General features: G+C 42.3%; 6 protein-coding genes across 20 annotated transcripts; 2 read left to right on the top strand and 4 right to left on the bottom strand.

Annotated features, from left to right (window-relative positions):
* Nucleotides 1-48882: 48882 nt before the first annotated feature.
* On the bottom strand, nucleotides 48883-94525 carry LOC114696940 (zona pellucida sperm-binding protein 3 receptor-like). Its single transcript, XM_037211454.1, has 11 exons — nucleotides 94438-94525; nucleotides 85623-85726; nucleotides 84560-84739; nucleotides 81764-81863; nucleotides 70670-70755; nucleotides 70305-70499; nucleotides 64467-64664; nucleotides 57782-57982; nucleotides 57236-57310; nucleotides 49958-50166; nucleotides 48883-49316 (listed from the first exon to the last, which is right to left on the bottom strand). Exons 2-11 carry the CDS (start codon nucleotides 85714-85716, stop codon nucleotides 49107-49109), a joined length of 1548 nt encoding a protein of 515 aa, XP_037067349.1. The 5' UTR covers nucleotides 85717-85726; nucleotides 94438-94525; the 3' UTR covers nucleotides 48883-49106.
* A 5270-nt stretch (nucleotides 94526-99795) lies between these two features.
* C4bpa (complement component 4 binding protein alpha) lies at nucleotides 99796-148913 on the bottom strand. Of its 4 annotated transcripts, XM_037211450.1 has the most exons (13): nucleotides 148719-148913; nucleotides 147668-147823; nucleotides 145456-145638; nucleotides 142417-142599; nucleotides 140615-140714; nucleotides 139195-139280; nucleotides 138851-139042; nucleotides 134928-135107; nucleotides 128589-128783; nucleotides 118465-118653; nucleotides 113451-113615; nucleotides 104060-104237; nucleotides 99796-102594 (listed from the first exon to the last, which is right to left on the bottom strand). In XM_037211450.1, the coding sequence occupies exons 3-13, from the start codon at nucleotides 145619-145621 to the stop codon at nucleotides 102432-102434; spliced, it is 1797 nt and encodes a 598-aa protein (XP_037067345.1). In that variant the 5' UTR covers nucleotides 145622-145638; nucleotides 147668-147823; nucleotides 148719-148913; the 3' UTR covers nucleotides 99796-102431. The 4 variants fall into 4 exon arrangements, with proteins under 4 accessions (XP_037067345.1, XP_037067344.1, XP_037067347.1 ...); XM_037211449.1 differs by lacking the exon at nucleotides 147668-147823; XM_037211452.1 differs by lacking the exons at nucleotides 113451-113615; nucleotides 147668-147823.
* A 6735-nt stretch (nucleotides 148914-155648) lies between these two features.
* On the bottom strand, nucleotides 155649-166720 carry C4bpb (complement component 4 binding protein beta). The gene is made up of 6 exons (XM_028874988.2): nucleotides 164562-166720; nucleotides 163866-164036; nucleotides 162042-162218; nucleotides 161287-161380; nucleotides 156406-156532; nucleotides 155649-155852 (listed from the first exon to the last, which is right to left on the bottom strand). The coding sequence occupies exons 1-6, from the start codon at nucleotides 164611-164613 to the stop codon at nucleotides 155697-155699; spliced, it is 777 nt and encodes a 258-aa protein (XP_028730821.1). The 5' UTR covers nucleotides 164614-166720; the 3' UTR covers nucleotides 155649-155696.
* A 61-nt stretch (nucleotides 166721-166781) lies between these two features.
* On the bottom strand, nucleotides 166782-194060 carry Pfkfb2 (6-phosphofructo-2-kinase/fructose-2,6-biphosphatase 2). Of its 11 annotated transcripts, none has more exons than XM_028874979.2 (17): nucleotides 192827-194060; nucleotides 192022-192156; nucleotides 185527-185652; nucleotides 184956-185052; nucleotides 184504-184570; nucleotides 184297-184371; nucleotides 183918-183974; nucleotides 182890-183014; nucleotides 179656-179863; nucleotides 179118-179264; nucleotides 178164-178268; nucleotides 177352-177481; nucleotides 176691-176753; nucleotides 176123-176187; nucleotides 175346-175525; nucleotides 174662-174730; nucleotides 166782-168691 (listed from the first exon to the last, which is right to left on the bottom strand). In XM_028874979.2, exons 2-17 carry the CDS (start codon nucleotides 192134-192136, stop codon nucleotides 168626-168628), a joined length of 1695 nt encoding a protein of 564 aa, XP_028730812.1. In that variant the 5' UTR covers nucleotides 192137-192156; nucleotides 192827-194060; the 3' UTR covers nucleotides 166782-168625. The 11 variants fall into 11 exon arrangements, with proteins under 11 accessions (XP_028730812.1, XP_028730816.1, XP_028730817.1 ...); XM_028874982.2 differs by having other exon boundaries at nucleotides 168604-168691; nucleotides 174662-174734; nucleotides 192827-194058; XM_037211443.1 differs by lacking the exon at nucleotides 166782-168691 and adding an exon at nucleotides 192316-192519 and having other exon boundaries at nucleotides 169889-174730.
* Nucleotides 194061-194090: 30 nt separating this feature from the next.
* Yod1 (YOD1 deubiquitinase) lies at nucleotides 194091-201646 on the top strand. The gene is given in 3 exon segments (XM_028874986.2): nucleotides 194091-195080; nucleotides 195083-195353; nucleotides 196188-201646. Coding segments are annotated over 3 exon segments (1047 nt in total). The 5' UTR covers nucleotides 194091-195008; the 3' UTR covers nucleotides 196892-201646.
* A 7611-nt stretch (nucleotides 201647-209257) lies between these two features.
* Nucleotides 209258-222163, top strand: C15H1orf116 (chromosome 15 C1orf116 homolog). Of its 2 annotated transcripts, none has more exons than XM_037211442.1 (4): nucleotides 209258-209376; nucleotides 215075-215268; nucleotides 218545-218722; nucleotides 219882-222163. In XM_037211442.1, the coding sequence occupies exons 2-4, from the start codon at nucleotides 215164-215166 to the stop codon at nucleotides 221387-221389; spliced, it is 1791 nt and encodes a 596-aa protein (XP_037067337.1). In that variant the 5' UTR covers nucleotides 209258-209376; nucleotides 215075-215163; the 3' UTR covers nucleotides 221390-222163. The 2 variants fall into 2 exon arrangements, with proteins under 2 accessions (XP_037067337.1, XP_028730818.1); XM_028874985.2 differs by lacking the exon at nucleotides 209258-209376 and adding an exon at nucleotides 209383-209503.
* Nucleotides 222164-288358: the final 66195 nt, after the last annotated feature.

Here is a 288358-nt window from a genome sequence, read left to right as displayed (position 1 = left end):
TATGTGTGTGTCCATGTAACACGTGTAATCAAATAAGCTATCATCTTTGGGTGGGGCATGGGAGGAACTTAAGAGAGGGTATCTAGGAAGAGCTATAATTCTATTTCAATTAGAAACACTTTTCTTTAATTTTTGAGATTACAATTACATCATTTCTCCTTTCCCTTTCTCCCCTCAAATTCTCCCATGTACCCCTCCTTGCTCTGTTTCAGATCCATGGCCTTGCAGCTGAAGTTTTCCTGTGTCCTCAAGCCCACAGGCTTCACCTGGCCTGAGAGAGACAACTAAGAAGCTGTTTTTAGCTCTGTTTTAGAATCTTTTTTTAAAAAGATTTTTAGGTGGAAACTCTTGCCCCATGTTGGGCACCATTTGTAGCTAAAGTTTTCCTGTGTCCCACCCAGTTCACAGATGCTCAGACCCAAGTAAACACACAGAGGCTTATATTAATTAAAACTGCTCAGCCATTAGCTCAGGTTTACTACTGACTAGCTCTTACACTTAAACTCAGCCCATTTCTGTTAATCTATATATTGCCACATATTCCATGGCTTTACCTGTGTGCCATTACATGCTGCTCTCTGGACGGCGGGCTGGTGTCTCCTGACTCAGCCTTCCTCTTTTCAGAATTCTCCTTGTTTATTTATCCCACCTATACTTCATGCCTGGCTACTACTGGCCAATCACATTTTATTTATCAACCAATCAGTGCAACATAGATTCATAGCATACAAAACATCCCACAGCATGGCCTCTTTTTCATTAGTTGTTATTACATGTATATTTGTATGTGTACATACATACATATTCCTAAATATAATCTTCTCAGTCTGTACAATGTTACTTGTATGTATGTTTTCACAGTTGACCATTTGGTATTGAATAACCAATTGTGCTCTTCCCTGGAAAAGACTATTTCCCCTGCACTCAGCATTTCCTAGTTGTCTGTAGTTCTTGGCGTAGGATCGAAGCCACATAGGCTTTTCCCACCCCCACTTTGGTGTGTCACTTGGTGTCACCCTTTTTCAGCTATTGTTTAGGCAGTCATGTTGGTGAGAATTTATGGATGTCGCTTCTGACATTACTCAGAGACATATTTTTTTTAAAGGGAAAAAAATCACCTTAAATGAGCTAGATGAAAGACTCTACTTCCCACTGTGGCTTCTGAATCCTGAGAAAAAACACACAACATGGTCCTCACTCTGTTGACCTAGAGAAAAGGCAGGATGTGGTCTTCTGATGTGCTGACTGTGTAGAGTACATGAACTCCTGGGAAAGTCAAACAAGACAAAGGATTGTTATTCACTGAAGAAACAGTTTTCTTAAAAAGAGAAAAAAAAATGTCCTTAGGCTGGGCATGGTGGCCCACGCCTCTAATCCCCAGCACAAGTGGATCTCTGTGAATTCAACATCAGTCTGATCTACATAGTAAGCCAAGGCTATTTAGTGAAACTCTGCCTCAAAAAATAGTAACAATAACAAACAAACAAACAAAAACACTCTTTGCTGGGTAGCTTACACCTAAATTTTCAGCACTGAGAAGCTAAGACAGGAGGATTGCTGAAAGTTTGAGGGTAGTGTGGACTACACAATGAATTACAGGCTGTTAAAACACGAGCCTTCAGGCCTAATCCCACAGCCCGAACCAGGCCACACCTCCCTGCAGCTCTCTCTGGGACAGACAGTGAAGAAGCAATCTGTGCTGTGGTTTGACATCTCTCCTTTTATGGTACCTAGCTCTCCAAGCTCCCTGCCATGTATATTATACTTACCTAAATCATGTGGTGTGAAACTTCCTACCACCCCTAAAAGTCTGTATCACCTATGGTAGTTTGAATGTAATGGCCCCTCATAAGCTCACAGAGAGTGAGTGGCACTATTAGGAGACGGGGCCTTCTTGAAGTAGGTGTGCCCTTGTTGGAGGAAGTGTGTCACTGTGTGGGTGGGCTTTGAGGTCTCCTATGCTCCAGCTATGCCTAATTCGGTTCACTTCCTGTTGCCTGCAGATCAAGATGTAGGACTCTCGACTCCTTCTCCAGCACCATGCCTATCTGAATGCCACCATGTTCTGCCGTGATGATAATGGACTAAACCTCTGAACTGTAAGTCACCCCAATTAAATGTTTTCCTGTATAAGAGTTCATGGTGTCTCTTCACAGCAATAGAAACCCTAATGAAGACACCACCCCTAAAAGTTTATAATAAAAAAAAAAAAGCAGACCTTCCCTTTGTTCTGGGGGCTGATTTGTGACTCCTTGGGAAGATTCCTGGGGAATTTGGTCCAGAGATGAAGGATGCTCTCAAAAGAGGCTCTTCTAGCCCTTCCCCATACTGTTCCTCCCCTCCCTCCCATCCCCCCCCAATTTTTTCTCCCCAGTCACATCCTTAGGGAAGCGCCTTTCTAGTCTTTAAAGGGAAGCCTCTCCTTCCCTTTAAGGCCTCATCATACTTATATTGAATTTTCCTGTCTAATGTTCTCTCTCCCCTTTGAGGCTCCATCACGGCCTTGAGGCCCTCTCATTTCAATAAACTCCATTAAAGGGAGTTGTGTCAGCTTTCCATTGTAGACAGATAGCTGCTGTTATCTACTTGTTATATTTAACATGGGCCAACCTGGGCCAACAGTGTCTCAAAAACAAAAGTAAACAAATTTAAAACACATCTTGCTGAGCGTTTGCAAATCTCATCAATAGCAGGGGTGTTCATTTGGGACTGGCTTTACCTGCACGAGTCAATCTGTGAGCGTGCCTCTCCTGCCCCCAACCCGAAACCCTCTTTACTTCCAGGATCTGTTCTCACTGTCTATTCTCTGTCCCTTGTGCCCAGGGTTCTGTTGGGGACTCCAGTTTCACCCATCTTTGCTGTCTGCCCCTACTACACAAATGAAACCGTAACAACTCTGGTAGCAACAAAGATTCCGAAGAGAGAAACTTGGTCTTTCCTTTTGCCTACCAAACCACTGAGACAAGGGACCACAAGAATCAACATCTCCCCAGAAACCCCATGCTGAGGGAGTAGAAAGGCTGGAGTGTGGTGACAGACAGAGGAGGAACTTGTCTCCCAAGAGGAGGTTTCACCAGTGTGGACCACTTGTCAGACCTTCTTGCAGAAAAGACTGAAGCCGGGAGGAGGAGGATGGACAGGAGACTCCTGGACCAGAACTGCTTTTGCATAGCATGTTCCCTTTGTTTAAACCTAAGTCTCATGGCTTAGGTTTAGTCCTGAGGTTGGACTTGGGAGTAACTGGATCTCTCCCATTTGTTCCTCTTCCCAGGGTGGCTACATTTTCTCTATTTTGCTATCACTGTTTAATTGGCATATCCAGAATCAGTGGCTCTGTCATCTTGTTAGGACTGTCAGGGCCCAGGCTTGGGCTCTAAAAACTCCAGTAATAAGTCCAATGAACCAAAACTGATTTCCCTTCAAAACAATACCAGGGGATGGCTGCCTTGGTTTGCTGGTGTGTCTAAACCCACACCAGCCTTGTCAAAAAGCAGCCTTCATTTCTTCTAACAGCCTTTATGCCTACACATAGACAAAAGCCCAGCTATTTTGATGCTTCATGTCTAGGTGGCTTCCCTTTTACAGTCCTCTCTTGTAGGGGTCATGAGATCATTGTACTCACAGAGAATCACTAAGAAAACAAGGAATGTTAAACACACAGGGTTGCCTCCACAATGGAGGAGATAAAATCAAATTCCTGCATTCCTTCTAGAAAGTTGAGGGAGGAGGATGTTAACGACCTGGTGACCTTTTTGCTTAGGGACAGACCTCGCCCTAATTCCCCAGAATGATTATCCCAGACTGTTCCCTCTCTAGACTATTATCTTTAGTCCCCAGTTAATAGAACTCAACCTTTAGAGAGATGTCACATGTATTTTATGGTCTGCTGACTGATAGGCTGTCTCAGTCAGAGACCACAGTAGAGTCTAGCCCTTTTAGCCACCTTCATGGTTACATATACTTCGTAAAGGAATGTCTAAGTAGTCACACATTAAGCTTTATTGTGCACCTGGATTTGGAATGATTGTTGCCTAGAAACCCTTTCCAAATTCTCCTGTGTTTAACTATGCCTACAATAAACCACCTGGCATGAAGACTCTCTAGAAGTCTTGAATCAAGTTGACAAAGTCAATCTGAACCAAGTTTTCTTTCTCACCTCTTCACAATCCACTTCCCTGTGGGGCAGCTGCAGAGACCCCGCCTCTCTACCCACTCCTACCTATTTTACATAGAAGAGAAACTTGGAGAATTTCTTTTAACCAAACTCCTTTGTCCTTCCTACCTTAGGTCCTACATTTTCGTTTTTCTTTGGACTATAAATCGTGATCCTGTGACGTTTATGGGTGATCTTTTCTTTCCTGAAACCATCTTTCATTTCATGGAATAACACTTTAAAATGCTCCTGTGTGTCAAGACTAATTTAGTCGACTATACTGAACTCTCCAATGATGTCTTTTACTCCAGTTTAGCTGGAAGTTGTCTGATCTGCATTGTCAGCCAGCAAGCCCACATGCCCATAATCTCTCCAAACCCCGAAACGCCGCCATTCCCATATCCATCTGGTGAAATCCCTTTACCACACCTGTACCATCTCCCCACAAACACTGAACCTACTGTGACAGTGGCAGGATCACTGATACTGGAATCAAGATTTCTTTTTTTTTTAAATTTTCTATTATTTAAAACAATTTTTAAATGTAAATATATTTTGTTCATATTCTTCCCTCACCCAAGACTTTCCAGATTGTCTCCCCCTTTCTACCCACCAAACTTTAAGTTCTTTATCAAAAAAGCAAACAAAATCCCAATATTATAACAAAACCAAGAAAAAAATAACCCCTTCCAAACACACACACACACACACACACACACACACACACACACACACACACACAACACACACCCCTACCAAACTGCAAACAGATAAAAGTACACAAAAAACGATAGAATCCAATTAAACATTGGTCAACTACTACTGAACATGAGGCCTGTCCTGGAGTGGCTGACATCCCAATGTCATTCTATTGGAGAAAACTACAAGTTTTCAAACTCAATTCTTTTTCCATCGTTACACAATTCAGAATTTAAGCCTAGCTCCAGGCTTTCCAGTAGATTCTTGTAATCTGCACATCCATTCATCCTTTGAATAGTAATGTTTTAAGCACTCACAAGGTACCAGTTTTCAAACTAAGTGCTGGCACGAGACTTGAGGGAAAAAGCATGATTTCTGCCTCTGTGAAATTTACAGTCTAATGAAGAAAATGATAAATAGGTACTGCACAAATAAATATAAAATTATAAAATGCATTGTTACAAATGAAGAAGGCCTATGAAAGGCGCTAAGAGAGAGTCATGGAGGACCCACGGTAGCCTGGGAGGGTCAGGAAAGTACCCCGTAGATATGTGGCCATTAAGCTAATGTGTGAGAGAATGGGTAGGGACTGATAAAAATGAAAATGACTACCGAACAAGCGAAGAAAAGGGTGTGGGTAGGACCTATAAGAAGAAAGTGCTAGAAGTACTCCAGGACGTGAAAACTCGGGGTGGCAGGATAAGGACTCTGGATAAAGGTCAAGCAAGGTTAGATAGGACTGCAAACCTACGGATCCTGACAGCACATGTTGCGGTGTTCGGAATTCATTCTAGTTTCAATAAAACCTCATTAGGAATTTTAAGCAACAGATTAATGTGATAAAATTTTAGGGAACTCTCTTGCTCTGTGTGGTGGGATAGAAAGACAGAGAAAACTAAGTAGGCAAGAGAAAGACAAAAGGGCTTTTCACCTCTGTATTGGGTTTCCACTTCCTGGTGGTTGAGAGTCAAGGGCCTCAATACAGCTGTCAAAAGCAGTGAAGCGTGTCTACACAGAGATGACGTCTATTTTCGGAGGTATTTCAGACATGGTTAGAAACAACAAATGCGCTTGTGTTGGGCCAGAAGGTATGTGACCTTTGAGCTCAACCTTATCAGGGTACCCTCTCATGACTACGTCTGAACCACACACCTCATAAAAGTACCTTAAAGTTTCATTTACAAAACAAAGTTCCTTAAGATAAGAAAATCAAGCAAGTCAACCCCTGGTGTATTTTTACTTAAATTTTAAACTTTGTTTAATATTTGAACCTGGTTGCAAAATATATTTGAGCATTATGACTTCAAAAGCAACAAAATCACGTGTATAGCTAATAGCTATTGCTAAGACATTGCTCTTTCCACTCTCCACCTCCAGTAAATCTAAAGCATGACAAGCCCTGCCTTATCAATATTTAATAACCCCAGGCCCGTTTCAGACTGACTTATCCTGAAATCCTATTCTGTGTTAAAGCCAAGATCTCATCTTTACCTGGTAATGGGCTGGGGACAGGGTGGGGGGGGGGAGATGGGGGGGGATGGGACAAGGCAGAGGTTCTTCCATCTTGTATTCTTGCTGAGGCTGTCCCTAGGTTTAACTAAAATCTGATCTCCTTGATGGAAAATCCCATGGAAAACTACCCAACTCTACCTAGATGCCAAAGGTCAGGCTGTCCCAGCTAACTTATCTTAGACTTTGTCAAAACTGCCTGTTTGTGCGGAACCTCCTTCAGCTAGCCTCTTATCTTAGCTTCTGTTAAAACTACTTACTTCAAACTGCTCACTCTGCAAAGTTCCCTCTCCCCCTTGCAGCTGCTGAGCAAGATGCCAGGACGAGGTCTCTGCCCTTAAAAACCCAGTGTTCTGGACATTCAGGGCCACACCTAGGTCCCCAACTGCAGCTGGAATAAGAGCTTCCAATTATCGATACACTGTGTCTGAGTGCCCATCTCTGGTGAGCTCCCCGTTATAACCTGTTGAGAGGCTCAACTACTCAGGCAACATCTGGTAGGATCTGGTTGTGTCTCCTCCACTACTGCCAATGTGAAGGTAGCAGGGGGCTATACTAAGTATTATTGATCATAATTGATATCATGATTGATGGGAGCTTAGGCTTAGAAATGGCAGAAAAGATACAAGTAGAAACACTCCAAATAAATATACTTTGGAAGTGAAACTAATGTTTGCAAATGCATTAAATTCACACACACACACACACACACACACACACACACACACGAAACTTCTCTTGTGTTATACCATTGAAATGCAAAGGATTGTTTCTTTAATTATACCTATAATCATAGGTGAAAATACTTATAATTTTTACCAAATTCTTAAATAATATTAAGGACCTACCTTAATAATATTCTTCTCAGGGACCCAGAAGAGAAGCTACAAATGGTGAGAATTATTTGGAGGAAAAGAATCTAAGTACACCAAGCTCTTAGTCCATCTACTTTATTCCTCTGGGATAAGATTCTATCTACACAGCTACAGTTCTGTACTCAAGCCTAGCTCCTTTCTTGTCTGATTTCTTGCTACCTTTATCTGCTGTCCCCTCTAAGTTCTATCTTAATTCTCTCATCTTAGTTCTGCCCCATCTTGGCCTTTCTCATCTTGTTCTTACCCATCTCATTCTTCCTCATCTAGCTCTTTCTCATCTTCCATCTCATTCTCCATCTAGTTCTCCAGTCAAAATCCTCCAAATCCTCTCTAATCTCTAAGGTTTACAGTTATACACCCATGTAACAGCGGTGCTCTAGCCAAAGCAAGGTCACCAGGCTTGAATTTCTACAGGGTGGTAAAGGCAGACAAGAGTTTTCCTCAGGCAGTGACCATCAGGCTTTCTTTTACAACCCAAAAGGGGAGTGGTAAAGGAGGAGGTCAACTGAGAGCTAAAGTAGGTTAATATATCAGAAAAAAAAAAAAAGGGAATTTATGTGCTCAATCTACCTTCCTAGAAGTGGTTAGGTTAAATGTTAGGAGTCTATACTATTAGTATAAATACCACTAAGGCTGTATAAGAAAGGAGGGCCTCGGCTTAAATTGCACAAGAAATAAAGCTATCTGCCTGACCTAAGAGACAGGCATTGTTTCCATAAGGATGTTACCTTAGTTCAGGAGATCGTTTGGCCTTGGATGCTTGATAGGCATTTTAGATAAATACACTGTTAGGACTTCTTGGAAGCACATATAGCATACAAGAAAATCATTATAGGTATCAGCTAATATATACAAAAGCTAAAATATCACCAAGACTCCTTAAGCCATGGCTTGACCTTTGGAAAAGTCCTTGACTTTTCCAAGTAGTAGCTTTTGTAATAGTAGTTGAATTCCATTTCCTGCAGCTTGCAGCTTCGAAGTAATCTACTTATTATCTACTTACTATCCATCTCTATTAGACTCTGATTGTTGCTTAAGCACCTTTGGTATGAGGAGTTATAGTGGAAACTAATTTATGCATTTTGTAGAAACTCTGGTAGAGAAAAACAACATTTATTTCCTTAGGATAAATACCAATAGGGATTGATGGAAACAGAACTAACTTCATGAGTGCTAATGGAAAAACAAAACCTACAAAGAGATGAGATATAGGTAAAACTCCCCAGATGAACATAGACACAAAAATTTTCATTGAAATACTTGCAAAATAAATTCAGGAACACACACAAATGATCATACACTGTGAGCAAGCTGGCTTCATTCCAGAGATGCAGAAGTAGTTCAATATACATAAATTAGTGCATGTAATAGCCAGATGAATAGAGTCAATGACAGAAACCACATGATCATCTCATTAGATAGACAAAAAAAGCCTTTAGTACAATCCAACATCCCTTCATAATAAAAGCCATGTAGAATCTAGAAAAATGGCACATATCTCAACATAATAAAAGTGATACATAACAAGCCCACAGTAAGCATCATGCAAAATGGGGGAAGGGGGCAAAAAAACCCTCAAAGCATTTCCACAAGTCAGGAACAAGACAGAGATGTCCACTCTTTCCATTCCTGTTCAATATAGTGCTTGAAGTCTTAGCTGGAACAATACAAGAGAAGGACTTGGAGGGTAGACAAATAGGAAAGGAAGAAGCCCAAGTAATCTTATTGCAGATGAGATGATACTAAACATAAATGACCCTGAAGAGCCTACTAGGATAGACTTTCAGATGATAAACACATTCAGTTCAGCAATGTGGCGGGACACAAGATTAATATACAAGACGCAGTAGCCTTCCTGCATACCAACTTTAAATGTGCTGAGGAAGAAATAAAGGAAACAGTCATTCACAATAATCAAAAAAAAAAAATCTTGGAATAAGTTAACCAAGGAAATGAAAGGCATGTACAATGAAAATTTTAAGATACTCAGAAATTGAAGAAGATCCATTTAGAAGATAGATAGACCTCCCATGTTCATGGATTGGTAAGATTAATACTGAGAAAATGGCTATTCTATTAAAAACAATCTGTCATTTAACACAATCGCCATTGAAATTCCAGTGCAATTTTCGCAGAAACTTAAAGAGGAATCTCAAAGTTCAGAAGACACTAAAATCAGATACAAATACAACAATAAAATAAATGTATCAGTCAGTCTCTCTGATGAACATAGATGTGAAAATTCTCAATTGTAAACTGAGTTCAAAAACACATCAAAGAGACCATTCTTTCTGATCAAGTTGGTTTTATTACAGGGCTGTAGATAAGGTGCAATACATGTAATTCAATAAATATAGTTCAGTTCATAGATAGACTCAAGGTTAGAAACCATATGATCATCTTAACAGATGTACAAAAGACTTTTGACAAAATCCAGTATCTCTTCTTAATAAAATCCTTGAAGAGACTAGGGATTAAATGAATGTATTTCAACATAACAAAGGCAGTATCTGTGTAGGAGGCATGGAGGTCCTTGTGCTCACAGAGAAACACTAGGGGAACCTAGAATGTTAAATGCACAGGATCATCCTTTCAAAGAATGGGATGCATAACCTGTTAACCAGCCAGAAGGCTGGGAGCAGATGTAGTTACTAGGCTGGTGACCTTTGCACTGTGTGGCTGAGACCCCTAGACCCTCATCTAAAGGTTTGTTTTTCTCAGTTAACCTACAGAACCCATCTTTATGAAAAGAGTCATATGTACTTTATAAAGTTTCGATGTAGTCACATCAGATCTTTATTTAGCTTATTTTGTGTTTTATTGTGCACACAGGATTGAGTTAATTATCACCAGGAGAGCTTTCGCCAAATTGCGCTATACTTAAATATACCTAAAATAAACTACTCGGGGTCAGACTCCCTAAGTTTGAACAAACTCCAGGTACTTAGTCATGTTGAGCTGAACTACCTTCTTGTCCCCCATACCTCCCCACACACATACATACACATTGTACTCCCATACCCTCCACCTACATACACACATACACATTGCACTCACATAATCCCACATACATACATACAATACATACATACAAATAAATAAATGATGAGATTTTTCTCATTTGTATTCATTTTGTATTTGACAGTTTCCTATAATGTATTCTGATTATTCTTCTGCCTCTCATATTCCCCTCCTCCATTTCTGTCAAACTCCCATCCCTTCCACTCCCTTTCTCAGATTCACAGCTACTGGGTTTGTTCTGTGACCCATTTGCCTTAATCATTTTTGTGACAATTGGATTACAAACTCTCTTATGGAGCGTGGTAGAGTCATCAGAGAGTATTCAAATGAAGGCAATGATTGCCCTGCTTGCTGAATTTATTAATATCAAATAGTTTAGCAGTGAGGGGCAGGGCCCCCAAGGTCCTGTTCTATCCGTACCTGACTGCTGATGGGTCCATCCTTGTGCAGACCTAGTACAGACATCCACAGTGATTGTGAGTCCATGATTGCAATGACTGTGTTCTGCTCCAGAAATGACATTCCACAGCTCTTCTCACTATCTTCTAGACCTTACATTCTGTCCACCCTATTTTTTTTTTTTTTGCAGTGTTCCCTGAGCCTTAGAGTAAATGATATAAATATCTTGTTTAGGGCTGAGTACTTATCCATCTGTTAGTCTGAGTACCTTGTGTATCCTTGAATCTCTGCATTCTCTGAAAAGAGGGGTTTCTCTGATTATATCTGAGGGTAGTGTTTAGTTAAGATTACAAACATAAATACTTAGAAGGCTGTAGATGAATTTCTAAATAAATTTTTTAAATAAAAAACATGGAGCCAAATATAGGGGTAAATAGAGAGATCAGGGAAATAGGGAGAGCCACCAGCCAACCTTACCTCACCAACTCTACAGCTTCCAAATGCCACGACTTCCTGTTTACCCACACCTATATGCCTTGCTGTTCTGCCATCTGATTTGCTCTCTCCAGGTTCAGCTACATCACTTCCTCTTCCTACCCAGCTCTGTTACTTCCTGTCTGTCTGTACAGACCTCCATGGTTAACTAGTTTTGTAATTTAAGGTGTGTGCCACCCTACCTGGCTTTGTTTCCAGTGTGGACTTTATCACACAGAGATCCCGCCTGCCAAGTAATAGGATAAAAGGCGTGTGCTAACATTGTATGACTTCTGTGTTGTGGCTCGCTTTTTCCTCTGATCTCCAGGCAAGCTTTATTTATTAAAGCACAAATAAAATATCACCACAGAAGGTGGCATGGTGCTATGCCAATTTAGCTATATAACAGTATTCAGTGGCTCCCCTACAACCTATGATCTTCCCCACTATGGTTTGGGTTTTTGTTTTTTGTCTGTGTTTTTCTGTTCATTTTTCACAACGTTTACTGGACCAGGAATGTACTCTCTCCTATGAAGCAGGTCCTAGATCCAATCAGAATGCAATTGATTAATGTCTTGAAGAAATGTCACTATCGCACAAGCAAGTGTATCTTGCTTGGTAGGTTAGTTTCATAGATTGAGGGATTCACAGCTGGCTAAGACCATTGATGCCTTTTCTCAAGCATCCTTCTGCATAGACCTCCCTTGACCTTGAAAGCTAGCTGTCAGAGACGACATTTCAACCTCAGTTCCAGCTTGAGTCCCCTAAATCGTGCACCCAATGTGTGTGGTGTCCTCAGCGATAGAGTCTTACCATCTAGTTCTGACAAGCAACCAAATAAAATACAGAAGATACCTCTGTAGCATTCATGATCAACAACTAATTAAACAGCTATCCCATCCCCACTACTGGGGTTTTTAGTTAATAACCTGTGTCTTCTGCGAGCAGGTTTCCCCATCTGTTCCAGGTATCTCCCTTCCAACTTTTAAAATATAAATTATGGTTTTAATTTTGGTTACAAGATATCAGGTTTCCATAATGTCCCCTTCGTTTTGAACAGCCCACCCCATCTTCTTTATTCTCATCCCCTGCCTCCTTAAACCTTTAACTCACAATATTCTCCATCTCTACTTACATATTACCCATGTTTCACTGTACCCCATCCCTCACACTGACTTATTTCTAGTTTCTTGGCTTCTGTAGGTACTCTAAGTTGAACACGAAGTCAGGGATTCAAAGCTAGGATCCACTCTTGATGGAGAACACGGTATATTGATTTTGAGTGCCTGCATTATCTCACTGAATACAAGTTTTTATAATTCAATCCATCTGTGCAAACAAAACTTCCTGGAAAGAAGCTGTGTCTGCTTAGACTGATTTATTAGAATCCCAGTACTGTAGAAAGATTGGAGTGTTACAGGCTCAAATGCTAATTACCCAATTTTCAGCTAGTTTTCATCCCTTGGAAAAGCCATTAGTTGCCCACCTCCGTATCAGAACTACCATTCCATGATTATAGATAAAAGCCTTTGGAATATTTTAACTCAGATCACTGGCTTCTACCATCCCCTATCTAAGAATGTCATCAGATGACATCTGAACCCTACAGGAAAGCTTCCCTCACCTTACTGTAACCACCTCTCTGATAGGCCCACTGATGCATTTTAAACTTGCCTTGATGTATGACTTTCTTTGTTCTGTAAAACTATAAAACTTCATGAATCTGCTTCCACATTGGAACATGGAATTTGGGGTAACTTAAGTCTGTGTTCCTGAGCCATGGTCACTTAAAAATGGCTCCAGAATAAACTCTCTTTTATTTTCTTTAAGGTGAGAGCTATGTTTTTTGTACTGACATCTCTAATTTAATTCTTTTACTGTTGAATAAAATTCTATTCTGTGTATGTACCACATTTTTATTATCCATTTATCTGTTGATGGACATCTGCACTGATTCCACTTGCTATTTGCTGTGAAGAGAACAGAGTGTGGATGGGCAATATCCATGTAGTATCTCATCTGTCTAGTGGAATAAAGAGTCCTTTGGGTATGTGCTCTAAAGTGGAATAGCTGACTCATAGTAATCTACTCCTAAATTTTTGAGGAGATGCCATACTGATATTCACAGTGGCTGAACCAGTTTTCACTCTTACCAACAATGACTAGGACGCTTGGTCCTCACATCTTTGCCAGAATTTGTTGTCATCTGATTACTTGATAGTAACCATTCCTACCAGGGTGAGATAGCATCTCAAAGTAGTTTTAATTTGTCTTTACCTGATGACTAATGAGATTGAACCCTTTCTAACTTTTTCATTGGCCATTTTATTTCTTCTTTGGGGAATTCTTTGTTAAGATCTGTAGACCATTTTTTTCCTGGATTGTTTTTGTTTTCTTGACATTTTGACTTTTTTGAGATCTTTGCGTATTCTAGATGTTCATCCTCAATCAGATGTATATCTGGCAAAGAGTTTCTCTGATTAGGTAGATTATTTCTCTCAAGCGACTGTTTGCTTTTCTGGACAGGAGATTTCTTAGTTTTATGAGGTCCCACTTGCCAATTGTTGGCTTTAGTTCCTGAGCAACCAGCGTTCTCTATATAAAGCCCTTGCCCTACCTGTATGTTGTAGCACACTCCCTGACTTCTCATCTAGCACTTTCAACTTTTAGGCTTTACAGTGAGGTTTTGGATATAGTTGGAATCAATTTTTGTGCACGATGAGAGACAGGTTCTAGTTTTATGCAATGTATAGGTATTGAGAATTGTTATGCTTTTTTTTTTTTTTTTTTTTTTTTGCAAATTGTTCACCTAATCATAATGAAAGGTCTTTCTTCAACTCTTCTGATTAGTTTTGGCTTGAAGTGTATTTTTGTCAGATAGTAGAATAGTAATGCCTGCTTGCTGTTTTTTTTTTTTTTTTAATACAAGGCTTTATGTGATGAATCTGAAGCTGACCTCATGCTAAATAGAATAAAGTTCTTACTATTGTCACCAAGATCAAGAACAAGACAAGGACACCTACTCTCTCTGTTTCTATTCAATATAGTGGGTGAAGTCTTAGCTAGAACTGCAAGACAAAATGGGGAGATAAAGAGGATACAGATAGGAAAGAAAGAAATCCAATAATCCTTACTTGATGACAACAGAATGCACAGAAAAGACCTTCAAACTCCACAGAAAAGTTATAGACCCAATCATGACTTTCAGCAATGTGGCGGCATGCAATAGTAATGCAGAGAAGCAGGTAGCTCTCCTGTATATCAAATCCAAGAACAAATAGCCTTCCCACAGAGTAATTCCAAACATGCTGGGGAAGAAATCAGAGAAACAGCTCCACTTACAATAGCCTCACAAAAATACCTTGGAGTAAATCTTTCAGGAAGGAACTCTTGACAATGAGAGCTTTAAGATACTGAAGAGAGGAATTGAAGAAGATACTAGAAATTGCAAAGACCTCCCATATTCACAGGTTAGTGGGGATGATATTATGAAAATGGCCACCATACCAAAAGCAATCCGTGGATTTATTGCAAGATCAATCAAAACCCCAGTGCTATTCTTCACAGAAATAGAATCCTAAAATTTTTTTGGCAATACAAAAGACCCAGATACCTAAAGCAATCCTGAATAAAGGCAATGCCACCATAACTGATTCAAGTTACACAACAGAGTTATGGTAATAAAAACAGGATGGTATTGGCTAAAAGGAAACATAAATGAATGCATAGAATATATAATCTAGATATAAGTCCACACAACACAGCCACCTTATTTTTGTCCAAAATACCACAAATACTCACGGGAGGAAAGGTAGCATTATGAACAAATAGTCCTAGGGACACTGGGTATCTCCCTGTAAAGCAATGAAAGTGTGTCCTTTTCTCTCAGACTGTACAAGAACCAACTCCAAATGGATCAAGAACCCTCAACATAAGACCTGAGACTCTGAACCTGCTTGGGGAAAAATATGGAGTATCTTTCAATATATAGGCTTAGGCATAGATAAGGAATTTCTGGACAGGATACCAATTACTCAGGAAATAAAGAGAACAAAAATAGGACCTCATGAAATTAAAAAAAAAAAAAAACCTTCTGGACTGAATGGGAGAAAATCTTGGCTAACTTTACATCTGACAGAAGATTAACATCTAGAAGATACAAAGAACTAAAAAAATTAATCATGAAAACAACCCAATTCTAAAATGAGCTGCAGGACTGAACAGAGTTCTTAGAAGAAAAAATGCAAATGTTTAATCAGGAAAAATTCAAACTACTTTGAGATTACATCTGCCCTAGAGAGAATGACTATTATTAAATATAGCAGATGCCAGCAAGGATCCGGCAATGCGAAGCCCTTATTCACTGTTGGCAGGGGTATAAACCAGTCAGTGTTTGTTTCACTGACTCAGAAAGCTAAAAATGGGTCTACTCTCTGACCCAGGTATTCCATTCCTGGGCATATACCCCCATACTATGTCTTACTCTAGAGATACTTACACATCCATGCTCACTGATGCCCTATTCACAGTAGCTAGGAAATGGAATCACCACAGTATCATTAACTGATGAATGAATAATAAAAAGTCCATACATCCACATGATGGAATTTTATTCAGCTCTAGAGTAAAACAAAGTTATGAAATATACAGGTCAATGGTCAATGGGAGGAAATGCAGAAGTTATTCTGAATGAGGTGACTTGGGCCCAGTTAGACAAATGTCAGACATCCTGTTTAATATGCTGACCCTAGTTTTGAATTCTAAGGCCACTTTTTTTGTTGTTTTTTTTTGTTTTTGAACCGAAGTATCAATCAAGGCCAGGAAGACAGAAAGGGGCCATTAGATGAGGTGAGGAAGCCACCGTAAGGGAGGGTAGTAGAGGGTATGAGGTCCTTGTGCACACAGAGAAGCACTAGAGAAACCAAGAAGGTTAAATACATAGGCTTATCTCTTCAAAGGACGGAGATATTTACCTGTCTTCCACCTGGAATGCTGGGAATGGATGTAGTTTACAACCCAGTGTTCTCATTGTCTGTAGGGCCAGGCTTCCCCAGATTCCCCAGACAACTGTTTGCTTACCCCAGGCTCTCCCTCCCTCGATCCTGAGCACTGCTTCTCAAGTCAACACAACCCATTCTCATGAGACTTGTCACTTCTCTGTTGCCTGTAGGGCCAGGCCAGTCTTGACTCCCGAGGCTGTTATGTTTACCTCAGCCATTCTCTCTACACTCAGATCTTGAGCAGTTTCTGAGTCAACAGAACCCATCTTGTTGGAAGAGGCCATCTGTACTTAGTAAAGAGTTTCAATGTAAACGTCTCTCAGACTTTGTTGTACACACGGGACTGAGCTGATTATCACCAGGGAACTTTTTGTCCAAGTTGTGCAGTGCTTAAATATGGCTAAAATAGACTGCCTGGTGTCAGAAGTTTGAACCCACACCAGCTAACTAAGTAACATTGAACCACATTTCCTTCTTGCCCCATGCAGATCATTCCCTTGCCTGGCCGGGTGATTACAGAGACTCTGACAAGGTCATAGCAGAAGACATATGATAGGAAGGTGGATGAGGAGGAGCTGGGTATTGTGAGAGGTGGATGGAAGAAAGAAGATGGGGGGGGGGATTAACCAATACCAGGGATGTATAAAAAGGCCCTACTATTTTTTGAGTCTATTTAAATTAGACTTTCACAAAATGGAGTGGAAGTACCCAACATAGGTGGACTTTGCTCCCCCAAGGAGCCAAGGGTTATTAGATGAAAATCCCAGTACCAAGTGTGAGGTACCTTCCTACAAACTGTTGGCCAGTGAGGCCCCGGAGGCTCCCGATATTACAGGCTACTGCCAGTAGCCTTGGTTGCCCAGGATAACTGGATCGTAAGACCTACTGCCCCAAACAGTGAGCTTGTAGGATGTGTGAGTTGTAGGATGTAGAGAAATCAAGCTGAATCTGAGATGGAAATTCCCTGTTTGCTGGCTAGCTTTCGTGGTGTTAGAAGGTACTGTGGAAGCTGCTGGGGGAGAAAAGTCCTCAACATTCTTACCTGGCTCCTGATATGCCCACCAGTCAAAAATGGCATGAGAATCACCAGAGTAACAAAGACTATTCATTCATTCATTCATTCATTCATTCATTCATTCACTCACTCACTCATTAGATTTGAAGCCTGCTCCACAGCAGGAAACCCATGCCTGTACCTTGAACCTGGTGAGCAGGCTGTGGTCATAGGCCCCAAGGAAGAACCTCCTGCCATTGTTCTGCTCAAGGGTGTAGGATCAAACTGCCGTCTAAATACTTCTCGTTGACACTCACAGGTTAGTCTGCTCTCAGTCTCCATGTATAGTTGTTATTTGTTGTTGTTGTTTGTTTGTTTTAGCTCTTCACTCTTTGGGGGGCCCGCCACCCAGCTCCCAAATAAATCACACTGAGGCTTATTCTTTTTTATGAATGCTCAGCCTTAGCTCGGCTTGTTTCTAGCCAGCTTTCCTTGAATTATCCTGACTATTGCCTCTGGGCTTATATCTTTCTCTATTTCTGTACCTTTCTTTACTTCTTACTCTGTGGCTTGCTGCGTAGCTGAGTGGTTGGCCCCTGATGTCATCCTCCCCTTTTTCTCAATCCTCAATCCTCTCTCCCTGGATTTCTCCTTCTATTTATTCTGTCTGCCAGCCCCGCCTATCCCTTCTCCTGCTTTGCTATTGGCTGTTCATTAGACCAATCAGGTGTTTTAAACAGGCACAGTATCACAGCTTCACAGAGTTAAACAAATGCAATATAAAAGAATGCAACACCTCTTTGCAACATTAAACAAATGTTCCACATCATAAACAAATTTAACACATCTTAAAATAATATTCCACAACATCCACGACCAAAGGTTTTCCTGAGTTGAGGTTAATGCAGAGACCCAACTGGTCATAGTGAAGCAAGCAAAGCATGGTGGCATGCTTGGCCTTCAGAAGGACATCTATATCATGACCTTCAAGCCTCAAGAGAACATCATGGAAGAGGGGCAGAAAGAATGTCCTGGCCAGAGGCTGGGAAGGAGTGCTGAGGAATGGTGTCTTCTGAACACACAGCCCTGTACTCACCAACCCACTGAACTATGGACGTCTACGCAAGGCCCATCCAAGAATGGGACTGTCTCCATTTCATCACACATGGGGCAAGACTGATCAGGCCTCACCCCGGGGTGAGGGCAGTTAATGAGCGCTCAGGGAAAGGAAGTCACTTTCTTTAGTGTGTAACCACTGATAAGCTGCCCACATTCCAGTAAACAACCCTCCCCCCACCCCCTTTCCACCCCCCACCCCCACCACCCCGCCCCATGCTTGTGCAAATAAACATAATTGAATGCATGCGGTTTTTAAAGAGATATCAAAGTAGGAGGGAGCTTGCTCCAAGGAAGAAGGGTTTCAGTGGTGGGGAGAAGGGTGTGGTGAGGGATGGAAACTGAGCATGTACCTATGAAATTGTCAAAAGACAATACATGAAAAAGTGCACTAAAATTCTCTTTTTCGTGGTCATTGAGGATGTTTACTTTCCTTCCTAGGTTTGCTGCCCACCGTAAGTGCCTCACTTGCCCCACCCTTGGCATGTGGCTCAGCATGCCACACAACACAACTCTTTGGGGCTCACTTGCGCTCCATTCTGCAGGAGGACAAAGTGAGAGGTGATGAGCTTCCTCATTCACCGACTAGCTGACAGTGCTTCACCTCACTCTTTAGCATAACGGAGAACACTCTGCAGGTCTTCCGGAAAGCTCTATCAGGTTTTGTAAAGAGGTGTGTTTAAGGGGTCGCGTTTAACTGGTGTGGTCAGCTGTGGTCACGTGAAACAGACCGGCTCTCTGCCTGAGAACAGAAGGGATGGAAGGGAATTGTGGCGCAGACTGCAAAGCTAATTGTGGCCAGCAGAGGACGCCAGAACACAAAGGATGGAGGCCAATGAAGCGTCGCTCCCTCCAGTCATAGGACAAGTCTGATACAGGCTTGGCACCAGCGTAAACCGTGGAAATTTCTTGAGTTCCACTAAGCTACCCCCGTCATACGGCACGACAGACGCCACAAAGTGTCTGTCTCTCCGACACTTCAGACTATTCCCTTTTTTTCTTTTTAAAGCCCCCCATGTTTCGTCTTTTTAAGTAGTAATTTGACTTTAATGTACGTAAGTAACTGTGCGCCCATTTAATTTTGTTTACGCATCTTTTCATCGTTGGGCAACCATTTTGTGCCCTGTTCCCATTTTTATTCTTTCTGCTATACTTTTCGTAGAGTTTTGAACCTACCTTTCTGTTTTGGGGGATGTTTGGCTTGTGTTTTTTATTCTCCTTCTTATACTTATCAAATTTTGCATTAAAACAATCTCATTATTGAAATACTGCTTTTGTCTTTCTTTTCTTTAAAAATATTTTTAACTTTTCTGCTTTCTCTTTCTTTCTAAAACATTATTCTTTTTCCTTGTGTTTCATCTAATCTTTCTTTTTTTTCCTTTGCTTTTCCCTTCCCCCTTCCCTCATTTTATTGAGTTCCTATTTCCACACTTATCCTAAGTAAGATCTTTAGATTTATTTTCAATCATGTGTATGTGGCTGGGTATGTGTGTAATGGGTACAGGTGCATGTGGAGGCCACACATTGTAAAACTGCCTTCTAGAATTTACTTAACACCTTTCGATTTGTTCTGCTCGCAGCCTTGATCAGAGATGCTCTTTTCTGCACTGGGAAGCAGTTCGTGCAGAGACTCATAACTGGCCGTGAGAATGAGTGACTGCTGAGTATCCATACCGCTGAGGCACCTACACCTACCCCGCCATGGTTCTGGTAATATCATGGGAGGGTGGCAGGAAGGATGTAAGAGCCAGTGGATGGAAAGAAGGCTGTGAATGCCTCCTTCTGGATATGACATGGTTTACTCATGACCTGCACAAGATCAAGCCAAAAAGATCAGGTGCTGTGCCAACAGACAGTATTAATGTGAATCAGTGGGTTACAAAAATAGAAACATTTCCAAAGGAAGAGAAGACATGAAGGTAGGAAAGGGATGTGTTGGGGGTGTCTAGGAGGATGGGAGGGCGAGTTGGAGGTAGATATGATCAAGGTACATTGTATGTATGAATGAAATTGTCAAAGAACAAATAGTAGATGCTTAAGAATAAATAAAAATAAAAAAGTAGGCTCCTCACAAGAAGATCCCCCCCAAAAACAGAAGGGATCCATCGAAAATTAAACAACAACAACAAAAAAAAATATGAAAACACAAGGCAACGTGACTCTCCCCCAAAACCGTCTCTTCAACAACTTCAGTTGAAAGCTATCGAAATACATAAAATGCCAAGTTCTTCAAAGGTTCACCGGTATAAATTCTCAGAGTCCCCCGCGATGGACAGCAAGCCTGTGAGTTCAACCCAGGACCTCACCGGAAAGCCAGCAGCCGAGAAGGGAAGTTGGAAAAGAGACCAGCAGCGTGACTTACAAAGTCAGCGAGGAAATGCAGTCAGAGGAGAAATGCAGGGAAGAAGCCAGGGCTGCAGGAAAACAGGAAGCTGGGCTTGGACACTGGGCAAGGGGATGGATCGGATTTCAAACCGTGGAAGGCATCAGCGAGAACAAGCTGAAGAAAGAATACCAGGAAACCTGGAAGAGAGGCAGCTCTGAAAATTCTAAGAGAAAACTGCTGACTCACCTGTGCCTCAGAATAACTTCCGGCCCCTGACGAGAAAACTCGAGATAATAATGGAAAGCCTTGTAAGTAACAGCCAACCACAATTGCTATGTTCAGAGAAGTTATCTTGGAAAATCAATGAGATCACTGGGATATTTATAACTTAGCAGAACTGGTAGCTCATCACCACGAGTCAAGGACTTGGAAGATACTTGAAGGAACACTATACACAGAGGAGGGACAAGTCTCGTAGGAATGAATACATTCATTTAAAGGAATAGAATAGAATAGAATAGAATAGAATAGAATAGAATAGAATAGAATAGAATAGAATAGAATAGAATAGAATAGAATGAGGACTGATAAGAATTCATAATGCCCACCATAATGAACAGCAAATGGCTAATGCTGATAAAGAGAAAAAAGGAGCCAGGCTGTGGTGGTCCATGCCATTAATCCCAGCACTCAGGAGGCAGAGGCAGGTGGATCTCTGAGTTCGAGGCCAGCCTGGTCTACAGAGTGAGTTCCAGGACAGCCAGGGCTACACAGAGAGACCCTGTCTTTGTGGGAGGAGGGTGGAGAATGACGTACATAGAGCAGCACACCTCTCCCAATCACAACCTTAAGTATAAATGTCCTCAACTCAGCAACTACGTGGGCCTAGACTGGATATAAGATCTGGCCATCTATTGTCTCCAAGGTCCACCAGTCATTGGCAAGAACACATACAGACTGAGAGTCTAAGGATGGAAGTCCAACCACCTAGTGAATAAACAATGAAAATAAGTTGTCATAGCTAGTCCGGGACCTCATAAAGCAGACTTGAAAATAAATCCAGAAGAGGTAATGAAGGTCACTGAATGTGAATCAAGAAAAATATAAACTCTTAAATCTATGCGAACCTGGGCTAGGGGGATGGCTCACCTGTTAAGGGACTTGCCACTTAAATAAGAGGACCAGAGATCCTCAGCACCCATAGAAATCCTGGATGGGCCTGGAAGGCTGACTGCAATTCCAGTCTGGGAAGGAGGAGATGGGGGACCCCTAGAGTAAGCTGGCTGGCGAGATAGCCAGTTTTGATGTGATCTAGATTTGATTGAGAGATCCAGCCTCAAAGATTAAGATGGAAGAGCAACTGAGGTACAATCCTATCATCACTCTCAGATACACACACACACACACACACACACACTCACACACATGCATGTACTCAAGTTTGCCCACACACATAGGATGGTGCACGCACATACACACGAACATAAAAAGAGCACGAGACACAACTAACATGTCTGCTTTGGTGATCTGAATAAGAATGGCCCCCATAGGCTCATATATTTGTGTCCTTAGTCACCAAGGGGTGGAGCTCTTTGCTAGGATTAGAAGGGCCTGCTCTCCAGGGTGCTTCAGCTGGTGAGGGACAGGGCCAGCTCTCCCTCCTGCTGTAGGTGGAGGGGTGGAGGGGAAAGGGCATCTTCCCCTCACCCATGCCATGACTCATATATGGCAGATGAAGGGGGTCAAGGCCAGCTCTCCAGCTCTCATGCCCTCAGGGCCAGCTCGCCTGAGCCCCCACATGGGGTCAACTCTACTACTCTGCTGCCTAGGCAAGGTGCAGGGCATTTAGGAGAGCAGACCCTGTACCTTGCCCGAGCAGCACAGTAGTAGAGCTGACCTGTTGATAGGGGCACTGGTGAGCCGGCCAAGAATGCGAGCATGGGGCATGGGGCCCCTCCCCTCATCTGCCATGCACTGGTGTGCATGAGGGAGAGATGCCCCCCTCACCCCTTGCCCTTTACCCCTCATCCCTTACCACCTGCAGCAGGTGGGAGAGCTGGTCTCAGGGTATACGAATAGGAGAGCTGGTCCTGCCCTCACCAGCTGCAACACTTGGGAGAGCAGGACCTGCACCTCGCCAGGCAACACAGTAGAGCTAGCCCTGGTAGTGTGGATGTGGGTGAGCCACCCCAAGGGCCTGAGAGCAGGATAATTGGCCCTGCCCCTTGCTGCCTACGGCATTGGTTGAGTTAGCTGGGGGTGGGAGTGCTGGAGAGCTCACCCTGGTGGTGAGGATGAGGGAGGGCTGACGGGTTGACCAACCCAGCTGCCACCCAGGCCCAGACCCAGGGCTGTGAGTTGGCCCACCCCAACATCTACCCCATCTGTGAACTGTTGGAGCCTATGAAGGGGCCCATCCTACAGATCCAAAGCTGCAGGATCTCCATGACACAGGGCAACAACAGGATATCCAAGAGGAGTCCCAATGGGGGTCCTGCATCGATAATGTAGCAGAAACCAGAGGCCTCAGACCAACGCATTGCAATGAACACTTGCAAGTAAAGATGTATGAACTAAAGGGTCTGTATACTCTGTGACTCACTGTGTCACACCACAGCTTCCACAGTGAGATTTTTTTTTTCTGTCAAGCTTTATTTTATTTTATTTTATTTTATTTTGGGGGAGGTTGCAAGGGCAGAGGGCAGATGCAAAGGGATGGGGAGATGAATGGGATCAGGATGCATGATGTGAGATCCACAAAGAATCAATACAAAAAAAAAAGAAGAAGAAGAAGGATTAGAAGGCATGGCCTTGTTGGAGGAAGTGTGCCACTGGAGGTGGGCTCTGAGATCTCACAAAGCTGATGCCAAGTCTAGTCTCTCTCTCTGCCTATGGATCAGTTATTAGCTCTCAGCTACTGCTCTCGCACCTGCCTCCATATCATCATGTAATACAAATTGCTAAACGGTCTTATTTTAAAAAAAAAAAAACAGAGCCAGATATTAGGGTGAAAGCTGGAAGATCAGAGAAACAACAAATCCAGCCAACCTCACCTTACCAACTCCTCAGCCTCCAGAGCAAGACGTCCTGTTTATTCATGCCTTATATACCTTTCTGTGCCCTGCCATCTTCCTTCCCCTCTAGTGCTGGGATTAAAGGTGTGTGTCACCTTGCCTGGCTCTGTTTCCAGTGTGGCCTTGAACTCACAGAGATCCAGATGGATCTCTGCCTCCCAGAGGGACAGGAATAAAGGCATGTGCCACGATGCCTGACTTCTATGTCTAATTTGGTGGCCTGGCTCTGTTCTCTGATCCCTAGATAAATTTTATTGGGGTGCACAAATAAAATATCACCACATCATTATGTTCCCCACCATGATGATCATGGACCAACCCCCTGAAACTGTAGGCAAGTCCCCAGTTCATGCTTCCTTTTGTAAGAGTTGCCTTGGTCGTGGTCTCTCTTCACAGCAGTAGAACAGTGAGTAAGACATCTACCAAATATTGTGGCTCCCAATTTCATAAAACAAACACAAAAGTAAGAGATTTAAATACCTCACTCTCATCTTTAGACAAGTCATTCAAACTCAAAATTATCTAGCAAAAAATTCTAAAATTTTACATGCCACCAAGCAAATTAATTGAATAGATGTATACAGAATATTCCACCAAATACATAAGTAAATATACATCCTACTGGGCAACCCATTGATCCATCCTGATAAAATAATAATTGGTAACTTTGGTACCCAGCTCTTAACACTACATGGATTATCCAAACTCTAAATGGGTTATCTAAGTACAACAAAGAAATCCCAGATACAAACTATCCCCAAAATCAAACTTTAAAAGATGTACAGAGAACACTCTATCCAATACAAAAGGAATTCACATTATTTTCATCCTTAAAACAGACCACATTCTAGGCCTCAAAGCAAGTCTAAATAAAAAAGAATGGATATAATAGATTTGCTATGTAGCCTCAAACTCGTGACCTTCCAAACCTCAGACTCCTGAATTCAGGAATTACACATATATGCCACAACACTTTGTTTAAATAAGAATACAGAAACAGGGGTGGAGAGATGGCTCAGAAGGTAAGAGCACTGGCTGTTCTTCCAGAGGACCCAGATTTGATTTCTAGTACCCACAGCCATCTGTACCTGCAGTTCCAAGGGACCAGATGCCCTTTTCTGTGTCAGAGGACACTTGTAGTATGAATCTTAAAAGTTCTTATTAATAAAATCAAACCTGAGGCCAGGTATTGGGGTGAACGCTGGAAGACCAGAGAAGCAGAACAAGCCACAGCCACCTCACCTTGCCAGTTCCTCCGCTGACTGGAAGCCTCTGTGTCCTCATCCAGAATGGGTCTCAGCTGAACTGTTGCTCAAAAGCCTAAAAGCTTAACCAGTCAAATGCTTCTAGTTTCTGGTCTTCACGCCTTATATCTTTCTGTTTTTGCCAACACTCCCTGGGATTAAAGGCTCACTTCTTGGGATTAAAGGCACGTGTCACCATGCCTGGCTGTTTCCAATGTGGCCTTGAACTCACAGAGATCCAGAGGGATTTCTATCTCTGGAATGCTAGGATTAAAGACGTGTGCTGCCACTGCCTATCCTCTATGTTTAATATTGTGGCTGTTCTGTCTCTGACCCCAGATAAGTTTATTAGAGTGCACAATATTTCGGGGAACACAATACCACCACATTTCCCCTTTTTGTCTAAAATTAAAAAAGCTTATAACTAACACAAGAAAAACTATATCCAATAACTATATACAGTATATACAGTCAAGAATTACATTAATAATGTCTAGTCCATTAACATTTGACAGGTTCAGATGAAAAACTTCATTAATATATAACAATGTCCAGTCCAGTAACATTTGATAAACTCAGACAAAAAATTTTCATTACTTATCCATGTAAAACAAGTAGTTCCATTTTACAAGTAGATTCAAAAATTGACCTTTTTATCTTATATTCATATTCTCTCTCTTTTCTCTTCATAATAGATTCAATAATCTACCTTTTGTCATTTTAATATCTTCCCCTTTTTCTTTTTAGAGTAGATTCAATTATCTACCCATTTATCTTATTATTTCTTTATCTTTTTTCTCAGAGTAGAGTCAATGATCTACCTCATATCTCTTGTCTCTTTTTTCTTTTTCCTTTTTTCAAACAAAAACTCTGAAGCTAATCTCCTTGTTCAGCTTTGTTCCTGACCATTAACAATTAACAACTCATAACCAACCATCATAAACAATAACAATATCCATAACTCATTGAGCAACCAAAACCTCCCACCCCACCTCTTGGAAATGTGGGCGTCATTTTCTTAAAATTACTTTCTGCTTTCTGGGGGTAAAGACATCTTTAGGGGATCCTGAAAGAAAATTTTTTGGGTTAATTGTCAAGTCCTGATAGATTTAGCTGTATCATTTGTCCAGTCTCTGCATAATGAGAAAGTGTAGAACTTGTCACAAGTCCTTGTTCAAGTAGTCTGTTCAGACTGGATCATCTCAGCTAGTCACCTCAAAATTGTCCTGAACAGTTTGTAGTCCAAAGTCAATCTTTCCGTAGTGTTAATGGCTTTACTGTAGTCCATGTGGAATCATCATTGTGGGATCCTGTCACCGTTTTGAAGATTTCAAAGTCACTGTTAGGTATGCTCATGGTTTTCTGAAGACTTTTTTTTTTTTTTTTTTTTTTTTTTTTTTTTTTTTTTTTTTTTTTTTTTTTGTGCCTCCTCTGTGGTTTGGAGCAATCACAGTCTGATAAATGTCTGTCTCTCAGAACCATGAACATTCTTCCCTAGAAGGAAAATCTTCACAGCAATTTCTCCCCACCATATGTCTTGCCAAATGTTTCCAAACTGAACTTTGCCAATGCTTTCTTGTAGCACGATGGTCCTGGCAATTCTTCTTTGAACAAGCAGCGATAAACCCTTTGTCCCAGGTAGCAGCATCACCAAAGTCACCAACATGATAAGAAGGAGCCAGCAACCAGCAACTCGGAGCAGCCGCTGCCTCCATGGTCCCACTGCCACCCTTTGTGCCTGGGCCTCGGCCGAAGCTTCTTCTTAACAAGACTCCTAGGCCAGCCTCAAACTCGGGATCTTCCTGCCTCTGCCTCCTTCAGAAAATCCAACTGGCGAGCACCACCACAGTCGGCTAAGGGTAGCTCAGGTTTGAGCTGGGGCCTAAAAGGCCCCAGGCAAGCGGCCTTTTTGTGAATTTGTACCACAAATGTTGGGCACCAGATGTAGCAGGAATCTTAAAAGTTCTTATTAATAAAATCAAACCTGAAGCCAGTTATTGGGGGTGAATGCTAGAAGATCACAGAAGCAGAACAAGCCACAGCCACCTCACCTTGCCAGTTCCTCAGCTGATCCTGTTTCCTCAGACTGGAAGCCTCGAGCCCTCATCCAGAGACACTAGTCACACACACGGTGCACAGACATACACTGAGGCAAAAGACCCTTTCCTGGCTGGTTTTGTGGGTCAACTTGACACAAGCTAGAGTCATCAGAGAGGAAGGAGCCTCAGTTGAGAAAATGCCTCCATAAGATACAGCTGTAAGGCAATTTTCTCAATTAGTGATCAATGAGGGAGGACCCAGCCCATGGTGGGTGGGTGGTGCCATCTCTAGGCTGGTGGTCCTGGGTTCTATAAGAAAGCAGGCTGAGCAAGCCATGAGGGGCAAGCCAGTAATCAGCACACATCCATGGCTTCTGTATCAGCTCCTGCCTCCAGGTTCCTGCCTGCTTGAGTTCCTGTTCTGACTTCTTCCATTGATGGACTATGATGTGGAAGTGTAAGCCAAATAAACCCTTTCCTCCCCAACTTGCTTTTTGATCATGGTGTTTCATTGCAGCAATAGAAACCCTAACTAAGACACACCCTTACACATTAAATTAAATCAGATTAAAAACTTTTTAAAAATGACATAGAAATTCAAGTAAATAAATAAGCATAATAAATACTGGAGAATCTTCTGAAGAAACTAGACAGCAACCAAGAGCTACCAATAAAAAGAGATATTTAGTATATAATGGGATGTATACACTTAGGGTGTATAGTGGACTGCTGAAACCTTCCACACACACTAAACACCATGGCCTACTAGAAAGAAATTAATCTCTCTCAGACAATGCAGAGACAGCAGTATATGCAGGTCAATCTGTGACTCAGAATATAATGCCAACCAGGGGCCATATCCCTTCCTGTCTGACATTTCAACATTCCCTAGGGCACTGCCCTCATCAGCAGTGTGGAAGCTCATTCACCAGCCTCGTCATCATTTTATTAGCTCTCGGGAGGCACAAAAAGGAAGTAGCAAGTGGCTATTTCTTTCTCAGAAAGGGGCATTGAAATCGCACACACTGAAAGATATTTGAAGGGTCAGTCTAGCTAAGGGGCCAAGGATGTTTCTTCCTGGCATGAAGGAATAAGGGAAAACCCAGTTCCTAAGAGCAAGCAGGAGGAACTCAATCCTAGAAAACAGGGAGTAGTCTCTGTTACAGTCCCAAGAAAAACCAAATAGCTTACTGGCGAATGGCCCCATGTACAGTGGACTTAAACAGCTCCTGGGAATCTAATCCCTCAAAGTTGCTCATGCCAAAGCTACAACCCTCATCTTTAAGGAAACAGAGAAAGTTTATTCTAGAGTCATTTTGAGTGACCATAGCACAGGAAAACACACTTAAGTTACCCCAGCTCCATGTTCCAACGTGGAAGCTGTTTCATAAAGTTTTAGTTTTACAGAATGACATTTGAATTTCTTAAAGACCATTGTTTCAATAGTCTGGTAGCCAAGAGGAAGGGCATATGTGTCTTTGTTTAGAATATCTTAGAATATTATAGCCAAACAGTTATAATTATTAACACCGTTTCAGATCTCATTCTTGAGAAATTTGGTGTGGAATTTTCTGAAAGTAATCTTGTGACTGAAATAAATATTATAACCAGAATACAATTAGAGCCAGGTGAGCATCCGGTAATGTCTCTATAATGCCTTAGCTTTCATTACTTTTGAAATGAGTAGCATAAGTGACTCCAATCTGTTGTTGTTAAGATGAGGTATCACTATAAAGCCGAGGTTAGCCTCAAACTCATAATTCCCCTGCTTTGAACGCCCAAGTAATGGCATTATAAGCAAGCCTTACCATCCCGAGTGTGACTGCTTTTTGATTTTGATAATTTCCCTCTTTGTCTCTGAATAACATTCTCCAAAGACATCACTGATCAACCATCTGGTTGTTCTGTCTTGCCTATCCCTCATCACCACCACACAATCTGTCCAGATTCTGCAGTGCAACGATGTGTAAGTCATAGATGTGAAGGAGTTGGTGTTGATGAAACCCTTTGGGATGAATTTTAAGTAGCTAAGAGAAATAAAGGAGTCTCAACAGGCAATAACTATAAAGCTTGGCAAAAACACAGCCAACAAGAGCAAATATTTAAATAAAATTAGTTTAAAAATAGTATTTGTTTACAGATATGCTTGTTTGATGAACAATGTCTAGTGCATTTTTTTTAATTATTAGGAGGCCCTGCTGGGAGTTCACAGTGTTAGGTAGGTCTAATTACCTTTGCCTAATGAGACTGGCTGTGGTACAATTAGGAACACAGAGAACAGTTAGTGCTTATAGCAGTTCTTGTTTGGAAGACACCAGCTTGGTAAAGCTTTCTCCTAAGTTTTGCATCTGACAGGGTTTATGCAATATGAAGGAAACACAAATGCATTTAGTGAATTGAGGAGCCGGCACTAATTAGCACCATTAGACACAGAAATGCTTCACATATTAATTTAGCTTTGACTTTTGAAGGGAAATATAGAATCTTGATCCCAGTAGGGTAATAGATTAATAGTACTGACAAAAACTAACATTGTCAACCTCCAACAAATTTAAAAATAGTGCAAGTGACCATGGGCAGACTACTTTGTAATGTACAAATGCATCTGTTGTATACAGTAATATTTATTTAATTGAGGCAAATACATGTGGGCCAGTGTCTCAAACAGCAGGACTTCCCAAATAGTAGGGCTATCTTTTCTTTCAATCTGAATAGTACTAATTAAAAATAGTAGAACTGTCAAAAGAATTTCAGTGGCCATAGTACATTTTATATAACTAAGATTACTTACTGGTCACTTTGCATGTATTAAACTTATGTGAATTTACCTTTGCAAACTTATACATAAACTTCAGATGTAGCTATACATAGATAGACAGGAAATTAAATATATTAAACTTCCCTTAAAATAATTGCTCATAAAGTGGTCATCTAAAAGACTCTAGCATAGACAGACACTTAAATAAAGTTTCATTTTACTTAGGCAAGATAGTTTCTAAGAAGCCCAAAGCCTGAGAAGTTCAGCATAAGATATAAATGATTGTCTCAGTAAGACATAACAACTTGGTAATTCCACAAGGCACATACATATGAAATTCAATACTAAAATACCCAGTTTGGGGATAGTGAGATGGCTCAACTGGTAAAGGTATCTGCTTCCAAGTCTGATGACCCGAGTTTGATCCCTGGGACTTACATAGTGGAAGGAGAAAATAGACTCCTGCAAACTGGCCTCTGACCTCCACATGCATGGCCATAGCATGCACATGTCCACACACATATAGACACATGAAAAAGTATAAATGCAATAATGTTACAGGGAGTCCACCAGAGAAGATCACTCAAACACAGTTTAGAGCCAAGTGAAAGTTTTTATTCCAGCTGGCTGGGACTACACTTAGGTATTCGGGGACCTAAGTGTAGCCCCAAGTGTCCAGAGCACAAGGTGTTTGAAGGCAAAAAACACACATCCTGGCATCTTGCTTGACAGCTGTGTGGAGGTGCAGGTCAATGGGGAGGGGGGTGTCTTCGTGGAAACAAGCAGTATAACAGAAGCTAAGATAAGCAGTTAGCTGGAGGAGGAAGTACTGCACAAGCAGGAAGTTGAACAAAGCTAAGATAAGCTAGCTGGGACATCTTGACCTTGGGTTCCCAGAATGGAGTTGGATAATTCTCCATCAAGGAGAGCAGATTCTAGTCAAGCCCAGGAATGGCCTCAGCAAGAATATAAGAATGGAAGAACCTCTGCACTCTCCTGCCCAGTCACATTAAAATACCCAATTTTATAACTTTATAACAAAATGTGTTGTCTACTAATAATGAATTGTTGATTGACAATGTTATTATCCAAATTACAAACTGCCCCATATCAAAACTGTCAAACATGTATGTCTAGGTATGTATATTTGATATATAACATCTATATAATACACAGATATTGTATAGTACATAATACATAGATATTATATAAAATGATTGTATATGCTATATATAAGTATATATAGTATATATAATATACAGATACATTGAAACAAAACCTTCTAAACCATGCACACGTATATAATTCCTACAGTAAATATTTAAAATTTACAGACTTTTCTAAACTGCTTTTTGCTAATGAAAAGCAATTTAGAAAAATCTGGATGTTTAACAAAAGCATCTCTCACAATTTAATCTCCCTTTAAATACAAGATATTCTTCATCTTTCTTGTTTGGTAAGGTATAACAGCACAGTTCTTTCCCCATTATATACAGTTATCAATGTAAAAACACAGCTCCCATCTCAAAGGTAAAAAGAGAAGGGTTACTCTAGAGCCAAATATGAGTGACTACATCCCAGGAATACAGAGGTTTCCCCAAATACCATGTCCCAAAAGAGTGCCAATTTCAGGGAGTATTTATAGTAATAGAGAAAGGAAAAATCATAATTCAATGCAGTTTTCAAATTCATTGGTGGCACATCAGATCGGTGGGTTATGGCAAAGCAGGGAGACTAATGCTGTAGGCCTCAGATGCAACCCAAGGGCATTCTTGGCTTTGGAATAGTGGACAGTAGGGGTCTGTTAATGCTTCCCCAAGTGTTCCTGTGACAGTCACAAGGACCTTAGGTCACTAGCAGAGAACAGTGACTATTCAAGAGTCCGGGATGACCCAAGATAATTTGTAATTAGGCCAAAGACTTGCAACATTTCAATTTTTCCATGTGAATTGAAACTCTAGTTAGCCTGTACAAAATTCTCAAGCAGGTGAGTCTTCTGTCCAGGAATTTTCATTCATACAGACTAAGGTAACCCGGATCCTGAACAACACTTTTCACAGAGATTGCATTACCTGTGAAATTGTTCACCTTATGAGAAAGAAATTTAACATAATGACCTTTAATAAGCATATACATCCATCATTTCATATTTATCAAAACTTAAAAAACTCTTAGTTCATCACTTGTATACACATTGAGAATATTCCTGAAAAACAAACTCATAATAATATTCCAACAAAAAATATTATAATGCTCACTGTTCAGAGATATTTTGATCAACAAAAGTATTTTTGTGTCCTTGTTTTCTGTTGCCTTTAGCTTTTAAAAATATGAATTTAATTTCTTGATAGGATCTATTTTAGAAAAAAACTCATCAAAATCTATGAAGTCAATACAAATGTTTTAACTTAAAAAAATCCTTTCATCTTATGAATCAAATGTATGTTGTTTTAAGTAAATAAACTGCACTTCCAGTAAAATATTTCAGGTATGCATTATCTCTCTGCAATACTTGGTTTAGGGACTCATATGTCATTTATAAATATTGTAAAAAAAAAATTTCTTGGGATTAGTTTCCAAAATTGACACTTGAAAGGGCCAAACCCAAACCATTCTACCAGAAAAAAAATGCTAAAAATTAACATTTCTGTTATTTGCCATTGTAGTTAGGCCTAACTTCTGTAAAGCCTTATGTTACCTGTGTTTCTTTTTCTTTAGAAAAAGTGAACAGAGGCAACAGCTCCTACATAATGATGAAGTCCATAAACCATCTTCAAAACACACACACACACACACACACACACACACACACACACACACTCAATGTTTGTGTGCTAACAATAGTAATTTTATCATAGAGTAAATTTTTTAAAATTCAAAAATGAGTGTTGAGAGGTTAGTTAATAAGTTATTTTCTGGGCACTAAGTGGAGACTAAGTTTTACTTCATGCTGCTTAAATACAACAAGACATAAACACAATAACATTAATTCAAGGTGAACTGCTAGATGAACTTAGATAAGCTCACAAAAGCCTCATCAGCTAGAATTCTACCTCTAGGGCCACCAAGATAATACAATGTTTTCCATGGTTACACAAATCCACAGCAGAGATCTCAACTGTTAAATGCTCAACAGAACCTTACTGGTTCAGGGAAGGCACAAAGACAGACAGACTTCTACCGTCCCTGTAAGACAGGCACCAAAAGAGCACAATAGAAATCGAAATGTCCTCAAAAGAGTTTCCAAATTGACAACTGTGTGGGTTAAACATATTAGAGAAAAGCTCAGAGGCGCCAGAATGTGGTGGGAAGGAAACCAAGCACTTCCTTGCCCAAGACTGAGTTCTCCATTTCTCGCCCTGTGTCTGTAGTTTACAGTTCTAGGCCTGTCTGTCTGCTGTGTGAGTCTGAATCTTGCCTGCCTAATGCTGTTTTGTGAATCTGTCACTGGTAAAGGGCTTTGGTCTTTTATTGATAGCACAGAAAGTAGTATGTGGGTAAGGGAGTGGGGGGCAGGGTAACCTGAGGGAAAAGAATCTAAGTACACCGGGTTCTTTCGTCTATTTACTTTATTTTTCTGAGTTAAATTCTATCGGGGACTATGGGGGTCCAGCCCCTCGATAGTCCTCTCCCAGGGTCCGGGAAGAATCTACAACCAGCTGATAATTAATCTTTAATGGGAAGAAATGAATCTATGTACACGAAACATTTGGCTTCCTCTGGAGGAATTCCCTGATTCCTCCAGGTAGTGACTTTGCCATAACCAGCTGAGTTCTTATGATATTCCTGTGGCCCGCAGCAGTTCCCCTTTTTTCATTTAGTTAAAAAAAATTTTTTTTCTAGGACAGTGAATATGTAGATAAACTTAAGTTTGGAGATTTCTGAAAAATGATAAGTAATGATTAATTAACATTGATATTTAATCAATATTGTACCTATAATATATATTTATAATCAATACTCTATATAGATGGCAGGCTGAGGATTAGTGTAAGCATCTAATAGGTATAGCTGTATATAGTTAGAATATCTCTGTCTCCAAAAGGGAGCAGACGATTAATCATAAAAATCTATCCTTAGCTAGTATGGCATAATATGGTCAAAAGTGTCTGAATACTGAATATTGTGACTTATCAAAAAGAAATGGTTAGTTTGGAACATAAACTCTATCTATTAATCTTTGGTTGGTGGTACTAATTTGGCTAACCTGTATTTTAAGGAGGCATAGTTAACAAGTTACCTGAGTCATGGGCACCTGTGGGACCAAGGCTGCAGCTGAAGCTTACCTAGTTTAAAATTGTAATCGATGCAACGTTAAACCACTAGCTATGAGAAAACAGTAATAACCTGTGTCAGGGTATACATAGCAAGACTTACATACAGAACAATTGTCATAAGTACATGAGGAGGATATCTGATAGTACATACATTTCAGGATCATGGGCAGAACTTACACAATTAATAATTGAGCATTTTTTAAGGGCAGTCCAGCCCCTGGGCTGGAGAGTTCAGTTCAGAAAACAGGGTACGTGACAAAGGGAGCTGTAGAAATCTCTCATGGTTACTTCCTGCAGATATGGGGGCGAAGCTGGGGGTCTTGAGGCCTGGAATGCAGTGGAAACCCAGGAAGCGCAGGCTGTCTCAGGCTCTGTCAGACAGGCAGTGTAGCAGAATTTTCCGTCTCGTGGGCTGGAGGGCGTGACGCAGGGTTGGGGTTTGGGCGCCAGGTATCGGGGACTATGGGGGCCAGCCCCTCGATAGTCCCCTCCCAGGTCTGATTTTTTTTTTTTTTTTTTTTTTTTTTTTTTTTTTTTTTTTTTCCAGATCTGAAGAAACACAACCAGCTGATAATCTTTAATGGAAGAAATGAATCTATGTACACGAAACTCCTTAGTCCATATACTTTATTATTCTGTGACAGTTACAAGCTTATATTCTGCTCTCATATTTAGGTCATCTTTAGCCTAATTTCTCTCTACACTTGTCTGCGTTCCCCTCTATGTTCTATCTTAATTCCTTCATCTAGTTCTGTCCCTTCTAGGTTCTCATCTATCTAGTTCTTTCTCCTATCAGCTCCTTTCACGTCTCCTTCTCTCTCATCTGGCTATTCCTCATCTTGTTCTTCCCCATCTGGCTCTTCCTCATCTTCCATCTCGTTCCTCTTGTCCTCTCTTCTAGTCCTTCAATCTAGTTCTTCCCCATCTCAGTTTGTTCCTCTCAAGTTCTTACCCATCTAGTTCTTCCATTCTCTTCTCTCTTCTCCTCCCGTGCCCTGGAAGTCTCGGTATATTAAGGGAGGGTCCGAGCTAAATTGTGTAAAGCTATTACTTAACATCCACCTCTCCTAGGCGGTGTCTACTTGTGGAATTTACCATAAGTCAGGAGACTTGCATGTGGGCTGTTATCATTGTTAGTCCACCTGGGACTAACAATGGGCGCCCACCTGGGTGGTCTTTCCTGTAGTCCTTGAAAGTGGCCAAGGGAGATAATCTGATTCCAGAAAAAGCCTTTTCCAAGGCTGTTCTCCAAATACCTGGGATGTGTATGTCCAGAGAGTGATCAGTCTACACTGTTAGCCCTTCTTAGGGAAAAGTCAATTGGGAAAACTATGAAGGCACACATGATTTTCATAACAGAAGACAGCTGATATATAACAAGCCAAGTAACACCAAAAACTCCTTGGGATTTGGCTTCCTCTGGAGGAATTCCCTGATTCCTCCAGGTAGTGACTTTGCCATAACCAGCTGAGTTCTTATGATATTCCTGTGGCCCGCAGCAAAATTCTATCTACACAGCTTTCATACTATTCTTAAATTCAGCTCCTCTCTGCCCCTTCTCTTCCTGAGTTCTCGCTATAGACTGCTTCAGTTCTGTTCTTACATTCAGCTCCTCTCTGTCCCTTCTCTTCCTGTCCTCTCATAGCCCTAACTAAACTCTTCTGCTATCAATCTCATCTTCAGTTCCTCCATCCATGCTTGTTCCTTCCTTTCCTGCTCTCCTGACCTGACCCAATCCACCTCCCATCTGCAAAGACTCTGCCTTGTTCTTTCTTCTGAGGCCCTGCCACTCTGATCAGAGCTAGGAATTCTGCCTCAACCCTCCACCTGGTATGCAAAAAACTCTTTTGTTCTGAGTCAGTTGCTCTGGAATAGCATTTGGCCTGTGAGGAGAAGACCTTCATTTGCACAAGAAACAAAGCTATGCATCTATCTACACATCCACTTGTCTCCCAGGCCTAGGAGACAGTGTTGTCTCTGTAGGGGCATTGCCTAGTTCAGATCAGTTGTAGGTCTGAGAAGCTTATTCTGTTTGCCATTATGGCCTAGGAGTATATGAGTGCACAAGAAATTGATAGCAGGAAACAGCTGATATATTAAAAGCTGAATAACATCAAATATTCCTTGATATTTGACTTTTCCTCCAGAAGGATTCCTTGATCCTTCTAGGTATAGCTTTACCATATACAGCTGAATCTCTATTTCATAGTCTTGCCACCTTAAAATTTAGCACACCTTAAAATAAATTATGTGAATGTAGTACCTCCTTCTAACTGTGTATACATATTTTATACTATTTACGTATCTCCACAATTTATATTTATGTCTCTACAATTTATATCAGTCTATATTTTATATTCTTTTTTTTAAATAAAAGGCTTTGTTTTTTACTTTTGTAGAAGGGTGGGTATGGTGTGTGTGTGTGTGTGTGTGTGTGTGTGTGTGTGTGTGTGTGTGTGTGTGTGTGTGTGTGTGTGTGTGTGTGTGTGTGTGTGTGTATGTAGTGTCAAATGACAACTTGAAGGAATAGGTTCTCTCCTTCCACCATATAGATCCCAGGAATCAAACTCAGAATGTCAGAGTAGGCAGCAAGAGCCTTTATCTGTTGAACCCTGTCACTGGTCCAATATTGTCCTTTCTATCATAACTTATGTAGTTACAATTATATTTGACCATTTTGACTTTTAACCTTTATACTGGAGGTCTATACTTGTACTAGAAATCTGGAATATTACAAGCTACTATACTAGTAGGGAAGTTTTCTGAATATGACTATGAATTTATCTCTGGTGGTATTCTATATTTTCATGTTTATAAGGAAGTATGTAGCACACTTTTACTTCAGATTGAAGCATAGCCTATGGGTTCACAGGAGGCTGGGCAAGTTGTGATGATGTTCTTCAGTTTTTGCTTATTTTTGAAAGACTCCATTTCCCCTTTATTTCTGAAAGCCATCACACCTGGGTATAACATTGAGGCTGCCAACTCTTAATTTTTTTTTTTTACTCTGAACATAGAAATCCATTTTCTCCCATCCTGGGCTTCTCTTGAGATCCTCACTGGTAGCACATTGGGAGTCTGTAGATAATTCCCTGCTTGTCTCTTCCTTCTCTTCTGATTTTTCTTTGTCTTTTGTTTTTCGACATCTTTCTTGTGTACCCTACAACATTAAGGGGCAGTGCATCTGCCTGAAGAACTATGATGCTCCTAGACGTAAATATTTGTATCTCTCTCAAGACTTCAGACATCTTCTACAATTATTCCATAACAAATGCTTGCTGTGAATTTTCTCATCATCTATTCTTCCTCCAAAACTCTCAAACTGTGAATCTTTGTTTAATAAAGCTTGTCCAACAAGCTTTATTTACTCTTTTCACTATTTCTAGTTTTTATCTCTGCTTAAATTTTTTTTAAAAGAGAAAACTATTTTTGAATTCAGATGTTCTTTTTTTCTGCTGCTGAGGGTCTTGATCACATTTTTAAAAATTTCATTCACTGAAACTTTCAGCTCCAGAATTTCTGTTCTGATGATCTTTTGATCATTGTTATATTTGATTGTTGAATTTTTCATTGAAACCATGATTTCTTTTATGATTTCATTGAGTTACTATCTGGGTTTTCTTCTCTTACTGTGCTTTCTTTCTTTTACAGCTTATAGATCAGAGAGCAGTTCTGTGAGTCAGATACAGTATTTCACGAGATGTTGAACATTTGGAATTTGTGAATTTCCACTTCCATGGTGTCAGCTAATACAGGACATCCTTTTTTAAACATGAAGTGGTGCATGACCTCACGTATTTGTGGACAGCACATGCACACATGAACTGCAGTTAGCATGGGGAGCCCACAGGAAATGGAGGGGCATGAGTCAAATGACACAGACTAGAAGACACTAGAGTCACCAGTTCTGTAGAAAGAATGAGCCACACAAACCAGGGTTAAGGAAATTGTGGCTTCTTAATTAAATAAACATGATTTTCAGCTATTCTGATTATGCACACACAGATAACTATGAATGGTGGAAGATGCATTGATCTGCCTCACCACACTATCCACTGAAACATTTGTAGCATGAATCTTAAAAGGTCTTATTAATAAAAACAAACCCGGAGCAAGATAATGGGGCAGAACACTGAAAGATCAGAGGGCAGAACATGCCACAGCCAATCTCACCTTGCCATCTTCTCAGCCAATCCTGTTTCCTCAGACTGAAAGCTTCTGAGTCCTCATCAATTTGATCTCAGCTAAACTGCTGCTAAAAGCTTAAAAGCCTAAAAAAGACTCTAGTTCCTGGTCCTCACGCCTTATATACCTTTCTGCTTCCTGCCATCCCTTCCTGGGATTAAAGACATATGTCACCATGCCTGACTGTTTCCAATGTGGCTTTGAACTCACAGAGATCCAGACAGATCTCTGCCTCCAGAATGCTAGGATTAAAGGCGTGTGCTACCACTGCCTAAACCTATGTTTAAAATAGTGGCTATTCTGTTCTCTACACTCAGATAAGTTTATTAGGGTGCACAATATATTGGGGACACAATATCACCACACATTTGTTTATGTGCCAAAACCTTAAACAAACACAGTAAATTTCATTTTTAAAATAATACAAAAGAATTTAAAAAATACAGGAGAAAATTAAAGAACAACTATGCTGTGAAATTCTCAAAGGCCAGAAAATCAAACACTTCACACCTCTTGAAACAGAGTTGTTTCCATGAGTGACAGAAACTGCCATGTCCCAGTGATGCTCCCTTATACTGTGGGATCATCTCATGAACATGTTGACTTGTCTTCACACTAGGACCAAGCCCTAGTGTCCCACGTGGTAGGTACTCCAACACCATGTTTCTTCTTGACTGTCTCACTAATTATCCTAAAGACAGCATTGAATACAGATATGGAAGCCAACTATGGAAGTCTGAATGCAAAGTATGCTTACAATACTAATTATCTACTTGCCCAACCTCATTACACTCATGAGTGTGATTTTGTGTGCAAAAACATGGCACAATCTAAGCTACAGATTAGGTTTCCAATCTATTCTTTAAAATAGATTCTGCTGTAAGTGTGTAATAAAGTAGCTTCGTGAAGGTATAGAAGTAAAGACTAAAAATTATTTTTTATAAATTATTATTTAGTGATTTAAGACTTGCCAGAATGAGATGTGGTATAAACTAGAGAGAGGAAAGGGTGTGGTCATTCTTGTTCATAGGAAACGGTGAGCAAATCTTAGTTATCCACAGGAAGCACATGTTAACTCATGTGATAGCCTTTGTGGGGATCTTAAGTGACCATAGGGAGGAATAGATAGTTTTTGTAGATGAATGTTTATTATCATGTATATTGGTGCAAAGGATACCACAGAGATGTTAGGCCAGAGTGATCCATATTGAACAGAGCAACGAGCAAGCCAGGCATATCTCCTTTCCTTCTTTGGGAAAATTATAGTGATTGCTAAAGGACAGGTTGTCTTGCCTCGTCTCTGTAACTCTACTAGTGAAGTCTCCAGGGAATGCTTGTATACCTTTTGTGGTGGCTTGAAAAAAAAAAATGGCCTCCAAAGAAAGTGGCACTATTAGGAGGTGTGGCCTTGTTGGAGGAAGTGTGTCACTATGGGGGTGGGCTTTGAGGTCTCTTATGCTCAAGCTTCCCTCAGCATGACTGTCAATTGACTTCCTGTTGCCTATAAGATGTAGGACTCTCAGCTCCAGCACCACATCTGCCTGCACACTGCCATGCTCCCCGTCATGATGATAATGGACTGAACCCCTGAAACTGTAAGCAAGCCACCTTCAACTAGATGTTTTCTTTGTAGGAGTTGTTGTGGTCACAGTGTCTCTAAACAGCAGTAAAAAACCCAAACTAAGACACCTTCAAAGCCATTTTCACCTCCCCTGGGCTCATGAGTTTCCTGCATGTGAGCGCATGGTGATACAGAATAGATTCTCTCCAGCCACATCCCTGCATGGCAGCACTGCAGCTCAGGACCTAGAATAGCCTCACACCAGTGGCTGAGCAGAGAACATATAAAGACCTGTTGGTGGCAGCCAGAGTTTCCCCCAGATGACCATAAATCATAGTTCTGTCCTGGGACACCTATGTGGGGATGGAACTCTCTCTCTCAATCTCAATTCCAAACAGTATAGAATGACAAATATTTATATCTGTGGGGTGTGTGAAAGACTTCTACTTTGCAGCCTGATTAGAGACAAGCGCCAAACTGGGTCTGGATCTAATTTTATAGGCTTCTAGGCTTGCATCACACGCCTATTTTCTACTAACAAATTTAATGTGTATTTGCTGCTGTTATTTCTGTTACCACAGTAGAGTAAGCGGGGGGGGGGGAGAGACAGACAGACAGACAGACAGACAGACAGACAGAACAGAGATCTTAAACCCAGGCTGCCCTGGAACTCACTATGCAATCCTGAATAGAGTTGAATTCACAGTGCTCTAGCCTGAGACTCCCAGATTATGGGCCTGTACACCACACTGGAGACATGCTATTTCTGGTGACCATTCAGAACAGCAGTGCACTGTATGGTTTATTTGAAGTTTGGAGTCAATATTCTCATGTATACAGGATCCTGTTCTCTCAGGGCATCCGATTTTCCTGTTCTCATTGAGAGTAGGTAACTTGCCACCCTCAACTCACCTTAGTGCTTTGAGACCATGACTCACAAATGAATCCTAATTCGATGACTTAGAAAACTGTGTATATCAGTTATTCTCTGAGCAGGAGATAGTTTGGGGACACCACACCGCAAAGCCAGAATCACACAGGATGATGACATTTTTAGAATCAACATACTTATCCACAGATAGCTGTAGCATGCTTTCTTGTCGGACTATCTTTGAATTCCCAGCCCCCCAAATAGTGACAAGGAGACTTATTAATTATGAAATCTTGGCCTTAGCTTGGGCTTATTCTCAACTAGCTCTTATAACTTAATTAACCCATATTTTTCGAATCTATGTTCTGCCAAATGGCTTGATTACCTCTTCTTAGTACGGCACATCTGACTTGCTCGCGAATTGTGTGCCTAGATTCCTCCTCCCAGTTTCTCTTCCCGGAAGTCCCACCTATCCTCTCCTGCGTAGCTATTGGTCGTTCAGCTATTTATTGCACCAATCACAGTAACACATCTTCACACAGTATACAAATATCCCACAACAGACAGCTTTCTGTTTCGCGTCTCTGGCTTCACACACAGAGATATAATGAAAACAGTGACAGCAGGTAAGATGAACTCTCACTCTCCATGGCCCCAGTCACTCCTTGGCAGCTAATAAGTCATGGCAGCTGGCTTGTCCATCTGGTAAAACCTTTCTGTTGTATGAGCAGGGATATGTGTCAAACCCTATGAAGCCTGAGCTCTTAAAGTTATAGACTTCAAACAAACGTTAATTTATGTGCTACTCTAAGACTTGAAATATAAAATTAAACACATTCATTGGGAAAACACTTTTTTTAAATTAACCTAACAAATATTTACAAAGTTCACCCCCATGAGGCTATTTGGGGAACAATAAGCAACATTCTTGAAATATCACCCCATTTTTAAATTAAAACAATAACTCACATCTGCATTTATAACTAGCTGTATCCTAGTGGGACATGTTGATTCTTACAAACTATTAGACAATTGCTTGTGGACAGTAGACAATTATTCTGCAAATTATAAAGCAATGCATTATGAAATGTCTTCTATTTATACAGTGATTTATAATTTTACACTACTGCAGTATTTATTCTTATAATAATGTGGCAATTTACCATGTTAATAGAAAAAAATGTTCTACTTAATGACTACTACACTAGAGAAAAATAAGGCCTATAGAAGAATTAGCTTTTAATCATTTGGAAGTATTCACCTAAATATCACACATTAATATAAAATTGTTTCTGCTAGATAAGTACCTTAATGATTATAATATTTAGCTTCCAGTGATTCTATAATTACATAGTTAAATGTATTCCTTAAAAACATATTTCATTGTACTTAACATGGAGCTGAATTATAGTCACTGGCTAACTACTTCTTAAGAATTCTTTCTTCATCCCTTAATTTAAACTATTTACCCTTTGCCATACCTTCCTACTCAACCATAAAGGACAGGAGGACACGAGAGTAGAGGAACTACAGCTCTGAGGAACTACAGTGCTGGGAAAACTACCTGTGATTTCCAGGGCGTGCTGCAGAGTGTCAGAGAGAAAGCCCTTGGCACAGCATTCTCAGATACCCTGGATCACGTTAAAGGTGAAACTCTAAATTATCAACGGCTTGATGCTGACCCCGGGTGGCTAAAACTTAGTATGGCCAGCATGTTAACTCACTGAAGGAGAAGGGCAGAGTTGAACAGGTCAGGTACAGAACAGAGCTGGACAGGGTCATCCCATGACAAATCTGGCAGAAGACATGAGGTTGTATAAGAGCTGGGGTGTGGAGACAGGAGCAGATTCTCTCCTTCCACCATGTGGATCCTGGGGTTCAAACTCAGGTCCTCTCCCCAGGCTTGGCTGAAGATACCTTTCCCCACTGAGCCATCTCACAGACCCAACTCCAAGACTTTTTCACTGTTCCCTCCTCCCCACAACAGGGACACTTACTGGCCCCTTCCCACCCCCTGCATCTCTGGCGTGATCTCCACCAACATCCAGACTTCGCAGATCTTCAGGGACAGTGTGTATTCTTGATGCATCTGTGACATCAAAGTAACCGACACTGGGGATACCTCAGGAGAAAACTAAAGGGATAGGCTGTGATTCTGTTTAAAACCCCAGTAAAGTACACATGAGCATTAAACGGTAATGAACAGCACACCAGTACCATAGACAGGAACATGCCAACTTACAGTAATATTTGGTGGTAGCTAGATCATAATGAAGACCTTTTTATTCCAGTATTAAACCTCTCATAAATGCACTAAGAGAAAAGCTTTAGAGGGCTTATTTGTTAGCCCCCAAACTTAATTCAGTGGTCACTATCTGAGTTAAAGCTGGTCTGCCAATACCTGCCAAGTATCTTATGCCCAGACAATATATTTGTGCCTGCTTGAAGGGGAGCAGGGCATTATGAACCTGTATTTCTTATGATTTGCCATTTGGACCAGCAGTGAGTATTTGTTACCTAACATTCCAGAGACAATGGTGAACACTGGGGGAAAATGCAAAATAATAGCTTTTACCATCAAGCTGAGCCATCACAAGTACAATACAATCCTAACAACCATGTGTATAGCTCCCAGAAACAAAGAGGAACATTGCCCCGAAGTCAGTGAGTTGGCCCTCCTCCCTAAAATATCAGTGATTAAATGTCAGCCTTCCTCAAGAAAAAGGTGAATAAAGCTGCCACGTGATTACTTCCTCTTTCAAGGAAGAACCAGGATAATTTTAACAAGTTGCCGATTCTGCTTATTAATCAGGTTTCCATAAATTACTACATTTGGTTTCCTGGGAAGCTACATCATGAGTGTTAATAGCATGTTTTGCAGACAGGAGAAAGACAGAATGCCCAGCTTAACTTTCTTATGACTTGCCAGGTCTGATCCTAAACTCATCTGCTTCAAGCTTTTCACACTACACAGAACTAATTTACAAACATTTCCTGGGTGGATCCCTGAGACAGTCACTTGGGTCAGTGTCCCTAGAAACCTCACACTTCTACTGTGGTAGGAATGCTCACAGACTATGGCTTTATCAGGAGACCAAATCCCCATAAAACCTACTAATCATGAGTCCTAGTCAGTCACTCAGGCCTTTATCTACATGTGTGTTGAAAAGAGTTTGAAAGTAAAATAAGCTCTATGATGTTTTTCAGTTCAGAAAGTCTAAATTTTATGCTAAGGGGAAAATTGTAAATAATAATAGGCTCATTTCCTTAAAGTACATGAAAGGGATTGAGATTTCCATGGATGGAATCCCTCTCCTGTGCACCCCGCCCCAAATGATCATATTGGTATCTATTGAATGAGAAAGGTAAATCGGTGAAGGTTCTGTGAGATTGTTTATCCGGTAAAGGTGTCTGTTGTCAAGCCTAAGAACCTGAGCTTGGTCTGCAGGACCCACAGAGTATAGGGAGAGAACCAACTCCCACAAGTTGTCTTCCTACCTGCACCTGTGTGCCATGGCACACACTCACTCACCCACTCACTACCCCCAACACACACACATTAAATAAATAAAAAGTATATACACGTGTGTGCATTAAATGTTTAAAGACATTTTTTAAAATGCTTTCTTAAAATATCTATATGTAAGTGGAAAAATAGCTTACTGGTCTGCTTAGTTTACCAAGAAGTCCTTGAAATTGAGTGCAAAAAATAAATATCATGAAAAGCAACCCAGAATATATTAGTTATGGACAAAAGGAATGAAAATGGAATGGAAGGAAACATAGTTTGCATTGGTGATTAATTACCTGTAGACTGAGCTATATATACCTTACGAAACCTCAGATGGAAACATTCTTTATCTACAAGAAAATGAGAACCGACATTTTTATCTACCAGTACCCGTTATAAGACCATGTCCCAGGGAGGCAAGTCAATCACTTGACTTCCCATCATGGAGGATACAGTGATAGGCCTTTTCAGCAATAGATTCCCATCTGCATTAGGATCATATGCTGTGGCCAGGCTTCTTCCATATATATCATCTGTGGAGTTACTGAGAAACAGATTCTCTATAGCTATAACAGTCTTATTAAATAAGAAACACAGAGCCAAATGCAGAGTTAAAAGCCCAAGAGGTCAGAGCAGTAGTTAAGAACTGAATCTAAAAACCCTTTCTTACCCTTCGCTGCTGCTGCCATCCTTCCCCTCAGAAAGAGGCCTACTTCCTGTGTGTCTGTCTTTTTATTGACTTTCTGTTCTGCCTTCTCATTGGTTGTAAACCCAACCACATGACCTCCTCATCACTGCCTGTCTATACAGACCTCTAGGTCTCTATGGTTGGTATTGAGATTAAAGACGTGTGTCTCCATGCTGGCTGTATCCTTGAACACACAGAGATCTGCCTGTCATGTGATCAGGATTAAAGGTGTGTGCCACCACCATCTGGCCTCTGCTATGGCTTGCTATTAGCTCTGACCCCCAAGCAACTTTATTTATTAACATACAAATAAAATCACATTTCAGTACAAATAAAATATCAGCATAATTCTCTGTCATAATAGGATACACTATTGTTGTGTGACAACATTTTCCTGGGGAGACACAACACACATGTCTACTTGCCCAAAATAGGGAATCCACAACAGACCAAAGTATGGATACCACTAAAGTCCAACTTGGTGAACCAATGAGTTTTATTGGAGTTCCTTTCAGGAATATGGGTGAGGGGTTACTTACAGGAACAGAAATGACTCAAAGGTAGATGCATGACCAAAGCCCACTCTAGCACTGATGATAGGTCATAAAGCTGGGAACCTGTAGTCACCGAACACTCTACAGGCAGCTCAACAGGTTGGAAAGTCCTTTCCAAGTCCTTTCTGTAGGAATAAACCTCTCCCAGGTAGCTCAGCTGGTTTCTGCTTTTTCTGGGTAGCTGGTATAATCTCAGAATCTTCTTTGCAACATGGCTTGTCTGAAAGTGACCCTCAGTGGTCTTTATTATTTACTGTGGGAGGAAAGGGGGCCTAGTGAATCTGGTCAGTTTCAGGGACTTCCTGAAGCCACTTTGTGTTGTTTACCTCCTGTCTTAAGAAGCTTCTCTGAGAGATGGAATGTTTCAATCTCCAAGGAAACTGCTACACAACACCATGGAAACTCAGTTGACATCAAGAAAAAGGAGCACCAATAGACTGATAGTGTGGAGCTTCACTGGTCCTAACTAGCATTCCATCATAGCATCATAAAGCTGTAGTAGATAACACAGTGTGGTATTGCTGTGGTCAGCCAAACATGCCAAGCATCACCAACCAAAAACCAAATAACAAATCTTAATACATGTGGTCGATTTGTTTGTATCAAAATGACTTCAGAATCACAGGCATAAATGTGAAAGTGAAATTACACATTTCTGTCTTAGTTACTATGGCTGTGATAAAACATCATGACCAAGGCAACTTTTAAAAGAAAGCATTTCATCGAGGCCTTACTTAGAGTTTCAGAGGATTAGCCCATGACCATCATGGTGGAGAATGTGGTGGGAGGCAAGCAGACGTGGTACTGGAGAAGTAGCTGAGAGATCACATCCTCTTCTGCAGACAGCAGGCAGAGATGGACTTAGACTGGGCCTGGTGTGGGCTTTTAAAACCTCAAAGTCCACCCCTAGTGACACACCTCCTCCAACAAGGCCACACCTCCTAATCCTTCCTAAACATTCCAACTGGAAACTAAGCATTCAAATATGTGACCCTATGGGGCCATTCTCATTCAAACCACCACTATATCCTAAAATAAACATATGAAAATTATATTTATAACCTTGGGGTAAGTATATATTTCTCTAACAAGATACAAAAAAAAAACCCTGGTCAAAAGTGAAATACAGGTGTTTTGTGATACTTGTGGGATTCCTCACAGATACCAAAAAATCAACTCAAATAACTTATGATTATTACATGATCATAAAATGTTTGTGTATGAGCTATGCACATATTCTTGTATTTCTTAAATTTTCTACATTTCTTAGAATATCTAACACAATGTAAATGTTATATAAAAAATTGTTATATTGTTTGGGGAAGAATGATCAAAAAAAAAAAAAAAGAAATCTGCATGTGTACATTACAGGTACAAGTTTTTGGGTGGGAGAAATAGTTCTCAACTCCAGCTGGTTGAGTCCACACGTCAGAAAACTACAGATGTGTAGTGTTCACCACATTGCGTTATACTTACATTCTGAGTTTATGTTTATATATATATATAACCTTTTGGGGGAAAAAAAGGCACATCATAGTGTGGAAACAGGTGCCTTAATGCCCATCCCAGAACAGACTGGAATTCATAAACATCTGGACACTAAATCACAATTAAATGAACAAGCCAATGGGAAAAATGGATGAAACATCCTAATTAAGACTTCATGAAAAAAGAAAATCTGAAAGTACAGTGATGAAGGGACTCCGCCAGCTCAAGTGAGATGAGCCTGGCTCAGGCAGGCCTTGCCCTTCTCTCCACCCTCTTTGTCTTGCTAAAAACTGTTAGCTTGCATTCCTAAAGCTAGCCATCAAGGACTATTCCCCATTTGGCCACTTCCTCCTCCTGAGGCTGACTACCAAAGTCCAGCAGTCAAAAGCCCCCTTTGGTTCACCTAATTAACATGCTCAATTAAAATTAAACACCTCATCCTAACACAGGGGTTCCCCTTTACCTTTATAAACCGCTATTTGCCTATGTGCCACATCTGTCTCCCCCTCTATCCAGAGGCGGCCCTTTGTCCCGCTGGGATAAATACCCGTACCCCTTCCCCTCCCCTCAGGCCCATCTCCTTTACCACCCCATCCTAGCCCCCTCTAAAACAGACCTCCCCTCTTTCTTCTTAAAAATTACACCTGCAAGGTCATTTGCTGCTGTTTTTCTGCCCAGTCAGGAAGGAGTCATTTTAAGTTTTCTTCCCTGCTTAATAAAGGATCTCTCTGTGAAAACAGGTGTTCGGGTGTGGTTTGTGCCCAATCCTGGGACTAGGAGAGAGATCCTGCTGTGCTGCGGACTGAGGGGAGTTCCCTTCAGTGAACATGTTATTCAAGCTCATTAATCTTCAGAAAAGAACCAGTTAGAAGCTCACCTTGGTGCCTAGCAGAATTTCCCAAGAAGAAAGAGCAAAGGGTGGAAGCACCCTTTGGTGGAATCATTCTGGAAGGCTGCTGAGAAAAAGGATGCATATGCATGGTGAACCATCAATTTCACCCTTAGCTCCTCATGGAATAAAAAAAATATATCCATATATTTAGTAGAAGACACATGCAAAAATATTCTAAGCAGTACACTCATAATATCTCAAATGGAAAATAACCCAAATGTCTACCTGAAACAAGTAAAGTGTGCCATAGTCATAGAGTGATATAAAACTAAACAGCATTGAAAGTAAACCAACTTCAACTAAACGCAAAATTCACATACGTACACAAATGTTTATGAACAAAGGTGAGATCGAGCTAATTTATTGTGTCTGTCTTAGTTAGGGTTTGTTTCTATTGCTGTGATAAAACACCATGACCAAATGCAATTTGGGAAGGAGACCGTTTTATTTCATCTAATTACTTTAAGTCCATGGAAGTCAGGGCAGGAGCTCAAGGCAGGAACCTGGAGACAGGAACTGATACAGAGGAGGAATATTGCTGACTTGCTTTCTCTCCTGGTTTTCTCAGTTTCCTTTCTTATATACCACAGAATTACCTGTCCAGGGGTGACACCATCCACAATGCGCTGAGCCTTCCCACCTCAATCATTTGTCAAGAAAATGCCCACAGGCTGGCCTGCAGGTCAGTCTTACGGAAGCATTTTCTCAATTGTGGTTCCCTCTTCTAAGAAAATTCTCACTGGTGTCAATTTAACAAAACCAAAAACAAACAAACAAACCAGGACATATATGATATAAATCTGATTTCATTTCTATAATGTGGAGGGAGGAACACACAAAACCAATTTGCTTTCAAGGGAAACAAGTCCTTGTTAGTGTGGAAAGTGACCAGAAGGGGGCACCAAAGAATCTCTGCAGCACGGTAAGGTTCTCTTCTTCCAGAATAATGTTCCTTAAATTCAGATCTAGTTCTTCAGGTTCAGAACTGGCAGGTGCTGGGCCCATGAGACACAGGGTCGTGGCATTCAGTCACAATTCAGCAGGAATGGGGTTAGGATAGTCTGAGCTGCTTTCTTTGCAATGTAGAAAATGAAGAAATAAAATTACCTACAGACATGTTAGTGAATCTGTGTCCCGGGTATGTCATAATTATGCAACATACTAAACAGAATGATAACACAAATATTTTGTATTTAATAGTTTATATTTAACCATTACAGGGAGTCAAGCCAAGCCAAGTAGACAATTGAACTACAATGGCTAGCCAGTAATCATCATTGACATAGCTTCAAAAAATAAAAAAATAAAAACCACCTAAGTTCTTCTGGCTCAGAAACTTTTTAACAGGAGTGGTGGTGCTTAAGAATCAGAACGGCTGCTGCGTGGAGATTCTGTCCATTAACCAAAAGGCCTGAATGGCCCCTTAATTTTAACATATTTCGAAGGTTTCCTGTGGGTTCGTGTCCACTTCTCTTTCTCCCTTTCTAATATTTCGATCTCCAGGTACAGTTTGTACACCTCCAGGGCATTTTTCACATCTTCTGGGTTTGAGAAGCACTGCAAGCGTTTTTTGCCTTCAGTCACTGGTCTGCAGTGTTCAAGGACCGTCTACAAGAAATGTAAAGAAAGAAGTTGGGGGAGGGTGCAGCCTGAGGGGGATTCTTGGCAAAAGTGAGGTTAATATAATTGACGGACATAAGGAAATCAGGAGACTTTGCATCCTTAGTAGGTGTTCACATGCAGGCCACACTATGAGGGAGAGGTGTGTGTGTGTGTGTGTGTTTTCAGACAGAATTTTGCAGCCTAAGACAGACTTGAAGTTAGGACCCTTCTATGCCCACCTCCTTGTTGCTAGGATTACAGGTATATGCCACTACATCTGGCTCTTGAAGAGCAGAAAAGTGTAGTTGAAGAAAAGACACAGCTCCGAGGATCCAGAGAAGCCCCATAAGGATAGGTGAGGGGGAGTCCTGAAATGCTCCAGAAGCAAAGCAAAAGTATACAGACCACAAACATGGGAAGCTAAGGTCGGGGCACTAGGTCTAGGAAATCCTCAATTCTAAAGTTCTAGATCCAGCCATAACTCCTTCAATCTCACCACGATGCTTCAAGGTTATAAGTGTATATCTGGTAAACCAGGTATCAGGTAGATGCCAAGTGACACCAGCATAGTCTGGGACAGAGCCTTGGGAAGAGATTGCTATATTTAAGGGTGACATCGCAGAAGGTCCCCAAATTGTGCCACTCACCATTTTACAGTTGGGTATCTCAGGGTACCATGTTCTGTTTTCCGAACAAATGATGTTTGGGGGACCAACTATGGTATATCCAGTATCACAACGAACAGTGATGTTTTCCAGTTCAGCATACTGAGCTTTATCCACAGACAGGTTTCCATGTGAGATCACTGGTTTGGGGCACACAGCTTTAACGGGAACATACCTTGTGCTGTCTTCTTCTAAATGGTGTCAAATTTAGACAATGAAAATGAGAAACTTTGTATATACTTGCATTCAAGTTCTGCAAAACTTACTGATTTCAATAATAATTATAATAGTCCTGATACCTATTGAGAAAAGTACTATGTATATCTATTTGCTAAATTTTTGTTGCCTTATAAATTTTGTTATAATACCTCTATGAATTAGTTTCTATTGTTATTAACATTTTACCAACCATGAAACTGAGAAAAATTAATTCTCTAAGTCTCATGTAGCTTTTAAGTGTTAGAACCAATGTTTGCATTTCTGTCCCACAGCGTTGATTGAATGCATGATGCTAAGGATGTGCTTTTCATTGTCCTCACCTTTTAATATTGCAGGGTTCAACAGAACAGTGGCTTTTGGTCGCTAACAAAATGATGCAGGAACCAAGGACACTGAAGAGGTAGTCAGGTTCTTACCTCATCCTCAGTTTATATCAGCGTATCGACCAGGGGCATCATCAGCTCATAGACACAGAAAGGCCATGGAAAGATGGTGGCCATCATAAGATTTCAATGGAAATTTGTAACACTTTATGAACTATGTGTTAACCCTTGAGATTCCTCTTTCTTGAATACTTGGAAAGAAATGAAGGTTGTCGGTTGGAAAGTTTACTAGAGGCACAAGTAGATTCTTAGATCAAAGTTATCAAGTCTAGCCTCTAAGTATTCTAGAAAGACAGAACAACTGAATAGTAGTGGCTGCTTCTGGCAATGGTGCTTATCTGTGCTTTAAGGCTCAGGAAGGAAACTAGTGTTCATTTTAATGTTTATTTTTTGCCAGTTTTTTTTAAGTTTACCATTCATATCTTAAATGTTATCAAATAAATAGGTAAAAGGTAAAATTTAGGTAGGCTTTGATCAACAGAAAATATTGCTGTTATTCTTTTGAACTCTGTCTTCCATGCATTGCTAGTGGACCTGGTGTTACATTGAGGAGGCAAATGTACCCAATGAAAAGACATACAAGACACACAGAAAGTCCAACCAAAACATACCCTCCAACACATTCAGACATGCATGCTTCAAAGTAAGGAGGTGTCTGTCTATTGTCTCTTCCTATAACAGCACACTGTACTCTGGGTAATCTACAGAGAAGTGAGTTTACTTAGAGTCTGTCTATGCAAATCTAAAGAAATAGGGTTGGGATTTGGTTCCTTCATGCCTCAGTGGTGAGAATGAAAGAATAAAGTATCCAGAAAGACCAGAGCAAACAGCTCACATGTACTACAGCTCACACTGGCATGGCTGCTCCATCCCCAGGACGAGCACGTGAGTGATTCAGAAGGGCTCAGTCACCTTTTACTTCAGAGTGTTGTTCCATCAGGCCATGTTTCAAGCACAGAGACTTTAGTACAGGAGATGTATTCGATCGAATAATACCCTCCTGCCCCTGGGCATTAAGTTCATGTCTCTCCCACTGAAGAATGAATTCCATTCCATGCTAACAACTACAAAGTCTTACTTGTTCCAACCTAAAAAATACAAAGTTCGAAGTCTCATCTGAGACTCAAGGTATCACACAGCCTGAGGAAAATCCCTCCATCTGTGAGCTTGTGAGATCAATTTCTCTACTTCAAACGCGGGGTGTAGGACCAACAGAGTGAAGACATTCTCAAATGAAAGGGAGAAACAGGTATGAAAAATGAGACATGGGGCCAAAGGAAAACTTCAATGGGGGAAATGCATTGGACCTTTTTTTTCCTTTCCCCAACGACCGTACAAAGGAGAAGGTTTCCTTCCGGCATTTTCACATAGTTTTCATTGATCTTCCCCTGTCCACTCTCCTCCATCTCGCTCCTCCCCTCCCATTTGAAGCCTTCAGTGCCAAGCCTTTCACCATCCACTGTCGTCACATCACCGTGTGTCCTGTGATCCTCCCTACCTCCTCCCTTGAAGCCCGTTCTCTCCTGCTGGGCACCTTACCACTGTCCTGGCCTCTCCGCAGGCTCACTCGCACATAAATATACAAAGTACACGCTAAAGCCCCATGCAAGAGAGCACACACAGAATGTGTTTCCCTTAGCCTGTTTCCTCCCAGCACTTTTTCTAGTTCTCGACAGTAAATCTGTAAATTTCATCTTTCTTTATGGCCAAATAAAATGTGTTTGTGTGTATGTACCGCATGTTCACTACCCATTCATCTGTTGAGGGCCATCTAGGCTGATTCTGTTTCCACGGGAATCAACAAATGTGGATGTGCAAGTATCTCTGTGGTAAGAGATGGACTCCTTTGAGTGTATGCTCAGAAGTGGCTTAGCTGGGTCATATGTTAGTTATATTTTTAATTTTTAAGAACCTCCATACTGCCATGATGATCGCAGTAGTTTATACACACACCAATAGTAAACAAGGTTTCTTCTTTCTCTATGGCCGGCCTCACTAGCGTTAGTTTCATGTTTTCTCGATGACAGCCATTCTGATGAGTGAGCTCAAATCTCAAAGTACTTTTAATTTGTATTTCCCTGATGGTTAAGGATGTTGGACACTTTTAAAAATACATATTGATCCTTTGTATTTCTTCTTTGGAGAGCCATCTGTTCAGTTCATTGGCCTACTTATTGAACAGAAGTTTGTTTTATTGGTGTTTAATTTTTTCATTTTTTTAAAATACTCTCTAAATTAACCCTTTATCTGAAGTGTGGCTGGAAAAGCTTTTCTGCTGTTTTGTTGGCTGTTTGTTTACTATTGCTGATGGTTTCCTTTGCTGAGCAGAAGCCTTTCATTTTCATGGAACCTCATTTGTCAACAACTGTGGCTATGTCCTGGAGAACTCCAACATCTATATTCTGAAATATTTTCAGCATCATTTTCTATAATTGCTTAAACATTTCTGGTGTTAAGGTATTTGTTCCACGTTGGATTAACTTTTGTACAGGGTGAGAAATATGGGTCTAATTTTGTTCTTCCATAGGTACTTGCCCAGTTTTGCCTGCTAGTACCATTTCTTGAATGGGATTTTTTTCTTGATAAACTTTAACTCTTCTGTTAAAAATGAGGTGTGCATATCTATATGAGTGGACTTCTAGGCCCATTATGTTCCCTTGGTCTATGTGTCTGTTTTTGTACTGGTACCATATACGCTGCATTTATCTCAAAGGCTCTGTAGTCCAGTTTGAGATCAGATAATACACCTCTTGGCTGTGTTCGGTCTGTTTAGGATTAGTTTGACTATCTGTAGGATTTCCATATGTGTTTCCATATGAATTTTAGAATTTTTTTAAAATCCTGTGAAAAATGTCATTGAAATTTTAATGAAGATTGCACTGAATGTATAAATTTTTTTTTGGAGAGCCTAGCTATTTTCACAGTGTTAATTCTATCAGCCCAAGAGCAAAGTTTTTTTCCCCCCAACATCTAATGTCTTCTTCAATTTCCTTTTTCAGTGTTTTAAGTTTTTCATCTTCTTGGTTAGGTTTATTCCTGTATATTTTCAATTTTATTTTTAACTAACTAATTTTACTTCATATGTGTGCATGGATGTATGTGAACCACATGCTTTGCCTGGTACCTGCAGGTCAAAAGAGGACATCTTATATCCCCCTCAAACTAGAGTTATGGAGGTGCTGTGAACTGGACCCAGATACTAGAAGAAAGCAACAGGGCTCTTAACCGTTGGCCCGTCTCTTCAGCTCCATGTTCCTAGATATTATTTCTATTGTGAATGGGATATTTTATATAATTTGTCAGAAAGCTCATTACTAGTAGACAGAAAAGCTACTGATTTCAATTTCTGTTGGTGGATAAGTGCATAAAATATATTTGATAATGAAAGTATAAGTCACAGGTGAGGTTCCACAGTTTCAAAACAGCTATTCTATGTGTACAGAAAATTCATTGAAATGCACAGTTTCTGGGTCTGGTCAATATGGGTGTGTATTTTGGGGGGAGTTCTTATTATAAATTAATGAAGCTTTAATTTTAAAGAGTATTATGTTCTCTTGTCAACATTTGTTGATGGTTGGGGGAAAGTTCAGTGCCCGCTTTTACCTTGGTTTTGTCCATCAGGACACTGCACAAAAACCTCTGTCATCTGGCCAGTTCCTCCATGCCATGGCAGGGATGGGGTGCCGAAAGTCTCTGAGTATCAGTTGCTCACATCACTGCTGCACCTCCACTGCCCGTACAGCTTGAGGTCTGTTGTATCAGGATGATACATCATCTTCTTCTGAGTGCTGTGCCCTAGGATGGATCCCCTGCTCCATGGGACAATACTGGGATAGGGATGATGATGAGCACTGCAGAACTCTCAACTCTGGGCTGTGTCTACGGGTTGCTGTGGCACTGCTCTCCGCTTGGTGGATTCCAACAGGCTGTGTTTAGCCTTTGCCAAGCGCCTTTTTCCGTGGTCCTACAATCCAAGCACCTGCTCTTCCATGCGATAACAAGGATGGGGGAATTTGAACATTGGCCATCTTCCAGTTTCAGATTCTCCCATATCCTTTACAGTGTGTGTCTGCTCTCTTCCTTCTGTGGCTGCGATATTTGTCCTCTGGTTTGGGTTTTCAGTAGCACAGACTGTCTGCAGCCCTGCAGCTCTCCTTGCACCAGATGCTTTGAGTCTTTCAGGACACTTCCCTAATAGAATCCTTCTCCACACACACCACTTGGCATGGCATATGCTAGCTAGCTTCTCTGTAAACAAAGCCAATGTAAGCTTATTCCTATTTTCTCTTGTTTCTACATTGGTGGTTTTTAGCTTGACTTTCTTTTATTTAAGTTGTGTGTGTGTGTGTGTGTGTGTGTGTGTGTGTGTGTGTGTGTGTGTAAGTTGTGCAACTAGAAAGGGAGTCACGAGAGGGGAGGAAGAGTTCTTATGGTAGGGGTAAAGAGCAAAAACCATAACATTTGTGACATGAAAGCACAACAAGGATACTCTCAGGGAAAAAACAGAACCAGCCCAAGAAAAGTAGGCAGGAGGCAGAGAACAGTAGGAGAGGGTAGCAAATCAAGACAAAGCATAATGACACAATGTATAAAAGTTCCATAATAAAACTCATTATTTGCATGCTAACCTCAAATATTAAAGAAAACATACACATGCATACACATAAGCATATCACACACACACACACACACACACACACACACACACACACACACACGTAACGGAATAGAGATGCTACCTTCCAGGATGCTGGCCAGTATCTCTGTGTAGCTATGTGACTACTAGGTGGAAAACACAAAGCCAGTGTGGTTCATGCCACTCAAAATTAATCCACCAAACCATTTGCATGATATTGGCATAATTGACTTTTCTACTTGTATCTTTAGATCGGTAGACCAGGTATCACGCTTTCCAAGGCCAGAGGCAAAACAATCCAACCAGTGGACACTGAAGCTGTCCACTGATAGTGAAGCTATAACTCTCAGCAAATTCCTCTGGGCTTTTTCACCTGCTGGGACAGCTTGCATGAGGAGAAATGCTACCATACTGTGCGGTAATAAGCTGCGGCCATGATGAAGAGCCAGGATGTCTGGTACATATTGGTTCAGGAAATAGTATATCTGGAGCCCAAGATAACCACTGGAGTATCTCTTGAGTCGCACCCATAGGGTTTATACTGAGTAGGCAATAATGAGACATGAAGAAATTCTGTTCACCAGGAGTAACAGCTAGAGATATCACATCTGTCAAAAAGTCCAAGCCTACTTGAGTGTTGACTGAAGGAAATAGAATGGGCAGTAGTGAAAGAAAATTAGTTATATCAATTACAACCCCCAGAGCAGAGATAACTTACTTTTAACTCTCCTATACAGTGATCTTTAAGACTATGGATGGACACCATTTTTCCCATGATTTTCACCTCCCACCCCTAATTCCTATGTTCTACAAAATTAGCTTCTAGATCCCAATTATCTTCTTTTTTTAATTTTATTTTATAATTTAATTTAATTTTACATGTCAGCCACGGATTCCCTTGTTCTCCCCACTCCTGCCCCCCCCACCTTCCCTCCAGCCCATCCCCCATTCCCATCTCCTCCATAGCAAAGACTCCCCTGAGGATTGAGTTCAACTTGGTAGATTCAGTCCAGGCACGTCCAGTCCCCTCCTCCCAGGCTGAGCCAAGTGTCCCTGTATAAGCCCCAGGTTCCAAACAGCCAGCTCATACACTGAGGACAGGTCCCGGTCCCACTGCCTGGATGCCTCCCAAACAGTTGAAGCTAATCAACTGTCTCACTTATCCAGAGGGCCTGATCCAGTTGGGGTTCCTCAGCTATTGGTTCATAGTTCATGTGTTTCCATTCATTTGGCTATTTGTCCCTGTACTTTTTCCAACCTTGGTCTCAACAATTCTCGCTCATACAAACCCCCCTCTTTCTCGCCAATTGGACTCCTGGAGCTCCATCTGGGGATGGATCTAGAAAAAAATCATCCTGAGTGAGGTAACCCAGACTCAAAAAGACAAACATGGTATGTGCTCACTCATAGGAGGACACTACATGGGAACAAGGATGACTAGACTGCTACTCACAACTCCGGGGAGGCTACCTAGAAAACAGGACCCCAAGAAAGACACAGGGATCGCCCAATGACAGAGAAATGGATGAGATCTACATGAACAACCTGGATGTGAGTGGGGGTAATGAAGGGCAAGAGTCGAGGGAAATTGAGCTTAGGGGAGCAGGAGATCCCAGCTGGATCAAGAACAGAGAGGGAGAGCAAGAAATAAGAGACCATGATAAATGAAGACCACATGAGAATAGGAAGACGCAAAGTGCTAGAGAGGGCCACAGAAATCCACAAAGATACCTCCACAATAGACTACTGCCAATGGTTGTGAGACAGTCCGAACTGACCTACTCTGGTGATAGGATGGCCAAACACCCTAATTGTCATGCTAGTAACCCCATCCAATGACTGAGGGAACTGGATGCAGACATCCATGGCCAGGCCCAAGTTATCTTCTTAAACTTTGCTTTTATATTAACCCAAACTATGGCGTGCACTACTAGACTGTCATGTTGAATTAAAGACTCATTCAGAGTTAAGATAATCATTAAGATTCACATTGTTCTTCAATGATTATTTTCAGCATCTTACCATTTTCAGATATATATTTAATGCTCGAGTTTTCTGCAAAGCTTGGTAAGGTAATAGCAGGACTGTTTTGCAGGCCTGAATCAGAACAAGGGAATGAAAAGTTGATGTCAGTCACTAGGACCCAACCTTCCCCTTTATAACAAACTCTCTCATTGTTTAATAATTATAGAAGCCACTCTTTCCCCCTTGATGTAGAAATGCAGAGACTCACGGAGTAGTCTTTTACATTACTAAAATATTGGCCATAATGTTAACAGATAATATATGCAGGAACATTAACAAACTGCAACACTGAAGGATCTTATTCAATGTGCTATGTTCTTTGACAAAAGCTTTGGTAAACCCTCTGTTAGTATATCTTGATCCATACCTTTATCTACAGCTTTGGTGGTGCTAGGGCAAATATCTGTGATCTTCTGCATAATACTGATTGGAAGAACAATCCCAAACTCAGTGATTTTTAAGAAGATTATTCTTCATAAAACTGCATAGAATCACTAGGGATATCTGGGAAATGATGATGACAAGTTCCCTCAATATTCTTACCTGCCTGACATGATGGTATTGCAGGGTCCCACTTTCCATTTTCCTGACATGCACTCCTTCCATCAGTAGACGTAGGGGAAGCACCTTCACCACAAACATAGAAAACATAGTCTCCATAGGCATAGGTGCACATACCAGTGAAATCTCTCCTTTCACTTACAATTTTGATTTTCTCCATATTTGGTATTGGGCAACATATCCCTTGAGATACAAAGAAATGGGCATACTTCATCATATGGGAAAGACATCTTTGAAGCTTTTGCTCTACTTTATGAAAGACATTAATAATCAAACTCATGGTAACAGCATAGAATGTTGCTTTCAGAGGAGAGGAAGAATTGCTCAATAGGTATAAAGTTTCAGTTGAATAAATTCTAGAAACAGTCAATGCAAAGCAATACAGCAATACAGTTAACAATCACAACACTAGGGGCTGATCAATAGAGTATACTTAACTCTTAACTTTTAGTGTTTATAATCATGACTCAGAAGAAAAAGAAAGAAAGGGCTATATCAAGATGGAAGAATAAGTATTTGATCATTATATTTCCCCCATTAGAATGTATTGTTGGTTACTTTTCTGTTTCTGTGATGAGATACCATGATGAACTCAACTTAAAGAAAGAGTTTAATGGACTTATGACTCCATGGGGTTAGAGACCTTGATGGTAGAGTGAGGGCATTGTGACAGGTGATTGGAGCAGCAGGTGAGAACTCATACTTTGATTCATAAGCAGAAGGCAGAGAGCACACTGGGAATGGTGTGAGTCTCTTGAAACCTCAAAGCCTTCCCCCAGTGATGCACCTCTTCCAACAAAGCCACACCTCCTAATTGTTCCCAAACAGTTCCATCAACAAGGGATCAAGTATTTAAGCATATATGTCTTTGGGGACTATTCTTATTCAAATCACTACATGTATACCTGGAACCACTAGCCATGCATGAAAAGTACCTTCCCAAAAGTTAGGAGACTCTGGCATGAGGGCATTATAATAAGTTTGAGCCTAGTTAAAAAAAAAAGATGCATTGAAGAAGGAAAGGAGGAAAGAATTACAGGTATCATAGCCACTCACTCCCAACTCACCCCTGTTCCCAACTCTAAGTACTGCAATAGGGAGAGAGACATCTTTTACTTGGAAGAAAGAGAGGGAACTAGACATATACCCTACACCCAGTACCAGGTTTGCCTCAGTGACCACTGCTGGATAGAGCTCCATGTCTGTGGACAGAATCCCCATAGACAAAAGAAAATCTGAGACTTCTAAAGGACGAACTCATGCATAGGAGCTATTGATAGAGTTAGGGATCAACAGAATTTTCTCTTTTGTCTGCCATAGTATGAGCCTAAGGACATTCTCTCAGGGGTCTGTTCAGGTATAAACTTCCAGTGTGGCCTAGATTAGTATCAGATTTAGTGACCAAGGGATCATTTTTAATTTCCTTTCTCAGCCTTGACCTACCTTAACCCTCAATCAAGAAAGACTCCATCTGCTGAAGGTAGGATAAAGGAAGTAAGATCAAAATTTGACTTTGTAACTCCTGCTATAATAAAACTCAATATGGGCAAAACGCAATAACCCTTGATCCAAAGCTAGTGCCCGTTGCTACACCCACTACTGCTGAGGTAACAGGTGGAGACACAAACAAAGCTTGGTTAGAATACACAGTACAGCTCATTTCTATCAGGCTGCTACACTCTCTGACCAAAAATGAGGAAGAGCAGGCAGTCATAGAAGATGGGTCTTGGTCTTTGGTCCTGATCTTGTGTTGTGCTCTGCTGGTCATGGCAAGCAATGGATTCCAGGATGATCCAGTAATCCATTAGCCAGGTGATCATAGGATTGCATAAACTGTGGCACCTAACTACAAGCCAGTGATTATGAATGAGGATTCTAGGTTTGCCCCAGCAAAAATAAAAGTCTTCAGGACCCAATATGAATGGAATACCCTCTTTAGCATCCTCACCACCTATCCTGAGCGTCACACTAACTGCAGATTTGTGACAAGTTTGGGCTTGGAGTACCTCTGGCTGCTAAAACACTGATAACGACTCAGTTCACAACTTACGGCAAACCTTGACCCGGGATGGTAACTAGTGCTGAAATACCAGTGGTAACCACTGACTCAAAGAACATCGTAAATGTCTTGAACTTGCTCTGTCGTTCAAGAAGGCTTTAAATTTGTGATCTCCCTGCCTTAGCAGGGAAAATAGATACAGAAGAAATGTGCACATACAGAGATACAGTTCTGAATACATGTGCCTTGCAAGGATTGAGTCATGAAAAGAGAAGACTGATAAATAATGATACTGAGCCAGGAATAAAAACTCTCCTATCAAAGGTAGGAATAGATCCAGGGGATTTCATTAATACCAGTTTTTGGATTATATAAGAGAGTTGAAACCAAAGGAGTTCTTTTAAACTCTTTATAAGAAGCTCGTTCCAGAGTCAGACAAAGGCACAACAAGAAGAATGTTATAGGCCAATAGCCCTGAAAAAAAGACACAAAAATCCTCAAAATGCTATCAAGCCAAATCCAACAGCACATTAAAAAGACGTTTTACCATTGAGAGTTAACCCAACAATGGAAAGATGGTTTAACACAGGCAAATCAATAAATGTAATACACTACATTAGTAGAATAAAATAAATAAATCTGAGTATATAGATGAAAAATGTTTTTATAGAACTCAAAACACTTTCATGTAAAAATCTCTGAGCAGCCAGGCGGTGGTGGCGCACGCCTTTAATCCCAGCACTCACATGGAAGAGGCAGGCGGATCTTTGTGAGTTCGAGGCCAGCCTGGTCTACAGAGCGAGATCTAGGAAAGGCGCAAAGCTACACAGAGAAACCCTGTCTTGAAAAACCAAAAAAAAAAAAAAAAATCTCTGAGCAAAGTAGGTATAAAAACCATTTGCCATATGCAATACACCTGTAGTCAACATTATCCTATTTGAGTAAAGCTGAAGTATTTCTCTATAGGATCTGGAATAAGACAAAATGCCCACGTTCACTACTTTGAGTCAAGATAGTACTGGAAGATCTACCCACAGCAAGCAAGCAAATGAAAGAAAATTTTTAAATGTAAAGTCGTAAGAGGAAGTCATCATCACTGTTCACCGATGACATTATCATATTTACAGGACAAGCCCAATGACTCTATTCAGAAAGTATTAGGAATATTAGGCAAATTGTAATGGTTAATACTGTCAACTTGATGGGCTCTGTAATCCCCTAGGAGATAAATCTCTGGGCATACCTGTGAGAGATTATCTAGATTAAGTTAATAGATAAGGCTAGCCTCTGGGTGTGTCTGTGAGAAATTATCTAGATTAGGTTAACTGAGATGGAAAGACACGCAGTGAATATGGGCAACACCATTCTATGCCCTGGGTTCTGGGCTGCATAAAAGGGAAATAGGTTGAGTTCTAGCATTCAAGAGTGTCTGGTTCCTGACTGTGCATGCAATGTGGTGGACTTCCTCCAAGTCCAAACAAACTTTTCTAACCTTGTATGGTGCTAAGAAGTGGGGTCTTTGCTGTTATAATGTGAACATGTGATACTTTGGGTTTTGGAACTGGTTTAGGGAGGAACGTGGGAGAGTTTGGACCATCAGATCCAGAGCCCTGTAAACAGAACTTAAAGAACCACTGTGGTGGGGCTTGTAAAACCAGAGCATCAAATGCAGACTCTGGAAGCAGCCAGGTTATGAAGTTTCAGAGAGGAACAATTAACAGCTCTATTGGAAACTGGTCAAGAGGCCATTTTTGCTATTCTGGCCAAGAATTCGGCTTTATTCTGCCTGTGTCTTGAGAACTTGAGTGATGTTGAACTCATAAGTAAGCAACTAATATCTTTGGCAGAGGAAATGTCAAGACATCCTAATATTCAATCTACGACATGATTAATTCTCAGTGCTCTTGTTCAGAGAGAGAGAGAGAGGAAGAGAGAGAGAGGAATGAAGTAAAAATATTAAAAAGAATATGAAATGCATCAAGGAAAGCTGTACATACAAATTTAAAATTTCGGGCAGGGGAAGCGCCTACCTACAAAAGTCTAAGAGAAAACCCACTCTTTTCACTGGAACAATAGCAAAGGCTCCTTGGAAGCAAGACCCCACCCATCCCAGGAGCCAATTTATGAAAGCACAGATTTATGTAAGAGGAGTTGGCCGATACAACAGTGCAGGTGCAGGGTCCCCTGATCTAAAATGACTGCTTAGGAAAGTGGCTCCTCTGTAGCCTCAGCCCTCAACAGCTGTGGTCCACAGCTGACTGACTGACAGTCCATCCTTGACTGACTGTAGAACTCAGCAGCAGCATCCACATGGCACTTGTTTCAAAAACATGAAAGATGCAAGATTTGTTCAGAAGTTTCAGGGAGTCACTAAGACCAGTCAGCACCTAATAGGGTTGGAGTCTCCAGGAGGAATTCCTAAGAGACCCTTGTGTGAAACTGTGAAGATTATGCCCCTTGGAGCCCAGATGATTCCATCGTGTGCCCCAGATGCCAGACAGAAAGCTGCAAGATTTAGCATTTTCAATACTGGGTTTCAGTCTCACTTTAATATTTTCTTTCAGTCGGGCGATGGTGGCACACACCTTTAATCCCAGCACTTGGGAGGCAGAGCCAGGCAGACTCTCTGTGAGTTCGAGGCCAGCCTGATATACAGAGCAAGTCCAGGACAGGCAGCAAAACTGCACAGAGAAACCCTCTCTCGGAAAAAAAAAAAAAATTCTCTCTACATCTCTGTTCCATTTAAAGTGGAAATTATTATTCTATGCCATTGAATATTAGAACCATGTAGCTTATATTTTATTGTACAGAGGCTCACAGTTAATAGACTGCCTGAACTCTGTACTTGGACTTTTAAACAGTGTTGAAGTTGAAACTGTTAAAGATTATGGGATTTTTTTCTTTTATTTTTGAGATTATAATTGCATCATTTCTCCCTTCTCTTCCCTTTTTCTCCCTCCAAACCCTCCCATATACCCTTCCTTGCTCTCTTTCAAACATGGGGCCTGTTTTCTCATTAATTGTTGTTACATTGCACATGTGCACAGAAGTTTCCTTGTGAGATCTGAGTTTGCCTGACAGAGCAGAGCTGCATAAGGGGATGATTTGACCATGGGCAAGGTTGCCAGGTGGTTGGAAGGATCTGCATTTGTCTGTGCCTGGGGGGAGGTCTTTTGCTCCACCCCTTGGCATTCCTTTAAAAGCCCTTTGGCGGAGACAGTCAGGGCCCGATACATAAGGATCCAGGCCCTCCTGAGCCTGTTCTGTGTTTCTGTCTGTCTCTCTCTAGCTATATTTCTATCTAATATTTCCTGCTGCTCCTGCTCGAGTACCCTGGGGAAAAGTGGGAGTGGGATGGCCCCCCACAAATAATCATCAGAATAAACAATCGTAAAATTCATGACAGAAATAAACCAAGATGGAATAAAATAAACCAAGAAAACCCTTGTCTGTCGAGACTTGGATATCCACAGAACATATCCCCAAACATTAAGATGAACACATAGCAGGAGACGGACAAAGAACGTTTTATCATCAGCAGACCATCGCAAAAGGAGACCAGAGTATCTATTGGAGAAAGGAACATGGCAGCTAGCCTATGTCGAAAGAACCAGAAGAGATTCAACGGCAGGTATCAGTGAGAGCAGTTATGTGGCCTTTTAAACTTACATAGAATTGACATGTACAAAAAAGTAATAGCATTTAGGTGGAAGCAAATCAGGGTTCTAAGTCTTCCTAAGCCTTGAAAGAGGTGAAGGCATTAACTTGTGGTACAGCAAAAAAATAAAAATGTATACTATAATTTTTATTGTATATTAAAGCAAATAAAAGATAGGTGTGTGTGTGTGTGTGTGTGTGTGTGTGTGTGTAAAAAGAGACGAAGGAGGAGACACACAGACAGAAAAGTAAAGAAATGATAAATTCAAAAGAAGTCAAGGAGATAATACAAAAAGGCAGAAAACATAATATACTATGTTATGTCATATGATTATATGTTAAATTTCAAGTGCATTACTAGCTACATTAATTACACATTAACCTGATTTTAAAAACATATTTAAAATATTGAACAACAGAAAGCTTAAAACTAAGTCACACAACACAAACTTAAATAAGCTGTGAGCTATATTGACACGAAAATATAACTTAAAGACAAAATAACTACAGCAATAAAGGGTCATTTCATAATAATAAAATGAGAAAAACATCAGTAACATATGCCATTTCAAACATGTACATATCTGTTAATGTCATCTCAAGATACCAAAAAGGAAAAAAAATGTTTTAAAAGATAAAACATAAACCTGTCATCAGTCCTTCAGTGGAGATTGATATATAGACTTAAATCCTAACATCACAATCACAGAATTAGAACTAAATGACAAATACACACACACACACACACACACACACACACAGAGAGAGAGAGATTTAAATTCTAACATCACAATCATAGAATTAGAGCTAATTGACAAATATAGAACACTTTAACAATAATCACAAAATAATGCATATTTTCAAATGTGTGCTGAATTTTTACAAAAACTAATCATATCCTATATTATGTAACAGGCCCCAGTAAATTTAAAAGATTGTACTCAATACATTCAACAAATAATTTAAAAGACGTGTGCAATCGATAGCTTTTTCAAGTTCGAGGTCGCTTACGTTCACAGCCCTTGGTAGGTGTCCACATCAGATTCTCTTGACAAGTCACAGTCTGGGGGTCATTGGGAGGCGATTGGTAGCCAGGTTTGCACTGGAATTTCAACTTGGTCCCAATTTCAAACATTTGAAAATTTCTTAAAGCAAGCTTGTTGCCCTCCCAGGAAGCAAAGGGAATATCTGGTACGCCAGTACAACCACCTGACCACGAAAAACAAAACCACGAAGACATATGTTATTGGAACCGGCATGGGAAACATGAAACGGTATTTAACATGACGGTTGCAGCTTTATGCAGCAAAAGTAACTTACCGCGACGATCTGTACCTGTTGGTTTTTCAGAACCAACTTCCTGGGTTTCCCTTTAAACGTAGTGGTTTTATTCACAAAAGTTGTTTTCAGTTGTTTAAAAGTAATCGGCGATTAAAGGGTTAACAGGCTACGTTTTCTGCCTTTCTCAGTAACAGGATAATTTATGATCCAAAAACTGTTTAATAGCTGTCTTACAGCTATGGCTGCAAATGTAATTTAGGCATAACTCTCTCTCACTAGGTTAGTAGATTATATTTTTAATATCTCATGATGTCAAAAAGCAAAACAAAACCATGAAGTAAGAAAACAGGTGAGCAATATGTAAAAATAAAGAAGTTGTTAGAGAAAGGACATGGTAAGACATTACGCTAAGCCAGATGGCTAAGACAGAGTTAGAAAGCCCAAGCAAGCTGTGGAAGGGCCATGCTGCAAAAACTGAGGCGGAGATGAAGTCCGTTAGATAATTGAAGCCTGTTTGGACTCGATGCTAGTTTAGAGGATCCGATTCAGTTCAATCAAGATGACCACCTGGGAAACTGTCAAAATTGAGATCTGTTGGAAACTGCCTGGGCTTTTTGTCTGAGCTATATCTACATGCCACACAAAGGTTATTGATTTTTTAAAAGAGTTGAGCTGTGCCCTCACAATATCTAAATTAATTTTTATGTGTCTTTTCACGGGGTAAAAACATCTGCTGTTTAGCCTTTGCCTTGTGGACAGCAGAAAGTTTTATTTACAGAATTAATCCTTCCTGGGACATTCATATATACAACTGCTTACCAAACTTCCTATATTACTTGGTACAAACAATTAGATTAGGTCCCTTCTATACTTAATTCCCAATACCTGTTTCCTTCTTTGGTTACTTCTTTAGGACATACTGAGTTCTGGACTATTCAAATTTTAAAACTTCACATATAAGATATTATTTGAAAGGAAAAGGACAAAAGCAAAATCACACCAGGTCATAGTGGTGAATAGATTCGTATGAGCCAGGAATTTCTTCCTCAGTGGTTCTGGGAATTGCTTCTCTTTCTGAAGACCTTCCTGGTTCCTCAGCCTCTCTCATGAGGCCTGGAGTCAGCTCCTAGCCATGTGAGTAGTGAGATACTAGTGCTATGCACAGAAAACTGGGATGTTACCAATTAGAGATCACATCTGTGCCGAAGCGCTGACAAGTTACACCTGTGCAGTCAGAATGTCTGGGACAGACATCTGTAAGAGTTACAACGTTACAGATCTAAAGCCAAAATTATCCTGGGATAGATATTTTATCCTTTTTGAAAAATTAATCAATCTATTACTTTCCTCTGTGTGCGACAGTATTCCTGTGACAGGCTTTAAAACTACTCAATGAAATTAACGTTAGACACATCTGTAACAAGCGCAATTATATTAAAGCCTACCTTTGCCCTCTGATGCCTTCTCAACTGCCTTCCCTAACCTACCTTAACATATCAAAACTATACCCTTCACAGTGTCTGCTCTGTGGTCTGCTATGGAGCTCATCTTATCAAATTCATTTAAGAAATGTATTTCAAAGTTCTTCATAGACCTCTAGACCTGGTCTCCTTAGGTTTGTATCCTTCTCTGTAGTCTGCCTGCTGGCTCGTTCACCCAGACTACTGGTTGACACATTACATGGGCTATGTCTTCCTGATGATCTAGAGGTCAGCCTCTGCCCCGGAACCCACCCCTGACTACCAGCTTGATTGGATGAGGCTGCACCATAGTTCTCTGTTTCTAGTCAGCTTGAGGAAGCCAGAGACTCAAATTTGATGTCCGTTATTCTTCATGTCTCATCCTCTGATTTCTTTACCTATAAATTCTTCTTTTTAAAATTTAAACCAAAAGACTTGAAATGCTATGTTGTGGCCTGCTCCTGTAAGAGGCTGGTCACTCTAAAAAGCCTGATCCCACAACCTGAGAAATCATCCCTCCCCTTCACCCATGGCAGCTCTCTCTCCTTCGGATGAAGAGTTCAGAGACCTTGCTGTGCTACAATTTTACAATTCCTAATTTTTGGTCCCAAGCACTGCCTGGCTCCATATGCTCCTTGTCAGACAAAGGGTCCCAGACTAAATCACATGGTGTAAGACTTCCCACAAGACCCCTAGAACTTATAAGAAGTGCAATTGTGCCTCACTGTACCATCCCTGTCATCAAAGCTACCTACATACCTACCTATCTATCATCTCTCTATCATCTATCTTCTATCTCTGTGTCTATCTCTCTGTATCTCTGTATCTCCTCTCTCTCTCTGTCTCCACTATCCTTAAAGAAGCCCCACTCTAGTTTTAGCAGGCAACCTTTTCTGTCCTTTAAGATCATGTCACACTGTTTTAAATTGATTACAGTGTCCTTTTCTAATACTCTCTCCCCTAAAGTCCCTTTCTCTTTATAAAACTGATTCCTGCAGGGCAATCATGTGTCAACTCCACAGCTCAACAGATCCCTAGTTCCATACCAACTAAAGGGCTGGGAATGTAATCCTACAGCATCTGAGGCAGGCAACAGAGATTTCCAACTTTACTGGAACTGGATTACCAGATGTAACCACCAACATGATTTATGCCCTTCCATTTCTATAAAAACTTCATGGAACTGTTGCCTCATTGGAACGTGGGTTTGAGGAAACCTAAATCTGTTCTCAGGCCGTGGTCACTTTGTAGACAGCCCTAGAATAAACCATCTTCTGTGTTCCTTTGAGACGAGAGCTGTTTCTTTCATGAACACTGTCCAGCAAGTGGGTTCTGAGGATCAGACTCTGGTCATCATGCTTGGTGGTAAGCACATCTACTCACTGAGCACCACACTGGCACGTCCTACAGGAAGACTTTCATAGTAATTATATAATCCACATTACCAACAGAATCATGGCATGAAAACTACGTGATACACATGAAATAGTTTAAATAACAGTAAAAGATTACTGATAAGAATATCTTCCTTCCAGCAAGAAAGTTGAAGAAAAAAGTATAATAGAAATTTAACTTGTGCAATTATTGCATTAAAGTGGATTTAGGGAGTCAGAGAGATGGTTCAGTGGGTGAAGGCACTTGTTGCTGTTAAGCCTGAAAATCTGAGTTCCATTCCCTAGACTCACATGACAGCAGAAAACAAGCTCCAGGAAGTTGTTCTCTGACCATCACATGTGCAGTGGTGTGTGTGTGTGTGTGTGTGTGTGTGTGTGTGTGTGTGTGTGCACGCATCTACATGTTCACACACAAAAAAAATACATGAAGTTTAAAGTGGGCTTGTGCCTATAAATATATCCCATCTGTATTCTGGATAACCTTAGATGAAAATACTGAAGCTCCTTCATAGTCCATGCTCACTAGATTCACAAGTAAGGTCAGAGGGTACCACTGACTATTAGCTTCGCATTGGATTAAGATGCTGCCTCTGAGGACATAACCCTTCTTGCATCTGATCTCAACAGAGTCTTTGTAAGTATAGAACTGTCAAAATCCAGGGACCAAGTCCCCCATTGGAAGCTGTGGCTGTTTATAGACGATTTCTAGAGAAGCCCAGGAAAAGATATCTAAGTTGTGGGAAAAAAAAAAAAAAAAAAAAAAAAAAAAAAAAAAAAAAAAAAAAAAAAAAAAAAAAAAAAACAGTCAAAAGGTGGCGAGGGGAATGTTACATTTCCAGGAAAAGTAATTGACCTAGTTCTCACCTTAAAAGAAATTAAAAATCATTTCTCTCTGGAACCCACTATGAGTGAATATGCCCTGGGAACATAGATTCAGGCCTCCCCAAATACCAATGTCCACTGTGGAAGTGGTTACAGATTTCATTACTGACAGACCAAGAAAGTCATAGATCAATGTACTTGCCAAATATATTGGTGGGCCCACAGGTAGGTGGGTTACAGTGGGAAAACTCTGCTATGGATTTTCAATAATATCTGGTGAAATTCTTGGATTTTAAAGTTATAAAAGCTAGCTGTTTGCTAAGAATACTAAGATTCTGATAGTCGCAAGGATGTTAGGTCAGACGCAGGGTGGGCAATGGATGCCTTTCAAAGGACTAAAGATAGCTCAAGATAATAGGGCTTTGTTCTATAACATTTTAACTCAGTTCTAAATGTAGGTTTATGTCAGGTATGTACAAGGAAAACATTTAAAAATTATATATTCTCTAGGCACCTCAAAAAAGTTAAAAGCCTGTCCTTCTAGTTATTGTAATAGAGTTGACTTTGACAATTACAAACAAACAAACAAAACAAAACAAAACCCCAAGCCTAGCAATATCTAGATCTTGAATCCTAAACCCCAAGTCTCCAAATCCTTCCACTATTGTGGTCTAGTTTCCAGAACGTTTTTGGTTGTGGATCAACAACCTATAGTGATGACATGGTGGTCTTGGAGAGACAGAGCATCAGAGACCTGCCCCTCACAGCAGAGAACAAACACTGCCCATGATCCAGCCCCCACCCAGCCAGATCCTGTCATTCCCACCACCTGTTCCTCCTGACTCCTCTCCATACCACTACAGGGATGCTGCTTTTAGGTGATGGTGATAGATGTCTGTCAGCAGTATTCTGTCCCACTTCAAACTGTGTCTTTAGTTGCTTCCCTTCACCTTCTGAGTGTGTTATACAGAGATGTTTTGCTACTGACATAGCATGATACCACTTTTGACTTTGCATCCCATGGTAGCCATGACAGCTGGAGCAGGACATACAGTGGGAGTAGTGATGGAGCTATTGATGTACTCAAGTAGAAGGTCACAAGACTCTCACTAGAGACTCCAGCTGTTGTTCCTGGGTCCCCTATGCAGCTGCATGTGATCTTAGGGATATAATAGAATATATAGGAAGTGAAAGATTAATTGAAAACAGTACTGCATGATTCAGCTTCCGGGAGGTTGCCATCCAGAATGGGGTGGAGCTTTGTAGCAATACAGCTGTTATAAAGTCACTGGCACTCCATAAATAGCTTCTTCCCAGTGCTCTGAAACCACTCTGTAAGCATGCCTAGTAAGCTCATATTGGTTCCCCCAAGCTGGACGCTGGTGAAGTCATATTTTGTTTCGTCCATTGGTGCCCATCAGACACCAACGTCTGGGGTGAACAGACATTTGTTTGTACAACTCTGTCATACACTAGGCGTTTCCTCATCTGACTCTTGCCAATACTGCCAACACTTCCAGCCTCAGCTTCTGTCTGTTCTGCAGTCTTCTGTTGTGTTTGATTGTGCAAGTCTTGCCATAGAGGCATGAGGATCATCTAAAGAAGGCTGGCTACCATGTAAACATGGGCTTGTGAAGTTTCCTGGGGTAACAATGCAGTAATAGAGATCTTGCAGAATATTTTTCTATAAAATGCACAGGATTATAATGTAGATTATTATCATATACTCTAGACCAGTCTAATGAATGTAGCGTGATGGCTGAACAAATGAATTGCTTCATTATTGCAATCATTCATTTGTATTTAACTGCTGTCACTACCTCCAGTACACACACCTTATTCTTATAAATAAATGCAAACAATGGAAAGCAGAATTCATCACTGGAACTTACTTCCACAGGCAGGAGGGCTTGGGCTCCAAACACCTACTGTTCTGTTCACCACAGTGCAGATGATGGAGGCATTGCCAAGGAGCGTAAAGCCAGTGTCACAGCTGTAGATGACTGAGGAGCCATATGTATAAAGATCTTCCTCTCTACCACTGTGCTTCCCATTGCTGATTTCTGGAGGGGACTCACACGTGACAACTTAGATGAATAAGGGGAGAGAAAGGAGCAATCAGGAAGGGTATCATTGTAAATCTAAAGTTCTGACAGTTGTAAATGGAGGGTCCGGGAGGCAATAGAGACACAAGTAGTTAGTATATAATGTGGTGTAAGTGTCATATTATCATGTCAGAAAAAAAATCTTTACTTACTTACACATTCTGGGAGAGAATCACTCCAGTCTACTCCTTTACCTTGGACCTCACACCGGCTAGTTGTTGAGCCAATCAGAAGATACCTGAAAGACGGATCTAAGGTTTATCTGGAATCTTATTTTGGTTTACTCTAACAGCAACTGGACTCAAGGTGTTGAACAAATACAATTTTATTCATCATTTTAAAATAAAACAATTGATGTTCTATTGACCAGTAATTACTATTAGAACCATCTTGGAGTTCAATTTCATCATATGGAACAGGAGCACATTTTCTCATATTAAAATTTCTTTCATCCATTTATGACAATTTATTAATTTTTCTAAGTGTTGTATAATCAACCAAAGAAAAAAACACATATAAGTTTGGAAGCTATAATTGTTTTTAAACTAAATACAACTTACTAGAACCTTAAAAATGACGTAACTCTTTTCTCAAAACAAATATTTGAAAATTTCCCCACACATTAGAATGCACTTTGTCCTCAGAGCATAGTTTAATATGCATGTGCACATGGTCTTGATTCCTTCATGGTTTCATTACGCTGTAATGAAAGGCAGGAGCAAAATCACCAAAAAAGTCATACCACGCACCAGAAGTTCAAAACTTGCCCTATCCATCTTGTGACTTCTGTTCTTTCTTCCTTTTCTTTCTTTCTTTCCTTCCTTTCTTCCTTCTTTCCTTCCTTCTTTCCTTCCTTCCTCCCTCCCTCCCTCCCTCCTTCCTTTCTTTTCTTTCTTATTTATTTATTGTTGTGCTGAAAATGGAACTCGGCCTAACACATGCAAACATAGTGATCTGCCAGGGAGCCTCATGACAACCCCATCATTATCATCCTTTCCTGAAGAAAGCATAAAGATAATTATAGCTAATTAAAAAAATCTTTCCCACCGTGACGGCAAGACCCTAAAATTCAGCCAACCCACCCACAGGCTTTCGCAAACACTCTCCACTAGGTTAACCCTGAAGCCCTTCTCCCAATGTGATGGGCTACCAAAGTTTCCACATTCCATGGATTTCAAAACCTCAAGTATCACATTCATGCTATGGATAACAAAGTATTACTTCCCTGAATGGTAGATAACAAAGGCCCATGAAGAAAAAAACTTCTGGTTAGGAAAATGGAATCTCTAACATGGGTAGAGTCCAACCAGGGGACAGGTCAACCACCTGGTCAATGGACCACCTCTAGGAAGGTTGGCTCATCTTAAGGCATACTAAAGAGGTGGGCAGGATAATTAGTCCTTTAGTGAGATGCTGCTTTTCCTCTCCACAATTCCCATCCCTTGCACAGCCTCTTGCAGAACACAACCGTGCTGGTTTGTAAGTTTGCCCACTTGTCTGAATTCCTCAGAAAAGGATAGCTTTCCTTTCAATTTGTTGTGCTGTGGGTATGCCTTCATTAACATTTTGGGGCTTCCCTGATATTTTGGACTTTCTATTTCTCTCAAGTTTCTCTACACAACAGGTGGCTGTTGGTCTGTGATGTGTCTGACCTCCAGACAGACTTAGACAGCATCTCCTCCATCTTCCTCCCCTGGGTGTTGCTGAGATTTAAAGCTTGGCTGCCCTGGTCTGCTTTTCCCTTAAACTCTAATAAAACCGTCCTTGAGCTTCCAGTTGAGTGCATTCTTAAATTCTTTTATTAATGAAATTAAGGTTCCCAAAAGGGAACCCCAATTTCCCCTGTATCATCTGGAAACCACAAAGGGACTCCACACAATTCTAGTGATCCTGTGAGGGGTCAAAACTGAAACAAAACAAGAAAGGTCCCCCCTGCCAGGACGGTTTCCATCCTGATCATTATTGTTGCTGCTGCTGTTTAAAATCCTGATTCTGTCATTACAAGGAGGAAATCCTAGGAGATTACTCCTTCCTTTCCAGACTTCCATCCTGCTTCTCTGCCCAGAGGACACTGGTGTCTGACTTCAGAAAGCCCTGAAGCTGCTGGGGCTGACCCTCTGGGAGGAAAGACTGGTGCTCTAGGAGGTGGTGTATATGTGAAGCTCTGTGGATGCTCAGAATAGTTGATGTGTTCTTTAGGAGCACCCTGCTTCTCACCAGGTGTCCTGTACACTGGGATCCCTGCGGGGCATAACAAAGCAAACCCCCAGAGGAGGTAGCAGTGGGGAGCTCTCTTGAAAGAAGTGCTCCAGTCTGAGAACAGTTTGGGCTGTGCCCAGAGGCCTTTGTCCTCTTCACTCTGCCACCTCGATGAAAACATAGTGTTCCTTGTGTTCTTGTGTGATCCTAGCCCTCAGAGGCAATTGCAGGCCATCAAGTGCCTGCTCAGGCTGATGCCCGTCTGACAGGTTCCTGAGCTTTGCCTGAGGAGCTTTCATCATCTTTCATGCAGGACCACGTGTTCCTGGTGTCCTAGATGCTCATACAGTTGTTCTTGGGGACAGTAGCCACTAGGCTGCTGTCCAAGCTGAAGACCAGGCTGCTGGTGGTGTCTGTGTGGCCTGCACCTACATACAATCTTTATACTTTGCTCATCATACATTTGTTTAAGAACAAGCTACAAATCAAATGGTGTACAATAGATGCATGGTTCAGCTGTGTTTGTTAAGTACTGTCCTTGTCATATGTCATCAACTACTTTGACACGATTTAAATTTTCTGGTTTTAAAGCTTGGCATTCCCTTATAAACCATTTACTTTATAGTTGTTATCACATCACGTTCGCTCTCGACAATTCCTTCTCCTTCTAAGACATTGAAAAATGTCCATTTACCCTGAATATCCATAAAATTTTATGAATAAAGTATTATCCGTCAGAATGGAGAAATGTTTTGAAAGAAAAGTATACTATGACCAAATGGGTTTGTTTTGAGAATGAAAGGAAGATTTTAAAGGTAGGAAAGAGAATTCTGTATTACAGTATTATAAACTGAACATACGTGCCTGCCCCTCATAGTCACATGGGGCAGCCATTTATTTGTGAATCTGTATAAAGAAGTCATCATGATTCGTGAGGATGGAATGGAGCCTGAAACCAGGAAGATTAAAAGTCTTTATAAGAAAAAAAAAAGGAGCCGGGCGGTGGTGGCCGCGCACGCCTTTAATCCCAGCACTCGGGAGGCAGAGCAGGCGGATCTCTGTGAGTTCGAGGCAGCTGGCTACCAAGTGAGCTCCAAGAAAGGCGCAAAGCTACACAGAGAAACCCTGTCTCGAAAAACCAAAAAAAAAAAGAAAAAAAAAAAGCCAAGCTAATAAACATGTGAAGAAATGTCCAACATCAGTAGCAATCATGGAAATGCAAATTAAAACTTCATTGAGATTTCATCTCATCCCACTCAGAAGGGGTATCATCAAGAAGAGAAATAAAACCATTGTGGATGAAGATGCAAAGAATAAAAGACCTTAATACATCAGTGGGAATACAAGCTGCTCCAGCCACCATGACAAATCAGTGTGGATGTTCCTCAAACTATCACACAACCCAGCTATACCACTACTGAGTATTTATCCAAAAGTCTCTAAGTCAACATATCACAGTGATGCATTCACATCAATGTTTAGTGCTTCACTATTCCTAACAACTAAGTTACAGAACCAGCATAAGTATCTAAAAAATGCAGAATGGATAAATAAAAAGTGTTACATGTACTTAATAGAAGTTTTTCAGCAATAAAGACTAAAATTATTTCATTTTCAGGGAAATGAAATGTAACCAGAGATTATCAGATTGAATGATTAGGTCAGGCTTAGAAATATAAATATTACATAGTTTCTCTATGTCAATTGCCTATATTGTTTGGGGGTTTATGGCATCTCACTAACCAATATTCAAAAAGTTAAAACTATTCTGGGCCTTCATATTTGTTAGCCTGTACTGTCTAGCAGGGCATTGCTACCTTGTCAGGGCAACTCCGCTTAAACTCTGTCAACATGTGTGTATATTTCAGGAAGCTTCTATAATAGTAGGTTTCAAAGGTCTTCAGTCACGGGTATCCTCTCCCAAACTCCCTCCTCTATCCTGTCCTCTGACTGCATTGAAGACTTTCCTTGTCCCCCTTCATTCTATCCCCTTTATGTAAAGGAATCTTTTAAAACTATTCTGAAACTCACCGTAAAGAACAGTTAGTTGGCTGCACTTTAAATCTCATATCGTAAAACTGAGATTAGGAGTTTGTGCAGAGATTTAATTGCTGAGGAATTTATGCAGGAAGTTAAATGCTGTCCTAGATAACTAGCCAGACTAAGGGAGAGGCTTGTGCTATGATAAAGTTTCTTTGTACCTATAACTTTGGTTCAACAAAGTTGAACCAGCTGTCAGCTGGCGACTTTGTCCTTGTAAACTGGACTGCAGCTGGCTATCTGCCCTTAAGAACAGGGCTATTTCCTGGGGAGGTTTATCTTACAACCCATATAGCAAGGACACCTGGTCTAATCTGAACTTACTTTGAGGCTTTAAATCAGCTAATGGTATACAATTGTCTTAGAGCTGGGGAGATACTGTAATTTTCCTATGTCAGCCTGAGCTCTGATCTAAAACAGGTCTCTAAGTCTCTCACAATTTTAATAGACTTAGCTATAAAAACATATTTTTATTCATGAAAATTACACAGTTTAAGAAGAAATCATCTTCCTGATAATCCATAGAAATAAATGTTCCAAATAGGTGGGATATACATTCATGAGGAAAGCACATTACCAAATACAGGCTGTAGGAAAAATCCCACAGCTGTTTAGGGAAGAATTGTACTTAGCACTTGAGAAATTACAGACAGAAGCAAACGGTATTCATAGTCTGTGACCCCGTGGTCCTTGCCTGCCAGGGCTCACCATCAGAGAATTACTCAACTGGAGGGTTGACCTGATGAATATTAGTTGCCATCTGCTGTAGATTGCCATGACTCGTGGCAGAAGAAGGCAACCAAATTAAAAGCTGTATGAGCTGGATGGTGGTGGTGCTCGCCTTTAATCCCAGCACTCGGGGGGCAGAGCCAGGCGGATCTCTATGAGTTCGAGGCCAGCCTGGGCTACAGAGTGAGTTCTAGGACAGGTTCCAAAACTACACAGAGAAACCCTGTCTTGAAAACAAACAAACAAAAAACAAAACAAAACCAAAAACAAATCAAAGTTGTATGGAAAAAAGAAAAAGTAAATTACTTCTAAAGGCATACTGACAAGTACCACGCAGTAAAACTTAAAAGATGGGATACTAAAACCAGCAAAAGATACATAAAAGAATCTAGAGACCAATTCCCTTGTTGGACATAGATGAAAATTTTCTCAATAAAACATTCATAAATGAAATTAAAGAACACATTAAATATTCAACATCATGGTCACATTGGTTTCATTTCAGAAATTAAAGGCTGGTTCATAAATGTTATTAGATACAGACGGGAATCTAAGAACAGAAACCATATGATTATCTCATACATGCAAAAAATGTTCTTGACATTCCTTCATAATAAAATCCTCAAAAAAAAAAAAACCTAAGAATACAAAGAACATATTTCAGTGAACAAAGTCTGTATATAAGAAATCCATAGCCAACAGCATACTAATACTAAATGGGAGAAAACTGAAAGCATGTCTTTTAAAATCAAAAGCAAGACAAAAGAATACACTCTCCATTATTTTCAATATGGTGCTTAAAGTCCTAGCTACAGCAACAACTCAAGACAAGTTAAAAGGGATATAAACAAGACAAATGAAGAAGTATCCCTTTTTGCAGATAGCATGATCTTATACTTAAAAGACACCACCAACTCTAACCAGAGAACTCTTAAACCTAACCAGGACTTTGAGTAAGCAGCAGAATACAAGATTAAATTGCAAAAATCAGATTTCCTATAGACAAATTATAAATTTGCCATGAAAGAAGTCCCATTCAGGAGAGCTTTTTTTTTAATCCTAGGAATAAGCTTACCCAAGGAAGTAAAAGACCAGTGGGATGGAATTTTGAAATGATGAAGAAAGAAACTGAGGATGAACCAACAACGTAAAATCTGCTCATGGTAGCAGATTTAATACTGTAGAAATGATCATTTACAAGTATGTGGTGGTTTAAATGAGAATAACACCCATAGGCTCATATGTTTGAATAATTGATGCCCAGCCAGGGGAAATGTTTGGGAAGGATTAGTGGGTGTGGCTTCGTTGTAGGAGTTGGTCACTGGGGCAATGCCATTCTCAGCCAGCTCCTTCTGCCTTGTGTTTGGAAATCAAGATGTGAGCTTTCAGCTACTCCTCCAACACCATGCCTGCCTGCCTGCTGCCAAACTTCCTGACATGATGGACATAGACTCATCCTTTAGAATTGTAAGCCCTCAATAAATTCTTTCTTCTTAAGTTGTTTTGGTCATGGTGTCTTATAACAGCAATAAAAAAAAGTAACTCAGACAAAGTAGAATGTGATTCCCATCAAAAGCACTACTCATCACAGAAGTAGACAAACACTAAAATACATACAAAACAAAAAACCAAGTAGTCAAAGCCATCCTGAACAGAAAGAGTAATGCTAAAGATGTCACAATAACTGGTCTTAGAGCCATAGTAACAAACCAAAAATGAAGTAGTGCACACATAAACCTACACAACTTCAGCTGCTCAATGCTTGACAGAGTTGAAAAAGAAAAAGAAAAAAAGCATGGAGAAAAGACAGGCTCTTCAAACAAGGGTACTGGGGAAATTATGTCCCCATTTACAGAAGAATGAAACTACACCCCTACTTACTCTGTATGAAATTCAAGAAATAGAAGACCTGGAACCCTTAAACTGCTAGGGCAAATAGGTAGAACACACTTCAAGATATGAGAATAGAAGAAGACTTTATGCAAAATTATTCTAATGACTCATAGAACAATCCCACAAACTGACCACTCTTTAACTTTACATGAAGTTAAAGAGTGTCTGTACAGGGCAGTACAGTATAATCAGCTGACTGAAAAGATAGGATGGGAGAAAATCTTGGGCAATTGTACATTCAATTATGGTAACGATAAAATGCCATGTCACCAATAAAGGCTAAGGGATTCATATCTATAAATGGGCAAATAAATTAGTCTTCAAACGATGAAGTCCAAATAACCAATAGCTCTTAGAAAGCATGTTCAGCATCCTTAGCCATCAGAGAAATACCAATTAAAACTACACTAAGATTCCACCACATCCCAGTCAGAATGCCTACTATGAAGAAATCCAACAATGAATGCTAGTGAGGAAGTGTGTGTGTGTGTGTGTGTGTGTGTGTGTGTGTAGTGTGTAAACAATTGAGTTTTATTCAGTCCTAATGGTCAGAATTCTCTCATTTGCAGGAAATTAGGTTAAAATGAAGAGCATCATGTTAAGCATATAAGCTAGCCTCAGAAACACAGATATGCCATGTTTTCTCTTATGTTCTGAATTAAGATTTGTATAAGTGACAGTAGAAGGGCGGGTATGAGAAAGAGTAGGATGAAACGAGCATGAAAACAAGAATTATGAAAATACAAAATAAAAATAAAAAACAAGGAACTTATTATGTGAATATATAAACACACTAAAACCATTGAATAGAAAGCCTCTAAGTAGACCCAGATATACCCAAAAGTAAAAATATTATCTTAGAAGGTTTTATCTTATATTATTAGAATAAATGTTGACTTTTAGAAAACATTTTACCACATTTTATTCATTTGGGCGGGGCAGGGGGTAATGCATGTGTATCTGGAGTCAAGAGGACACCTTGCAGGAATAATTTCTGTCCTTCTATCATGTTGGTCTTACAGACATATTAGAAGAAGGTATAGATACAACGACACATGAAAATATCATAATGAAATCCATTACTTCTGAGGAGGGTAACTCCATAACACCAACTTCTCCAAAAATTATCATCAGAAAGTTAGATATAAAATTTAAACCTACAGAATGTTTAGGAAAAGCTAGAAACACTTATGGAAAGCCATAAGTGCACGTTCGGACCCAGAAGATGGCGGGCCAGAGCTGCTTTGCAGACCTGGGTGGGAGTGGCAGCCCCTAAGTTACATGGTACTTTTTTATCCATGTGGTGCCAGAAGTACTCCTGGTTTCCTGTTCAAGGTTCTCAGTATGGCTCAGAAGACAGGCAGCTTGTACCTCAGGATATAGTGGGGAAGGTACGTCTGAGGGGAGAATTCATAACTGACACCAAAATAATGTTTCATGAAAGAAACATGGCTGGACTGGATCTCACCAAGATTAAAATCCTTTTCCTTGTAAAAGATCTTGTGAAGAGGATGAAAACATTTGCAGTCTGGAAGGAAACTTCACAGTTTACATATTCAATGAATGACTAGAATCTAGAATATGCCAAGAATTCTAAGAGTGAAAGGAAAACACCAAATAATCCATTGGAAAATGGGAGAAAGGGTGAACAGATACTTTGGTGAAATATGCACATGGGAAGGAATAGAGGAAAACAACATCAAGACCATTACCTCCTAACAGAAATGCATGCTTAAAGCCCAATGACATCACTGATTTGGTAACGATAAAATGCCATGTCACCAATAAAGGCTAATGTTGATAATAAAGGTGACTTTAAGGTCAAACATTACATTGTTAATCTAGTAATTGCATTCAAGAAATAAACGACCAAATTCAACCCTCCCCTCCCCGCAAAAAAAAAAAAAAAAACCCTTTGGATATGAGTGGTTACAAAGTGTTCTTCATTGAAGATGAGGGGAAAACACCTCAAGTGTCCCTCAACAGTCAAGTATTGAAGCACATTCTAGACTGTGTAGACTGTGGAATCTGCCTCAGCAGTGAGACAGGGGAGACTGTGGATGCACAAAACAGCTTTGGTGGGTGTCCAGAGGATTATCCTTCATACTAAAAGCAATCTCAAAAGGTCACACACATGTGATTCTATGTATACAATGGTCTTGAAATGGTACTGTTGGAGACACAGACATCAGAAGATGACAGAAGTCAGGAAGAGAAGGGAGGGAGAGGGCTGGAGACAAAGGGTTAACAGGTACGATGGAGCCATCCATCTCCTGACTGTGGCAATGGTTACATGAACGCACAGATTTGTCGAAGCTTATGTAGAGTAAGCGTATGTTCTCCCAGATGAGTGTATGTAAAGCAAGTGAACTCGGTGTGGTGACCAATAGATTATATTAATTTTCTTTCTCTTTTCTTTCCTTGTTTTTTTCTTGTTGTTTTTGTTTGTTTGTTTGTTTGTTTTCCGAGACAAAGTTTCTCTGTGAAATAGTCCTGGCTGTCCTGGAACTCACTTTGGAGACCAGGCTGACCTCAAACTCACAGAGATCCGCCTGCCTCTGCCTCCTGAGTGCTGGGATTAAAGACCAGCACCACCATCGCCCAGTGAATGCTCATTTTCTTGTTGAGATATGGAACTATATCATACAAAATATATGATATAGTTTAGGAGGCAGTGAAACAGTATATGAAAATTTCTTACTATCATTTCTTATAAAAACAAATAGTTTAAAAACTGCAGTGAGTGTTTTTGGTTTTAACACCTTAATAAACAAACATTCTAAACTTTGATGAAATGTTCACTCTGAGAGGTGGAGTGGAAGTTTGTCTTAGAAATAGACATTCATTTTCATTATAAAAATTTTAACGGTCTATGAAGAGTCACCTGACAAACTTTATCAAAATGTCAGTGTGTCTTTTGGGCAGATACAGTGGTTTTCAACCTTCCTAATGCTGTGGCCCTTTAATCCAGTTCCTCATGTTGTGGTGACCTTCAGATATAAAATTATTTCCTTTGACCCTTCATAACTGTAATTTTTCCACCATTGCTATGAATCATATTGTAAATGTCTGTGCTTTCCAACAGCCTCAGTTGACCCCTGTGAAAGGGTTGTTTAACCTCCAAAGGTCAAGACCCATGGACTGAGAACCACTGGTGTAGAACAACCATCCTATTCCTGGAGCTGTAACCTTTAGAAAAATCTATATACATATGTCAGAGATATATCTAGAGAATAGTGAATTCAAGAATAATATGAAATAACATGAGATTAGAAATGCACAGACATCTGTTTTCGGGGACCATTGAATAAATTATGCTAAGCTCTGATACACATTGAAAAACTTGATCAACTGTACTATAGTTATGGAACACCCCTCAAAGGCTCAGGTGTGATAGGTGTGGTCCCATGCTGGTAGATCTACTAGAGAGATTTAGAATTAGAAGATTTAGATTTAGAAGAAAATTTAGAATCTAGTGCGAGTATGTAGGGCTGGAGTGCCAGACCCTTGAAGGATATGTTAAAACCTGCCCCTTCTCACTCTTTTTTGCTTCCAAGACACCAGGGTGAACAGCTTTCCTCCACACACCTTGATGATAGTGCCTAGAGACTGTAAACTGAAGCCTCTAAAGTCATGGCCAAAATAGATCTTTCCTCCTTTCAAATTGCTAATCACAAATATTCTATCACAACAATGGAAAACTAATGCAGTACTCATAAACACACAATACAGATGTGGAATGAGCAAACAGTAGGAACAGGAGGATCAAGGATCTTGGATACATATTTATCGTCATAATATGCTCTATGACTTAACAAATATTTCATTCTCTTGGCTCTGGAGGCTGAAGGCTTCAAGGCTGGGGTGCCTCTACGGTTGAGTTCTAGAGGCTTCCCAGGTTGCAGAAAGATGCAGAGGAAACAAGTTCTCAACATCTTCTTTTAAGAGGGGAGTGGTGTACACCTAAAAAGGCTCATCTCCAGGTACCTTGCAAATAAAGATATGGATTTGGGTAACAAAAAGCCGCGTTCAGCACAAAGCAATACAGTTGAGAGGGAAAAAAAAAAATCAAAGTTCAAACCAGCGTGAGAAGTCAAGTAATCGTGCATAAAAGGGGGGTAAGACATTGGTGGAAGTTTTTGTCCTCAGTTGTGTTTGTATAATAAATACTCATGTAATAAATACCGAAAAGACAGTCATAAACGAGCCAACATCATTTCTTGTCAGAAGACAGAGAAGAATGGGTAAATGGGACTGAGCAGAAGCAAGAACTTTCTAGTTATATACACTTACGGAGTTTTATTGTGAAAACATGAATGTGTTAACTCCTTATAAAGTTAATTCAAAGAGAAGTATTGCTTCCAACTTGCCTTATTCTCACTTACCCCTTCGCACAGCTGAACTCTATGGTTGAACCTAAGAAAAGGTCAGTCGTAATATCTATTTTCCCATTGACCAACTCGCCAGGGTTTCTGCATCGTTTCTCTGCAGGAAAATTAAGCTGATGATTAGTGGTGAAATACTCGCAAGATATAAAATTAAGGGAAGGGGAGTGCTTAGTTTTGGACATCAGTGTTGGATTTTGTCACAGAACTGGAAATAGGATGACTAGATGGCTCAGCTATACCACTCGTAGGCAAACACCCAATGCATCTTCTATCTTACTGCAGAGATACTTGCACAAACACATTCACTGTCACTCTATTCACAGTAGCAAGGAATTGGAATCAACCCTGATGTTCACCAACTACTGACAGGATGATGAAAGTGTAGTACATATACACCAAGAATATTACTCGGCCGTAGAGCAAAAAGGAAGTCATGAAATTTGCATTTAAATGTATAGAACTGGGAAAAAAAATACACTGAGTCAAGTTGCCCAGGCCTCCCCAAAATAAACAATGCATGTCTTCTCTCAAATGTGTGTGCTAGCTTCAAATGTTCGATCATATGTGTTTAGTCTAAGTACACGTGGAAGCAGGGAAACTAGAAACAGGCCACTGGGGGATGCATTTAGGGAGGATGATAGTAGAACTTAGGTGATGAAAGAAATGGGTAGCAATAGGAACAGAAAGGCTCAAGTAGCTAGTGAGTGACGGGAGTAGGGAAGTAAGGGAGGAAGGTTAACCAAAGTGAAGTGTGCGTGGAGACGTTATACGGGAAACTATGATCTTGCAACTCAAGTAAAAATATAATAAAAGGAAGCAGTCTAACACGTGTGATAGGAAAGAACAAGTATGCTGGGAGCTGAAGGTTTCGGTGGGGATGGTAACAAGTGGGTGGGGGAAGGGAAGGATAAGGAGTGGGTTAACCACAACTGAGGGTGTATGGAGAAGCTTTCCAAAACCCCACTAGTCTGTAGGCGAGCATAATTTTAAAAGGAGCTTAAACAGAATTAGCCCAAGTGGGTGAACAATGCTACTCCCAGAACACATGGGTTATTAAATGAACATCTCAAGGCCTTATTGCTGAAGACACCACACACATTGGCTACAGGATATAAAAGAAATCAATCTCAAAAAAAAAAAAAAAAAGCGGGAAACGTCCCCCCTTCTGACTAGCTTGGCTAGCTTTCATGGTGCCAGAACGTGCTACACAGGCTACTGGAAGAGAAAAGACACGGGTGGTCTTACCCGGCACTGGACCCTGCATGCTGCAGGACTGGCCTTACAGTAGGCAAGTTTTACCCACTGGTATGATACTAACATGACTGTTATTGGGTAACCTAAATAAAGTGGATCTGAGGCCTGCTCCCCAGAAAAGAATTCATTCCTGGTACTGTAAACTTGGTCAAAGGTCCATAGGTTGGGGGTTGGGGGGGGAGGGGCGCGGAAACGGGTCATAGGCCCTAGGGTAGAACTTTCTATTGTTCTTTGGCTAAATAAACCTGGGCTACTCTCCACCTTGAAGGTAGACGCTTCTTATTGAAGAGGGTAGTGGTTTATACAGAGACTGGTAACTGTTTAAAGTGCTGAGGATATGTGAATGCGGGTGCTCAGTGATAGGTGGGTCATTTCTTTCAACCCACAGCCTCACCCCTTAAGGCTTAGAGGACATTAGGAAAGAGAGGGTATAAAGAATGAAAGAGCTGGTGGACAGGGAAGAGGGCTGTGAAAGTCTGTCTTCCGGACACGACAGCTGCTGCACACGTGGACTCACAGCTGCAGCACACGTGGACTCACAGCGGCTGTGGCTACCTGCACAAGATTAAGCCAGTTTAAAAAAAAAAAATCCAGGATGGAGTTGGGGAGGGACTCAGATGCGCACACGTGCAGGTAATTGAACTCCCTGGGTTATAGAAAAGAAAAGACGACGTGAAGCTGAGAGAAAGAGAGCGCATGAGCTCTGAGAGGGAAGAGGGAGCTCTGGGGAGGGGCTGGAGTGGATGTGACCAAGATGCAGTGTATCCATGTACAAAATTTAAAGAATAAAATAAACACAAAAGGCCACTTCATTAGTTTCAATTCCTGCTTCCAAATATCCCTGACGATATATTCCAATGCTGGTTTCTTTTCCTGACTCATTGAATTGTTATTTTGGGGGAAAATAAAAATAAATACATTGCCAATTTTTATAAAACACTTTAAAAAGAGAAAAAATGCTATATCCAGTTTCATTTCATTAAGTAAACCAATAATGTAATATAGAATATAACACATGGGTGGGTTTTATTTCTAAAGACATATTTTACATGTTTAGCCTTGTTCACAGACAGAAGAAAATAGAAAATAGGTTTTGAAATCCTAAGTGTTTTAAAAATAGGATATGGTACACTCCCAATTTCCTTCTTCCAAATAGCATAGTTAATGTTAATCTTTAAAAATATTTATTTCAGTCATTTCAGTCAGTGTGTGTGTGTGTGTGTGTGTGTGTGTGCATGTGTGTGTGTGTGTGCATGTGTGTGCACAGTGCACACAACAATGAATGTGGAGGCTAAGAGAAGGCATCGGAGTCCCAGGAACTAGAGTTACAGATATTAACTGGACACCAGGCTTGTTACATGGGGGCTGGGATCCAACCCTGATCCTGTCAACAGCTCTGCCCTTCTCCAGCCCCAGGTAATATTAATTTGTAGCACAATGTTGTTCAAAGGATTTCTTTAGGCTCGAGGGGTTTGTTCCATTTCTGTGAGCACTTCCTGAGAAGAAAAAGTACAGGTGAGGATATAGGTTGATACTCACTGGCACAAAAGATAGTATAGATCCACGAACCATTTTCATCACAAACAAGATGGCTTGTGTTGATTTTCTTGAAGCCGTGATGGCAGGCATATTTCAGAACAGTTCCAGATGAGAAGGTTGTCTCGTACAACTGGTTGATTGGAGAAGCAAATGGCAAACTGGGTGGAGGTCCACAATCGCCTGGACACCGGATTACAAAGAACACCACAGGCTGTATCTTCAGAGACAGGACCTCCGTGTCGAGTGGTGATATTTACAAAGCAAGGACCAGGCTTCTTTCTCATCCTGACTCTCACTACCCCAAATCTCATTGAACACAATAGATGATCACTGACACGTGCTCTCTGATGATAGTAACGATGGTGATAATGCAGATAGACATTCACCTACTCTTTCCTACTCAGCAACATAGGTCAGCTTCATTATTTTCTCATTGATTACATCTGCCTACTCAAAATATAGTCATCTGTGTCATGTCAAATAATATTTCTTCCTGCCTTTGTAAAAATATATTTTATTATGGAAGATCAGCTGTCTCAGAGAACAGGGACAGGAAGGAAGCATTTCATTTATGTTCTCTTGGAGCTTTTGAAATGTGTATGAATTGCCTGCTTTAAAAATGCTCTTCTACATCATCACCATGTGGAGACTACATTAAACCCTTCAGAGAAAAACTCAATTCTACTTCCCTAGTAAGAATCATTAAATAAAATACTAAATACCTTTCACATGGCCCAGTGGAATTATTTGTATCTATTCTATATAAATAATCACTTAAACAATAGGAAATTTTCATGGTCAGACTGACAGATAATACGTATTTATTCTTGGTCATAGTTGCTTTGAATTTAGATTATTTGTAGATCTAAACTCATATCAAAATTTCAATACTTATGAAACCTTATCTTTAGTCAGGAGTATAGCAAATTTTCCTAAATCTACCCTACAATGTAAAAAATGGATACCCACTAGCCATTGCTTAAGGCGGGCACATGATGGACTTGACTCATGGTGTGGTGACTTATGGCTTATCTCTGCCAGCCCCCCAGCCCCCATTACTTACCAAGAACAGGAGCCATCAGAACAGTGGCCAAGGTCATTTGGAACAGAGTTGAATGAGAGGTTTTCCACAGCTCAAGGAAGGACCAGGCTGTCATTACCCCTTTTCTGTGGAGGGCGGAGCTCTTGGTGAGTACATGAGAAGACCTTGGAGACTACATGATCTGATGCCTTTCCAATATGTTTCTACTGTAAGACTCAATAGGCATTGGTCTTATGCTTGTCATCAAGCACTAAAAATAACACAGGAACTATCTTCAAAGGGGTTATAACTGAGTGTATAAAAAAACATATTGAATACAAATATTTACAACACATGGCAGCTTCTATTGGCATAATATACCCCAGGAACTTACTTAGAAGACCGGTTAATTCTATACGGAGAGATAAGTGTGGGTCTTCCGGAAGTGGCTTCCTATGTGGTAAGTATTGCTCTCAAATCCAAAGTAGTAGGTACAGAATACTTTATATTAAAATGAAAATCAATTGTGGTCAAAGCAGTAACAAGTGAGAAATAACAGTCATCTCTAGGAAACTATAGTCATCACTTTGATTAGTTAGAAGGTAAGAATTTTAACAGGAAAGTGCTGGTTAAAGACAGAGACAGATTAGCAGTCGATTGGACTGGGTTTTCAGTGCTAGGATTAGGAGTTTGTCCTCAGTGAATGGACAAACCTCTCTGCTGTTAGAGTGACACAATGACCATGCTTTCCTAAGATCACAATTGCATGTGTTTACAAGGTAGTGTCAAAGAGAGAGAAGGTAGAGGGAGGTTTATGTAAAGCACATATGCCCTGAGCATCAACACACCCAGTTTAAAGAAAGAAGAACTGCCTAATATACACGCACAGATAGGCCCCACACAATGTTAGTGGGCGATTTAATACTATTCTCACTACCAGATATCTATACAATGAACTGTGAAGAAACATTAGAGTTCAATGTCATTGTAGATAACAGGGATTTAATAGGCATCTACAAAATATTCCACTACCAGCCACAGGATGTACATTATCCTCAGCAGCCCACAAAATATTCTCTAACATAGAACATGCTTTACACCAGAAAACAAGGCTTAACACATGCAAGAAAACTGAAATAACTTTTTATATACCATCTTACCACAGTGCAAAAAACAAAAACAATAACAACAACAAAAAACTAAAGCCCAGCAGCACGAGAAATACAGAAAATCAATGAACTCATGGAAATCAACCAATATAATATCAAATGGTTAATGGGTCATTGAAGAAATCAGGGTGGAAATGACAATTTCCTAGAATCAAATGAAAACGAGAAGACATTGTACCACAATCTGCGGGATATAAACAAAATAGTGACATGAAGGAAATGTCTACCTAAAATTGCCTACATCAAAACCAGAGATTATCAATAAACAACTTGATGATATGCCCACACATATTAGAATAACAGGACACCCCAAACCTCAAATCAGTAAATGAAAAATAATGAAGAGAAGGGCAGAAGTTAAGAAAACAGAAATAAAATGAACAATACAAAGAAAAGAATCGGTGACACAGATGGCCAGCTAGGTAGAGAAAGGGAGGAAGGAAAGTGACGGAGGGACAGAGATGCAAGGAGTAAGAGAGGAAGAACCCAAATGAATAAAGAGGAAACATTAGCAATGAAATCCGGAGGTTAACTGGACACACTTTGAACACTTTAAAATACTAAAGAAGACACTATAATATGGAAATATCTCACCTCTCACTGGTCAGCAGAATTAATATTGTGAAAATGGCTGATTAGCAATGAATTGGAAAATCTACAAAATACAGGTCCATTTCTAGACACATTGAACCTACTAAGCCAAGAGACTCTAAATCACATGAGCAGACCTTTAACAATCAAGAGTAAAACTGTAATTCAAAAGTCTCCCATTCATAAAGGAGCACGGGTCCGAATGATTTCTACCTTTATCCTTAAAGAAGCACTAGCAGCAGCGCTCCCCAAATTACACCATAAAATAGAAACAGAAAGAAACCACCGAATGCTACACCAGTGTTACACCGACACCACGACCAGATATGGAGATGTGAGGGCAGAGGGTAGCATGAGAGATCACTCCCTGAAGAATGTGAATGACTAAATTGTCAATAAAAAAAAAAAAAAACTTAGAAACTCAATTCAGCAACATCTAACAATGACAACTTACAGTGGTCAACTTGTCTTTATTCTGAGGATACAAGGATGGTTCAACATACACAAATCAATCAAGTAAGGCAGAAGACAGGTTGACTTAAGAACAGACATCATACAACTGTCTCAAAGATGCAGGAATAAAAGCCTTTGAAAAGTTCAACACATTGTCAGGATAAAAGCCCAGAGGAACTGAGAACAGAAAGGATGCATCTCAACATAACAAATGCTATATCCAGAAAACATACAGCCACATTTCACCTAGGAGGGAAAAACTGAGACCATTTCCTGGAACCCTGGACAAGAACAGAGCATCCACTTTCTCCACTCATATTCATTAGAGCACTTGAAGAAATAAGCAAAAATAATATATTGCCAAAGAAATAGATAAAAAAAGAAATTCAAGCTGGTTGGTGGAGGCGCACGCCTTTAATCCCAGCACTCAGGAGGCAGAGCCAGGCAGATCTCTGTGAGTTCAAGGCCAGCCTGGGCTACCAAGTGAGCTCCAGGAAAGGCGCAAAGCTACACAGAGAAACCCTGTCTTGAAAAACAAAAAACAAACAAACAAAAAAATCTTTTTAAAAAAAGAAATTCAAATAGTAAAAGGAGCCATCTTATCCCCATTTGTAGATGATATAAGCCTATAAATAAGAGGCTTTAATACTCCACCCAAAAACTCTTAGACCCAAAAAGCACTCCATAAATGTAATGGGATATGGAATCAACATATAGCATCAGCACTTGCCTGGATGCCAAGAACAAACGTGCCAAGAAAATCAGGATAACCATCCATTCACAGCAGCTTCAATAGTACTTAGGAATAAACCTAACCAAGGAGGTGAAAAGCTCTACAATGAAAACTTTAAAACCCTAGAAAAAAATTGAACAAAATATTAGAAGACTGAAAGACTTTCCATGCTCATGTATCAGCAGAATAGGAATCTTCATAAAAATTCCAAAGACATTCTTCATAGAACAACAATAATGAGAAAAAAATCTTAAAATTCATATGGAAGCACAAGAGGCCCCAGATAGTGAATAAGCAATTGAGCAAAAAGAGCAACGCAAGATGCATCATCATATCTGATTTCAAATTATACTAGACGGCCACAGTGACGGAAACAGCATGGTGCTGGCCCGAAAGCAGACATGCAAACTAAGGGAGCAGAACGGAAGCCCCAGACTCAATACTCCATACATACAGAGTTTCAACAAAGGAACCACAAATAGACCCTGAAGAAAAGGCAACCTCTTCAACAAACAGACACCCACATGTCGGAAGAACGAAACTGGGTCCCTCTGCCTAATGCTACACAAAAGTCATTTCGAAAGGGATTGAAGATTTTATTTTTAAGATTGGAAGCTGACGCTGCTATAGGAAAGGAAAGGCAAAATGCCCCAAGGTATGGACAGAGGCAAGGACTGCCTCAAAAGGACTCTAATGTCACAGGAACGAACTGCAAGAACTGACCAATGAGATTGCATGAAACTGAAAACAAACAAAAGCCATTTCTCCACAGTAATGGCCACAGCCAGCAGAACTGGGCCAGCGGCAGAACAGAAGAGCCTGGCAACCATACATCTAGTAGATTAGTACCCAGAGTCTATAGAGAACTAAACCAGTCAAATGCCAACCCTCCAACAAGAAATGGGCTGATAACTGTTGAAGCACAAATAATAGATAGATATGTGAAAACTTGTCCACCAGCCTTAGTCTCCGAGGAAATACAATTTCAAACTACACGAAGATGCCATCCCGTCCCCGTGGAAAGGCTATCATTAAGAAAACAAATAGTGGGGCTAGAAAGATGGCTCAGCAGTTAAGACACTGGCTGTTCTTCCAGAGGTCCTGAGTTCAATTCCCAGCAACCTCATGGTGGCTCACAACCATCTGTAAACCTATAATGAGATCTGATGTCCTCTTCTGGCATGCAGGATACATGCACACATAATAAATAAATAAATCTTGAAAAACAGAAAGAAAGAAAGAGAGAGAGAGAGAGAGAGAAAGAACGGAGGGAGGGAGGGAGGGAGGGAGGGAAGGGGAAGGAAGGAAGGAAGGAAGGAAGAAAAAGAAAGAAAGAAAGAAAGAAAGAAAGAAGAAAGAAAGAAAGAAAGAAAGAAAGAAAGAAAGAAAGAAAGAAAGAAAGAAAGAAAGAAAGAAAGAAAATAAATAAAAAGCAACCACAGATGGTGACGATATGGAAACCCTTGGACACCTGCTGATGGTAATAAAAATCAACCCGGCCACTATGGACAGAGTATAGAGCTTTCTAAAGAAAGCTAGAACTAGAGTTGCCATATGCCCTGGCTGTGATGCTCCTGGGAAAATGCCTGCAAGAGTATATGTTGGCACACCACAAACCTGCTTGTACATGTTTGTTGTGGCACTATTCGCAATGACCAAGTGATGGGAAGGATAAGAAAATGTATTATATGTATACAGCGGAGTCTTATTAAAAGCCCACACGGTGGAATGAGAGAATTGACTGTCACAAGCCTTCCTCTGACCTCCATATATGTACACCGCAACACACAATCCCTGCCCCCTCCAATCAATAACTAAATATGCATTCTTTAAAAAACAGGATTTCATCATTCTCACGCTAGGGAAACTAAAGTAAGAGAATCTCAGTCTGGCTGCCTGGTTATCTGCCAGAGCTTCCGCCTGTTTTAAAGGCAGGCTCACCTGGAAGAAACTGACCTCTCTGAGGAGGCTCCGAACGATGGAGGGTGGGAGAGCAGGGTGAAACTAGTGCTCTCAGCACCAGTCACTAAATCCCCGCTCACAGCAGCTGATTTCAGTCCTGGCGGCAGAAGGCTGCCAGGCACATTTGCTTAGTGGTGAAGAAGCCATGTCACATCCCTCATTTACCACAGCCTCACACTGAGGCCACAACTAGAGAGCTGGGATCACAGAGCCCACTGTGCCCTTGGAGAATTTTTCCTTTTATAAAGTTAGAACGTCGGTTGTATATGTCTGTTAGAATTATTGACAGACTTTAATACTGATGTCCTCTGAAAAGGAATTGGCACAATGCTCACAAAATGGAAATCCATTACGTTAGAAAATATTTTGGAAGATAGTCCCAGAATTGAGATTAGAATATGACTCTGCCGACACCAGAACTCTTAGAAATCAAAACATCAGTATAATGATTTAAAATATAATAATGGGTGGTTGCATCACCAGAACACTTTAATTATGTGTGCTCCAGTGCAAAGAAACACCCCGTAGCAGTGGTACCAGGGGCCCTTGGTCTGGTGTCCAGTGAACTCTGTAAGAGCCAGTTTATATACCGAGCAGATAGACAGGGCTGTCCTGCAGCCCTTTGCCTCATCTCCCACCCACTGTCTCCTTAGCATTCATGCATTCCCAGAGCCCTGTCCACATATATAAATTGCTCACAGACCACTGGCATTAATTGGTAATAATCTTATTCGGTCATATTCCTTCCCACATATGACTACTGCGGAGAGCTTGTCCAATTAAAGTGTACAGCTCTGGGAGGTTGTGTATTTCACTGAACTTCAGGGCATTTTTTATCACGTCTTCCAAAGTCACACTCTCATTAGTAAGCATTTCTTTTCTCTCTTCCCAAAACCTAGCAACCACTAGCCAAATTCTGTGTTTCCAGATCTTCCTGTTTTAGATATTTCATATAATGGATGTGCCATAATGTGTGGCCCACTGCAACTGGATTTTTCTCCACTTCGTATATATTTTTTAATTAACCTCTACCAAAATGTGCATCGGTGCTTCCTGACTTTTCATGGCTCAGTAATACCATTGCATTCGGTCACCATCTCATATTCTGTTCAACTTCAATCGACGGACATGTGGGTTGTCGATGTAGTAAACTAAAGATGTTCCTTGATGTCTCATTGTCCCACTGAAAACTGTTGTCACAAATAAAAAGTGCATTTACTGGAGCTAACTTGCTGTCTTGGTTTAGCTTTCCCTGTTGCTGTGATATGTGATAACATACCCTAACAATAGCAATGTACGTGAGAAAGGGTTTAGTTCAGCTCACAGTTTGAGAGCACAGTCTCTCAGGTGGGAAGTGCTAGCTGCAAGAGTTGGGGAAAGCGCCAAGTTGTATCCATAATTAGGAGGAAGGGAGCAATGAATCTTTGTGGACTGCTAGCTCGCTCTGTTTTATTTAGCACAGGACCCTAGCCCAAAGAATGGTGCCACCCTTCCTTAGGATGGGTCTTCTCACCTGAATTAACATACTTCACCTCTTATAGGCATGACTAGAGGCTAGTCTAATCAAAATAATCTCTCACAGGCATGACTACAGGCTAGTCTAATCAAGATAACCCTCACAGGCATGAGTAGAGGCTAGTCTAATCAAGGTAACCCTCACAGGCATGACTAGAGGCTAGTCTAGTTGAGATAAATCCTCACAGGCATGACTAGAGGCTAGTCTAATCTAGATAATCCCTCACAGGCACCACCAGTGGCTAGTCAAATTGAGATAACCCCTCCTGGATGTGCTTAGAGGCTTGTTTCCTAGGAGATTCCAGATCCTGTCAAGTTGATACAAACCCACCAAGGAGCATGCCTTAGCCTAATCTTCATTAAACATATTCAGAACACTAAGACAAAAACCATCTAATTAATACAAAGCCTACCTTGTAATAAAGTGCTGAAAATCTCATGTACACAAACTGGGCATTTTGTAAACATTACAGGATCAGAATCATAAAACACAACAACCCGGAACCCCACTGGTAGCACAGTTCATTATAGACTATCAGTCATTTCCCCTCCCACTTCCATGTGTGACTGGGAGCTAAAGGTTCCCATCGCTGCTCAGCATCGCCTGAGCACATTGCACTGTGTATATTGCTAGCTCAGGAAAACACCAAACTTCAAAACTCCAAGTCTGGTTTCTGTAGCATTCACCGATAACAACATCTGGAATGATAGGAAAATCTGTCATGTTAGAGATCATTTATGTTATAAACAATGCTGCCATGAACATTTGTGTACAGTTTTCTGTGTGGATATATTTTTTTTCATTTTTTTCTAGGGCATCTTTAGCTAGGCAAGAGACTCCCGGATCAACAGCGATGCTGTCATCGTTCTTAGCAACAGTAAACTGTTCCAAAGTTACTGCACTATTTTACATTCACACCCCTAACTCAGGAAGATTCTGTTCTTGACATTTTCCCTATAAGCTTTTGTTTACTATGTTTTTTTTATTTTGTTTGTTTGTTTGAGATACAATAGCCCTGTCTGTTGTGGGAATGGTGTCTCACTGTGAGTTTGATCTAACTTTCCCTAATGAAAAGTGATACTGATGGTATTTTCATGCACTTGTTTGCATCTTGTTTGGAGAAACATGCATTCAAATGACTTTTTTTTTTTTTTTTTTTTTGGTTTTTTGAGACAGGGTTTCTCTGTGTAGCTTTGCGCTTTCCTGGAACTCACTTGGTAGCCAGGCTGGCTCAAACTCACAGAGATCCGCCTGGCTCTGCCTCCCGAGTGCTGGGATTAAAGGGGTGCACCACCACTGCCCGGCTCAAATGACTCTTTTTAATTCAACACACCGTCTTTTGTTGATAACCCATGAAAGTTATTTGTTTACCTTTTCTTTACTTATGGAGAAAACCTGTTCCTCTGAGGTACTGGTAGCCCAAACTAGCCTTAAATTCCCTGTCTCCTAGCCTCTACTTCCCAAGTGCTGGCATTACAGCCACCATGTCCAGCTTTCTAGTCATCCTTGATAGTATCTCTCTAAACACAAGAGTTATTATTATTATTATTATTATTATTATTATTATTATTTAATAATAATTATTTAACTTTTCTCTTTCTGTTGTTGCTCATGTTTTTAGGGAAATATGTAAGAAAACCATAGCCTAAACAGGAAGTAAAGATTCACTCTTGTGTCTTCTCATGGGAGTTTTATGGTCAGGCTTTTTTTTTTCCCAATACAGGTTTTCTCTGTGTAGCCCTGACTGTCTTAGAACTCATTCTATAGACCAGGTAGCCTCGAACCTCCAGAGACCCACTTGCTTCTGCCTCCCAAGTGCTGGGATTAAAGGCGTGCACCACCACCTCTATGTCTTTCTCCACGAGATATTAGTAAAACAACCATAACAACTTTGTCAAAGTTAAATTATAGAGTCTGCCCGGCTGGTCTAGCTTTTATGTTTAGGTTAAAGGTCTTTTATTTTTTAAAAGCCAGAGCACAATGCTAATTCTGGAAAAGTGAGGAACGGGAGGAGATACACAGAAGACTAAACTCTCTCTTGAGAGATGGCATAGAGGGTAACAGGTGTCCTCTCATCAGTCTACTGCTCTTCCCTCTATAGGTCTGTGGCCAGATGGCGTCTCTGAAGAGAGAAGGCTGGCGGTGTTGCCGGCTCCAGGCCCTCCTGTGCTGGGGGTAGGCTCGCTCCTCCCAGCCCTTTCCCTTCACTGGGTGACCAATACCATTTGCCACTTCTACTCCCAAATCCAGGGAGCAGACAAACAAACCAACACATTGTGTTTCACAATCAGAAAAACGGTGCCATACATTCCTAATCTACTATGCGACTTATTTCCTTGTTAGGCATTACTACTTCCCCAATTCTGTACTCCTCGAGGTGGTGAAACTCTACCCTTTCCCCAAGGTAGTCTGAGTGTTTAGTAAATGACTGACCTGCAGGTATCTGAATAAGACGGAGGAAGACTCCAGCGTTGCCTTGGTTTTTTTCCCTCTCACTGACATTCTTGCCCCTCCCTGGAACAGAATTACTGTAACATTCTTTCCTTTCAAGCAAATGTTCTGCTCAAATTCTGAAGTTCCAGTGATGTGGTTAGTGGTTGGCTGGTCAAGCGGGGATGAGTTCAAGTAGCTATCATGTCAGTCATTATTCTTGTAAATAATCAACTGCAGAAAAAAACACTCCTTACTCTCAGCTAATCTTCAAATGTGATAAAATATGCGAGGGCTTGGTTTTGTCTTGCCTGCCCATGAGAGGTAACTGGGAGGGTGGTTCTCCTGATGTACCCACAAGACAGTCTGTCTGCCCACGGTAGACTGGTAGATTGTGTAGGTCGGGACGTAGTGGTTGTGTCTGTCCTGAACATGTACGAGCTGTTGTACATTATTCCCTAAACAATACCATACAAAAAATTTTTATAGTATTTACATCTTGTATACATTATAAGTAATATCGAATACACAAGAGGATGTATGAGAGTAATCCATAAATACTGTTGGATGAAGAAAAACAAAACAAAACAAGAACACAGCTCTTACTTCAAAGGCAATAAGAGATCATTTATTCTGGAGCCAAATATTAGTGACCATGGCCCAGGAGCATAGAGCCAGGTTTCTCAAATTTCATGATTCTGTGTGGCCATGGCTTCATGAAAGTTTTATAGTAACCAAGAAAGAACTAAGAAAGTTAAAAATCAACACTTTTCAAATATCTTGGTAGAAACTCCAGTGGGTTACTGCAAAGCAGGGCACCCTGCTCTGGGGCTCCGATGCTGTCTGTGGACATTCTCGTCTCCTGGATTGATGCAATTCTGGGACCTGTTAACGTACCCCAAAAGGTTTCGCACAAATCGCAAGGACATTAGGTGAAAGACAAAAGTGGGCAAGGAATAGAAATTAAGGAGGCTAAAGATACTTCCCCCAAAATGTAACCAGGCTCTGGACCTGCAGGACCCCAAACTCTGCAGTTCTCACCAGCCTTCTTAGAATGTTCAGTGTCTTTGGGGGAATTTTAGTCACATGATCCATTAGTATCTAATGAGTTTGAACCAAATCTCAGCCCATGGTGGCACTGAAGAAAAGCTTTATGTAGTGCAGAGTGAAGCCTGACGAACTGGGTATAGATGCTTTTCCTGTCCTGTGGTCTTCAGCTTTTTATTGAAGAAAGATAGTACACTCATTCTGCCAGCTCTTGCTGGCAAACTAGTTCTACAGTATTGGAAAATAATAACGATATTTTACCTCACCACTTGGCATTCACCCATGCATATCTACGAGCACAGACTTTGCCTAGCAATACTCCAGAGTTAAAAACTGGATTATAGTAGTACATAATAACACTTAATAAGTCATTCTCTTTTGTGAAACATACAATTATGTTAAAAAAAATCTATTTAAGGGGGCTGGAGCCTCAGCTCAGCAGTTAAAACCATTGGCTGCTTTCCCAGAAGACCTGGATTCAATTCCTAGCACCCACATGGTGGCTCACAGCAGCCTGCAGCAGCTCCAGTCCCAAGGGATTCGATGCCTTCTTCCGACCTCCTCAGACACCAGGTGCATAGACATATATGCACACAAAACTTTCTTATACATGAAATAATAAAATAAATAAATCCAAAAATTAAATGTTACAAACACTTAAAAACAGGACAATTAAAAATAAAGCAAAAAAATGTTTGGGACATTTTATGTTTTAAGGGTGAAGAAACAATAACAAGAAATTATGCTTAGATACCAAGGACTGTTTCTAGCCATTCTTATTCATAATTTTGTTATTATGCCAGTCACTGGTCTTGTCTGCATGTAATTGATGTGTTCAAGATTAACTTGCTTGTTCTCCTAGAAGCTTTCCTTCATTCTTGCCATTTTCTCAGAAAGAAAATCAAGCAACAAAGAACTTTTTAAATATAACTCTTACATAGCACAGCCAAGAGGCAAACCTAGGTTTGAAAATGTACCTATGAAAATAAAATCTATGAAAACAAAAACATGTTACAGTCAGTAAGTTCACCGAGACATGTGGTAGTGTTCATAGTAGTGTAATAACAAAGGAACTGATGGAGGAGGTGGGGATGGGGGGTGGGGTGGGGGGAAGGCTGGGGGCGGGAGGAGGGAGGAGAGCGGATCTATGGTTGGTTGTAAAATGAATAGAAATTTTTTTTTTTTTTTTTTTTTTTTGGTTTTTCGAGACAGGGTTTCTCTGCGTAGCTTTGCGCCTTTTCCTGGAACTCAATTGGTAGCCCAGGCTGGCCTCGAACTCACAGAGATCCGCCTGGCTCTGCCTCCCGAGTGCTGCGATTAAAGGCGTGCGCCACCACCGCCCGGCTGAAATTTTCTTAATTAAAAAAAAAAAACAACTAAGGAACTGAAACAAGCTCTAAATTCCTCCCTTAAAGAAAGAGATAAATCATAGTATGTCTGCATGAGGAAATAATAAAGCACAGCAAGATGAATGAAGCTCTCTATGACATGAGCAATCTCACAACCTAGAGAAGTCTCATACAATGCAGAATATGCTGTGTGACCCCATCATAAAAACAACCTCCCTGTTCATACTTTTCCTGGTCCTTCCTCTCTCACAGAACTGACTCTGGCCAACCTCCTAGGATTAACTTCCACCTACTGGTTTCCTATTTTTAAGTAAATCCTCAGGAGTACTATACATTTCTATGAAGAATCACATGGTGGTTTTTAAATGATAATGCCTTTGGGTATGACATCAAGGAGATAAAGGAAAAGAAAAGGGCTGGCAGAGCCGGCTCAGCTTGTAAAGGTGCTTGCTGCCAAGCCCGATGCCCTCTGTTCAATCCCTGGGTCCTCTGTGTCAAAAGAAGAGAACAAGTTGCCCTCTGGCCTCCACACATGTGCTGTAGCATGCATGCACCCTCCACGACATACACATTAAAAAAAAATAATGTTGGCCAGGCAGTGGTGGCACACGCCTTTAGTCCCAGCACTTGGGAGGCAGAGGCAGGCAGATCTCTGTGGCCAGTCTGGTCTACAGAATGTGTTCCAGAACAGGCTCTAAAGCTATACAGGGAAATCTTGTTTCAAACCCCCCTCCAAAAAAATTTTTAAAGAGGGCGATAAAATGTTTAATTTCAACATAAACTTTAAGGAATGTGGAAATAAAGATATAAAATAATTACAACTTATAACTAAGATTTTATTCTTAAAATATAAAAAAAACTTCTGTGGAAATCATTCAAAAATATCAAATAAAGCAATGAACAAATAAGCAGATAGAAAGAGAAGAAATGAAAATGCTCATTTCTAGGAACTGTTGCATGCGTTGGGATCCCTAGACAACAGCTCTGAGACGGAGGTTTACCTGTGACTTGCTTATCTGAGGCTGCCATGAGGAAGAGTATCTATATGGGAGGACCAGGGCTGAGCAGAAATAAACTGATCTGGAAATCCAACACTCCAGATACTCTAAACGTTGGTTTCTCAACTTGTGGGTCATGACCCCCTTATAGGTCAAATGGTTTGCCCCTTAGGCAAACAGGGGTTGCCTAAGAACATCAGAAAACACAGATATTTACAATGAGGTTCATAGCAGTAGTAAAATTACAGTTATGAAGTAGCAATGAAAATAATGTGCTTTCTGTACTCTGGGAATATGTGTTGCTACCACTGGTTAATAAAGAAGCTGCTATGGCCTGTGTCAAGGCAGAATAAAGCCAGTTGGGGAATCCAAGCACAGAGACAGGGAGAAGAAGGGGGAGAAAAAGGTGGTGTCAGAGGAGAGACACTGTGAGCCACCACCCAAGATGCAAGATGTAATGAGATACAGGTAAAGCTGCAGGACACATGGCAAAACATAGACTAATAGAAATGGGTTGAATTAAGTTGTAAGAGCTAGGTAATGATAAGCCTGAGCCATGAGCCAAACAGTTTATAATTCATAAAAGCCTCTGTGTGTTTATTTGGGACTGAACTGCTGTGGGACCAGGCAAAACAGAAACTTTCATCAACAGTAATTTATGGATATGAGAAACTGTGTTAGAGGGTTGCAGCATCAGGAAGGTTGAGAACCACTGTTTTAAGCTGTCCCTATAAGGTGTCCCCAGTTGATTAAACTGAACACTTGCATCCCTGCATCAACCAATCAGAGGACAAGAAGACCACCTTAAGTGAGACAAAAACACTTTGTGTTCATTAAAAACACAGATTCCAAGGGTGCACCCTCTGATCAAACGCATATACTCAGTCTTCAAGGCCTGGATAGTTTGTAAACATGCCACTTTCTTGTACCACAGTTAAGGAGTCTGCCACGAGGATGCCATCCACTCAATTTGCTTTGTCTTCCAGGATCTTTTATTTCAAACAGGGTGTATGTGGCTGTGCTTGGATAGCTCTGGTTGCCTCACTCCTTTCAGAAAGCATAGATTTTAAGTCTGTTTCAATAAGTCAATAGTACATGTAGACTGATGATGTTTTTATTGGAAGGCTAGATTTGTGGATGTTTGCTACTGACATTCCCCATATGTTTTTCCCTGCTTCTTACAAAATAGACTATGATGTTTTAACTTTCAAACTGATTTTTTTCTACTTTACTAGGAGCAAATACATTTCCATTAAAAACTATATTTCTTTTTACCTACTGAAAAGAACATGTAACCATTGCAGTTCCCATTTTTACTTGCTTGAAGAAACAAAAAAAAGAAGAGAAAAAAATGTGTTTTCTGAAAATATGAATATAAATCCAGAGGAAATGTAATAAGAGCTAAAACTTGTCCTGTGAGAGTAAGAAAATGGAAATTTTTAGTCGATACAGACAGGAAAGATTTCTTTAAACATGGATATAGTTTATTTTAAAATATTTACCTGCTAAGTCAAGAAATGGGTGTGTTTGTATTCTGGTGTATAATTTACTGAATTACTTACAGAAGTGAAAATATAAATACAAAGTTTACATTTAAACTGCAAGGAAAGAAAAAGTATTTTAGATATGCCATATTTATTTTAGATCATTTTTGAGTCGTTTAAATAAAAGACTACACCTTTAAATGGGAGGCTAATTGCAGGAGTGTGAAAACAACCCTGTAGTGAACATGTGTATCCGTGGAGATTGTGAGGAAAGAAGAAAGCAGGACGCAAAGGCCTCACATGCTCCATCTCTGCCTTAGAGACTATGGCTGGTGGCACAGGACGCTTTGAGCACACTGCTAGCAGGAAGGCAGAAGTGTGCTCGGTGTCTATTCTAAGACAGCAGTAAGACGGGGTGGGAGGTGGTTTTTCAGAGAGGGCAATTATAAATTAATTTTGGGAGTGAAAAAATATGATTTCCGATTTAATCCCACTTTTCCAACCACTTTATTAAGCTACAAATAACCAGTGAGGATTTATACATATAGTACATTTAATATGTCAATCAGCTTCCCAATATTCTAGAAACTTACTAATAATTTAAGTGTAGTATGTATAGTACACAAATTAATTATAATCCTAATCTACTCTGGACTATTGAATACATGTAATAAAATGTAACACAAGTAGTAAGTGGCAATAAAATTTTAAAATATTATTATTCAACTAGCACCTAATAAACTAAAAAATACTCATGTTTTAAAAATAATTATCTAATGAATGAAGATATTTTGCAGTGACATTTGGTGCCAGAGGAGGGAGATGTGGTCTCAAATGCTGATGGCAAAATACGGAAATAGAATTAGCAAAAGCAGGTGTAGGGGAAAAACCCTGCCATATAATTATTAATATTTGGCCCCAAAACCCTGGCCCGTGTGCACTCCTCTCCCCCAAGACACTGAAAGCAGCTGAAGAGAGGTGCAGGTGGAGGCTGCCAAGGTCAAATCTGCTTGGATTTCCTTTGTTTAAAATTGCACAGCCCTAACAGAGACCTGTGATGTACGCGTTTTTAATGTGATATACCTGCAGACCTCCTGATGAGTCGATCGTAATACTTTTTCTAGACTTTATTTACTATTTTGCTATGAAGTATCACCTCTCCGCTGCCCTCACTCACATCACATGAGTGAGCAAATGGTTGAATGTTCCTTCCTTCTCTTGAACATTCTACAGGCAGCATTGGTTTAAACCACTTTCCTAATACTCATTTTCATTCTCTGAGTTCATAGTTGTTGTAAGTAATGAAGATGAGATGAACATTGATGCTCCTAAGGCATCTAAACAGTGGAATCAGGAGAAGGAATGCTATTCTGAGAATGCCAGGAACACCCACAGAGCTAATGATGCACCGCCACACCAAGAACCAAGTGGGAATCAAATGTGTTCAGATGGGTTGTCGAATAGTTAATAAGTGTTAACTAAGTAGTTTTTCAGAGGGGTTCAGCAAATGTCTGATTTGTGAGAATGTAACAGGTGGAATCAGTATATGCCAGTCTGCAGGGAGAGGTGACCCACTCTCAAAACTGGGTGGGAATTGCGTCAGCAGCAATAGAAGGCAGAACAACCCAGGGACCAGACAGGACCGATGGCAGTTGTGTAGAGAGTGGTTAACGACAACGTGCCAGCTAGGTGAAACCTGCTCCTACATCCTTAGTCTACCCTGAAGTCCACTACAAACACCTCCTTGAGAGTGGTCCCTTTCCTTGCAGTATGCTTTGCTGCCTCTGGAAGTCAATGCTGCTGGAGTGAGCAAGTGGATGCACACCCCAGGTCCTCACCAGGAGGAGGCTAGTTCAGAGTCACATTCCTTAGGTCCACAGAGAGCTATCAGCCTGACTGAGCCCTTGGGATTCACAGCAACAACACCCTTTAAAATGGTCCTTCTTGTGCTCTCTTTTCTTGTCCTGTCTTGCCAGCATCCCCTCTTAGTGCTCACCAGAACCACCTTCTAAGTAAATCAGCTGCCACACATGCTTGTATCTGAGGATGAACAAAAACAGTCACCCAAGAAAGAATTTCAAGTCACCTCTTAGTATTGGCTAATGGCTTTGATGATGGCAGATGGGAGCTTTCCACATCACATGTGCCTATCTAGCCGTTCGGGCACATCTGTCTCATCTAAGGCCCAGAGAAAACGTGCTATGTACCTTGGCCTCCTGTGGAATGTTTGGGGAAAGTCAACAAAAAGACTAAAGTTACCCACAGAGTCCCATAGGAAGAGACACGAGGCACCGAGACAAGAATGAGAAAGGCTTAGAGGGAGCAGGAGTTGGTGCCTGGAATATGTGGTGCCCCCAGAGAACTCAGATACAAACAATCATGAATAGGGTTTCTCTTCTGGTGTTAGGGAAGTGGCTCCAGCCATGTTCATTCAATATCAAAGAAAACAGTGATCAAATCAGACAAAAGACTTGAGAATGTGAAGATGGCTGAAGTGGTCTTCACAGTCATCAATGCTTTGAACTTCCTTCTCTGGGGCTGGAGTAAGGTTAGAGAGACTACGTGAGTCCCCTTCAAGGAGGGTGGTGGCTGACATGCAGCCTGAATGAAAGAGGGACTTTTCACAGTTCAGAGGAGACTGGCTAGCCTTCAGTGGGTAGCCTGGACCGGGCTGGTTCGGGGGTGGGGGGTGGGGAATGGGGGATGCTGGCAGTTGCTCTGAACTCTAAGGACCTGGCTGACGTGCACACGTAAGACTGAGATAGAGGCAGTCCACGGACACAATAGCGTGAGTGCACTAAAATGAATTTTGTACCTCATATTTTTAAATAAATGGGTTAGTTTTATATAGTACTAAATGAATACAAGAGCAAAATTGATTTTTAATTGAAAATATGTGCACGTTGTATTCAGAAAAAGCAAATTTACGAGCCACAAGATGATTAATTATTTCATAAACTTAAAACATTATGCTTTAATGAATTAGCCTAACCAGATATTTATTATCATGAGCATTAGTGCCAAAGCGACCAAAGGTGCAAAGTGCAGGCGACCTGTTTTGGCACCGAAGTCAGAAAGACAATGCCGTGCTTCTTCCTCCTTGAGAGAGTTTCCAGTCATCACTCCAGGGTAGTTTGTGTTTCCTTGCGTATCTGTAGCTCTAATATCTCAATCTCCCGAGAGAGCTTGTAAATCTCCAGCGCCATTTTCACATCATTGGGATTTGGTAGACATTGCATCAACTTCTTGCCTTTGAACACATGCTCACAGTCTTTAGAGGCGCCTGAAAGAGATGGAGGTTTGGGGTAGCAGTGAGTGGCTCCAGATGATCATTAAGAAATAGAGCAGCCAACATCCTTAATCATCAGAGAAATGCAAATCAAAACGACTCTGAGATACCACCTTACACCTGTTAGAATGGCTACGATCAAAAACACCAATGACAACCAATGTTGGAGCAGATGTGGAGCAAAGGGAACACTCCTCCACTGTTGGTGGGAATGTAAACTTGTACAACCACTGTGGAAATCAGTATGGCGGTTTCTCAGAAAATTAGGAATCGAACTACCTCAAGACCCAGCCATCCCACTCTTGGGCATATACCCAAGGAATGCTGATTCATACCATAAAGATACATGCTCAGCTATGTTCATAGCAGCACTATTTGTAATAGCCAGAACCTGGAAACAACCTAGATGCCCATCAACGGAAGAATGGATGAAAAAAATGTGGTACATATACACAATGGAGTACTACTCAGCAGACAAAAACAATGAAAGCATGAAATTTGCAGGCAAATGGATGGAACTAGAAAAAATCATCCTGAGTGAGGTAACCCAAACCAGAAAGACAGTCATGGTATGTACTCACTCATAAGTGGATTCTAGATATAAAATAAAGAACAATCAGACCACAACCCATAGAACCATAGAACCATATAGGCTATATAGGCTATATATATAGCATGGAGGTCCCTAGGACAACTGTGGCTTATAATAAATTTCTGTTTTACTCAATTATTGAAAAAAAATAGCCAAATGAATGGAAACACATGAACTATGAACCAAAGGCTGAGGGGCCCCCAGCTGGATCAGGCCCTCTGAATAGGTGAGACAGATGATTGGCTTGATCAGTTTGGGAGGCAACTAGGCAGTGTGACCAAGTCCTGTGCTCATTGCATGAGTTGGCTGTTTGAAACCTGGAGCTTATGCAGGGACACTTGGCTCAGTCTGGGAGGAAGGGACTGGACCTGCCTGGACTGAGTCTACCAGGTTGATCGCAGTCCTCGGGGGAGGATTTGCCCTGGAGGAGGTGGGAATGGGGGGTATGCTGGGGGTAAAGGGAAGGGGTGGGAGGGGGGAGAATAGAGGAACCCGTGGCTGATATGTAGAACTGAATGGTATTGTACAATAAAATATATAATAATAAAAAAGAGAAAATAAAGCATGTGAATAAAAAAAAGAAAGAAAAAAAAGAAATAGAGCAGCATCACGTTACACAGTCTAAAAAAAAAATAGGAGGCAGTACTCCTAGGTCTATGGAACTTCACTCTTGACAGGATTCAGTAGTTCATGTCCTCAAAGAAAAATAGGAAAATGTGCTGTGCCAACTTACCAAATGACTTTGAGGAAAACACAGGTTCTCTGAACGACTTAGAAATGATTCACAACAAGTCATAGGTCAGCACTATTGGCTGGGAAGCCATCTTAGTGTTTGATGGCACAGCACTTCTTGATTTGCGCCACTTACCTCCTCACATTTGGGCAGCTCTGGGTACCAGGTTCCATTCTCTGAACAAGTGATACTTTGGGAACCTAGCATGGCAAAGCCAAAGTTACACTGGACGGTGACACTTTCAGATTCAACATATTGATCTTTATTGGCAGACAGCAATCCATTCCTTATCTCTGGTTTCTGGCACAGAGCTATAATGAAAACATGTTTTAGATAATTGTCTGAGGAGAAAAACATAATAGTCTGTAGCAAAGAGAAACAACTGATCTTTTGTGTAGCTTATTCTGCTTTCCATTCATTTTGTTTTTGCAAAATATTGATGAGCATTTTTCTTGAGCATAACAGTCTATGTATACTATACAACTTTGACTTAAGTCTCATGATTCTCCTGCTAAGTGAGTCTATTATTTTCCCATTTTGTGAAGAAGAAAACTCAGATACAAAGAAGGTAAGAACTTTTTCCATGGCTATAATATGTTTAAATAACATGACAGGATATTTGTAACAGTGTATATGACACCAGATTCTCTCTTGACACATTAACTCTTGCTGTAAATAGTTCTGCAAGACTCTAATCATGAAGTTTTGATCTTCTGTGAGCAGAGGGACAATTATGCCAAATAAATCACAAATTACTATGAATATAGTTATACTAATATTACATGAACGTAACCTAAGACCTCATCCTGACTCCTCCTGCTCCCTATAACTAATTGGCACTGTGTTTTCTCAACACACCACATCTACATCATGGTAGGTGGAGCCTTGGCAAAAGTTCTGAGGGCAAAACCTGTCACTCTGTTTGAAATTAGCCCAACAGAGACTGTGCTGATACCAGAACAAGTTCTGTTGAACTTTTTACAGGCCCACAGGTGTGATTATAACATGTTTTGCTTCTATAATATTTCTTAAAACATATATAAGAAACTGAGAACGTGAGCTGCTCAAGAAGGCTCATACTGTGACTGTGAGGAAGAAGTAGAAGGAAGTAATATCGTGCATGCGTATTTTTCTATGGTTTTGTATAGAATATCATCCATTTATATTAGTTATTTAAAATGAGCAAAATTGCCGGGCGGTGGTGGCGCACGCCTTTAATCCCAGCACTCGGGAGGCAGAGCCAGGCGGATCTCTGTGAGTTCGAGCCAGCTGGCTACCAAGTGAGTTCCAGAAAGCGCAAAGCTGTACAGAAAACCCTGTCTCAAAAAAAAAAAAAAAAAAAAAAAAAAAAAAAAAAAAAAAAAAAAAATAAAATAAAATAAAATAAAATGAGCAAAATTGACTCTACCAGAGACCATGCTGACTGCAAGACGTCCTCCAAACTCCCTCACTATTTCAGCATCCTCCCATCCTATCCCCAGTCCAGCATTCTCCTAGCTGCCTTGCCACAGCCTCCAACTGGGGCAAAGACTCCCCCTCTATCAGATACCGTACAGACTGAAGCAAGAAGTCCAAGTAAGCTGCCAGCTAGCCAAACTCCCCTACTCACCCTCTTGGTGTCTCCCCACTCTATCCCCAATGATAAGCCTTTCTAATCACTGTGTTCCATCCCCCAACTGGGGAAGAGACTCCCTGCTCTACCAGAGACCACAGTTGCTGCCAGAAGTCCAGCCTCCACTCCAGCCCCTGCTCAACCACAGGCCACATTTACCAGAAGACAAGAGAAGAAATAGAAACCAAGAAACAAAACATCCATCCAACAAGGACTAACTCAGAAATTGTCACCTAGACCTACAATCACCCCAACCCCAGATGCCTAGATGTCAGAACACAATCAATAACAGCCAAGCAGTATGTCATGACCAGAGCCCAGCTATCCTATTACAGCAAGCCCTAAATACTCCAACACAGCTCAAGCACAGGGAAAAGGACCTGAAAACAAGCTTTATGAAGATTATTGAGGTCCTTAAAAAGGAAATGAATAAATCCCTTAAAGAAAGCCAGGGAAAAACAAACAAACAGTTCAAGGAAATGAATAAAACTGTTCAAGACCTGAAAATGGAAATGGAAGTAATAAAGAAAATATAAAATGAGGGAATTCTGGAAATGGAAAATCTCTGTAAGTGAACAGGAACCACGGATGCAAGCATCACCAACAGACTCTAAGACATGGAAGAGAGAATCCCAGGCATAGAATATACAGTAGAAGAAATAGATACATCAGTCAAAGAAAATGTTAAATCTAAAAAGTTCCTGACACAAAACATCTGGGAAATCTGGGGCACTATGTAAAGACCAAGTCTAAGAATAATAGGAATACAAGAAGGAGAAGAATCCCAGTTCAAAGGCCCATAAAATATTTTCAACAAAATCATAGAAGAAAAATTTCCTAACTTTAAGAAAGATGCCTATAAAGGTACAAGAAGCTTATGGAACACCAAATAGATTAGACCAGAAAAGGAAATCCCCTCGCCACATAATAAAATACTAGATATTCAGAACAAAGAAAGAATACTAAAAGCTACAAGAGAAAAAGAGCAAGTAATATATAACGGCAGACCTATTAGAAATACATCTGACTTCTCAATGGAGACTCTAAAAGCTAGAAGGACCTGGACAGATGTCCTACAGACTCTAAGAGAAAACAGATGCAAGCCCAGATTATGATACCCAGCAAAACTTTCAATCATCATAGATGGAGAAAACAAGATATTTCATAATAAAGTCAAATTTCAACAATACCTATCCACGAATCCAGCCCTACAGAGGGTACTAGAAGGAAAACTCCAACCTGAGGAGGATAACTACACACTGGAAGCCACGGGAAATAATCTCACACCAGCAAAACAAAAAAGAGAGAGAGAGAGAGAGAGAGAAACACACACACACACACACACACACACACTCACTCACTCACTCACTCACTCACTCACTCGTATACCATCATCAACAACAGCAAAAAAAGAAAAAACACCCCAGGAATTAACAGTCATTGGTCATTGATATCTCTTGATATTAATGGGTTAAATTCCCCAATAAAAAGTCACAGACTAACAGAGTAGATGTGAAAACAGGATCCATCCTTCTCCTATATATACAAGAGACACACCTCAATATCAAAGATAGACATTACCTCAGAGTAAATGGTTGGAAAAAAATTTTCAAGCAAATGGGCCTAAGAAACAAGTTGATGTAGCCCTTCTAATATCTAACAAAATAGACTTCAAACCAAAATTAATCAAGAAGGATAGGGAAGGACTTATCAAAGGAAAAATCCAAGATGGTATTTCAATTCTTAATATCTATGCCCTAAATGCAAGGAACCCAATTTTGTGAAAGAAACATTACTAAAGCTTAAATCACACACTGACCTCCACACATTGATAGTGAGAGATTTCAATACCCCACTCTCACCAACAGATAGATCACCCAGACATAAAATAAACAGAAAAATACTGGAGTTAGCAGATGTTATCAACAAAATGGACCTAACAGATATCTACAGAACATTTTACCAAAACACGAAATAATATACCTTCTTCTCATCACTTCATGAAACTTTCTCCAAAATTGACCACATACTGTGCCACAAAAAAAATCAAAACAGATACAAGAAAATTGAAATAGGGCTGGAGAGATAGTTCAGAGCTTAAGAGCACTGACTGTTCTCCCAGAGGTTCTGAGTTCAATTCCCAACAACCACATGGTGGCTCACAACCATCTGTAATGAGATCTGGTGCCCTCTTCTGTATACATAATGAATAAATAAATCTTTAAAAAAAATTGAAATAACCCCCCTGGATCATATCAGATCACCACATATTAAAGCTGGATTTCAATAACAAGATAAACAACAGAAAGCCTACAAACTCATGGAAACTGAACAACTCTACTCAGTGACTAGTGGTCAAGGCAGAAATAAAAAAAAAATTAAAGAGTTTCTAGAATTCAATGAAAATGAATACACAACACACCCAATCTTATGGGACACAGTGAAAGCTGTTCCAAAAGGAAAGTTCATAGGTCTAAGTACCTGCATAAAGAAATTGGAGAGATCTCATACAACACACTGAAAACTCTATAACAAAAAGAAGCAAATGCACCCAAGAGGAGTAGATGGCAGGGAATAATCAAACTGACGGCTGAAATCAACAAAATAGAAACAAAGAGCAATACAAAGAATCAATGAAACAAAGATTTGCTTCTTTGAGAAAATTAATAAGATAGACAAACCCTTATCCAAACTAACTAAAAGATGGAGAGAGAATATCCAAATTAACAAAACCAGAAACAAAAAGGGGGTCATAACAACAGATACCAAGGAAATCTAAAGAATCATTAGGTCATACTTTAAAAACCTATACTCCACAAAATTGATAAATCTAAAAGAAATGGACAATTTTCTCAATAGATACTACTTACCAAAGTTAAATCAAGATCACAGAAACAATTTAAATACACCTAAGGAAATAAAAGCAGTCATTAAAAGTCTCCCTAAATAAATAAATAAATAAATAAATAAATAAATAAATAAATAAACAAACAAACAAACCAAAAAAACCCAAAAAACAAAAAAAACAGGGACCAGATAGTTTCTGTGCAGAATTCTACCAGACTTTCAAAGAAGAGCTAACACCAATACTCTTCAAATTATTCCACAAAATAGAAACAGAAGGACCATTGCAAAAATTCATTCTATGAAGCAATAGTTATCCTGATACCCAAACCACACAACGATGCAACAAAGAAAATTATGCGTCAATTTCCCTATGAACATAGATGTAAAAATACTCAATAAAATACAGGCAAACTGAATCCAAGAACACACAAAAAAGATCATCCACCATGACCACGTAGGCTTCCTCCCAGAGATGTAGGGATGGTTCAACATATGAAAATCTGTCAATGTAATACACCATATAAACAAATTGAAAGAAAGAAAAGCACATGATCATCTCATTATATGGTGAAAAAGCCTTTGGCAAAATTCAACACCCCTCCATGATAAAAGTCTTGTAAAGAGAGATGACTGGCCACATTAGTGGAAGTCCATGAACTGTGGACTGGTGGCTGTAGTGTCCCCATGGAACTGGACTAGGCCTTCAGAAGATGGTTGTTTGGCGTGAACTGTTTGGGGGCACCAGGCAAAGGGATCAGTATCTGTCCCTGGTGCACGGGCAGGCTTCTGGGAATCCGGTGCCTGTGGTGTGACACCTTGCACAGCCTTGGTGCAATGGGAATGGGCTTGGACCTGCCTAGGCTCAGTGCGCCGGGCTCTGCTGACTCCCCATGGGAGACCTTGATTTGGGGGATGTGAGGATGCAGGGTCACTTGGAGAGAGGGCTGGGGGGTAGGAGGAAGGAGGAGAGGGATCTGTGGGTGGTATGTGGAGTAAGTGGAAAATTTCTTAATAAAGAAAAATTTAAAAAAAGTCTTGTAAAGAGTAGGGATACAAAGGATATCCCTCAACATAACAAAGGTATTTTTCAACAAGCCTATAGCCAACATCAAATTAAAGGGACAGAAACTCAAAGCAATCCCACTAAAATCAGGAACAAGATAAAGTTGTCCACTCTCTCAATATCTATTGAATATAGTATTTGAAGTTCTAGCTAGAGCAATAAGAGAACTAAAGGGAATCAAGGGGACACAAATTGGAAAGAAAGAAGTCAAATGTCGCTATTTGCAGATGATGAGATAGTATCCATAAGTGTGGTGGTATTGTGTTCCCCAAAATATCGTGTACCTTAATAAACTTATCTGGGGTCAGAGAACAGAAAAGCCACTAGTTAGGCAGTGATAGCACACGCCTTTAATCCTAGCATTCAGAGACAGAAATCCTCTGGATCTCTGTGAGTTCAAGGCACATTGAAACAGCGAGCATGGTGACACACGCCTTTAATCCCAGAAAGCCAGCCTTTAATCCCAGAGAGTGGTGGTAGAAAGCAGAAAGATATATAAGGCGTGAGGACCAGAAACTAGCAGCATTTGGCTGGTTAAGCATGCGCTGGTTAAGCTTCCGGCTTTTGAGCAGCAGTTCAGCTGAGATTCATTCTGATGAGACACAGAAGCTTCCAGTCTGAGGAAACAGGACCAGCTGAGAAGTTGGCCAGGTGAGGTTAGCTGTGGCTTGTTCTGTCTCTCTGACCTACCAGCATTGACCCCAATAACTGGCCTCGGTTTGATTTATTAATAAGTACTTTTAAGAATCCTGCTGCACATAAGTGACCCAAAAATTCTACAAGGGAACTCCTACAGCTGATAAACACCTTAGCGGAGTGGTTGGATATAAGATTAACTCAAAAACATCAGTAGCCCTCCTATGTATAAATGACAAATGAACTGAGAGAGAAACCAAGGAAACAATGCCCTTCACAATAGTCACAAACAATATAAAATATCTTGGGAGTAACTCTAACCAAGCAAGTGTAAGACTTGTGTGATAAAACCTCTAAATCTTTGAAGAAAGAAATCAAAGAAGACCTCAGAGGATAGAAAGAGCCCCCATGCTCATGGATCAGTAGGATCAATGCAGTAAAAAATGGCTATCCTACCAAAAGAAATCTACAGATTCAACACAATCCTCACCAAAATTCCAACACAAGTCTTTACAGACTTTGAAGGCAAATACTCAAATTTATAAGGAAAAATAAAGAAAAACAGAATAGCTAAAACAATCCTACACAATAAATGAACTTCTGAAGGTATCACCATCACTGATATCAATCTGTATTACAGAGCTATAATAATAAAAAAACACATGGTATTGGCATAAAAACAGTCATGTTGATCAATTGAATCTAATCAAAGACCCAGACATACATCTACAGACCTATGGATACCTAATTTTTGATAAAGGTCCCAGAAACACACAATGGAAAAAGAAAGCATCTCTGATATGTAGAACTGAATGGTATTGTAAAAAAAAATATATAGAAAAAATTTTAAAAAAAAGAAAGCATCTTTGACAAATGGTGCTGGTCTAACTAGATATCTACATCTAGAAGAATGCAAATAGATCCATATTTATCACCCTGCACAAAAGTCAAGTCCAAGTAGATCAAAGACCCTAACATAAAATCAAATACACTGAACCTAATAGAAGAGAAATGGAGAATAGCCTTGAACATGTACAGGAGACAACTTCCTGATCAGAACACTGATAGCACAGGTTCTAAGAACAACAGTCAATAAATGGGACCTCATTAAACTGAAAAGTTCTATAAGGCAAAGGACACTGTCAATAGGACAAAACAGCAACCTACTGAATGTGAAAATATTTTCACCAACCCCACATCTGACAGAGGGCTATTATATAAAATGCATGAAGAACTCAAGAAATTAGACATCAACAAACCAAATAATCCAATTTAAAAAAAAATGAGGTACAGTGCTAAACAGAGAATTCTTTGTTTTTATTTTTTTTGAAATACAGCTTTGGGGAAGCCCTCAGCCCTGCTGGCTGCTGGTCTTCCAATGTAGTTAAACAGAGAATTCTTAACAGAAGAATCTCAAAACACTTAAAGAAATGTTCAACATCCTTAGCCATCAGGGAAATGCAAACCAAAGCTACTTTGAGATTCCATCTCACACCTGTCAGAATGGCTAAGATCAGTAATACAACTGACAGCTCATGCAGGTGAGGATGTGGAGCAAGGGGAACACTCCTCCATTGCTGGTGGGAGTGCAAACTCATACAACCATTATGGAAATCATATGGCAGTTCCTCAGAAAACTGCTAATCGACCTACTTCAAGATCCAGATATACTGCTATTGGGCATATATTTAAAGGATGCTTCCTCTTATCACAAAGATAATTACTCAACTATGATCATAGTAGCTTTATTCATAATAGCCAGAAACTGAAAACAATCTAGATGTCCTTCAACAGAAGAATAAAGAAAGAAAATGTAGTACATTTACACAATGGAGTATTACTCAGCTGTTAAAAGCAATGACATCATGAAATTTTCAGGCAAATAAATGAAACTTGAAAAAAAAATCAAACTGAGTGAGGTAATCCAGACAGATCCAGAAAGACAAACATAGTATGTACTCACTTATAAGTAGATATTAGCTGTTAAGTCAATGATAATCATGCTACAATCCACAGACAGACCCAGGAAGGCTAAGTAACAGGAAGGCTCTAAGGGAGATGCATGGGTCTCCTTGGGAAGGGAAAATAGAATAGATTTTTGTGGGTGGACTAGGAGAGCATGTGGGGATGGGAACAAGGAGGGATCAGGCAGGGAGAGGGGGTGAAGGGGGAGCACTAGAAGAGATGACTGGAATTGGAGGACATTTGGGGGGCAGGTGATGTGGAAACCTAGTCCAGCAGAAACTCAAGAGTCTACGAGGGTGATCCTAATGAGGACTCCTAGTAATGGAGGAATCAGAACCTGAACCAGTCATTCTCTATAACCAAGCAAGGCTTCCAGAGGTGGGATGGGGACACCAGCCCAGCCATAAAACCTTCAGCCTATACTCTATCTTGCCTGCAAGTTGTACCGGGGCAATGGAGGAACAGAACTTGTGGGAGTAGCCAACTAATGACTGGTCTAACTTGAGGCCCATGTCACAAGAGGGAGCCCATGCCCGACACTGCCTGGATGACCAGGAAGAGAGGCTAGATAGCCCAGGCTAGATAGATAGAAAAAAATCAATAAAATGATTCCCAAACATATTCTTATATGCTCATAAATTGGTGCCTGACCCAATTGAGTCATCAAAGAGGCTCCTATTGGCAGATGATGGGAGCAGATACAGAGATCTACAGCCAAACATTAGGTAGAGAGCCAAAACTGAAGATCTCCATCAGGTTCCTCCCCTTGTAGCTCCAGGAACCCTATGGAAGAGGAGGAGAAAGAAATGTAGGAGCCAGAGGGATCAAGGACACCAGGAGAAATGGCTGACAGATATCAACTTAGCAGGGCTTATAGGGGCTCACAGAGACTGAAGCAGCAATCATGGAGCCGGCATGGGTCTGACCTAAGAATTCTGCATATATGTTATGGTTGTAGCTTGATATTTTTGAGGGGCTCCTAACAATGGGAGGAGGGGTCTCTCTGTCTCTTTTGTCTGCTCATGAGACCCATTTCCTCTCACTGAGTTGCTTCACCCAACATTGATATGAGAGCTTGTGCCTAGTCTTATCCAATCTTGTTATGCCAAGTTTGGTGGACATTCCTGGGAGGCCTGTTCATTTTTGAAGGAAAATGGAAGAAGAATGGATCTGGAGGGTACAGGAGGTAGGAATGGGGGTAGGAGGGATGGAAAAAGGGAAAACTGAGGTTGGAATGTATTAAAAACAAAAAATAGAAAAAGAAAGAAAAGAAAAATCATATAATTACAAGAAAAAAAAATCAAATGTTTTGTCCTTCATCTGTCAGGGAATAACTTTGCTCTCCATTCCTGACAACAATTCTACCCATGTGGCCATGGAGTGGGAAGGGGCGGAAGTTACCTTTACACTGTGGAGCTGCTGAGCTCCATTGTGAAAACAGGCAGGAAATATTTGCCTCTCCAACCAGTCTGTATCCTTTATCACACTGATATGTTGCCACAGTTGTGAAGTAACTAGCAGATGTGGTATAATGTCCATGGGCAATGTCTGGAGGAAATTTACAACCTAGATGATAAAGCACAGGAGAGAAGGTGAGCCTGTAAAATATGTCAAATAGCACTTCCCAGGAGTTGTGCACCCTGGCTGATTCATTCTGTCCTTCTTTCCTCCCTGCCTGGAAGATCCCTGGACCAAAGCCATGCACTTGAATGACCTTCCTAGAAGCCTCAGGTTCCGGAACTTGGAAGTCTCAAACTACCCACTGGTATAATTTGGATGGTGAATAAGTTAAAGGCTTAGCTCCCAGATGACACTATTGGAAGGTGTTGGAAACTTTAGAAGGTGGGGGCCTCATGGGAGGTTCTTAGGTCACTAGAGGCTTTCTGGTTATGGAGACTGTGTGTCTCCAGCCCTTTTGTCTCTTTCTTTCCTCTCTGTCTCATGACTGGGAAAATAGTTTTGCTCCAACTTACACTCTTGCCATGATGCATCACCTTTACACAAGACTAAAGCAATGGATTCAACCTCTGAAACTGTAAGCAAGCCCTCAATTAACTGTTTTCTTTTATAAGAGTTGCCTTGGTCATGGTGTCTCTTCACAGCAATAGATAGCCCAACTAAGACAGTAAGACTCTTATATAACTAAAAATGTTGAAATGACCATTTTCATATTTCTATTAAATTCACCAGCTTCTTCACTCCAAAGTTAGGATTTTGGAGACTTCAGTCTTAACAACAGCTGAACCCTATGTGATATATTTACTATAAAAGAATAATTCAGCTTTGAGTAAATAAAGTCACTGATTTAGCAAAGGCCTGTTTTTCTCCACCCGTATCAGAAAAGAGGTTAGAAACAGCATTGACACACTTGAATAGACGTGGCCCAAGAATTGACTACATTCGGATTATTGAGATAGAATGAAGGGTTTATCTGGCCAGATATCTGTAAGGAGAAAGATGGGAATACTGGGCACAATACTGGAATCCTGGAATCCTGGCAAGGAAGCAGGTGAGTCGACACACAGAGTGGGCAGGAAGGTTGAAGGTTTTTGTTGTGTGTGTTAATGGCAGCGCATCCCCTATTAAGAGGTGTTAAAGGACCGAATAGATATCTACCAGTTAAAGTTGGATATCCCCTGTCATTGTCTTTTTTCACTCATGAAATCCAACAAGTAGAATCAGGGGATAGGAGAAGCATTTCATCATGGTTGAGTGGAAGATATGCAAGGGCCAACAACATGGACTCCCATTCACCAAGGCCAGTCATCATTATGGACTTTCCAACATTCCATCAATGATGTCCTTGATATGACACAGTGGCTGGAAGTAATCAAAAAGCCATAGAAGCAATTGTCTTTATCAGACTCCTTCTACCCTGGAAGACTGTGATTTGTTTTGATAGGTAAATATTGCAGGAATGAGTTTGCCTTTCTTGACTGCTCAACCTCAACCTAAAGTACTTCCTTTAAGGACTTCAGAGTAGGCTGGTTAAACAATTAGAAGATGAGAGGGCTAAGGACAGGCAACCCCAAAATATGATTGCTGCATTGATCATTTAGAGACGAAGGCAACTTGAGAACTAGCTGCAGAGAGGACTATCTAAACTGCCACTTTCCCACCTATAGCAAGCCATAAAATTTCCCTTAAGGAAGATACCGTCCTTGCACCAGCCCAAGAAAATATCAGCAGAAATGGAGACTGTTGCTGCTGCAATGTGCCTATACACTAAGTTCTCTAAAATAACCCCTATGTCCCACTAGCTTTACACCCCACATAGACCTCCCAGCTATGGTAAACAGACTCTTCACTTGAGCCCAAAGGTGCTTGGTAGATGCCTTTTATTCTAAAGCAGAATAAAGCCTGGCATCTCTGCCTCCATTTTCTAAAGGCATCTCCTTTGTTTGAACAGTTGAGGTCATGTTCCTGGTTGATTTGGCATATGAGTCACACGCTGCAGTTCCGAACATCAAGTATCTCCCTCAAAAAGGTGCTGGATTTGAAGTGCTGGCTCCCAATACAACGGTGTTCAAATGGGACTTTAAGGAAGCAATTGTGCCTACATTTGGATTATTGAGATAGAATGAAGGGTTTATCATGAGGGTTCCGACTTCTTCAAGAGATTAACTCCATTTATAGATTCCTAATTTGATGGCTTTTGGGTGAAGCAATGGGAAGGTTAGAAACTGGGGCCTAGTTGTTGGAGGTGGGACACTGTGGACATGTCTTTGAAGTGTGTATCTTGTTCTATTCCCCTCCCTTCCAATGTCTCTCTGCTTTCTGGCCACTGTGAAGTGTTCAGCGCTTCCCCACCATGGCATTCCTTACAGCTTCATCATAGACTCAAAAGAATTGAAACAGCTGTCTTAGTCAGGGTTGCTATTGCTATGATGAAACGCCAGGACCAAAAAGCAAGTTGGGAGGAGAGGGTGTATTTGGCTTACACTTTCACATTGCTGTTCATCACTGAAGGAAGTCAGGACAGGAATTCAAACAGGGCAGGTACTGGAGGCAGGAGCCGATGCAGAATTCCACAGAGGGGTGCTGCTTACTGGTTTGTTTCACATGGCTTGCTCAGCCTGCTTATAGAACCCAGGACCATCAGCCCAGGATGGCATCACCCACAATACATTGCAACCTCCTGCATTGATCACTAATTGAGAAAATGCCTTACAGCTAGTACACCAGTCAAACTAAGTGTAACCTACCTCTATTGCCATTCAAAATCATTCTTCCCCTCTTTGAGCTGTTTCTCTCAGGTACTCATCTAGCAATAGTTAAAGTGTTAACCATTTAAGGGTCTGTCTAAGCCAGGCAGTGGTGGCACACGCCTTTAATCTCAGCATTCGGGAGGCAAAATAGAGGAAAAGGTCAGCAAAATGGATGAGAAAAACAGCAGTATAAAAAAGCCAGCACCATGGAAATAAACTCGGCAAATAAACTGGGATTTTGGAAAACATAGAAATATAAATGAAAACCTCCACAAATCAAAGGATAAATACAACGAAGGCACCACCAACTCCCACTTGACAAGTAGAAGACAGGATGTCAGGGAGAGAGGACAAGGTTGAGGGAATATCACATACAAACATCGATGAGAAAAAAGGAAATGATTGTGACAAAGCATCCAGGAACTCCGGGATATGAGTGAGGGAACACACCTAAGAATCCACAGGCCAGGAGAAAGAGCAGAGACAGATGCTGAAGGTGCTGAGGATCTAGTCAATCAAGCTAAAGCAAAAGAGTCCCAGCTCTAGAGAAAGAAATAAGCATTAAAATAAGAGGCATTTAGAAAGAAATGGAGATTCAAACGTAAGATGTGGCTCACTTACAGTTTCAGAGGTTCAGTCCATTTAATAGCATGATGGAGAGCATGGCATCATGCAGGCAGATGTGGTACTGGAGGAGTAGCTGAGAGTCTTACATCTTGCAGGCAACAGGAGATGGACTGAAACACTGGGCTGTATCCTGAGCATAGGAAACCTCCAAGCCTGCCCCCACAATGACACACTTCCTCCAACAAGGCCATGCATACCCCAACAAAGTCACACCTCCTAATAGTGTCACACCCTGTGAGATTATGGGGCCAATTACATTCAAACTACCACAGCGGATTATTTTTGTTCACAGTTCCAGGTCCCTCACTGTGGAGAAGTAAGCAGCAGTAACTTGAAGCTGCTAGTCACATTACAGCCATAGTCAGAAAGCAGAGTGGGGATTAAAAGACACATGCACACTCAGATCATTCTCACGTTTTCATCAGTCCAGGGCCCAACCTATGAAATGGTACCACCCATACTCAAGGTAGGTCTTCCCATATCAATTAACATGATTAAAATAGTCCCCACCTCCACCCCAGACATATATACCAACACACCTACCTAATCTATCAATCCCCCACTGAGAGTCTCCTCTCAGGTAATTCTTGCTGACAATTAAAACTGACCATAACAGCTAACTTTTGAAACTGACAGAGAACAAAGGCCATTCCAAGTCAAGCACAAACTAAGGCAGTTAATACCACCACACTCCTACCACAGAAGACACAAAAAGGAATATACAGAGGAGGAAGACATTTTCAATGACAAGAGCACAGAAAACAATAAACACCATGAGAGAAATGGCCAAAGGCAGGAGAGCTAGGAAGGAATCATGTCTAGCAGAGTAAACAAACCCCTAAAACAAATAGAGAAGAACACAAAGAACGAACAGTAACTCAACCAACCAGAGAAACAACCAACATCACAGGAACTGGTCATTGTCCCTTAATAATAACCTTCCACGTAAATGTCCTCAAATCATCCACAGAAGGATGGACCCTCGCTGACTACTGATTGCAAAAATGAGATGCAACTTTCTGTGGTCTCCAAGAAACATTCACTGACTGAGAGTCAAAGTTTAAAAGAAGATCTATCCAGCAAGTGGAAACCAAAAATGAGGTAGAATAGCTATTCTTGTATCTGATAAAGTAGATTTCAAAGCCAAACTGTATTAGAGATGAAGAAAATCACTAGTTTAGAGGAGGGAACAAGGAAACAAAAAGAAAACAGGATTTCCTACGTAGTCCATCCTTGTCACTACGCTGCCCAAGCCAGCCTTGAACTTACAATTTCCCTGCATTTGTTCTCTTGAAAAAACTTCCTTTAATAATCTCCACACTATTCATACAAAGGAACTCTGGGGCTGGAGAGGTGGCTCAGTGGTTAAGGTTATTGGCTGCTCTTCCAGAGGACTCAGATTCAATTCCCAGCACTCACATGGCAGTTCATACTGTGTGTAACCCCAGTTCCAGGGGATCTGACACCCTCAGACACATATATAGGTAACACACCAATACACATAAAATATATACATTTTTAAAAATGGAAAAAAAAAAAAGAAACTCTCCCCCACAAAACATAGTTCTGTTCATTCTTACTCTGATCACATGATGGAGTTTTGGGATACCATGTGCCATCTGAACTGCAAGTAGCCGAAAAGGTGCTATCATCATGGCATTTGTATAATACTGTGTCATCATGGAAATAAGTACAGCCATTCTCAGGATACATTCTTTTATGTTCAATGACTCTAACATTCTTTGCATCTGGTACTGGACAACATATCTCTAGAAAACAAAAATGGAGAATAAGGGTCAATGAAATCATCATGAAGGAGTTTCTTACAGTTAATGACTCAATTTCTGCAACTCCGAAGAGAAGTTTGGGGCACAGAAAAGGAAACCCAAAAACTGAGTTTCTACCTCGTGTAGAATTTCTAAAAAAAACTCAAGTCCAATCACTTCCTCCAAGTAAGCCATTCTTTCATTGTTTGGTAATTTCAAACATGCATATAATGTGTTTTAATCAATTCAGCTCCAATTCTCTCCACAACAGTTGCTCCCCTAGCCTCTCTCAAATTCATATTTCTTTTTTTCAACACACTGAGTGCGCTTGATGCTCCAGTACATGCACAGGTGTAGGGCCACCTGCTGAAGCATGAGTAACCTTCTGAGGCTACATCCTGAACAAAACAACAACAACAACAAAAAACTGACTCTCCATTTCCTAGCAGCCATCAATTGCTAACAGCTCTGTTTCCTGTCTCTAAACACAAGCAGAGAGTGGTTGGTTACTCCCATAACATGTATACCTCTATTGCTCCAGTGGGCAGATCTTGCCAGGCCAGTGTTGCAACAGTTCACAGCTGGATAATACTAATGATTGCCTTTCTCTCCTCCCCTGCCCGGTAGTGTGCACATCACCCTACAATACAATGAAAGATAGCCACTAGGGATAAAGCATCTAGGTTGATATAAACTTGATTTCTCCATATTCTATGACTGAAGTATGAGTGATGGCAATAACCTGTAATTGTTAGGGGTCTTTGGCACCCCACTGACCAACACCTTTGGGAGCAGGTTGTTGGCCCAAAAAAAGCCTTGGTACATTTGGTGTTCCAACATGGGGCAAGAATTTCCACATAAGGCCTGAGATAGCCAAAGGAAAAAAAGAAGCCAGTACACTAAGTAGAAACAGCAAGGTAAGTAAAAATGCCTGCTGCAGTGTGGGCATGGGCATCCCAGAGCTGAGACAATCGAATGCAGTTCTCAGTTAAAACACATGGCTCTGGGCCAGTCTGACATGGACCCAAGTAGGAGGCGGGACCAGCCACCAGAGCCACTGGCGCAGGGCCTAGCCACCCCTTGTCAATTTAAAGTTTGGCTCACACATCAGAGAACACCGCAAGTACACAGCTGCAGGCACTTAGGAAAGCAGGTTCAGACGGAGAAAACCTCTGTGCAGGCTACAGTGTGTTTAAAAAATGTGCATAAGCTTAAGAAAAGGGGTATAGACAGTCATAGAAAAATTAAATAGTTTAAAAATAATAAAGTCTTTAAAGAAAGTAAAGTAATACAAAAAGAATAAGCCATGTAAAGGTGAAAAACACACAGAGAGTCATAATCCTGTATGATGTTGTGTTAACTTAGAATTTTTTGAATATTAATAAGCAAATGACAGCTGCTGAGAGACATGCGATTTTAGGAGGGACTGGTGAATTAACCAGCCTACAGAATTAACGCAGCCAGATACTTTAGGAATGCCTTAACTTTAAAATGGAACTCAGAAAATGTATTGCATTGGGGAAGAGGTTATATTTTTGTTTCTACAAGAAACAAAAGGTTGTGGATTCGTTCAAGGTTAGTAGTAATCAGGTTTGATCAGGGGGGACCCCCCTGAAAAATTCTGGCTATAGACATAAAAAATATAACTAGAAAAACTATAAGACAAGTGACCTATATTTTACCTGCTCAACAAAAAACAAAATAAAAATCATCTTTGCCTGGCTTCTGTGCAATGCACAGTTCATATTTGTGCTAATGCAGATATGTATGTTACCTTTTAAAGTTTGTATATTTTCAGACCAAGGGGACCAGACACCAATGAAAACAGGTGGCCCGGGTGATCCAGCCTCTCAGAGTGCCTCTGTTGCAGTTTCCTCAGAGTTCTGCATTCAAAATGGCTTCAAGACTGCTGGCTGAGACAGTACAGTCTCACAGATTATTGTAGCCAGGACTGCAGATAAGCCTTACACTTTCCCATCACACAGAGACTGAACAACAAATATTATGGCTAGTTTTCCCAGGACTTGACCATTATCTCAATTTTCTCTAGTTCCCTAAAGATGCCATTGCCTACAGACAGCAGGAAACAATCTAGAGAACAAAACACCCACATTCCCAGTAGGTGGGGTGGGTGACTTTTGGTCATTTGGGGGGCAATAGACGGTTGTCATTATTTAGAGGGAATATAGGATAAAAGGGACAGCTATTAATCTCAAATATTTTACACTGAGGTTGTGGAATATTAATTTAAGATGTGTTACATTTGCTTATAGTGTAGAATATTCATTTAATGATGCAAAGATGTGTTGCATTATTTTATGTTGCATTTATTTAATTCTATGAAGCTGTGTTACTGTTCCTGTCTAAAACACCTGATTGGTCTAATAAAGAGCTGAACATCCAACAGCAAGGTAGGAAAAATGATAGGTGGGGCTGGCAGGCAGAGAGAATAGATAGGAAGAGAAATATAGGAGGAGCAAGATCAAAGAGTAAGAAAAGAAGGGGCCAGCCACCCAGCTACACAGCCAGATATGGAATAAGAAGGACAGAAAAGATATGGAAATAAAGAAAGGTAAAAGCCAAGAGGCAAAAGGTAGATAGGATAAATTAAGAAAAACTGGCTAGAAACTAGCCAAGCTAGCATTTATAAGAAAAAATAAGCCTCCGCGTGTGATTATTTGGGATTATTTGGCAGGCCCCCAAAGAGTAAAGAGTAAAAACAATCCATACACATTGGTATGGGCTTTGATATATTGATACAAATTTAAAGTTATTTTTGTTATACTGAATTTATGTTTTAACTCTTATTTGGAGTATTGTACCTATGCAGCTCATTTAAAAATGTAATGCATAATTAAGAAATGCAGGTTAGTAGTTAGTCATCTATAATAATCAAACCTGTAGTCATGTTAGGTATGTTTTCAAAGTTAAACAGATATATTTTAGATAGATATATGCTCTTCAAACACTTCAAAAACCTACAGAATATGGCATTTAAAATGTTTTGTTAACATTGGGGTTTTTTGTTTTGTTTTGTTTGTTTGTTTGTTTGTTTGTTTTTTGGTTTTTCGAGACAGGGTTTCTCTGTGTAGCTTTGCGCCTTTTCCTGGAACTCACTTGGTAGCCCAGGCTGGCCTCGAACTCACAGAGATCCGCCTGCCTCTGCCTCCCGAGTGCTGGGATTAAAGGCGTGCACCACCACCGCCTGGCCGACATTGGGTTTTTTATTGACAGTGAGATACGTTTGCTCCTGGCAGCACCAATTTACTTCAGAAAGGATGATGGGCATCAAAGAACCTCCATGTAGAGTTTGCTTTCAATTTGGCAAAGCTAGTCATTTGGGCAAGAAACTGTCTTTGCCTTGACTGCTGACAGTATACTGTCCAAACTGTATATGCAAGGCACAAAGGAAGTGACTGTCGAACTTTGCCAAAACAAAACGGGACAGTCCTTCAAAATTCCTGCTTCATAGAAAAGTCTGCCAGATACACTAGGCCTGTAGGCTAAAGATTGGATGCTTCAACATTGCAGAGGAACCTTGGGTGACTACTGTCCAGGTAGCCAGCTGTCTCTGATGTTTTGGAAGTGGCTTGCTCTGTACTCTCTGTTTGCTCAGGCAATATCATACCCTTCTGGGGTCTTTGATAGAGTTGAAGACTAGATAGTTATAGTTACAGTTTTCTTTAGTTATGATGGAAGATAAATTAGGTACAAAACTTTGGACTCACCAAGACAGGATAAATGATGGAGTATTCTCTCTGCATTTGCTAAATACAAATGGACTGCATATTGTAAATGTAATCCTTACTTGATAATTGTTCTTGTTGTATATAGCTTTACTATGTAAAAATTAAAACCCTTCCTTTTTGTTTAGACAAAAAGAGGGAAATGTTGTGGAATATCATTTTAACCGTGTAAAGATGTCTTACATTTGTTTATGCTGGTACAGGAACCTCAGCTGAGGAATCACCTCCATCAGATTGTCCTATGGGCACGTCTAGGAGCATTGTCTTGATTAATAATTGATGTGGGAGGACCCAGCCCACTGTGGGCAGTGCCACCCCTGGGCAGGTAATCTTGGGTTATATAAGAAGGCAAGTGGAACAAGCCATGAGGAGCAAGCTGGAAAGTAGAAATCCTCTGTGATCACTGCTCCAGTTCCTGCCATGACTTCCTTCAATGATGGACTGTGACATAGAACTGTGATATAAATAAACCCTTTCTATTGATCATAACATTTATAACAGCAACAGAAAACAAACTAGGGTGCTCAGTGTTTTGTTTTTTAGTTCTTAATATATTCTATACATTAACCCTCTGTCAGATGAATGGCTGGTAAAGCTATCTTCCCATTCGATAGGCTGCCTCTTCATCCAAATGACAGTGTCCTTCACTGTATAGCTTCCTAGTTTCATGAGGTCTCATTTGTCAAGTGTTGGTGTTGCTGCCTATACCACTGGAGGAATGTTCAGAAAGTCCTGTTCTGTGCATATAAGTTGGAACATATTCACTGTTTTGTCCTTTAACAGAGTCAAGCTATCAGGTATTATTGAGATCTTTGATGCCTCTGGAAGTAAGAACTAAGGATCTGGTGCCATTCCTCGACATGGAGTTATCCAGTTTGTCCAACACAGTTTGCTGAAGATGCTGTCTTTTTGCCAATGTGTACTGTTGGCCTCTTTGTCAAAAATCAGAAGGTTTTAGGAGTGTGATCTTATATTTGAGTCTTCAGTTCTACTCTATTGGTCAATGTGTCTGTTTTGATGCCAGTACCACGATGCATTCACTATTCATAGCTCTGTGGTATAATTTGAAATCGGAGTTGTAATACCTCCAGTGATGTTTTTATTGGTCAGGAATTTTTGGCTTTCCTGGAGCTTCTGTGTTTCAATATGAATTTTGAGATTATGTTTTAGATTTCTATGAAGAATTGGAATTTTGATAAGGATTATATTGAATAATAGATTTTTTGGTAGGATGGTCATTTAAATAATATTAATCTTACTATTCTATGACCAATGATATATTTCCATCTTCAGGTATCTTCTTCAACTTCTTCCCTGTTTTAAATATTTCATTGTCTGAGTCTTTCAGTTCTTTCCTTAGATTTAGTCCAAGATAATTTTTGAGGGTATTAAGAATGGGATTGTTTCCCTAGTTCCTTTCTCAGTGTTTATCATTGGAATATAAGGCTACTGATTTTGTGTGTTCATTTTGTATCCTACAACTTTGCTGAATACACTTATCAGCTATAAGTGTTTTCACTGGAATCTTTAGAGTCTTTTATGTATATGAATCATATCATCTGCAAATAAGGACACTTATTCCTACCCTATCCATGCTGCATGCCACAAGATTAGGCAGTGAGAGCTCAGCTGTTATTTAGAAGGCCAACTAACCAGAAACATGAATTCTGATGGAGGGAGCCATCATGCAAGGCATTTTGGAGTTATTGCCTTCTGAATTGACAGCTTTTCTTGCTCTAAGATTTCTTTCAAAGCCATAGCTCTTCCCATCTGTTACAATTTTGGAATTTATTCCCACAGCTTAGCAGTGTATTGATCAATTATTGGGCACAATTTCCCCTATGCATTGGTATATTTGGATGACTTTCCCCAGCTATGTGTAAAAGTAAGTCACATGGCCAAAAAACCTTTGTTTCTAACATCCAGATCTTTGTTCCATTTCCCAATATAAACTTAGAAGTCTGCCTTTCTGCAATTATTTTTATTGGCAAACAGTTGGTCAGTATTAGTGTCCAGGCAAAAGGACCTTACTTGAGACATTTACAGATGCCTAAGGACAAGAATTACAACATGTCTGTAATTGTTGATTCACAGCCTTAGAGAAGATAGGGAACAAGCATACCCTGGTTTCACCTTGCCAGCAGGTAAGGGAAGTGCTTCCCCAAACTAACCTCACACTAACAAATTCTTAACTCTTTGTACTCACTTTCACCTCGGTTTATTAATCACCTTATTTTCTAGCTGCACTTAGGAATGTAGTAAAACAGCACAAATTCCCTTCTTAGATTTTCCTATTGATTTAAGTCTCTCTCCCTCTCATTTGGCCCTGTTCCCTTTAAGAGTTCACTGAGGCTTTTACAAGTCACTCCCACCTTGAGTCATAAAGAAAGCCTGACAGTCACTGCCTGGTGTAGCTCTTAATCTGTTTTTATGACCTTGAAAAAAATCATTGCCAAAGAATTGCTGATTGTGAGTGTATATAAACTGCAATCCTTGTGGTAGCTGGAGAAGGATAAAGAGACATGCAACAAAGTACGGTATGAGAAGATTCATTGCTTCACCCTCAGATCATTAGGTTTCCCTTGCTTGTTGTAATGTATTTTTTGGACCCTGAAAGAGGCCTTTAGGGCTGGTACATAAAGGACCTCAATACATCCAGATCCCCCTTATCTCCTTCACTTGTCTTATTGTTTTAGCTAAGAGTTCAAGTGTATATTGGATATACATGGAGATATCAGGAAGCCTGGTCTGCTTCCAGATTTTAGTGGAAATGCTTTGGGTTCACCTCCATTTAGCATGGTGTGTACTGTGAGCATCTTGTATAATGCCTTTATGATATTGAGATATGCTTGTGAATCTCTAGTTTCTCCAGGGCTTTTATCATAAAGAGATGTTGAGTTCCTCAAAGAGCTTTTCTATAGATACTGAGATGACCTCGTGGTTTCTGGCCTTGAGTTTATTTACTGGTGGATTACATTTATTGTTACATATGTTGTACCATCTACCCATCTTTTGGATGAAGCTAACTTGATCATGGTAGATTGATCATGGTGGATATAATCTTTAATTCAGTTTACAATTATTTTACTAAGAAATCTTGCATTTATGTTCATCATTGACCTATAATTTTACTTTTTCATTGTGTTTTATCTGGTTCTGGTATCAGGATAATAGAAAATTAGTAAAAAATGGAAGAGTTCCTTTATTTTCTATAATATAAGAATAACTTAGAGAATATTGTTATATTGTTATTACTTATTCTCAGAAGGTCTGGTAGAAAGAATTCTGTGCTGGTTTTTTGTTGTTGTTGTTTGTTTGTTTGTTTTGTTTTGTTTTTTAGTTGAGAGTTTGTTTGTTTTTTTTTACTATTGATCCTATGTTCTTGGTTTTTACAGGTCTTTTTAAATTATTTGCTTCATCTTGATTCAACTCTGGTTGGTGATATGCATCTAGAAATTCACCCCATTTCCTGTAGACTTTGCTATTGAGTGGAATATAGGTTTTTAAAATATGGTTTTATGATCCTTTGAATTTCCTAAGTGTCTGTTATGTTTCCCTTTTCATCTATGATTTTGTTAATTTGGGTCTTCTTTCTCTTTCTTTTTGTTGATTTGGATATAGGTTTGTCAGTCTTAGAATTCTCATCAAAGAACCAGCTCTTCTGTTCATTACGTCTTTGTATGTTGTTTGTTTACTTGCTGTATTTTATTAATTTTGACTCTGGTGTGTCTTTTCCATTCTACTATTTTGTGTGTAATTTGTTCTCACTTCGCCATGGATTTTAGGTGGATCATTAAGTTATTAATTTGAGAGCTCTCAAAAAAACTCATGTAGGCACTTAGTACTATAAGGTACCCTCTTAAAATTTCTTCTATTGTGTTCCATAGATTTGACATATTGTGTTTTCATTTTCACTTACTTCTAGGATTTTTTAAGTTTCTTCTTAATTTCTTCATTGACCCAATTATCATTCATTAATGTGTAGTTTAATTTTTGTGAGTTTCTGTAGTTTTTATTCCCATTGACATCCATCTTTATTCTCTTGTTGCCCAACATAGAATGTTATTTCAATTTTTTATATTTGTTGAGACTTTTTTTGTCTCCTACTCTTGAAGAAAGTTCTATGGCCTGCTGAGAAGAATAGGTATTCTTTAATGTATTCTATAGATGCCTGTTGGGTCTGTTTTATTTATGTCACTTAATTTTAATGTCTCTTTACTTAGTTTTTGTCTGGTTGACTGTCTATTGGTGAGAGTGAGGCAGTAAAGTCATCCACTATCACTGTTTTGATTAATCTGTAGTTTTAGGTCTAATAATAGTATTTCCTTTATGAAATTGGGTGTATCTAAATTTGGTGTATACATGGTCAGAATTCTAACAATCCCTTAGTAAATTTTCCTTTCATGAGTATAAAACGACCCTTTATTTCTTCTGACTAGTCTTTTTTGGAAGTTTATTTTGTCAGATAACAAAACAGCTGGCCCTGCTTGTTTTCTAGTTCCATTTTCTTGAGTACCCTTTCTCATCTTTTTACCCTAAGTTGGTATCTATCATTGAAAGTAGAGTGTGTTTCTTGGAGGCAGAAAAAAGATGGATTTTATTTTCTAACCCCATCTGTTAGTCTGTCTCTTTATTGGAAAATCAAGATCATTGATATTAAGAGCTGTTTGTAAACAGTGTTTTAATTCTTGACATTTTGTTGTGATGGTGGTGTTTTCTTAGACCTCTTTAGATTAATCATTCTGGAATTATTTATTTACTCCTTATGACCTCTTGGTGTTTTTAATCCTTCTCTTGAGATGAAAGTATTCCTTTCAATGTCCACTGTAGAGACAGTATAGTGGCCATAAATCACTGTAATGTGTTTTCACCATGAGACGTCTTTTGTTTCTCTTGATTATGACTGATACTTTTGCTAGGTATAGTAGTCTAGGTTAGCATGTGTTGTATTTCTGAACTTGTAGAACATCAGTTCAATCCCTTCTGCATTTTAAAATCTCCATTGAAAAATTAGCTGTTATTCTGATGGTCCTGTCTTTATTAAGTGATTTGGCCTTTCTTTTTTGAAGTTCCCAATATCCTTTGTTTCATGAACTTAGGGGTTTTTTTTTTTAACTATTAAATGTCAAGGGAGTTTATTTTCTGGTCCAGTCTAATTGGTGTTCTATATGCCACTTCTACCTTGATAGGCTCTCCTTAGATTCAGGAAAAAATTTTCCTATGATTTTTTTTTAAACTATTTTCTGTCCCTTTGATGTGTGTTTCTTTTTTTCATCTAGACTTTGTTTGTATGTTTTATCTTTTTATAGTAATTCCAAAGTTCCTGCATGCTCCATTCACTGGTCGCTGATTTTTTTTTTATTTTACATTTTCTTTGACCAAATGATCCAATTCCTCTTGTCTTCAAGCCCTGAAATGGGACAACCCACTGACAGGCCAATCAAAACCATTTTATACTGCTGTTTGTATCCATTAATACATTTTCCAAATATGATCCATAGCATAAAAATGCCCTGTAGTCTGAGTCTGTGTTTTTACTGCTAAAATGACAAGCTTCTGCTAGATAGAAAAAAATGAGGCAATTTTTCTTTCTTAGAAATTTCACTGAGGTCTATAAAATAGTAATTACCCACCTGAGCCCCTCTTTTGTTCCCACAAATAGAAAAAGAGGTAAAAAGGAGCAAGCCCCTGACTGCTGAGGTAAGAATTCTGGGTCAGGAGTTAGTACCTGTCTTCTTGAAGCAAGAACTCTGTTAGGTTGACATACCTGTGGCTCAACAACTGTAAGACACATGCCAACTTGTAGGTTGTTGAATTCATAATGGTCTCATGAACTTTTCCATCTGCCAGTACCCCTAGACTTCACATGGGGGAGGAGGGGCTATAGAATCTCATCATGACAAGCGTTGAGCTGTGTGCTGCACCCCAGACCCCCCAGCAGTGAAGTTGAAACATAAACCTGCGTGCTTCTATATCTGTTTCTTTTGTTCATTTCTAAAGTGGCCTACAGAATGATTTATAATCTTAGCCCCTGAAACTTTATGACCACTTTTGATACTAAATAGCTTCTACTTTAGTTAAAACAGTGTATTCAAGTTTTATTCTAAGTGATAAAATTACACTCACATAAGCTATAAGGTCCAATCACTTAGATATTTAATACCCACACACATTTGGAAAACCAGAACTCACCCTTGCATCCTTTGAATGGGCTCCAGGTGAAATCCTTCTGACAAATCACAGCCATCCGATGTCTTACAGCAGGCTCATAGCCAGGCTGGCAATTGTAGTATAACATAGTCCCAACCGGATAAAAGTCTTCTTTTGTTGGCTTGGGATTTCGTATCCAGGAAGCATGTGGAATGTCTGGTATATTAGTGCAACTATCTGCTCATAAAACAAGAACAAGAGAAAAGGACATGGTTAATAGGGCCGCCATAGCACTCAGAGAGCATGTCTCATCAAAGGGTACCAAAAGGAACTAACCTTCCATAGCTCACATTGACCACACCAGAAAATGTATAAGGATGTTTGCCAAGATTGGCCCAGCACCTGACAGGTTCTCACCAAAGGCACTACCAAATGCTCTCTGTGTGCTGTGCCAACCACACTCAACAGTAATTCTTCTTTCTGTTGTACTTCAGACAGTTTTGTTTCTAAATTGAAGCATTAGGCTTTTTAAAAGAACATGGCAGGACAACTATCATAGACAGCAAAAACTAACTGTGTATGGTTTCTTGACTAGAGAAACTGAACAAAAGTTATTTCCCTCATCCAGGAAAACTCAGAGCAAGAGCAAACAGAGCACTAACAATTTTCTGCCTAGGCTTTGAGTCCTTTCCTCTTTCCTTGCCTGGTACTGCTAGTTTATAAGTAATACACATTTACCTGCGCAGTTGATGTTCATTATTTTGAATCTCCAAACATTCACCATAGGATATAGAGTAAAATCCTTCAGAAAGTACAGGTTGACAGTTTTTAATATTTGTGGAGTTGTGTGGCTTTCTACGCTGTCCAATTTCAGGATATCTTCATCATCTCATGAAGAAACCCCATGTTTTTAGTATTACTCCCACATTGAGCTTTTTAAATAAACGTAATCACACAATGTGTTTTCTTTTCTTTTTTGTAGCTACCTTCTTTTACTAGAAACCATACTCCAAAATTAATCCATGCCAGCATTTATCAGTACTTTGTTTTTATTCTGTATGATATTCCATTGTATAGCTCTACCAATTTATCACTATTGTCCCATGGATGGGTATTTGGGTTGCTGGCTCTTAAGAACAATGCTGGTCTGAACTTTCATGCAAAACCTTCTGTGTGGATATTTGTTTATATTCCTCTCTGATAGATACTCAGGAAAATGACTGTGAATCATACAGTAACAACATGCTCATACTTCAGAGGACTGTTGAAATCATTTTCTAAAATGTCTGTAATAATTTAGATTCCCACCATCAGTGTATAGAGTTCTAATTTTTCCACAAATCTTGGTAACTATGTCAGGCTTTTTATAGAACCATTCTGATATTATTTATTATTGCTAAAAGACAATCTTTACAAGAAATAAGAGAGCAATTTGCTCTGGCTGGAATCATGCAGGAAAACATGAGCACAAGAAAGGTCATTGTATAGATACTTAAGAAGTAAGAGGATGATACAATCACCCATCCCTAGTTAGCAATGGAGATGGGTTTGCAAGACTTCCAAAGACCCCTAGTCCATAGATGCTTAAGTCTGTAGTATAAAATAACACAGTCTGTCCACATAGCCTACATACCTCCTCCTCCCACATACTTTAGTTACTGATTTGCCTATGATAATGTCAATATCAGTAAATACTGTTTCAGTAGAGTGTTTAGAAGCTATCAACAGAGAGTCTGTACATGTTTAGTACAGATACATTTTTTTCAAACATTTTAAACCCACAGTTGATTGACTTCCCAGATGTGGAAACTGGATACAAAGAGTCAAGTAAGCCCATTTCTTCTATACAACTGATTTTAAGGAGCATGCTATAAAAATGAAAATAATTGAGTTATTAAGCATATGTAGAAATATGCTATGGTTAGCAATAATAGCACAGGGTGATAGCTGTAGACAAAGACACATTTGACAATAAAAACAGCAGACATTAGCTGGAATCTACAGGAAGAAATGAAGAGTCTATGGTAGAGTGCAGTAAAGTGATTGCCTACAGTGTGTAAAGACCTGGGTTTGGTCCCCAGCTCAAGAACAATAAGGAGGTAGCTGGAGTGAGACTGGAAGCTATAAATACACAGTTACACTCTGCTTTTCTCTCCACAATCATAAATACATGAAACATAAAATTTTATAAAGTAGTAATCTTATCTGTGCTGTGGACATCGCTCTGTATGCTGTGAATGTGTTGCTCTGATTGGTTAATAAATAAAATGCTGACTGGCCAGTAGCCAGGCAGGAAGTATAGACAAGACAAGCAGAGAAGAGAATTTTGGGAACAGGAAGGCTGAGTCAGGAGTCACCAGCCAGACACAGAGGAAGCAAGATGTGAAGGCAGAACTGGGAAAAGGTACCAAGCCATGTGGCTAAACATAAATAAGAATTATGGGTTAATTTAAGTAAGATCTAGCTAGCAAGAAGCTTGCCATGGCCATACAGTTTATGAATAATCTAAGTCTCTGTGTGTTTACTTGGATCTGAGCAGCTGCAGGAGCCGGGTAGACACAGGAAAACTCCAGCTACATATCTGTTGTGTTGTTTCCAACAATATGGATGTGGAATGTTTCGTTGGATTGTGGGTTCATGTTTTTCTTTACTTTAACTCTATCTTCTCACTGCTGTGTGGCTTCCATCATCTCTGAATGAAAACACTGATGTTAATTTTGTTGATGCTCTGTGTTTCTCTTGGTGCTTCCTCTCAAAAGCATTTTCTGTTTATTTTTACCTTTCAATATTTTCACATGGTATCTCCAGGATATATGAAAATGTAGCCTTCTTCAGTTCAAGTGAGTTTCTTGGATGTATAGATTAAATATTTATGTCAAATTTGGAAATAGTTGATCATTTTTTCTCAGAATAATTTTCTCTTCCTTTGTCTCTCTTCTCCTTTTGAAATGCTTGTTACTATTTCTCTTGTGCACTGCTCCTCTTTTCTCCTTTTTTTCTTTCTATGCTACAAATCTCACAATCTCTCTTGCTTCTGTCTATAAAGTTGGTTCTCTCTTCATCTTACTTGACTTTACTACTGAGCTCCTCTTGTAAATTCTCCCTTTATTTACTATGTTTTTCAATTCTCAAACTTGCATTTAATTCTTAAAATGATTTATCTTTACTGACATTTCTGTTTGATAAGACATTGTCATAATACTTTCCTTTAATTCTTTAAACAATGTTTCCTCTAGTTTTAAAACATATTTATAATAGCAATTTTGAAAATATTTTCTGTTTAGTCTTATATTTGGGCCAATTCAAGACAGTTTTTATTGCCAGCATTTGCTTCATGTGAGTTACTCTTGGTGATTTCTTCATATCTGACCATTATTTCTTAAAAACTGGACATATAAAATAATAGTGGTTTGAATACTCTTTTCCCCTCATCACCATTGGAACCTCTTTATTTTCCTTGTTTGCTTGTTTGTTTGTGTCTTGACTGGAGTGCTCAAGTTGAATCTATTGCCCTCAAGTATGTGACATCTAATGACATAACTCAGAAAGCACAGCCTTGAGCATCCACATAGTCTTCCTAACTACCTGGAACAACTAATTTTTCTCTTTGATTCTCTTATTGTACTTTTAGCTGATCTGCCTCTGTAGTAGTATGTACAATGGCTAGCATTCAATATTATCTGATTGTCCCAGTGTATGGGTTTAAAAAAATCCCTGGGGGGCATATATTACTTCATAGTCAGGCTCAATTAAAGTCAGGGAGCTATTGGGGGATAGAATGTTCAAAGTCTCTGAAGCCTGTTCTAAATCTACTCTAGAATATTCTTTTTATTTGATCTTTGTTGTGTATATTAACTAGTCACAGTACTGTGCTATAGAAGGGAATTTTCATACAAGTGTATAGTATATACAGTGAGCAGATCTCCTCAAACCCCCTACTTCCCTTTTCTCGTCCCTACCCTCCTGTTAGTCCCCTTCGGCTCCCTATTTCACTTCTACTTTTATGGCATATACTCACATGAGATTTTATGTATTGATATATAATCTAGAAATCAGAAATGAGAGAAAACATACGATGGTAGTCTTTCTGAGATTGGGCTTAATTCCCATAAGGCAGTTATCTTGTGCTATAGACAGGGACTGAAAAGACTAAGTCAATTCCTTCACCAGAACCCTTTGTGTAGTGGAGGGACTGTGAAATGGGAGAAGAGGTATGTCTGTAAGGAGTCCTACATTCAGCTGTACCCACCACCAAGTACACATAGTCTACAGCCCAGAGTCAGGAGAATGAAATCTATCAATATTTGTTTGTTTCCAAGTCTATAAAATGGGGAAACTGGAGGTGATAGTTTGCTGGCTAGCCTACTAGAACGTTTCTCTTCCAAGACAGAGTGTTCAGAAACAGGAGGATATAATTGCTGCAGCTGCCTCACCTGGATTCTCTATCCAATGCAGTAGAAGCTGGGTGGATGAACAGACCTGATGTCTGGCTGCTGACATCTGCTCCACATAAGCTTTTCACAGCATGGAACTTTAGAAAATTCACAAGATTCAATAACAGTCTATCCCACTCAACAGCAGATGAGAACTGCCATTTATGAGTTCACAGAAAGAGTTCTCAAAGAGTTGTTGTTGCTCGTTCAAGACAATGGCCTCTCAATATTTCTCTCAAGTATCCATGGATTCGCTGCACAAATGCTTCTCAATTTGTTGTAACTCCTTTGAGTACTCTCCAAGATCACTGAATGGTTTCTTTATTTATTTTGGTCAGTTTAATAGATGTTTCTCCAGGGTAGAGATCTACCCCACTATACTTGTACCACTGTTACAGAAGTCTCCAGGATAAAGACTCATAGTACTTCATGAGTGTAAAACTAAGAATATCCTTATAAGACATCAGAGGCCTCTTCCCCTTAGCAGCTGTGTGAACTTGAGAAGTCACTTACCTTCTGAAAATGTTTCCTCATCTGCCAAATTAGGGCAATAATATTGCCTACACATGGTTGATTGCTTTAATTCTTTTTATGAACCAAGGCTAGTTCCAACTTAACATTAGTACATTTATCACTATTGAAAAGATCCACAAGTTAATTGTTTTAGAGTGTCTAGGCCATATAACACTTTTGTACAAAATTAGAAAGGGACATTTTATTACTTGTCTTTCAAAAATCATTTTGCTAGCCAATTATCTATTAACTGTCAAAAATTAATGATAAAGTCTGTAGTGGTATTTGCTCCGCTCATGACCTTGGGCTATATGGCCCAAAGGGGCCTGATGTAACCAGACACTGGATGACCTGGGAATTGAACACAGGTCCTCTGTAACATTAGTTAGTGCTCTTAACCATTGAGCCATCTCTCTCCTCACTCCAAGAGAATATTGGGCTTCCATGATACTCTAGAAGTTTGTTTTCTTCTTGGCACAAAATGGCCTGCTGGGCAAAGAACTGCCCTTACCTTGACTACTGGCAGTATGAACGCTGTTCTTTCCAGATGAGTAGAACACAAGGAACAGCAACTACTGAACTTTGCCAATACAGGGTAAGATGGTCTTTCAAAATTCCTGCTTCTGACATTGGTCTGTCACATTTTCTAGGCCTGTAGCCAAAAATGGATGCCCCAGCAATGAGTGTTTAGGCTGCCAGCTGTCTCTGTCAATTCTTGCAGTTTTCAGAAGCTGCTCACTTGCACTCGCTGTTTACTCAGGTAATATTATAGCCTTCTCAGGTCTTTGATGGGGTTGAAGGCTAGATAATTACAGTAATAATCCTCTCATATCTTAGCTAAGAACATTTTAGATACTGAAGTTAGAATCTTCAGGATAGGACAGCTATTGGAGTAATCTCAGTAATTTGCCATTTACCTATGATCTGGACTTTTCTGACATTTAGCATGTGTTTCTTATTGGATGTTGTTCTTGTTGGTTGTAGTTCCATCTTTGTTTATGTTATTACCCTTTGTTTTTCTTGGACAATACTTGATAATCATTCTTATTGTATATAGTTTGCATTAGGTTTAGAACCTTCTTATTTAGACACGAAAGGGGAAAAATTTTAAGAGGTCACATACAACAACAAGAAGCACTGTCTCCTTTGGACCGTATAGCCCAAGGTCATGGGTGGAGCAAATACCACTACCTAAGTATACGAATCTTCTATGTCTACAACATCAACGCTTCTCCTTAGGACTGGTGTGTGAATAACAATGTATGATAGATGACCTTACAAAGAGTACTAAAGTCACCCTTCTTTCCAACAAGAAAACAAGATAAATATTGCTAATCCAAATTTACATTTTTGTGATTGGGAATCTAGACATGAGGGTATGTCCACCCATTCCTTAGGTTCCAGACAGTGAAGGTCCTTCCTGGTCCATACTTACTGAGTTCACAGATGGGGGGAGGACTCCAGTTCCCATCAGCTCCACAGTGAATGTAACTGCTGCCTCTGAGGATGAACCCTTTCGCGCAGGTAATTCTAACGGAGTCTTTGTGTTTGTAGGTAGTTCTAACTCCAGAAACAATTGTTCCATGTGAAATATTTGGCTCAGAACAGGTGATTCCTGAAGAATTATGAGAAAAGGCAAGCAGATTTTAAAAGTTAAAGGGTATTGGGGCAATGGCTCCGTAGGTCAAGTGTGCACAAAGACCTAAATTCTAATTCTCAGAACCCATATAAAAATCCAGCATGGTAGCATACATCTGTAGGCTCAGTGATCCTATAATAAGAGAGGAGACTTCCCTAATGCTGGAAGGACAGTTATCTTGGCGTATGCTGCTTAGAAGCAAAGCCAGACATGGTAGTGTGCACCTTTAATCCCAGTCCCTGGGAGGCATACATAGTGAGACCCTGTCTCAGGGTGGAAGAGGGGCTGCCTCAAGGTCGGAGGTCACCACTAACCTCCAAGGTGTCCTCTGACCTCCACATGCGTACTATGACACCCGTGCACCTGTGCACGCACACGCATGTACACACACACACACACACACACACACACACACACACCACAGATAATTTGAGATCTAGGGATATAGCTTAGCAGAAGGGCACCTGCCACGCATGTATGATGCCCTGGGTACCACAAAAAAAAAATGTATCTTGGAAAATTAACATAAATAGTAGAAGGAATTTTATTGAAAAAGACAGGGGATAGCCGGGCGGTGGTGGCGCACGCCTTTAATCCCAGCACTCGGGAGGCAGAGCCAGCGATCGCTGTGAGTTCGAGGCCAGCTGGCTACCAAGTGAGCTCAGAAAGGCGCAAAACTACGCAGAGAAACCTGTCTAAAAAAACCAAAAAAAAAAAAAAAAAAAAAAAAAAAAAAAAGAAAGAAAAAGAAAAAGACAGGGGATGCCTCTGAAAAAGCCAGTGAAGAAGTCAGAATAAGAAAAAAAAATAGACTTTATTTAGAAATAGAGAAAGAGCTTTAGATATCCATAGAATAATTGAAAAGGATGCCAGAAAAGAGCAGAGATGGAAACAGATCCTTGACACAGAGACCCTTGCCTCAGCAACTTAGTTCTCTGTGGAGTAGGGGAGCAGAAGGCACCCAGAAGCTAAGCCAGACAGAAAATCAGCAAGTCTGACTCTCAAGACAAGCTGAAAACCCTCATAAGCCTCAGATCCAACTGTAAGACAAGGATTCCTGCGGCAGATGGGGCCAGCCATGAAGAAAAGTCCCTTTTGTCACAGGGCTGTGACTTTGGAGACAGCAGCAGAGCAGATACAATCCTAAAGGAAAATCTGTCCCTACCACTGAGCTACCCTATGGGCCTGAGGTAAATCAACCAACAAAAACCAGCCCCGGGTTAGGGAGCCTTGGTCTGCTGCAGTCTCTAGAGAGGAGAAGCCCAGAGCAGCAACTGTGGATAAGAGGGGGGTGAGTGAAGAACTCTTCCACCCCAGTTAAGACAACGAAGGGATTTCCTACAGGCATGCCTGCGAGGCTGTCTTCCAGGTGACTCTGCTTCTGTCCAGCTGATGGTTAACACTAATCATGCCAGATCAAGATGAAAAATCTAAGAATCCCCTGCACAGAAGAAAGAAATAAGATAATACTAAAAGCAGACAGCATCTACTCAATGGAAGGATAACAGAAAGTTTCCCAAATCTAGAGAAAAGACTTCAAATACAAGGGGCATTTAGAACCCAAAACAGACATGCCAAGAGGAGGACTCCCTCCAAAACATATCATAGTCAAGATGTTAAAAATGACCAAAGGGTAAAAGTCAGGGGCTCAGTGGATAAAGACACTTGCTGGCCAAGCCTGACTACCTGAGTTCAATCCCAAAGACCCACATGGTGACTAATTTTCCTGATCAAAACAGACTTTAAAACCTCTCATTAATTTTTATAAGCCAAATCCAAAACCATTTTAAATGATCATAGGCCACGACCAAGTGGGTATCATTCCAAAGGTCCAATGTTGTTTCAACATAAGTAAATCAGCAAGGTAATATATTCAGCATATAAACAGACTTGAGTACAGAAATCACATGATCATCTCAACTGATACAGATAACACCTTCCACAAAGTCCACCATCTCTGCATGATAAAATTCCCAAAGAAAGTAGGAAGAGAAGGCCCACACCTCGACATTACAAAGGCTATAAACAACTAACCTATGTGTGTGTGTGAGACGGCTGGGGGGGATGGGAGGGGTGGGGAGGAGAATCTGCAAACGCCACAGCCAGTAGAGTGTCAATCCATAGGGGCAATCGGTTCAACAGGACTGAGTGTAAGTGTTACAGCTCCGATAGAAAGGTATCCTGGCAGCCAGAAGCCAAGGGATACCACAAAGTCACACCACACAACAAACCTCATACAAGAGATTTACTGGGAGGGGAAAAAAAACAGGATGGTGGCTGGGGCAAGAAAGAGCAGCAAACAGAACAGGATGCAGGGTTTATACAGGGTTTCTTGGGAAGGGGGTGGAACTTTCCAGGGTGGAGATTGGTGGATTTCAGGTCCAGAGATTGGGCTTTTACTCTGTAGGGTGGGGCTTGGGTCCAGCAGTTAGGACAGTTATTCTGTGGGTGGAACCTGGCAGTTAGAGGTCCTCAGGGGAAGGGCCTGGCCACTCACGTAGCTTGAGTGGCTTAATGCTCAGTAACTGCTATTGACTCCAAGTAATTTATTTTAGGCATATTTAAGCACAGAACAATTTGAGGAAAAGTTTCCTTGTGGCAAATAACTTAATCCCACATGTACAACAGAGACAAGGACATGACTGCCCTGAAACTCTTGTAAAGTACAAGTGCTTTCTTCCGTAAAGACGGGTTCTATGGATTAACAGAGCAAGTAGGCTCAAGGTAAACAATGCTCATGACAAGGATCTAGGGGGAAATAGTGCTATAGACTGGCTGAAATAAACAAGCCCAAGAGTCTTGGGGAATCGGTATGGCCTGGCCATACAGGTAGTGCAGAGGTCATCAGGCTATTCACCGCATCCATTCCTAGCCTTCTGAGTGGAAAACAGGTTATACATGTCTCCCTTTGAAGAGACAACCCTGCACATTTGATATTCCTGGTTTCCCTAGTGCTTATATGTGAATATAAGTATCTACATCCTTCCAATACTATAGCCAATATCATACTAAATAGGAAAAAATAGAGTATTTCCTCTAAAATCTGTAATGAGACTCAGGCGCCTACTCTTGCTACTCCTATTCAATTGCAGTGCTTGAGACCCTAGCTAAAGCAATAAGACAAGAATAAGAAATAAAGGAATATAAATAGTAAAGAAAAAGTCCAAGTATTCCTGTTTGCAGATGGCATGCCCTATAATTTTTTAAAAAAATTAAAGACTTCATCAGAAAACTCTTAGATCTGATAAATACTCTAGTTCAAAAATAGGATATAAGAACACATATATATTACTAGTTCTGAATAAAAGGTGGCAATATAGTCACTCCCAGCCAAAGGATAGAATTTATTTTTCTTTCTTCTACTAAAGAAATTAGAAAAATACATTTCCATATGGAAATGCCATGCAACCTAAGAACCTGGACTGCTGAGCTCTATTCTAAGTTGTTGGCATCTCCAGGGAAGGTTGTCTGAGTGTAGCGAACACCTTTGAACAGACTGTAGATGAATGAGAAATTCTTACTTTACCAAATCACTGTGATAGAGTGTTATTTGACACTCTAATGCATTGAATATCTCTTAGCCAAATAATAGATGCACACACACACATCCATTCATTTATCTTGAAATTGTTCTACTTCCCACAATAAATCCCCCTTCTTTTTTCTTCTAAGCAAAACATACGTGAACAATTGAAAGCAGAATTAGCACTGGGACTTACTTTCACAAGTAGGGGGGCTTGAGCTCCAAACACCTACTGTTTTGTTCACTACGGTGCAGGTAATGGAGGCATTGCCACGGAGCATGAAGTGGGGATCACACCTATAGGTGATGGAGGAGCCATATGTGTAGAAGTCATCACCACCACTGTGCCTCCCATTGCTGATGTCTGGAGGGGACTCACACTTGACAACTGAGAAATCAGTAGAAGAGAAATGTTCAGGGATGGGCATGATAACAATTCTTGCAAATGTATGTGGAGGGTACAAGCGTCAGGAAGAACACACGGAATCATTCCCTAACACAGTTCTGCTTATAGCCAAGTCAAAAAGATTCTTTACTTACTTACACATTGTGGGAGAGGATCGCTCCAGGCTACTCCTTTACTTTGGATCTCACAATAACTAGTGGATGAGCCAACTAAGATATATCTAGATAAGAGAAGGTCAAAGGTTTTAATGGAATTCCCACTTTAAATAAAGTTGTGTAAAGGTGACCAAACAGATAATAAAATGAAGAAACGATGTTTTCTCAGCTAAGGAGTCATCGTGGAGGGTTTTGGGGAGAGAGGGACAAAATAGAACAAAGTATAATACCACATGTTTGAGGATGCCTGATGAACCCGTTTTTTTTTTTTTTTATGTTAAAGATTAAAAGTCAAAAAGTGTAGTGACACATACATACAAAAATGTCATAATGGAACTCATCACTCTGTATGCTAACTTTAAAACTTAATTCAATGGGTGGTGGTGGTATGTGCCTTTAATCCCAGCACTCAGGAGGCAGAGCCAGGCGGATCTCTGTGAGTTCGAGGCCAGCCTGGTCTACAGAGTGAGTTCCAGGAAAGGCTACACAGAGAAACCCTGTCTCAAAAAAAAAAATAATAAAACTTAATTCAATTTTTTAAAAAATCATCACACATTATAGTAGGAGAACATACTTCAAAATGTATTCCAAGTGACAGTTACAAATGATCTACATATTTAAATTAATGTGCACATTAAGATTGTACATTACATAGCAGTGAAAAATTGAACCATATAAAACAAGCATAAAAAGTCCAATAAAAACAAGTAAGAACGCTGAAGGATGGCTCAGCGATTAAGAGCCCTTTCATCCGGGCGGTGGTGGCGCACGCCTGTAATCCCAGCACTCGGGGAGGCAGAGCCAGCCGGATCTCTGTGAGTTCAAGGCCAGCTTGGTCTACAAAGCTACACAGAGAAACCTTGTCTCAAAAAACCAAAACCAAAAAAAAAAAAAAAAAAGAGCCCTTTCAAAGGACTAGAGTATGTTCCCTAACACCTACCTAAATTCACGGAAATCCACCTGTGTCTGCCTCCTAAGTATAGTATTAAAGGTTTGCATCATTAAACCCAGCAGGATTCAGGATTGTTTTACATTACTTATTCTTGAGAATTTCACACAAACATTGTATACAATGAAATATAGTCATATACATTGCTATTTCCCCTTCTACCTTCCCTATGTAAAAATCTTAAACATGAACTAAATTTGTTATCAGAAAAGGGAAATATAAGAACATGTGCTAGTATCTTGGCTTGTATTTGAATGAGGAAACACTACAAAGATATAAAAGAAATTGATAAAAGCAAATTCTTTTGTTTAAATATAGGAAGGAATAGGGTACACGGAGAATGGGTGAAAGTGAGAATTATTAATACATACTCTTAATATCACTTTAAATTTTGAATGTAGCTATTTTTTAAAGTTAACTTGTAATTATTTCTAAATTACCTCAACTCACCCTTCTGAGCAGCTGAATTCTACCTGTGATCCAAAGGAGAAATCAGTCTTGACTTCTACTTGTCCATTCCGTAAGTCTCCCGGATTCCTGCACGATTTTTCTAGAGGAAAATTAAAATGATGGTAAGTGGTCCCACCATTCACAGATGCGACCATTGGAAACTTAACAGACCTAAGTCTACCTCCACATTCAGAAAGACCTACCTGTCTAGAGTCACATTTATCTCTGAATCTGACACACTGAATTTTGGTTCTGGAGAGAAGATTCACACAAATTTTGATCTCTTTTAATCACCCTGGTGTATTTTAGCAATAATCATTTTCTTGATTATAAAAAGGGACAAAAGAGAGAAAGCAGACATTATATGCCATCATTCTTAGGGACCGTGCAGGATGATGCCCTGCTCACAGTGTGAGCTCCTCTTCCAAGTCCACAAAATACTTTGTTTTATGCATGATTTTACTTAATTTTTAAATTAGTATACAAAATAATGGGTTTCATTATGACACTTTCATATAAGAATAGCATTTTATTTTAATCATATTCATCAGCCATTGTGGTCACCTTCCTTCCCCTAATATATGTATGTATTTATATATTGTACGTGTGTGTATGTATGTATGTATGTATGTATGTATGTATGTATGTATATGCATGTATTTTTTTTTAAATTCCAGATTCTGTGTATAAAAGCAATGCTCACCATGTGTTTGAGGTAGGATTGCTACTTTCTGGCCATTAAACCCCAGAATGTTTTATCATTATTATTATCATTCCTATTTTTATTGTTGTTGTTGTTGTTGTTGCTGTTTGGGGGTTGGCCACAGCCTGCACGTGGAGCTCAGAGGACAGTTCTGGAGGGTCTGTTCTCTCCTTCCACCTTTATACAAGTTCCAGGGATGAGCCTCAGGTCACCTTCACCTGCTAACCCATCCTACTAGCCCAACATTTTCCTTCCTTTCTTCTCTTTACTTTTTGTTTCTGAGACACGGTCTGTCACTATGTAGCCCTGGCGGGCCTGAGAATCACTGTGCAGACCAGGCTGGCCTCCAGCTCAGATAGGTCCTTGCTTGCCTCTGCTTCCCAAGTGCCGGGATTAAAGGTGTTCACTATCTCACACCAGGCCTTAGTCCCAATATTTATTTAAAGAAGTACCTGGTGAGTTACTGAAAACTTAGTTAGGGTTACTATTGCTGGGATGAAACACCATGACCAAAGCCACTTGAGGAGGAAAGAATTTATTTAGCTTATGCTTTCACATCACAAATCCATCATTGAAGGAAGACAGAACAGGAACTCAAGCAGGGCCAAGACCTGGAGGCAGGAGCTGAAGCAGAGGCCATGAAAAAGTGCTGCTTACTGGCCTGCTCCTCATGGCTTAGTAAGTCTGCTTTGTTATAGAACCCAGGACCACCAACCCAGGGATGGAACAACCCACAGTGGACTGGGCCCTCCCCCATCAATCACTAATTAATAAAATGCCCTTCAGGCTTGTCTACAGTCTGATCTTATGGAGACATTTTCTCAACTGAGGCTCCCTCTTCTCTGATGACTCTAGCTTGTGTCAAGTTGACACAAAACTAACCAGCATAGTATAGTGATCTTCATTGCAATTAGCTTGTTTCTTATTTTTGTTTTGTTTTATTCTGCTTTTCAGAAGATTCATACATATGTACATTCAAATTGCTAGTTGATGAATTCACTAGTTCCTTAGTGACTTAAGATTCAGTAATTATATAACCAGAGACAATGTTCTGAAACTGATACATGCACAGGTGAGAAAAATGAATGTTGATACTTACTGACACAGGCAATATCAATCCGCCATTTCCCATCAGGTTTACAGTATATAGCCTGGCTTGAAGATGCCCTACTGTAGCCAGGACGACAAATGTATTTCAGGGAAGTTGAGCTTTCGAAGTCTGTCTGGTTCATCTCACTTACTGGCATGGCATCAGGTAAATCAGGTGGTGGACCACATTTACCTAGACACCAAGAGGACGGCAACACTAAATGTCATACCTAAGACACGGCACCTTAGTGTTTCAGTGCTATAATTGTAGAGGGAAAACAGTTCTTTCCTCCTCTAATCAAAAAAAAAAATCATAAATGTACTATTCCCCTGTGTCATGAGTTCATGAGAGATGTACACATATGTCTGTTGATAAATGATAACAACAATGATGATAAAAGGAATACATTTTGTCCCTTCTCTACTATATAAAATAATTTTTCTAAAAAGGACACAGTCATAAATTTCATAGCCTGTGTTACCCATCTCTGCTCAGAAAGCATCTATGAAATGCCAAAAATTCCTATAAATTTGCCTTAAGAGAAACATTACCATTTCATTTGGACTGACATAATGAGCCAGACATGGTGATGTGTAAGAAAGATTATGAATTCAAGTCCAGCCTGGGTGATATAGAAGAGAAAGCATAGAATTCTTGAGACATAAAAATCTCAATCCTACTTTCCCTATTAAAAATGAATAGTGTATAGTATATAGCATATTGATATAAATTTAAAGTTATTCTTAATATATATATATATATATATATATATTTTCTACTTTTGTTAAGGTATTGTACCTATGCAGTTCATTTAAAAATGTAAGGTAAAGTTCTAGTTTTTGAAAGCTATTATTATGAACTATTCACAACAATCAAGAAACAGGTCAGTAGTTAGTCATCTATAACAATCAAATTTGTAGGTGTGTTAGGTATGTTTTTAAGATCATATAGAGATATATTTTAGATAGATAAATGGTTTTCAAACACTTCAACAGCCTATGGAATATGGCATTTAAAATGTTTTGTTAATCTAAGGTTTTTTTTCATGACAATGAGAACCATCTGCTCCAGGCAGCACCAATTTATTTCAGAGATGATGGGCATTGAAGAAACTCCTTATGGAGTTTGCTTTTATTGTGGCAATGTTAGCCACTGGACAAAGAAGCTGCTCTTGCCTTTGACTGCTGGCAATGTGCTGTGCATACTGAACGTGAAGGACACACAGGAAAAAGACTGTTGAACTTTGCCCAAACAAGGCAGGACAGTCCTTCAAAATTCCTGCTTCACAGAAGAGTCTGCCAGATATTCTGCAGGACACAGAGGAAAGCAATTGATGAACTTTGCCAATACAAGGCAGAACTATCCTTCAAATTTCCTGCTTCACTGAAAAGTTTGCCAGATATTCTGGGCCTGTAGGCTGAAGATGGATGCCCCAACATTGCAGAGGAACATTGGGTGACTGTCCAGGCAGTCAAATGTCTCTGTTGTTAGATAATATTACATCTTTCTGGATGGTCTTGGATGGAGTTGAAGACTAGGTAGTTATAGTTGCAGTTTTCCTTGGGTTATGATAGAAAGTAAGTTAGGTGTAAAACTTTGGATTCACTAAGATAGGATAGATAATGCATTATTTTCTCTGAATATGGACAGAATATTGTAAATGTAATTCTTACTTGATAACTGTTTTTTATGGTGATATTTTATTTGTACTGAAATGTGATTTTAATTGTATGTTAATAAATAAGTTTGCCCGGGGGTCAGAGCTATTAGAGCCATAGCAAGAGCGTGGCGGTGGTGGCGCATGCCTTTAATCCCAGCGCTTGGTAGACAGAGCCAGGTAGATCTCTGTGTGTTCAGGGATACAGCCAGAATTGGAGACATACACCTTTAAGACCTGGAGGGCTGTACTTACAGGCAGTGATGAGGCAGTCATGTGTTTGGGTTTACAACCAATGAGAAGGCAGAACCGAAAGACTATATTAAAGACATACACACAGGAAGTAGGTCTCTTTCGGAGAGGTGGGAGCACCACAGGAAGGGTAAGGTTTTAGCTCTGAGCTCTGACCTCTTGGCTTTCTCTTTTACATTGGTTCTGTGTTTCTTATTTAATAAGACAGTTGGTTACATCTACAGTTTTTATTGTGTATAGTTTTACCATGTTAAAGTTAAAGCCTTTCTTTTTATTTAGACAAAAGGGGTAAATGTTGTAGAATATTATTTTAAGGTGTGTTACTTTTGTTTATGTTGCAATTGTTTAACTCTGTGGAATCTGTGTTACTTTGCCTCTCTAAAACACCTGGTGGTCTAATAAAAAGCTGAATGGCCAATAACAAAGCAGGAAAAAGGGTAGACAAGGCTGGTAGGCAGACAGAATATATAAAAGAAGAAGTCTGGGAGGAAAATAAGAAGTATCCAGATAAGGAGGAAGACTCCAGGAGCCAGCCACCCAGCCATACAACAGCCATGGAGTAAGAGTAAGATTTACAGATGTGCCAGGTGGTGGTGACGAACGCCTTTAATCCCAGCACTCGGAAGGCAGAGGCAGGCGGATCTCTGTGAGTTTGAAGCCAGCCTGGTCTCCAAAGTGAGTTCCAGGAAAGGCACAAAGCTACACAGAGAAACCCTGTCTCGAAAAAAAAAAAAAAAAAAAAAAAGATTTACAGATGTAAGAAGCCCAGAGCAAAAGATAGATGGGATAATTTAAGTTAAGCAAAGTTGGAAAGAAACAAGCCAAGCTAAGGCCTGGCAATTATGAGTAAGAATAAGCCTCCATGTGTGATTTATTTGGTAGCTGGGTGGCGCGCCCCTCCGCCCCCAGAGAAATGGTTTGCTCCTCATTTCTCCATTCCAGACCAATCCCAAGCCATGAAATGTGTTTAATCACTGTTAGACAATATAGGTTTGTTTCAAAACCTAGAAACACCTAGCTCCAGATGGCAAAATAAATCCTTTGTTGCTGAAACTGGATCTCCACTAGCTTAACTATCTCATCCAAAGTCTTGTAAGTAACTCTTGGTTGTCCATCTGGACTTTTTGCCTACTACTCACCAAAAACAGCAACCCAGAGAGCAGCAATGATGGTCATTTGGAACAAAGTTGGGTCAGAGACTCTCCAGAGCCTAGAGAAGGGCCAGGCCACAGCATCCCTGTTTCTATGAAGCCTCCCATGTGGAGCTCTGGTGGGGCGCATAGCCTGCAGATGCTTTGCCCACATTGGTTCTGCCAGAAAACCTGAATTTAATAAGCAACTGTTTAATCTACTTGTCATAAAGCATTGGGATAAATGCTACAATATCCACCTCTTCAAGGAAGTGACAGCCTAGATGGGAAGAAGAGAGGCAAGTAAGGATGTTAGCACGAGAAACAACAAGGACTCGCCTCTGCAAAGACCACTGTGGGAAGAGAAATTCATTCCAAGTGGGGAGAGGAAGTGAATTTGCAAAGGAGGATATATCTGAGCAGTGTTTTGTGAAGCCAGAGAATAAATTCAGGTCATCTGGGAGCAGAAGACAGTGTTTCAACTTTGCAAATCAAGAGACCCCCTCCTCTCTCCTAGTCCCTTACTAGACACCTAATCCTGTTGGTTATTCAGAATGTAGACACATATTAAAGACTGAAGAGCTAACATGCACATATAAGAGAAAACACACAATATTTGTCTTTTGGGGTCTAGGTTACTTAGCTCAGGATGATTCCTTTTTCTAGCTTCATCTGTTTACCTGTGAATTTCATAATGTTATCTTCCTTAACAGCTGAGTAATATTGAATTATGTAAATGATTCACATTTTCACTATTCATTCACCAGTTGATGGACATCTAAGCTATCTCTAATTTCTGGCTATTATGAATAGATCAGCAATGAACATAAATGAATAAGTATCTCTGCAGAAGGATGTCGAGTCCTTTGGGAGTATGCCCAAAAGTGGAGTAGCAGGATCTTGTGGTAGATTGGTTTTCAGTTTTTGAGGACCCTCCACACTGATTTCCACAACAGCTATATCTGTGTGGACTCCCACCAGCAAGGAATAAGTTTTCCCCTTTCCTGGCATCCTCACCAGCATGAGCTGCCATTTGTTTATTGATCTTGGCCATTCTGACTGGAGTAAGATGAAACCTCAAAGTTGTTTCAATTTCCATTTCCTGATGGCTACAGATGTTGAACATTTCTTTGTTTCTCAACTATTTGTGTTTCATCTTTTGGGAACTTCCTGCTCACTTTTCTGCTTAATTCTGTACCCCATTTTTAATTGGATTATTTATTTTCTTGATGCTCAGGGCTTTTTAAAATTCTTCATGTAGTCTAGATACTTGCATTGCAGCCAATGTATAACTGGTAAAGATTCCTGAAAGAGGATGTTTTTCTTCTTCATTCTATAGGGGCTGCTTTGCCCAAACAATGGCGCCCTTTGATATACAGAAGCATTCTAGCCTCATGAGGTCCTATTTATTAAGTGTCCATCTTAGTGCCTGTGCTATCAGCATCCTGTTCAGAAAGTCCTTTCCTGTGCCAATGTGTTCAAACCTATACAACATAGTCCTAAGGATAAACAAAAGCTAGAACAGGAGGACTAAATGGAGAGGGGAACGGGAAAGCAGGGTACAGGAGGGAATATGGGGAGTGACAACTAACGTTAAAGGCCATTTGAAAAATTCTATGGAAACATGCTACTGTAGAAGCTTCCTAAAATAGATGCATTTATGAAAGGAATTTAAGTAGAGTCACCATACAATGGGGGAGACAATGCCCCAAGTAGACATCTTATGCCACCAAATATCACAGGCTACATCTAAGGCTATTGGCTGCTTTTCACCTGATGGTGAGTTCCCATTTCTGAAGACAGCAACACTTATGTCATCAAACATAGAAAAATGAGCTCATGCCTAACTAGAAGCTTCACCCTTGCTAACTAGCGTTCGTGGTACTAGAAGGCATTCTGCCTAGAAGGTAACTAGCGGAGGAGGAAGGTGATCAGCAATATCACCCAGATACAAACTCCGAGACCTACAACAGAGAACTGCCTGCAGGATACACTGGTACACAGTGACACGAATGTCGTGGGAGTAAACAACCACTCCTCCTAAATCGGATTTAAGGCCCGCTCCATGAGATGGAACCCAGACATGGCACTGCTACACTGGCCAAGAACTTGAGATCAGGTCGGTCATGGGCCTAAAAGAAAACCTACTACTATCATTCTGCTACATGAACATAACAATAAAGTGACCCCTAATGATATCGAAATACCCATAGATGAGTACCTCACTCAATCCTCATCAGAGAAGTGTCTTCTTGCAGTAGATTGGAATTAACACAGACACCCCAAACTGGACAATGTGTAGAAAGTGAGAGGCTTCAAAGCATTCAGTCCTAAATGAGATGTCGTCATCAAACCCCTCCCCTCAGGGTTCAGGGATCTATGAAGAAGAGGAGGTGGGAAGATTGTAAGCGCCAGAGGTGGTGGATGACTCTAAGGAAATAGTGGCTTCCATACACAACTCTTAACTTTTTAACTTAAAAAAAAACCATAATACGCATAATGTAACTCCATGTATAAATATACAAGTATAGTGTGGGTTTGTTTTGCTTTGATTAGGTTTGGTTTTTCAAGATAGGGTTTCTCTGTATAGCCCTGGCTGTCCTGGAATTCCCTCTGTAGACCAGGCTGGCCTCGAACTCAGAGATCCACCTGCCTCTGCCTCCTGAATGCTGAGATTAAAGGCGTGTGTCACCACCTAGCAAAGTGTTAAAACAGATTGGCAGAGTCAAGGGATCAAGGAGTTTACTGTGGGGTAACTAGTAACATCAGAAGCTATACCAGTCAACCCACCAACAGGACCTCCCAAACATGAGCTGAACAAGGAGGACACCAATGAATATACAAAACTAGATGGGGAAGAGCTCATAGGGCCTTGATTCTACACACAAAGAACTATAGACAACTTAGGAAAGCTGGGCGGGGGAGGGGAGGGAAAGGTGGTCTTCTCCAGGGAAGAACCACAGCAACTGGTTGTCCAGTGCCAAACATTCAGCCCTGAAAACACACATACAAGTAACATTATGTGGACTGAACAGGTTGTATTTAGGAATATATGATCACAATCAGAACTAACAAAAAAAAGGTCATAAATTTGAAATAGAGCAAGAAAGGATGCACAGGAGGATTTGGGAGGAGGGAAAGGGAATGGGAAAGTGTAATTAAATTATAATCTCAAAAATAAAAAAAATAGAACACAGAGATGTATCTCCTAAAGGATCTGATGACCAGCTTTACCCACAACCCCCCACCCAAGTGATCAGTAGCTCACTGACCTGCAGTAGCAGAGGAAATGACTCTGTGATGATGCCTTGATCTCTACTGTACTGTACTTGATCTCCCAAGATGACAGTTGATCACAATATCCTAAAGGCGGCCAGTAATTGCTCCACCAAAAAGTCCCTGGATTCTCCCCACACACGTGGTCCTTGGATTCTACCCACGCAGGTGGCTGATCAGAGGCAGGTAAATAAAGATGGACAGGGAGAAACTCTCCTCTGTCCCAGTGAATGATTAACAAACTGGATCAGTGGTATTTACCTAATCTCCTTCCTCACCAGCCTGCAGTCTTGATCATGTGTTGCAATTATTTATTTTCTTCTCTGCCAACCATTTCCCCTAAGTTAGAAGGGTGATTAGAATTAGATGCCAGAATGTTCCTTTTTTTTTCATAATCATAAGAGTTATGCAACACAAAATCCAACCAGCCTAGAAACCTTGAGAAGTTCAGACCCACTCCAACCCAAGGGGTCCTCTTCCCGGGACACTAGGCCCAGGGACATTCAGGGATCCCAGGTCTGGGGGCCTTGCTCTTCGCTTGTCTCCATGAGGCACAAGGAGGTACAACAGATACAGAATGTATCTTTTTAATTGGGTTTCTGTTGTGTGATAATGTGCCTGGAACATACTCAGAGCTCAACAAATGTTGACAATCCACCAGCAGGCACCAAACGGTCTCCAGAAGCTGACCTCACACCAATTACCACTCAGAAGAATGCGATGGAGAGGCTAGTAGTGTTAGACATCACATAAATCTACAAATAACATCAAACCCTGACATGGCCCATTTAATCTGTCAATCCTAAAGTTTCAGATTTGTGTGCCCAAAAGACTGCTATTGAAAAGCAGTTCTGGACCAGTGAGATGGCTCATTGGGCAAATGTGCATGTTGCCAAGCCTAATGACCTGAGTGTCATCCCCAGCATGAACCAACTCTGATGACCACACGCTTGCCATGCCATGAATGCGCCCCATATAAATTAATAAATGTAAAAAAAATAGTTCTTACTAGATGTAGTGATAGGAGCTTATAATTGTAGCACTTAGGAGGCTGAGGCAGGAGGATTAGGAACTCAAGATCAGCCTGGGCTGTATATAAGATCCTGTCTAGGAAGTCAAGGGCTAGAGATGTGGCTCGGTGGTAGAGCACTTGTCTAACATGTACAGGGTGCTTGGGTTTGATCAGCACAGCAAAAAAGAAAAAAAAATTCTTGGTGGTATCATAATTTATTTTCTGTAATAAACACTAATGGCCCCCCAAAATGAGCTCGTCAGGGAAGTTTGACAGGGGTGTGAGATTGAGGATGGGCCTTGAATGATAATCACAAATTACTAGATGAAAATGAGAAGGAGATTAGAGGTAAAGAAAGCACAGCCACTTCACAGAGCTAAGAGACTCACTTAAATTTGATAAGAATCCGAACAAAGGACAATTCTACAAAGTCCTGAAAGTTGAGTTGGAGGAAATAATACCTTTAAAGTTCAATCTTCAAAGCATCATTTCCAATGTGTTCAAGCTCTTTGCTCTGGTCTCTGCTGTGGTGGGCGCAGAGCTTCCTCTCCAAGGAGACTGACTGGCTTGTCTAACTCTCAACGGATCCTTTTGCCTTCTCTTTTACTAAAACTCCTTCTGTATTAGTTCACTTTGTCTCTTACTCCGATGTGTTCCTGCAGTCTTGCCAAAACTTCAAACCCCCTTTCCTTCTTTAATGTGATGCCGCACTTCTCAAGAACGAAGGCTTTGCAAGTTCAAATGTCTTCCGTGTATTTCTTATCATTTCTGTGAAGTCTTTAACATCGCCAAACATTTCCACTCTAAACCATTCTCCCCCCTTTGACTCCGTGCTGTCAACTGGGCAAAAGTTAGAATCATCTGGGCATGTCTGTGGGGGTTATCTTCATGATGCTAGTTAAGGTGGGAAGACCTGGGCACCACAGGGGACACCATTCCCTAGGCAGGGGGTACTGGGTGACAAAGGACAATGACAGCACATGCATGCATTCATTGTCCTCTTCTGACTGAGAACATAATATGATCAGCTACTTCAAGCTCATGAAGTCTTTAATCTCCTGTCATGATGGACTGTAATAGTGAGCTAAAAAAATAAAAAACAAAAGGCCTGAAGTTTTCTCTGGAAAGGGTATTTTATCACTGAAACAGGAGGAGAAAATTGAGACAGCTCCCACAATTAACCTTCAATTTTCCTGATTCTTCGAATTTCTCTTAAATTTTTAATAACTCCTTTTCCTCTCTCATCCATAAACATAAATACATTCCATTCCCTTCTCTCTCTCTCTCTCTCTCTCTCTCTCTCTCTCTCTCTCTCTCTCTCTCTCTCTCTTTTTATTTTATTGTTTAGATGTAGCCCTGGCTGGCCTGGAACTCATTATGTAGACCAGGCTGGTCTCTGCTGTGCCTAGCTCTTTTCCTTACTAAAGAAACAAAAGAAACAAACAAAAACCTCTTCACTTCAATGAACTTATCTATTCTCATCTTTTAAACATCCCCAGGAGGAGGGCCACTCCGATATAGGCCATAGTCTCTGATTACTTTCCCCAGGAGGAGGGCTGCTCCGGTGTAGGTCTTTGTCTCTGATTACTTCCCTAAGTTCTGTTCACTTTATTGTTGGCTGTGCGGTATAGTCAAATACCTCACACACAGCACAGCTAAAGAGAGAACTCTGGGTCCTCAAGAAAGGAATTTCAGGGCTGCTTTTGAATACCTCTTCCCTAATAAAATCAGGTCACAAGTCATTTCGACATAAGTACCCCACAGCTCTCATTCTCTCTGTTTCATTTGAATTCCCTCTGCCGTGAGAATAGCTGAGACCGTCAGTATCTTTTGTGTGGATGTCTCGGTCTGTTTTCTGTTTCTGTCACAGAATGCCCAAGACAGACTGCCTTATAAAGAATAGAGATTCCTTCTTACGTCTCTGAAGACTGAAGGGCCTGCTTCTGGCAAGGGCTTTGTGGCTGCCTTGTCCCACAGTAGGAGGTGAAGGACAAAAGGACAGGCAGGACAAAAGGACAGGCGTGAGGCAAAAAAAGAAGGAATGGAACTGAACTTGATTATTTTGTCAGGTCTCCTGTGGTGACTAATACACTCAGTACCAATCCATTCCGAGGACACAAGACCCTAATCGGCTCCTGCACTGGATAGTTTTATGTCAGCTTGACACAAGGTAGAGCAGTGGTTCCCAACCTCCCTAACGCTGCGACCCTTCAACACAGTTCTCAGGTTACGGTGACCCTCAACCATAAAATTCTGTGTTGCTACTTCATAACTAATCTTGCTACTGCTATCAGTCGTAGTGTAAATTTCTGATATGCACGATATCTGAAATGCGCCCCCTGTGAAAGGGTTGTTGGACACCCCCAAAGGGGTCATGACCCACATGTTGAGAACTGCTGAGCTAAAGTCATCTGAGAGGATGACTATAAGAAAGCAGGCTGAGCAAGCCAAGAGGAGTAAGCCAGCAAGCCGCACTCCTCCGTGGCCTCTGTATGAATTCCAGCCTCCAGGTTCCAGATGTGCTTGAGTTCCTGTCCTGACTTCCTTCAGTGATAAACTACAAAGTGGAAGTGTAAGCCAAATAAGCCCTCTCCTTCCCAACTTGTTTTGGTGATGGTGTTTCATCACAGCAATAGAAACCCCACTGGAGTTGTCTCCAACACAAACTTCGGGGAACACACTTGAACCACTGCAGTAAGTAACCCTTTACTGGTTTCTCCATCTCATCCATTTTCCACCTCGACCCATGCATGCTACAGGTGGTTTTCCTTACCACTGTGAGAAATCATTCTCTGTGTTGTTCTCATCTCACTCCTTGAAAGCCATGTGTGCCCTGCCTAACAAACGAAGTGCAAGTTCTCTGGCAGACGTTTTAAAACTCTCTGTTGGCTGGATTTAAGCAACCTTCCTATCCTTCACCATTGCTCATGTTTCACTCAGGCCAGCCCAAGTTACATGCTATTGCCTAAACACGTTCCATGTTTCTTGCATCTCAGCGGCCCTTTCTGAAAAAAAAAAAAAAAAGCATATCAAAACTTCACTTTAAGACATTAAAGTGCCTTAGGCAAGCCTTCGGTTTCCTGTATCTTTAAGTAAGGAGAAGAAAATGCACTCATGTTACTGCACCATCCCAGACCACAGGGTTGTCATTGTGTGATAGCTTGTTTATGTTCTGACAAATACAGCTTGCCTGGAGATCAGAGGGTGGAACCAGCCACTAGTTAACCATAGAGGCCAGGCAGTGGTGGCTCACACTTAAATCTTTAATCTCAACGCAGGAGGCGGAGAGAGGAAGTGATAAGGTGAGGAGGGGACAGGATCTGGAGAGGTAAGAAGTCACTGGTAGCTGCTCCTCTGCTTCTCTGAACTTTCAGATTATTATTACCATGATATCTGACTCCTGGTTTTTATTGATGGGACTAATTAGGTTCTTGCTTCACATGGTGATGAGGGGCTGGGAGTCATCCTTTTTTTTTGTTTTGAGACAGGGTTTCTCCATGTAGTTTTGGAGCCTCTCCTGGAACTCAACTGTGTAGACCAGGCTGGCCTCGAACTCACAGAGATCTGCCTGCCTCTGCCTCCCGTGAGCTAGGATTAAAGGCATGCGCCACCACTGCCCTGCTTTTGAGTTATTCAAAAGGCAGTAACAATATTATCATATAAGGTTTAGAAACCTGGCTTCATAAACCAGGTGTAGAGAAGAGTCTGGAGCCTAATTCAACTTCTGTCACAATGAGCCATTTTACTTATTTTATTTTGTTGGAAACATTTTAGTGTTCTTAATAATTCTTTGAGAATTTCACATGGTATATTTTTTATAGTATTTTCCCATCCTCCAGCTCCTAATTCCCTCCACCCACAAGACTTCATGTTCTTTCTCTTTAAAAAAAAAAAGTGCCAGGCCATAGTGGCACACAATTTTCATCTCAGCCCTCCTGAAGCAGAATCATGTGGTGATGTATTGTGTCCCCCAACATACTGTGTCTTCCAACAAAATTTACCTGAGGATCAGAGGCAAAAGCCAGCCACTATATAGAAGTCAGGCAATGGTAGCACACGACTTTAATCCTATCACTTGGCAGGCAGGGATCTGTCTGCATCTCTGTGTGTTTAAGGCCACACTGGGAACAGAGCCAGGCATGATGGCACATGCCTTAAATTCCAACACTAGTTAACCATGGAGGTCTGGAGATCTGTACAGACAGACAGGAAGTGACAGAGATGGGCAGGAAGAGGAAGTGATGTAGCTGGACAGAGAGAGCAAATCAGATGGCAGAACAGCAAGGCATACAGGCATGGGTAGACAGAAAGTAGCTCGCTTTTGGAAGCTGGAGAGTTGGTGAGGTAAGGTTCGCTATGGCTTTCCCTATTTCCCTGATCTCTCGGGTTTTCACCCCTATATCTGGCTCTGTGCTTTTTATTTAATAAGACCATTTAGAAATTCATCTACAGAAGCAGGTAGATCTCTGTGAATTCAAGGCCAGATTGGAGTATAGAGAGAGTTCCAGGACAACCAGGGCTACACCAGAGAAACCCTGTCTCTAAAAACAAAAAGGAAAGGAAAAAATTACTAAAGCCATGGAATTTGATTTGTGTTGACTAACTATTCCTGAACATGGGGCCTGCCATGGAATGTGGCTGATACACCAGTGTTATCCATTGAAGAGAAGTGATATTCCCTTTCCCAGCAGCTATTAGTTGAGAATAGCTTATTAGCTAGGGGCAGGGCCATGGCCACTTCCTGTCGTCCGTGATGGGATTTTTTTTCCTGCTTGAGTTGGTGCAGGTCTTGGCATTCTGTCACAGTTTCTGCGAGTTCACATGTGCATCTTTCCTGTTGTGTCTGGAAAATGCTGTATCCTTAAAGTCATCTACTACTTCTAGCTTTTAAATATTTCCACCCTCTCTTCTGCATAACTCCAAGTTTTAAGGGTCATGGTGTGATAAAAATATCCCATTCAGAGCTGAGCAATTCCAAAGTCTCTACTCTGCATGTTGTCCAACTGTCTCTGTCTAAATTATCACCTACCGCAAGAAGGAGCTTCTCTGATGAGTGTTGAGTGATGCACTGATACTTGGATAGAGCAGTATGTCATTAGGAGTCATTTTACTGCTGTGTTCCTTTTGCAGAATCATAGTGGTGCATTTCCCTGAGGACCTAGGACCTAGGACCTCTCCAGTCTCAAGGTCTTGGCCACTTACACGGTGTCGGGGATGGGTTCCATCTCATGAAGAAGGCCTTGAAGCCAATCAGAAAGTGGTTGGTTATCCCCTAACATTTGTACCACTTTTGCATCAATGGGCATCTCTTGTACGTGGATCATTATTATAGCTTGCAGGATCATAACTGAAGGTAATTAATGATTACTTTTCTCCTCTAGTAGCATGTATAGAACCTTCCAGCACTGTGAATACTACCCAGAAGGGATGAACTTCCAGCTGAATACCAGATAAGATTTCTCCTTGTAGTAAGTCCTAAGTATGTGGTGTCTTCAGCAATAGGGACTTAACTATCAAGTTGTCAGAATAATCAATAGCACTGGCAATAATCTTTAGTGCTTGAGAGGTGTATGGGACTCAGTAGGTAACTTTAAAGATGTAATTGTTGTAAGTATATTTTTTCCAGATTGAAGGGTTAGTTCCTATCTTAGAAAATTTTGACTTACAATTCATGTCTCATGTGAGGTACCTTCAGACCATATGCACAGTTTCTTATTTCCCATACAGCCAAAGAATGAATCTCTACATTCTCCATTAGCATGTTGTCAACGCTGGTCTGAAGCTGATAACCACCATAGCTGGCCCTTCTACATTCTTAGTAAAATTCCCACACATGCCCCCAAAGCGCACACAATACATCACTTGTATGGCCACATGACCTTGCATTTCAGCTTAGTAAGGAATGACCTGCAAGCACCTTCAGAAGCTGTTTATTCACAGGGTATTTCTGTTTCCATCTTGCTTAGCTATGATATTTCAGTAAAATGTCTGCCTTCAGCTTAGTTTTCTTCATCTCCAGGGAATACTTCACTTCTTCCATGGTTAGTCCGCTTTCCTTCAGTCTTCTCACAAAGCTCTCTGTGGCACCACAAAGGTCCTTAATCTCCCGAAAGGCAAGCTAAGGGAAGAAAAACCTTTAAAGTTACAAGCAGGGAGCTGAGATTCAGTTCTCTACTCTGAAACCACGAAGCTGCCAGCCCAGGGAACTTCCCCATGGGTCTGAGCTCTCAACATCATCAGTCATTTACATTTTCTGGTTTAAATATATAATCACTAATATTTCTCCAAGAATAAATACAGGCCAAAGTGAGTCCGAAGGAAAACAAATGTGTTCAGAATGTGTTTGAATCTAGAATTGGATCAGCTTCTCACAGCGGCCAGTACTTCCAGATCTCAGGCACTGAGTACTTATATACCTCCTTTTATACGCTGAATGAGGCAATCCGTCCCGTAAGAAGGTTTTGTGAGGTGTTTGTGATGATGGTGATGAATGTGAATGTTATCTAGGAATGTGAGTTGGCATTTTATAAGGCCCCTTCTGCAACTAGGTCAAGGTTACCCATTCAAAAACATTATCCAGAAACGAACAGATATCCACTACGCATATGCCAAGAGTATATTCGGGCCTGAGACTGCAGCTAAGAACAAAACGGATAACAGCCCCTACTTACAATTGCTTTCTCAAGTGCAGTCTGTTCAGCAGGTCTCGGGGCTTCCTGAACGGGCTCACAGGTAGGACAGGAACTGCTCCACTCTCCATCAATGCATTGCAGCTTCTGTGTGCCCACTAAACGGTACCTGGAGATGTCAGAACAACGCTTAGCCTCTGTGTCTTCTAAGCTGAGCAATGGAGACTAGTTTTGTGTAGCTGTATTTCAGTGTTTCAATCTGTGATCGATTCACTTCCTGCCCCCGAGCCTTAGTGTATGCTTAAGTTATCTCATTCTAACAAAACAGCTATGAAGCAAAACAGCTCTCCTGAAATGGTGGGCAGACCCAAGGGATGAGTCAACCCAGATTAACATGGCGGAAAGCAAAAACTTCAGAGCCAGTGTGTTTTGGGGGGACAGGTGAGGGAAGAAGTGTTTGACCAATCACAAGCTAAACAGGCATCTGCATTAAGCTCTAAAATGCAGGTGCAGGTGAACGGGATAAATGAAGGCAGTAGTGTGTGATCAGAAAAAAATAAAAGGTGAGTCAAAACTGACAAGTGGAACTTAAAGGCTGAAGAAGGTACATAACCCAGATTAAAGCAAGGGAAAGAAGGGCGGGAACCCCATCAAGGAAGGAGACCAGTCCATCTGAAGGAGGGTTAGTCCTTAACACAATGCTTTAAGGGTCCAAACTCTAAATCATTACATTTCTGATTTTTTTGTCTAAGGTTTCTGCTCTTGGATTTCGTGAGAAATATTTCATTATTTGTATCTGAGGCAGTTAGAGAACCCCATTCTTGCAGATGTTCTGCAGACTGTAGGCATGCCTGTTGGTAGAGGGGGCGGGTTTGCTGGCCATTGCTCTCCTTTGAAGACAGGAAAACAGAGAAGGAAGATAAGGCCTGGTAGACAAGCAGACCAGGCCCATGAGAAGTTCGTAACTGCAGCGTTGAGTACTAGAATCCAGTTTCCCTCTGTTCCCTCTGCATATAGATGCTGCTCTGCTTGTAAACATGGTGCAGATCCCTGTTTTCTGGCCTGATGCTACCAAGGATTGCTTGATAATAAAAGATGTCCAAACTCCCATGGAGTCCTCTGATTTCTTCCTTAGGTATCTTCAAATAGTTGTCACTCCTAAAGCCTCTAAGGCCTTCCTGATGATGGATTTCATAAAACTGGCCTTGTCAGCAGAATTCCAAGAGGGAATTCTGGGTATGAGCAAATTCTGGGTGTGGACATGGGTTCTGCAAGGGAAATCCTAGGCTGGCCTCAGCCACCTATGTGATTTGATGTGTCCCCATTCTGTGACTTATGGGAAGCACCCTGTGAGTACGTGTGTGCCTCAAAAGTCCAAGAAAGATAGCTAGCCAAGTTGAAGGCAACAAACAAATCAGTGTGGGAAAACTGAGTGGCCGCTGCTGCCTATGCGAGACAATCATTCTGGCTCAAAGAAGCCATCGAGAAGGAAATAACAGGATGGAGAGATGGTTCTAAGGTCAAGAGCACTGACTGCTCTTCCAAAGGACCCGGGTTCAATTCCCAGCACCCACATGGCAGCTCAACACTGTAACTCCGGTTCCAGGGGACCCAACCACCTCACACAGACATACATGCAGGCATAACACTAATGTTCATAAAATAAAAATAAATAAAATTTGCCAGGCAGTGGTGGCTCACGCCTTTAATCCTAACACTTGGAGGCAGAGGCAGGTGGATCTCTGTAAGAGTTTGAGGCCAGCCTGGTCTACAGAGTGAGATCCAGGACAGCCAGGGCTGTTACACAGAGAAACCCTGTCTCACAAAACCAAAACAAATAAATAAATAAACAAACAAACAAACAAATAAATAGATAAATGATGAAGAAGGAAATAACACGGGTTCATGAGTGGAAAGATCATAGGGAGAACTAAAGTCAGAAAGAGACGCCAGAGTGGCATAAATCAACAGCAAAGACACTTCAGCAAAGAAGCTTGAGCTGGCAGAAGAGCGTTCACAAGTATAATTCTGCAGCAGACTCTACCAAGACACAGAAGACCTAACATGGAGATCGCCTGACGATAACGACTCACAGCATCTGCCTGCCTCCCCCTAAGACACCCCTCCACTCCTCTAGAGGTAGTGGAACTGAGAGCCAAGTCCAAGCAAAAACAGAGTGTGTGCCTGCTACTGGGACTGTGGGACAAGAAGGCTGGTGGCCTCTCCCCAGTACTACAGCAGCTGTCACAATCAGCCACCACAAGGGAATGTGGAGTACTGGCGGCATGGTGAGCGACTGTCACTAGACATCCTTGGTCCAGCTCTAAAGACAGCCCCGTGCCAAGTGAAATATAGACGCCCACGGAGAAACTGCAGTCATATCAGAATGAAGCACACAATGTGTGTTGCGGCTTTTTCTGGTGCTTACAATGCCGTGTACAGTGGAGAGGAGAGATGTCGTCTTGCACTGGGTACCTCCAGTCAGGTCTGAGCCCTGATATCCATAAGGTTGCTGTGCTATGCCAACAATACCAGAAGGCGCGGATGGTGACAGACTCGGTGGAGACAAAGACAAACTACAGGGGTGTGTTGTACTCGGAATAAGTAAACACAGAAATGGTGAGAGCAATGCAGGGTGGCCCAGGGAGCCTCCCCAATGCAAGCAGCCCCAGTTAAAGTCGGTGGGTGTCCCCCGACACAACAGGAGTGTGAGGGAAACTTGTTGGAAAGAAGGAATTTGGTGGAACCGGGTGAGAGATGAGTGAAAGGAGGCAATGGGGGGACATGAAAATGACCATAATATATTATTTACATATATGAAATTGTCAGGCAATAATACATTTAAAAAAAAAAACAGTCAAGCAGCCAAATTTGGACAATAAAACTTTGGAAATCACTCCCTTAAGAAAAGATTCCAACTCCTATTCCTGAAAAGACAGTGTGTACCTTTAGAACTCCAGAACAGGCACCCGGTGAGGGGGGGGGAATAAAAGGGAAAATCCGGGCCCATCCTCCAGTTGGAAATGCCATGAGAAACAAGGCTTCCCCTGAGCCAGACAGTACAGTGAGCCTCTGGTTCTGGAGAAAACAGTGAATAGACACTTGTTCCCAGGCTCCATGTCCCTGAAACAGACTCCTCATACAGAGTTGGCTACATATTGGTCCCTGTAACACAGAAAGAGTCACAATGCAGACAGCTCCAGGTGCCAAAAATACACAGATCTGGAACTCCAGAGGAGTTTAAGAACCATTTAGCAGGAACTGAGAACTCTGGTAGAAAAACAGTCCCAGTTCTCACTTTGAGTCTGGGGCACATGCCCCCAAAGGTCTATACCATAACCCCTGAACATATTGTGAGAGTAGACAAGGTGCATGACAAACAAACATGTCTTGGCCATAAAGTCAATCTTGAGAGACCATACCGGTGACTCCACCGGCGCCAAGGCCATATACCAGTACTTTCTAAAGGTATGGGGGAGCACCAAGAGATCACAGAAACAATCCATGAATTGGGAAAGGCAAACATCACAATGCTTGTGTGTAATCCCTTTAATTTGTTGTCATCCCCTATCCAAAGGCCTGATAGAACATAGCTTAAGACAGCTGGTTACTGGGAATAGTAAATAAGTTGTATTTGGCTATATTTAACACTGTTAAAGTCTCAGAAATACAACTGGGCCATCACCATGATGTTCTAGGTACTGGATTTGTCCAATGATTTCTTCAGCTCTGATATAGTAGTTGAAAGGCAAGAATGTTTCGCCTTTCATCTGGGAAAGACATCAGTGGACTTTCACCATGGTTCTCCAGGGTTATTTACACAGCCTCACAATATGCCATGGGATAACAATATCTGACCTAGCGGAATGGACTGGAACCAACAACTGTTCAAATATTGCATTACACTGAGGAGACATTAATCCAAACAAGGTCCAAAGACCTGGATTGTTTATGAAATACTTGAGTGTTGTCTATTACCATAAGATGAAAGTATTGCCACAAATATGACAGACAAGGCACAGGCTTTCCTCCTTTTCTACATGGGTAAGAGAACACAGAAATCTGCAGGGCTGATTTGATACTAGAGGGCTTCCATCCCATGGCTGGCCCCTCCCACTTAAGGCCACTCTGCAGTTCAAATACAAGGAAGGTATGGGACAGTCAGAAGCTCATTCCATGGTGTTCAAGGAAGCAAAACCAGCTGTGACCACGTCCAGGCTATGTAGATAGTTCACACATGATAAGGTGCTATCCATGCAGTATCTGTTGGAAAAGTAAGGGTGTACTACTTACGAAGTCTTAATAGCCACAAAACCCATTGACCTAGAAGCTGTTGTCAAGGTACTGACCACTTACCCACTGGAGGCTAGATATGATAGTTGTAGCCCCACCCACAGTCGGGTACAGCACTGATAACTGTAGCAGTTAGAATAAGTGAGAATATCTTAGATGTGTAGATAGCACATTCTCCCTCAGAAGAGAACTCCAACAGTGTGGATACCCCCATTAACCATCAAATAGAATACTTTCACTAGTGTGGTGGTCTGAAGAAGAAGTCCCCCCCAGTCTCCAGCCCTTGAACACTTCATTCCTAGTTAGTGGCACTGCTCGGGGAGGGACACCCTTGTTGGAGGAAGTGTGTCACTAGAGGGGTGCTATGAGAATTTAAAGACTCATGCCACTTGAGTTCATGCTCTCTGCTGAGTGCTTGCAGTTGAAGATGTGAGCCCTCGGCTCGCTGCTCCAGGCACCCTGCACCTGCTGCCACGCTCCCTGTCGAGAGAGTCGTGGACTCTTACCCCTCAGGAACCACCGACCCAAATCAGCCCTCCCTTCTGCCCGTTGTCTTCGCTGTGGTGTTTTATCATAGGAAAGTCACTGCTCCAACTAGGACACGAAGGGTACTTACTACTCTACGCTTACCTGTCTTCACAGTAATAAGTAACAACAGATCCCGAAGTGAAAGACTCTCCTTCAAAGTAGCCATGGCTAGGCATCTCAGGAGGGTCACAGTCTCCTAAGGGGAAGACGGCCTGGAGTGAGATTTGTGGGAGCCGGGTACAATCAACAGGATAGTGCACTGTGTGTGCTCTGCAGTCCGCCATCTTCATGTTGGTACAAGTGAGAGCCGGGTACAATCGACAGGATAGTGCACTGTGCGTACTCTACGGCCCGCCATCTTCACGTTGGTACAAGTAAGAGCCGGGAACATGCTCTCCATCCACTCTTTCTCATGAAAATCAGCATTATCCATGGAAAAGACTCTTTGCCCAGCTCACCCCCTGAGTTACAAGGAGCTGGGAATCCTTTCTGACCGGCAGAGCTCCAGGAACAGAGCTACACACTGTAGGACTGCCAACTTAATTTGCAAAAGAAGGCAAATTAGGGCGGAAGCCGTGGCTCAGCTGGTAGAGCGTCTGCCTTGCATGCATGAAGCCCTGGGTTCAAGCTCCAGCTCTGGATAACAGGAATGTGGCACTCCTGAAGTGGAGGCAGGAGGATCAGAAGTTGGGAGAGGAGGGGAAGAAAGAGGAAGAAAGGAACAAGGAAAATGTGTGTCATAGGGGAAGGAAAATAAATCCACAAGACAGGAGGTGAAGGTTTTATTCTGGTTTATACACTAATATTGCCCCCCAAAGCAATTTTACCCCAGAGTGACAATACTAATCAGTACTTACTACTTTGGCATATGGGCAAGGAAGGTGCCCAGGTGTGGTCCTCTAGGCACTGGCTCCAATTGCTTCCCTTGAGGATGTAACCATCATCGCACTTAAACACGATTTTGTCACCTGCATTCACAGGCCCAGAATAATTGATCCTGCCATTTTCCAGTACAGGCTCGGGACAGTGGCCCACTGGAGAAGAGAACAGTCAGTGTTCTAAGAGGCTAAAAGTCATGCTTCCCCAAGCTTCAGAAAGATAGTAACTCGGTACTTAATGGTGCACATATACCTAAAAGGATAGGTATGTATTATCAAACCATACCCATGCAGGATGAGAAAAGGCCAAGGTACCATAACAGTGGACAAAAAGGAATGGGTCTATTGTGTGGATATTTCCTCCAAAGCTTCTTAAGACCTACAACCTTCAAAAGAAGACTCATTAAGACTCTGGAAGTTCTAAAGGGAAAACGCTTCGCAAGAAAACAGCTAAGAAGCCTCAGGAACTTCCTGAATCTGACTCGATTCACAAGGTTTTTCCCTCCCTAAGGTTACACAAACAACAAGAACCGCTGGGACCTGCTCAGACCAGCTGAGTGGCCTGGAAGAGATTTTTCAACCTGTCTAGCTTGCCTGCAGGTTGTACAGAGAGCTGCAGGTTCCCAGCTTTTGTGAGCCATCATAAATGCTGGGGTGGGCTTTTGGTAATGCGGCCGGCCATCTTTGAGTCATTCCTGCTCCTGTAAGTAAGCCCTCACCCATAGTTCCGTAAATAACCCCAATAAACTCACTGATTCACCAAGCTGGACTTGGGCAGTATCCTTAACTTTGGTCTGTTATTAATTCCCTATCTGGAATGGTAGACATTTTTCATGGAATAGTGTTACAAACATGGTCCTGCATAAGAATGATATGATTGACAACTGGACTACACATAATGAAAGACGTAACTAGTTATTACCAGCAGCACGTTCACTATACTGCTACGGTGAACTTTGTTCAAATATCTTAAGCCTATGTTTCAAGCTTTCCTTTTCTTTCATGTAGCCAAATATACACTTACTCATGTCTTACTTTGTTTTTTCATATATAAATTTTAATTATTTCTTTCTTGTTGAAAATCAGGGGTCAATGGAGAGGGATGTAAATTTTTTCATATGGAAAAAAACTTCAAAATGTTATGTATACATAAAATTAACACAGTTTATTAGAAAGTATAACAACAAAATGGGGCTGGAGAGATGGCTCAGAGGTTAAGAACACTGGTTGTTCTTCCAGAGGTCCTGAGTTCAATTTCCAGCACCCATATGGTGGCTCACAACCATCTGTAATGAGATCTGGCCCCCTCTTCTGGCCTGCAGGGATACATGAAAATAGAACACTGTATACATAATAAATAAATAAATCTTAAAAAAAAGTATAATAACAAAATGATCTGGAAGAATTATGCTGTCATCATAGAAGATAACATAATGAGCTTTGCCACCTGGAGCAAGCCGCTTTAATCTCACTTATCAGATATGTAAATTGAGAATACAGTTTCTCTTAATTTAAAAGTAACATGATGGACAGGCATGGGTAATGTGCCTGGAATCCCAGCACTGGCAGAGAGGTTGTAAGTTCCAGGTCACTAGGGGCTACATATCAAATTCCGGGCCAACATGATGGGCTACTGTAGCAAGATCCTGTCTCTGAAGCACCTGGGAGAGATGGAGAATAGCTTCTTAGAAATTGAGTTGTTTTTAGTTGTTTGTTTGTTTTTGTAATTTTAACATGGCCCACAGGAAGCAGGATATAATAGAATATAGGAGATGTCGATATGAACAGAAAAACCAAACTCACAGCGGCACTCAGGGGCGGGACCCTCCCACTCCTCTGAGAGACTGAGGGCCAAAGTCTGTTCTCCCACCAGGTGGTAGCCTCTGATACAAAGGTACACGCCCATAATCTGTCCTTCTTCTTCCTTTGCAACAAACACACTGTTGTCCACTGGAGGAAGCTCTGAACAGCTCTCTGTTAGAAAGAAAACAGAGAACAGAATCATTTGGCGTATCACTGGCTGTGTGGGCACCCCACTGGATTCCTCCCGCCAAGTCTCTGGGGGACTAATCCTCACACCATGTCCTCTCTCTCCCATTGCATGTACATCCCAATCCTCATTCTCCAAGAATTTCTGAAGTTATGTTTCCAAGCAGATCATAGGCACTGTAGTCAAACTCAACCACGAGTTATCCATTCCTGAACAAGCAATTCCTTCCCAAGTATCAGTCCTCGAGTTTTCAATAGTTGGCGTCTCAGGATTTTGAAATTGTCACTTTTTGGGGTTCCAGAATAAAAAGAGCAAATCAGCAATGACCACCCATCAGAAGAAGCAAGATCAACACTAATATACACCAGGTCCCCAATGAGTATAGAGCATATACCATAATTGAGAACTTTTAATAAATATTATAAATGTAAATTTCATTAAAACTGTATACAGAATGCCTCTTAGACCACAAACTGACATGAACTATCTTGTAAGGAAATCACACTTACCCTCTAAGGCAGAAATCAGCCACAGCAGACAGCACACAACCCAACAAAGCATTTGGCGAGCAGTTACTTGAACCAGAGTGAAATTAAACCGCGATTTCGATCAAAAGCCCTTCTAACCACTTAGGATCAGAACAACTTCCTTCTAGAGTAGTTCTATCTTCCTCCTGGAACAAATGTGAAAAAGAAAAGCCCTTCCTGTAACAGGGAAGAACGGCAGAAAGAAGACAGTGTAGTCCGTGGCTCTGCAACCGCAAACAATGATTAAAGAGCTGCCAGATTTAAAACTTTAGGAAATTTCCCAGTTTCTAGAAATGCAAACCAGTTGACGAGTCGCTTTAAACTGCAGGTTTATCCTTCCCCAACAGGCATGGGCCAAATGGTCCTCCACGACCTTGACTTCTGTCAATATTTACCAGTGTTTACAGTCCAGTGCCTACAGCTCTCTCCAGGTCTGGGGGCTGAAGACGGGGTGCTGATCAATGGTGTCACCTCCTCCCTCCTTTTCTAAATCCTCTTCTGTGCCAGGAATAGTACTGACAGGCAGGGAAGATAACGTAAGCTGGGAATGAGCGCACCAATGACACCGAGGCAGAAGCTGAGTTTATCAGACAGACTTCAGGACCACCACAGTGGGAAAGACACTAGAGAGGCCAAGTCTACCCAGAGGCCACTGAAGGGGCTGCTTTGATCTGGTGGTAGGAGTTCCATGGGTAGCCAGCCAGTGTTTCAATGTTACAGTGTTCTGGAAAAGTGAAGTAGTGTTAGAAGCAATGATAGTCTTCACCCTTGAATCAGAAATAGCTCAACACAACCACCTGTCCCGAGCAGGCACCCACATTTTATAGCTAGAGTTCATTATCAATAACTCTGATAGCGGTCTTCCTTGGAGGCAGCAGTGGCCTCGCTCTGAGCCAAGCCTTCTGTGAGCCAAAGCAGTCTTGTTTTGAATGCCTCAGTCCATTCATCCATACCAGATCAGTTTCCACATTAGCCACCTCAGGTCCATGCTCAGTACTGAAGACCGGAAGTTCGAGTATTACCAGGAAACTAAGAATTTCTTTTTGGATGCTTAATCTAGTTGATAAAAGAATTTTAAAACAGAGTCAGAAGGAAACTTGTGAATGACTTTATTAGAGTTTGAAGGAAAGAACAACAGAGCAGGCAAGGCTGCAAACCCTGGCAGCTGCCATGAGGAGCGAGGTGGTGATGAGGAGGAAATAAAGCCATGTAGTATGCAATGGAGGTTGGCAGGCAGCCGCGTTGGGACCAGGAGTGGGGTACTTCAGAGAAAGAATGAGAAATCCCAGAGTGCCTGGGAAAGCAAGCTTCTACTTTGGGCTGATTGGGAAAAAAGAAGGAAGGGAAAGGTGTATCTGAAAACAGAGGGCCTCTGCAGTGTTGACCGAGGGAAGCACTCTCTGCCTGAAGGAGAAGCTTCACCTCATTATCGCTTTACAGCTACCTCTTCCTGGATGCTGCCCGATTTCATTAATTATTCTTTCCTCTCCTTAACATAGCATAAAGCAAATCAGATTTCCCTGGGTGACGGGGTGGGGGAGTGGCGGGATTCTGGCCAGGTGATTGACCGGTCCAGCTGGTTAACTCTTAAAAAAAAAAAATTAGTACGTTTTGAGAGGCTTAGAATGTCAGCTCTCCACCCAGGAACAGAGGTAAAACTTAGACCCTGCATTTTTGAGGAGGAGGAAGTAGTGTTACCTTAATAGAGCTCAACAAGGACTTTGCCTTTTCCTACAGTAATTTAAATCCTATGGTGCTTGCCTTTCTAGTGTTACCAAAGAAGCAAGAAATGAGCTCAAAAGTCCACCAGGAGGGAAGGGCCCATCTTCAAAAGCCTCCAAGGCTATTAATACCATCCCCCAACTTAAGAAGGTACATTTAACCTACTTGTCTGTGGCTTCCCAGAACTGGATTGAGTCGTTACCTGGCAATCAAGAGGCAGTCATTAAATATTTGTACATCAATGAATGAATGTCTAGACTGGCAACAAGGCATGGCTGTAACAATGCCATGGACTTTGAAATGCTAGAGGGACTTGATCGTCATACCAACAGCTGGAAACAGGTAACACTTGACAACTTCAGAATCAGTTCTTTCAAAACTTTCAAACACATTTTGGAAAATACTAATATTATGTGCATCCGTAATGTACCAAATGATGTCTTTTTGTGTATGAATTGAAAATTTCATTGCACCTTTTAATTAAAAATAACTTTATTTTATTACAAAAGCAGTTTATGTAACTCAGATATTTCAGCATGGTTTTACTATCCAAGAGAGAACTTTTCTCCAGAGAAATACATTTCTTGGTTTATAATAAAATTAATGAAAAAAAAGTTAAAAATGCACTATCCTAACATAGTTATCATTCTCTTACACACACAGGTATTTATGCTCTACAAGTTTAACCTAAGGTGATACTATGGACATTCGGCTTAGGAATCAAGCCACCTACACAGCTAACAGAACACAGAACATAGATGACATTCTGATTAAATACATGCAAAATCCTCACACACAATAAATAGCTTCATAAAAATACCATCTGATCGTCAGAAAGGAGTGTACTTCAACACAGAAATCAGCCTGGACCACAAGAACAAAAGCCTTGTAGTACAGCATGCTGCAGGCAGCCAAGGGAGATTCCCTACACTAAGCAGAGCAAGGAGCCTCCCTCCAGGTGATATGTATATGAAGTAAGCCGCAAGGTGGAAGACACTGAACTGCCCGCAGTTCACCACTTCCTGCTTGGGTAACCGTCTCCAGTATTGTCCACGATATATAAAAGAACCATGTAGAAAAAGCTGTATTTCATGACTTTTCTTGCTACAATCTTTCTGCCCAACAAGTGAGCATTTCAAGTGAAAAGGAAACAAACAAAAACAAAATGAAAAAAAAAACAAAACAAAACACCAGATTCTACTTGGGAGGTAAAATATACTTTGTGGCTTCTGCATTCTTCTTCAGGAACAACACAATAGTAGAGCATTCGTAGTGACACTGTGCACACTTTTGACACTCAGTGATCTAGGAACAGCAATCTGACTCATCTGGGAGGGGCACCCACTCACTGATGCATAGAGGCCATGCTCCCTCTGTCAAGTGTTAAGGGAGACCAGCTGATCACGGTAGTGACAGCTAGAGCAGAGGCCCCCCATCACAGGACCACTGCTCCTGCAGTCAGAGCCACAGCTTTCCCAGACATCCTATCAACAAGACAGATGCAAGGGCCATGTCTGCCTCTTGATTTATTATCAAGAGGCCATCTTTATTTCCTGGTGGGATGGAGATGGTCCGACCTAGCCTTCATTCTCAACCCCTTGGGAGGCACTGAATCAGTCCTCTCCGGCTGGGTGCAGCACAAGCCTCAGAGAGAAAACGCACTAGCTACAAGCGAAGGTAAAGGCTGGTCCCCTTTGGGGAAGTCTGGCAGCCAGACCCTGCACCAAAGAGTATGGAACAAGAAAAACTTCTCTAACTGAAAAGGGAGCCGTGGATACTACTCTTCCGTCACCAGGGAAGAGGCACTTCAGAGCTGAGCTCCTGACGTCCTCCATTTACCTAGTCGTAGGTCTCATTTCCCACACTGCCCGAGGCAACAGCTAGTACTCAGCCTGCACTCCAGCCTGCTCACCTCCGACGGGTGCCAGGAGCAGCTCTCACTGAGCAGGAAAGGCTTCCTGAAGCTCATCCTCACCTAGAAACCGAGTCTAGAGCAGTGCATTCGCATGTGAGGGAGACCTCCAGCTAACCATGCAGGCAGTCACAGGTAGAATATTGAACGCCTAAGTAGAACGGCATTTGCAAACTCCAAAGACATAAGAACTAACTCGTTCAGGCTGTTAAAGATTTTTGAGGCACGGTGTAGTAATAATCCTGGTTAGGCATGAAGGGAAGAAACGTATGAAGGTTTTCCAGGCCTCATTTTTGGTAGCCTCAAATGAGAAGTTCCCACTTAATTTCCTGTTCTAGCCTCAGTGATGCTGGCATCCCAGGCTTTTTAGTAGATCCAGTTCCTCGGAGAGGTCTGGCTCAGCCTCACACCATCAGGAGAGCAATGTGAGGGATGCCATGGAGGGGCGTCTATGCTCAGCCAGCACAGTATCCACTTCCTAGGAGTCAGAAAGAGAAGCAAAGCCATTATACCACAGCTAGATGCCCAGAGAAAAGTGAGAATCCATTCCCAACCCCAACTGTTCGTTACCACATCCCCACATCCACACACATGTGAGGACACACTGGTATGCCTGCACACACCTTGACCTGGGGACTCAGGTAAACATTAATGGCCTAGCCATTTAATGGCTTCTTTCCCAGAGAAGGTGACCTTATGACAATAACAGGGTACCTGTCTGTTTCAGATCTGGACTGTAAGTTACATATCTAAGATACAAAGCAGAGATAGGTTGGATCTCTGTGGTAATACAGGCTACATCAGCCAAGAGACCACTACACACACACACACACACACACACACACACACACACACACACACACACACGCAGAGTAGCAATGAAGTCACATGCTATAGGGCTTCTGAGGAGGGTCCCAACTGTTATGGTTACCTCAGTCCACCCTGAAACCAGTAGCCAGAGCAGATCAACTTCTTCCCATGCACTGGTATTGAACATTTACCTTGTAAGAAATTCTTTCCCTTAGAAAGTTTGTTTCTCAAGTATTAAATGTACCTATGAATCCAATCACCTAGTGATCTTGTTAAAATCCTGGTTTAGTAGGTTTGGAAGGAAGCCTCAATTCTGAATTACTAATGAGCTCTGAGTCCTTGCTGGCGCAATGTGGGATAAGGCACGAGAACAGTGGATACCCATTGGTATCTTCTGCTCCAGGAGAAGTTGAGTACTATCTCATACCATTGGCTGAAGTCTGGTTGGAAACAGACAGGATGTATTTTAGAAACAACAGCCTAGCAAATTTTGAAAGACCTCCCAAATTTTTCTTTACAATAGATAACAGAAGCTCCGTGTAGTGTGGTCTGTTGTAGTTCTTAATTCTTGCACAGGTACCAGAAGATGCAAGCGATTGACAACTGAAGTTGATGCACGACCAATAATGTCCTTCCCACCTTCCCCCAGAAGGGGGTGGAAGAGAGCCATGCCCATGACCCAAGACACCAGGCATTCTGAGACCTTCTAGTGGTTTGCTAAGTCTCAGCTTGTCTAGCACGAGGCAGTTTAAGAAGACAGTAGATGGGAAGAACAACTCAGAATACAAACCAAATAATAATAATAATAATAATAATAATAATAATAATAATAATAATAATAGTAATAAAACCAGAAGCCTTCTGATACGGTCAAGTTACTCAACAACTTTATTAACCCATTCTATACAGACATGCACATAAAACACATTTTGAATACAATTATATACACTTTAAATGGACCCAACGCAATATTTCATTATCAATTATCACGACAATAAATCAGAATGCTACTAAGGATTGACATCCCCACGTTCAGCAGACCTGTGCCTAAGAAATCTGCAATAAAATTCTGTTATTGGACTTCCTAAGTTCAGCCAGTGTTAATCCAGACCAGCAGTGCTCGGCCTTCTCTATATCACACCCCCAATCCAGACCAGCAGCGTTCAGCCCTCTGTATCACACCCCCAATCCAGATCAGCAGTGCTCGGCCCTCTCCTTATCACACTCCCCATTGGTGACAGGTCCTTTGCCACAGAAAAGCCACCACATCTGAGTAAGTTGACCTTGTTGCCTCAACAACAACAAAATACACACCATTCAGAAGTTTCTTGAAAAAGTGAGTCACATGAATATTAGTCACACACCCAGTGAAAGGCTTAAGAAAAGAAATACTCTGAGTCACTCTTGAGATCAGTTTTTGGATGCACATTTCCCTTTGTGTAAGATTAAGGCCAAACACACAGCAGACTAAAAACAGCAGCATTCTCAGTAAGAGTACATGACAGCATAGTGTGAGGAGACATTAGGTTCAGAAGTGGATGGTAAAAAGGAAGTCCTGCTCTGAAGCAGGGGACTGGATGAAATAACTTCAAGTCAAGTCACAACTTTATTGTTACTGTGACTTCTGTAAGTCTCAACTCTTATAGCATTACCTTAGCTAGGATCACAAAATGCCATACAAGTAACCTACAACATCATCTTTTAAAAAATAATGAGAAGTTGGCCACTATTACACAATAATCTTCTCCAAAAAGGAAACATGCACAATATTCAGTTCCTTTCTTGAAGACATGTGTAATAGGTAAAGAATTAGAGTGATGTAAATAGACTACCAATCAGGACAATGAGAAATGAGAGACAGTTGGCAAACAGACCTCTCATCTTCTGGACACTATAAAACGAAATTCTCAGCCACACTTCTGATGTGTGTCCATCACCTCTAGGGAAAAGTGGAGATCTTGCATGGTAGTCCCGCTACCTGGCTCAACTGTTACATAGTTTTAAAATAAAAATGCTTTAAAACACAAACAAGTAAAAATGAATACAAGAAAACTGGGTAATTTACTAAAACTTATACAAACAGAACATTCTCGTGAGACTAGCAAGGGCAGGGGGATGTGCATGAAACCCCATCACTAGGAGCTGCCTCAGGCACCTGATGCGCTTCCCCATTCACTGGCCACTCCAAACACTAAAGAGCTTCTCTGGAACTCAGATCATACCCGTCCCAGAAGAATCATCAGGCAGGCTTATTCCCTAACAATCACACTGTTTTCTCAAATGAGGGGCCTGGGATCAACTGTGGTTTTCAAAGAGGGTTACTCAGCTCCTTGCCTGAAATGTTCAACCATTTAATGGTCTAGGGACACGAACATGCTGCATCCCTAACTGACTTCTTAGGAACCAGGAAGAGTGACACACACATAGCACAACGCCTGTCTAAAAATCATGAAATGATTCCTTTACCAAGAGAAAAGGTCCTACATCAATGATCAGTAAGCGCTAAATTCTAGTTTGGAAACAAGACGGGACAGTAGCGGTTCTTTAACTCTCTTTTAGATTTCTCTCTCAAATCCATTTCCTGACTTTATCACTCAGTGTTTTTTGTTTGTTTGTTTGTTTGTTTGTTTTTGTTTTCCGCCAGGACTGGGGATTGAACCCAGGGCCTCTCCATGCTAGGCAAGTACTCTACCACCAAGCTACAACTCCCGCCATTCTTTGGGGTTTCAACTTCCATTCAGCTTTGAGTTTAAAAATAAATAACTAACTAATTAAATAAATAAATACAGACTATTACTTTCTCTTCCATTTTACACAGGTAGATTCAAGTCTTCACCTATTCCCTCCACAGCAAAACTGAAAGCCTCGATACAGGGCACCTACAAGTCATCTTTTCTTGGTAGGGGTTTGTGATACAGACACAGACACAGCAGGGTCATCTCCCACCCCTAAGTAACAAGGAGGAGAGATGAGAAGTGGGACTTCCCTCAGCTCTGGAGTAAGGGCACTTTCCACTCTTTTCCTGCTTCTCCTGCTCAGCTCCTCCGAAGGATCTTGCTCTAAAAGGTGAAGGATGTTGAAACCCTGCTGCTTTTCAGCTCCAACTTCCACTCCTTGTTATCCAGGGATAACAAGACTTCCCCAGCTCTTCTTACACCAAGAGTGAACTAACAGGGAGGCCGGGAGAGCGAGGAGTGGACAGAGAGTCAGAATGACGGTCCAGGAACCGCCCCTGAAGACGGTAGTTACAAGCTGGCTCAAGTGGTCAGCAACGGCTCCTCTTGGAGCCTAGATCCTTAGTTGTTGGACCAGTGTTCTTCCTCTTCCCACTCAGTAGCTCTGAATTACCCTTACCTGGCAGCAGAAGAAAGGACTGAATGCCAATTTAGACCAGAGCTGCTAATAACTAAACAGTAGACAAAGGAACCATGTAAAAGTGCCAGACATACCGCCTAGACCACATCTCATCCTCACACTGTAGGAGAGGACATCCCGAACCTCTGGGGTCTCACAAGCATAGAGCAAGAAAACAGTGCGAAGACAGGCTCTCATCCTCTCCTCCAGTGTCAGCCCTCCTAGCCTGTTTGATTCTCTTGATAATCCATTCACCAATTACATCTCCCGTCTTCTTAAACTTTATTTTTAGTATCTTATACATCCTGTTCCCCGTCCGACTCCGCCAGCATTTCCCTACTCTCTTTCAAGTTCATAATCTCTTCTAGTTAATTGTTACATTCGCATCCATGTATACACGTGTACGAATAAAAACCTCCTCCAGATGAAGAGCCACAGGCAATCAAGGCTGCTGAGAGAAGGAGACTCAGTTTCCTCCAGGAACAAGCCTTCCCCGCATAGGCTATCCAGTCCCAGCTGGCCCGCCCTAACACGCATACATGCCTGGCCTCCTAAGGGTTGGTTGGTTGTTGTTCTGTCTGTAATATCCAGGGCGAGGAAACGGGAAATGTTTGTTCTGTTTTGTCTCTCTGCGTGTGTTTTCCTCACCAAGGCCAGTGCCCACAAACAAAGGTCCAGAGGGGACAAGGAGCAGCGCCTAACAGCAATTCCCAGTCTCTTTGTCTTGGATGAGTTTCAGGAATCCAGGCAGCCTCTGAAACTGACTCAAGTGTTCTCTAAAGGATAGATGGGTAAAGGACTCAAGGCCAGAAGTCAGCCGCCTGTGATGACCACCTCCATCCGGCTCTACCTCTGTGTACCTTCCTTCACCTTGCCTAAATTCTCAGTGTGGATCCAAGGGTATGTACATGTTTAAGTCAGTAACGTGCTGCACACACCCCTGTGATGCCAAGGTAAAAGATGGGACTAGAACCCAGAACACCTTTCTAACAAAGCAGCTTGCCTTTGAGGGGGTAACTCATTCAAAACTCTGCTCTGCCCTAGCATCAGAACCAAGAATTCACAATTTCCAGTCTGATACATTCTTGTCTAAGATACCAATATATTGGCATTTTTCTATTCAGCTTAATAAAGTGGGATTTATGTGTATTTATGTGTCTATGTATATATAAGCTACATATATGAAGTACCTGGACAGCTGGGGAGAGAGCAGCAGATCCCCTGAAGCTGGAGTTACAGGCTGCTTGATGTAAGCCACTCATCATGAATGCCAGGGACCAAGGTCCGGACCTCTGGAAGAGCAGCATGTGCTCTGAACGGCTGAGACATCCCCCCAGCCCCTCAAGTGGCCTCTCAACCTGGGACTGACTTTTAGTGGACTGACCACTAAGGAAGTAATTTAAACATCCACATATCTAGGCTCCAAACCCAGAGATCTTGAGGCAGTACTCAGCCTGACTCAAGGGGACCCAGGCATGCACATATTTCAAAAATTCTACAGCACAGTCCAAGGACTGCTTCGGATAAGAATCATTCAAAAAGCTTTCTATCACAAGACAAAGTCTCAGGAAACTGCTAATTTTCTCTCACCAGCTGGCCCCACACGACCAGCTGAGAGGTAGGGAGTCCCCTGTCTCTTCTGAAAAATCTCAGGAGACCTTTAGATCTGTCCCTTAGGAAAGTGTACACAGGTGAACTGGTACTGAGCTCAGCAGACAAGACCCCGGGCCAAGGCAGAGAGAATCCCTTTTAAGCAAGTAATAGACACATAGAAACTTCCAAGAGCCAAACTTCAGGAGACCCCTTGAAATACTGAGATAGCTTCCCAATACCAACAAAATGCCCCAATAAGAGGCTAAATTCATTATCAAAATTTTGATGCTCAAAAAATAATTTTTCATGTAAAAACTTAGCTTAAGGAAATTATTCTAAAAAGTATTGGTGAATGATGAGCAGCTTTACTGAATTTACTGATGCCTTTTGCCTGGAGAAATTCAGGGCTCCATGGTAGATTAGGGTGATTTTAAACAGCCCCAAAGACCATGGACTGCAGGAAAGCTACTAGAATTCGAAGAAACTGAGTGCCACAGGACCAAAAGTCTGAACTGTGACTCTGTAAGATCTGGACTTCACCCCACCCCCAGCCCACTCCACACCAGCAAAGGACTGTCCGGTTCCTCCAGTTAGTAACACAAACCAGAACATGTCCACATCCTTAGAGCCAGCTCCCCAGGGCAGCAACAACTTCGGACTGTTTCTCAGGAAAGGAGGCAAGAGCTCTCACCCTATGTCCACTTGAAAACTCCAGGGCTTTCTGTGGATGGTCTGTAGCCTGGGCTGACCCCTGCTGGACCTGGCTGGAGAGGAAGGGAGAAGGGAAGGGAAAGACTCCCGGTGCAGATCCAGACCCACCTGCAGACCCACAGCACCAAAGGGGCTTAGACCCCTATCAACCATCCGCTCCTTAAGACACCACAAGGCCATGCACCACACCAGACAACCCAAAGAGAAGCTATAAGACACGGAGTTAAGTAAGGAGTGTACGGACAGAGCAAAAGGACACAGGTGAAGGACAAATGGGTTTTTTATCTCCCTCTATTCAGCACTCCCTCCCAAGCTACCCCCCCCACCCACCCCCCACACACACACCTCACAGAGACATTAGTGGGTCAGACATGAGGAGACAGAAGAACCAAGTCCATGACTCATGCTTGGCTCCTCTTCCTTCAGACCATCCCATCTGGGAACCTGTCCTGAAAAGACCCAACTTGCCATCTTGCCCCCGGCTGAGGTGTTTACACTAGAGAATGGCTAAGGCTCCTCTGCACACGCATGAGCTCGTATTCCACGTTCAGATTAAGGTCGGGACGGGAGCAGGGTCAAGTTAAATGACTTCTTGTTGATTAGTGGCAAGGGCAAGAGGCCAAGGCTGGAGGGAGACACACAGTTACACCACCGGGATGCTGACTTGGGTCTTCGGCTGGTCCGTCCCTTCTTGCATGTCCAGGGCACGGAGAGGGCTGAGGGGCTTGAGGGGCCGGCTCCCAACACTGTAATTTCTTGGACGCCTTATTGTGTTCGAACTGGACAGAGGCGTAAAGCTGTTCCTTCTCATCCTTACAGGGGTTTGGCTCTTGGGGAAGTTGTGCTGATTGGAAATGGAGGGACACCACATACATGAAAGCCATACCAAACCTTACCCACAGAGGTCACACAAAGCTCCTGAGCATTACGGCTCTTCCTCCTGCTTCTCTACACACAGGACCGAGCAGGGCAGAGTCTGGGCCCATAGCCCCGGAGGAATAAAAGGGTCATCACAGGGGAAGATCCCTGGGCACCACGCCGAAGAGCAGTAAGGGAGCCAGCAAAGGCGGTTGCTTAAGTCCACACAGGTTGCCAAGAGCAGACCAAGGAGCTGACCGGCAGCCCTGACTATACTGGTAATGACCCCTTAGACCTTGCTTTGCAAATGGAGACTTCCCTGGGGGTGCAGCATGGGAATTCGGACATTTCACTTCAGCCAAACATTTTCTATATTGAACTCGATTCCCAGGAGCTAACTTTCAGGGCTACGATTCATGAGAGAGATACTCATTCAAACACTAAAAATCCCTTCATCTTTCCCTGTTGGAAGTAAGGAGACCATTACAGGCCATGAATTCTGGATTTGTTTTTCTTTATAAAAGAAACCCAAGCCTCTTGATGACAACAATTCAAAGATTCAAGGTGACTAGGAAATACTTACCGTTGGCCTATCACGATGTGTGTCCACAGCCTCCACATTGAGTTTAATTGTTTCCACTTTGCATCCTGAAAAAAAAAAAAAAAAAAAAAAAAAAAAAAAAAAAAAAACACCAGGAAAGAAAAGCTGTCAGAGCCAGGCATGGTGGCTCACTCCTAAAACCCCAGTATGTGGAGGCTGAGTCAGGTAAACTGTCATGAGTTCCACACTACCTGGAGTTCCAGGCTAGACCCAACTAGTCCCTAAAACAAAACAAAATAAAACCAAGCACAAGAAATAAACAACCAACAAGAAGGGGGTAGGGGTAGAGAGGAGGAGGAGGGAAAAGCCCCCAAGAAGCAGCTCAAAGAAAACTCTTCAGTCTCAGCATGGTCGAGCATACACTGGGGCATGCATCCGTGTATTCCAGAGAAACACATGTGTATATGCTCTTTTCAAGCGGAAGCTACTAACAGAACATCCCTGCTACACAGAGGACATATATGTATATATATATATATATATATAATATATAATATATGTCCCGACATTCCTCAGACCCCACCTGTCATCAGCTCAAGCTCATAGTTACCATAGGCCACAGGAGTAAGTTTGAAGATGGTGTGGAGAGGACACCTCAAATATGGTAACTCATCTGAAAGAAAGAAGGACCCGGGGAGGGAAGTCTGAGTATTAAGGAATGAGGTCATTTGAGGAAAAGAGAATCTAAGGGCCCATGAGCTTTCTTTACCCTGACCATCACCTAGAGTGGCTCAGCTTCTCCCCTAAACTCAGAAAACCGGCAGGTCCAAAGAAGCCAACCAAGCTGCCGGGTGGTAAGGAAGGAAACGAGGGCCAGTACAGATCTGAAATGCATGAAAAAAAGAAATGCAAGGCTTGAAGCAGCCTAAGGACTGGGGACAGACAGGCCAGAGGAGCACTTCCTGCTGCTTTTCTGAAACTGCTCTCTTCCCCCCACCAAAGGGTGAAGACAGTCCTAATAAACCACCCGCAATGATTAGACAGACAAACTGGACTGTTCAAGTCCCCGCCTTGACACCGCCAGTAAGTCCTGAGTGGTTTGCACCAGCAGCTCCTCCCATCCCCCCGCTCCGCTGCAGCAACTCAGTGGTGTGGGGCGGCGGCGGGGCCCACACTACACCTCAAAACAACCAAAAAAAAAACAATCAAACCCCCACCCGTCCGCCTCCCTGTGTGTGTCATCCCCTCCCCCCCCCTCCCTCACACAGCACCTGCGCCTTTATCCAAGAAGTAGGCCAGGAGACAGCGCATGACGGCTTGGTGGGAGATGACCAGGATGTTGCCCTGACGCTCCAGCTCCATGATGACAGGCTCCAGTCGCTGCACCAGGTCCTGGTATGACTTCGGGAGAAGGAAGGAGAGCTGGTAAGAGGCCAGGTGCATGCTGGCAGCCAAGCTGGTGGCCAAGTTCCAGAATCAAGAGACGACTCTGGCCAGGGCAGGCGTAGTGCCTCTCTGCTGCCTAACTGCCCAGCCCTGGTTTCCTAAGAACATCCAGATCTTTCAAAAGCAATTGTTTAGACCAAAAACCACCGTTCAAGAAATGCAATTTATTTCTCTTTTCCTCAGAGACATTAATAGGCAGTGTGTAGAGCAACAAAAGAGTTCTAGAAGGTTCCTGAACCTCTGCCATTACATTTCATTTACCCTTGCCACGCATATCCTAGGGTAGAAAGCCATTTCAAAAAGGACAGTGCCTAAAACATGGTAAAGGAAGTAACTCATGCCCTGTACTTACTTAAATGACTCTATCTGCCTGTAGGAGTGGAGGAGAGGGAAGAGAAGGAAAAAAGTAACAAGATCATGTTCGTTCTATAACATTCTCAACACAAAAGGGATCTTGTCACCCTGTCCCCTAGGGATCTTAAAAAGTTAACGAAATGTAGAGCTGACTGTCTAAGCTGAATTAAACAGTGGGACCAAAGGCAGGATAAGAAGGGATTCCTAGGTCACCCTTTCTCCTCCCCTGAGAAAAGAGCCCAGCAAAGCACTAGACAGCTACGCCAAGTGAATGAGGCCTCACCTCCCCACCAGGATATCGATACAGGTACTTCTCTTGATCCCGAAGTGCAAACTCCTCGGGGTACCGCTTCTCAATCTCCGCATACGTCATTTCCTCGCACACGCCCTGCAAGAGCCGCACCAGTGTCAGGACATGAGCTGGCCCACGCTCTCCCCGTCCCAGGCGAGGACGGTGACACTGAGGGACACCAGTGCCTCACTGTGAGTGGAGGCCACGTGCTGAGGCCGGCCTTCCGTGTATTGCACCTCTCTGTGGCCAGCGGCGGCTGTCACGGGTGCTGTGGGGAGGAGGCACGTCAGAGAGAGGAGGCCTCTCTAGCTCGACTGCCACTCTATCCTACTGTGCAAGGGAAGTCACAGGTCAGCAAGCGTCTGCAGGACAACAGGAGCAGGAATCAGAGGAGGGGAAACTGAGGGGAAGAGAAACCCTGTGGGAGGAACAGAAGGGCAGGCAAGGATGGAAAGAGAAGCGTCTAAGCTGACCTGTCAGCTCAATGGCTGGGTCGCTGAGGCAGGACGATCATGATGAGTTCCAGGCCAACCTGGGCTAGAGTGAGCCCTGGTATCAATAAAAACAAAAAGAAATATATATCTGGGCTAAGCAATAAAGAATGCCAAGAAAAATTTGGGGAAAGACTTTGCCGGAACTGCTGGCTGAATGATCAAAACAAGTATTACAGGACTGAGTGATTAGGAATTTCCCTTTCCTAGAAGGGAAACAAAATGAGTCCTTGTTGGCTCCACTTGATACAAGCACCAGTGGTTCAGTTAAAGACTGGTGTCTTGCCTTGGGCTCAGGTATGAGAAGAGCCCTGATGAGGAGTAGTTAACCTCTTTCTCGCCTAACCTCTGAAATGGCCAGATTCAGATCCCGCAGTTTCTAGGTGACGATTCTGGTTTTCTAAGTTACCCAGGTTATGACTTCTGAGAGTGTCAATCAGGAATGCCGACTCACAGCATCAATCTCATTCAGTATCTTCCACTGCTCATAGGTCACCCCAAGGCACTCAGCAGTCTGAATCGTCCTCTTCAACTGGCTCGTCCACACTTTGAGGTCCTGGATCTCCTGGTCCTCCAGAAACTTCTTCAAAGCCTGAGCAAACTGGGGTTTGGGGAAAAAAAAAGCTAAACAAAGAAAACCCACCATACCACACACACACACACACAATACACACAGAGACTACTAGCCATGGTCAAACTATAAACCCAAGGGGAAATGAAATTCAGTTGGAGGACTCTGTGTCACATCATAAATAGTGCCCAATAATTTCCTGATGGCTGAATGATCACAGCATAAAGGGTCTCAAGTGGCCCACACTTTAATCCAGAGTTAGGAACAGTAAGCAGAGAACATCCTTAGCCCTTGTCTGGCTGTGTGACACCACAGCCTAAGCCCAAATGGGATTTAAGCAGGAGGGGATAAAACAGACGACCTCCAGCATGCCCTTCTAACTCTAAGCGTAGGAAATCCAGCCTGCTGGCTAACTACTCACCTGCTTTCCTCGAAGTGAAAGGCCAGAGTCACCCCCAATCTTCCCCAGAAGATTGAAGTCGCTCTCCCCATGCCGGCAAAGGTAGATTGTGCGAGGCTGGACATGGATGTTCATAAGGTAGTAGACAATTTTACTCTGGATGTAGTCCTGGACTCTGTTGACCAGAAATCTCTGGCCTACATTTATCACCTTGATGAAAGACAGATCCCTGGGGATAGGGCAGAAAGAAGGAATTCCCCGGTGAGAAAATCTGAGACGAGGAGTGAGGTGGGCGGGGAGCAAGGCTGTCTGTCGCCCCGGCCGACAACCCCAGCACACAGGAGCCAAGGCGGGCGGGGCTCGAGTTCGACCCTGACTCAAGACAAACAAACCAACAAAACGGGTGGGGAGAATGATTTGTACAGTGCCTGGGCCCCATCAAATAGCTCTTCCTTCTCTCCCCCTCACTGCCAGATCTACAGAACAACCAAATGCTAAGAGATAGATTACATCTTCAAATGAAGGCGGCATACAACTGACTGAACTTCCAAGTATGGACTACCTCCTCGGTGTCCATCCTGCGCCATGCCGTATGTGCAAGTGTGGGAAACACAATTCACACTTCCCAGAGCTAGACTTCAAGTGACTTGAAGATCTTGCTAAATTCAAAATCTGGTGAGACACGTGTGGGCCCACAGGATATGGTCAAAATCTAGACAGGTCATGGCAACTCCGGCGGGGGTGATGAGGACGAGGAAGGAAAAAACCAGAGCGCCTGCGACACCCTGCACCACCTAGCCAAGCTCTCTCAAAGACACTGCCCCTAACTATTTGCTTTGCAGCCATAGGATTTTTCTTAAAATTAGAGTAATAAGAGATTATTTAAAACAATGATTGGGAGAAAATGATACAATAAGGTAAGTCACCCATTGACCTACCACCAGAGATAAAATTCTATAAACATACATGCTTATCAACATAAATATCTCTGTAGAATGCTTTTCTACGCAGGAATTAGAGAGACTGGAGGTATCTTCTTATGCCATACCTAGGGCAGTGCCTTTTTTCAGCCACTTCTTATGGAAATGCTTCTAAATATTTGTATTCTGGGAAATCCACTTGGAGAAAATGAAAGCTCAAGACATTAATGAGATAACTCCAGTGACTTCATCCTGGGCTGCGCACAGTACTGTGATGGCTGGTTCTGATACTCAGCACGACTGGCTTAAGAACTGCCCAGGGCACTAGAGACACACCTCTGGGTATGTCTGTGAGGGGGTTTCCACAGAGGACTAAATAAGGGCGGAACCCTCCCCCTGACTACAGACAGCAGCATCTCATGGTCTAGAGGGTCCTGGGCCGAATAAAAAGACAGAATGGAGAGAGGCATGGGGGCTCACACTTGTAATCTCAGCACTAGGGCCGCCCTGAGCTCAGGGCTATCCCAGAACACACAGGGAGATCTTGACTCAAAAACTGGGTGGAGAGGGGAGAGAAAGCCAGGGGAGCATAACTGTTCTGCTTCCTGAGCCTCTGAGATGTGAGCAAGCAGCAGCCTTCCACCCCCATGGGGGGGGCAGCGGCGGGGAGTCCTGCTCCCAGGCTGTCCCCACCACCACGGTGCTGCTGTGTACCTGCTGAACACTGAGCCAAAACAAACGGCCCTCCCGAGTTCCTTATGCTAAGTGATCTGTCACAGTGATGAGAAATGAGTGGATATAACGCTGTTTCTTGGAAATATAATCCTAGCACTACAGAGGCAGGGAAGCACAAGGGTCAGGAGTTCAAGGTCATCCTGTTACAGAGTAAGCTAAAGGCCGGCATGGGCTCCTTGAGACTGTCTCAAAAACTCATAACAAAACACACTATTTCATAAGGCAATGTTCCCACAGGTTTCCATACATACACTGCCTTTCTGCAACATGGACTTAACATGTCACTATACCCCACACCAGGCCAATCGGTCTGTATTCTATGCCTCACTGCCAGGAGACATTACCACAGTCAGAATGGCTAACATTGATCAGACATTTCTCCTTCTGTCAGGCAGCATCCCCGAGTTCATGTGATATATATGTAACAAGCATATATACTAAAATACAGATTATACATGGTAAACTCCAACACTGATGACATACCTCTAAGAGATACCCTACAGCATTCTAGTCTAGATTTGTGGAATCTGGAACAGTGCTTTGTAACTAGAGACAGTTTGGGTCCCTAGGAGACATTTGGTAATAGCTAAAAACATTTCCGCTGTCACAGCTTGGAGGTGTCTCTGGTACCTAGTGGACAGAGGTCAAGGAGACTGCTACACATATTAGAGTACACAGAGTAGCCCCTATAATAAAGAATTCCACAGTTCAAAATGTCACTAAGGCTGAGATGGAAAACCTTGCTCTAGAGCAGTGGTTCTCAACCTTCCTAATGCTGAGACCCTTTAATACAGTTCTTTATGTTGTGACCCCAAAAAAACATTTTCGTTGCTACTTCATAACTGTAATTTTGCTAGTTATGAATCATAATATAAAATCTGACACGCAGGATATCTGATATGCAACCCCTAGAAAAAGGTCATTCTAACCCCAAAGGGGTTCCCAACCCACAGGTTGAGAACCACTGCTCTAGAGATTAGAAAAGAAAAACTCGTGATAGGAAAATATGGTTAAGTATGGTTAGGTAAAACACACAACCCACATAAACATCTGTGCTGGATAGTTTAATGTCAACTTGACACAAGCTAAAGTCATCTGAGAGCAGGGAACCCCAATTAAGAAAATGCCTCCATAAGATGAGGCTGTAGGGCAGTTTCTTAATTAGTGATTGATGGGGAAGGGTCCAGCACATTGTAGTTGGTGCCATCCCTGGGCTGGTAGTCCTGGGTTCTATAAGAAGGCAGGCTGAGCAAGCCATGAGGAGCAAGCCTGGAAGCAGTACCCCTCCATGGTTTCTGCATCAGTCAGCTCCTGCCTCCAGGTTCCTGTCAGGCTTGAGTTCCTGTCCTGACTTCTCTCAGTGATAGACTACAGTGTGGAAGTACAAGCCAAATAAGCCCTTTCCTTCCCAGTTTGCTTTTGGTCATGGTGTTTCATCACAGCAATGGCAACCTAACTAAGACAATATCACAACAAAACCTCGTTCTGTGAAATGATGTAAACAGCATAGGTTTAGATTACCAGGAAGAATCCGAGACCAACGGGGAGAAAGACACTTTTCCTCCTGCCTCAACCCTCAGGTCATGGTGTTGAACCTTACTTATCATAGTTGTCTGGGTCAAGGGGCTGGTAAGTGACTTTGTAGCACTCAATTCTCTTCAGGAAGTCCTCCATCACATTCTCCCTATTCCTTTCAGGATAGTCAGGGCTCGACACTTTTACCTCCTGAAATCACAGGAACATAAGGGCCCGGTCAGAACTCTGTTCTTCACAGCCCTCCTACAAACAGCCACTGCTAAAAACAGCAGAAGTCCATAAAAACAGCTTTCACTGGAGCGCTGGCATTCCCCGTCCACTGAACACTCCCATCCTGTCCTGTGACCCTGGCAACCAAGAAAGGGAAGACAACTGGGGAGTCATGTGCCTGCCTTCTGGCCCAGGGACAGAGGGAGTCACGCAGCTAACGCTGCTTCTGAGCCCTGAGCCCTGTACGTATTTGCCTGCAAACAGAATGGGCTCCAATTTCCCCCCATTGCTTCTCAGCACCGGGATGTGCCCAGTGTTTGACTTAGGGATCACTGCCTCTTCCTCAAATAAGGTCACTCCAGCTCCTATGATGGGAGGGCACCTCTGGGAGAGCATACAAAGACGCCCATGGGCACAGGACAAAACAACCGACCCAGTGAGCACTGGCTGGTGCTGCGCCCCGCAGGGCACTGGAGTGCAATTGTCAATGCTGATCACAACCTTACATGATACTGAATCAACAACCTTTCTAGGAGGTGGTGAACAGGAAAAAGAAGTCTAATCCGGCACACCATTTAGGTCTCCCCCATCAGGTAATGTCAGAACACGAAGCCAGGGCTCCCAGCCTAAGCTGTTCCCCATTCAGCACCTCATTTCTACTGTATTCTCCACAAACCCAGGTTCTTTTCCCAAGAGAAGATTTCAAAGGTGCAAAATGCTCCCAGATAAAGAAGATCTCTCTCTGTTTCCTTCTTTCACTACCCAGAGTTCTCTCTCTCTCTCTCTCTCTCCTCTCTCTCTCTCTCACTGAGGAGAGCAACAGAGACAGAGAGACTGAGACAGACTGACTGACTGACTAATGGTAACAGGGATGACACTCACCAGAATATTGGCAGCAATGACATCAGGATCGTCACAGACAGATTCCACAAAGAACACCTGGCCATGGAGCGAAGGTGTGATAATCACGTCAAAAATGCCAGATTGTTAACTGAAAGTACATCCTCACCCACCCCGCCCAACCACCACATCGTCAGGACTTCCTTATGAAGTGTCCCCCAGCCTGCCTTACAGGCTAAATAAAGGCCAGAGAAAGGATCTAAACAAAAACAATCGAGGATAGGCCTATGCCCCAAGTGGACACAATCAGATATCCTAATCTTGTGTTCATCAGAGTCAAAGCCATCTACATTCCTGTCTCTCCATCCTAGCTCCCCACCTCCACACCTCCCTTCTCTTCCAACATAGAGTCAGAGCCCACCTTGAAGGCATTCTGCTCAGCAAAATTCAAAATCATGTCCCTCCTCTCCCGAGTGGTATTGGTAGCATCGAACACCTAGGCAGAGAGCATACAAAGCAAATGACCGGGAAGGGAAAAGTGAAACACCGCCCAAGGCCGACTCCTGGTGGAGCTGAGTAACCAGGATGCCGGAAGAGTGGGGAATGAAGGGAAGCAGACACCGCTTACCGCAATCTGCCCACTCTCTTCAGTAAAATAGGCCTTTACATCTTCCAGTGCCACCAGAGCACACTGTCTGCCAGGAGAAGAAAGGAACTCAGTGAAAAGCTCTAAGAGCAAGCAAGGCCGGAGACACACACAGTTGTACTGCCCACTCAATTTCTTTCTGGTTATGCTTCCCCTAACTGAATCTTTCAACTTTCCCAGGAAGTTTGCACACCATCCTACAATTTCCTCCATGTTCAGTTTATAGGCCGTATGCCTCTTTAGACATCACGCAAAAGCATCTTCTACAGTCCTATCTGCTACCCACCCACCCAAGCTGATCTTTCCATCTAATCATATGCATTAAAATGCCCCCAAGATATTTCCTGAGAAAAACTAGGCCCTAACACATTCAGTCTCACAACTGCCCAGAAACAGTTGACTTAGGCCAGGCCTTAAAAAAGAAAAAGACTCACTTGCGGATCTTCATAGCCTCCTCATTGTCATGACGAAAGAAGTCGTAAGACTTATAGGACTTGACTGCTTCACGCCGATAAACCCCGAGGTTAAACACTGCAGCAAAAACAATATGATGGCCCCACTAAAGGAGACTTCTTGGCCTAACAGAGTGGCCAATGGGATGGAAAAAGCTCCATGTATGTCGGAAACAATACCAAACTAAGACAAGCTGGGTTCAAGTCCTGCCGGGTGAAGAATGTGGGCAAGCTGAAGCTGAGCATCTCATCTCCTCAGCTTACTGTCTCACCAGGGTATCATCAAGGTTCAGAACATGACACATGTGCCATGAGTTTTGAGACAGCACATTCTCATTTAATTCTGACTACTTCTACCAAAGGCATTCTATCAAAAGCCTAGGCCTGGAGGAGACATGTCTGGGGACAGGAAACAAACCCAGGGAACAGGAAGCAATCTTTATTTTCATCAGAAGTATTAGAGGACCTCGATGCTAGGAAGATTAAGTCTCTCAGAGGCCTGTGGGGGCCCAGAACTAATCAACTCCCTTCCCGAGGAAGGGCCTGCACCTACCTTTGGTGGGTACCCCAATCCAGTTGAGGTAGCGTGTTAGTTTCTTGGACACATAAGTCTTCCCCCGGGCTGGCAAACCAATCATAACGATGAGAGTTGGGGAGTTGGTCATGTAGGAAGCCCATGCTGAAAAGAAGAGGAGACAGGTAGGGCTAAGTGACGACACGTCTCGTGAGGTTTATGTCCCGATGAGGAAGTCCGTAGTCATCATCTCATTTAGTCCTCACAAGCCTCCTGGGCAAAGGTCCAGCAAGGGTGAGAGGGCAAACCGAGGCTACAGAGTTAAAGGGTCATGCAGACTTCCATAAAGAACCCACACCCAGGCATTGTTTCCCAAGTCTCCATTCAGAGAGATTCCCAAGAGGGAAAGAAATAGTCAAGATTCGGAAGAGACAGAGTGATTAAAAACATTGTAGCTATGATTCCATTCACCCCCAAACCAGACTGACTTTAAAACAGGTCCCACAGAGTGTCTCCCTTGAGAATCCCACCCATCCCTCCAGAGCCACAGGCAAGACTTTGATGGTCTCTGCAAAAAAGATCCCTGCCTCAAGCTCTTTTGGCCACCACACTCAGGTCATGAACTCCTCCCCCACATAATTTCTAAACCACAGTCCCATTTGGGAGCCAAAGCCTGCAGGAGAAAGGTTTGAATAGACTCCATAAAGGTTCAGGATCAAGCACAAGGACATGGAGGCCGGCCTGCCTCAATAGCTCATACAAAGGCAGGACGATTAGTAAGCAGGGCAGTTGGTGGTGCTGACCTTTCCATAGTAACTAACTTGTCTCAGGAGTGTTCCAAGTACAGGTTTCACTGGGCTGGTGGGCTTAGACCGTCTGTGACTCGTTACAGCACAAGATTAGTCAAGTGTAGATGCGCCCCTGGAATCCAGACCGGTGCGCCCCAGTTGTTCTCCCTAACAAGAGGCCTTTCTCAGTTTACTCACAGAACTGGCTCCTCCGTGTGCATGCTGCCACCAAGCAGAGGTGGAGGAAAGACCTGCATTTGTGCCTGATCAACCCTTTCTTGGAGCCAAGACCCCAGCTGATGTCACCAGGGACAGCTCAGGCTGCAGGCCCTCTCCATGGCAAAAGACAAGAGAAGGAAGAAACCCGCCTTGGCCGTCTGCTTCCAGCACCTTTTTCCAAAGGGACTCGGCAACATGTGTCACCCGACAGTGTCAATGCCACTCTGAGGCTAAGCATCTTTGAAGCTGCAGTGAGGTTGTTCTCACTGTGCCAGAAACTAAGGCACCAGGACATTTCCCCACACATGTGCACGGACGGTCTGCATCCTCGAGACCTGATATCATTGTGATGTCATGTGCATTGCTGTTGTGACACCTCCCCGTCTGCAGGATCATGGGAAGAAATATCCTAAAAGGGAGATGTGGCCCACCATGATTTGGGAGGACAAAGGCACCCACCTAATAGTTCAGAACCTGCTGGGCTGCTTCCTGCTTTGAAGATGCCCATTGCAATCTCTTTAGAGTCTCCACTTTGTTTGGCTTTGCTAAATAACCTTCTGTTTAAGCATTCTATTAACTGTCTCTATGAATTCTTTCCTTCAAAAAGAACTAGGAGACCACCCACTGAGAATCCAAGCCCTGCTGCATGAGGGAAATTGCTGACTCGGACAGGAGCTCCACCAAGATAGGTCATGGGGCAGCAAAAGCAGTTTCCATCTCCATCCACACAAGGAGCTAAGAAGTAAGTAAACAACACCTGGGAGCCTCTGTGGGCATTAGTCCCTGATCACTGACCCGGGAGGCAACAGGCCCGCCTGGCAACAGGTCCGTGCAGTAACCCCCCCCCCAACTCTCCACCCCCAAGTCTTCATGGTCTCCAGCTTATCACATCCTCCTCTGGACGTGTGATGATTTGGTTCATTAGCTGCACTTGCAGGCCTCTCTGTCCACATCTTCTAGCCCATTAGGCACTTCTGCCAATGACGCTGTTACCCTCCCTGAAGTTTAGAACGAAAGCATGCTTAGGAGCTACTCTGAGAGAAACCCGGGAGTAGCCGCTCTGTGTTCACCATGCTGGACAGAGAAAGCTAGAAAGCTAACAACAAAAGATAACAGGGTTGAGCCACCGGCTCGCCATATCCCTACTCTTCAGTACCACTCTTCCAGCCTCGGCCTAGAGCACATGCATACACACACACACACACACACACACACACACAATACACACACACACTCGGCCTAGAGCACATGCATACACACACACACACACACAATACACACACACACACACTCGGCCTAGAGCACATGCATACACACACACACACACAATACACACACACACACACTCGGCCTAGAGCACATGCATACACACACACACACACACACACACACACATGCATACACACACACACACTCAGCCTAGAGCACATGCATACACACACACACACACGCACACGCACACGCACACGCACACGCACACGCACATGCACACCTGCTATAACCAGGGCTTTCAGGAGAAAACAAAAACAAAAACCCAAATACTACTTCCTATCTCAAACTGCCAGGCTGGTAAAACTGGGAACTTTGTTCCAATCTGTTCAAGGAAAAGCACCACCTGAGTGTGAATGGAAGGTACTTCACACTGATTGACCTAGAGATATGGAACACCACCTCTTGACATACAGTGGAAAACTATTCCAATCCTGAAATCATTTTGTCTTTTTTATGCAGAGTTTAAATTTGCTTTATCCAGCTTCAATTCATTTCTCTTTGTAAGCATGCTTAGTAAAAATGAGAGCTTGAGAGTTTCTTTCACATAAATGGAAAAACTAAATCCCAGAGAACGTATGAGCTTGGCCCACAGGACCACAGAAGAAAGTCAAGGTCAGGCTTCTTGACCACATTACTGATCTCATGACTGCCTATTCAGCCTTATCTGCTGGTTCTTGGCCATCACATTAGCACATAACGAAAGGTCCCATGGAAAACATGACTGTGTTCTCCAAGCTTATCTGGGAGGATGTCTAGGAGAGTAATGGTTCCTGGTCTCCTTCCAACCAAGGACTTTTTCCATTATCCACAGTATTTTGAATATGCAACCCATAAAACATTATCATTACTGTTACCTTAATGTTATTCATTAAAAATTATAAAATCTGATTATCTACTGCTGTTTGACTGATGAGCATGAAATAATCAAGTTGGAAGAACTGCACCCAAACACTAAGAAAACTGAGGTTTCTGGTAGGTAGTGCAGCCTTGGTCAGTAATAGGCAACTTCCAGCAAATACATCTCCAGGCCCAGAAACTGCACAGAACACATTACAACATGGCGGAGGGCTCCCTCTGGGTCTGTCATGCTCCTCTTATGTCTGTACGAAATGCTGTTGACATGAGCATGCAGACGTATAAAGGTGCTCACCGAAGCGTTCTTTTTGACGGAGAAAAGTTTCAAACAATTATCAGGGAGATTCACAAAATGGAGAATGAATGGGGTCACATGGATTTACCAACATGTGAAAAATAAACAAGAGTCCAAAGTATAATAAACACTTAAAAAGGAAATGGCAACAGAACAGACTATGTATGTCATGAGTCTACCTATGTCTGGTAATGGGATACACCAGAACTAAACATCCAAAAGAAGTGATGTTAGCAGAGAGAAGAGAGACTGGAAGAGATTTTACTTTCCATGTTTTCTTTTTCAATTATCTGAGTTTCCTAAACATGCATTACTTTTGTGTTTAGGGGAAAATATACTTATCTTCTCCAGATCTACTCAAAATATTTTAAAAATAAATAAAAGAAACCAAAATATGAGAAAGAGATAAAGTCTTAATAAGGAAAGCGTATAGGTCCCTCGTTTCCTGCTCTCAGAGACCCCTGAAACCACTCACCTGAGTACCTTAAAAAGACCCCAACCAGCATGCCTACAACCCCATCCCAGGAACAACCCAAGTCCCAGGAAGGCTTCCGAGGTCTTGGCTCCTTGCAGTCATTCTTTGGCTTGAAGTGAAGCCCAGTCACTTCCCAGACTCAAAGTTAGCTCGCAGGTGTGAGGAGCAGTGAGAAGACAGCAGCTGAGCTATAAATAAAGCAACAGAAGCAGGCGGCAAGTCTCCATAACAAGGGACCGTCTTCCACACGATGCGGAATGGGTGAGTCTGGGTCTACCAACTTAGGAATGATATCTACATTTAGTGAGGTTTTTAAAAAGGACATAGTAACAGAGATCAGAACAAGCCGTCTAAATAGTCAAACAGCCAAGTCTCTGTGCACAGTACAGAAAAAAAACAAAACAAAACTAATACTCTCCTAAGGATCTCACAATCTCAGTCCTTCCATGAAGTAAGAAAAGTTGGGTACATAAATGACAACTCAGAGCCCTTCAGTTGGGTAGAAAAAGCAGTTTTAAAAGGGTAGAGATTAGAAAAGAAAAACTATGGCCAGGAGCAGAGGTGAGTCTAGAAATCATAAACAAGACCTAGGATTATGCTTCTTAATCAAAAGCCCTCGGGTAGAAGAGCTATGAAAGGGTTAGGAAGGCAGGCAGAAGAAGCAGCCAGTTGGAGAGCAAAGCAGAGCTCGGAGGGCTGAGAATGTGAACTAGCTGGTTCTGATGTCCACCCCCATCCCTCTCCACTGCCTTGTGGATCACATACCCCAGTAACAGGAGAACAGTCCATTTAAGAGGACCACACTGGATCAGAACATGTGAGTTATAATACTGTCAAACAATAGAAAACATTCTTCACAGAAAAAATAAAGGGCTCTTAAACTATGAGGGGTTGCCAGCATCTGAGTATCATACTACTTATATGTATTGTTTCAAGAGTAAATACAAAAGGTAGAGTTACTTGTGAAAAATTATACACAGCAGTTAGTTCCAACATTCGTCTGAGTGCTTGTCTGTATTTTCTTATTTAATTCTCACATCACTCCCGGGAGAACAACCTTAGTATCTCCACTATATAACAGAGTAAACTAGGTTAAGAGTGGCGGTGTACACCTGTAATCCTAGCACTCTGGATCTAAGGCAAGAAAATCACGTTTAACGCTGATCTGGGCCACACAGTGGGACACTGTCAGGGGAAAGAAAAGAGAAGGGGGTCATAGGGGACAGAGGGAAGGGAGGCTTGAGTCTTTAAAAAAAGGAGTAAACTGGGGGAGAGAGAGGTTAAGCAAATCACTCAAGGGTGCACAGCTAGGAAACAGGAAAACCACTGTTCACACCCAGGTAGTCCCAACGAGGGGTCTACAACTAAGCATCTTGCCGCCTAGTTTACTCACAAGACAGTTTGCCCTCTGTAGTGACTTCCTGTCCTAACCAGAGGTGTGCAAAGCTCAGTACTATACCTGCATCTATCCAGGACATGACATCATGGACGCCAGATAAGAGAGCATAAAATGAACAAGAGCATGACCCCGTGGCGGAGCCTCTGGGGTAGACTCTGAACACATCCAGTACCTGGTCTCAAGCTCCTTCCACCCACCCACATGCAGAAGCACTTCTTACCCAACTGGAAGGGTTCCAAAAAAGGTGTATTCCACAAGGAAGACCAAGCATGCTAACACTCTTCTGAGGGCTCTAGAAACATCTGATGGCCAATGCCCCAGACTTTTAGGAACTCTAGAACCTTGTCTAGGAATGTAAAGTCAGGGGAACATCACACTGCCACCACTGCTGTCCTCTCTGCGCTTATGTGAAGGAATCTACAAAATGCATAGCTAGCCCTGTAAGAACACAAGGACCCAAGACACCAAGATTCACATGTCAGGGCTCGTTCCCCTCAGGCCTGGAGGTACAGGACAAGTACTAGCTTTTACCTACAACTCCTGGTTGCTTGCTTTTTTTGAGACGAGGTCTCGAGTAGCCCAGGCTTACTCTGAACTAAGTATATGTAGCTGAGCACAACTTTGAACTCCTGATGCTGCCTTTATCTCACCAGGGCTTGGATTACGGGTGTGGACCACCCTGCCTGGCTTCTGAGCGCAGTTTAGTGTCACCGATCTAGAACACAGTCCAAGAGATTAAGGGAAACAGAGAGTGACAGCCCCAGATTAATCCTGTACCTTGACACTCTGCCATCCTACGTATGTAAGAACTTGTTGTAGTTTCCAACATCAGGCAAGTGCTCCCATGGCCAACGAAAGCAGCAAGAAACTCTGAGCCACACGGCAGTCAAGCTCCAAAGACACATTTCAACAAGCCTACTTGTTTGGGACAGGAAATTGCCCACCGCGTAGACTTTGTTTTAAATCCCATGTCACGTCAGACACAGTGGCACACATGTGTACTCAAAGAGGCTACAAGAGGAGAATTGCCTGAGTCACAGGGTAGCCTGGGTCACACAGCAAGTACCCAGCAAGCCAGGGCTCTGTAGTAAAACCACCCCGTCACAAAATAAATAAAATGTGCGTTGCCATGCCCAGGAATTACTGTTCACTCCCACAGAGCAAGGGAGTCTAGGATACAAACACATTTCCAGGACAAAGAGGGAGCAGCCTTCACTCTACCAGAACTCACAGCATTTCTTCCCTGCCTTCCGAAGGTTGGAGGCATGAGGTTTACAGCTGCTGCTGCTGCTGCTGCTGCTGCTGCCGCTTCTATGTTCTGTGCAAGATGAACTATCCCCAGACATGGTAGTTCCTCAGAAGGCACCTGGGAAAAAGAGAGAGAAGAAAATACAAGGGCTGGAAGGAAGATGTCCCTAAAAACAATACAGAGATTAGTGTGCTACAAGCAAGGAGCCCCTAGAAGATTCGGGGCCAGCCTCTCCCTCCCAATTCACAGCCACTTGCTCTAGGATAAGTCACAAACCTGATTCTTCACCTACAGAGCTGCACTCCAACTTTGCGCGTATTTGCTGACCTTGTTCACATTCATCTATCTCAAATCCAGCACGCTTTCCAACAGTCTTTTAATGAAGCATATTTTCCTATCATGAGCACTTCATTTCGTTTCATAGAACTGACAAAGATAACCGACTAAAAAGTGCTTGTCCAAGCTTCTTGACCTCACGTTCTAGTTTTAAGAATATGGGAGGAACAGAGGTGGCAATCAGAAGTGAGGTGGAGGTGAGAATAAGTCAAGAGCGTTATCAAGAAAGCAATCTCAATGCAAAGGTAAAACTCAGTCTTGAAGAGGAAAGAGAAAAAAAAAGAGAAAGAATGGGAACGGTGGTGAGAAGGACAGGGGCAGAAACATGTCCTCTAGAAAAAGGAAGATGTAACGGGTCTGAGATCTCCCTAGCACGTTATGTTCTCCAGTGTTCTCCATTCTCAAGCCTCCCTCCCTACCCCCTGGGGCTCAGCGGAAGAGTACGGCTTACCTGCAAAATAAGCCTTGGGTCCTAATATCAATTAGGTAGGAGGGACCGAGTTTCACTTCTCAAACCCAGATAGATACCAAGGAGCTCAAGACAAAAGGTTCTATTAAAAAAAGAAAAGAAAAGAAGAAAAACCTTGCACTGCTCCTCGCCTAACAGTGCAAATGCACCAGCTGCAGCTCCGGCAGCGTCCCCGAAGGTCTGCACGCCCAGGAGTGCCAGGGGAGCTACACTTCCCGAAAGGGCGAAGCACCATCGCTCTGCACCTTCACCGCGCCCGCGCAGCACCCCATCCTCGCGTCCGGACTGCTCGACTCTCGCTCACCCTATTCGACCTGCCCTATTCGTCCTCCCGGCTGTGGACCGGGTGTCGCCAACCGGAGCGCCGCGAACCAGACCTGGCAGATTGACTGAAGTCTGGGCTCCCCTGCTGGAAAGGGGGGGGGGGGGTGGGGGGATCACGTGGTCCGCTTGGCTCCGCCCACCAGCGCGTCAGCCCTCACCTGGAGGCAGGCTGAACCAATGAAGCCCCTGCAGGGCAGGAGGCGGGCTCCTGGGGAGGCGGACCTGCCTCCGGGAGGACCTGTGATGGCCTAGGGCGGCCGGCTCCCAGACCAGCCGACTCAGTGGAGCTTGGTGGCATCGTTGCTTGGGAACAAATCTAGCTGGAGGCGGGGTTAATAAGACGCCTTACCTTAGTTTTTCTTTTTCTCGCGAGACCTATTTGACTGACATCTTGAGTGGGAGTGTCTAGTGAAAACGCAGATTAACGCCTTCACTCCTGAATTACGGCTAGACTCGGTTGTCGCCCCACCCCAAAGTCTCCCCGGGGGTAGACATTTGCTTTTAAAGATGCCTCACTGGCTACCAGGGTGCAAGAGCTGACTACGACTTCTGGTCAGATCCTGGAACCTTAAGCCAACCATGCTCGGAACCCGGAGCTTCCCTGGACCCAGGTGACTTCTCCAGGTCACTCCAAAACCGCGTTCCTTTTATTTCCTCCTACTACCCCGACCCAGACTCTATTATCTGTGGTCATCTGGAAGCACCAGGGAGGAAAACTGCACCCGCTCCTGGTGTGGGGGTGGAGGGGAACGGATTTGCTGTAATCGGTTCATCGGTAGAGGCTGTTTCAGTGGGTTTTACACGTTCCCAAACTACTTTTCAAAGTTGCCCCAGCACACTGTTGGGGCTTGACTCGACGGACAGTCCCGTGGGAGCGGGGGAGGGGAGGGGAGGGAGGGTGGCTGCTTTAGCTAAAGTATGAAAAATGAAAAAAAAAAAAAGAGTGCTGCTTTTATTCATTGCTTCTTTACCGAGGAGTCAGGCAGGGTCATCTTCCAGACAGTCCGAGTATGCGTTTTACAACCTCAGCGTGCCATCGCATGCTATAAACTCGGTCATTAGCTGGCGTTTACTGCACACTTTTTTTTTTTTAAGTTCAAGGCAGTCTCGGGCTCTCGGCACCCACAGCTGGAAACTGGCTAGCGTGTCTGGCCGGTGTGCCTCTTCTTCCCCGTCTCTCCTGTCACATCTCGGCCGCAGTGAGGACTTGGCTGCACCCCAGGCGGGAATGAAGTGTCTTCCTGCTTGAATACCAGGCATCGAACTGGAATCCGGATGACAGGAGTCTGGGACTCGGCCACCACCCGAGGGAGGCAATCCATCGCCCTAGGCACTGAGGCTTGCTGACCTCACGCAGTCTTTCTGAGGTGGCAGGTGGACGCTTTCAAGTTCGTCTCACCCGCCAAGGAGCCCGGCCGTCCAGTCTCGGCCTCGATGAATCAGTTCTGACGGAGGGGGCAGGTCCGGTGACCTATCCTGGCATCTGTTTACCTTCCCAACTATGAGTCTGCGCTTCCTGCTGCTGCAAGAGCTGCGGCTGCGGCAGCGGCGGCTGCGGCTGCGGCTGCTTTCATCATTTCCGACCTCCCTGCAAGGTGACATTCTGCTCTGCTAGACTCGGGGAGCTCCTTCCCCGCCCTCCTCCCTGGGGCATAAATGCTCGCGGACGCGCAGGGCGCCTCACCGCAGCGCCCCGAAAAGCCGCCCGAGCCTCCAGCCACTCCGCTCAAGCCGCCCCCTTTATCGCTTTAAGAGAGTCCGCGCTTGAAGGAGGACCCGGGGCCGGCTCCCCTTACCCGAGGTGTCGCGAGAAGAAGCGCCGCGGCGGCTACTTCTCGCGATGTTTGGCGGCGCGAAAGGCGGCCATTTTGGGGTCCCCCCCGCTGGTGGCTCCGGCGGCGGCGGCGGCGTCTCTCCTCCTCCCCGGCTGCGGCTGGGACCAAAGCTGGCCCCGCAGGAGGCCGGCCGGCCGACACGATGTGGCGGCTCCGCTGCAAGGCCAAGGGTGGCACCCACGTTCTGCAGGGGCTGTCCTGTCGGACCCGCTTGCGGGAACTCCAGGGCCAGATCGCCGCCATCACCGGCATCGCTCCGGGCAGTCAGCGCATCCTCGTCGGCTACCCGCCCGAGTGCCTGGACCTCAGCGACCGGGACACAATGCTTGGGGACCTGCCCATCCATTCAGGTACGGGCACCGGCCGGGGCCGGGCGAGACCTGGAGGACGTGGAGGGGAGAAGAGTGGAGCCGGGTGAGGCCGGGTGCCGGTGGACCCTCTGGGGGCTTGGAGGACCCGAGCCCCGGGAAGGCAGGGGCGAGTGCTTGGGAGCAAAGCCTTGAAGTTCCCGATTCCCCAAGCCTGCTTCCGGGGTCAACCTTGGGACCATCTCGTTTTATTTTGTTTTCTCTGCTTTCCCAAAGGACAGCAGGACCCTTTTCCGCTGATACGGTGGGTGGTTCTTTTTCCCTATCCTGATCAGCAGGCCGGCAGTCGAGATACCGATTTTGTCTAAAACTGCTTTTCCCCTTGGTTGATTTGTTTTTATAATTTGTTTTGTGTACACTTTTACCTGGACTGTATGAACTGTAGAGTTTTGTTCCCAGTGTTAAAACTCGAACATCGGTGTTGACCATTAAAAACTTTCCGTTCTGTGTCAAGACCCCTTCTAAACATCAAATGGTATGTATAGTCATGCCAAGTGCAAGGAGAACACCCTGGTGACCTACCTAGTCTGTGGTGAACAGCCGAAAGATTCCCGTTTTTAGATGAAGAATATAGGAGATTTTTGTTTTTCAACTTACCTTTTTACATAAAGGTTTTTGTCTTTAAGTTGGGATGCGACAGTGAACTAAAAAAACAAACAAAACTTAGGTGTTACTGGTCTCTTGTTTACAGAGCCATGTTCTCCTTGGTAACCCACTTTATGCTTGAACTCATTTGGCTCCTAATTTACCGAGTTGGCTAATAAGCCCCCCATCTGTAACTTCTCTGCAGTTCTGGATGTGTTTTATTTTCCACAGGTGACCTGCTGATTGTTGAAGAAGACCACACCAGACCAAAAGCATCACCTGCATTTTCCAAACATGGTGCTTCTAGCTATGTCAGGGAACCTCTGCCTGTGCTTACCAGGACCGCAGTCCCGGCAGACAACTCTTGCCTCTTTACCAGTGTGTACTATGTCGTTGAAGGAGGAGTCTTGAATCCAGCTTGTGCCCCTGACATGAGATGCCTCATAGCACAGATTGTAGCAAGCGATCCAGACTTCTATAGTGAGGCCATACTGGGGAAAACAAACGAGGAGTATTGTGAATGGATCAAAAGGGATGACACTTGGGGGGGAGCCATTGAGATATCCATTCTGTCTAAGTTTTATCAATGTGAAATATGTGTAGTGGATACACAGACCGTCAGAATTGATCGTTTTGGGGAAGACGCGGGGTATACCAAAAGGGTGCTGCTCCTCTACGATGGTATCCACTATGATCCGCTTCAGCGTAACTTCCCCGATCCAGATACACCTCCTCTGACCATTTTCTCCTCAAATGACGATATTGTTCTTGTACAAGCCCTGGAGTTAGCTGATGAAGCTAGAAAAAAGAGACAGTTTACTGATGTAAACCGATTCACCCTGAGATGCATGGTGTGTCAGAAGGGGTTAACTGGACAAGCAGAAGCAAGGGACCATGCCAAGGAGACAGGCCATACCAACTTTGGAGAGGTGTGATGTGTTCATGGTAAGAGTTGGAGCCTACTACCTCACAGATCCAGAAGGCTCTGGGTTTTCCAATAAGCTATTCATAACCCTACAGAATAGAAGAACACAGTGCTTGGACCATCCTTTTAACTTAACCAGTATGACTGACACTGAAAATCCTTGTTAAGATTAAAATTAGTGTGCAAGTTTACAGATGTGTGGCTACACTAGTGGCATGCCCTCTTCCTACTAGGGTGACGGAATAGGTGGCTTGGGCCACTGCTGATGCTGACCTGAAGACTGGATTCTATTGTAAACAAGCACCCAGCGGCTTTAACTTATAGAAGAAAGCACCCTATTTTAGGTAATGTGGAAAGCCTTGCGGAGGGTCACTGGACATACACCACAGTGTCTCCAGTAGTTGATTCCTTTTAATAACTCTGAATGAGTTAGTAGTTTCTAAATTCTGAATTGATTCATCCAATGAAGATACTCAGAATTGTCAAAATTTTTTATATTGTAATTTGGTAGACTTTATAAGTGTATCTAACAACTTATAAGTGCATAAGAAGCAATTTTACAGGGATGCGTGTGTTCCTGGAGAATGTTATCTAAAACAGGAATGGGGTCCTGTTGGAGATTTCTAGTGTATAGAAGTGGAATGTATAAGGGGGAAAGGTGCCTGACGCAGCTTCCTGAAGCTTTAAAAGACCGTTGGCCTCTTGTTTTAATGCAATTCACTGTTGGTGTTTGTCACATTAGATACATTTTTTAAATGAAGCAGGGTATGCCTTTTTAATTGCTAATTTATTTTAGAATTCAAGAAGTATCTTGAAATTGTGGTTTTTGTTTTGTTTTTTTTTTCTTGTGCTGTTTTGCATATAAGTTTGTCTGAGGGGATTTAATTCCCTCAGCTGTTCGCTGAAAGCACTTCTTACAAACAAGTCTTCCTCTAAAGTGTCAATGGTGTGCTTTTGATTGATCTCATAGATAACAGTGTTCAAAGCTCCACTTTGATCTTTCAGATAGTCCACATTTCTGCAAGTTAGTACTCTGTTTACCTGTGATCTTTGACTTTCAGTTTTTAAATAATTGGTTGGGTTTGTTTCACTTCCAAAATATAAAAAGTTCAAAATCTTTGCCTTATGCAGCTCTCTCAGAATACTGCTACCTAGTGACAGATATGTAGCCATTTGCTTGATGGATTGATCCTCAAGGCACACCCACTCAAACTTAGCTTCACTATAGAATCTTCCAGGTAAAGTCTTCTACCTCTTAATTCTTCTAAAGATCAGGGATCTTTAAGTTCCAATGTGGTGTGTATTCTGTCATACAATGTAAAGAGGCATACTGTTGTGAAGTTTTGTTATCTTGATCTCATTTAAGTAGCTCAGACAACCATCGGTGTACTTTAAAGCACTTCCATCTTTTCCCATGTATCTTAGCAAATGTTTTCAAACTAAGGTTAACCCTTAGCCTTTTACTAGGCAATGGTAACCATATAAAATGAAGGAATATTAAAGTGAACAGTTTAGAGAAACTTGGTTCCTTTAAGGAACAGTTGGACAATTCACAAAGTATGCTTCAGTCATCAGATGACATTCTTTCTTGCTTTGAAACAGCGTCTCCCTATGTGTTTCTGGCTGGCCTGGAATTTGCTATATAGACCAGGCTCCTCAAACTTGAAGTAATTCTTCTGCCTCAGCCTCCTGGGTGTTGAGATAACAAGCAGGGACCACCATACCTGGCCAGATGGCTTTTCTTGAATACCCTTTGTGCACATAGCCAGTCAGGCAATGTCCTACAAATTGAAAATACTTAATTTTTGTTTTTTTACTGAGCCTTAAAAATAGCATGAGTGAGCTTAGGACACTGAACATTTGGCATTTGTCACATGTGCAAATATTTCACAAATGTCTCTTTGGTCCAGATGATTTTTTATTTCTTTTATTTCCTCTATAAAATATTTAATTTAAAACTGTACATTAAAAATGTAACACTGGGTAACATCCATCAAATTGAGTTTTATGCATCATATTTATAAAGTTTGCCTTCCTGTACCACTTGAGCATCCATATTCAATGTTTCTAAAATTTTGGATCCAGAAAATTTGTTCATGCAACAAGTATTTATTGAATAACTTATAATATGTCAGACATGTTTTATTTTTTTGAAGATAAATTCCTGTCATTTTAAAACTAAGTCTATGTTATCTACAGAGAAGGATTAGTTTAGTAAATGTAAAGAAAAGAATGAGTACTGGTATCTTAAAAATCAAACTCTTCGTTCTAAGTGTTTTTTCTACATTTTGTTTAGTATTTATTTAGGGGATTACTTCTTGTCGTATTTTATCTTTTACCTGATTTGTCCAGTTGCCAGGTAGACGCTGGTAGTCACAGGCTTTCAAAAAGGCTTTTTAATGATTTGCTGACATGCAGACTGGTCTTAGAGTAGTGTTCTGGTTGTAGAACATTCAAGGTGAAGCATTATATGCAAATTATTTCAGTATTAATTTATGTTCAGTATAAATACAAGCTAGTAAGCCTCATAGAATTTAAAGGGTTTATTGTTGTTTTATATTTTTTCCTGTGCTTATTAAGCTCTTGAAATTATTTATTAATGTGAGTAAACTCATTTTGAGAATTTGGAAAGATCTGTGAATTTAGTTGTACCCTAACTAAAATCAACTTTGTGCTCATGAACCCCTTCCTGGTTGTTCAGTTGTTGCCTGTCCTCCAGGAGTTTCTGTTTTAGTTCAAAGAGACCGTTTATATTAGTGTGAGAGAGCAGTAGTGGTGGAGGAACAATCACACCTTTGCCCTGCTACTCCATCCTCCCCTCCCTCTTCTTTCCATTAAAGACTCAGTGTGCTTTTATGAAGATGCCCTCCCTAGTCATGGTATTAGTCCACATGAATGTCCCTGGGAGTTTTGTGATGTGACAGCCATATGAAGACATCCGGATGTTACCACATCTTTTGCTAGTGATTCATGGTTGGTTTCTTAATTGCCCTCTATGAATGAGAAAATGACATAAACAAATGGTTACTGGCCAACTTAGCCTTGTTGTTAGGAACTAATACCATTATGCCATTTGAATATCCTGTCGAGTTCAAGTCCCAGAAAACAATCCAAAGAACATTCCTTCCCTACCTATATAGCCCCTAACTGTTCATGCCTAACTTGCTTGTCTTCTAGCTTCTTCCTTCAAGCTGCCCTAGTTGAATTTTCCGTCCTTTAAGAAAATGTACGGTAGGCTGTATGTGAAATTAAGCAACAGTGATCCATATACACACATTATATAACACGCGTTATATATTAAAAATCAGGTGGCCTTCTTAAATTTACATATACTAAGAATTACGTTTTTTCATGTGTTGAAACCTTATTTTTGCAGCACTTTAAAAATTAGAGAATAAAAGTTTACGTAGCCTTCTAGAGATCTTGAGGACAGGAAAGATACAACCTTGAGCTGCTAGCCAGCAGTTATTACCATAAGTAATTATTGTATCTTATGAGAAAGTCTAATTTCAGTCACTGTTAGGAGAATGGTCTGTGCCCTAACATGAAATGTCACTTCTGTAATGTGATTGTTATCACTTGTTTTACAGTATTCAAATTTTGTTTACACCATAGAGTTTTAATTTAAAAGAGTAGATTCATGAAACCTTTCATTTTTAAGTAAGCATTTTTTAGGGAAATTGATTTTTGAGTAAGATATGCAAGCAATATTTGTAAACCTGAAGGAACACTTGATTTGAATAAGCTAGTTTGTTTCTCATAGTGATAGGCACCAAATCAGGGCTTTGCGCTTGCTCACTGATCAGCATCACCAGCCCCATGTTTTTTCTTAATAACCATTGTAATATGTCAGCACATCCAACTCAATGAATGTAAGATGGTCTTGATTGTGGTAAAGTTTTTCTCTTCAAAAATTAGTTAGCATTTTGTTTACAGTGCTTTAAATATTTTATTTGGAAAACAAAGTATTATGTTGGTACTGAATTATGGGGTGTTTACATCTTAATTTAATAGAAAAAAAGTACTACTAAAAAGGAAATGTATATGGCCATGAATGTAAGCATTTTGCATGGCACACTTTTTTACTTTTGTTTTTGAACACATTGACCTGTACGTAGGAATTTTAAGTATGGTGAAGGTATGATTTGGTTAAGTTATAAGTAAAGAGGTTAAGAATTTCTACCGAGATGTTGTGACTTGGCACCAGAACTGGTATAGAATGTTTAGTTGAGTATAATCCCTAAGTTGCTTAAAGGATAAGGGTTTCCAGTTCACATTTTGTGCCATTCAGGACTCAAGGTGTCACAGGAAATATATACCAAATTAATTTTTCCATAAGAATGCCTAATAAGTACATATAGCTTGTCAAAATGATATGAAATGAAAAATAGTCTATAGTGGCTGTATTAACACAGTAGAGGCAGAGCTCCTTAAATAAGAAAACAGCCATAAAGCCTGAAATACAGAGCTCTAGAACATAATTGCAAAGGGGCCAAACAGAAAAAGAGTTGTTTTCTTGCATAAGAAAATGTGTTCTTAGTGAAGATGAACAGTATTGCTTTCAAAATGTTCCCTTGTCTACTTGCCAGCAAGTTTTCAAAGTTCATGCACTGCTGCTATCTGGAAGATGTCTAACTTTATTTAATACAACTCATGATTTTGCCTTTGTTATTAAGATGCATTAATTTTATTTATGACATGTGATTTTTCAATATCTTAAATGTATGAAGTGACTTGTTTTAAAGGAATAAATGAAGTGAAAATATTGTTGTGTGAGCATATTTTGGGGTCAGGGCAAAGGGCCAGTGAAGAATACTACACTCAAGTTACATATTACCAACCCAAACCACAGCTTGGATTTGTGTACCTGATTCCCACGCCCTTTGAGTAGTTAAGTGTTTCTCTTTTCTGATGCTAAAAGTCATTCAAAATTTCTCTACACTGACTAAATTTCTTTCTAAATCCCCTGAAATTTAAATTCAGTAGCCTTTGCTAATGGATTGTTTAAATGGAAAGGTTGAGTGTACCTGTTTTTACTAGAATAGGATCTGGATAGACTTACATCTGTTTGAAAATGGTAGCTTCTCTATAATTTTTAAGTGTCAGCAGTTAAACACTAGAAACCCTGGGGTCGTTAAGGTTGGCCAGAGCTTGGGTTTTCTAACTTGACCTAAGTCTACAAATACAAACCACAAGAAACTGACAAGAGTAGAAAGAAATGGGTGCTTTAATATTTTTAAAAAACTCAAATACTGTGAAGTCTCCTGCATTATGGGAATGATACTAGAACTTAACTATCTTGAAAAATATTTTAATACCAGCTCTAAACTAATTACAAAAGAACCTCTTCCTCCTTTCAAATGGTATTACGATATTACACACACACACACACACTCACACACACACACAAAAAAAAAAACAGGGTTTGTTTTTCCCCCCCTCTTATCCTGTTAAAGTTTGGAAAAGAGAGTCTTAGCTATGGTAGAAGCTGCAAAGCAGGACATCCGTTTGTGACAGATGCATACTTTTTGAATTGACAAAGATCTTATATCTCCAAACCTGAAATAAGGCAATCAAGAAACAGAAGTTACACAAATACACTTTGTTTTGAAATTTTGTTCTGATCTGGATGTCTTTTGTCTCTCTTGCAATGGCACCAAGTACCAGCTTAGACTTGAGTAAATGTGACAATAACTATAAATCGGATGTGTTGCTCCTCACTTCAGGGTATAGCATACTGGGCTTTTAACCTACACTGGGTATAGTCCTTGTTCTCTTGTTCTGTTCAGCTGTCACAAGTACCACTCAACCCTTCAGCATGTCAGCTACCCAGTCTGGAATAGACATCTCCGGAAGAAACATGGTCAGGCACAACACATCATACCTACCCTTTCCCTGTTCCAGGCCTAGTAATTTACCAAATTCTTATTGCCTTTTTGGTTCTTCATTACTGCAGCAGGAGGCTCATTTGAGTTACTTGGCTCAACATTTCTAGAGGTGAATGCCTGTAAGATTACCTTTCTTGTGATTATCAACACCACTGCCATGAAACTTAAGCGGAGGGTGGGTTATAACTTGAAAATGGTAGATAGAGGAGGAGGAGGAGAAAAGAGTAGAATTCGTCTGGGATGTAGAGTGTTACAGAAAGAAAAGTGCTTAGCAAGTAACATGAACATACCTATCACAGTTCTCATTCATCCTTGTGGATATTGTATTGAAATATCTACCCAAATTGTAGATACCAAAATTTCACAGATACTAGAATTCCACACCTTTTTTTTTTTTTTTTTTTTTTTTTCCGGTTTTTCAAGACGGTTTCTCTGTAGTTTTGGTGCCAGTGCTGGATCTCGCTCTGTAGACCAGGCTGGCCTCGAACTCACAGAGATCGGCCTGGCTCTGCCTCCCAAGTGCTGGGATTGACGGCATGTGCCACCACCGCCCAGCAGAATTCCACACTTTTATGAATGAAACTGCTTCCTACTGGGGCTAGGAAATCAATGTTCCCTATAGTCTTTATTGTTACTTTTTCCACGGCATGAATATTACAGGAGAAACCAATCAGATGTTTTTTTTGGGGGGGGGGGCGGTTGGTTTTTTGGAAACAAGGTTTCTCTGTGTAGCTTTGGTGCTTTTGCTGGAACTCACTCTGTAGCCCAGACTGGCCTCGAACTCATGGAGATCTGCCTGCCTCTGCCTCCCGAGTGCTGGGATTAAAGGCATGCGCCACCACTGCCCAGCCCAATCAAATTCTTAAACCTCCAGAATATGGGACAGACTGGATTATGACCTTTTACAAAAGTGCCCTCCCTCTAGGTTCATTTAATATCAAAACATCCAGTTTGGTTTTGTTTGGGGTGGCTTTGTTTTGTCTTCCTTAAAGAGTCTCACTGTGTAATCTAGGTGGGCTCCAACTTGAGAACCTCGTTGAGTTTGTCCTCATTTCCTAAGTGCAAAGATTATAGGCATGTACTATTGTGCCTACCTCCGGTTTTGACTTTCTTACTCTTAAAATGAAAACTGAGAAAATGATTTTTGTCTAAGAGAAGCTAAGTTATTTCAAGTAAGCTGCTAAATCCTTCCTAAATTCTACTTCTTGGGCATGAAGTTACATATCTCAGGATTACAAAAAAATGGAGATTCATTGAGGGAGCGTTTTTGAATGGCACAGCTGTGTCAAACTGCCCTCGTTGCTAGATAAACTGGAAAATAAAGGAAAAAGAAAGACCCAGTGCTGTAAAGAAACTAGAATGTAGGTTCCATGAAGAAAATAATGGGGTGGGAACAGCAAATTAAAATTGGTGAGTCTGGGAGAGCCTTTTAGAAAACATGGTATTAGGGATGAAAGCTAAACTAAACGTCCTAATTAGTCCTTTAAAGAGTAGGAAGAGCATCAGAACTAGGAAGTGGCAGCATCTGTAAACTCAGTACTGTGAGGGATGGCGGTATTTCCCTAACTGTCTGGTCATAGTACAAATGAGGGAAGAGCAAAATAGATGCTTTTAGAAGTGGGCAAAGACCTAGATTTGTGCTGTCTTTGGCTGTCTTAAGCCCTTATTCCGTGTGTGTGTGTGTGTGTGTGTGTGTGTGTGTGTGTGTGTGTGTGTGTGTGTGAAGGAAATAGACATTGACCTTGATGTTTGTTGTAGAGTGACTGAAAGGACATAAAAACATTCCAGTGAATCATCAGATCTTTGTCTCAAATGAATTTTATTAGCTCTTAACTGGGAAGTCCAAGAACTTTTGACATGACTAGAAACAGCTTCAAATAAAGTCTTTGACTCTTACAAACATCATCATCGTTGTGGAACTTTTTAAATACTAGAAAGAGAGAAGGGCCTAACATTTAGAATAAATATGTTGGAGGCTCTTTACCAGCCAGACTGGAAGCCAATAGAAGGTAACTTAAAACTGTGTGTGCAGCCACTCAAGTACAGAGATAGCAATGAAGTTCTTTTCAGACACACAGGAGTTTAAGCATTTGTCCTTAGGAAATTAATAACTGCTGTGCTAAGAGAAGAGGGCTAACACAAGAAAGAAGGTCTACACTCCAAATAACTCAACAGAAAATGGATTTCTCCCAATTATTTGATGAAGATAACAAAATGACAGCCATTGACCAGCTTACAGAACACTCTTCCCCAAACTGATGCAGGTCTAGAGTCTGAAGGAAATTTTTCTTCAGGATGAAAATAATAGAAAACAATGTATATGTGAGTGTACTGAGAGAGAATTCATATAACGGGTCGGGGTGAAGGGTCCAGAGATACATAGAAAAGTGAGCATATTGTATCTAATAGCTCAGCTGCCAACAGGTGTGTGATAATAGGAAACTGAGGGAGGGAGTGAGTGAGTGTATGTGTGTGTGTGTGTGTGTGTGTGAGAGAGAGAGAGAGAGAGAGAGAGAGAGAGAGAGAGAGAGAGAGAGAGAGAGAGAGAGAGAGAGAATATGAAGGTGAGAATGTGGACATAGATGTGATAGGAACAAACAGTACTGTGTAAAAAAGCCATCTTCTTGCTCAGTAGAAAGAAGATGTCCATACCCAATCTGTAAACATAAATTCCAAATTTCCTCAGCAGGTGCAGGTGGGCTAGAGAAACCTCCGAAAAGAAATAGGGAAGAACCTACTCCTGGAAACTACTTAGCAATTATGTAGTGTCAGAAACTAAAGTCTACTTTAGTATATGGCTTAGTTTCCATTCATATTAGGCTTAGTAAGACTCATCCTTTGATGAGAGCTTGGTGGCTTATTAACTGTGGCCTTTTCTAGAATTTATAGCCAAGTTATACCCTTGAACCCATTCCTAGTCTTTCCTTATTTAGGATCAGCTCTGCATTCCCAGCCTCTGCTTAACTGTAAACGTTTCCTTTCTGCCAGTATCTCAGAGGTCACACTTAGAGCCCCAGCACATATCACCATGAAGGGATGGGGCACCAGGTGTTCCCTGAGAATAAAGCTAACAATCTTCCTTCAAGAGAAAAGGAAGGAGGACACTGACCAGTGGAGTGTGCATGAGTATGAAGAGTTTGGATGGAGGCCCACAGCTGGTCTGCAGCCTGACTTTGTAAGGAACCCAAGGAGCCAGTGTTATTTATTTTGACTTCAAGTGAGTGTGGATGTGTGTGCACACACCTGCCCATACTTGGGTCACTTAAGTGACTGCCTCACAGTCAGGCTGATGCGGAGGGAATGATAACGCGGCCTTTAAAGGTCACTGTATTGCTGCAGGGACAAGAACTATGGCGACAGAGTCCTGGAAGCCGATCTATAATTGGGTGCCAGAATCAGATCATCGAACAAGAATTCATTTCCAACTCTCAGCAATATCTCTGCAGACACAAATGACCTACATCGACCATCAAGCTTTATTTCAGGTAGTTCTGACTTGGGGGGGTCTTCCCTTGTCTGTAGTCCAGGCCACCTTCTTAATTCACTTGGAACCTTGGAGGTTCATATGTTTTCAAACAAAAAGTAAAGCAAAGCAAAACCATGCTCAATTCCAGAGAAAATAATAAGGCCATGGAGAGCAAGAAAGACCAGAGTTAGGATAGTAGTTTATTTCAACCAGGACACATGTGTGCTTTGAGGAATGGGGGGAAGAGCTGAGGCTTATACATCAAGTTTTATAACTCAGTAGTAGACAGCAGGCTGCTGTGCCCAGGAACCTGAAATATTTCCCAAGACGAGTGTCTAGGGTGAAGGAGAAAATAAAAGGATTATTTTATTTAATTTACAAGTCACCTGGGAGGCCGGGCGGTGGTGGCGCACGCCTTTAATCCCAGCACTTGGGAGGCAGAGCCAGGCGGATCTCTGTGAGTTCGAGGCCAGCCTGGGCTACCAAGTGAGTTCCAGGAAAGGCGCAAAGCTACACAGAGAAACCCTGTCTCGAAAAAACCAAAAAAAAAAATAAATAAATAAAATAAAAAATAAAAAATCACCTGGGAAAAAATAGGGAACCCTCCCAATTATTCTAATTTTATTATAAGTTGAAAAATTGCCTGTTTGCAGTCTTCGGAGATTGAATTTTTTGCTTGTATTTTAAGCAAATGTGTAAATTACTCATCTATATAAACCTGGATCAAATCCAGCGACTCCAGCCATGGGTGGAGCTCTAGCTGCAATGAACTGATTGTGGAGATCCCTTCCTGTTTTCTCAGTATTATGACATCACATGTGTTTGATGATGTGTTAGAAACAGAGGTCATAGCCCTGAAGATCTTAGTCATCTGTGACATATGACGCTGACAGGGTACTGGGTTGTCCCAAGCTTTCTCAGAGTTCCTTCCACATTATTCCTCATCTTGGCCCCGGGATAATGTAGTTATTTCCTTCCCACCTATGATCACAGGGAAAAGATGGAAACCATGTGTCATCCTAGAAAACATATGAACATCTGTCTGCAAGTCAGAAATGAAATAGAGAATGGCACAAACTGTTAGAATTAAGGATGCAAATTATCTTTGCACTTAATGCTTCCCACTGGGGAATTTTTTTTTTCCAAAATATAGGCAGACTGGGATCATACTGGTGCCTTTCAACTGTGATGATTGATATTGTCAGTTTTACTGTATAGGAAATAAATGATGAGGTCCCTCTTCAATACGAGCTGAATTCAGAGCTCTGCGGTCACAAATAAGCATTAGGCCCTCCCTCTATCCCCTAGCTGCCCGCTGGTGCCTACTTGTCTCAGAACTCTGAGAGCTGGGAAGTGACAGCTATGTGACCATAGCTGAGTCCACCAACAGAAACTAAGGCATTCTCAAGCCCCAAGAGATTCATTTGATAAGGCTTTGGTTTATCTCAAACCAATAGAACAGGGAATTTGGGAGGAGTCCAAGCTGGAAGAGAATAAAGATGGTAACTCTGGGTACCAGCACATAGGAAAAGGCCAGAATTATACAAAAGCAGGGACTTTACACACCACTGTTCCCTGCCAGAATGCCATGCCAGCTGTTCTTGCTCGCTACACTAATATATTAAAAACTGTTTCATTTCACTAGTCCCTTGAAATTGTTTTTGCAGAGTGAGGGTCTTGCTTCTTGAATCAGGATCTAAACTCATGTAGGAAACATGCCTCTGTGCATAGCTGTGAGATTTTATCTAGATTAGGTTAATTGAGTTGGGAACACACACCTCCATCCCCCACTCCCCCCCCCCCCGCCACCTCTCCACCCCCACCCCCCATACTTAATGCTGGCAGGATAGTTCCAATGAACTGGGGTCCTGGAGGACTGAATAAAAAGGAGGAAGTAAGTTAACCACTAGTGATTTCTGCTTCCTGACTGGACAAGTCGTCTAACCTCCCTATGAAGTGTGGATAGTTAACAATGCCAGTGCTTTTAAGTTGAAGCAAAAATTAAATAAGACATGAAAATGCTTAATGTAATACCCAACACACAGCAAGGGCTTAAATTGAGCAATCCTTGCATGATTGATTCTGGGTTTCCTTTTTGCCCTTTTACTGCCAGCAAGTGAAATACCTTTAAAGTTGGTAGTTCTTAGGGATAAGCTACCGTCAGGGAACTAAGGCCACTTCTGGACAGAAGTCCCGCCTGGCATAAGCCGGAGATTCCTCCCATGCACACCGAACATCTCCCCACAGGAGAAGTACTTGCTAGACTGGTGGGGAGCTGACTTTACATGTACAATATGTCCATTGCCACCGTCTCTAAGCAGCCAAAAGGGGCCAGAAACTCAAATGACAGAGTTCAAGTTCTCTCCTTTCTGGCTGTTGGTTCTAGCATTTGTTGTTGTTGTTGTTGTTTAAATCCAGAAAAGGACTTCCTAGAGGAAGGAGAGAAGGTGGTTCTATTTCCCCAGAAGGAAAAAGGCCAGGACGGCTGTCAGCAAGCCCCAGGGAACGGGTGACTCAGCTCCATCCCTAACCTGGAGATCCCTGAGCCTCCTCTGGACAGGAAACTGTCCCTGGCCGAGCAGTTAGTTAGAAAAGGCGGTTACAAAACTAGCCACCAGTCTACAGAGCGAGATCCAGGGCAGGCACCAAAACTACACGGAGAAACCCCGTCTCGAAAAACCAAAAGAAAAAAGAAGACAAAACTAGCCACCAGAATGGTAGCCTGGAGAATACTCCCAGCTTCCAGTGGAGGAAGGCTGGTCTAAACAGGAAACCCGGTTCTCAGCAGGCCCATAGAAATGCACAGTGGCCAGCCGGACGGTTGTGTTCCTTTCAAGGAGGAAAATCAAGCACCTACCCCGCCAAACTCTCCTCTCTCTCCATTCTCAGCTTAAACCAGCGCTTGCCTTCTACTACTTCTACCCCCTTTTTTTTTTAAAGCTCTCTATTGGCTCTAAGCCCAAAAGAAGGCGGGGGCAGGAGGTGATTGGCTAAGGCAGAGAAGCACCACCCACTCATTCCCCTCCTGAGTCCTCCCTGACTGAACAGCTGGAATGAGGAGTAGGGAGAGGAGCTAGGATTGGCCGAGAGTCAGCAGCAGGGTGTGTCCAGGCCCCACGGATGAAGCATTTACCTGTCTAGGTAAGTCAGGGGGAGGTCAAAAGAAGAAAACTATAGGAGAGGCGGCCGACAGGCAAGCCGTCTCCATCTCTGCCCTTTGGACTAGAAGGGCATTCCTTCCTTCTCCTCAGACCCCAGCCCAGAGAAGGTGAGTCAATCACTGACCAACTCTTGCTTATTCTGCAGCAAAGGAAGGGATCTTAAGGGGAGGCTACAGGGCTGTGCTGGGGAGCGCTGCAAGGGTGTCCCTTGACATCCAACCTGGGGTTTTCATCTCTTGCTCAAGTCTCTCGGCCAGCCTAAGATTAAGCCAGATGAGGTTTTTCTCCCCCCAGAGTTGAAATATTTTTCATGGAGGCCTGGAGAACATCTCTTCCATTTACTTATTTAAGTTACGTAAGAATATTGTACAAACAGAAACCAGAGCCAGACATGCTGGTACCCACCTATAATCATAGTACTCAGAAGGTTGAGACTGGAGGATGGAAAGTATGAAACCAGGCTACCAGCAAGTTCCAGGCCAGTCTGTCATACCTGGCAAGACCTGTTTCAAAGGAAAAAAAAATTTTTTTTTTTGTTTAGAATTTGGAAATTTCCATCTCTGAACAACTAAGATCAAGTAATGATTTTTGAAAGTGAGTAATTGGAGCAGAGGGGGTCAAAACGTTGAGGAGGGTCATGTAGGTGAGCCAGGTACCTCAGTTTTCCATTTCATTTTTAAAGGAAGCTCCCCCCATGACTCGGTGTCTATCTTTATTTAACTAAAGGGTGCAGTGTGTGTGTGTTAGGAGATAATGGTGCACTCTGTGCAGATATGTAAAGCCTGGGGTGAGCTAGATTGTTTGCAATGGGAATGGAGGTTTGGAAACGTTGAGAAAACTCTAACTCAGGCTAGCATTTCATCTTTGGAAAACCCACAGGTAAACTAGCTCAGATTCAGTTCACTTGGGGTCTCCTAGTTCAATCTCTGACTTTACCTGTTAATAGCTGTAGAGCCTGGAAAACAGAAAGTTACCTGGCCATGCTGGGCCTCACCCACATTTTATTTCATTGCGGCATACCAAGCCTAACCAGATTGCCAAGTGGGGCTCAGGCCGAGGTGATGCCGCAAAGTCCTTAGAGAGGAGAACCAGACCGGGTGGAGGTTTTTCTTCGCACTTCTTCGAGTGTCCCAGCTGACAAAATAGTACAGCCAGTGAACCTGCCTAAGGAAGCAGCATATGGAAATCCAGTCGGAAGAGTGCATAAACTATCATCATCGTGTGTGTGTGTGTGTGTGTGTGTGTGTGTGTGTGTGTGTGTGATGTGCAGCTGCTAACTTGACCTTCTGCAGAGGAAAAGACATCAGCACATAGCCCTAGAGCAATGGCTCTCAACCTCTCTAATGCCATGATCCTTTAATACAGTTCCTCATGTTATGGTGACCCCAACCATAAAATTTTTTTTCATTGCTACTCCATAACTGTAATTCTGCTACTGTTATGAGTCATAATGTAAATATTTTTTAGAGACAGAGGTTTGCCAAAGGGGTCACAACTCATAGGTTGAAAACCATTGCCCTGGATGAATATAGTGAGTTTCTGGTCTTGAATGCTGGAGCTTTAAATGTTATCTTCCCCTACCCCATAGAGTCAGCCTGCTTCAGTCACTGAAGGCTATCATTGGCAGCAAACATCAGCAGTAAGGGTCACAGGGGTCACCTGCAATGTCTAACAAGGCTCTTCTGTGCAGATGGTATTTCTACCAAGCCCCTCCCACAAAGCACTGGTCCAAGAGAGACTAGCATTGTACGGATGGTACAAATTGCAGTCTTTCTGGAGCTCTTGTTCTGTTTTCCGGGTATTCTCCGGTCAAGGCGCATGCTGAGTCAACTGAAAGCAGAGACCCTTGCCTAAGAGCAGCATTCCTCTGTGACTCGGGGCTGAGTTCTTAGGAGACAGGAGGGTGTGCTCACGGGAGAGGATGTTGAGGATGCCTGGATCTGTTCAGAAGGTCTGATTCAGAGAGCCTAGAATGGCGCTCAAGCCCTCTCCACACCCACTGCCTTGGATGCCAGGGCTCTGTATCCATTTATTTACTCTCTTGCAAGGCTTGGCTAGTTTTAGAGAAGTAGTTAATATTTAATGTGTCTTTGGATAGGAGGCCCTGACTATAGGCTGTGCACATTTCTTAGCTTGTTCCCTTTACCCCTTAAGTCTCCGAAAGAGGTCAAGGGTGAAAAGATACCAAACTTTCACCTTGAGTGCTTTGCTTGTTTCTCGGGCTTCTTATCAGGCAGAAATGCCGAGAGTTTCGATTGCTGCCCTGATACAGCCCACAGGTTTCAAGGTTATACATTTGGTAGAAGGAAACAGCACGTCTAGGTTAGGCCAGGCCGGGGAAGGAGAGAGGTGGGAGAAGAAGAGGTGTTTTCTGCTCAGAGGGTCTGAGTCAGAGAACTGGGTGTGGCGAGAGGGGTCCAGCAACTGGTTGCTCGCGCGTCCTGAGATTACGTGGCACCAACAGCAGCGCCTGCTGTTTCTTTACTCCTTTACGCCTGCTGTCTGTTGTCAGGATAACCAACTGACCTAGAAATACAAAGCTGAACCCAATAATGCATAGGATTTAAGGTATGACGCAGAAGAGAAGGGGATCTTTGGACTTTTGGTAGCGGAGCTGCCAATGACCCTTACTTGAGTGTGCTGACATCTAGTCAGTCTTGAGATGTCTTCGGTAGGGTGAGGCATTCCTACTTCACTTAGGAATTTGGGGAGACCCCCAGTTTTCTCAGCTGTGGAAGGAAGAAAATGCTACCAGACTCTCCTGAAGATCCTATTGGCATGTCTGAGAGCGCTTTGTAGCGGCAGCATGCAGATGGTGTGAAGCAGAGCTGTGCCCGTTGTCCCTCCTCAGCTGCTTCTGGTGTAGAAACGAGAGTGCAGTGGGCTTCCCCGGCAGGAACCAGAAGCCAGCGACCCACAGGACAGCCTGAAGCACACAGAGAGGAACAAAGGTAGCAATTTTCTCTGAAAGTAATAAGAGGCACCACCCCACCCATTTGGAGAAAATATCCCATTCATTGTAATGAGTCACCTTAAAGATTTATTACTCATTAACCATGGAAAATCGGAGCCAAAAATAGCCCCTTGAATCCACACTGACCCCTTGAAAATAATGGTTTTTGTCTTATACAGTGCCTATTGGGTGCTCACAAATGATAATCTAAACAAACATTCTCCAAATTCTTCTGCGTCACTTACTCTAGGGGAAATAAAATATTATGGAAAGGCTTACAGTGGTGTGTTCAGGCCAAGAAGAAGCCTCCATCCAAGTAGCTCACCCAAAAGGCTTATTCAGACAGCATTGTTTTTCAAATTAAGTTAGCTCTTCGACAGTTCCAGACATGTATATAATTTATTCCGGTTGCTCTCTCCCACGGTCTTCCTTACTGTCCTCCTACCCCATCACCCTTTCCTCTCCCTACCTGTCCCTCTCCCGCTCGCCCAGATTCATGACTTGAGACTCTGTTGTGTGGCCCATTTAGTTTATTCAGTGCCATCTTTGTGACCAATGGTGGGATCACCAAGGGGTACACTGAATTCATGCTCCCCCTTTCCCTGAATCTATCCCTAGGAAACAGCTCAGCAGTGAGGGATGGGGCCCTGAGTCCCTCCTCCATCCTTGCTTGGCCATTGGTGGGCCCATTCTTGTGCAAAACCAGTGCAGTCTTCAGAAGTTGTTGAGAGGTCATGATTACATGGATATGCCATGCCTAGATGGTGACATTTCACACACACACACACACACACCACTATCGCATTTCTGGCTCTCTCAGTCTTTCTACCCACTCTCCCACAATATTCCCTGAGCTTTGGTGGGACAGTATGAATGTCTTGTTTAGGACTGAGCACCCCTGTTGCCTACACTCAGCACTGTGTACAGACTTGTTTCTGCAGACAGCAGTTCTGAGTGGCCTTGCGGAATGTTAGGAATAGTGAGTGTCTGGACCTGGACAATCACCAACGAAATGCATAGCGGAAATGACTAAAGTTAGTCCACAGAGGTCTTGAGCTTCTGTCTCTTTGGGTTTGGGATGTTGAGGAACTGACCTCGTGGAGAAAATCCTAGAGCTACCCCACACAGTATTGATTAGCATAGGGCTTCTTTGTTGTCCCTTCCCTTCTGGGTTGTTCCTCATTTCCTGAGAGGCTCTGAACCCTGTGTGACTCAGGACCTTCTCTCTCCCCAGCATCCTGCTCATCCTTCCATGCCCCATTTAGGGGTCTCTCTAAGCAGGGGAGGAGCCTTGTGAGGCCTTGCCTTACCCTTGCCAGTGTGACCAGGTTGGAAGACTGGTTCACCTAACTGAGCCCAAAGCTCACATTGGCACTGGCACAACTATTGGCAGAGAAATGTGTATCCTGGCATCTAAGCCCCAAGTCCCCAGATCTCAAGTAAAACATACTGTCCCAGGACAATTTATCTTCTATTAGGAGAGCAGAAGGAATGATTAAAATATAGTATAGTGTTACAAGCAAAATATGGATTTGAATCATATAAAATTTATTGTAATTCTAGCTCTCCCCTAACTTTCTTTTTGCCCTTGCAACTGAATTTTGTTCATAATTCTTTAAAATTTTCATTTTCCATAAGAAGAGTCACTCATGACCTGCCTTCTCTGGTGGACTATTTCCCACAAACAGATGTGAAAAATCCTTGGGAAGTCCAGCAGCAGAGATGAAGTAGTTCATTCATTGCTTTGGTTTGGTTTTTGCTATTTCGATGGCCACAATGAACTTGAACTGTTTCTCCCCATGGAAGCTGGGGTCGGGAGGAGCTCCACTGGACATTTTTCTTGTTCATTTGGCGTAGTCTAGGGAACTTCACTGCGAATGTGTAAATGGCAGAATACAAGTGTCGTGTGGGGAAGATGGGATTGCTCTCGACCACTGCAGGTGCCATGTGCCCAGGGCAGAAAGATGACTTCAGCCCACTTGGAGCCAGTGTCATGTGTATGATATTATTAATAGTGATTGCAGGCGACATTATGGGGCATAAACTGTACTACATAGGCCGTTCCATTTTTCCTATTCTCATAATAACTCTAAGAATTACATTATTAAGGCCCTGTTCCTTCTCTCAAGCCTGTAATTCCCCATTTAGACAGAACCCTTCTCTCCAAAACTCTTGTGCTTGGGTTTAATCTGGTCCGAGATGAATCTTGTCTGATTTTTATAAGAATAATAGTAGTTATCCTTTTAATTCCCTTGCTGATTATCTGCTACCAACAGAGCTGTGTGTGCTAACTGGCCTCTCCTTTAATCCTTACATTAATCATATTTAACAAGTAATTTGCCTAAAATCAACTAACTAAGTGGTTCAACTAGGATTTGAACCCAGAACCCAAGCCCTCAACCTTGTAATATGTATTGGGTTGCAGAATGAAATTACAAGTTAAACTCCTTGCTTCCTAGAGGAAACAAAATCAGCCAAGAGGAAGACTCCAACCTCTTTCCTGAGTCGCCTGCCTCTCTGTCCCCTGAATCCATCCTTCTGCATGCGTTTGAACCAGCTTAGGTGTCCCTCCGTGCAGACTGGGGTGGAGTTCAGACAGGCCTGGCCATGGCCCCCTTCCAACTCTGTGCTTGCTTGGTGTCTTGCTGCCCTAAAAGCCCCAGGGCCAGAGCAGTGCTTTGCGGAAGGCTCTGCTCACACGTGGCTGTGATTGTTCTCTTTTCAGGCCCAGCTTGGGACATTCTTCGCTTCCATTCACTTCCCCTCTGGGAGCCCCTTTCACCCCCGCCCGCCGTGCCTTGCTTCGGGCGGGCGATGCCCAAGAGGGAGCTTTGGCCAGCAGGGCCGTGCTCAGAACCCGGGACCCACATCGGCAGCTGTGACAGCATGATGAGCACCACCTCCACCCACTCTGGATCTGTATGTACTCTCTCCCTCTCGCAACCTGGCCTGCTCTGCATCCCCGCCCGCCTGCCCGCCCGCCCCACCCCGCCCTGCTCTGCCCTGCTCTGCCCTGCTCTGCCGTGCCACCCACCATCACTCACTGCACCTTCTCTTTCATCTTCTGCACCAGGGAGTGAGTCACTGGATTCTTGCTGCTTCTGAGTCACCTCTGCTTCTAGAGAGAATTGGGTGGGACAACCTCAGAGAGCAATAGGATCAATACCCAACCACCCCTGCTTTCATTAGATTAGAGGGCTCCGGTGGAGAAAAGGAGCAGGCACTTGGGTCATGGTGGAAACTGGAAGGCAGAGTCTTGTAGCACATGGACTCTTAAAATCCTCTGCAATGAATAGCATGGCTTTGGTTTTCCACAAACAAACAAACAAAAAAACAAAAAAAGAGAATGGAGTAACTGGGGCCCTTATGGAGCTGAACACATCCAGATTCCCTCCTTAGAACCATACTACCTTGAGCATATCATCAATTTCTCTACACTTCAGTCTCCTCAGTTTGGGGTTGTTTGTTTGTTTGTGGTTGGGACACTGGCTTGTGATCTCACTGCGTTGCCCTGGCTAACATGGCATTCAGGCATTCACTATGTCAACCAGGCTGGCTTTGAACTCACAGAGAACCACCTACCTCTGACTCCCAAGTGCTGAAATTAAAGTTGTATACCACCACACTGAGCTAGTCTCCTCCGTTTTCAAATAGGGAAAATATTAGTCCCTAATCTTAATGGTTCTTGGAGGGAGTAATAAGATGTGTTTGTTGTATGACTTTTCCTGGGGAGGCTTGACAGGGCACAGACAGACCAAAGAGATGATTCCTAATATGGAGAGTTCCCTACAGGAGCGTGGGTGACAGCTTCAGACCTACATCCCTGCTGCTCCCTGACCAACTTGCAGATAATCTCACAAAGAATCTCTCTCTCTTTCTCTCTCCCTCTCTCCCTCTCTCCTCTCCCTCTTTGCATTTGCCTACTGCCTACATAACCTTGGGGAGGGGCCATGTGAATCTTGGAGCCTTCTGAGCTCCCTGAGTAGTCTGAGTTTTATCAGCTGAGTCTTACACGTTTCTCCCAAAAGGGGAGAAACGTCTGGGGTTAGAGAAGAGCTAAGCAGCATTAAACAGCGTTTAGAAAGCTAGGGGCAGGGTGCTGCCCAACAGTAGACTGATTACCTAGTGTCGACAAGCCCTGAGTTCCATCCCCAGTGCTTCATAAAAAAAGAGAAGGAAAAAAAAAAAGCTTTTCTTGAGGAGTATATTGGCACACACCCAGTCTCAACACCTGGGAAGCTAAGGTAGGGAGACCATGTTCTCCGCCAGCCTGTGCTCTATAGCAAAACTTTGTCTAAATAAAAAGGGCTCATGAAATGGCTCAGGAGATGAAGGACGAGTTCTATTCTCAGAATCCACATGGCACAAAGAAAAATCTGACTCTTGGGTGTTTCCTCTGACCTCTGTACACTCAGTAGCACACACATGCCCACAAACAAACACATACAAAATAAAATAATAAATTTTTTAAATAATAAAATAAAGTAATAAAGCACTTAAAATTTACCTCTATGTAGAAAATAAATGGCCCTCTATGTACAGAGATAGAACTGTCTGAAATCACAATGCGTAGCTGTTTATGAGAACATGTAATAAGCTATATTTTTTTCTGGACATGATTTTAAATTCTGGGTGTTATAAAGTTGGGGTGAAGGAGTAAATATGCCTTACATCCAAGGTTAGCATTCCTTTGCTCTTTATCACTGTAACGAAGGGTATGGACGTTATTGTATATGAGAATTTAAACTGTGGCTGGAGATGCAGCTCAGGGGAAGTGTTTGTCCTGCAAGCACCAGGTTCTGGGTTAGATCCCAGATACTGCAAACAAAGACCCAGTTGATTACCAGGTGGAGAGAGGTGACTCAGGAATTCAAGGCCATCCTCTACTACATAGCAAGTTCAGGGCCAGCACAGGCTACAAGAGACCCAGTCTCAAAAAAAAAACAAAAGGAAAGAAGCTGGGTGTTAGTGGTGCATGCCTTTAATCCCAGCACTCATGAGGCAGAGGCAGGTGGATCTCTGTGAGTTCAAGGCCAGCCTGGTCTAAAGAGAGATTTCCAGGATAGCCAGGGTTACAGAGAAAACCCTGTCTTGAAAAAACAAAGACAAACAAACAAAAAGAAGCAAAAAGGAAAGAGGATAATGAAAGGTGTCTACCAAATGTTAATATTTAATATCATTGATGGGCTGGTTGGCTTGTTGGTTGGTTGGTTGGTTGGTTGGTTGGTTGGTTGGGAGACAGGGTCATCCTGGGACTCAACAGTGTGCCCTCCACACCTGGATGGAAAAGGCAAAGTGCTTGCAGTAGATGCACATTTTCCCGTTGACGTGAGAGGCTGGGAACACAAAGACAGCGTCCTACTTCTGACTGCGGACACCAGTGTGAACGCTCCCGCTCCATTGGCTAGTCTATAAAGGAGAAATCCAGAGGGCAGTGATAAAGAGCTTTATTCAAGGAACTCCCAGAGCTGTTTGGGGAAGGCTCCCTTGGTACGCAGGCCCAGGCATCTGACGGATGACTTTAAGGGACAGGCAAGACTGGCAGGGTTATTTAACAACCTCTTCCCTGCTCCCCAAGATATTTCTAGGACTATCTGGCAACCTTCCCCAGCAATCTTGGTGAGTCTGGACAGTAAGTGCTGGAGTGTCACAGGCGTTAGGAAGAGGGGTGGAACTACCTAGAGAAAGCTCAGACCAAATGTCACACATCCCCGTAGCTCCTTTTGGTTTTCACTTAGCTGCTGGCGGCACCGGCCTGCCAGGTAGCAGCTGAGAGGAGGCAGAAGTACTTTGAAAAGTTACAGGAGACACAGTGGAGTTTTAGCCATGTTTTAGCCCATACAATTCAGAATTAGATGGGAGACATACTTGTAATATTGTTGAAAATATTGTTGAAAATCACGTGGAACCGGGATGAAACCCCGGGGCTGCTTCTGATCTGGGCTGCTAAGCATTCTGCTTACTCAGGACTAAGCAGTAGAAAGGCCTTTGCCAACCATCTGCCTACCCAGCCTTCAGAACTGGTTCCTGGTGGCTTTGGCCTGCCAGTCCTCCTCGGCGCCTACTGTTGCAGGGAGCAGCTTCACAGGTTGGCAGAGCAGAACCAGGGAAAGGTTGCCAGCTTCGCAGTGCTCTCCACCCCCCCCAGCAGGGTGGGTCTCGGGGCCCCCACCTCACGATTCCTTCTCCCAGCAGAGTGACAACAGCTACGACTTCCTGTCTGCCGAAGAGAAGGAGTGTCTGCTCTTCCTGGAGAAGACCATTGGCTCCCTGGAGACTGAGGCTGACAGTGGACTCTCCGCAGACGAGTCAGAGTCAGCCACCAGTCCTGGAAGTTTCCGAGCACTACCCATCACCCAGCAGGCTCCCCAGGGTAAGAGACTGTCTAGGGTGGCTACTCTCAGAAGACCAGTGTCTCCTTCTGAACACTCTCCGCCTCGCTTGCCCTCTGCAGCAAGCTCCTAGGCAGGGAGGGAGCCCTGCAGTCTCCTAGCCAGACTAAAGCCTTGTCTCCAGAGGGAAAGGGTGGGGTGGGGGGGGACTCCTGAGAAGCCAGCTTCTGCTGACTTTCTATGAAGTAACAGAGGCCTAGGAGGGAAAGGGGTTTGGCTAGCTCCCTTCCTGTCAGGGAAGAACTCAGAAAGAGATATGATACTGAATGTAGGGAGGAGCCAGAGAGGCCCAAGTAATCGGCCCAGGAGAGTATGATTCAGCATAGGGAGCTAATCTGGGTGACCCAGAGAAAAAGACTGGGGGAGATAAGAGTGTCCCAGCAGCACCTGGTCCCTTGAGGCCCCTGTCTAGAGACAGCAGAAAGACAGTGGAGTTCCAGTTCAGTAGAAGAGGATGGGATGGCGCACGGGTGTTGGGGGAACGTGTCCCAGAGTAAACAGGAAAACATTGCTACTGTGAACAATCCCACCGGCACCGTTGACTCGTTCAGTAAATACTTTTAAATACTTGTCACAGCCTTTGGCCCTCCACTTAGACAGAGCAGAAATGGAAAACTTCAGGTACCCTGGGCTAATTCACTGAGCCCAGTGGACCTCACATACCCGCCGAGATCACTAGGCAAGATACCATGGCACTCACTGGTACACGGCACTACGCTACCACAGAGTCATCCAGGCTCTCACAGAAAGTGAAAGCAGAGCGCCAAAGCATGTCCAGTTGACAGCAAGAGCCTTACCTGGCCTCAGTTACCTGGGATCCATGCGATAGCATGAAGACCATCTTCAAGTCTCTCCCTGACTTTGAGGCATGCATAGAAGGCGGGGAGAGCCTGAGTTAAGACTTTGAAGCAACTCACAAGTGATGTCTTCCAACCATTCTGAAAAACCAATTCCCAGTCAAAAAGAACCTGTCGTTTTTGATCTACGAGTCTTCGTGACCTGCAGGAAATGGCGCTGCCCTGTTAAGAGGAGGCAGAGTCAGACAAACCCCATTCATGGGGGAGTGTGTGCTTTCTGCTTAGCAGCAGCAGCCTTCTCCCTCTGCTCACGCTTCTCCCCTCTTCTCTTTAAACCCCACAGGAAACCCAGAGGTGAGAGACACTCAGCAAGTGCCCGCACCAAGGAGAGTGGCCCACTCCTCTGGTCCTCCCGAGTCTCAAGGTCTGGGCCTCAGGTCTGGTTCCTACAGCCTTCCCAGAAACCTTCACTTCGGCAGAAGCCAGAACCTCAGGGAAAGCGCCACCCAGACGAATAGCCACGGATCTGAAACACCGGAGGTGTTAGCAGAGCCTGAGGAAGGGCGGACCAGCCAGAGCACTCAGCCCATCCAGCCCATCCAGCCGCCAGCCCCATCCCAGCACACTACCCTTGACCTGAGCACAGTTCTCATTCCCCCACCAGAGGCTTTTCAAGACATTAGGCCAAGAAAAAGCGGGGAAGAGAGCCCACCTGAAGAGCTAGGAGAGAAGAGACACACACCACAGGCTGGTACTCCGGTCAATTCTCAGAAGAAAGAGGAAATGTCTTCGGAAACGATGTCCCATAAAGCCACTGAGAAAGGCCGGACAGAAGGTCCGCCACAGCCACAGCTACCTCCTCAGAACACAAGAGCTGAAGAGGGTCCCCTGCCATCAGAGGTCAAGCCAAATATCCCACAGGCTCCCCTCACGGCCTCCAAGCCCCGCAGGCTGCCTCCTAATATCGTATTGAAGAGCAGCCGCAGCAGTTTCCACAGCCACCCCCAGAACTGGCTGTCACATCCCACCGAGGCTGCAGACTCTGTCCCTGTCCCTTCTTCCCTGCAGGAACAACAGAAAGCCCGCAGAGAGGCTCTGGCCAAGCTAGGGCTGCCCCAGGACCAAGATGACCCCAGCCTACTGGTAAAACATACAAGTACCCTCAAAGTCAAGGAGGCCCAGGCTCAGAGCCCTTCCCAGGCCCGGGCCGTGGTTCAGCACACACCTCCAACCACGGCCCCAGGGGCTGCTTCTGCTGCAGGGAAAACTTCCCCAGGGAAGGCTGTCACCCCAGTGGCCTCTTCGGGCAAGAGGATCCCTGCCCAGGAGACCCCTCCAGGGAAGGTTGCAGCTGCCAAGTCTATGCCCATTCCCATCCCTAAGGCCTCAAAGGAAAACAGTTCCCTGACACGGCCCAAGCCTGATCCACGGCTGACCCTGCAGGAAAGTAGCATCCCCGGCCTGAGACAGATCAACTTCAAGTCCAATACCCTGGAGCGTTCAGGCGTGGGGTTGAGCAGCTATCTCTCGGCGGCAGAGAAAGACCCCAAATGCCAAACCAGTACATCTCTGGGAAAGAGCCCCGTCTTGGACAAGGCTTCACCCAGCGTCTTGCGTAACTCCCGGCCCCGGCCTGCCTCCTTGGGCATGGGAAAGGACTTTGCAGAAATCCAGGGGGGCAAATTGGTTGGCCTGGAGCAGGGCCCGCGTGCCCAGCAGCTGTCCTTCAGAGGACAGAGCCACGACAAGCTTCCTCGCCCGCCCTGCGTCAGTGTCAAGATATCCCCAAAGGGCATCCCTGATGGACACAGGAGGGAGGCTCTAAAGAAGCTGGGACTGCTGAAGGAGTAGCCAGGCCACCGACCGACCGGCATAACCGACACCAACCCACCAGAAGAGACTGGCTCTACCTAGAGCCTTCGCGGCCTCACAGCTCAGGGCTGGCGTCTTCCCTGCCTGAGGTGGAAAAGGAAGAGGTTTGAGTCCAAGCATATGTGTGTACTCAGAGCAGCTGTGCTGTTCAGTGCTGACAGAGATCATTCTAAAGACGCGGAGTCTCGCGGGAGCGGGAGGGAGAAGGAGAGAGAAGCCTTACGTATCACCGACACGGTTTATGTAACACAAAGAGTCGCTGTTCAAAACTCTGTTCTTGGTTGAGATTTTACACGTATAAAGTTCAGCCTGTCCCAGAACTGAGTGGAATAGAGTCCAAGGAGAAGTGGACCTGAGAAGTAAGGTTGGATGAGATAAAGGAGGTGGAGCACTTAAAAAGATGAATTACATTGCACACGTGACTACGGTCACATGAGCTGTGGGATGAGTTTCTGCAGTCAATGGAGACTGGCTCCTCTATGCCATGCCTCTCTCTCAGGGTCTTCTGGAAATGGCCTGAGGCCAAGGGGAGCTGGTTCAGTATCTCTTTCCCCACTCACTGCCTTTCCCTGTCTGTGGTTCTTGCAGGGTGGGACATATCCCTGTCTCTAGATCTCATAGTTCACTGACAGCAGGAGGCACTCCCAGGTCTGAGAAAAGCTGGGTAAATGGCACATACCCCTCCATTTCTACCTGGAAGAATCCATGTCATGGGCTTGAAGAATATAATAATAAACTGTGCCATGGCCTGTGGCTCTGGAGTCCCCGTTCTTCCTGCTTTCCGTTTCCCTGGCTGGTTTCAGGGCAGGTCAACACTGAGCTGGAAGCCCAGCCCAGTGGCTTTATGAATACAGAATTGCTCCTGAACCTCTCCCTGCTGTTCAAGAGTCTTCAGGTTTCCAGGGGTTGGAGAGGTATCTCCATGGTTAAGAGTGTGTAAGGCTCTGGCAGAGAACCAAAGTTCAATTCCCAGCACCCACTCAAAACTGCTTACAACTCCAGTTCCAGCTCTAGGGGATGCAGCACCCTCTTCTGGCCTCCAAGGACTCCTACACTCATGTGCACATACTCACATACAGCTGCACACTTAACATTTATACAGCTGCACACTTAACATTTTATGAGGGTTTTGTTTTTTTTTTTAAGAAAGTTTTCAGGTTCTTTCAGTTCCAATGATGGAAACTCAGCACACACACACACACACACACACACACACACACACACACACACATACACACACACAGACTATTAGAATGGAGGGAAATCTTAGAAAAGCTCCCTCCAGCTGCATCAAATTCATTCTGCCATTTAGTACCAGCTGAAGCTGGACCCCAGGACTTGAAATGCTCACATGGAACAGCTCACCGAATGCAGTTGACACGTCAGTCAGATTACCACGCCATACTGCCATCACGGCCTCTCAGCCACCGTTCTAGGCCCTTCAGAATTCTAAAGCGTCTTCCAAAACACCAGGATTAGTATTTAGAAGAATATGTGATACTGTTTATTTTTTCTTTAACAAGGGGGTATATTGTAACTCGTTCTTAATCATTCTTCCTCCCAATTTCCCAACAAGTTGTTCATGTCTTGAATGAAATGGGTGAGTCTTGTGGCCTAAATGTCCAGGCATGGCCAGACACGACCCTCTTTTCCTTTCAGTGGTATATCCTGTGATGACTGTGAGCCAGTGGTAGTGGAGATGCCCAGAAGGGGCGAGCAGGCAAGCGACTGCTGCTGGAAAGATGCCCCTTAGCCCTGTCATCTCTGGTCGGTGTCCGTAGGGACCCATTGCCATCAAAGATCAAAACTTCTGGAATGATGAGACGAGTAGGATTAAGGGCAGCAAATGACTCCACCCCATCACGGTATGTGGGGTGTGGGTGTGGCAGTTTCTGTGTACACTCTTACACACCCCCACAGACTCACACACCCAAACGTCTGCTACCTGTTTCCCAGCTCCAGCTGAAGACCTGACCTCTCAGAGCTGGTAAGGACTCCCACATTGGCCAAGCTCTATCATTACAGGCTCCCAAAAGGCAGAAGGCCTATTCTAGAGGACTAACTTGACCTGATCTGTGTACTTCAAGACACTATTTCGTTCCTTATTCATTCATTGAATAATTAAGAGAGAACTATGAGTTAAACCTCAATTAATACTGAGGCTTAATGGGAGTCTGGGAACAACACAAGGCTGGCTTTGTGCTGGTCAGAGGCGCCACCTTTTCCATCTCCATCCACGAGAAAGGAAAGTTCATACTCATAGCACCCGGAGCCACGTACAGCCTGCACCTGCGCCTCTGGACGTCACCACAGTGTTAGGCCCGTTCCCCCCATTCTTAGTGTGAAGAACCCCCTTCTGTTTAACTGGAAGATCTATGCTTCCCCATACGCTTGTTCTTCAGAGGATATTCTGCTTAAAAGAGCTGAGGAGAGCCTAAGGTGAATGTTTGCCACACCAGCATGAGGGTCTGAGTTCAACTCCCTGCACTCACATGAAATAGAGAGAGAGAGAGAGAGAGAGAGAGAGAGAGAGACAGACAGACAGACAGACAGACAGAGACAGAGACACAGAGACAGAGACAGAGACAGAGAGACAGAGACAGAGAGAGACACAGAGAGAGACAGAGAGAGAGAGAGACAGAGAGAGAGAGAGGGAGGGAGAGAGAATGTTTTTCAGGATGCAAGAATATCAATCCAAACCTGGCCATCTTCATTTTGAAGAGGGGCAGAAAGGTCCAGTGAGGCCATCCATCTCCCCGAAGGTGATGCTCCACCCAGCTGATCCGACTGGTCTACCCTCTTGTACCCAGATAGGAAGGAGTTCTCTTCATCGTCTTGCACTGGTGGGGTGGGAGATGGAAGTGGGTTAAGAGCTGCTCCTTTCTCTTTTCAAGAGACTTTGTGTAAGAGATTGTAAAACCTTATGTATGGTTTTAAAAGCCAAACTGACTAGTCTACTTTACTTGGGACTTAAAGTCTGCCATATCCCACCAGAGCCTTGCTGCTGCTGGGTACAAGCCATCTAACAAATGTAGAAGTAAGCTTCCCCCAAGCCTGGCACAGTGGGCTATGTGCCCCCTAGATGTATGGATAGTTGCCTCTCTGAGTCACCACTCACACGCTACCCTGGGAGCACCCTATTGTGATTCCAGAGGGGCCCAGCAGGCCTCCGTGCCAGCTTACATGGAAGTCTGGACAGATCCTCTCAGCTCTCTGCTTCCCCACAGTGGAAGTACAGCTTGGCAGAATCCACCCCATGACCTGTGGGTGGGCAGTTGTGCAAACATTGGTGTGTGTTTATGGGAGGAAGGGCAGATTAAAGAGGGGTGTACAGGCTCTCACTGATGTGCTGAGTCTGACCTGGAAATGAAGGGTGAAGATATGTGGGTGCGGGAAGGCGTCCTTCTCGCTTCCATGGTTGCCTGTGTGGGCAGAATCAGAATGTGAAGCTTCAGTCTCATCGATCCAGGATGGACAGGTGAAATTGTGTCCATTTCTATCATTCTATGCAGGATTACAGATGTAATGCTTCTCTGAAATTTTTATCTCTGGGTGACTATGGGACACACAAACCCATACTCAAATGTAATATTCATTTTAGACCCATCAAGTAACCTGAGGGTATCACTTCTGAATCTTATCATTTTTGTAAGAGACATGGGGGTAGTACTACCCAGCTGTTTAAGATGATCAGGATAAACAGCGCATACTGTCTTAGGGACACTCAGCAGTCTTAGCAACTCAATAAACCAGTGTTGCCTTTTAGATGGAAATTCCTCTTTCTCAGAGGAGAATACAAGTTTGGAAGCCAAGTGCTCAGGAAACTAAATTCTGCAAGGAACTGGCAACATATGAAGTCCCAAGTAGTCCAGTCGTCTTCGGCTCACTCTCCAGGTGATACAACTGCACCCACATTTTGTTTCCTGGAGTCGGAAAAAGAAAGGATCCGCATGAATCTGATGTTTATGTCGTGTCGAGACTGAGCTGATGCTTCCTGCTTCTCAATTTTCAAAACCAGCTTCCTTGCTTGCCAATCTTGTGCTGTCTGTGACCAGACTGTCAACTTCTTCATGTCCCTGCTAACTTACGCACCAGCAAGGAAGTGTGCCCAAAGCAAGAGATAGAAGCTAAAAATGTTTTGAGGCTCCTGGAACACTTTGTAAAACTAAGATTAGCATCTCCCTGGCACAGATCAGCCGCTAGTTTGGAAGAGTGGAGAGTGCATGTGATGAGCTCTCTCACCCTCTCTGCTGTCGGGATCCCGTGGTTTGCAGCAGCCATCACCACCATCACAGTCACCGCTGACACCGAGCACACACAGGAGTTAAAGACAGGTAGCAGTCTAGATTGTCATTCTCTTGCCCGTTATGTAGCAGAATCTTCATCCTTGTTGGCCATCTGCCAAGGACACAGAGTTCAAAATTACGTGAAATGTAATGCTTTCCTGGGAAAGCCCTGGACCAGTGAGTTTCTGTCTTGCTCATAAACGGGTAGGAGAAGCAGACTAGGTCCGTTACGGCGCTGAAATATGTCTGCATTTTCACATCACCAGTCTGCTTCCGGTCCCCACCTACACAGGAACCAGGAGGATATTTGTCCCATTGCACCAGTTTTCACTGTAAGAAAGGGGCGCCTGAGAAAATGCACACATACTTGTACTCAGGCTTTGTATACTTTCTTATAGAAAGTATAAGAGCATTTCTTTAAGAAATGCTCATACCACAAAGATACATACTCAACTTTGTTCATAGCAGCAGTATTTGTAATAGCCAGAACCTGTAAACAACCTAGATGCCCCTCAACTGAAGAATGGATTAAGAAAATGTGGTACATATACACAATGGAGTACTACTCAGCAGAGAAAAACAATGACAGCATAAAATTTGCAGGCAAATGAACGGAACTAGAAAATATCATCCTGAGTGAGATAACCCAAATCCAGAAGGACAAACATGGTATGTTCTCACTCATAAGTGGATTCTAGATATAAAGCAAAGGACAATCAGAACGCAACCCACAGAACCAGGGAGGCTACATAGCAGGGGGGACCCTAGGATGACTGTGGCTTACAATAAGTTTTGGTTTTACTCAATTACTGGGCAAGCCTCAATCAAACATTTCACTATTAGGATAAGAACTTATACTGTATCAAGCTGATAATAGAAAAATAAATAAATTAATTAAAAAATCTTTGTTTACACACACACACACACAAAGTATAAGAGCAAACTAAAAACTGATATGATTGATCACCTACAGAGATCAAGTAGGGAAGCCATGGAAATAAGGGGGAGTGGGAGCAGAGAGATGGGAATTCACTGCTATGCCTTTCTACATAGTTCGCACTTGAAAACCTTGGTGACATTTCACGTAACGACCAAATAACAAGCAAGCAAACCAACACTCAGTGTGGGCAGAGGAAGAAGTGGAATCCAAAATGGACTAAAGATAGAAGATGTTAATGTAACTGTGCTAGGAATCATATCAAGGGGCAGGGACAAGAAAGGGACAAGAAAGCAGGAAGTTTGTCCAGGGAGAGGGCTCAGTGGGTAAGAAGAGCACATGCTCTGCAAGCCTGAGGACCTGAGTTCAGATCCCCAACGCCCAAATAAAAAACCCTATGTCTGTAACCCACAACATTGGGGGTTGCAAAAACAGGTAGATCCTGAGAGCCTGCTGGCCAGCCAGGGTGGGAGACCAGCCCCCACACTTATTTACCCCAGGAACTCTTGAGGATTGAGGGATAAGAGACTTAGTGAGTTAAGAAGCAGAGAGAAACAGAGAGAAAACACAGGATAGACTCGGTGGGCCTGGATACTTATCCACTGCCCAGAGCTTTATTCCAAAGGGCTATTTATAACAATGCCAAGGGGTGGAGCAAAAGACCTTCCCCTTGCTAGTTACAGTCATCTGGTATCCAGGCCCGTGGTCCAATCAACCTCCCATGCAGTTCTGCTGGGTACAGCCTCTAGGAAACCCAGTGGGCTCCAACAAGCCAGCAGGCTTCTAATTCAACAAAAGATCTTGTCTTAAGGAAATAAGGTGGTGAGTACCACCTTACTGTACCCCCCACACAAACACACACACACACACACACACACACACACACACACACACACACACACATGAGCATACATACACACATGAGCACAAACACATACATACTATATTTTGACTATGCTTTTTTTTTTCCAAAGAAAGACAGACACTATTTCATAAATGTGTGTCTCACATTTATGGCTTAGAATTCTTAAAGCACGGGGGCTGGAGAGATGGTTCAGTGGTTAAGAGTACTGACTGCTCTTCCAGAGGACCCAGGTTCAATGCCCAGCACCCACATGGCAGTTCACAACTGTCTGTAACTCCAAGATCTGACACCCTCACACAGACATACATGCAGGTAATGCACCAATGCAAATAAAGTAAAAATAAATAAATTTAAAAAAGAATTCTTAAAGTACTTTCTGTGTATTAGAGGAATGAATAAGTGTGTTATGAATAAAGAAGCCAAATTTATCACTGCTGGGGAAGGTAGCTAGAAATTCTAAAACAGAGACTAGAACGAACCCAGTGAGCTGGTGTGGAATTGGAGGCATCATTAACTTGTGGGTATGTGGGAGACAGTTAGACAGACAGACACATGATAGATAATTTTTATTTTATTTTATTTATTTATTTTTATTTTTATTTTTTTATTTTTTTTCGAGACAGGTTTCTCTATGTACTTTCGCTTTCTGAACTCGCTTGGTAGCCAGCTAGCTTGAACTCACAGAGATCCGCCTGCCTCTGCCTCCCGAGTGCTGGGATTAAAGGCGTGCGCCACCACCGCCTGGCATGATAGATAATTATAGACAAAGATGTATATGCATATATTTGGATATCTTTCCTAGTTCTCTCCCCTGAAATCATCTGGGAACGAAAAAGATCTCCCCGGGGCTGTGAACACATCTAACACCCAAGCCTTTATTTCTCAATACCTTTTCCTACCAGAGGAAGCAAAAAGTCTTTGGAAGTTCTCCACCAGTGCAAAGAGAAGACAAAATGAGCTTGAAATGTCCTTTGCTACCAAAAAATAAAGAAATATTCAAAAAGTGATGGTGGCATGTTGGAAGAATATCAGAGCAACACAAAGTTCTCTTAGCTAAACATGAAAGATGTTGAGCAACAAATAAATGGAAGTTATGGATTATACTACCTGGAATAAAAATAAATACCAATGATTCCATATTGATAAAAATAAATAGACCCGTAAATAATTAAATCTTGACAAGGAGACATGCTACAATTCTGATAAATAAAAGCAGGATGACTGACCACAATAAAAGAAGCATAATTTAGAAAATATTACAAGCTGGGCAGTGGTGGCACACACCTTTAATCCCAGCACTCGGGAGGCAGAGGCAGGTGGATCTCTATGAGTTTGAGGCCAGCTTTGTCTACAAAGCGAGTTCCAGGAAACGTGCAAAGCTACACAGAGAAACCCTGTCTCGGAAAAAAGAAAGAAAGAAAGAAAGGAAGAAAGGAAGGAAGGAAGGAAGGAAGGAAGGAAGGAAGGAAGGAAGGAAAAGAGAGAAGAAAGGAAAAAAGAAAGAAAGTGAGAAAGAGAGAAAGAAAGAAAAATAGAAAAGAAAATATATGCTTATTGTTGGGTGCTGAAACTCACAGAAGAAAATACAATGAGATATTGGTATAATCTCAAAGTATGTCTCTACAAAACAACACCAAAAACATATTATTAGCCAGGCATAGTAGTGCACACCTTTAATCCTAGCACTTTAGAAGCAGAGGCAGGCAAAGCTCTGTGAGTTTGAAGTTAGTCTCATCTCCATAGCAAGTCACAGGCCAGCCAGAGCTACCTAATGAGACCTTGTCTCAAAAACAACAAACAAAATTATTATGAAGAAAAATAGTATCTTTGCAAAGAAATGCTTAGAAGATATGTTTAACTCAGTGATCTAGAGTTAATGTTTTTGTGTCATTCTTGCTAAAAAAATTTTTTAAAAAATTCACAACTTGAGTTTAACGTGAGAAAACATCAAGCAAACACAAACTTGGAGACAGTCCACAAAAGCATTGGCCTGTGTTCTTCAAAAACACCATGGCCTTGAAAACTGAAGCCTCGGGGAATCATCACATGTTGGAGGAGACAAGAGACACAACACTTGAACGCAGTGTGTGATCGTGGATTGGATCCTGCACCAGAAAGAGACATGCTGATGTGATAACAGGGCCTTGGAAGATATTGGCATTTGGGAAAACTGGGTGAAGACTATGTGAGAATTCATGCTATGTTTGCAAGATTTGTATATTTTCAATATCAATGTTTTGGTTTTTTACAACTTTTTGTAAATTAAATATTATCTCAAAATAGTTTTAAAATTTCAAAAGAGAAAGCTGAGATAGTCATGGCTGCTTCCCCACTACTCTTAGGATGCAAACCAAAATGTTTTTCTAAATTATATCTATTTATTTATTTGTGTTATGCATATGCCATGGGATATACAAGGAAGTAAGAGAACACTTTAGGGATTGAACTCAGGTCATCAGACTTGGCAGCAAGCACCTTACTTCCCTGGGCCATCTCACTGACCCCAGACCAAAAATCTTCAACACAGATTCCAAGCTGTCTCAGCTCCAGCGTAGATAGCCCCAGTCCATCCCTGTAACCTTCCTTTGCCTTCCTGAATTTTAACCACCTTTCTAGTTCACAGAACTGGATGCCTCCTCCAGAAGCATTTGCTCATAATTATTTTGCTAACATCAATTCCTCTATTAGACAGAGCTCCATAGGATGGGCAAGCAACATTGTACAACATACCATCCCCCTTGCTCAGCACTCAGTATGAAATGGGCACTCAGTGACATCTATTGAATAGCACATGACTGAATAGGGTGCTACAAAACTCCATCATTCCTAAAATTCAAACAAAAGTCAGGGCACTTTTGACTCTCCAAGTCTCAAGTGCATCTTTTTCATTTTTGTTTGTTTGAGACAGAGTCTCATTCTGTAGCCCAGGCTGGCCTTGTAATAACCCTGCATCAGTCTCTTCACTGGGACTGCAGATGTGTGCTACCATGCCCTTTTTTTTTGGTTTTGTTTTGTTTTGTTTTTGTTGTTGTTGTTTTGTTTTGTTTTGTTTTTTTATGATGCAACCAATTCACACTGGGACTTGTCATGTGGGAGGTAACCAGGTGGTCCCAGTGGTCATCTTGTAAATCAGTCTTGGTATACAAATGTGTAGACATTGCCTCAACCTAGGGTCTTGTGTTGCTAGGAAAAGTCCTAACCAGCAATGTTAATAGCAACTCTGTGGGCCATGCTTAGAGCCGTGAGAGGCAGCAGAGCATAGTTCAAGTGGACAGACTGGGTTGTATCTTGAAAATTTTAATGAAAAAGGCCCATGTGTTAAAGGCTTAGTCCCTAGCCTGGTGCTATTAGGAAAATGTGAGCACTTGAAGGGGCTGTGAACCACTAAGAGGCTGCCCTTGAAGTTGACTTGGGACCCAAACCCCGTTCTGGCTCTGCCATTCTTGCTCTGTATTGCTCCCCAGTCATGAACGGGGTTATTTTGATCCACTACATGTTCCCTATCATTACCGTCCAACCCCACCACCAAAGGCCTGAAAGAAAAATAGCCCAATTGCTGGAGCCTTTAAAACTAATAGCTAGAAAAGAAGCTTTTATCTTTATAAATTGACTATTTCCAGTTATTTTGTTACAGCAGCAAAACTGAATGTTATAGCCATTTTGTAGGCTAAGAAGCTAAGAAAGAAAGAGATTAGGAGGCTTACTTCCACAAGTGACAACTGACAAGCTACCTGGCCTTGAGCTCTGTCTTTCAAACAAACTCCTGAAAATTGTGTCTTCTCAACAGACGATGTCCATCATCTTCTCAACAGGCAAATATTGCCTAACTCAGTGTAGGTGGTTCAGTAGGAAAGGCCTCTTGAAAGTCACTCCTATGGTTACTCTGCTCTGATGACCTGGGACATCAGGAGGTGAGTACACATTTTGGCAGTGTCTGGAAATGCCACCTCCATTCTTGAGCATAGCTGATGAGACTTTGTGGAGGAATGTGGAACCAGAGCAGGCCTTGGCCAACCCAGAAGTGGGAGAGAACGACCCGAGAGTGGTCCTCAGCCAGATGGGCCTCCTGGACCTACCGCACTCTAGGTCCAGTTCATGAGTCTTGGGGCTGATTTAGGAAGAACAAGACTTCTAACCTCTCACTGTTCTGCTGTCTTGCAACCGGAACTCTCTATCATGAACCCTCGAAGAGCACATGACAGCATACAGAAAGGCAGCCTAGGAGAAGGTGTGGTGTGAGCATTCTACCCACTGGTACATGATGCCCCCGGAAGTCCAAACCCGTACTTAATTAAACCAGCGAAGGCTGGGTGAAGATAGCAATTCTAAATGTGTTTACAATGCTAACTAGCCTCTTAGAGAAGGATGGGATAGAAAGATAAAGGAGAAAGGGGAGTTCAGAATGGCACCTGCATTGCTCTCCTAGACAAGCGGATGGAAATCAGAGAGGTGCTGTAGTGGTTTTACGGGAGGTGGGGGTGGGTGGGGGGGTGGTTGCACCTGGGGCATGTTGAATGCAGAACTGCTGTACACCTACTGGATGGCACGGCCCCTAGGGTCATATGGAAGGAAGACATCGTAACAACCACCACCAAAACCGGATGACAGTTGTCTGTGAGCAAGGGTGACGCTGTCAAAAGGGGACGGGGTGGGATGAAAGTGGTGTCCTGGGTGGATCTCAGCCCCTGACCTCAGCAGGTGGGTAAAGAAAGAGAAGCCCACGGGAAGTTGGGGATGGAATAAATCTTGAACAGACTTGTCCAGACCCTGACCAAGGGACTGTGTTCCCCTAAGGCTTGCTGAAATCCCCTGCCCCCATGTTGAAACTCCAGCCCCTTCCCCCCGACTGGCTGGCATTACCTAACTCAGTCACCCACTATCACCCACATCCTGATAACCAGGGCAAGGCAGTTCCTAAAGATAAGACAGCCTTGTCTGGGCAAACAAGTCCTGGAGGGAGAGCCTGGGGACCAGCATGTAACTCCCCGCAGCTGGGTTAACTTCCCACTCTCCACCCCCCCCCCCATACAAACTCCAAGTGCCTCTTCCCTTTCCACAGATACCCCTTTCCTGCTGTGCCTACCCCCATGCCCCATGCCCCATCGGCTGAGTCTCTTTCTGCCTCTGTCTCTCCAAGAGGCCTCTGAAATCTGACACCCTGAACCCCTCTCTCATTTTGATATAATCACTGCTGTGTTTAGACTCCCTCGCACTGAAAAACTGACAGCAGTCAAACTGAATCTCTTTACTAGAGATCTATAATCCAGTTACTTGAAAAGCCAAGGCAAGAGGTCACAAGTTCAAGGCTTTCTGGGCTATAGGGTGAGTTCAAGGTCAACCTGGGGACTTAGCGAGACCCTGTCTCAAAATAAAAAGTTAAAGCCAGGCGGTGGTGGTACACACCTTTAATCTCAGCACTTGGGAGGCAAAGGCAAGTGGATCTCTGTGAGTTCGAGACCAGCCTGATCTACAAAGTGAGTTCCAGGACACCCAGGACTACATAGTGAAAACCTACCTCAAAAAACCAAAAATAAATAATTTTTTTTTAAAAAAAGTTAAAAATGGTTGGAGATGTATCTCAGTGGCAATGTACTTGCCTAGTATGTGTGAGGCCCTGAGTCTGCAACACACGCACGCACGCACGCACGCGCGCGCACACACACACACACACACACACACACACACACACACCAATCAAACCAAGCAAAAGAAAAAAAATTAAAAATCCTCCTTAGCTTCACATTCTCAAAAGCATGATTGTCCACTTGACCACTAGAACTTTCCCTAATGACAAAAACACACTGTACCTGTTCCGCCCAGGTGAGTATCCATTAGCTACATGGAGCTACATTTTAGGAAGTGTGGCTAGTTCTCCTTACTAGGGACCACACTTGTAACTTTGCTTCATTTTAACGAATCAGAATTACAGTTGTTGAGATTTTATTTGTGTGTATGTGTGCGCGCACGCACTCGTGCATGTGTGTGTGTGTGTGTGTGTGTGTGTGTGTGTGTATGTGTGTAGCATGTGTACTTGAGTACAGGTGCCCAGAAAGGATGGAAGAGGGTATCAGAGCCTCTGAATCGAGAGTTACACATGGTTGTGAGGCACCCGTTGTGGGTTCTGGGAGCTGAAGTAGTGTCCTCTACAAGAGCAAAAAGTGCTCTTAACCCCTAGCACCCAAATTAAAGTTCTCATGTGGGTGTGGTGTGTGCGACACTGGGCTCTGGTCAACCTGCTGTGCTCTGCCTGAAGATGCTTTGTGAGCCTCACTCGGTCTCCCCTCTTCCCACACATCTGTGTATCCTAAGAGCCCTACAACCGAGTCTCCGAGTCACTGATGACGCCCGTTAGGCGGATTCGGTCGTCCTCCTCCCTGGGTTCTGCTGAGGTTTGGGTTTATTGTTTGTTTTTCTCTCAGCAGTCTTTGACACAGTTGGCAACCTCTTTGCCAGCTTGTCCTCTCGGATTCCAGAAAGATGTTCCCATATGTTCTCCTTTCAGTACATCAAGTGTGCACCAGCTCTGAGACTCGGTACCAGCGTTCCTTCTGTGGGAATTCTCTTGCCTTGAGGACCCAGGCTGGCCTGTGGATGTCTTCCTGCCTACCCAGGCCTTGAAGACCCAGGCAGGCCTGTGGATGTCTTCCTGCCTGCCCAAGCCTTGAGGACTCAGGCTGGCCTGTGGGTGACTTCCAACCCATCTGAGCAGAATGGCATCTCCCTATCTTTTTAATAGCCAGCTCCTTACCACTCTTCAAATCTCTGGTTAAATTTCAAACCTACAGAAAGTCTTTGCTGGGTGTTTAATCTAATGGCTTTGCTTTCACTCTATCACCCTCTCCTCTGCTTCTCTATACAGCACTCCCCACAATCTTATCTCTCTTTATTTATTGATCTGGTTGTTTTATTTACTTCCTCTTTCTATAGACCAAATATAAATACTATGAAAACAAAGGCTTTGCAAACCTTGCAGAAGAATTCTTGGCACGTAACAAGTATTTAGCAAATATTTGTTTAATGACTAGATGAAGGTGTTCTCTAGGTCAGTCTAAAAGAGGATGTGGTCAACAATAGAAATGCTGTAGACACATGAGATACAACGAAAACATTTCTGGGGCGTGTGAGGTGTGGGCATTAAGGAGTAACTAATAATCTCAGCCAAACTGTTTCAGACGAGAAGTTCAGCTTGGTTTGGTTTTTTGAGGCGAGGTGTTGCCATGTAGCCCAGGTAAACCTAGAATTCACACTCCTCTTCACCTTGGTTCCCAACCCTAGCGTGGTGCTTGTGCGCCACCAGCTCAGTGGAGGGGTGAGCATGGGCAGTTAACTTAAGCATGTTGCAAAATCAATGAGCATAGCACTAATTTAGCTAACTAAAGAGAGAGAGAGAGAGAGAGAGAGAGAGAAAGCCGGGGAAATTGACAGTTGTTAACCAAGGGTCTAGGAAGCTTTAAAAAAAAACAAATAGATTTGAACTTGATCATGTGCTAGAAAGGAAAGGGTCAGTAAAGGAAAAAAATAGAAATATGTGGGAAAATCATGATGAGAAGGAGGCTCTTGAATGAAAGCAGAAGAGACATAATCTAGTAAACAAGAATGAGTTCTTGGGGCAAGTCAGCACCTTCTCCAGGGCTGGGAGGAAAGGCCCATGGACGGACTCAGAAGAGAAGGAATGCGTCAGGAAAGAGGAAGAAGTGACAGGAGCTTCCTCCCAACAGGTCACCTTTTCCCTTTTAATCTGAAAGGTCCTGTGACCTGCTGAAAGTGAGGACACTGGGGACAAGATGGAGAACTTGATGGGAAGTCGGGTGTGACGACAGGTCTCTCATCGAAGCTGCTTTGAAGGTTGAGGCAGGAGGATCATGAGTTCAAGTCCTGCCTGGACTACAGAGTGAATCTGAAATGAGCTTGGCAACTTAGTGAGACTCAAAATGAATAAACAGAGAGATGGAAGGGGGGGGGGCTCAGTGGTAGAGTACTTGCTTAGCATGTACAAGGCCTTAGGTTTAATTCTTGTCACACACACATGCATATGTATTCACACACACACACACACACACACACACACACACACACACACACGAGAGAGAGAGAGAGAGAGAGAGAGAGAGAGAGAGAGAGAGAAAGAGAGAGAGAAAACTAGATGCCTCAGCAGATATAATCTCTCACTTCCAAGCCTGAGTTCTATCCCCAGGACTTACACAACTTCCACGAGCTGTCCCTCTGACCATCTCTGACACAACTAAATAACAAACTCATAAATAAAGCATAATATCTGAAGACCTTGGTAAGAGAAAGGGCTTAGAAGAGTCATGGTGAGTAGGAATGAGAAATACTTAGTTTAGAACAATGACCAAAAAAAAAAAAAAAAAAAAAAAGCATGGAAACAGCAAAGGTGACCTTTATGTTCTTCAGAGCAGGGACAATCAATTCTGTGTAGATGTATTGAGCTATGCGTCTCTCTCAGCGGCTCTGAGGGAGGCCCCTCACTCACCATTCAGTACTTATCAGCGAATCATCACAAGACAAGTGCTCTACACGGCCGTCAGATTTTCTGCATAATTAAGTGAATTATTTTCTGCTTTCTTTGTGTTTTTGCAGAATGTGCAAGATCCCCTGGCCTCCTGTCAGTGCTTAAAGCAAAGGTGTGTGAAAACGCAGTACGTGTACTTGAAAAGTCGTCAGGCATGGTGTTGGGTTTACACAGAGACCTACTTCAGAAGTGGCCTGGAATGCAGAGCACACACACACACACACACACACACACACACACACACACACACACACACACCCTCCCTTCTATCATCCCAGATGTGGGGAGCTGGGAAGCTTCCTGAGCAGGGGGTGAGAGGGCCTGCACCACACACTGAGGCTGAACTGGAGTGACTGCCCAGTGACAGTCGATCTGAGGAGTCTACTATGGAATCCTTTGGTCAGCGCAGGCCAAGGTCCTGCCTGATAGAAACAGTGTTACCCTAGGTCCCACAGGCTGAGTGTAAACACTTCTCACCCAGGAGTTCACTTCTGAGGAAGGAGAACCGAGGACTACAGAGGGGAAGGCAGGTGACTGAGGAGGCTCCAAACTCTCCACTTCCTAAAGCAGGACCAGCCTTCCAGCTTGGAGGACTCCTGCAGAGCGCACTTACAGGGGAGGCAGGGGAGGCTACTGAGCCACAGAGACCACAGTCGCCAGAGACAGCCTGGGGTTGATTCTTCTTTCTCTGCTGTTGCTCCTTCCTTGTGCTGGCTTAATCTGTCCTCCACACAGGTCCTTCCAACACTGTCCTTGGGAGAGGTGTGGCAAGAATCAGGGCACAGCAAACATGGAAAGAACTGGGTGTACTGCATTCTGGTTACAAGTGCAAAGACGGGGAGGTCTCGGGCGAAGTCGGCCACCAGAGAGCATTCCGACGAGGGACACCAAGTCCCAGTGGGCACTCAGACCTGAGGGGTGAGGACTGGAGGGAGAGTGGGGGGGTCTGATAAAAGGAATGTGAGTAAGAGTGGATGATACTGAAGTCCGTTTTGAAGCGGAAAGTCCTCAGCCTGAGGGTAAAAGGAAAATAGAATCTGCTTTACTTTAGGAGAAAGGAAAGTTGTTCAATTGGTCATCACCTGTGGACGAATGCATCAAATCACATCAGCCAGGCTCAGGGTCTCCACTCACAGCTGGATTCCTAACATCAGGTCTGAGGCCACAAACCAAAGTAGAGGCTCTGGTAGGACTCCAGTATCTGGACAGAGTCCCAGCAGGGAAGTGACAATAGCCTAACATTCTGCTCGGACAACAGAGACCCCTTGGAGGAACCTCAGGCAACACACTCTTCCTCTCCACAAACAAGCATTGACTCTACACAGGCAAACAAGGCCAGGAGGCAATGGTGAGGAAAGGGCCCAATCCTCTCACAGAATGTGCTTGGACAACGGGGGTGCTACCTGGACTCTGACCCTTATCTGCTTCTGTTAATCTCCCCGATAAGGCTTCTCGTTACTCAGTGTTTTTATCTGGCTCTGAACGAAGAGTAGCTTGAGCCATGTGAGTGCAAGGGATGAGTAGGGACTTGCATCAGCACTGGGGATACCATCACACACACACACACACACACACACACACACACACACCACATACACACACACCACACATACACACACACCACATTATGCTCCCCACACATACATACCACACCATACACATACCACACCACACACACGTACACATACACTATACTCCCTCCACATACATATCTCATACACACCACACACACACACACACATACACACACACATTATGCTCCCCACACATACATACCACACCACACACACGTACACACACACACACTCCCTCCACATACATACCACACCACGTAGACACACACATCATATCACACCATATACCACACACACACACACACACACACCCCATATCCAACATACACCATAGACCATACACACAAACCACATACCACACATACTCTATAAAACCAGACACACACACACACTTGCACGAAGGCCTTTTCTAGATGAATCCCTTAGCATGCATTCTAGATTTCCATTTTTCTCTGAACAGTATTTCCTTGGTGACTGTTATTTAAGCTCGTAACCTTTCCAAACAAGAAAGTAGGAGGCCGCAAGAAGATGGCCGTGATAAAGACAGCACAATGCAGAAAATGGGGTGAGAAGGCCTGTGTGCGGGACTGTAGAGGAAGCAGATAAAGAAATCTGCTTCAGAGGGTTCTCAGGCCAGTGGGGTCAGTGCTGCTGAACATCCTGGTCCCTGAGGGCTTTGGAGTCCCCACTCCAAGGCTGACATCAACCTCTAGCCTACGCACGCACGCACGCACGCACACCACAAATGAAGTTATCTGAGAGCACAGAAATGTTACTTTCTCGGTCCCTTGCATGTCACCAGCAGCTGCTTTGCTGTCCCAGCACTTTTTGGTACGTGGTTTTCCTCCTTTTGGGAAACAGAGGCACCCGGACACAGCCAGAAGCCATCCTTGCAGCCGATGGAAGAAGAGGATCAATGAGATCCCAACACTGGGGAGGGGAGAAGATAACTCAGACGACAAGCACGGATTCTCGCCATTCTCTTTCTTGGCTGGGAAGGAGAGAATAAAGAGGGGTCTGAAGGGCTGCGTCAGAGGTAGGTGCTTCTCTCAGAACATGTGAGGAGGCTGAGCAGCTTCCTGGCTCCAAGCCTGAGGAGCTGTAGGTGAGGAGAGGCCATGGCAAGTTGCTCATGAGAGGGTCGAGTCTGATGGAGAGGAGGTGGGGGTATGCAGACTAACTCACATGCCCAACCTAGAGAGATGAGGCCTTGCATTTCCTAAGGGGATTGGCTTCATCAAAACCCAAGGACATCAGTAGTCCACTTTGGCCAGTTCCATGGGCTGCTCCCCACAATGAAACCAAGCATCCAGAGGCATAGTGGTCCAAACCCAGGAGGCATATGGAGAGAAAGACCTCAGGCCAGCAAGGTGAGCAGTCCTGGTTCCTCACTCAGTCACCCGTAATGGTACCCTCACCCCATGCCTAGCCTCTGCTAATGTTGTCTTCCAGGGACCTCTGCTTTCTGAAACCAGGATCCAGGCCAGGTGGTAGAAGCTCTACTTCCATCACCAGATGTTTGGCTGAACCAAAGTCGGGATTACTTCCAAAGGATTTTTACAGAAAATTATAAGAAACGTGGACTTCCCAAGCAAGAAAGTAGAGGATCCATGAAGCTGAAATCTTCCAAGCCCAGATTCCTTGCCCACATTGTCACAGACTGATTCGAGTGTCAGGAGTCCTTGGCCATCGTTAATTGGCAATTGTTAGTTAATAACTAATTAGAAATGTCACAGTCAGAAGGAGGAGTGGGTGATGACAGACATGGGTGCAGGCACACATGCTCAGCAAGTGTGTTCATCAAATCCCAAGTGAGCAAGGGCCGCCTGTCCTCTGAGTCAGCCGTGGATCAAGCTGCCTGCCACCGTTCTACACTTGGACAACAGCCATCTCTTCCTCTAGCCCAGCAATCCTCTGTAATCAAACATGTCTGGTCGGTCTCCCTGGGGTCTGGAAGACAGGGAAGATGGGATTTCAAACGGATTTTACTTTTCAGAGGAGAAAGTGAAAAGGGCCCCAGATTAAGAGGCTGATGCAAAGGCCCAAAGTGATCCGTCCAGAGCCCAGCTCACCTGGCACCCATCCAGGCTCACCTGCTGCCCTCCCTACATCTGCTGGGACTTAGCTTTGGAGTCAGCACTCCATGTGGCTCCAGGCTGGACACTTCCATGCTTGACCCTTCACTGCCGCTGACCTGATTGGTAATTAGTCCGAGCAGGGCCCAGAGACAGACATACTCATCTTAGTTCCAAAGCCTTTCTATACTCAAAACCACCACTGTACTGCTGCTTTGGTCTCCCACTGACTGTGCACCCCACCACCCCGCTGCTTGGTCTCCCACTAACTGTGTACCCAGTCCAGTGGACCTTATAACCCAAGGGAAGCTGGCAGGACTTAGATGCAAAACACGAACTTAGCGGGGATTTCTGTCTAGGAAAATGACTGTGAACAAGTTACTCCACCTCTCTAAACTCCATTTTCTTTATGTGCCCAACAGGGAGAATATTTTCTTAAGATTTGTTTATTTATTTATGTGCATTGATGTTTTGCCTGCAAGTATGTCTGTGCGAGGGTGTCGGATCCTCTGGAACTGGAGTTACAGAGAGGTGTGGGTGCTATGAGGTTGCTGGGAATTGAACTCAGGTCCTCTGGAAGAGCAGCCAGTGCTCTTAACCATGAAGCCATCTTTCCAGCCCCATCAGGAACAATAAATAATACATGGCATTCGTTGTTGTTGAGATCAAATGAGATGACTTTTAGAAAGCGCCTACAAGCCAGGTGGTGGTGGCACACGCCTTTAATCCCAGCACTCTGGAGGCAGAGCCAGGCTGATCTCTATGAGTTTGAGGCCAGCCTGGTCTACAGAGCGAGATCCAGGACAGGCAGTGAAACTACACAGAGAAACTTTGTCTCAAAAACAAACAAACAAAAACAAAAAACAGAAAGAAAGCCCCTACAACACAGACCACAAATACACTGCTCTTTCCCTCCATTATTTCCTCCCCTCTCTGCCACACCTTCCTTTCCCTCTGTGCTGTTTCCCACAATCCCCCTCTCCCATCAGCATTCCTGGACTGCTCTCTCCCGAAGTTCCCCTTGTGCCAGCCAGCTCCAGCGGTGGTAAATCTTGAATGGACCCCATTGCCAAGTCCAGTGGCATCTCTGTCTGCCATGAGGGCCCTCCAGCCTGCCCTGTCCTTCAGACTTCCCCAGCTGTTCTTCAGAACACAGGTGGTGAGGTGGTCCTTCCCAATGGCTTGTTCCCCTCCACTCTTCGATCCTCTCATTCTCGGGGTGCCCTTTCCTGTCTCTAGCCTCAGGCTTCCTTCCGTACTCAGGGTTCTCTCTACTCAGAGATTTCCGGTTTCACTCACTGGCCATGTCAACACATGAAACCATGCCCTTATGGTGTTGACTGTGCCATTATCTTTCTATTATCCACTTTCCTGAATGGTCCTTGAAGGCAAACCAAAGCCTTCTATTTCCTTGAGTTCCCTAGTGGACCAGGAGAACTGGAAGGAACTCTGAATTAGGTCTGAACTCACACCTCTAGACCTGGAACTTAGTCCTTGCTCTAGCATTCAACGAGTTGGAGAATGTTGTGTTTCTCAGCTAGAAAGGAATCATTCAACTTCATCAGAAGATCTCTCTGTCCTTTGAGTAAAACGTTTACTGAACACATACTACATGCCAGGCCTGTGCTTTCCAAATGTATGAACTCATCTAGGCTTCCAAATCTCAATGTAAGGAGTGGGTGTGGTACAAATGTAGAAAGAGTGTGAGAGCCAGAGATGGTGGAGGACTACAGTGTAGAGGTATTGTCTAGATGTAACAGGGCAGATGTACACAAGAACTCCCAGCAGTTGTGACCACATATACAGGACCTGGATAAGCTAAGCCGGACAAAATCCTAAATGGAGGGAGAGAAGGGAGGCAGTTACCAACCCTATCGCTGGATAAGGAGTTATTGGTAATTATTAGTTGCCAAGAGAGGGAGAGTTAGTTTTTCTTTAAGGGCGTAGTACCCGGTGGGTCAAACACACTTCAGTGGGTGGCCACACACTCAGGTGTTTATAGGCAGCACTAATTGAACTCAAGGGCTTAAAAAAAAATGATGACATAAAGTTGAGTGGGTAGGGAAGGGGTGGATCTGGGAGGAGTCAGAAGAAGAGGATACATATGACCAAAAAACAAAGTGTGAAATTCTCAAAGAATTTATACATGTTCACACACACACACACACACACACACACACACACACACACGGCATCTTTAGCCCTGGAATGTCAAACTCTGACAGGAAGTATATGGAAATCAAACAAATTAACTAAGAGTGTATGTGGAGGTCTAGCACGTTGGACACATAGAGGTACCTACCTAGTAAGTCTTGGCTGAATCTGGGTCCTCGATCCTCAACAGGACCCAACTGACTGGCATACACACAGCAGCAGAGATGCTAAAGTGAGGAGAACGACAGTGAGCTTTGGTCCTTCACGGAGCATTCATTTTCGCACACTATGAGATTGGCATCAGATCAATAGCAGCCGCTTCATGCACTTGCAACAAATACAGTCGGATATAGTGTGGAGCATGGGGCACACACGTAAGGACCTAACGTGGATAGAGTGTGTGGGTAGAGGACTCTGAAAAAGGATGCTGGACTCCTCCTGGAATAATACAAATAGAAACAACGTGTAGAAAGGACCTGGAGGTGGGAGAGCTCCACTGCAGGTGCAAAGGTGTGAGGCAGGGAAGCCAGGGTCCTTGCCGAGAACTGGAGCTTGGCTTGCCTAGCAGTCAGAAGATGGAGCAGAGTAAGGCTGCCTGTGAGCCTTGTTGACCATGTCTAGAATTCCGATGTGTCATACAGTGGGAGCTGATAGCTGGAGAAGGGACATGATCGGCTGTGAGATTTTAGATGCTTACTCTGGCTGCTGGGTAAAGAATAGAGGAAAGAGCAAGGGCAGACTCAGGAGAGGACAGGGGTAAAGAAAACAGGGGTCTGAAACACACCGATTGAAGCCTCGACAGTGCTCATGGGCCTAAGAGTTGGTGTCGGGGACCTGGGCTCAGAGGAGCGGAAGCAGAGGCTAAGCCTGAGTGCCAATGTTCCTGGCACAAACTTTTCTGCCCCACAGCGTCCTGTCTCCCCCACTGGCTTCCTTCCAGGGGGACAGATACTTGGGGTGGAGTAGAAAAATGTCATGTCCACCCCATATTGGAGTATAAGGCTAAACCACTGGTTGAACTGGTTTGAACCTGTCCGAGGTTGTTTCGAGGCAAAGGCCCATCCCACCTAGCTCAGAGTGGCCTCACCACATTCCTGTGCCCACACTCACCCTCAGGAAATTAGGGGCCCGCCTCTATCTGTCCTTCCTGCCCAGACAGTTGGCAGCAGCCTAACCACAACTTACATAACCCAGTCCAGGGCATGGTTCCATTCCCCTGTCAGGGCTGGGTGGCTTCTGGAGGAGGAGTTAATAGGTAGGTCTCGGTTCCAGATGTGAAAATAAAAAGCAGTTTCCAGTTCTACTGGTCCATACATCGAGACCTTTGAACATGTCCACGGCACAGACAGACACCAGGGTCAGACGACTCCCCAACACTCAGTGTTCAGGGTTCTCTTCTGGTGTGAGGAATGCGAGTGAATCTTTGCCAGGGTAAAGGAACTCTACTGTAGACAAGACACACAGCTTCTCTGGCTGTTTTCTTCAAATGTGAAGGGAGAAGATGATCACCCCCACCACGGGCATTTCGTGAGGGAGGAAGGAGATGGAAGTGACCAGTCTCAGAAAAGCTAAAATACACCAACTGGGAGAAGTCCCAGAGCCAATATCAATGGCGACAACAACTACAATAATAATAATTTCTGTTCAATGGTGTGTGATTCATTTATGGCATCAGAGCGCTGAGGACATCTAAGCAAGAGCTCAGAACATAGTGCACACAGTTAATGTTCCCCACTGACCATTTCCCCTGGCCCCAACCCTAAGGCAGTCGGGGGCAGGCAGAGGCTCAGCTCTTAATCATGTTCCTTAGGTTAGGGACATTGCATGCTCCGGAGGGCTGCACCACCCTCTTTCAGATGAGACATGGTTACTCTAAAGTTCCATGTGACTGGAGCAGCAGGTATTTCTGAAGGAAGTGGGAGGAGATAATTGTCACCTCAGAAATGACAGTTGTAACAGCCCAAACAGGATTAAAACCAACGACTAAAATGAAGATTCTTGGAAGGATTTGGTGCCCAGAACCCAGACAGGAAAGGGAGCAAGGCCAGCCAGAAGACTAAGTAGTTACATGCATCCTCAGGTTGCTGTGTTTTGTTTTGATGTTGGAGGGGATGCCATTTATTATTTTATTATCATTGTCTGTGTCTGGGATGCATGCATGGTATGCACATGCACTCCTGCCAAGGCATGTGTACAGAGGCCGGGGAATAATTTTCAGAAATCAATCTCCTCCTTCCACCTTGCTTGTGGTGTATACATCATGCTAGATGGCTCATGGGCTTCTGGCCAGTTCTCCTGTTTCTGCTTCCCGTCTCTCCATGAGAGAGCTGAGACTACAGATGTGTATCAATGCAGCATGAAGGTTCCAGACACTGATGACTATTTGTTTGTTTGTTTGTGACAGAATCTTGAACTCATGATCCTCCTGCCTCAGTCCACAGAGTACTGGAATTCTAGGATCCTTTCATCATTCTGGATTCTGCCAAAGTTTTCATTAAGGTGTTCCATATATTTAGAAATTCAAATTTAAGACAAAGAAATGAATCTGTAAGAATTCACATATATCCATGATAGTTCAAATAGCAGAGACCACCAGGCACACTGGTGTAGTCTGACAAATTTGGATTCATTGATTGACTCCATGCAATGAGGTAGGGTGTCCGGGAAGAATGAACCATGGAGTTTAGCAGGAGACGCCTCTTGGGAAAGGTTGGGGATCCTGCTTTGGGATTGTGAGGGGCATCTCAGGGAAGTGGGGATACGTGCTGAAATGGTTAGGGTTTGGATGCAGCATCCGGACAGGTGGAAATTAAGGACTGGGTGCTGTCATGGCCCAAGGCAGATGAGCAATTGCTGTCCCCATAATACACCCATCACTGGAATAAAGTTGGCACAGGGAGCAAGAACAACCCAAGACTTTCTCAGAGGCTCTGATGAAAGGACAAAGGGAACTTTAGTTCTGTGTCCTTGTCCAAGAGTGGACTTGGCAAGGACAGTCTAGGGCTGGAGCCAGTGCCTCGAAGGAGTCAAGGTTACAGTTTCTGGGGACCTAACTCTTCCCCCTGGGCTGTGGTTGTCAGGCCTAAGGCAGCTGTATCTAAGGTACCCTGTGTTCTTTTTGCCAATATTGTCTGACTTAGCTCTCTGCTGACCTTGGTCATCCTCCCCCCCCCCACGCCGACCCCCTGAAAATAGTATATAAGATGCTGCAATTCTCAATAAACTTGCTTAGCTTAAGAAAAAGCTTGTGTAAGACCCTAGAGTTTATCTTCTCTATCTTCTATCGTTTCTGCCTTTCTCGTCCCCTAGCACCTCCCCATCAGGACCCTGTCACTGAAGAACAACCTGCTGGTCCAGGTCAGGGAGACGTCACTCAGAAAGTGGACTTGGCACCGCTTACAGCGATGCCTAACTTGGGGGAACTTTCCTCCAGTTCACGGTACAGCTGTGCCTCTCCTTTCAGCTAGCAAAGTTGCTTCACTGAACTCTTCGGTATGGTGCGGGTGTTACACCCTCTTACCCTCTCACCTACCACCGCTGTTTACAGGACCTTTGGGGTGTCGGCTCTGTGGAGTTCCTAGATTCAGACTGGCTGTCGTCATATCCTGGTTCTGCTGCTTCCTTGTCTCTGAGATCTGGGGCAAACTATTTACCACCTCTGTCTCTCCGTTTCCTCATCTACAGAACAAGAAAACGGAGAGTACCTGGCCTAAAAGGTGGCTGTGAAAATAAGGAAAAGAATCCATGCAAAGTTCTAGACTAGTACCTAGCCCAAAGTCAGCGTTTAGTACACATTAGATCTTTTGCTGTCGTATTTATTTGAAAAGTAACCCAACTTATCATTTAAAATGACAGACTTCCTAACCATAGTTTCTTCTCCACCTAGATGATCTTTCTAAATTATAATAAAGAACTGAAAGATATCAGCTCCAAGGGTCAGGGAGATGATTCAGCAGTGAAGGCACTTGCTGCCGAGCTCACACCCTGAGTTCAAGTCCCAGAAACCACATGATGGGATGAGAAAAGCAACTCCCACAAGCTGTCCTCTGGCTTTCACATGCAATTTATGGTATGTGAGCATGTGCTCGCACACGCAAACACACACACACACAATGATAGACAGGCAGAAATATATATATATATATATATATGAGAGAGAGAGAGAGAATCAAATGATAAAGAGACCAGTAAAGAAGTTGTCAGCATATGAAGGATGTCAACAAATACTTGGAAGAAAGGGAAGAGTTACAGTAAGTGGCTGGTAAAACAGGGAGCACAGGCCTGGGAGAAAAGGGAATTTGGGGGAAATGGGGGGGGTAGCGTTAGAAGTTGAGAAGTGGACTATAAATGATATTAGTGGTCTCTCTGTATATACTGAAAGAGAGAGCTTAAACTCACTTTAAGGAATAATATGTACTATCAAAATAACACAACAAATACCTGTATACTGACCACCAAGCTTAAGAAAGAGAATACAGAGGCAGGCAGCTCTCTGTGAATTTGAGGCCAGCCTGGTCTACAAAGTGAGTTCCAGGAAAGGTGCAAAGCTATACAGAGAAACCCTGTTGAGAGAGAGAGAGAGAGAGAGAGAGAGAGAGAGAGAGAGAGAGAGAGAGAGAGAGAGAGAATGAGAATACAAGCCTGTAATCCCAAGCACTGGGGAGACTGAGTTGGAAATTCAGGGCCATACTGGGTTGCTGAGTAAGTTCAAGCCAGCCTGGGCAACTTAGTGAGACCTTGTCTCACAATTTAAAAAAAAACTAAAAGAAGGTCTGGGTCGCTCAGTGGTACTGAACTTACCTATCATGTATGGTATGCGAGAGACCTTGATTTAATCAGAGGGATGGGGGGGGGATTACACTATCTTCTTTGTGACTCTCAGTGGCCCTCCCTGATCACATTCTTACATCTTCACCCTTGCTAAGGTCACCACTATCCCAAATTGTGTTAATTATCCCCTTGCTTTTTATTTTGTTTTAAGACAGGGTTTCTTTGTGTGGCCCTGGCTTTCTTTGAACTCACTCTGTAGACCAGGCTGGCCTCAAACTCAGGGATCCGCCTGCCTCTGCCTCTCGAGTGCTGGGATTTAACAGGACTGCATCATCAAGCCCAGCTATATTTATTTTGAATAACAGTTTTACTACATCCACAACACAACATTCATTCCTTAGAACTGTACAACCCATTGGGGTTTTTTTTGTTTTGTTTTGTTTTTTTGGTATATTCACAAAATTTTGCAAGCATCATTCAATTCCAGATGTTTTTATCACCCAGACAGAAACAGTTATGCAATGCTCGCTTACTATCATTCTGCAGTCCGGCTCAGCCTGTCCCAGACAGCCACCTTTTCCCTCTGTGCCTGTAAGCATGCCTCTGCCATAAATATAAGCACATCTCACAAAACGTGACTGGCTTCTTTGACTTCACCTGTTTTCAATGTCTGTCCACACTGAACTGGTGTCAGGACCTCATCTCTGTGGCTGAATGCCACTCTGTCGTGGGTGCACACTTTATCCATTTTCAGCTAGTGGACAATTGAGTTGTTTCTACTTTTGAGTGATTACGGATAATGCTGCTATAAATATTTGTGGACAACTTCTTACATGGACACATGCTTTGCTTCTGTTGGAGTTACTGGGCCATCCGGAGACCTGCCAGACTGGTTTCCAAAGTGATTGCACCACTTCACATTCCCAAACAGAAACCCCAAGGGACTTCTAGAGTACTTTTAGATCCATTCATATTGATGTCTGTGACTGCTAGTAGTCCATCTTTAAGTACACTGTACTTCATAAATGCATTCTATAGCTGATAGATAGACATTGATAAGTTAGTTCCAATCTTTCTCTGATACACACAATGTTTCTACAAACATTCTTCTGTAGGTTCAGAGTATAGTCGATCTTCTTAGATGCAAAAGTCTTCATCTCCACACTCAACTAACTGTAGATTGAAAATAAAATTTATTTATTTATTTGAGAATTATACACTAGATAAATAGGTAGGTAGGTAGGTAGATAGATAGATAGATAGATAGATAGATAGATAGATAGGTATAGATAGATAGATAGATAGATGATAGATAGATAGATAGATAGATAGATAGATAGATAGATAGATAGATAGATCAAATTTACCCCAACTGTCTCTCTCCAAATCTTTGCCTATTCCACCCAATATTCCCTCCCAGTTGTATGGTTTTTGTTTTGTTTTGTTTTTAAACCACTGGATCCACATAGTGCTGATCCACATAGTGCTGAATGGTTCTAGGGCCATCTACTGGAGAATGGATGGCCTCTCAGGTGCTGCCTCCCAGATGAAAACTGACTCACCCTCTTGCAGCAGCAATCAGTTGCCAACAGCTCCTCAGCTAGGAGTCAGACTTCACGGCCATCTTCCTCATCCACCTTGGAATTTTCAGTGGCTCGATATCGCCCAGGTGTTGTACATGCAGTCCCACTACTGGGGGTACATGCGTGCTACTTCCCTGTGGTGTCTGGAAAGCACTTTCACTGTGAAATCCACTACCTCTGGGTCTGACAATCTTTGCACACACCCGCCCTTTCTGCAATGATCCCTGAGCCTTTGGAGGAGGGATGTAATACAGACGTCCCAGTTAGATATGACCATTCCACAGTCTCTTATTCTTTGTACCTTGACCAGTTGCCAGCCTCTGTGTTAGTCGCCATTCACTGCGTAAAGAAGTGTCTCTGATAAAGGCTGAGTGATGCATTAATCTATGGGGAAAAGTATAATGATAAGTCATCAGAAGTCTGTTGAATACTGTATCCATTTACCAGGAAAACAGCAGTAAGGCCTCTTCTAGGGCCTATGACCTATCTAGCCACAGGTTCTGGCACCAATAATGGTGCCTGGTGTAGGTTTCATCTTGTAGAGTGGGCCTTAAATCCAAACAGAGAGTGGCTGGTTACTCGCATAACATTCACACTACTGTTGCCACAGTCGACATATCTTGCCAGGCCCGTGGTTATTATAGCTCTGGGTTCACAGTTGGATAAGACTGTTGGTGGCTTTTCTCTCCTGGTAACATGCATAGTACCCTCCAGCACCATGAAAGCTAGCCAGCAGGGATTAAGTTTTCTAGGTTGGTACCCAGCTTGATTTCTTCATGTTCTATGATTCAAGGATGTGGTGCCTTCAGCGAGAGGGTTTTACTATCAAATTCTGGAGGTTAGCCAAGTGCAATGGCAATAACCTGAAATGCCTGGGAACTATAGTACACCCCCACTGACCAACAACTCAAAAAGAGACAACCCATATCTCACATTGGGCTTTTGATTTGATAGCCCATGGTATCTGGGAGAGGCACTGTCCCCAACAACCCCAATCGGTTACAGGGTAACTCCATTTAAACTCTTACTATACATGTATATTTTAAGAAGCTTCTAATAATATGCTTCCATATTACTCTTTCAAAAGTGGTTGATGTTAGTTATCCTTCCCCATACTCTGTCCTCTACCCTGCTTTCCCATCACCCACCCTACTTAATCCTTCCTGCTTCATTATCCCCCATTTCCCCTTCATACTACCTGAGTATCTCTCCTCCCTTCAAAGACAACCCATGGCCCCTCACTAGTTTCCTGGCTTCCATAGATACTACAGTTTAAACATACATACATAATCAAAGCAGCCATTTGCACGTGAGAGAGATCATGTGGAATTTGTCTTTCTGGGTCTGGTTTCTCTCGCTCAGTTATTATTTCGAGTGCTATCTATCCCTTTAGTCACAGATCTCGTAATTTCATTTTCTTTTGAATTTCATTTTCTTAATTGCTGAATACTATTCCACTGTGTGAACACACCATATTTCTGTTGTCCATTCTTCAATAGATGAACATCCACACGGCTTCAGTTTCTTAGCTATTGTGAATACAGCAACAATGACCATGGATGGGGAAGTATCTCTATTGTAGGAGATAGTCCCTTGGCTATATTCCAAACGTTGGCTTAGTTTTATCATATAAAACATCTATTTCCAGTTTTTGAGGAACCTCCACACTGATTTCCTGCTGCACCACTGTGCACTCTCACCAACAGTGAATAAATGTTCTCCTTTCCCCGCATGCTCACCAATCATTTGATGCCATCCGTTTATTTGACCTTAGCCATTTTGACTGGGGTGAGATGAAATCTGTAAGCACTTTTAATATGCATTCTCCTGATGGATAAGTTTGTCAAACATTAAATGATTTTTAGCCTTACTGTTTTATTTATGTGTATGAGTGCTTTGCCTACACGTGTGTATGTTTACCATATGCATACCTAGTGCCAGCGGAGGTCAGAAGAGGGTGTTGGATACCCTGGAAATGGAGTTATAAATGGCTGTGAGCCACCATGTGGGTGCTAGGGATTGAACCTGGGACCTCTGCAAGAACAACAAGAGCCCTAACTACTGAGCTATCTCTCCAACCCAAATGAACATTTTAAAAAACATTTCTCATCCATTTGTATTTCTTCCTTTGAGAAGCTTGTTTAGTTTTGTGCCCCATTTTTTAATTACATTGTTTATTTCTTGATGTTTAGCTTTCTGAGTTTTTTGTGTATTCTAGAGACTAACCCTCTGTCCAATATGTAACTGGTAAAGAATGTTTTTCCCATTCTCTATTTTAAAAATCAGCTGCTAAAATACTTTTAACCCCCAAATTCCAAAAAGCAAAATTAAATATGCCACAGACAAGTACCACACTGAATCTATTATGAATGAAGTGATATTTAAACATACCCAGGGGGGCCTCACGTCCCTCACAGAGCCTCAGTCTCTATAGCATCATTGATTGCTTGAACGTTGTGTGCCTGGGTCTACTTCCTGTAATATGGAGTTAGGATGAGTCAGTACTAAGCATGTACAGTATTTTGTCTTATTATTTATTCTTCAAACATTACAATATAGCAACCCAATACACTATATTAAGTCTTGCGGGCCACAAGAATATATCATAGAGATTCAGCTGTATATCAAAGCTGAACTTTGATTGGCCAAGATTCTGTCAAAAAACAAAGCCATTTATTATGAATATTTGGTGTTATACAGCCTGTAATATTCCAGCTGTCTTCTGTTATGAAATCCTTGTGTGCCCAGACCAATTGGTAAATAGTTTAGCTCCCCAGACTTGCTGAACCTACTAAGTTACTAACTGCCCTGCTGAGCTTAGGCGACAAGCCAGTGAGAGACGCCTAGCTTGGTTTCCTGTGCTAGTGAAGCTGAGACCATCCCCTGGCCTTGAGGAGGCCTAGTGGTTCTCCAGAGGACTTTGAGAACAAAAGAGGTTTTTACATATCAAGGTGAGAGATAAAACAACATTCCTGAGGAGGCAGAGAACCAGTGCCCACGGAAAGAAAAGGCAGGTATTTTCTGTAGACAGAGAACAGATAGAGAAAAGAAAAGAGAATGGAAGAACTAGGTGGGTAAGAACTTGAGAGGAACAAACTGAGATGAGGAAGAACTAGATTGAAGGGCTAGAAGAGAGGACTAGAGGAACGAGATGGGAGATGAGGAAGAGCCAGATGGGGAAGAACAAGATGAGGAAGAGCCAGATGAGAGAGAAGGAGATGGGAGAGGAGCTGATAGGGGAAAGAACTAGATGGATGAGACCTAGAAGGGACAGAACTAGATGAAGGAATTAAGATGGAACCTAGAGGGGACAGTAGATAAATCACGCAAGAAAGGAGCTAGGCATGAGAGCAGAATAGAAGCTGTGTAGAGAGAGAACTATCACAGAATAATAAAGTGTATGAACTAAGGAGTTTTGTGTATATAGATGTTATGCCCAGATCGTGTCCCCAAAGAAGCCACCGGAGACCTCAGGTACAGAATGCAAAAGCAAGGTTTATTCAAATGAAGTTTACAAGCCTCGGCAGGGGGGCTCATTCCAAACCTCTCACACACAGCAGGGAGGTTGGAGGGAGCACACTCCTTTCTTTGTGAGGCTAGTTTTTAAAAGCACAGACCACATAATTCATCTCCCACTGCCCGCCTCCCTCTTTTAGGTTCATATCAGTAGTTTTTCATGTTATCTTTATTTCTCGTTTGTTTCAGCAACCGTGTTTAGGAGTTTTATGAGCTGTCTCCGGGGTTCGGGGTTCGGGGAGTTTGGGATGTTTTATGACCACTTAGTCTCTGCCAAATGGTCGTATATCGTATATATGTGTTTTCTTAAGTTTCTGTAGTTGATAAAGCCACCTGGAAAAAGGCGTCTAAGTTCTTATCTACACTTAGGAATCCTGGTTTAAGCTTCTCTTTGTCTGTAGGGGATGAAGTGTGTGTGGGGGGGGGTTGGTTTACTGAGGTTTCACAATAGATTCATTTTTTTTTTTCATCAAAGATGAAAGCTGGTTGTAGATTCTTCCCGGACCCTGGGAGGGGACTATTGAGGGACTGGACCCCTTTAGTCTCAGATAATAAGTATTAGAAACAACCTATAGATTACTTACTATAAACAGGGGAGGTTGTATATTATAAATAAATATATTATATAAATACTATGCCATATTATAGAAAGAACTTGAGCATCCACAGGTTTTGGTATCCATGTGACTGTGTGGGGGGGTGTTAGTTAGTTATGCCACGGTGCTGCCCCTCATGGCTGGTCACCACCCGCAGCGACCATGCCTTCAGAGGAGCGTGCTGATTAAAACAATCATAGCCATGGTTATCTTTTTAGAGCTTTATTGGGGGGGGGGGGAGAGGGAGAGAGAGAGAAACGGAGACAGAGAGACACAAAGGGGGGGGGGAGGAAGAGAGGGGAGCTGACGGGAGGAAGGAGCGGAGAGGAGAGGGGACAGAGAGAGCCCACAGAGGGCTCACCCTGTTTTTAGGCTGGGAAACTGGCGAAGGCTGATGACGTAATTAAGGATCAAATCCTTACATTCCAGACTTTCCCTTATTATAAAAAAGCAGGTTGATGGGATTAGGGGCGTCGTTCCTCTCAAAAACTGCTTCCAGCTGACTTGGACGTTAGTTGGCTCTGGGGGGAATGGAGAAGGGGAGTTTTCCGAGGTAGACAGGCGTTGTGGGATGCTGTCTGTCATCCGTTTGCTCTGGAGACATGTATCCCTCTTGGCTGTGGCTGGGAACTGTCTGTTTGACAAGATGCTGGTGACATAGAAAAAAACTTAGAGAGATAAAAGAATCATTATTATTTTTGGAGTTGGCATTTAGCTGAGGTAGATCTGGCCTGCCCCTATGGATTTTGAAACATGTTAAGCTTTATCAGAGATTATTTTAAAGCACCTGTTTCCTTTATTAGTTTGGCATCCAGGAGACAGGTGATCAATTGTTAAAAGCATCTCACAGTAATAGATGTTTATATTAAAGTCTTTTTGTAGTGCCCAGATGCTTTTGGGCCTGGGGGTGTAAATACCTTTTAGGTGTTACAGTTTCTTATTTGATGATCTCTGGATTTGGTTCTGTGGTGGTCCTGTACCATTAGCTGAACAGCGAGTTAGAACAGGGAACTGGGAAGAGAAAAGCTTGTGGTACATGAGAATTTATTTATTTATTTATTTATTTATTTATTTATTTATTTATTTATTTATTTATTTATTTATTTTGGAATTAGGGACAAGGCAAAGATCAGGGCCCTGTCTGTATGCACATGAGAAACACAGGCAGTGGATCTGGAGTGAAGCAATGAGCTCTTATTTTAGGTGGAAATCTTTTTTCATTAAGTAACTCTGAAGGTATAATTAAATCTGGTGAGGTGGTATGGCTGTCCTCTAAACCCGACAATAAAGGAGAGGTGGCATCCCAAAACTCCCAGGACTGAGTCCAGTGGCTCTGGTGTCCAGAAGGAAAGAAACAGATCACTTCCCTGCTGCATTCTGGGTTCCCTGCCACGTCTGTAGCCAAGCCTAGGTCTGTTGGAGGTCTTAGCTTGATGTACCCATGCATCTTGGTGCCTGGGGGCAGCCAGCTGACTCTGTATTTCTAGGTGGCACTTTTAACAAGGCTGTTGATGGCCTGGCAGGGCATTCTCTAGCCCATGGCCTTTTCCTCACTTAAAACAAGGACCCAACTTTTGGGAGTCAGCGAGTGCCAGCACTTGGCAATTTTGTTTTCTGGCTTTTTATCTCTTCCCTGGCACACCTTAAATGCCACAGATGACTCTTTTGCCCGTGGGGTCAGGAGCCTTGCTCTCCAGATGCTTAACCCGGGGTGTCCGTCGCAAAGAATATAGCTCAGACTACAGTTGCGAGAACAGCGGACTTACTGTGGTGAAGAATCATGGCGGTAGTGGTGGGGGTGCAGCAGAGGTGGCGAGGGACACACGCGCGCTCGTGCTCGCAGTCTCGTGGTCTCACTGGATGGGGAAGAGGCGGCAGTAGTTACAGCGGGTCCTCGGTGTTCGGTGGTGTATCCAAGTCACGGCACCAATGTTAGTTAGTTAGGCCGCAATGCTGCCCCTCGTGGCTGGTCGCCGCCCGCAGCGACCATGCCGTCGGAGGAGCGTGTTGATTAAAAGAACCATAGCCATGGTTATCTTTTTAGAGCTTTATTGGGGGGGGGAGAGGGAGAGAGAGGGAGAGGGAGAGAAACAGAGACAGAGAGACACAAAGGGGGGAGGGAGAGAGGGGAGCTGACAGGAGGAAGGAGTGGAGAGGAGAGGGGACAGAGAACCCACAGAGGGCTTACCCTCTTTCTAGGCTGGGAAACTGGCGAAGGCTGATGATGTAATTAAGGATCAAATCCTTACAGGGGGTGATGTATAGAGCCAATCCTTCACAGACATTGGAGGATGACCACACATGCCCAAAGGTGGAATTGCTGATTTATTGTGTCATTTCACGGTTATTATAATAGTTAGTGCAATTTTTTTCCCAAAACATCATTCTAATAACTACTTCTTTTTCAGTATTTAAGAGACAGTTTCTTGTACCATATACACACATGATCATATCATTGAAAATCTCTGGTAATTTAGTGAGTGAGCAATATCACAAGATGTAGCTTTGAACTGGTATTTTTGTTATTGTTTATTTGTTTATTCACCTCCCATGCTTTGGGGCCATTTAATTTTCTCTCTGTTGGAAAGTAGAACTTCTTCTGGCAATTTTGCTTTGTTTTTATTTTTCTCAGTGCCTTGTGGAAAGTATTCCTACATTTTGTCTTTGTCATAGCTAAATGCTGCAAACATATTCTCCTGGTTTAAAGTTTTGTTTTCCTTCTCCTCAGGGCATACTTTAATAAGCAATGGCAAAACATTCAATGGATTCAAATGTATGCTCTATTAACGTGCTCCAACATATCCATCATTTCATTTCATTTCACTTCATCTGTGAATTATCTCAAACGTTTATTTTTCACAGTTATGGAGTGTGGTATTCCAGGGTTAACACGGTAGAGCATCCACGGCCCAGCAATAGCTTGGTTCTTGCTTCATAATTTATTAGTGGGAAAGGAACATATGTTGTTTTTCTGTCCAGTTCAGGCTTCTCTAAGGCCTTACGTGTTTTTTCCTACACAAAAGACTTGCATACTCTTGTTAATGTCATTTTTTACATTTGACTACTTTACTACGTTTTCTTAATGACTCTAGTGGATGTGTAGCTAAAACCTCTACTGCAGCCTCTACTCTGCTCCTGACTATAGCATGCTGTGGAATAATGCTTTTCTACACTGGTTTAATAAAACGCTGATTGACCAGTAGCCAGGCAGGAAGTATAGGCAGGATAAGCAGACAAGGAGAATTCTGCAAAGAGGAAGGCTGAGTCAGGAGACTCAAACCTGCCGTCCAGGGAGCAGCATGTAATGGCACACAGGTAAAGCCACAGAACATATGGCGACATATAGATGAACAGAAATGGGCTGAGTTTAAGTTCAAGAGCTAGTCAGTGGTAGGCCTGAGCTAATGGCCAAGCAGTTTTAATTAATAGAAGCCTCTGTGTGTTCACTTGGGTCTGAGTGACTGTGGACCAGGTGGGACACAGGAAAACTTTCAGCTACAATAGCATGCCATGCCCAATGCCAGGGGTGGCACATAACCTCAGTGCTTAAGAGACTGACATGGGAAGACTGCTGCACATGCAAGATCAGCCTCAGGTACACAGTACATGCAAGACCAAGGCCAGCCTGATCTACACAGTATGTACAAGACCAAGGCCAGCCTGATCTACACAGTACATGAAAGACCAAGGCCAGCCTGAACTACAAGGCAAGGCTTCCTCTCAAACAAATAAAAATCAAAACACATAGGTTTTCACACTGGCAGCATTTGAACTTTGTTCCTGCTGTTTTAGGATGTTTCATTTTGAGCAAGCAGGGTTTACAGTAGACCTTTCAGCCAGCTCAATATAATAAGAAAGAACAATCATTTTAAAAGATAAAAGAAAACTTTTGGGGGCTGAAGAGCTGGTTCAGCGGAGGAGCACTTGTTGCTCTTGAAGAGGACCCAGGTTCAATTCCCAGCACCCACATGAGAGATCACAACTGTCTGTAACTAATTCCAGATCTGACATCTCCTCCAGCTGCCAAGGGTACCAGGAATGCAAATGGTACACATGCACATATGCAGGCAAAACCTCATACATATAAAATAATAAAATCAACAAATCTCTAAAAATTAAAAAAAAAAACCTTTTGCTGTTTGTCAATGATATGAATCCCACATTGGGAAAGTCAAGTAATTTACATTTCATTCATATAATTTACATATCTATTTAAATAATTCAGAAAATATGATAAAGTGACTAATGTAAACAAAGAACACAAATATTAGTTTTATCTTTAATACCATAGTTTTAATTTATTTTTAAACAAATAATAAACAGACTATTTTTTAAAAAAATAACCAAAAATGACTCTAAAGTGTATAAGGCTTTAATACAGGAAAAATGTAATTCTTAGAAAAACTTTTGGAAAGCCTAAATAAACAAAAAAATAATGTACACATGGGAAAGTAAGAAACAATTCTCTAACTGTGCCCACTTTCTCCATTTTAATCCATAGGATGAAAGAAACTCTAGTTAACTTTTCACAGAACCTTCACAGTGCACACTTGAGGACACACAGGCCTTCACAGAACACACTTGAGGATACACAGGCCTTCACAGTGCACACTTGAGGACACAGAAGCCTTCACAGTGCACACTTGAGGACACACAGGCCTTCACTGTGCACACTTGAGGATACATAGGCCTTCATGGTGCACACTTGAAGAGCTCAGAGCAAGATACAAACAGGTGGATCAATGCAGATACTGGGTGAAATTATTATAATAGCAAAAGTGATTTATTACTAATGGCCTGCTTAAATCATTGGTGGTTTGGTCCTATAGGGGAATGCTTCACAACTGTCTGAGGTGATGGTAAAGAAATCAATTAACAAGTCAAATCGGTGACAAATAAAGACCTGGCCGAAAGGGTCTCTTTGTAGTAAGCTATTAATTTAATAAGATTTTCAGACCAAAAAGAATGCTATAAAATAAATAATGCTCTAAAAAAAATGTCAGTTTTCTCTTTCCACCTTTATGTGGATTCTGAGAGTTTATCAAATTCAGGTTGTCAAGCTGTGTGACAAGAACTATAGACACTGAGCCCTCTTGCTAGCCTTCAAGTACTTTTAGTGCACAAACAGTAAATACATATTATTGGAAGCATCAAAAACAAACAAAAATAAATTAAACATTTTGGTCCTTCCTTAAATATCTACAGATAAATTCCTTCTTTCAGTAAACTGGGTAGACAAAACTGGACAAGTGATCTTTTCCATATCTAAACCTGTATTACTCAAAAATTCACAATTCCCAGATTTGAGGATAAAGACAATTTTTTTTCTTGATTTTATAATTTTGTGAACTGGGTTGGCGTTATCCACCCACTGCTACCTGCATTGGCTTACTACAATTTCTCCACTGTAAAGTCAAACACCACGTAGCATCTCAAAGCTGATATGGAAGAAACTCACCGTGGAGCACACTGCAGATTGACAAAATAAAAGTGATCACAGCGCACATCTGTATCTCCACACAAGGAGGCAGAGGCAAGAGAATCATTAGTTCCAGGTCAGCCTGGGCTATCTATCAAGACCCCATCTAAAATGAAAAGGAAAACAGTACACGTCTTCAAATCTTTGGACTACGATTCACAGTGTTACTATTACTTTTGAAAGAAAACACTTCAGTTTCTAGAACAATTCTTATAGCTCATTTGAACATTCCACTCAGTTTAACAAAACGTTTTGAGGTAATGTTGTGGTCTTTCATTTTATTTTGTTTTGTTTTGTTTTGGAACAGAGTCTCATACCAGCCTTGAATTTGAAATCCTCATGCCTCAGCCTCCGAGTGCTGGGATGACAGATACGCATTACCATGCCAGGCTCCAGTTAGAATGCTTTTTGAAATGTAGCATAATATAATACAGAAGCAAACAGTCAAATTTTACTTTCAGGTCTAATACCAGAAATAAAAGTAGTGATCTGGTGTGGCGGGAATATGTGTAATGAATGGTACATATAAAACTGGGGCCTGTTTTCCCACTCTTCTTTGACTGTTTTCAGTTCATAAAACACACTCTGAAACACTCAGCAAGGGCTGGAGAGCACTCGCCAGCCTGCACAAGGTCCCAGTTTTGATCTCTGTGTTGCAAATAATAATAAAGGAGGTAATGATAAACAACAAAGTTTAAAACCGAGGGTTTACAAGTAACCTGAGCATTTAATAATGCTGCCGGGTTTGTGATACGGATTCTTTTGACATAGTATAAATAAGTAACAGTCACACAACATTAGAGCTAAGAATCTTTTTTTTGTGATATATATTTTTTATTTTACAATACCATTCAGTTCTACATATCAGCCATGGTTCCACTATTCTCCCCCTCCACACCTCCCTTATCCCAGCCCACCCTCCATTCCCACCTCCTCTAGGACAAGTCCTCCCCCGAGGACTGTGATCAACTTGGTAGACCAGAGCTAAGAATCTTAAATGATCAACTATGAGGGGTTGGAGAGATGGCTCAGTGCTTAGGAGCACTGGCTGTTCTTCCAGAAGACCTGAGTTTGATTCTGAGAACCCACATAATGGTTCACAGCCATTATGTGTAAATCCAGTTACAGGGGATCCAACACCCTCTTCTGGCTTCTGTCAGCACTGTGAACACACATGATGTGTAGATACACATGCAGGCAAAATCACCACCACCACCACCACCCCACGCCAAAAAAAAAAAATGTAATACTAAAATTTTAAAAATAAAATACTGCTCATGCAGAGGACCTGTGTTCAGTTCTCAGCACCCACGTGGCAGCTTACTGTAGCTGTCTGTAACTCCAGTTCCGGGGGAAGCTGGCACCCCTCTTCCAGCTTCCATGGGTCCCAGGCACCCACAAGGTGTAGTTACACACACACAGGCAAAACACTCATACATAAAGTGAAAATAAAAACTGCCACTCACTTGTCTGGAATTTGTGAGATGGTTTGCTTCCAATCATAATTATATTGAGCTATGCGCATTCTCTAGAAGTGTTCCAGTTTGCCAGCGAGCTGCTGACCCAATTATATGCTAACTGAAAAGCAGCCTGAACCAGCCCTTTGTTCTCTATCACCTGGCAAAGACGTCAAACTCCTTCTGCCTGCTGGGTGCCCCCTAGTGGCTCAATCAAGTTATTTAGCCAGCAGATCAAAGCAGCTCACTTTGCAAGGAAACACTGTAGATACAACGTTAAGCCTTCCATGTCTCATTTAAACAGGGCTTCCCTGAAAAACAATTTTTAAAAAAAGCAATCCAAAACAAAAAGAACTCTCTAAAAATAAACCCCCTTTAAATTTTTGCCACGGCGAGGGGGGAGGGGGGGAAATAATCATCAGAGTACCAAATCTACAAGTAATGCCATTTCAGCCACCTTGAGAACCAGTAACAGGGAAGCTTCCATGGTGGTGTCGGTGTGTTCTCTGATTTTGGAGGCAGAATTGAAACAGCAGGGCTGTGTAGGGACAATGACAGCCTGCAATGGCAATCTTTACGTTGATTTATATATATTTACACCGTCTTAGCGTCATCTCTCTTACTGTGATAAAGCACCCTGATAAAAAGCAGCTTCGGGAAGAACCCACTTTAACTCATCTTTTAGGTGGCAGTCCACAGAGGAAGGAGAAGGCACCAGGAACTTGAAGAAGCTGGTCACATCCTCGGTTAAGAGGATGGTGAGGAAGAATGCATGCATGCTTGGTACTCAGCTCTCTCTACCCTCACCCAGTCCAGGGTCCCAAACAACAGAACTGCCTCACACATCAGTTAAGGTAATCATGACAGCCCTCCACAGACAAGCCCACAGGCCAGCCTGATCTAGACAGTCCCTCATTGAGACACCCCTCCCAGGTGATTCAAGACTGCCAAGTTGACAAACTAACTTTTAAATCAAGACATCTTTTAAACCAAAAACAATGCTTATTATTTTGCTAGCTTGGCCAAATACCAAGCCAGGTACATCCTGTCTTTACAAAACTAGAAGGTGACTGCATAGGACACACATTGTTAAGAACAACAATCCTGTTCAAAGCATATTTACAGAAATAGGGGTGATCTTCCTCTGATCCTGTCAGCACTGAATCAGAACAGCTCCCAGGCTCTGAAGTGACAGCTGGCGTCCCCAGACAAGAAACCTGAGGAGCATCCCAAAGAATTTTAGGGGAATATATTAGAGAAAAAAATGGGGTTTCCAGGAATGATCACACCTGTCCCATGCATGGTTGATAAAATGACACTAAACCCGCCAAGAGAATGATTAGTATTGTGAGAGAGGAGAGCATGCAAGCTGCATGGTTCCAGCATTATTCTGCACTGTCCCAAACTCCACTGGTCCTTGCCACGTGAGACTGTCCCCATGGGCGTTTGCCTCATCTGGAGACCCATTGGACAAGCACTCATATATACTGGTCTGAAACTAGGCTCACGGCTCCCAGCATCTTATTATTTGACAATTTCATACACGTATACAATGTATATTGACCATACCTAACCCAGCTCCACAAATCTTCCTCCACCCTCATGTTGTGCCTCCTGTTGATTTTGTAAGCACTGTGTTCACTAAGTGCTGCCTGCTGGAATTTTGCCTGAGCTTGTTGGCTTGATCTTGCATGAGTTCATGTCATGTACAGAAGATAGCATTTCACTGCGTGTCTCGCTGTCCTCTGGCTCTTATATTCCTTCCACTCCCACTTCCATGATATTCCTGAAGCCTTGGGGAGTGGGGGTTAACACAGACAGCCCATTGATGGATGGGAATCAACAATCATTTATTCTTTGTATTGTCCCCCACTGCCTTCATTGGGATGGCAGGATTTCTTCTGATGTTGCTGGCAAGTTTTGCGCTCCCCCAGGAGACCGTAGAAGATGTGGGAAGCTGCTGTGCAGTGGTCCTAGAGGCAGTGGAAAGAATAGAAGGAGGGAGGCCAGGCATCTGGGCTCAGTAGGAAACATGGGAGTGAATTTTTACAGATCGTTCCAATTTTGTGGGAAAACATGGAGGACAAATTAACCCTGAGTGCTCAAAGGGTGTGTCTTTAAATGACAGAGATAGACAAACTTTTCTCCGGCTGTTGGTGTATTCTAAATATATCACTACAAAACTATTATTTTTATAATGATTTTTTTAGATAGGGTCTCACTGGCTTAGATCTCACCTTCTTCCTGCTCCCATCACTCAGGTGCCAGAATTTCAGGGTGACACCACCTTGCTCAGCATGAAGCCTGTTTTGTAGCAGTAGTTTGCTCTGGTCCTCTGCCTAGCTGTCTTTGGGAATTGGTTTTGAAATAAATGGGGTTTCTTAGGAGTGGGACTGGAGGGAGGTGCTATCCCTATAAAGAGAAGAGCAGGAAAATGGTCCTACAAGACAAGTCAAGAGGAAATTCCACATCAAAACCAGAGAAGATGAGGGTGGGAAGTGGGATAGCACAGGTCATGTGACCATTGTCCTACTAATAGTCAGCATGCCTGTCCTTCAGGGGACAGCCCCCTCCCCACAAGTAATGAACATTTCTGTTTTTACTGAGGAAGACAAAGATATCATCTGAGCCTCAGAGAATTGCTTACAGAGAGAGAAAGTGTTAGCCTGGTTTCTTGGGAACCAGAACAATGGCAATAAAAAATTTATCTTGTCTGCCTGGTCAGGTGGTCAGTTCAATCTCTGAGATTCATGGCAGGAAGGAGGATATGCTAAAGACATTTGTGTTCTGCCCTTTGTCTATCAGATTATTGAAATGGTAATCACCAAGAAATTGGAGGTTTTTTCCTGGAAATCTCACACCAGGAGGACAAGGCTGAAGCCCAGTGTCAGCTAGAGAGGAAGTTGGTCTCGGGGAAAGAGATTTCACACTGTTCTGACAACTTGTCAGAACGCTTTGCAGAGATGATGATGTGAGCTGGACCATAACTTTCTGGATCAGCTTAGCCACGCATAACTTAGGTCTGCTTAAACTGAAACCTCACATCAAGACCCCAAGAAGAGACTCCCAGATGGTCACTGGGTTTCTTTGTTCTAACTAACTCTAGCAACAATGTTGGCGCTTCCCTCTTCCGGAGGCCTACCTATACTTTCCTTTCCTTATCATCTGCATGTTGGGGGAGGGGTCTTGTACACCACGGCCATTGGGTTTCACATTTCTCCTAATTTGCCATTCTGGTTACACCTAGGTGAAAGGTTAACTCAGAACAAACCAACTTTCTGTAGTGTACCTGTTGAGTTACTTGAGTGTGCACATGCAGATCCCTTTGTACAATATGAAGTACAAGTGTGCTTTTGTAACATGCTACGAAGGTCCCCATATCCATTCCCTAGTTCTCCTATCACTGACCTGTTCTATGAGTTCATCCACACACATAGGGAACATTCATATAACCATCCTAACAGAAGAGAAGATATTTTAAAGAGCAGTATTGTGCTCTCCCTTTGACTGTCAGTATTGAAATAATGGACCCCAAAGACTAAAGTTTCCACAGGAATTCCATGCTGCGGGGAGGTGGTGGGGGGAGGAGCAGTGCCAGACAGAGGATGAACTACTCTTTCAGGAAGAGGTTTCATGCAGTTCAACTTACCAGACCAACTCAAACGAGACTGGAGCAATGATAAGTTGGTGTTGCGGGTGCTGAGCAGCAGCATCCTTAAGACAAAATATTCCATCTTGGAGAGAAGCTCTTTAACACACTGGATGCTCTACGGGAAGGTGAAACATTCCACCTTGCAGGGGAGTTCCTTAAGCTCAGGAAACAACTCAATAGTTTCAGGAAATCCCTAAAACTGACCAGATTCACCAGGTCTCTCCCTCTCCAAGGACTGCTAAGTGATACTTTCAGGCCAACCAAGCTGTCTGAAAGAGCCTCAGACAGACTGAGAAACCTGGAAAAGATACTCTACAACCTGCCTACTTGGCCTAAGGTCATACAGCGTGCTCCAGGTTTCCAGCTTTCATGTGTCATCACCCATGCTGGGGTGAGCTTTTGGTGATATAGCTATCTTTGAATCATTTCTCCTCCAGTAATGAACCCCAGTAACAATAACTGGTTCACCAAGTTTGACTTTGGTGGTAGTCCTAACTTTGATCTGTCATTGGTTCCCTATCTGAGGTGATAGACATGTTGCCTCTCTAGGAACAGTGTCACACAATGTAATTGACACCTAAACAGGGACTGAGAGAACTGAAGATGAGTTTGGGAGGAGTGAATTGCATGGTTCTGGCTATGGGTAGCTACCAGGGTCCAACCTCAGCTCAGATTCAGGTCCTGAAATGGGGAAGTGGTGTTGGCACAAGGAAAAATTCTGACCACCAAGTGGATTGCACTCAAATGGCCCCAATAGCTCAAGCCATCTTTATCTATTTATACATAAACAGAATTTTTCCTACCAGGGTTACATGAACAGTTTTATTTTTGGCTTCTTTCCTACCAGGGTTACATGAACAGCTTTATTTTTGGCTCCTATTTTTGACTTTTAAGAAATTCATCACAGCCGGGTGGTGGTGGTGCATGCCTTTAATCCCAGCACTTGGGAGACAGAGGCAGGTGGATCTTTGTGAGGTCAAGGCCAGCCTGGTCTACAGAGTGAGTTCCAGGACAGGCACCAAAGCTACACAGAGAAACCCTGTCTCGAAAAACCAAAAAAAAAAAAAAAAAGAAAGAAAGAAAGAAAGAAAGAAAGAAAAAAAAAAAAAGAAAAAGAAAAAAAAGAAAAAGAAAAGAAAGAAAGGAAAGAAAGAAATACATCACAATTATTATGAAAGCCCCATTTTCCCCTTTATCCTTCCCCAAATATACTTTCTCACCCCCTACAAAACTTTATTCTAGACATAGAATTCAGCATTTCTGCAAGTTGAACTAACTATCTAGCCAGACACATCCTACTCTTGGAGCACTTACATCAGCTGGCAGCTACTTGTGGTTACAGAGTTAAAAAGTAGTAGACATGGGTGCAATGCTTTAAGAACTACAGTATTCAAACCCAGACAATTCTTTCATGTCTGCAAGGTATATTTTTATCATCCCTTTTTTTTTTTTTTTTTTTTTTTTTTTTTTTTTTTTTTTTTCAGACAGTTTCTCTTGTACTTTGCGCTTCCTGGACTCACTTTAGCCAGCTGCTCAACTCACAGAGATCCGCTGCTCTCTCCGATGCTGATAAAGCGTGCCCACCCCCCGCTCCCCTTTTCTATAAGAGAGTCTCATGTCTCAATCTCTCTGTAAAAGGCACTCTTTTCCCATCTCACCATATCATACTTCTTCCACCAATATAAGTTCCTGTGTATGGTAAAAATGAATCTCTCCATCCCATATTTTATATTGCGTTTTTCTCATTGGATCACACTAGATTCTAGCATTGATTCTATATGCTTAGTGTCCAGGGAACTTACTCTCAACAGTTGGCATTATGTGTATTCCTAAGGCTTTTTCCCTATTCTGTATATGCGTGCCTTACCCTCCTTTTCAGAACTGTGAGACATGGTTAATGCTCCAAGTATTATTTTCTCATATGTACCAACTGTCTCTATTGAGTCAGAAAAGTTCCCAGGATTAGAAGTTGTAGTTAGTAATTCCAGATAAGAGATTTTTGGAAGCATTAGCCCTCTGCTGAATCTTAGGAGAAAATATTCAAGAAAGAACAGAATTTTCAGGGAAAAATTACAGCTGTTGCATGTGTGACTGACAACGTAGAACTAAAAACTGCCCAAAGAATCAACACCATAATGAGAAAGAAGAGAGCCTGCAAGCTGCACGAATTTTGTGAATTCCTATGCTGTTCCATGGACTACTGGTCCTTGCCAAGTGAGAGTCCATTTCTATAGGTGCCTTGTCCTGAGGAAACTTGTTGGATAGGTGAAGTCATATGCTGATCCAAAACTTGGCTGCATGGCTCCTGACAGATAACAAGGCATGCAGTTGAGGGTGGGACACCTGTAGGGAGAATCCCAGTATGACCATCTTTCCCTATCCAGTGTACACTAGAGTGTGGTGATATTTTATTTGTGTACCCCAATAAAGTTTATCTGGGGATCAGAGGAAAAAGCCAGCCACTATATTAAACATAGAGGTCAGGCAATAGTAGCACATGCCTTTAAATCCTAGCATTCGGGAGGCAGAGATCCATCCAGATCTCTGTAGGTTCAAGATCACACTGGGAACAGAGCCAGTCATGGTGGCACAAGCCTTTAATCCCAGTGCTAGCTAACCATAGAGGTCTGGAGGTATGGACAGACAGACAGGAAGTAATGTAGCTGGGAAAGAGAGGAAATTATGTAGCTGGGCAGAGAGAGGAAGTAAGATGGCAAAGCATGGAAAGGTATATTAGGCGTGAGTATACAGGAAGTAGCTCTCTCTTTGCCTGAAGATCTCCTAGAGGTAAGACATGGCTGGCTTGCTCTCTGATCTTTTCAGCTTAAACCCAATACCTGGCTCTGAGGGTTTTTGTTTGTTTGTTGTTTGTTGTTTTTTAATTAGTAAGACTGTTCAGCAACTCGTGTTACACTAGAGTTACACTCTTTGCTGTGGCCGTGGTTCTGTGAGTCTTGGCTATGGATCATGAGATCTGTAACTAAAGCTGAACCTTTGGGAAGTGGCGTGTCCATGGAGAGATCACAGGTTGGCCATCTTCCTCTGTGTGGTGTGTGATGTGGTATGTCTGCGTGCTGAGTGGGGTCTGTCCCATGAGTATGGGCATGCCCTTAGAATGGCTGAAGGCTTAAAGCAAGTGTGACAGTCCCCGAGAGTCCCACACAAAGGACAAGAGTGTTGACAGGGGTTGCACGGCCACTGCTATGTGTGATAAGATGTGTAAGTGAGAAGGAAGCACAGTGGGGAAAGGAAATGTGGCTAGCATCCTCCACATGAGCCTCGAACCAAGAAGGGATGGAGCTGGAGCCATCTCCAGTCCCACCCAGGCTGGCAGCCACTCAGACTCAAATAAACACACAGATGCTTATATTATTTAAACTGTTTGCCTAATGGCTCAGACTTCTTGCCATCTAGTTCTTATATATTAAATTAACTCATTTCTATAAATCTATACCTTGCCACGTGGCTTGTAGCTTACCAGTACTTTACATGCTGCTCCTCATGGCAGTGGCTGACAGTGTCTCCTGACTCAGCCTTCCACTTCCCAGAATTCTCCTCTCTCCTTATCCCACCTATACTATACTTCCTGCCTGGCTACTGGCCAATCAGTGGGTTTTTTTTTCTTTTTTGGTTTGTTTGTTTGTTTGTTTAATTAATCAATCAGAGCAACACATTCACAGCATCCCCAGCAAAGGGAAATTAGACAGAGGAGAGGATGAAATGGAGGTGCTGCCTTGCCATCTCTTATACCTAGGGTGACAAGAGGAAAAGAGAATACAGATTATGTCTGTGCTCCAGAGCCCTTCCTGGGATCCAAAACCCTGAACCCTGTGGGAAGAATCAAGGAGTAAGGAAGAATACATTCTAGAAGTAATGGAAGACACCCTCAGGTCAGACATTCCATAGGGAAGAACGGAAAATCTGTGAATCAATATGAGATGGAGACCTAGTATATGAGTACAGGGAATACTTGGTACCTCAACTGCTGAACTGGGAAAGAGTTTGAAACAAGCAGTATGTCTCTTACAGCTTGTAGTAATATTTTCTCATCAGGACCACCAATCTGCAAATAATGACATGGAGACTTATTATAAATTATGAAAGCTGGGTCTTAGCTTAGACTTGTCCCACTAGCTCTTATAACTTAAATTAACCCATTTATTTTTATCTACATTGTGTTGCATGGCTTGTTGTCTCATCTCTCCATACTGTTCATGCTGCTTCCTCTGTGTCTGGCTGGCAACTCTACCTTTCTTCTTCCCAGAGTCCTCTCTGTCCCCAGAAGTTCCACCTAATAATGTCTTCTTGTCTAGCAATTGGCCATTCAGCTCTTCATTAAACCAATCAGAAGACACCTTGGCAAAGACACATCTTCACAGTGTAAACAAATATTCCATAACATTTCCCCCCTTTTGTCTAAATAAAAAGGAAAGGTTTTAACTCTAACATAGTAAAACTATATATGATAAGGACAATTATCAGGTAAGAATTACATTCACAATGTTTAGTCCATATATATTTGGCAAAATCAGAGAAAGTACTGTATTATCTATCCTATCTTAGTGAGTCCAAAGTTTTGTACCTAATTTACTTTTTATCCTAACTAATATTACCAACCCAAAACTATCTTTTTAGACCTCAAAACATTTTCATAGATAAACAATTTAAGCTTTTATGTCTCTCAACCTTATACATTTTATACTTCTTTTGTGAGTTTCTTTTCTGAATTTGGCAACAAGGAAAACTGTAACTATAACTATCTAGTGTTCAACACCATCAGAAACCTGAGAAGGATCTAACATTGCCTAAGTAAACAGGAAGTGCAGAGTAAACAGCTTCCAAAGCTATAGAAATAAAAGAAACAGCTGGTTGCCTGGGCAGTCACCCAAGGTTCCTCTGCAATGTTGGTGCATCCATCTTTGGCCTATGGTCTAGCATATCTAACAGACTTTTATGTGAAGCAGGAATTTTGAAGAACTGTCCTACCTTATCTTGGCAAAGCTCAACAATCACTTGCATTTGTGTCCTGTTTGTCCTATTTGGACAGCATACTGTCAGCAGTCGAGGCAAAGACAGTTTCTTCATCAGTGGCTAACTTTGCCACAAATGAAAGCAAACTCCATATAGAGGTTCTTCAATACCCATCATCTTTTGAAGTAAGTTGGTGCTGCCAGGAGCAGAACTATCTCACTGTCATGTTATTAAAACATCTTAAATGCCATACTCTGTAGATCTCTGAAGTGTTTGAAGACCATCTGTCTATCTAAAATATATCTGTTTGACCTTGAAAACATACCTAACATAGCCATTAACTGCTAGATGATTAACTACTAACATATATTTCTTAATTATCCTAAATAGTTTGTAATAATAACTTTCAAAAACTAGAAATTTACATTACATTTTAAATAAGCTGCATAGGTACAATACATTAAACAAGAATAGAAACATACTCAATATAATAAAAATAATCTTAAATTTGTATTAATATATGAAAATCCATACCAATATAAACTATTTCAGAATAGTGGTTATTCAAAAGTAGACTCAACTATCCCCGCTTTTTCCCTTCAGAAAGAAATCCCTGAATCTAATCTCCTCTGTTCAGCTTTTTCTGACCATTACCAATAACAACTTGTAACCAACCCCCCTAAATGGTGATAACAATCAATAATTCATTGAATGACCAAAAACCACTCACCCCATGTCTTGAGAACATGGGCATTGTATTCTCTAGACTGCTTCCTGTTGGCTGGGGATGATAACATCTTTAGGGGACCCTGAGAAAATTGGGATAATGGTCAAGTCCTGTGAGAGCTAGGTGAATCATTGTTTTGTGTAGTCTCTGAAGTGTGATCCTAATTAGTCTTACCAATAAAAACTCAGAGTCAGATATCGGGATGAAAGCTGAAGATCAGAGAAGCAGAGCAGCAGCCACTAAAGACTTCTTACCTTTACAAATCCTCCAACCAAAAAAGGGCCGAGATCCTGTCTCCATCTTATTTTATTACTTCCTCTCTCCACCCAGCCTTGTCACTTGTCTCCTGTCTGTACAGACCTCCAGACCTCTATGGTTAACTAGTGGCTAGTTCCACCCTCTGATCTCCAGGCAAGCTTTATTTGTTGGAACACAAACAAAATATCACACAACAAGCCTCTGTCCGATGGGAAAGTGTAGAGCTTATCAGAAGATGTGGTCTGTGAGGCTGGACCATATCAGCTAGCAGCTCTGAAGTTGTTCTAGATGCAGAATTTTGAAGAAACTGCAACAGAGGCTTTCTGAGAGGCTGGGTCACCTGGGCTACATGTCTTTATTGGTGTTTGGTTTTTTTTTTCTTTCTGAAAACATACAAACTTTTAAAGGTAACATATATCTCTGCATTAACACAAGTATAGAATGTGAAGTGTGCACAAGTCAGCTAAAGATTTTTCTTGTTCTGTGTTTGAGCAGGTAAAAGGCATCTCTCAACTCTATAATTCCATTTGGACTTTATAACCAAACCTCTACCCATGCCATATGAAAGGATGGCATGTAATAATAAGTCATGAGGACTCTGTAGCCAACAAGACTTATCATGTCTCATCCAGTCTCAGAGCTGTTTCCATAGTAGAGGGATCAGCATATACATCATCTGTCCTATAGTCTTTCTTGGTTTCTTTTTTCATGTTTGTAGCCAAGATTTTCAGGAGGTCTCCCCAAATCAAATCTGATCTACATTAATTTTGAAGAGAACCATAACTTTTTGTTTCCTATGGAAATAAAGGCATAACCTCACCTCCAAAACAACAGATTTTTTGACTTCCATTTTGAAATTAAGACATTCTTAAAACATATAGATTGGTTTAACTTAGCGATTTCCATAATCCAATGTCTCTCAGAAGCTATTGTTTTTTTTGTACATTTAGCATTTAACAATTCAAAGTCAGCAAAACACCATACTGGACCCAGATGCCCTGTGTATTTTCCATCTTTATGTTACTTTATTTTTTTCTTTAAAGACTTTATTATTTTTAAACTACTTTTTTCTATGACTGTTGCTACCCCTTTTACTGTATCTGTTTAAAGTTTTCTCGGTCTGGACTGCTTTACTGCACGCCTGCAGCCTTCTCTGACTGTGCGAGTCAAGCCTTAAACCCCCCATGGCTCAACACACGGTGCTGACTGGCTCCAACCTACAGGCAGGTCATAGCTGTGTCTGTGCACACAGCAGGCTGCAGCCTGCCTGAGAGACTGCAAGACTAGGAAGCTCTGTCTGGCTCGTGTTCGTGTTTTCGGAATTTTTTTCTTAAGCTTTCTCAGATTCTATGTGGAAGTAAGTGTCCCCAGGTGGGATGCCATATGCAATGAGTTGTTTTCTGTCCTGCCAGGCAGTTCCCAAATAATGATACAGAGACTTATTATAAATTATGAAATCTGGGCCTTAGCTTAGACTTGTCCCACTAGCTCCCATAATTTAAATTAACCCATTTATTTTGGTCTACGTTGTGCTGCCTGGCTTGTTACCTCATCTCTCCGTTCTGCTCATGCTGCTTCCTAAGTGTCTGGCTGACAATGCCACCTATCTTCTTCCCAGAGTCCTCTCTGTCCCTGGAAGTCCCACCTAACTTCTTCCTGTCTAGCTATTGGTCGTTCAGCTCTTTATTAAACCAACCAGAAGGCACCTTGGCAAAGACCCGTCTTCACAGTGTAAACAAATATTCACAACAAACCCTCTTCTTCCTTTGTCCCTCGAGGACTCCCTTGAAGGTCCTGCTGCCCCAATACAAGGATTGCCAGCTCCTCATACAGAGAAAGCTCAGGCTCGCTAGTTTCTCTGGCCATGGAGACTATCCGACACAAGGCGGCGGCAGCAGCCCACAGTTGAAGCCCTGCGGCAGCTTGTGGACCTTTGCAAGATCTACTAGGAAGTATATTGAGAGGATAGTGAGAGGAGGTGGAGTTTTGTCCCTGATAGAAAGTTGGATGAAAGACAGACCCTGTCAACACCCATCCCCCTCAACTTCCACCCCATGTCCTCACATGCGTACACACACACACACACACACACACACACACACACACACACACACACACACACCTCTTTCCTTTCTCCCTCTCCCCTCGGCAAAAATGGTGGTAAAGAAAAGCTGAGCCACCTTTGTCTCATCTACACAAAAATCAATTCAAAATGATTCAGAAAGCTTGAAACCTCAAACTACTGCAGGAAAACACTTTAGGCTGCAGGCAGAGGGGAGAACTTTCTTGCTCTTTCTAGCGCTTCCCCCCACCCCCCAGACAGGGTTTCTCTGTGTAGCTTTGGGGCCTGTCCTGGAACTCTGTAGCCCAGGCTGGCCTTGAACTCACAGAGATCTGCCTAGCTCTGCCTCCTGAGTGCTGGGATTAAAGGCGTGCGCCACCACTGCCCAGCTGCAGTTTGAACTTTTATTGAAAAACATTCATTTTCTGTTTTTCCCTCTCTCTTTCTCTCTCTCTTTTATGTTCCACATAGCTAAACAGGCCAGGCCAGGGATTTTTACATTTCCATATCCATCATGTTACAACCGTATACATTGTAATGGGCTGAGAATCATTTAACAGCAGAACAGCAGCAGTATGAAAAAATTCTGAAAACAAATTTCCTGACACACACAAAAAATGTACATCACAGTAAAACTGCCCTCATGCCATTATTTTCCTTCCCTAAATAGAAATAGACAAATAATCTGTTCCACTTTGTGCAAAGAAAAACAAGACATGTTTTAAATTGAAATCACTCAGAACTAAACTTGGATTATATATATTATATATGTATATATATATATATATATATATATATATATACATATATATGTATATATATATAAACATTTGTGAGTATAAAGATGTTTCAGACTTCCATTAGTGTTTCTCTTCCTTTTTATTAATTAAATGTGTTCTTTGACAATTTCATTTATGCATGCAATGCATGTTATTACTCTCACGTTCCACCCTCTTTTAACCCCCTCCTACCCCCATCTACTTTTTCTTGTCCCCACAAATGTTTCTCACATTCCTGTCTGTTAACCGAGATGTCTCGATGACTATGGGTCTGTTGGAGCCTAGTGGGCTCCGCAGTGGGTGCAAAGCTGAAGACAGCCGCTCCCTCTCCCCCAGGACATGTCTAAAGTAGTTCATGAGTGAGGGTAAGGCCGTCTAAACCCTGGTTCCAGTCATGTTGGACTGATGATGGGCCTGTTATTATGCAGACCCAATGCAGGGATAGGCAGTTGTTATGAGTTCATGATGGCTGTGTTGTGCCTATAGGGTGATATTTCACAGCCCTTCATTATCTCTTCTGACTCTTATGTTCTTCTCACTGTACCTTCTCCAACGCTCCCTGAGCCTCAGAGGGTATGGTATAAATCCCTTGTATCCCTGGTCTTTCCAAAACGTTATCATGAAGAGATGTTGATTTTGACAAAGGCCTTTTCAGCATCTAGTGAGATGATTGTGTGGTTTTAGTCTGTTTATGTGATAGATTATGTTTATATGTTTATTGATTTACATATATTGAGCCATCCCTGCATCTATAGGATGAAGCCAACTTGATCATGGTAAATCATCTTCTTAATATTTTCTTGAATTTAGTTTGTTAAGATTTTATTGAGAATATTTACATCTATGTTCATAGGGGATATTGTTCTCTAATTTTCTTTTGTGTTTGTTCTTTGTGTGGTTTTGATATGTGGGTAATATTGACCTCATAAAAAGAATTTTACAATGTTCCTTCAGTTTCTATTTTGTGGAATAATTTTAGGAGTATTACCATTAATTCTTCTTTAAAGTTCTGGTAGAATTCTGTGTTGAAACCACAGAATAAACAATATAAATACACTATTTATATTGTTTATTTCATCTTGAGTTAACCTTGGTAGGTCATATACATCAAGAAATTCATTAATTTTTTTTTAGGTATTCCAGTTTAATGGAATATGTATTTTTAAAGTATATCTTATGATTCTCTGAATTTCACCAATGTCTGTTGCAGTGAACACTTTTTCATCTCTAATTTTATTGATTTTGATCTTCTATGTATATCTTTTGATTAATTTAGCAAAAGATTTGTCAATCTTGTTGATTCTTTTTATTGTTTTTTGTTTGTTGGTTTGTTTCTATTTCATTTATTTCAATCCTGGGTTTCATTATGTAGTCCTGTCTGCTTTGGGAGCAGGATTATTTCTTCCTGTTTTTGTAGAGCTTCCAAATTATTAATGCATCATTAAATTATTAATATGACAATTTTCTAGTTTTCTGATGTACACACTTAGTGCTATGAACTTGCCTTCACTGAGTCCCATAGGTTTGAGTATGCTATGTTTTCATATTCATCCTGCTCTAAAGTTTTGAATTTCGTTCTTTATTTCTGTCTTGACCCAATTTTCATTCAATAGTGTATTGTTCAGCTTCTGTGAATTTGTATACTTTATGATATTTTATTGTTGTTGATATCCAACTTTAATCCATGGTGGTCAGCTAGGATACAGGTGTTGTTTCAATTTTCTTATATCTGTTGAGATTTTCTTTGTGTCCCAACATATGGTCAATTTTGGAAAAAAGTCAGTAGGCTGATGAGAAGGTAGTATATTCTTTAATGTTTGGGTGGAATGTTCTGTAGATGTCTGTTAGGTCCATTTGATTTCTGTCATTATTTAACTTCAGCATTTCTGTTTTGTGATCTGTCTATTGATGAGAATAGAGTAATAAAGTCACCCACTATCACTGTGTCACTACATTAGGGTCAATATGTGATTTTTAGCTGTAGTAGTGTTATAGAGAGTCCACCAGAGATGACCACTAAGATACAGTTTATAGCCAATTGAAAGTCTTTATCCCAGCCATCTGGGACTGCACTTGGGTATTTGGGATACAAGTGTAGCACCAAGTATTTACAGTAAGAATTTTTGAAGGCAAAAACCACATCCTGATATCTTGCTCTGCAACTGCAGGGAAGCTTTTGTGCAAGCAAGCAGTTTAACAGAAGCTAAGCTAGCAGTCAGCTTTTGGGAGAGGTTCTGCACCAACAGGAAGTTTAACAGAAGCTAAGTTAGCTGGGGCATCTTGAACTTGGTTTCCTAGAATAAAATTGGGCAATTTTCCACAGGTTTCTCTGTCAAGGAGACCAAATTCTAGTTAAACCTTGAATGGACTCAGCAAGAATACAAGATGGAGAAACCTCTGAACTATCTTGCTCTGTTACATTAGTGTTTCTTTTATGAACTTAGGTATCCTTGTGTTTGGTGAACACACATTTAGAATTATATCCTCTTGGTGGATTTTCCTTTAATGAGTATATAGTGTCTTTTCTTATCTCTTCTGATTAGTTTTTTTTTTTTGAAGTCTATTTTGTCAGATATTAAAATAGCTATGCCTGCTTGCTTCTTGGGTCCATTTGGTTGGAATGCCTTTTTCTATCTTTTTATCAGAAGGTGATATTTGTTCTTGATGGTGAGGTGTGTTTCTTAGATATAGCAGAAATGTAGATTGTGTTTTCTAATCCAATCTGTTAGTCTGTGTTTCTTTTATTGAGGAATTGAGACCATTAATATCAAGTTATTAATGAGCAGTGTTTGTTGATTGTTGTTATTTTGTTGTGATGATGTGGGTTTTTTCCTCTTTTGGTTAACTGTTCTTAAATTATTTATTCCTTGTATCCTCTTGGATTTAGTTAACCTCTTTAGACTGAAGTTTTCTTTCTAGTGCCTTCTATAGAGTTGTATTGGTGGACAAAATTTGATTAAATTTGTTTTTAATTGTGAAATGTTTTCCTTTCTCTGTCAATTGTGATTGGTAGTTTTGTTGGATAGTTGACTCTGGACTGGCCTCTCTGGGCTCTCATAGCTTGTAAAACATCCATTCAGGTTCTTCTGACTTTCAGAGTCTCCATCAAGAAGTCAGGTTTTGCTCTAACAGGCCTTCCTTTAATATGTAACCTGATCTTTTTTCCCTTGCAGCTTTACTATACTTTCTTTGTTCTGTACATTTAATATTATGATTATTATGTATCAAAGAGAGTTTCTTTTCTGGACCTGTCTATTTGATGATCTCTGTGCCTCTTATACCTTGATAGATGTCTCTTTCTTTAGATTGGGGAGATTTTATTCAGTGATTTGTTTAAAATATTCTCTGTGCTTTGACCTGGGTTTCTTCTTCTATACCTATTGTATACAAAGGGGTGTAGTAAAGAAGATGCCACCATGACCATTCCATAGTATAGTTGGAAGGTTTTTCTTGTGCATAGAGAAAGAAAATACCTGTCATCTGGAGGAATTCAGAATAGAGAGAAAAGAAAACAGAGTGGACATAGTCAGCAGACTGGACATGGCCAGGGCTATCTGTGAGAAAAGAGATTAGCAGGGACAATAGCACATAGTGAGAGAACAAGAGGATAGCAAGAGATAGATAGATAGATAGATAGATAGATAGATAGATAGATAGATAGATAATTGATAGATAAGATAGATAGATAAGATGAGATGAGATAACGTAGATGATAGATAGATAGATGATAGATAGATAGATAGATAGATAGATAGATAGATAGATGGAATAGGATAGGATAAAATAGTGAGAATAGCAGGGATAGGGGATTGGGGAGGCTAGCATAGACTTTGAAATGTATAACAAGTACTTGTGAGTAGGGACTGAGGGATCCTGGAGGCCAGCATTGGCTCTGATATGCAACCATAGTACATGTCAATGGAGAGTCATGTGTGTCTTCTGTCAGAGGCAAGGGAAATGACTTCTTTTGGCATAAGGGAACAAGTTTCACAAGTTCCTGAGGAATACTATTTTTCCCCCAATGGCCAGAAATCATATAATCCAATTTGAGCTCTTTTCTGAATATATGGACAGCCTTTGAGGCCTAACAGCTATTAGTCACAGGTTTAGTTTTTTTCATGGTGTCCAAGATTTCCTTGATGTTTTATGCCTGAATATTTTTTAGCTTTAACATTTTTTTTGGACTTGACTTCCCATTTCTTCAATCTGTCTTCAAGATCTGATGTTATTTCTTCTATGCCTTTTAATATGTTGGTGAAGCTTACCTCTGAGGTTTTCATTTCCAGGTTTATTTCAGTTCTTTAGTGGTGCTATTTCCTTCTCAAATTCTGCTTTCATGTCCTGAACTATTTTCATTCACCTGTTTGTATTTTCCCTGCCTTCATTAAAACATTTGTTCGCCAGGCGGCGGCGGCGGCGGCGGCGGCGGCGGCAGCAGCAGCAGCAGCAGCAGCGCACGCCTTTAATCCCAGCACTCAGGAGGCAGAGCTAGGCAGATCTCTGTGAGTTCAAGGTCAGCCTGGTCTACAGAGAGAGATCCAGGAAAGGCGCAAAGCTACACAGAGAAACCCTGTCTCAAAAAAAAAAACAAAAAAAAAAACAAACAAACAAACAAAAAAACCCATTTGTTCATATTCTCTTTAAGGTTCTTTTTGTTGTTGTTTTGGTTTGGTCTTGGTTCTTTTTGAGACAGGGTTTCTTTGTGTAGCTCTGGCTGTCTTGGAACTAACTCTGTAGGCCTCAAACTCAGAGATCCACCTGCCTCTGCCTCCCAAGGGCTGGGATTAAAGGAGTGCACCACCACTGTCTGGTTCTCTTCAAGGTTCTTAAATATGTTCATAATTGCTATTTTTAAAGTCCTTGTCTCATGCTTCAGCTAAATTATTTTTCTTGGGGCCTATCACTATAGGGTTTCTGACTTCTCAAAGAGGTATATATTGTTATATACAGATGTTCATGTTTATGTTTTTGCATGGGATATAGGCATCTGTGGTTATGAAGCGATTCTTGGTATAGATGTCTGATTTTTTTTTTTTTTAATGCGTCCCTGATAGGACCAGCGGACACCCAGGTAGATGCCAGGTCTCTTTCTTATTTATTTATTTATTTATTAAGATTTATTTATTTATTGTGTATACAGCATGTTTGAATACAGGCCAGAAGAGGGCACCAGATCCCATTACAGATGGCTGTGAGCCACCATGTGGTTGCTGGGAATTGAACTCAGGACCTCTGGAAGAGCAGTCAGTGCTCTTAACCTCTGAGCCATCTCTCCAGCCCTAGATGTCTGATTTTTATCTTTGTTGGGTGGGTGTTTCATTCTTTGGTTGCTATTGCCCTACTCTGAGTCCCAGCCAAGTGTGGGGTGCCTGGTAGAGATCTGTTCTGTGTGCTAGTGGGGAGTTCCAAAGAGAGAGGGTACAAGAGCTGGGCCTGGTGGTGCGCGCCTTTAATCCCAGCACTCAGGAGGCAGAGTTAGGCAGATCTCTGTGAGCTCGAGGTCAGCCTGGTCTACAGAGCAAGATCCAGGACAAGCTCCAAAGCTACGCAGAGAAATCTTGTCTCAAAAAAAAAAAAAAAAAAAAAAAAAAAACAAAGAAAAGAAAGGAAGGAGAGGAGGAGGAGGGAGGAGGGAGGAGGAAGGAAGGAAGGAAGGAAGGAAGGAAGGAAGGAAGGAAGGAAGGAAGAAGGTACAAGATAATAGGAAAGACTGAATGAGATAGTGGGGAAGAACTCAGGAGACCTTGGGTCTGCACTGAGAGGCCAAATCCCATGGGGCAAGCTGCAGCAGGACTAAGGGTAGGTCTGGTACCAGAATGGAAAATACAAAGGTGGACAAATGTCACCTGCTTGGGTCTTAGGCAATGGTGCCAGCTGAGGGTCCCTAGTAGAGAGTGTTTTTGTGGTTCAGCAGGCGTTACAAAGGAACAGAGATGGTCTAGAAGGAAAAAGGCAATAGAAATTAATTAGGAGGACCCTGGGTCCACAACAAAAGGCCAAGTTCCTAGGAGATAGAGGTTGCTGGGAGGAGGACTGTAATATATAATATTTATATATAATTTAATAAACTACATAAGCACACAATGTATTTATAATATATAATAATATATACATATATGCATATATTTTAGTAGAATAAATTAGCTGAGCCATGTACATACTAATCACCCTGAATTTACACTGGAGCACAGAGATCTGTTGGGCCATTTGGATGGTGACAGGACTATTAGAGGTTCTGTTCTTGGCCACTTGTGAACTACATAAATGTAGGTAAATCATCCTCTGTGCCTCAGTTTCCACACCTGTAAAATAAAGTTCTTCTGGTAACTTTCTATTTAGTTGTTGTGGAAAGGAAATGAATGAAACCATATAGAGTGATGGGAGAGCTCCTGGCTGCTGTGGAGCTAGCTAGCTGGAGAGTTAGTTATTACACACTCTGGGCCACCAGAGAGGTCTCACTGTAAGCATACCACATTCTGTTGACACACGTCTCTGGGCTTCTCTTTGGCCTAAGAAAATAACTGTGCTGTCTACTCCCACAACATTCCCCCACCCCTCCATCTCCCTTTTTGAGGTCACCAACTTCCTTTCCTTAACACTCCTAAGCCAACATCAAACTCCAATTTCACTTTTACCCCATGCAGCACAGAATGGGGATGAAGGCAGGATTCCTATTTTAAAATTCCTTAACAATCTATGAGCCATTGAAATTTCTTTCCTAATCACTCTGGACCATTACATTTTTTTCATCTTTCAGGAGTTCTGTTTTTTTTTTTTTAAGAATATGTAAATGCTGAAGTAAACTGTGTGTTTTCATTATCCATTCTATGATTAGGTGGTTAAAATGAGAAAGAAAAACGTGGGTAAATGAATATTTAAGAGTAGCAATTTATAATACTATTTTGCCTCCTCAGGTTAAGTAATTTTGTCAGTGTAGAGCTTGAAGGTTGTGGTAGTTTGAATGTAATTGGCCCCCACACTCTCATGGGGAGTGGCACTATTAGGAGATGTAGCCTTGTTGGAATGGGTATGTCCTTGTTGGAGGGAGTGTGTTACTGTGGGGGTGGGATTTGAGGTTTCCTATACTCAGAATACCACCCAGTGTCTCAATCAACTTCCTGTTGCCTGCAAGATGTAGGACTCTCAGCCACTCCAGCACCATGTCTGCCAGCACACTGCCATGTTCCTCGTCATGATCATAATGCACTGAACCTCAAAACTGTAAGTGAGCCACCCCAATTAAATGTTTTCTTTATAAGAATTGCCATGGTCATGATGTCTCTTCACAGCAACAAAAACCCTAAGACAGAAGTTGGTACCAGGGATTGAGGTATTGTTGTGATAGGCCTGACCATGTTTTTGTTTGGAGGAATTTGGACTTTGTTTCTTTGGGTTATGAAAGCAGTAGAAAGCTTTAAGCACTGCTTAATGGGCCAAACTAGTAGGAGCATAGAAGACCGGTTATTTGAACTGTTGGGTGCTCACTCAAGAGGTTTCAGAGGAGAAGAATTTTAGTATGTTGTCTAACAATATTAGATTGTTCTTGTGATATTTTGGTGAAGATAGTGCCCTTGTCTGAAAAGTCTGTCTGAGGCTAAAGTGAAGAGTTGTGGATTAATTCCAAAGGCAGAAGAAATCTCAAAACAGCCTAGTACAGACTGTTATGTGGTTACTAGTGTTCATGCTTATAAAGATTTATAATGAAAAGGAGCAAGCTGAGCAGGGTAAATTACAAACTGTAAATTTTGAGGAGAAAAAGAGCACTAGGAAGTGGAATAGAGCGGAATCCTATGCTCAAGGAGATAAATGGATTAAGAAATGGAATACAGGGAGTGGTGACCTCAGGGGAAGATCCCATCCAGCTAAGTTTCCACTTGTGGAAAGGAACTAAAGAAAAGCTGAGAGCCGTGTGTGGTGGTACACACCTTTAATCCCAGCACTGAGTAGGCAGAGGCTGGCAGTTCTCTGAGTTTGAGGCCAGGCTGGTCTAGAGATCCAATTTCAGGACAGCCAAGCTTAAGCAGTAAAGGATAGGAAATGGTGAAAATGTAATTGAACAAGGGGGCCATGTTCCAGTCCCAGGAAGCAGTAAAACTTGGCAACTTCAGTCACATGGTTCTGGCATTAGAATTAAGGATAGTAGAAATGGATTATGGAATTTACCTCTGCACCTAAAGAAAGCCACTGAGGTCAGGCATGTGTCAGGACTATCCCTGAATGGAGACCTAGTAGACAGGCCATTGTCTGAAGCTATGAAGTTGAATCCTGGATTGCCTTGGAGAACCCGAGATGTTAGAGATGCCAGAGGTGTGAGACACCTGCCAAGGAGAGCTGCTAACAGGGAGTTGAACCAGCCCACGAGAAAGAAGTGTGCTGCAGTCAGCAAAGCTGAATGGAGTTGGAGATCTGAAGAGCGCTTTGACACCAGACATGGAGATGCAGAGTTTGAAGTTTGCCCAGTTGTTTTTCAGTCTTGCTTTGGTCCAGCATCTCCTCACTATGCTCCCCTCCCTGCTTTTGGAATGGTAATGTATATTCTGTGCCATTATTTGTTGGAAGTATGTGATCTGCTTTTTTATTTTGATTTTATAAGGGATTACAGTTAAGAGATTCCATGAATCTCAAAAAAGACTTTGAACTTTGGACTATTAAACATTGTCTGGATCGTGATAGATTACAGGGACTTAAAAAATTGGACTAAATGCATTTTGCATTATGATATTGTGACAAGCTTACAGGGCCCAGGGAGTGGAATGTGGTAGTTTGAGTGTAATTGGACCCCATAATCTCATAAGGAGCGGCACTATTAGGTGTGGCTTTGTTGGAGTATGCATTGCCTTGTTGGAGGAACTGTGTCATTGTGAGAGCAGTCTTTGAGTTTTCCTATGCTCAGGATACTCCCCAGTGTCTTGGTTGACTTCCTATTGCCTTCTGATCAAGATGTAGCCTGCACCATGTCTGCCTACATGCCTCCATGCTCCTGGTCATGACAATAATGGACTGAATCTCTGAAACTGTAAGCAAGCCATCCAATTAAATGTTTTACTTTACAAGAGTTGCCATGGTCATAGTGTCTCTTCACAGCAATAGTAACCCTAACTGACAAAGGTGATAGTGGGAAAAATCACCATTGTTTAGAATTTAAATATTAATGAAATTCCCCATCACTGTGGAGGCTGACACATTGCAACAAACTGGAGACAAAGTACATTTACTTGTTTTGATACTGGTAGAGGAACAGTCCTTGACATCTTTTAGCGATTGCTCCAACTGAGTGATATTTCAAACAAATTGTCAAATCATTAACAGCCTCCCTGTGTTAGATATTCTTGGTTGTCAACTTGACACACTGTAGCATGAATCTTAACAGGTCTTATTAATAAAAACAAACCTGGAGCCAGGTACTGGGGTCAACACTGGAAGATCAGAGAAGCAGAACAAGCTACAGCCACCTCACCTCGACAGTTCCTCAGCTGATGCTATTCCCTCAAACTGGAAGCCTCTCAGTCCTCATCTAAATGTATCTCAGCTGAACTGCTGCTAAAAGCCTAAAAGCTTAACCAGGCTCTAGTTCCTGGTCCTCATGCCTTAAATACCTTTCTGCTTTCTGCCACCACTTCCTGGGATTAAAGGCATGTGTCGCTTTGCCTGGCTGTTTCCAGTGTGGCTTTGAACTCAGAAAGATCCAGACAGATCTCTCTCTGCCTTTGGAATGCTAGGATTAAAGGCATGTGTGCCACCATTTTCTGGCCTCTGTATCTAGTGGCTGTTCTGTTCTCTGACCCCAGATAAGTTTATTAGGGCACACAATATTTTTGGGGAACACAGTATCACCACAACACACTTAGGAAGAAGAAGCCTCAGTTGAGGAACTACTTCCATCAGATTTGTCTGTGGGTATGTCTTTGGGGGATTTTTTTCCCTCCTCCTCCTCCTCCTCTTCCTCTTCTTCTTTCCATTTTTTCCTTTTATTGAAAACAGAATCTTTTCTCATACAATATATCCTGACTATAGTTTTCTCTCCTTCTACTCCTACCAGTTCGTCTCCACCTCCCTTTCCTTCCAGGTCAACTCCATTTCTGTCTCTAATTGGAAAAGAACAGGCTTCTAAGAGATAACAACCAAACATGATAAAACAAAATATAAAAAGATTAAGCATAAAACATCACATCGAGGCTGTACAAGGCAACCCAACAGAATGAAAAGAGCCCCAAGAGCAGGCACAAGCATCAGAGACGTACTTATTTACACACTCACATATCCCACCCATAAAACACGCTAAGCTGAAAGCTACAGTATATAAACAGAGGACATGGTGCAGACCTGTGCAGGCCCTGTGCTTGCTGCTTCAGTCTCTGAGTTCCTATGAGCCTTGCTTAGTTGATTCAGGGAGACTTGTTTTCCTGGTGTCCTGCATCCCCTCTGGCTCTTATACTCTTTCTGCCTCCTCTTCTGAGGGGTGCCCCGAGTGCTGAGGGAAGGAATTTGATAGAGACAGCCCACTTAGACTCTCTCTCTACATAATGTCTGGCTGGGGGTCTCTGCATCTGTTCCCACATGCTACTGGAGGAAGCTTCTCTGATGAAGGCCGAATAAGACACTGATCGATGAATACGGCAGACTATCACTAGGAATCCTTTTATTTATTTATTTTTTAGACCAGTAGAATTTGGTTTTTACCCGAGGTCTTTGGGTTATCTAGTCCCTGGTTCTTGGTTACTAATTGATGTAGGAGAGCCCAGCCCACCGTGGGCGGTGCCATGCAGCTGTCACTGGGCAGGTGGGCCTCAGAGTGTGGGAATTATAAGAAAGGTAGCTGAGCCTACAGGGACAGAAAAACAATAAAATACATTCCTCCATGGTCTTTGCTTTAGTTCCTGCCTCCAGGTTAGGCTCCTGCTTGAGTTTCTGCCTTTACTCCATTCCAGGATGAACTGTGACCTGGAAGTATAAGCCAAATAAGCCCTTTCTTCCCTCAAGTTGGTTTTGGTCAGTGTTTTATCACAGCAACAAGAATCCAGCTAGGACATCTGTGTAGGACAGTTGGCTTTGCCCATTCTAGTCCATAGAACACACAGCTTGGAGACCAAGGAGAATGGAAACATTAGGGAGAAATGGGATGCTGCAGTTTGTCAGGTACATCTGGATGGGTGATCCTCTCAAATTCTGAATGCACAAGTTCTCCAAATCTGGGCCTATGGAAGAGCTAACTGCTCTCTGCTTTCCCAACACTTCTGCTTCTATACTGTTTGAAGACAAAACAGTGGCTTCTCCCACCATTGTGCACTTTAGAGCTAAGATTAAATAATTGCATAACCCAATAGTGTACTTGTCATGTTTGAAAGGGGAAGAAAGGTACTTTAGACACCAAGTGAGCAGCAAGACCTAACTACTATAATCCAGCGGAGTCAGAGGAAATTGTGTGGGGATGGATCTTGAGCAGTCTAGATCACAAAATAGGACAGGAGAAAATTACTGATTGGGCAGCATTGCCCATAGAGCCAAGACTGATGACACCAGCAAGGACCTAGAAGATAATGTGACAGAATGATTCCAATTTCTCTTAGAAGGGTAAGTAAGGGACCAAACGAGATGGAGTTGAAATGCCAGTACAATCCAGCAGGGCCCAGAAGAAGGAAAGAAAATCATTAGGGACATGAGCAGCAAGAGCAGATATACTATAAAGCTAGAAGACTGTCCACCCAAAGCACAGTTCTCATTTCAAAGGGAGTAAGGCATAGCTTATTTTTGAGCCAACTATGAGTGACCATGGTCCAGTGCTGTGGGATGGTCTGTATGTCAAATAAAACACTGATTGGCCAGTGGCCAGGCAGGAAGTAGGTGGGACAAGGAGAGAGGAGAATTCTGGGAAGCAGAAAGCTGAGGCAGAGAGACACTGCAGCCGCCGCCATGACCAGCAGCATGTGAAGACGCCGGTAAGCCACCAGCCACATGGCAAGGTATAGACTTATGGAAATGTATTAATTTAAGATATAAGAACAGTTAGCAAGAAGCCTGCCACGGCCATACAATTTGTATGCAATATAAGTCTCTGTGTTTACTTGGTTGGGTCTGAGCGGCTGTGGGACTGGCGGGTGACAAAGATTTGTCCTGACTGTGGGCAAGGCAGGAAAACTCTAGCTACAGTCCAGAAGTATGGGTTTCAGTTGCTCCATTAAATGTTCTAATGTGGCAATGAGTTTACAGTATAGTATAGAAGTCATAAATCAAGGCATTTTCCAAACACTTTGGTGGCAAATTCAGATTGGAAGCTACAGCAAAGCAAGGAGATCTCTCCTATAGGTTTGAGATGCTATTTGACTACATTCTTGGCATGTGGGTTAGTAGGAGAAAATCGTCTGTTAATGCATCCCCAAAGATTTTACATAATAGTCACAAGAATATTAGAGAAGACACAGGGATGGGAAATGAATGGCTATTAAGGGGTTAATAATAGTCAAAATACTTTGACTCTGGATCTGTAACTTTTCAATCCTCCATAATTAAATAAAATTCTAACCAATTAGCTTTATAAAATGTTCATCATAATTTTTTGTTGTTGTTTGCTTTGTTTTGTTTCTGGAACCAAGAGTTCACAAGACCTACCAGCTGATTCTTTTCCATGAAAGGGCCCAGGAAATACACAATTCATAAAAGCTCAAAGAAATGAGCTAGTAACTTGGTTGCTCACCATGGCTAAACGGTAAAAACCTATTACTAAATACACCACACTTTGGTCATAGCACATAGAGAAACCAAGCTGGAATTATCCTGGAAGCGTCTTCTCTGCTAGCTAACTTTGATGATGCTGTAAGGTGCTGTGCAGGCTGCTGGGGGAGAAAAACTATCAGTGGACTTACCCAGCAGTGGACCCTGAATGCCACACAATATTCACTTGCCAGGCAAGGTGTGCCCGCTGATACAGCAGTGGCATGGCCCTATGGGAATAACCAACCACGTTGTGTTTGGATTTAAGGATGATTCCACAGGAAGTATTTCACACTGTTACCGTAAACCTAGTCAAAATCTCATGGTTGGGGGCGACTAGAGAGGTATCTCAGCAGTTAAGAGCTTGTAGAGAATCCAGATTTGATTCCCAGTGCCTACAAGCAACTCTCAACCTTCTATAACTCTACGACTTCTTTAACAGTTCTGGGGTATCTGACGCCCCCTTCTTGTCTCCATGGGCACCAGGTATGCACATTGTGGGGGGTTGAAAGAAAATGACCCCCAAAGAGGGTGACATTATTAAGAGGTGTGGCCTTGTTGGAGGAAGTGTGACACTGTGGGGGCGGACTTTGAGCTCTCTTTTGCTCAAGCTTCCCTCAGTGTGACTGTCAGTTGACTTCCTGTTGCCTGTAAGATCTAGCGCTCTCAGCTGCAGTATCACATCTGCCTGCCTGCTGCCCTGCTCCCCTTCATCATGATAATGTACTGAACCTCTGATACTGTAAGTGAGCCACCCCAATTCATGTTTTCTTTATAAGAGTTGCCGTGGTCACGGTGTCTCTTCACAGCAATAAAAACCCTAACTAAGACACACACAGTGCACAGACATACGTGCAACACTCATACCCATACGCACACAAAGTTCATGGTTGGGTAGGTCATAGGCCCTCTAGGGGGATCCTATCACTGTTTATTTTTCTAAACATACATGTTGCCTACCCCTTTCTGAAGATGGGATATTGCAGCTCTCAGTCTTACTTAGGGAAGCTTCTTTTTGCAGTCAGCAGTAGTTAATTCAGAGACTCGTGATTGGTCCAAGTGCTAAGAATAAGTGACTAAGAATAAGTGATCCTCTCAAATGAAGCATCTATATCAACCTTCACAAACACAGAGAGCATCACAGAAGAGAATGTCAGAACAAAAAGATGGAAGGAGTGCGGTGAAATGCTCTCTTCTGGACATGACCATGGCTACTGTGCTCATCAACTCCTAGCAACTGTGGTCACCTGTGCAAGACCTGCACCAAATCAAGCCAGTCAAGACGACAGCAGGGGAAGGGAGGGTATGGGCCCATGAAGTCCCAGGCCTGACAGAAGAGCTGTTGGCAGTTGATGGCTGCTGGGGGATGGGGGTCATTTTTTTAAAAAAGAGTATAGCCACTGGCAGATTATCCATATTTATGCAGGTGGCACTAACCAGTTTCAGTTGGTTATTAAAAAATCAAACAAGCAACAACAACAACAAAACAGAAGAGGAGGATATGAGAGTGGGAGGGACACATGTTAGTGAAAAGAGGATGGACTTGGGGGTGGATGTAATCAAGATACATTGTATACACTTATGAATTTGTCAAAGAAAAAAATATGTAACATTTTAAAATAAGAAGAAAGGGATGAGCTAGTGAGAAGGACATCAGGATTCCTATGGGGGTTAGGAAATAACGTTTTGGCCAAGGTCCAAAAGGGTCTAGTTGTGGAATGAAGGTGTGATCGGAATTGATACAGCTGTTAGTTGAATCAGTGGGTCCTAGGCTTGTGATTAAGACCTGTAGTGGAGCCAGATTAAGTCCTTGAAAGTACCCCATCTTTAGTAAATACAGACCACTATCTCATGGGAGTATTTCTGGATATTATTATCACTGTTAGGGTTCTAAAAGACCCAAAAGTAATAGCTCCCACAACGTCACCATTAAATTCTACAATTATTCCCTACAGAAACTAGGTGAACTCTCAACACCACCACCAACTCAACCAAATAGCAGTTCCAACTCTACCACAACACCCACTTTATCTTCCTCTTCCAGTTGACTGATGTCTTTTACCTCAAACAGAGCAAAAAATCATCTTTGGCTGATTTGTGCCCACCACGCATTCCATACTTACATTAATGCAGATATGTATGTTAGCTTTAAAAGTTTGTGTGTTTTCAGAAAAAAAAAAAAAAAGAAGAAGAAGAAGAGCCAAACACCAATGAAGACACGTGATCCAGCCTTTCAGAATGCCTCTGCTGGCATTTCCTTAAAAATCTCCATTCAGGACAACTTCAAAGCTGCCAGCTGAGATGGTCCAGCCTCACAGACCACTCCAGCCAGGACTTCATTTAAGTCCTGCACTTTCCTATCACACAGAACTGGACAACAAATGATACAGCTAGCTCTCCCAGGACTTGACCATTATCCCAATTTTCTCATGATCCTCTAAAGATGCTGTTTCCCCCAGACAACAGGAGGTAATTTTAAGAACATGATGCCCACATTCCCAAAAGGTGAGGTGAATGGTTTTTGGTCGTTTGGGGGTTTATGGATGTTTGTCATTGTTTAGGGGGGTTAGTTGCTAGTTGTTATTGATCATAGTCAGGGAGAAAGCTAAACAAAGGAGGTTAGATTAAGAGATTTCTTTCCTCTATCCTTCTTTCTCTTCTATTTAGCATTGAAAAAAATGGAGTAGGGGATGAAAAGAAAGAAAAGGGAGTATAGAGGAATGATAGGATAAAAGGGTAGATTATTGAATCTACTAAAAAGTAGTTACTAGTTTCAAATATTTTACATTGATATAGACTTTTGTATATTGATACAAATTTAAGGTTATTTTTGTTAAAACATACTGTGTATCTGTTTCTAATCTTGTTTAAGGTATTATACCTATGCAGGCCATTTAGAAATGCAATGTAAAGTTCTAGTCCTTGAGAGCTATTATTACAAACTGTTTAGGATATTTAAGAAATGCAGATTAGTAGATGTTCATCTACAACAATTGAACTTGTAGTCTCATTAGGTATTTTTTTAAAGATTAAACAGATATATTTTAGATAAATAGATAGGTGGACTTAAAACACTTCAGAGATCTACAGAATATGGCATTTGAAATAATTTAATAATACAAGGCTTTTTATGACAGTAAGATACATCTGCTTCTCCCAGCACAAATCTACTTCAGAGAACATCGAAGAACCTCCATATGGAGTTTACTTTAAATGTGGCAAAGCTAGCTACTCGACAAGAAACTGTCCTTTCCTGGACTACTGACAGTTTGCTGTCCAAATTGGGCAAGCAGGATACAAAGGAAGTCAGTTGCTGAAATTTGCCAAGACAAGGCAGGACAGTCCTTCAAAATTCCTGCTTCACAGAAAAATCTGTCAGATATTCTTGGCCTGTAGGCCAAAGATGGATGCCCCAACATCACAGAGGAATCTTGAATGACTGTTCAGGGAGCCAGCTGTCTCTGTCATCTCTATAGTTTCAGAAGTTGCTTGTTCTGCACTTCAGGCAATATTTTATGTTTTTAAGGTCTCTGATGGGGTTGAAGACTAGATAGTTATATTCTTATAGTTTTTCTTGTTACCAAATTAAAAATAAATGAACAAAAGAAATGTAGTTTATAAAGGTTGAGAGACATAAAAGCTTAAGTTGTTTATCTAAGAAAATGTTTTCAGGTCTAAAAGGATATTTTTAGGCTGGTAATACAAGTTATGATAGAAAGTGTTTTAGATATAAAACTTTGGACTCTCCAAGATAGGATAAATAATAGAGCACTTTCTCTAAATTTGCCATGTACAAGTGAGCTGGATATTGTAAATGTAATTCTTTTTTTGTTGTTGTTGTTGTTTGTTTGTTTTTTTGTTTTTGTTTTTTGAGACAGGGTTTCTCTGTGTAGCTTTGGACCCTGTCCTGGAACTCACTCTGTAGCCCAGGCTGACCTTGAACTCACAGAGATCCACCTACCTCTG

Source organism: Peromyscus leucopus, chromosome 15 (genome assembly GCF_004664715.2).
Source record: "Peromyscus leucopus breed LL Stock chromosome 15, UCI_PerLeu_2.1, whole genome shotgun sequence".
NCBI classification, from domain to species: Eukaryota; Metazoa; Chordata; class Mammalia; order Rodentia; family Cricetidae; genus Peromyscus; species Peromyscus leucopus.
Note: the sequence above shows the minus strand (reverse complement) of the source record. Positions and strands in the feature narration are given on the sequence as shown.

What these genes read in the sequence shown, in the direction of transcription:
- LOC114696940 (XM_037211454.1), bottom strand. Translation starts at nt 85,716, where the DNA reads ATGACAGCCTGGTCCTTCCTTGAGCTGTGGAAAACCTCTCATTCAACT. An exon ending in AATACCATCATGTCAGGCAG is followed by an intron (nt 57,311 to 57,781) that starts GTAAGAATATTG and finishes GTTCTGATTCAG; the next exon opens with GCCTGCAAAACAGTCCTGCT. An exon ending in AGATACCCAACTGTAAAATG is followed by an intron (nt 49,317 to 49,957) that starts GTGAGTGGCACA and finishes CATTTCTTGTAG; the next exon opens with ACGGTCCTTGAACACTGCAG.
- C4bpa (XM_037211450.1), bottom strand. Translation starts at nt 145,621, where the DNA reads ATGTGGGCAAAGCATCTGCAGGCTATGCGCCCCACCAGAGCTCCACAT. An exon ending in GAATTCAGCTGCTCAGAAGG is followed by an intron (nt 139,281 to 140,614) that starts GTGAGTTGAGGT and finishes TCTCTTATCTAG; the next exon opens with ATATATCTTAGTTGGCTCAT. An exon ending in CTGCCCAAATGTGAGGAGGT is followed by an intron (nt 102,595 to 104,059) that starts AAGTGGCGCAAA and finishes ATCTCTTTCAGG; the next exon opens with CGCCTCTAAAGACTGTGAGC.
- C4bpb (XM_028874988.2), bottom strand. Translation starts at nt 164,613, where the DNA reads ATGCTTTGTTGGGTTGTGTGCTGTCTGCTGTGGCTGATTTCTGCCTTA. An exon ending in GCTGATTTCTGCCTTAGAGG is followed by an intron (nt 164,037 to 164,561) that starts GTAAGTGTGATT and finishes TCTTTCTAACAG; the next exon opens with AGAGCTGTTCAGAGCTTCCT. An exon ending in CTGCACTTGAGAAAGCAATT is followed by an intron (nt 155,853 to 156,405) that starts GTAAGTAGGGGC and finishes TTCTTCCCTTAG; the next exon opens with CTTGCCTTTCGGGAGATTAA.
- Pfkfb2 (XM_037211443.1), bottom strand. Translation starts at nt 192,136, where the DNA reads ATGTCTGGGGATAGTTCATCTTGCACAGAACATAGAAGCGGCAGCAGC. An exon ending in GACCCAGACAACTATGATAA is followed by an intron (nt 179,864 to 182,889) that starts GTAAGGTTCAAC and finishes CCCTATCCCCAG; the next exon opens with GGATCTGTCTTTCATCAAGG. An exon ending in ACTTACTCCTGTGGCCTATG is followed by an intron (nt 176,188 to 176,690) that starts GTAACTATGAGC and finishes TTTTTTTTTCAG; the next exon opens with GATGCAAAGTGGAAACAATT.
- C15H1orf116 (XM_037211442.1), top strand. Translation starts at nt 215,164, where the DNA reads ATGCCCAAGAGGGAGCTTTGGCCAGCAGGGCCGTGCTCAGAACCCGGG. An exon ending in CCTCCACCCACTCTGGATCT is followed by an intron (nt 215,269 to 218,544) that starts GTATGTACTCTC and finishes TTCTCCCAGCAG; the next exon opens with AGTGACAACAGCTACGACTT. An exon ending in CACCCAGCAGGCTCCCCAGG is followed by an intron (nt 218,723 to 219,881) that starts GTAAGAGACTGT and finishes TAAACCCCACAG; the next exon opens with GAAACCCAGAGGTGAGAGAC.